At 39.1% G+C, this 288358-nt stretch overlaps 1 protein-coding gene across 1 annotated transcript; it reads left to right on the top strand.

Moving 5' to 3' along the window:
• Positions 1–102671: 102671 nt before the first annotated feature.
• Positions 102672–284773, top strand: LANCL2 (LanC like glutathione S-transferase 2). The gene is made up of 10 exons (XM_053714551.1): positions 102672–102982; positions 105586–105703; positions 113503–113710; positions 125797–125944; positions 196400–196546; positions 236606–236788; positions 268814–268990; positions 278397–278469; positions 280080–280443; positions 280561–284773. Exons 1-9 carry the CDS (start codon positions 102782–102784, stop codon positions 280154–280156), a joined length of 1332 nt encoding a protein of 443 aa, XP_053570526.1. The 5' UTR covers positions 102672–102781; the 3' UTR covers positions 280157–280443; positions 280561–284773.
• Positions 284774–288358: the final 3585 nt, after the last annotated feature.

Below are 288358 nucleotides of genomic sequence, written 5' to 3'. Positions count from 1 at the left end.
TCTTCAAAAACTGTAAGTGGATCTTCGGGGGCTAGTGTTAGGTTTTTTTTAAGGGTTTATTGGGTGGGTTTTAATTTTAGATTAGGGGTTTGGGCTGAAAAAGAGCTAAATGCCCTTTTAAGGGCAATGCCCATCCAAATGCCCTTTTCAGGGCAATGGGGAGCTTAGGTTTTTTAGATAGGTTTTTATTTGGGGGGCTTGGTTGTGTGGGTGGTGGGTTTTACTGTTGGGGGGTATTTGTATTTTTATTTACAGGTAAAAGAGCTGATTTCTTTGGGGCAATGCCCCGCAAAAGGCCCTTTTAAGGGCCATTGGTAGTTTATTGTAGGCTAGGGTTTTTTTTATTTTGGGGGGGCTTTTGTATTTTCATAGGGCTCTTAGATTAGGTGTAATTAGTTTAAATATTTGATAATTAATTTTTTATTTTGTGTAACTTAGTGTTTTTTATTTTTTGTAACATGCGGCTAGATTACGAGTTTTGCGGTATGAGTGAAAAAGCAGCGTTAAGGATCTTTTTCACTACCGCTGGTATTACGAGTCTTGCAGCTTTCAAAAAGTCCTTTTTCAATGGGACTTCCTTTGCGCCGGTATTACGAGTCTGCCTGGGAGGCCAAAAAGTGAGCGGTACAGCCAATACCGCCAAGATCCATAAAGTAAACTGAAAGTCAGTAGTTATGGGTTTTGCGCTACAAAGCTGTAGCAAAAAACTCATAACTAAACTGCTAAAAAGTACACTAACACCCATAAACTACCTATTAACCCCTAAACCGAGGCCCTCCCGCATCGCAAACACTAAAATAAATTTATTAACCCCTAATCTGCCGCTCTGGACATCGCTGCCATTAGAATAAACATATTAACCCGCCATATTAAACCGCCGTACCCCCGCATCGCAAACACTAGTTAAATATTATTAACCCCTAATTTGCCGCCCCTAACATCGCCACCACCTACCTACATTTATTAACCCCTAATCTTCCGCCACCAACGTCGCCGCCACTATACTTAATTTATTAACCCCTAACCCTAAGCCTAACCCTAACCCTAACACCCACTAACTTTAATGTAATTAAAATAAATCTAAATAAAACCTCCTATTAATAACTAAATAATTCCTATTTAAAACTAAATACTTACCTGTAAAATAAACCCTAAGCTAGCTACAATACAGGGAGTGCAGAATTATTAGGCAAATGAGTATTTTGACCACATCATCCTCTTTATGCATGTTGTCTTACTCCAAGCTGTATAGGCTCGAAAGCCTACTACCAATTAAGCATATTAGGTGATGTGCATCTCTGTAATGAGAAGGGGTGTGGTCTAATGACATCAACAACCTATATCAGGTGTGCATAATTATTAGGCAACTTCCTTTCCTTTGGCAAAATGGGTCAAAAGAAGGACTTGACAGGCTCAGAAAAGTCAAAAATAGTGAGATATCTTGCAGAGGGAAGCAGCACTCTTAAAATTGCAAAGCTTCTGAAGCGTGATCATCGAACAATCAAGCGTTTCATTCAAAATAGTCAACAGGGTCGCAAGAAGCGTGTGGAAAAACCAAGGCGCAAAATAACTGCCCATGAACTGAGAAAAGTCAAGCGTGCAGCTGCCAAGATGCCACTTGCCACCAGTTTGGCCATATTTCAGAGCTGCAACATCACTGGAGTGCCCAAAATCACAAGGTGTGCAATACTCAGAGACATGGCCAAGGTAAGAAAGGCTGAAAGACGACCACCACTGAACAAGACACACAAGCTGAAACGTCAAGACTGGGCCAAGAAATATCTCAAGACTGATTTTTCTAAGGTTTTATGGACTGATGAAATGAGAGTGAGTCTTGATGGGCCAGATGGATGGGCCCGTGGCTGGATTGGTAAAGGGCAGAGAGCTCCAGTCCGACTCAGACGCCAGCAAGGTGGAGGTGGAGTACTGGTTTGGGCTGGTATCATCAAAGATGAGCTTGTGGGGCCTTTTCGGGTTGAGGATGGAGTCAAGCTCAACTCCCAGTCCTACTGCCAGTTTCTGGAAGACACCTTCTTCAAGCAGTGGTACAGGAAGAAGTCTGCATCCTTCAAGAAAAACATGATTTTCATGCAGGACAATGCTCCATCACACGCGTCCAAGTACTCCACAGCGTGGCTGGCAAGAAAGGGTATAAAAGAAGAAAATCTAATGACATGGCCTCCTTGTTCACCTGATCTGAACCCCATTGAGAACCTGTGGTCCATCATCAAATGTGAGATTTACAAGGAGGGAAAACAGTACACCTCTCTGAACAGTGTCTGGGAGGCTGTGGTTGCTGCTGCACGCAATGTTGATGGTGAACAGATCAAAACACTGACAGAATCCATGGATGGCAGGCTTTTGAGTGTCCTTGCAAAGAAAGGTGGCTATATTGGTCACTGATTTGTTTTTGTTTTGTTTTTGAATGTCAGAAATGTATATTTGTGAATGTTGAAATGTTATATTGGTTTCACTGGTAAAAATAAATAATTGAAATGGGTATATATTTGTTTTTTGTTAAGTTGCCTAATAATTATGCACAGTAATAGTCACCTGCACACACAGATATCCCCCTAAAATAGCTAAAACTAAAAACAAACTAAAAACTACTTCCAAAAATATTCAGCTTTGATATTAATGAGTTTTTTGGGTTCATTGAGAACATGGTTGTTGTTCAATAATAAAATTAATCCTCAAAAATACAACTTGCCTAATAATTCTGCACTCCCTGTATAACTAATAGTTACATTTTAGCTATCTTAGGTTTTATTTCACTGGCAAGTTTGTATTTATTTTAACTAGGTAGAATAGTTACTAGATAGTTATTAACTATTTACTAACTACCTAGTTAAAATAAATACAAATTTACCTGTAAAATAAAACCTAACCTGAGTTACACTAACACCTAACCCTACACTACAATTAAATCAATTACCTAAATTAAATACAATTAACTAAATTACAAAAAAAAAAACACTAAATTACACAAAATAAAAAGAGGAATTATCAGATATTTAAACTAATTACACCTAATCTAATAGCCCTATCAAAATAAAAAAGCCCCCCGAAAATAAAAAAAACCCTAGCCTAAACTAAACTACCAATAGCTCTTAAAAGGGCCTTTTGCGGGGACTTGCCCCAAAGAAATCAGCTCTTTTACCTGTAAAAAAAATACAAACAACCCCCAAAAGTAAACCCCACCACCCACACAACCAACCCCCCAAATAAAATCCTAACTAAAAAAACTTAAGCTCCCCATTGCCCTGAAAAGGGCATTTAGATGGGCATTGCCCTTAAAAGGTCATTTAGATCTTTTTCAGTGCCCAAACCCTAACCTTAAAATAAAACCCACCCAATAAACCCTTAAAAAAACCTAACACTAACCCCCGAAGATCCACTTACAGTTTTTGAAGACCCGACATCCATCCTCAACGAAGCCGGCAGAAGTCCTCAACGAAGCGGCAGAAGTCTTCATCCAACCGGGCAGAAGTCTTCATCCAGACGGCATCTTCTATCTTCATCCATCCGGCGCGGAGAGGGTCCATCTTCAAGACATCCGGCGTGGAGCATCCTCTTCTTACGACGACTCTTCCAGAACGAAGGTTCCTTTAAATGACATCATCCAAGATGGCGTCCCTTGAATTCCAATTGGCCGATAGAATTCTATCAGCCAATCGGAATTAAAGGTGAAAAAATCCTATTGGCTGATACAATCTTTATATATAAAGAAAAAAGAGAAGAATGTGATTCAAAAACTAGAACCACAAGACTATCTTGGCCAGCACTGATTATAATTCTGAATCAAATAACCCCAGTAGCTGAACAAATGTCACTCGGGAAAGGCATAAAATCTTTCTTGCATACTCTCTGGACGTTTGACCAAAAACATCCTCAGGAAAAGATAGATAACTGCTGTTGTCCTATATGGCAAAGCTGTATGTCAGAGGGAGTTCTACTGATAACAGGGGGTTGCAGCTGCACCCCCATATTACCTGGCATGTGTTTAAAGCACCAGTCATGAGGTTGAAGCTATTTGGTCCCTGTAGTTGTTTCGTCTTTTGCAAACGATCCGGACCCCAGGGGTGAGTTTCAAAGCGCTTTTCAGCATTGGTGATCACTGAGTCAAGTGGAAGCAGTCCCACAAACAGGATTGCAACAAGGATCATCACGGACTGTCTAAGGATGGGTCAGTTATGAGGTAATATCTGTTACGGGTTTGGGGACATTACACATACCGCTACCCCTGGTAGGCTTACACTTTCCTCTATAATTGATACTCTGATAAACTTAGAGGAATCATTACACACACATGGGCCTCAGGAAGACAATAGCTCCCTCTGACATACAGCTTTGCCATATAGGACAACGGCAGTTTTCTGACACCATTAATTATCTATCTGTTCCTGAGGATGTTTTTGGTCACACGTCCAGAGAGTAAAGACGTTTCATGTGCCATGAGTTGCTACCTCTTAGGACTATTTTGGTTAAATTACACCTCCTGGGATGGTTCCTTTTTTCCTATATGCTAACAACTGTTGCTTTTACTGTGGTTTGCTTGTAGTAATACATTTTTTTTTTATTGCATTGTGATATTGTTTGCAAGAAAGATTTTAAGATTTCCTAAGTGACATTTGTTCAGCTACTGGGGTTATTTTAATCAGAATTATAATCAGTGCTGGCCAAGATAGTCTTGCGGTTCTAGTTTTGAATCACATTCTTCTCTTTTTTTCTTTATACAATAATATTATACTATCGCTGAGCACCTTCAGTCTGCTAAATATTTATTCATTGCAGATTGGAGTTGATTTTTTATATATATAGATATATATATATATATATATATATATATATATATATATATATATATATACACAGTATATAATACTTTGCTTATTAATTGGTGTAAATCCGCATTGCTGAATACTGCTGCTTCTTATTGTGTAACTAGTAAAAATATACAGATAGAGCAAGGGTGCAGGGAGAGAAAGAAAACTACAAATTGTGTAGCTGTAACTGTGAAATGATCTGACTTTCCCCAGTGCTGGCTGCTTATGTGTACATGTGCAGAGGAGCTGTGAGACAGTTATCAAGCCACATGCAGCACAAAAGTACTATAAAAAGCAAACTGCTTCTAATCTAATCAGTAAAGCATGTTCCATACACATACAGACCAGTATATATAGCTTGTCTGATCTATGCTTATACCCAGCAATATCTTGGAAATGTATTTATTAGTAAAGAGCAATATGGTCAGTGACTTTATATTAGAACAGGCTTACACTATATAATAACAGGCTTACATGTCATCCGTTTGCTATACAGTGTTCCCTCTACAGAGTTCAAACACAAGAAATAACTATACTATGCATGCTGGGAATTAGAGTCCAAAACTGCAGTGACACAATACAGTAGGATATAAAAAACTACATTTTCCAGAATGTTTTGTAACTCCCAGAATACTGAACTGATTAAAATGCATACAAACAGACTTTCAATTCTCTTTTTTTTTCTGCAGTTTTACTCCAGGTGGGGAGGAATATCCAGCGGGGGCAGATGCCCCTTCTTGCCCCCCCCTTGTGGACGCCCATGCTGGGCCCTAAGGAAAACCGAAAGTGCTGTGAGGCTGCAATATATTCAAAAGGGATCCGATGCGATGATGAGAATGCCAGCAAATTAAAGTTCCGACATTACTGTTTAAAGGCAGCATCGCAGAGGGGCAGTTTACTATAAATTGCAATGGGTGGCGATGCTGGTGATCGACACCAACATTGGCGATGTAAAGTAAAGGATTCCTTTTAAATATAAAGCACCAAGCCTAATAAATATACCTGTGTACCCCTAAACCACCATAACTCACCCGCAAACTACCCCTACACTACATAACCCTTAAACCACCAATAGCCCACCACAATAAACTTCCTAACTTATTAACCACAAATATCCCACCACAATAATCTTCCTAACCTATTAAACCCTAAACCACCAATAGCCCACCACAAACACCCCCTACACTACTTAAGCCCTATACCCCCAATAGCCCACCACAATAACCCCTACACTACTTAACCCCTATACCTCCAACAGCCCACCGTAACCCCTACACTACATAACCCCTATATAGCCAATAGCTCACTCCAATAACCCATACACTACTTAACCCCACACTATACCACCAATAGCCGACTCCAATAACCCCTACACTGCTTAACTATTAACCTCTATACTGCCACAACCCCCCAAGGCAAACTATGCCTACACTTAACTACCTTACACCTAACCCTTCACCTCTAAGCTAAAAAAACTAAAATACAAAAATAACAAACACTAAACTTATACAAAATATCAAAACCTAGCATTACAGGGGGGGAAAAACAACACCAAAAATTAAAAAAAAAACACAGTTATGCCAATACTAAAACTAAGACCTCCTTTAAAAAAAAAAAAAATAATCCTAAACTAACATTAAAAGTTACTAGAACAATACAATCAAAACAGCTGGAAAACCCAAAGAATATAACTGCTGTGTCCTCTCTAGATGCCCTGCAATCCCACCCAGAAAGGCAGTGCTTAATGCAAAAAAAAAAAAAATGTAGATAGGAAGCGCATTAATGTAGCCCACCAAAGTGGAGTGCAGTATATCAACAATAAAGGTGGCGAGAGAGAAGGGGGGACCTTGTATTATAAAACTTAACCATTATTAATTATCATAAAAGTACACACTTTAAAACATAAGTAAAAAACATACACACAGGCCTACTACCTACTCTGAAAATGCCATGTTCTGTAGGGTGGACCCAGGAAAAAAAAACTATGGACTAACTTTTTTGGAAAATATCGACAGACTGACGAATATCGGTGCCTAAGTGAGAAGGGGATCTGTGGTGGAACTGATCTCTTTTACTAAAAATGGGAATGAGAGAGAAAAAGACTTACTGGATAATTATGTAAGTTAGTGTTGAGTTATCTGCAGAGGGAAAATATTACATTTTGAAAATTTACCATTGCATTTTATATAAGAAATAAACCATTTCTATGCAGCAATAAAGCTACCCTATCTACTGACATTATAAACCAAATGGTCTTTTCAAAAGAGATAGAACAGAAGCTGACATTATGCTACATATCATGTCCTTAAAGACCACTTGTATCCTGCCATTATTTAAAAAACAGATTATGGGGACGATTTATTATGCAGCGAATGCTGCTCATTCTGCGCGACCTGGAAGGCTCGCCGGAAACAGGAGTTAAGAAGCAGCAGTCGTAAGACCGCTGCTCCTTAACTCGTCGGGATGATTGACACCCTCTGCTAGCGGCATATTGGTCGCGAATGTGCAGGTGGCGGCATTGCACAAGCATTTTCCTAGAAATGCTTGTGCAATGATAAATGCCGACAGCGTATGCTGTGGCATTTAGCGATGTCGGTGGACAGGATTCACCACAGCGAATCATGTCCGTCTGCCGCTTTTATAAATCGGCCTCTATATCTTCAGACACCAAATGCTTTATCTAAATGTATACTTTAAAAGCTATTGATCCAGAGAACATCATAACTTAGGCTTTACAACACATAGGAGCCACCCTGGCGTGCTTACAATGAACACATAAATAACAGGGGTGGACAAAAACCAGTCTTCCCACTTCTGTGTAAACATCGACCAATACACATTTCTTTCTAGGAATGAAATCCTGACAGTTGTTTAATCTGTAACTCAAAATATGAAGTAAATAAAATTGTGATCATATCATAACCAATACTGTATGATGTAAAAATGATAAGTATGATACTACATAGGGGATAGAGGTTCTGTAATGACTAATACATACCCATGGAAAATGAATCATACACTCTCTGAATAAGAAATACATTGTTATAAACTCAGATATAATTTAGGAATATATCATAAGTACACTCCGAGCTAAGATATACATTATAAATATGAATACATGACACAAAATTAAAAGTTAGAAAATATAAAAAATATATTTGTATAAGTTTATTGAGCCTCAAATATAAATCTTATCATCACCATTGAAGATTATACAAATATTTAATGTATAAATATGTGCACGCATAAATGCTTATATAGATACATATATAGGTTATAGGTCTAAATATATATAAATATCATACAAATAAATATATGTATATGATATTTATATAAATAAATATAAAAGATGGAAGAAATTATTATAACATGTAGGATACCCCAACATTACTATTAGAAACTTATGATTCCCAACATGAACATGACTGACATGCAATAAGGGAGGAGGAAGTCTATAGAGAAAAAGACACTAACAGACTCAGAGGCTGATCTGTCTTTGGCTGCTTAATTGCCTAATTTTGTTGGTTGTACTTCCTGTTCTGACAGTGAAATCTGTTTGGCCAACACATTCTCATACTCCAGCTGACTTGCTAGCACAGAAGAATACTTTGGGCCATCTTGCTGCCTACCTACCTGGCTAACTAAAGGGACATTTTGCTTGGAGGATACACTACATAGACAGGAGTAGTAGATTCAGGAGTAATTTGAGGAAGCACTTCTTTACAGAAAGAGTGATTGATTTATGGAATACACTTCCTCAAGAGGTAGTAATGACAAACACTGTGGGAGACTTTAAAAATGCCTGGAACAAGCATAAGGCTATCCTACGAACTAGATAAGTTTATACTGTTAGGTAATATCGGGCAGACTTGCTGGGCCTATGGCTCTTATCTGCCGTCAATATCTATATTTCTATGTTTCTATGTGTACTGAGAGAGCCTTGCATTATACTAGAGGCAAAACGTGCATTTTAAAGTTTCCACTTTCTATTTAAAAGTGTGTTATTGATTAGTATATTTTACATGTGGCTGTTCTAATATCTGCATTATTCAGTATATTATTTAGAAACCTGTGAAATATAGTGTATTATTTCATAAATACTGCTGAATTTTTTTCAAAGTTACATAAACATTTTTGGGTGTACATTAAAATTTAAGCCATAGTATACTGACTGATAACTATAGAATTGTTATAATGCTTCAAACTGCCATATTGATTATAGACATTTACCCTAGATCTGATAATCAGACGTATTCATCATTGGTTAATAGCAACAAACTATTAAATTCTCATTATTAATTGTAGTCTGGCTCGTATTCGCAAAATAAACGTTGCTAAGTAGCCATAGTTTGTATTTGGTTAATGCTATTGGTATATTTGAATTTTATTACAAGACCAGAGACTCCTATTTTGCAGACTTTCTTTTACTATTCAGAATGTAGCACTTTAAAGAAATGACAAAGTAACATCAAATACAATAATATTAAAACAGAACAGATAATAAAGAATAACAATAAGTAGCTAAGGAGTAAGCTAACTTATAACTCCAGGAAAAAAGTGACCAATCAGAGTAAGAGTAGTGACCATAAACTGGCCAATACGCAGCCAAACCTCCTCTTTCTTTTGCTGCTCATCTCTGAGATAAGTCATGCAAAATATTTTTCTCTAAAATATATATTAGTTATTTAATTGTGTTTTTTATATTGCATTGTTGTTTTTTATTATTTTGTTCTTTAACGTTTATACATTGTTTTTGGTTTTGGTTTTATTTTCTATATTTATTTTCTATATTTATTTATTTCATTTGTTTTCTCCTTTAGGCTGTTAAGTTTATTAGCCGTTTGTTGGTCCGTGTATGTGGTCCTTTTTCCCTTCCCCTTTTCCTCCATTTCCTCCCATTCCCTTCTTTTCGGCTGTTACATTTTTCATCTAAGCCGTTTTTGTTTGTACTGCTGTGTGTGAAGCCTCTACATTTTCTCACTGCGCGTGCCGCACGCCGCCATTTTTCCCGCTCTCTTATCTTTGCTGATGTCTCCTCACTTCTGTGACACGTATCGCATCAGCTCCAGTCCCATTTGTTATTATTGTTACAATTTCTATATATTGTCAGTTAAAAAATTGACTTTTCTACATCGTTATTTTGTTAATAGTTATTTAGTTATATCTAAGGCTCTGTTGCCATCTTGTGGCTATACTAAAACATTTACTTAAAGGGACACTCAGGTTATATTAAATTTTCATGATTCAGATACAGCATGTAATTTTAAACAACTTTCCAATTTACTTCCATTAAAAAAAAATGTGCAGTCTTTTATATTTACAATTTTTGAGTCACCAGATCCTACTGAGCATGTGCAAGAATTCACAGACTATACGTATATGCATTTGTGATTGGCTGATTGCTATCACATGGTACAAGGGGAGTGGAAATATACATAAACTTTGAAATTTGTTATAAAAAAATCTACTACTCATTTGAAGTTCAGACTAAGTGCTATTGCATTGTCTTGTTATCTTGCATTTGTTGATTATGCAAATCTAATGTGTTGACTGGTCCTTTAAAAAATGTATTAATTTTTCTGTCAGAGAAATTTTGAACTATATATTTTTTGCATCATTATTTTTGTGTGGTATTTTAATTTAAATATTTTATTGTTACAATGTCTGAACCTTCTAAGTGTGCTACTCCACTAACTGCACAAACTGTTCAAATAATGATTGATTCATCTATGAACAATTTATTTAATAAAATGTCCTCATTTATTGGTATTAAAGAGACTAAAAAGTCCTTTACAAGGAAAAATCCTTCTATTTCTGTTAAAGCAAGTAAGAAACTAATATTAAAGTCTCATCAGTTGCTTTCTGATACATCAATTCCTCACAGCAAAGGAACTTAAACCGCTGTAAAAAGAACCCTGCATCCCAAGTATACCCAAATGGGAGATTCTAAAATAATTTCTAAATCAAAATAAAAAATTAAAACTTTTGAAAAAATGTCTTCCTCAATATTTCTGCAGTGCAGTATCTCAATCGTTTGGGAGGCACCAAATCCAGGGATCTGTCCAATATCACCAAAGATTTTATTCATCTTTGGACAGGAATATCTCGGTCAAGGCAGAATACATTCCAGGACTATCAAATTCATCACTCGTCATTTGATGGATTTCAGCAACTGGAAATTGGACAGGAGACTTTTTCTCTCTCTTTAATCTCTCAGTGGTCCCTTTAGTTTGGATCTCTTTGCATCCAGGATCAATTTTCAGATTCATCCTTATTTCAGCTGGTGTCCAGATCTGGATGCAGCGGCCATAGATGCCTTCCTTCATCCGTGGCCACTTCAGGGAGTTTACGTGTTTCGTCATTTTTTGATGATTCCAAGGACAATTTCAACTGTTCGTAGGGATATTTTATTCTTAACGATTGTGACCCCCCTTTGGTCGACTCAGTCATGGTATCCCTCCCTATTGGAGATGTCCATCAATCTTCCAATTCTGTTTCCTCTTCTTCCCCATCTTCTCACAGACCCAGAACTAAATTGCCACAATCTATTTCTCCAAGGCTCTCTCCACCTAGTGGCATGGACGATCTCAGGGGACCCTGGACTCTCCGAGGCTTTTCGGATGGAGCTAAGTCGCTCATGCAAGAGTCTTGGGCCCCAGGTACTCGTAGATGCTACTTTGCTGCCTGGTCTAAATTGGACTAGCTGGTGCTTGCGGAGAGACTTGGATCCCTTTTCTTTGGATCTGACTGATATTATTAACTACCTGTCGCATCTTTTTGATTCAGTTCTAGCTTATAGATCCATTAACGTCCATCGTTCTGCCATTTCTGCTAGACATAATTTGATTAATAATATTTCTGTCAGTAAAAATCCTTTAGTTTGTAGGGTCTTCAAGGCTATTAGATTAAAACATCCTCTGGTCCCTAAACATGAATTTTTCTGGGATGTGGATCTTATTTTTTCTCTCTTCAAATCTTGGCCTGATAATGTTGCTTTGTCCCTAAAACAACTTTCAGCTAAACTCGCTACTCTTCTTTGTTTAATATCTTTTTGAAGAGTTTCTGATGTTAAAGCCTTAGCTTGGAATGATAAACGTTTTTCTCCTGAGGGAGTTACCTTTTTTCTGTCCCGTAGAACTAAGACTCTTTCTACTTCTATTTTTGATCCTTACCTTTCTTCTGAACCTTCTTTATGTGTGGTTGAATGTTTGAAAACTTATGAGTCAAGAACTTTGTCTTTCAGAAAAGCATCTGATTACTAACTTCTTATTTCTTTTATTCCTCCTCATGCTCCTATCACTTCAACTTCCATTGCCAGGTGGGTTAAATGGGTCATGAAAGAAGCTGGGATTGACATTTCTTTCTTAGCTCATTCGGTCAGAGGTTCTGCAACCTCGAAAGCCTTTTTGAAGTCTGCTCCTCTTCAACAGATTTTTAATGCTGCAGATTGGTCTTCGAATTCTATTTTTAAGCAGTTTTATTTCAGACCCATTCAACATGCCTCTGTCAAGGTATATGTAAGGTTAATAAATATATATTTTAATCTTATATTTTGAGGTTAATAAATATATATATATATATATATATATATATATATATATATATATATTTCATTCAGATCTGGCTGGTCAGTAAAAAATTATTCATTTCTTTCAGACAAACTAACTTCAATCATGTTTAGTTATCCCCCACTCAGCATGTAAAGTTATGCTGAACACACAGGGGGGGGGGGCAATGGAACATTTGGCCTGCTCAATTTAGAACAGTCACTTAGAGGAATGTTGGGGAAGTAATTTTGAAAGAGATCAGAGTTTGTGGCTTGAGACAGGACAAAACCATTTGCTCCTTAATTAAAAATACAAGCTTCAGAGCATCCCTTACCCCATACAGTTAATAAAGACATAAATGTCTAAGACTGTTGATTTAAGAGATAATGAGATGGAAATTAGCAGACTGGAATCAGGATACATGCCCATATATGGCTTTCCTCCAACTAAGATGCAGCCGATCCATCTGTGTATATTTGAAGCTAAAAACATCTTTCAAAAGAACTGATAATTAGCACAAATTTGTTAAATGACTCATGCTATGTAACTGCTGACCCCTATCTCTACTCTAAAACCATCTATTTTTTGTGTCTCACAAGTTTTGGACAACAACAATTCTATTTACTATAAAACCCCCCTTGACAAATAGTTTCAGATATGTTTGAAAGATAACAGTCTCTGAAGCTAACAGCACTGCAGGAGGGCAAAAACCAAATTGACAAACAGAGACACTTCACAGCCCTGTGTAAGTTGTTTCCTATGAAAAATTCCATGTGCAGGAACCAAATAAAATTGGCATCTGCAGCCCTTGGATGACACAAATAAAAATAAATACATTTTTTTTACAAAGGGAGTGAGACCAATAGTTTCAGATATATTTGAAATGATTCAAATAGCCCATATATGTATATATATCATGTTGAAATGGTACATATTATACTAAATAAATAATTGCTGCAGTGAATAGATATATGAAAAATAGATTCAAACTGTAATAATCCCATGGTTTCATTATATGTAACATAATTTTTCTATTTTTCAGATGGAGTGCCTGCATGGGATACCTGAATCATGTCATATGATTATATACTAGATGGTTATGAAAGTTTAAACACGGCTCTGAAAACATATTAGATATATAAATGCCATAAATTTCAGAATAGTTGACAGTATTAAATTGCTTTAATATGGCATGATGCTTGGGGCACATGATATTTGATATCAAAATGATCAGAGAGGTGATATAATATTGCCTCATCTATGATTGATATTATGAGGGGTTTATGCAAGAAATTATGACAGTTATTGCATAGTTTGAAGAAATATTTTCTTCCACTGCTAGAAATGTTTAAATGTATTGCTGTGTTGTATGTCTGCTGCCACCCAGTGTTATGATGCGAGAATTGCAGCCAAGAGATGATTGGTTGTTGCAAGGATGCATCTCCTTGACAACATGCATTCCCAGATGAACCAATCCATGTTCAGTTGCAAAGGGCCAATCCGAGACAAGGCTTCCATTGGGCATTTCCAATACTCACCAATGATGGATAATGATAAAAAAAAGGGGAGGGGTGAAACCAGAGGATTTAACCCCAAACATGGAGACTGAGAGGGAGGCTGCTGGCTAATCCTGGAGGAATAACTACTGTGGTTATTATTAAAGCACACAGCTACTCTTAGATTCCATATGCGAATATCCCCAATTTTGAAATTCTGAGGTGAAATTGAATCTGTTGAGAAACATTGGAAACTGAACATTGATTTGTTTATCTGGTAAAGTATTGAAATTACATATGATGTTTTAAAATAAGTTATATGCATAGTCACTACAGTTAAATTATAATAAGCAGATTTAAAGAAGCACTTTGTATTTCAAGTTAGTATTTCATAAGCCTGTGTAGTGTTAAAAGCTTATTTTTGTATGCTAAGGAATTAATTTAAAGCATTTGTCCACTGTAATAATATATGTACTTTAATACCCTAATTAGAATTGTATTGCTGGAGATTAGTAGCTGTGATATTTTAGTCTCATTGTGTTAATTTTGAATGAAAGGATATTGTAAATCAGGCTAGCTTTAAAGGTAAACTTTTATGAGCTTGGTAAAAAAAAGTATAGACTGTCCTATTGTTTAAATTAGCGCTGTTAGAATTGTATTGATTGGGTATTTAGCGGTTAAAGATCTTAAAATCTCATTGTACTAACAGGGTGAACTTTTACTGTGAATGAGATAGATTTTATGAATGTTGCATAACCTATTTGAACGGTTTTAAACGCATATAGTGTCGACTCATATTCTAATTCTCACAAATATTTATGTATCAACATGTTCATAGTTATTTACTAATAATAAAGAATTCAGATATTTATATTAATTTTGTTGTCTTAGTAGAAGTATATTGATTTTGGGTTCAGTCTAAAGAAAGATTGTTAAATATATTCCCTGCCATATACTCACACATTGTTTGGAGAATACTGCTAAGATTTTTATAAATATACTGACATATTATTTGGAGGCATTGCATGAGATATTATAAATAATTATCATATTGATATAGTATATTTGTGGTAAATAGAAATTATTATAGAAGAGAGAATTTTTTTTTCATATTTCGAATTGATATTTTGAAAATATAGAAGTTTTTTTTTGAAAATTGAAATATTGGTTTTTGTGTTCAAGATTGATATTAATATTTTGAAATATTATTAAAAATTAATTTTTTGAAAAATTAATAAAAATATTAATTTTTCATATTTAAAAATTAATTAAAAATATAAATTTTTCATATTTCAAAATTCATAAAAATATAAATTTTTCATATTTCAAAATTGGTCAAAAATATTAATTTTGTCATAGTTCAAAATTGATATTGATATTTTGAAGATATAAAAAAAAGATTTTTTTTTTTCCCTCTCTCTTATTGGTCAAAATTGTATTAGCGTTTTTATCTTATTAAGTGCAACACTAGGATAACGATGTCTTCAGCAAAAAGTAATGCTAGCGTTTCTGTACAAGATGAAATTGTGCCCTCCCCAAGGTCCTCTGTCAATGAAGTGGTTCAGAAAAAAACGCTCAAATTAGAAGCAATGAACCACATCATGACTAGACTTGATATTGGGGACGATGTCTCCAGGTATATTAATGAGTGTAAAGATAAGGCCAAAGATTTAGTTAAAGATATGTGGTTTGAAGATGGGGAATTATACCAAATGTTACTGCAACTTAATAAATGCACGGAACTTAGGGGGCGTGATGAATTAATTTTCGAAACTTGGCCAATCCTAATGTATTTGAGCTGTGAGATGTCTAACCAAATGGTAGGACAGAACAGACAATTAGGGCGGCTAAAGGATGAAAATGATTCATTACGAGAATTTCAAGATGCATTTATTCAGACAAAGACAGAAGTTTTACATGCTAGCCAAAAGGCTTCTGACTTAGATAAATATAATTAGGAATTAGTGGCTGATTTTAAAGCTTTCGAAGAAGAATATGAAAAGTGCCAAGATGAAAATAAAACTTTAAAAGCTAGATATCATGAGGCTGAAAAAGCATACGAGCAGGCAATAAATAAATTACAGAGACAAATTAGCAGCTATAAGGACTGGGACAGAAATGAGTTTCAAGATCCCAGGCGGGAGGATAGACAAAGATACCCAAACTATAGCCCTAATTCAGGCCCAGAGGTAACTTTTTCCACTAGGCAATTACATAACTCTGGGGGACCAGAAAATTATTACGCCTCAGATGAAAGGCACTCTAGCTCAAACGATAAGTCTCCAGTAAGATCCAGTGATGTAACAAATAAAGTGTAATAATTAAATTCCTAAAGAATACAGTACGCCCATTTTCTTAAGGGGGGGGGCACTTCCATAATTGACCACTTAGAGGCCTTTGAAAACGCATTATCTATAATGAGTGTTACAAGTGAGCAGTTAAAAATTGAATTTCTACCCTGGGTATTTGAAAGTAAACATCACAAATTCTTTGCTTCACTAAAGGATATGAATATTCGTTCCTGGAGTGAAACAAAACGACAATGCAGAAAAGAATTCGGATAACATCGCACTAAAACGGCAGCGAGAATAGCTGTATATGGTTTAAAATGTAGTGCGAATCAAAGTCCAATCGAGTTCCTTTCAGTATTGAAGAATGCGTACAGCATGGCTGAAGATGATCCCATATTTGAAGGTTCAGAGTTTGTGAATATATTCTTTGAAGAGCTACCCACACCCATCAAAATCAACTTAGCTAGAGATTTTGAGGAGAACTGTTCATTGGAATGGCTGATCAAAGAGAGTACGAAATTATACTCTATTCAGCAGTCCAGTGAATAGGGGGATAAAAGGGAGAAAAAGCCCAATCCTAAAATAGTGGCCAAAACTAGGGTGTCACCTGAACCCCTAAATTTGGAGTCTAAAAAGAAAACCTACGCGGAAGTGGCCAGAGAAAACGGGCCATCTCCACAGAGGTTTAACTCTACCCCTCCCCCAACACGGGATGAGGCGCAGAGAGACCATAGCCAAAGCGGGGGACATACTCAGTTGAATAATTACGCCCAAAGAGAATACCCGCAGAATAATGGGTACCCCCGCAAAGGTAGATACAATAGACAGCGAAGGTATTCTCAGGATAACCAGACACCCCAAGTAAATAATGCTCCCCAAAATAATAATGCAGAACAAATTGAACCCGGGGGCAACCACGCCAGGATAGAAATAGCGGCTCTAATTCTGAGGGGAACCAATGGTCCAAGAATCATTATTATGGGGCATCAAGAGATAGGCCCAGGAGTAGGGGTAACTTGTACAATCAAGTAGATAAGCTTAGTAACCAGCTAATTCGGTTGAGCGAACAAGTCGCTAATATGAGTCAAAAACTTACGGCTAAGCAACCGAACAATACTTTTTTAGGGGAACAGCCAGTGGTCAGCAGTGGACCACAGGCACAGTCATAAATACTGCAATATCACCTAAGAGGGAGGGGAGAGATATACAAAATGTAATAATAAATATCAATGATACTATTCATGTTCTCTCCCCACAGACCGGAAACGGACGATTTAGCCGTGATGACAAGCAACCTCATCCGGGAAAAATGAACAAATCTCTTCCTTTGCAGCACTCTCTTAACCTTATTTCCACAGATGCAGTACACAAGAATCCAGCCGACCCTGTCATGGAGGAGGCCGGTAGGTATGAAGCTTCCTCTGCACGGGAAAACGTGGTGAATTCAGGTAACACGTGGCGAAGCCCACAGATGTATGATAACGCCAACTTTATGTGTGAAATGGTAGAAACTGCAGGGAGATATTATGTATTGGCTGAACTACACGATTCAGTCTCTAACCCTATCATGGGATTAGTCGATACTGGGTCTCAGGCAACTATTTTATCCCACAGGTACTACACACAGCTAAATGAGCTAACACCCCACAAACCTAAAATAAAAGAATTTGACGGTTCTCTAATAGGAGTTGGGGGTGATTCTCTAAAAGTCTACAGTACGGCCTGGTTAAAATTTAAATTGGGGAACAGGGTCATAAGATACCCTGTCATTATAGTGGATCTGCCAACTGATCGTTTAATTATTGGTAGTGATCTCCTGAAGCGATTAAGCACCATAATTGATTGCATAAATAATGTAATTTGGTCACAAGTTAAAAGGCCTACCAATTATGAAAAATCTGGTATATCTCGCACCCGACATAGCTGTCACGTGGTGGAAGAGAAACCAGATGCTGTGGAGATTCATTTCAGGAATAACTCTGTACCTGAAATCACTATTCTACAAATAGATGATCAGACTCCTTTAAGTGGCTCTGATGGTAATACTTTTAAAATTTTGCCTGGAAAGATAGCGAATATTTCCCTAGATGGCGATGTATTAACCATATCACTCCACAAGGGGGATCATAAAATATCTAAGGGGGGAGGCCACGCTCAATACCGCACAGGGATTGAGAGAGTTAAAGAGGATCTATTTATCCCTATACAAATGCATGACCTTGGTACAACAAAATATGCCAAGTTGAGTTTAAAACAGGAAGCTAGCTATATAAGCAAAGGCTTATTAGCACAGATAGCTGAACCTAAAGTGATTAAATATCTTTCTCCCCAAGACCACTGTGTCCACAACCTGGATAACAGGTTTGAAAGCTATAACATCACAGCTAAGTGCTTATTATCTATCTCTATAGGTAATAAGTCAGTGAAGCACCTGTTTTTAGTTTTAAATACTCCCCATAATCAAATATACATTGCCATCCAAATAGATTTGATTAACTCTTGCCTCTGGAGCAGATTAAAGGGGGACCCTGAAGTATTTCAGGACGAAAATGCAGCCCTGAAATCAAACCAGCAATTGCCATATGCTGTGAATATGCAGGTGTCTAGCGATGTTATAATTATAATTCCTGCTGGGGCTGATAAATTCCTTTTACCCTTACAGGTAAAGAGAGGTCAGAAGTTAAAAACTTCTGAAACACTAATTTGCCTCTCCCATAGAATACAAAATCTGGGTGTCACGGTTATCTACACTCCTATGGTGAATATTGGAACCGTTCCAATACATATTATTGTGCATAACATGACCCCACAGGATATAACATTATCCAAGGGAACTACCATAGGATATGCACTGGAATCAAGTTATTACACTTTTGGATTCCAGAATAATGTAATTGGGCTGATCCCTGAAGGATACTTGACTGACGAACAATTAATAGAACAATCCTTTGCATCTATGCCAGAGGGTCTATTTAATATTCAGTCTATTTATCCCTTCAGCTCAGAAGGAAGGCATCTGTAAAATTGAAGAAGCCTCTCTGGTGTTTGATCAGCCAATCAAACAGCAAGATTACCCCAATACCCAGAGTCATGGGAGCAATGTAAATTATAATCAAGGGGATCTCACCTCTAGGTTGGAAGAAGCCTATGAAATAGGACAGCCTGAAATCTTTCCAGGATTTCAGCAAATAGTCGAGGAACAAATATCCTTAGCTAATGGCTGTTCCAGCGATGATGAACGCCAACTGCTGCGAGAACTCCTGATGGAGTACAAGGATATTTTTGCTAAGGATTCTTATGACTGTGGTACTACAGACTTGCACATTGCAAGAATACAAACAGATCCCAATGCACCACCTGTCTTTGTTAAACAATACAGACTTCCTTTAGCCTCATATGATTCTCTTGCAGAAATCATAAGGAACTTGGAAGAAAGGGGTATCATACGACAGGTGCACAGCTCTTATAATAATCCTATTTTAGGTGTTCTTAAGCCCAATGGACAATGGCGTTTGTGTGCTGATTTAAGACAGTTAAACAAACGAGTGTACATGTCTGGCTGGCCTGTGCCATATATTGACCAATGCCTAGCACAAATGCAGGGATCCAAAATATTCACTGCCATTGATTGTGCACAGGGATATTGGACCATAAAGGTACATGAAGAGGACCAATATAAGCTGGCATTCTCTTTCCAAAAGGTCCAATATGCATTCCAGAGACTTCCATTTGGATACATAAATTCTGGACATGAATTTGCTGTATTCATGCATAAGGCTATGCCCGATGCACTGGAATGTTGATGATGTTTTCATCAAAAGCACAGACTTTGAAAAGCACATTGCAGAGCTTAAACACGTCCTCAGCCAACTTAAAAGGGCAGGTGTCAAATTATCCCTACAGAAAGCTCAATGGTGCCACACTCGTGTAAACTTCTTGGGACATGAAGTTACTTCTGAAGGGCTAAATCCTCAGAAGAAAAAGGTGGAAGCTATAGTAAATTCTAAAAACCCAACTAACTTAAAGGAATTGAGATCATTCCTGGGTATGACAAATTATTCTCGCAAATTCATTGATAATTATGCAGAGTTAGCTAAACCACTACTACTTCTTCTAAAGAAGGATGTGAAATGGCACTGGAGTGAGTCTCAAGAGACAGCCATCAAAGAGCTGAAGACAAAACTCACACAAGCACCTTGTTTAGCATACCCTGAAGGTGGTAAACCTTTCTACTTAGAAACAAGGTACACAGATGTAAGCATGAGTGCTGTTTTATACCAAAAGCATGAAAATTTAAACAAAGCCATTGCTTATGCAAGCAAAAATCTATCTCCAGTAGAAATAAAGTTTAGCGATTGCGAAAAAGCCCTCTTATCTACTGTATGGGCGCTACAAAATTTCCGCAGCTATATACAGGGCGAGAAAATTATTGTAGAAACGGCCCACCAGCCTTTGCTATATTTGCAAAGTGAGAGAATAAGAGATGGGAATTTGTCAAATAGCCGCATAACAGCATGGACTCTTTCCTTACAAGGCTGGCCATTAGAAATTTGCTACAAGCAGAATAAAAAGAATCCAGTCGCACAGGGGCTTGCTGAGCTCCATGACTGTACTGCTAGAGATCCTGGGGAAGAATTATCAGAAGATGATTTTCTGGAGGAACATATGCTTTCCCCATATAAAATGTAGAATGAGGACCATTGTCAAACATTACCTTGGGTATATGTTGATGGTTGTTCTTACCATGCCACTATTGATAATGAGCGCAGATTAGTCGCTGGCATTGGTATAACTTGGACAAATGGATTCTCAAATATATCTGTAGGTTTCAACATTGGACCAAGATCCAGTCAAGTTGCAGAACTAACTGCTGTTTTCAAAACCATTGAAATGGCTATTAAACATGGTATTCATGAATTTGTGATCATAACTGACTCAAATTATGTGCGTGACAGTTTTGTTGAATACCTGCCAACTTGGAAAAGAAATGGCATGCAGAAAAGCAATAACAAACCAGTCAAGCATGGCAAGTTGTTCTGCGAGATTGATAATCTGGTGGTATCCAACGATTTAACAATACACTGGAAAAAGACCAAGGGTCATTCCAGGGTTCTAGGCCCAGATAAGGAAGGCAATGATCTTGCGGATTCATTAGCCAAACAAGGAGCCATAACTGGAGAACTCCTTAATATTGACCACTTAATGGGTGCAATTCAGGTAGAAGCCATTACCAGGAACCAGGCAAAACAACAGAGTGAACCTAACCTGGTACAATGGAGTCAGGATTCTCCTAGTGAGGACCTGATCGCTAGTCAAAAAGAAGACCCCATTGTAGGCATCTTCTATAAACACATAGAAGATCCAGAAAGCAACCCCATATCAAAAGATGACTGTATTGACAAAGAAGATCTTAGAATCTTAATGAAATCCAGATCACAATTCAAGTTACAGGATGGTTTGTTAATTATAACCTCCAAAACTGGCATTCAGCAATGGGTAGTGCCCACCAAGTTCAGAGGTCTAATGCCTCAACATGCCCATGATGCTTCCACATCTGGTCATCGTGGTGCCAAACTCACGTATGAAATATTGCGTGATTATGCTTTTTGGCCACACATGTTGAAAGATGTTCAAACCTACTGTCAAGGGTGTCTAATCTGTCCACAGTTTTAACCCACTGTGCCAACGCATAGAGCGCCATTGCAGAAGAGGGGGATGGTAATGCCATGGTCAGATATACAAATTGATTTTATTGGTCCAGTAACAAGGTCATCAAGAGGTAACAAATACATGTTAACAGTGACATGCCTGTTCACTAAATGGGTAGAGTGCATCAGTGCACCTAACAATAGTGCTGAAACATGCGCAGCATTGCTCATCAACCATGTATTTTCCAGATTTGGTTTGCCTCAAAGAATTGAATCAGATCGGGGAACCCACTTCACTAGCGAAGTGATGACCAAAATGTGGAAAATACTAGGGATAAAAAGAAAGCTCCATATTGCATATAGAGCTGCCTCAAGTGGTGGTGTAGAGTGTTACAACCAGTCCATTGTTAAAATCCTCAAAAAGTTTGTGAGTGAAACAGGTAAAGACTGGGATGTAAAATTACCTCTAGTCCTAATGGCATTAAGAGCAACTCCAAGTAGTGCTACCAAGATGTCACCTTTTGAACTGATGACTGGTAGAAGAATGGATCTACCTCAGCATCTGCTGTACCGTACATCAGACCAAAACTTGATAAACGCTGCCAATACACATCAATATGTGGAGAACCTAAGAAAGCACCTGCAATATGCCTTTGCATTTGCCCAAAGGAATTTAGAAAGAGCCGCAACTGCCACTAAAACCTATTATGACCTCAAAACACCCAAAAAGGAATACGAAATAAATGATAAAGTTTATCTTTATAACTTTGGAAGAGATCAGGTTAGGGAGAAGAAATTTCTTCCCTCATGGAAAGGTCCTTTTGTCATTACTGACAAAATATCTCCAGTGGCCTATAAAATACGGATCCCTAAAAATTAAAGTTTCATAGATAAATGGGTCCATATCAATCAATTGCGGGCATGTCACCCTAGGTCCCAACTACAAGTCATAGAGGGAAAATGAAGTGTCATATCCCCAAATGCACTAAAGACATACTGTAGTTTAAAGATGCCTAGCTGATGAACATGAAGGCTCAAAAATGACGGACTCTCTACATAGAAGACTGTCTATGATGTGTACGGTCAACATCCTAACCAAATACCATTGACTTTAAGCCAATTTAAATACATGTGTCCTACATCTATTTAAATTGGAAGGGGGATTTATGTCAAGGTATATGTAAGGTTAATAAATATATATTTTAATCTTATATTTGAGGTTAATAAATATATATATATATATATATATATATATATATATTTCATTCAGATCTGGCTGGTCAGTAAAAAAATATTCATTTCTTTCAGACAAACTAACTTCAATCATGTTTAGTTATCCCCCACTCAGCATGTAAAGTTATGCTGAACACACAGGGGGGGGGGGGGGGCAATGGAACATTTGGCCTGCTCAATTTAGAACAGTCACTTAGAGGAATGTTGGGGAAGTAATTTTGAAAGAGATCAGAGTTTGTGGCTTGAGACAGGACAAAACCATTTGCTCCTTAATTAAAAATACAAGCTTCAGAGCATCCCTTACCCCATACAGTTAATAAAGACATAAATGTCTAAGACTGTTAATTTAAGAGATAATGAGATGGAAATTAGTAGACTGGAATCAGGATACATGCCGATATATGGGTTTCCTCCAACCGAGATGCAGCCGATCCGTCTGTGTATATTTGAAGCTAAAAACATCTTTCGAAAGAACTGATAATTAGCACAAATTTGTTAAGTGACTCGTGCTATGTAACTGCTGATCCCTATCTCTACTCTAAAACCATCTATATTTTGTGTCTCACAAGTTTTGAACAACAACAGTTCTATTTACTATAAAACCCCCCTTGCCAAATAGTTTCAGATATGTTTGAAAGATAACAGTCTCTGAAGCTAACAGCACTGCAGGAGGGCAAAAACCAAATTGACAAACAGAGACACTTCACAGCCCTGTGTAAGTTGTTTCCTATGAACAATTCCATGTGCAGGAACCAAATAAAATTGGCATCTGCAGCCCTTGGATGACACAAATAAAAATAAATACATTTTTTTTTCCAAAGGGAGTGAGACCAATAGTTTCAGATATATTTGAAATGATTCAAATAGCCCATATATGTATATATATGTTGAAATGGTACATATTATACTAAATAAATCATTGCTGCAGTGAATAGATATATGAAAAATAGATTCAAACTGTAATAATCCCATGGTTTCATTATATGTAACATAATTTTTCTATTTTTCAGATGGAGTGCCTGCATGGGATACCTGCATCATGTCATATGATTATATACTAGATGGTTATGAAAGTTTAAACACGGCTCTGAAAACATATTAGATATATAAATGCCATACATTTCAGAATAGTTGACAGTATTAAATTGCTTTAATATGGCATGATGCTTGGGGCACATAATATTTGATATCAAAATGATCAGAGAGGTGATATAATATTGCCTCATCTATGATTGATATTATGAGGGGTTCATGTAAGAAATTATGACAGTTATTGCATAGTTTGAAGAAATATTTTCTTCCACTGCTAGAAATGTTTAAATGTATTGCTGTGTTGTATGTCTGCTGCCACCCAGTGTTATGATGCGAGAATTGCAGCCAAGAGATGATTGGTTGTTGCAAGGATGCATCTCCTTGACAACATACATTCCCAGATGAACCAATCCATGTTCAGTTGCAAAGGGCCAATCCGAGACAAGGCTTCCATTGGGCGTTTCCAATACTCACCAATGATGGATAATGATCAAAAAAAGGGGAGGCGTGAAACCAGAGGATTTAACCCCAAACATGGAGACTGAGAGGGAGGCTGCTGGCTAATCCTGGAGGAATAACTACTGTGGTTATTATTAAAGCACATAGCTACTCTTAGACTCCATATGCGAATATCCCCAATTTTGAAATTCTGAGGTGAAATTGAATCTGTTGAGAAACAATGGAAACTGAACATCGATTTGTTTATCTGGTAAAGTATTGAAATTACATATGATGTTTTAAAATAAGTTATATGCATAGTCACTACAGTTAAATTATAATAAGCAGATTTAAAGAAGCAGTTTGTATTTCAAGTTAGTATTTCATAAGCTTGTGTAGTGTTAAAAGCTTATTTTTGTATGCTAAGGAATTCATTTAAAGCATTTGTCCACTGTAAGAATATATGTACTTTAATACCCTAATTAGAATTGTATTGCTGTAGATTAGTAGCTGTGATATTTTAGTCTCATTGTGTTAATTTTGAATGAAAGGATATTGTAAATCAGGCTAGCTTTAAAGGTAAACTTTTATGAACTTGGCAAAAAAGTATAGAATGTCCTATTGTTTAAATTAGCGCTGTTAGAATTGTATTGCTTGGGTATTTAGCTGTTAAAGATCTTAAAATCTCATTGTACTAACAGGGTGAATTTTTACTGTGAATGAGATAGATTTTATGAATGTTGCATAGCCTATTTGAACGGTTTTAAACGCATATAGTGTCGACTCATATTCTAATTCTCACAAATATTTATGTATCAACATGTTCATAGTTATTTACTAATAATAAAGAATTCAGATATTTATATTAATTTCGTTGTCTTAGTAGAAGTATATTGATTGTGGGTTCAGTCTAAAGAAAGATTGTTAAATATATTCCCTGCCATATACTCACACATTGTTTGGAGAATACTGCTAAGATTTTTATAAATATACTGACACCTCGCTTAATTTATTTTCTTAATTGCTTTAAACTTGCAAAATAGGAGTCTCTGGTCTTGTAATAAAATTCTGATTATCCTAGCTAGTGAAGGTATAATCTAGATTTTATTAAAGACACAGAGACAAGTATTTTCCCACCTCATATGTTTTTTACCCACCCTTTAATTGTTATATGCTATTAATGAATTTTTGTTTTGACAGTTTCCAACTGAACGGAATCCTTTTCTCATCTCCGGATTTCTACCTTCATCACAAGAGGATTGTCTTCCTTCTAGTAGATACTGGACGAGATTTCATTCTTCAAGCAAGTTCTTCATTTCCAAGATGTTTTCTAATCAGATCTTCAGTTTCTTCTTCACATGTTTTGTGTTATGTTGTTTGGGACTGTTTGGACTTTTTATTGTTCTTTCAAATACCTCCATCGTGAGCATCAGACAAGAAAGAGGAGGTTTGGCTGTGTATTGGTCAGTTTATGGTCACTACTCCTACTCTGATTGGTCACTTTTTTCCTGGAGTTATAAGTTAGCTTACTCCTTAGCTACTTATTGTTATTCTTTATTTTCTGTTCTGTTTTAATATTATTGTATTTGATGTTACTTTGTCATTTCTTTAAAGTGCTGCATTCTGAGTAGTAAAAGAAAGAAAATACTCGTCTCTGTGTCTTTAATAAAATCTAGATTATACCTTCACTAGCTAGGATAATAGGAATTATTCTAAAAACCCTTTAAGCCCTTAAGAACCAGTGCTGTACACTGTACAACACTGCTGTCCTGGGCCTCTCTCTGCTGCGATCTCGCTAACAGTAGCGAGATTGCGCTATTTCTGCATGCCCCACAAGTGGGGCAGTGCAGAAATAGACTTGCAGAGTAACCGATACAGAGAGAGACACTCTGTGTCCTTCTCTGCATCGGGTAGCAGTGTTGCCAATCGTTGGTGGTGTGAGAGGGTTAGGAGGGAGGCAGATGGTTGTCCTATCGCTTTAGCGAGAGGGAGTGGCGGGAACAGGTGGAACTGCTACACTACAGAAAAATGAAATGCTGAGAGAGCTGGAGGGAGGGAGACGGAGGGAAGGAGAGGGAGAGGGGGTTCTAGAGTGGAGAGGGGGGTCCTAGAGTGAAGAGGGGGAAAGATCATGGAAAAGGGAGGTGGGCTAAATGAGAGGGGCATCTACACTACAGAAAAACATGTTTTGGGGGGTTTAATACATAAAAAGAAAAATTTATAGAAAACTGGGTACTGGCAGACAGCTGCCAGTACCTAAGAGGGAAGAAACTAGTTAGAGGGGGGAGGGTTAGAGAGCTTTTTGGGAGGGATCAGGGAGGTAGGAAGGTAAGGGGGTAATCATACACTAAAAAAAAAAAAAGTAATAATAAAAGAAATTATATATATAAAAAAAACAGACTAAAACTGCATGTCTGCCAGTACCTACTGGGGGGGTGGGGGTGAGGGAGGAAAGAAAGCTGTTTGGGAGAGATCAGGTAGGGATTAGGGGGTGGGAAGTGTCAGGTGGGAGGGTGATCTTTACACTAAAGCTAAAATTAATTTTACAAGCTACCCGATTAACCCCTTCATTGCTGGGAATAATAAAAGTGTGTTGGGCAACTGTAATTAGCGGCCTTCAAATTACCAAAAAGCAATGGCCTATATGTCTGCTATTTCTGAATAAAGGGTATCCCAGAGAAGCTTTTACAACCATTTGTGCCATGATTGTACAAGCTGTATGTAAATAATTTCAGTGAAAAACCTAAAGTTTGTGAAAAAGTTCTTTTTATTTTTTATCGCATTTGGCAGTGAAATGGTGGCATTAAATATACCAAAATGAGATAAATGAGTATATGAGATATATGAGATAGCACAGAGATGAATAATAATAATACAGAAACTCCTATCAGTCTCAATACTGCCCATAGTTATCTTAAATTAGTGTTTTACAAGGTGAACAGGATGAAAAAAAGATTGTTGTACACAAAAAGGGATGGAAAGTCTTATCGAATAAAATATCTTACTGTTTATCTGTTATCTAATGATTATAACAATGTTCGGATAATACAGTAGATTTATCAAGCAGCGGATGCTGCACTCTGCCCCCGAAGTTTCAGGTCTACCTGAAACTTAAGTTTAGAAGCAGTGGTCATAACTCGTCCGCCACCTCTGAGGTGGCGGACAGCAATCATCCTGATCGGATACGATCAGGATGATTGACACCCCCTGCTAGCGGCCATTTGACCACGAATGTGCAGGGGACGGCATTGCACAAGCATTTCACCAGAAATGCCTGTGCAATGTTAAATACAGACAGCGTATGCTGTCGGCATTTAGCGATGTCGGGTGGACATGATCTGCGACAGCAGATCATGTCTGTCCGACATATGATAAATCTACCCGTCCACAATGTGTCTTATTAAAAAATCCCAGTTCATTGAAGGACTCTATAAATGTAGATTATGTCTACTGTCAGTTATAAGAAAATGTTAGCAGTAAAACAAATGCAGGAAGTCATTTTAGTAGTTACATGATATATTATGCTAGACATGCGCATGGGCAAAAAAATTGTTTAATCCAAAAGATTAGTTTCATTCTTTTCAAAACATTTGATTTGGGCAAATTTCATTCATGTGGGTGTATAGTTCAGTGACTATAGGTTTTCTGGATTGTTATTGTTATTTACAATGGGAAGAACAAATTTTAACAAAAAGTCTTACAATATAACAGAACATATAGGGGTAAATTACAATCCTTTATAAAAGTCTATCTAATGATTTTTCTACACAATTCATCGTAGAATTCAAATTCTAAGGGCAATGCCCAACCAATTATGTTCTTTCAGCAGAGGATAACAAGATAATGAAGCAAATTTGATAACAGAAGTACACGAAAGAGAATTTTGGAGTTCCCTGTCCCGTTAAGGTTTGGGGGTTGCCTGTATGAGAGGGTTGGTAGTTTAGGAAAAAATGCTTTTAATGCACTAACAAATTCTACAGCACTATGCAGGGAGTACAATAAATACAGCACAAAGAAAGCAGATATGGACAGAAGGATTACAGGGTCTGGCTCCCTACAAGAACATAGCTTGCAACGTTTTCACTGATGAGCAGGTGAGTTCTGTTTATATTAAAGGGATATAATATTGAAATAGTAAAATGTTCTAATGTGCTATAGCATTTTATTGTTGCAGTATTGCATGCCCCAAGGGGGTAAAATACATAGTTAAAGCCCATTGGATTGGTAATGCACTTCTGCTACTGAGCTGGACACATGTGCTGATTGACAGCTTTGTATATATGTCACTCCTTATTGGCTCCACAATGGGGCTCCGGAGTTCCCTATAGCTATCTGTTTAACCCCATTGTGGAGATTAAGTGCACAGAGGCATGCAGTGGTGCATTAATAATATAGCTCACTTAAGCATTTTACTGTTGCAATAGGATGGCCCTTTAAAATGTCATAAAACATGTTGAGATCTGGGCATATCCAAAAAGGGGCTAATTAAGTAAAAAATAGTTTGCATTAAAAAAAATTGTTTAGAAATTACTGGCAAGTATTTTAAAATAATTTTCAAAAATAAGCAAAATTACTTACATAGCCATGCTATCTGGAGTAGTTTGATCCACCCCCCCTTATCAGTGTTTAGCATCAGAAACATAGGCATTGTATTTCAACTGAGTTCACAGTGGTTTATTTGCTTCTAGGTATGCTCCAGCAGAAAATGAGTGTTCACTTCTGCATTCTACCAAACCAATGGTAGATTTAGATGCAGCCATAGAAGGAAATGTGTGGGGGGAGTTAGAGATGTACAATTCAGAAACTAAAAAGAAAGGGTTAATGGTGAGGCACTGCAGTATACATTTGCAGGTAAAGTAATTAAAGTGCATATTATTATATTTTGTCTCTATCCCAACTTGTTTTATGTCAATTTAACTATAATTTCTGTCTGCCACAGTATCCTATTTTTTTTCCCAACTACCCAATGAAAAGCTGACACTTCCGTTCTGGTGCGTGCTGAAGTCCTTCCTCGTACCCTGCATTTAATTATTGGTCTACGATCTCTAGAACTCAAAAATTATCAGCAATGCATGTGATGAATAATGACACACATTGCTGACTATTAATTCAGTTGAGAAGATACATTTTTTTATTTTATTTTTTATTGAGGTTTAAATTAAAGGCATACAAGAAATTTACAATATTAACATTCTAGTTAGTTACAATATCCAAGAAGCATTAGGAAACAAAACTAAGATACAACACATATGTAACATGCCTGGCAGATATTTTTCTAGCAGATCACTAATCTCTTGTAGAATGAGGTCTGTCATCTTCACACCACTGAATGTTAATGTTTATGGTGGGTAAGTATAGTAGGAAGAAGGTGCTCTCTCGGCACTTAATAACGACAGAGATCCAAGGACCTCAGCCGGGGGGTTGAGTAGGAGGCAACCTTTAATAGTCTCTGGTATATTACAGCTTGTAGCAAATTAAGAAAATTAAACTGCTTTCAGATGGTTTTTTTCTCCTGTATCATATGCTGTATTGATCTCTGCCCGATGTAAAGTTTAAAGTCAGATTTTGTAGAGATTAAGCTTTAGGTCCATAAGAGCTAGCAATAAAGCGACTAGTCATGGCCGCCGCCCAGAAGTTCCTACTGAGCAGAGAAATAATAATAGCAAGATGTGCTAACTGTAATACTGCACTTAAAGTGATGGTAGACACTCCACTTTATAAAAACAGATCAGGAATGGAATTTAGTTAATCATTCATCTATTCATTTAATGAAGATGTGTCATAACTTACTTTTTAATATAGATATGAAATAAAAATTATCCGCGCTCCGCCGCCCACTTCACAGTCAATTTTTCTGTGAGCTGAAGGTTTTAATTATTGTCCAATCAGTGCTCTCCCCTTTGGGCGCCTTTTGTTGTAGCTAGAGCGCTGATTGGACATCAATTCCAACTGTTAGCTCACAGAAAAACTGACTTTTGTAGTGGGGGGCGGAGTGCAAGTTATTTGAATTTCATATGTATTTTAAAAAAGTAAGTTATATCGCAACTTAATTACAACTGATGAATTAAACTCCATCTAAAATGTCACTAAAATTCTGGATCTGATTTTATAAAGAGGAAAGTTTACTATCACTTTAAGTTTTCTGAAGCCTCCAATATGGTGTTTCTAGTCTCAATATTATTGTTTTAGTCTGAAAATTACACACACACACATTTATATATATATATATATATATGAATAAATTACTTTAATGTTCCCAGTTGGGATGCCTCAGAAGACATCATTACACTATTAATTTTTGCACAAACTGCAAGTAAAATTGTAATATTGTCTGCTCTACTGAAATTAATGATCCATTGGTAAAGATTCCAATGACCCTTGAAAATATCTCGTAAATATTTTTTATTTCTTTTTTAATTATGATTTCCTACTATTCTATCTTATTTTTCATTTTGAATGATATTGTAGTCCTAATCCCTTTTAAAACAAAAGCAATATAATACATTTTTTATAATGTTATATATTTTCTAAACTTTAGTAAACTCTGCCATCTAGTGGTGGGAAAATATAAGTCAGAAGCTTTGAATCTATTTTACCAGAGAGCAAACAAAAATGAAAAGCACATGATTTTACCATACAATATTCACATTCCATGTGATAATTAATAAATGGCTAGATTACGAGTTTTGCGTTATGAGGGGTGCGGTGCTAATTTGCACGTTATTGTCACCGCTCACTTCCCTACAGCGCTGGTATTACAGATTTACAAAAACCTGGCATTAGCAGACAAGAAGTGAGCGTAGAGCAAAATTGAGCTCCATACCGCACTCCAATACCAGCGCTGCTTAAGTCAGCGGTGAGCTGGTTATATGTGCTCATGCACGATTTCCCCATAGACATCAATGGGGAGAGCCGGCTGAAAAAAAGTCTAACACCTGCAAAAAAGCAGCGTAAAGCTCCGTAACGCAGCCCCATTGATTCCTATGGGGAAACAAAATTTATGTTTACACCTAACACCCTAACATGAACCCCGAGACTAAACACCCCTAATCTTACACTTATTAACCCCTAATCTGCTGCCCCCAACATCGCCGACACCTACATTATATTTATTAACCCCTAATCTGCCGCCCCTGACATCGCCGACACCTACATTATACTTATTAACCCATAATCTGCTGCCCCCAACATCGCTGCCACCTACATTATATTTATTAACTCCTAATCTACCGCCCCCAATGTCGCCGCAACCTACCTACACTTATTAACCCCTAATCTGCCACCACCCAACGTCTCCGCCACTATACATTTATTAACCCCTAAACCTAAGTCTAACCCTAACCCTAACACCCCCTAACTTAAATATAATTAAAATAAATCTAAATAAAACCTACTATCATTACCTAAATTATTCCTATTTAAAACTAAATACTTAGCTGTAAAATAAACCCTAAGCTTGCTACAATATAACTAATAGTTACATTGTAGCTAGTTTAGGGTTTATTTTTATTTTACATCTAAGTTCCTTGAATTCCGATTATCAGCCAATCGGAATTAAAGGTGAAAAAATCCTATTGGCTGATGCAATCAGCCAATAGGATTGAGCTTCAATCCTAGTGGCTGATCCAATCAGCCAATAGGATTGCGTTTGCATGCTATTGGCTGTTCCAATCAGCCAATAGAATGCAAGCTCAATCCTATTGGCTGATTGCATCAGCCAATATGATTTTTTCACCTTTAATTCCAATTGGCTGATAGAATTCTATCAGTCAATCGGAATTCAAGGGATGCCATCTTGGATGACGTCACTTAAAGGAACCTTCATTCTGCAAGAAGACTTCAATTGAAGAGGATGCTCCGCGCCGGATGTCTTGACGATGGAGCCGCTCCGCGCCGGATGGATGAAGATAGAAGATGCCGCTTGGATGGAGACTTCTGCCAGCTTCGATGAGGACTTCTGCCTCTTCTTGAAGATTGATGTCGGGTCTTCAAAAACTGTAAGTGGATATTCGGGGGTTAGTGTTAGGCTTTTTTAAGGGTTTATTGGGTGGGTTTTATTTTTAGATTAGGGCTTTTGGGCAGAAAAAGAGCTAAATGCCCTTTTAAGGGCAATGCCCATCCAAATGCCTTTTTCAGGGCAATGGGGAGCTTAGGTTTTTTTAGTTAGGATTTTATTTGGGGGGTTGGTTGTGTGGGTGGTGGGTTTTACTGTTGGGGGAGTGTTTGTATTTTTTTTTACAGGTAAAAGAGCTGATTTCTTTGGGGCAATGCCCCGCAAAAGGCCCTTTTAAGGGCTATTGGTAGTTTAGTTTAGGCTAGGGTTTTTTTTTTTATTTTGGGGGCTTTTTTTATTTTGATAGGGCTATTAGATTAGGTGTTATTAGTTTAAATATCTGATCATTTCTTTTTATTCTATTTTGTGTAATTTAGTGTTTGTTTATTTTTGTAATTTAGTTAATTGTATTTAATTAATGTAATTTATTTAATTGTAGTGTAAGGTTAGGTGTTAATGTAAGACAGGTTAGGTTTTATTTTACAGGTAAATTTTTATTTATGTTAGCTAGGTAGTTAGTAAATAGTTAATAACTATTTAGTAACTATTCTACCTAGTTAAAATAAATACAAACTTGCCTGTATAATAAAAATAAACCTAAGATAGATACAATGTAACTATTAGTTATATTGTAGCTAGCTTAGGGTTTATTTTGTAGGTAAGTATTTAGTTTTAAATAGGAATTATTTAGGTAATGATAGTAAGTTTTATTTAGATTTATTTTAATTATATTTAAAGGGACAGTCAAATCCAAAAAAAACTTTCATGTTTCAAATAGGGCATGTAATTTTAAACAACTTTCCAATTTACTTTTATCACCAATTTTGCTTTGTTCTTTTGGTATTCTTAGTTAAAAGCTAGACCTAGGAAGGCTCATATGATAATTGCTAAGCCCTTGAAGGCCGCCACTAATCAGATGCTTTTGTATTTGCTTTTCACAGCAGGGGAGAGCTAGTTCAGGTAAACCCTATAGACAACATTGTGAGCACGCCCGTGAATTGTGGCAGACACTGCACTAATTGGCTAAAATAAAAGTCAATAGATAATAAATAAAATGTCATGTAATCAGGGGGCTGTCAGAAGATGTTTAGATACAAGTTAATCACAGAGGTAAAAAGTGTATTATTATAACTGTGTTGGTTATGCAAAACTGGGAAATGGGTAATAAAGGGATTATCTATCTTTTAAAACAACAAAAATTCTGGTGTTGACTGTCCCTTTAAGTTAGGGGGTGTTAGGGTTAGATTTAGGGGTTAATAAATTTAGTATAGTGGCGGCGACGTTCGGGGCAGCAGATTAGGGGTTAATAATATTTAACTAGTGTTTGCAATGCGGGAGTACAGCGGTTTAGAGGTTAATATGTTTATTATAGTGGCGGCGACATTGGGGGCGGCAGATTAGAGGTTAATAAGTGTAGGTAGGTTGTGGCGACATTGGGGGTGGGAGATTAGGGGTTAATAAATATAATGTAGGTGTCGGCGATGTTGGGGGCAGCAGATTAGGGGTTAATAAGTATAATGAAGGTGTCGGCGATGTCGGGGGCTGCAGATTAGGCGTTAATAAATATAATGTAGGTGTCGGCGATGTCGGGGGCAGCAGATTAGGGGTTAATAAGTGTAAGATTAGGGGTGTTTAGACTCGGGGTTCATGTTAGGGTGTTAGGTGTAAACATAAATTTTGTTTCCCCATAGGAATCAATGGGGCTGCGTTACGGAGCTTTACGCTGCTTTTTTGCAGGTGTTAGACTTTTTTTCAGCCGGCTCTCCCCATTGATGTCTATGGGAAAATCGCGCACAAGCACGTAAAACCAGCTCAAAGCAGCTTTCAGCAGTGCTGGCATTGGAGTGCGGTATGGAGCTCAATTTTGCTTTACGCTCCCTTCTTGCCTGCTAACGCCGGGTTTTTATAAACCTTTAATACTAGCACTGTAGGCAAGTGAGCGGTGACAATAACGTGCAAGTTAGCACCGCACCCTTCATAACGCAAAATTCGTAATCTAGCCGAATGTTAATAAATCTTACGTAATACAAGCAGCCAGATGCCCCTGTGTAAAACCTGTTTTGTTTTTTTCTTTCAGCATGGCAGGACTTCTAATTCTATAGTTATGACTTATTATCTATATTGACCTTAACCTTGCCGGTAAAATAGCGGCTGGGGGTAACCCTAAGTGGGACTGAAAGTTAGAGCTAAAGTTTATCAATCAAGTTTTAAAACGTTCTGTTAATAAAAGCATCAAAGGCTGGAGTCTGAGTACATTGTACATGTAAAGCTACATTCAAACGTGTTACAGCCAATGTGCAACAGTCTCACCCATCCCATAGTTTTTTATAGTAGCTTTTTTAGGAAGAAGCCAGACAAACTCGCAGGTTTCTCACTGCAGAGGTGCGGGAGCACATGCTACCATTAGTTGTACCACTTGCATGGTCATAGACTAAAAATCAGGCTTTACACAGGAGCAGCCACCTGCTTGTACTAAGATAAGATTTTAACATTAAAACTAAACATTTGCAGGTGAAATATTGGTAAAAGACCTAAGAGGGTTGCATATATAAAGTACACCATTTTATAGTAGCTTTCTTTATTACCACTTTAACCTCTTAAGTGCTGATGATCATCTGACCATGTATTTAGTATGGATAACAGCAAGTTTCATCATCCAGGTGGGTGGGGGGGGGGGGCTTAGGAATGCTCATTGCAGTCCTACCCTCTGACATTTCTTTGGGCTGGTCAGCTACAGAGGACTTAAGAGAGCTGGATAGGGGTGTAAGTATTTACACCCCTCAATCTCAGTTCTTTAAGCCCTTGAAATCCCCAAGACTCACCGTTTAAAAGGCAATCCCCTGCATAAGCACACATTTAAAGAATAAAATAAAGTTTAAAACACACATTTATTCTTATTAGGGGGTTTATAGGCACTTATAATACATAATACAAAATGTCTTAAGGCCCCCCCAAGATTCCTTGTTTTAAAGCCCAGAAGCCTCACTTTAACAATAAGGCCTCTGTATACATTTTAATAGTCAGGTATTGCTGTGGTAATAGTGACAATTTGGCATGAATTAATGTCCATTCATTTGTATAGAGGCTCATGGAAGCTCTTATGTGCAGATCAAAGTTACAGAAAGGCCCTTATATAAATTATTATGGCCACTTATTTTTACAATACTGTTTGGGAGAACACACACACACTATTATTTATATCCCTGTTTATTAGAATTTTAATTAAACAATAATGCATTCTTTTCACACTTTTTCTTACAGGTTTCTCACACATCATGATATATACTGTACATGAAATAATGGTATAGGCTAAATCTTCTGGGTCTCCTGAAAAAAAGAAAGATATATTCTATGTATGGATCTATTTATGAGCATCAAAACAGCTCAGATCAGAGGTGAAAATGGCACAGCATTTAAAGTGTTAAAGGGACAGTCAACACCAAAATTATTATTTTTTAAAAAGATAGATAATACTTTTACTAACCATTCCCCAACTTTGCACAACCAACATTCGGCTAGATTACAAGTTGTGTATTATGACTCAAATTGTAACATTATGACGCATAAGGCATCCATTTCCATAACGCAGCCATTACAAGTTTGAAAAAACCTCTATAGCGCAACAAAAATCCCCATTTACGCAAAAATCCATAACGCTATCCAAGACCAGTAGTTATTGCTATATCGCAACCAAAAACCTTCACTAATCACTTCAAAAATATTATACAAAGTACACTTAGGGGCCGGTTTATCAAGCACCGTATACCCCTTGTTCAGGCTCACCGGAAACAGAAGACCGCTGCTCCATAACTTGTCCACCTGCTCTGAGGCGGCGGACAAAAATCAACCCTTTCGAATACGATCAGGTTGATTGACACTCCCTGCTAGCGGCCGATTGCTTGTGCAATGTTAAATGCTTGTGCAATGTTAAATGCCGACAGCGTATGCTGTCTGCATTTATCAATGTGCGGTGGACATGATACGCTACATTGTATCGTCCGCTCGCACATTAATAAATATACCACATAGACTCATACAAACACTGTACAATGAATTTATTTTTAATAAAATATTTCAAATAAAAATTATAACGGATTAAACATACGAGATCTCAGGTGTTAGAAAAAAAATGCACACAAAGCCATTTTACATTGACATATATGAACATCTCTGTACAGATATCATCACAAAAATACATAATTATCTACATATAAAAAACATACAGCAGATTACGTTCACAAAACAGTTTTGCAATATGAAATTATCACGATTTCATGTACTATTTCACAGAATGACATGACGTCACTCACTTTGCGCACAGCAGGAGTGTTTGAAGTTTTTTTTTCTATTTCTCTCCTCCACTGACTTTTATGGGGAATACGTGTTTGTGCACGCGATCGACCTCTTTCCGTAACGCACGTTATACATTTCTATTAAACTCATAATACGGGTGCGTAGGTCCCACAATCACAAATAGATCACAAAATATACTGTTTGGCACTGTAGTTATTTGTTTTACGTGTGAATATCAGAACACGGTCAAAATCATTTAGGAAATTACATTACATCAAGTATAAATCACGATCAATTGTATTATTAGAAATAGGAAATCATTTTCAAGAATTAACACATATTTAAAGGGACATAAAAAGCCCATTTTTATATTTCATGATTCAGAAAGAGTATGCAATTTTAAACAGTTTTCTAATTTACTTCTATTATATCATTTGATTTATTCTCTTCATATCCTTTGCTGAACAGAATATCTAGATAGGCTCAGTAGATGATGATTGGTGGCTGCACATAGGTGCCTTGTGTGATTGGCTGACCCATGTGCATTACTATTTCTTCAACAAAGGATATATAAAGAATGAAGCTATTTAGATCTTAGAAGTACATTGAAATGTTGTAGTGCTAAGCTGGATTTAAGTTTTTTTGTTTTTTACTACTTTTAAAAAAACTTTTTTTTTCCTTCTTTTTTTCCCTAGATCCCCAAGACCTATACAGTTGAAAGGGTTAGGCGAATACCTTTCCTACGGTGGGTCTTGGGGGTCTGTAGCTGCTTAGATGCCTGAGATACAGGCTTCTAAGCAGCATTCCCCCTTTCCCTATCTTGTCCATTGTAATTTTTAAATAAAATTGTGCGGTGACATCATCACGTCATTGCGCGTGACGTCACCGCCTGTCACTATACAGCCCCAATCACCGGGGTGGGAGTCGATGGGAGCCCCCAGATTGCTTTTAAGGCAGGTGAGTGCTAGCGACGGCTCTGAGCCTTCGTTAGCACTCAAGGGGTTAAAATTGTATTCTCTGTCTGAATCATGAAAGAAAAATTATGGCTTTAGTGTCCCTTTAAGATCAGGATTTAAACATAATATACCATTAGGCATTTCGTCTAATTCAAATATATCATTAGAAAATATTCTATTTGTCGCTTTTTTTGAAGCAACAACAATGCTATACTGCTTTATATAAATGAACATATGTGGAACATAATCACAATATCTACATATATGTACAGAACACACATCTCACAACAACAAAACACACATTTATCTTTTTAATCATCACACAATAATAATGTTGCAAACTAGAACAAGAGAACGAAGATTTGGAAAGTAGATAGGCATGTAGCTAATATGACAACATCATTCTAAGCTTCAACAATAGGGATTGTATCATTAGGACTTTACTGCCTCTTTAATCAGTTTCTCACTCAATATTACATATACATAGATGAGAGGTTTGGAAGATCTTCATTATTATTGGCGATTTCAACGGTACACGTAAAATATTAAAATATCGCCAATCACTTATATATATATTATATATGTCAGCCGTTACGTTATCGTTTTGCAACAATGTTGCAGCAACATTGCTCAATCAGATTCTATGCCATGTCTATGCACACATTATAGACAAGTATGCACTTTGAATCATGTTAGCCTGGACTTGTGTTTTTTTAATATTACATCGCGTTTACTAAGTATTTGTTATGCATATGAATAAACATTAGGAAGATACACTGGCATCTACTTATCAAGCTGTCAACTTACTTGCATTCGACGGCACCAATACGCTCGCCTAAGATCGCCTAACATCGCTGCCACGGACCTGAATACATTCTCCAAAGTTACCAAAAAATCTGTCAAAAAGCCGCGCACCAAGTACGGGGCGATGAGCAGCAGACTGTTGTCAACTAACAGTCATCGATCTTGCTGCTCTTCGGCTTTTTCCCAGCTTTATTGGTAAACTGTCACTTAACACCCACACTATACTATACTGTTTTACCCCTATACTGCCGCTCCTGGAGCCCACCGCAACTCTAATAAATCTATTAACCCCTAAACCGCCGCTCCCGGAAGCCCACCGCCACCTACATTATACTTATTATCCCCTAATCTGCCGCCCCCTACACCGCCGCCACCTACATTATGTTATTAACCCCTAATCTGCCCCCCTACACCGCCGCCACCTACATAACACTTATTAACCCCTAATGTGCCGTCCCCAACGTCGCCGCCACTATATTAAATTTATTTACCCCTAAGTCTAACCCTAACCCTAATACCCCCTAACTTAAATATAATTTAAATAAATCTAAATAAAATTACTATCAGTAACTAAATTATTCCTATTTAAAACTAAATACTTACCTGTAAAATAAACCCTAAGATAGCTACAATATAACTAATAGTTACATTGTATCTAGCTTAGGGTTTATTTTTATTTTACAGGCAAGTTTGTATTTATTTTAACTAGGTAGAATAGTTACTAAATAGTTATTAACTATTTAATAACTACCTAGCTAAAATAAATACAAAGGTACCTGTAAAATAAAACCTAACCTAAGTTACAATTACACCTAACACTACACTATAATTAAATTAATTCCCTAAATTAAATACAATTAAATAAAATTATCTAAAGTACAAAAACAAAGAAACACTACATTACAGAAAATAATAAACAAATTACAAGATTTTTAAAATAATTACACCTAATCTAATCCCCCTAACAAAATAAAAAAGCCCCCCCAAAATAAAAAAAAGCCCTTCCCTACACTAAATTACAAATAGCCCTTAAAAGGGCCTTTTGCGGGGCATTGCCCCAAAGTAATCAGCTCTTTTACCTGTAAAAAAATTACAAATCCCCCCCAACATTAAAACCCACCACCCACACAACCAACCCTACTCTAAAACCCACCCAATACCCCCTTAAACCCTACTCTAAAACCCACCCAATACCCCCTTAAAAAAACCTAACACTAACCCCTTGAAGATCACCTTACCGGGAGAAGTCTTCACCCAACCGGGCTGAAGTCCTCAACGAATCCGGCAGAAGTGGTCCTCCAGACGGGCAGAAGTCTTCATCCAGACGGCATCTTCTATCTTCATCTATCCGGCGCGGAGCGGGTCCATCTTCAAGACATCCGACGCGGAGCATCCTCTTCATCCGACAGCTCTTCTGGAATGAAGGTTCTTTTACATGATGTCATCCAAGATGGCGTCCCTTCAATTCCGATTGGCTGATAGAATTCTATCAGCCAATCGGAATTAAGGTAGCAAAAATCCTATTGGCTGATGCAACCGGCCAATAGGATTGAGCTGGCATTCTATTGGCTGATTGGAACAGCCAATAGAATGCCAGCTCAATCCTATTGGCTGATTGGATCAGCCAATAGGATTGAACTTTAATCCTATTGGCTGATTGCATCAGCCAATAGGATTTTTCCTACCTTAATTCCGATTGGCTGATAGAATTCTATCAGTCAATCGGAATTGAAGGGACGCCATCTTGGATGACGTCATTTATAGGAACCTTCATTCCAGAAGAGCCGTTGGATGAAGAGGATGCTCCGCATCGGATGTCTTGAAGATGGACCCGCTCCGCGCCGGATGGATAAAGATAGAAGATGCCGTCTGGGTGAAGACTTCTGCCCATCTGGAGGACCACTTCTGCCGGATTCGTTGAGGACGTCGGCCTGGTTGGGTGAAGACTTCTCCCGGTAAGGTGATCTTCAAGGGGTTAGTGTTAGGTTTTTTTAAGGGGGTATTGGGTGGGTTTTAGAGTAGGATTGGTTGTGTGGGTGGTGGGTTTTAATGTTGGGGGGGATTTGTAATTTTTTTTACAGGTAAAAGAGCTGATTACTTTGGGGCAATGCCCAGCAAAAGGTCCTTTTAAGGGCTATTTGTAATTTAGTGTAGGGTAGGGCTTTTTTTTATTTTGGGGGGGGCTTTTTTATTTTGTTAGGGGGATTAGATTAGGTGTAATTAGTTTTAAAATCTTGTAATTTGTTTATTATTTTCTGTAATTTAGTGTTTGTTTTTTTTGTACTTTAGATAATTTTATTTAATTGTATTTATTGTATTTTATTTAGGGAATTCATTTAATTATAGTGTAGTGTTAGGTGTAATTGTAACTTAGGTTAGGTTTTATTTTACAGGTACTTTTGTATTTATTTTAGCTAGGTTGTTTATTAAATAGTTAATAACTATTTAGTAACTATTCTACCTAGTTAAAATAAATACAAACTTGCCTGTAAAATAAAAATAAACCTTAAGCTAGATACAATGTAACTATTAGTTATATCGTAGCTAGCTTAGGGTTTATTTTATAGTTAAGTATTTAGTTTTAAATAGAAATAATTTAGTTACTGATAGTAATTTTATTTAGATTTATTTTAATTATATTTAGGTTAGGGGGGGTTAGGGTTAGGGTTAGGGTTAGAATTAGGTTTAGGGGTTAATAAATTTAATATAGTGGCGGCGACGTTGGGGACGGCAGATTAGGGGTTAATGAGTATAAAGTAGGTGGCTGTGGTGTAGGAGGCGGCAGATTAGGGGTGTTTAGACTCGGGGTACATGTTAGGATGTTAGGTGTAAACATAACTTTATTCTCCCATAAGAATCAATGGGATATCGGGCAGCAGCAAACATAAGCTTTCGCTGCTTTTAGACTCCCATTGATTCCTATGGCATCTGCCGCCTCCAGGGCGGCGGATTGAAAACCAGGTACGCTGGGCCGGAATAGTGGCGAGTGTACCTGTTAGGAATTTGATAACTAGCAAAAGTAGTCAGATAGTGCCGAACTTGCATTCGGAACATCTGTAGTGACGTAAGCATTGATCTGTGTCAGACTGAGACCGGCGGATCATATGTTACGTCACAGATTTTTACTTTTGCTGGACTGTAGGCTTTGATAACTAAGGGGAATCAGGCTCTCCACAAATACGCTGCGGAATTCCAGCGTATTTGCGGTTGACAGCTTGATAAATAGATGCCACTGTATATGTTATATTTTACACTTTAACACTTCCACATGAAAAAAATCATTTTCAATAAACACACAAAAAAAAACCCACTTTGAAAGCATTCGTGCTGCTCTGATACAATCAAGTGTATACAATCAGCAATCATTACGAACATGCTACCATTGGACATTTTGCACTATAAATCCCCCAAACACCATAGCCAATACGTCCCTTATTACCGACATTGTATTAGATTGCTTATGTGTGTTTGAATACCTTGTTACTCATTGCGTATTTGCTCTGCTATTTGGCTTGTGCTGCTTGGCTCTGCAAATATGGACAACCCCCAGTTAGATTGTGTTGTTGCGGTTGGACAAGTTATGTATGACAGACTCAGGCGTGCCCCGCGTCTCGAAAAGGAGCATGTGAAATACCTAAGGATTAGGGCTCCTCCTGTTCACAGGGTGAGACTCACCTTGGATAACTTGAGCGATGCCGAGGTTTTTGACAAGTATCGGCTCAATAGGCAGCAGCTATTGAACCTTTACAATGTACTTAAGTCTTATCTGGAGCCACACAGACGTATGCGCACTGCAATTTCTGGCATGTCCAAGATGCTTTGCTGCATACATGTCCTGGCCTACGGAGGCTTAAAATCCACAGAGGGTTACTTGTCCGGCTTGTATCAAGGCACCTTCTCTGTGGTTTTTTGAAAGGTTTCTGAACACCATGAAAAGAATTTGTAGGCTTTCCATAGGATTCCCTCAAAATGACGATGATTGGAGACACCTCAAGAGGGAATTTAAATAGCTGAAATGCCCAATGTTTTGGGAGCAATAGATTGCACCCATGTTGCTCTGCGGGCACCAGCAGATGAGGGTCCTTTCCGAAATCACAAACACTTTCATAGTTTGAACGTGCAGTTCATTTGCGACAAACGGATGTGAATTATGAACATGTTTGCAAATTTCGGGGGCGTCAGTCACGATGCCCGTATTCTCAGGCAGTCCTCACTCTGGCAACAGTTTGAGGACAGTTTTCCCACGGGTGACTCGTTGGTGAGTACTTATGCACAGCATGGTTAAGAAGTTAGACAATTGCCACTGTAATGTTCTTAAACAGTTGTGTTTGTGTAATGTGCAAAATGTGCAGATATAGGCCTCTATTTAACAAAGTCTGGTGGACCTGATCCGACAGTGCGGATCAGGTCCGCCAGACCTCGCTGAATGCAGAGAGCAATACGCTCTCCGTATTCAGCATTGCACCAGCAGCTCACAAGAGCTGCTGGTGCAACGCCGCCCCCTGCAGACTCGCGGCCAATGGGCCGCCAGCAGGGATGTGTCAATCAACCCGATCGTACTCGATCGGATTGATTTCCAGCGATGTCTGTCCGCCTGCTCAGAGCAAGGGGACAGGTTATGGAGCGGCGGTCTTTGTGACCGCTGCTTCATAACTGCTGTTTCTGGCGAGTCTGAAGACTCACCAGAAACACGGGCCGTCAAGCTCCTTTCGGAGCTTGATAGATAGGCCCCATAGAATGTTGTTTAACCATTTAATTGTCTTTCAGCAAATGTCTAGGTATATATAAACAGATATGTAGCAGGTCATAGCTAAAATGTTCAGATATAGAATGTTGTTTAACCATTTACTTGTCTCTTTCAGCAAATATCTAGGTTTAGCTAACAACAGATATGTAGCAGGTAATAGCTAAAATGTGCAGATTTAGGGACCTATTTATCAAGCCGCTAACCGCAAATACGTTAAAATTCCGCAGCGTAATTGTGGAGAGCTTGATTCGCCTTATTTATCAAAGCCTACAGACCGGCAAAGGTAGAAATTTGTGACGTAACATACGATCCACCGGTTTCAGTCCGACACAGATCGATGCTTACGTCACTACAGATGTTCCAAATGCAAATTCTGACTACTTTTGCTAGTTATCAAATAACTACCAGGTACGCTCACAACTATTCAGGCCCAGCGTACCTGGTTTTCAATCCGCTGCCCTGGAGGCGGCGGATGCCATAGGAATCAATGGGAGTCTGAAAGTAGCGAAAGCTTATGTTCGCTGCTGCCCGATATCCCATTGATTCCTATGGGAGAATAAAAGTTATGTTTACACCTAACACCCTAACATGTTCCCCGAATCTAAACACCCCTAATCTGCCGCCCCCTACATCGCCGCCACCTACATTATACTTATTAACCCCTAATCTGCCGCCCCGACACCGCCGCCACCTACATAACGTTATTAACCCCTATCCCGCCGCTCCCGGACCCCACTGCAACTAAATAATGTATTAAAGGGACATGCCACCCACATTTTTTCTTTTATGATTTAGAAAGAGAATGCAATTTTAAACATCTTTCTAATTTACTTATATTATCTAATTTGTTTTATTCTCTTGATATTCTTTGAAGAAAAACATATCTAGATATGCTCACTAGCTGCTGATTGGTTGCTGCACATATAAGCATCATGTGATTGGCTCACCATGTGCATTGCTTTTTCAACAGCCAATAGGATTTTTTCAACCTTAATTCCGATTGGCTGATAGAATTCTATCAGCCAATCGGAATCTAAGGGACGCCATCTTGGATGACGTCATTTAAAGGAACCTTCATTCCGAAGAAGCCATCGATTGAAGAGGATGCTCCGCGTCGGATGTCTTGAAGATGGAGCCGCTCCGCCCCCGGATGGATGAAGATAGAAGATGTCGTCTGGGTGAAGACTTCTGCGGGCTTGGAGGAAGACTTTGGCTGATTGGATGAAGACTTCTGCCAGCTTCTTGGAGGATGGATGTTGGATCTTCAAAACTGTAAGTCGATCTTCAGGGGTTAGTGTTAGGATTTTTTAAGGGGTATTGGGTGGGTTTTAGTTTAAGATTAGGGTTTGGGCTGCAATAGAGCTAAATGCCCTTTTAAGGGCAATGCCCATACAAATGCCCTTGTCAGGGCAATGGGGAGCTTAGGTTTTTTTAGTTTTTTTAGTTAGGTTTTTATTTGGGGGGTTCGTTGTGTGGGTGGTGGGTTTTACTGTTGGGCAGGTATTTGTATTTTTTATTTACATGTAAAAGAGCTGATTTCTTTGGGGCAATGCCCCGCAAAAGGACCTTTTAAGGGCTATTTGTAGTTTATTGTAGGTTAGGGTTTTTTATATTTTGGGGTGGCTTTTTTATTTTCATAGGGCCCTTAGATTAGGTGTAATAAGTTTTAATTCTTTGATAATTTCTTTTTTATTTTTTGTAACTTAGTGTTTGTTATTTTTTGTAGCTTAGTGTTTGTTATTTTTTGTAACTTAGTTGTTAGTTATTTTTTGTAAAAATGGAAAAGACTAAATGGGATAGCGCTCCAAACGGCTGAGAGAGCAAAAGAGATACAAAGATTGATGAATAGAAAATAAACAAAAATTAAAAATAAAAATAAAATAAAAATAAAATGGACTCTATTTTATTGACAGGGTACTAATGTAACCCTGATTATGATATTAGATGGGAAAAAAGAAGTAACTATGTACAATGTCAAATAAAAACGCCCAATTGAATTGGCTGTGAGTGTGTGAATCTAGGCGGTGTATCTCGGATTTAAAAGTGTGATCGCAACCAGCAAAGCTAGTGAAACCCAAAAATAGATTGGAAATATATAGTATCAAATAAAATTTATTCAATAAAATTCAATGTATAAAATCTGATGCCAGCATCTAAAAGTAGTGAATACTAACTGTTACATAAAATCAACAATCTGAAACCTATTCATATGGCAGTACAGTACCAATAGTAACTATATATATACAAGATGTAACTAGTTAATGCAACAGGCTGATATCTTAACTTATATATTGGAAACCTGTGTCCTCTTTGTTTCTGCAACAATGCCGATTCGGCAGTATGAAGATCCGTGTATAAATGTTATGACAATCTCTGCTTTCCGTAATTGAAAACGACAAGTGTGAACTTAGTAGCAAAGATGGTATCCTCTCCGTGGAGTTGTGCTTATTTTAAAAAACTTTGTCCAACCGGTTTGGAAGATGTTCAGCGTTCTCAATGAATGGTTATAGTAGTGATCCTCTCTGTGTTGGAATCAGAACCGGGTTAGAGTTCAGGAGTGTTCATCTTCATAGAGTACCTGTGATCCAAAAGGCTTTGCATTAACCCAGTAATCGAACAAGGATTAGTCACCCAAGGTGGGTTCGTATGAGTAGGTCCTGGGGCAGGAATTATACATATAGAGACAGCTCAATAGTGTTATCGTGACTGCTCAATGTACCTGTCCTATCTACTTACGTTACCACACCAGGTCTGAAATAATATGTTTAGAAGTTCGGTAGGCAAATTCTACGCATTTCAGCTGCCAGGGGCCTTTATCAAGATGATTTAATCAGCCAATTGGATTGAAGTTCAATCCGATTGGCTGATTGGATCAGCCAATAGAATTGACCTTGCATTCTATTGGCTGATCCAATCAGCCAATCGGATTGAACTTCAATCCGATTGGCTGATTAAATCAACCAATAGGAATTTTCCTACCTTAATTCCGATTGGCTGATAGAATCCTATCAGCCAATCGGAATTCGAGGGACGCCATCTTGGATGACGTCATTTAAAGGAACCGTCATTCTTCGTTAGGACATCGGAAGAAGAGGATGGCTCCGCGTCGGCTGTATAGAAGATGGACCCGCTCCGCTCTGATTGATTGAAGATAGAAGATGCCGCTTGGATGAAGACTTCTGCTTGATGGAGGACCTCTTCTGCCCCGATCGGATGAAGACTTCTGCCGGTCCGGATGTCCTCTTCTGGCCCATCGGTGCCCGGCTGGGTGAACACGGCTCAAGGTAGGGTGATCTTCAATGGGGTAATGTTAGGTTTTTTTAAGGGGGGATCGGATGGGTTTTAGAGTAGGGGTGTGTGGGTGGTGGGTTGTAATGTTGGGGGGGGTATTGTATTTTTTTTTTTTACAGGTAAAAGAGCTGATTACTTTGGGGCAATGCCCCGCAAAAAACCCTTTTAAGGGCTGGTAAAAGAGCTGATTACTTTGTAATTTAGTGTAGGATAGGGAATTTTATTATTTTGGGGGGCTTTTTTATTTTATTAGGGGGCTTAGATTAGGTGTAATTAGATTAAAATTCTTGTAATATTTTTTTATTTTTTGTAATTTAGTGTTTGGTTTTTTTGTAATATAGTTTAGTTTATTTAATTGTATTTTATTTTAGATAATTGTATTTAATTTATTTAATTCATTTATTGATAGTGTAGTGTTAGGTGTATTTGTAACTTAGGTTAGGGTTTATTTTACAGGTAATTTTGTAGTTATTTTAACTAGGTAGCTATTAAATAGTTATTAACTATTTAATAGCTATTGTACCTAGTTAAAATAAATACAAAGTTGCCTGTAAAATAAATATAAATCCTAAAATAGCTACAATGTAACTATTAGTTATATTGTAGCTATATTAGGGTTTATTTTATAGGTAAGTATTTAGTTTTAAATAGGATTCATTTATTTAATTATAGTAATTTTATTTAGATTTATTTAAATTATATTTAAATTAAGGGGGTGTTAGGGCTAGGGTTAGACTTGGGTTTAGGGGTTAATAACTTTATTATAGTAGCGGCGACATTGGGTGCGGGAGATTAGGGGTTAATAATTGTAGGTAGGTGGCGGCGACGTTGGGGGGGGCAGATTAGGGGTTAATAAAATTTACTATAGTGTTTGCGAGGCGGGAGTGTGGCGGTTTAGGGGTTAATACATTTATTATAGTGGCGGCGATGTCCGGTCTGCAGATTAGGGGTTAATAAGTGTAAGTAGGTGGCGGCGACGTTGGGGGGGGCAGATTAGGGGTTAATAACTAGAATGTAGGTGTCGGCGATGTTAGGGGCAGCAGATTAGGGGTTCATAGGTATAATGTAGGTGGCGGCGGTGTCCGGTCGGCACATTAGATGTTAAATAATTTTATTATAGTGTTTGCGATGTGGGGGGGCCTCGGTTTAGGGATTAATATGTAGTTTATGGGTGTTAGTGTCCTTTGTAGCACTGTAGTTAAGAGCTTTATGTTCCGGCGTTAGCCCATAAAACTCTTAACTACTGACTTTTATATGCGGTTGGAGTCTTGGAGGTAAAGGCTCTACTGCTCACTTTCTCCAAGACTTGTAATACCAGCGTTAGCTAAATCCCATTAAAAAGATAGGATACGCAATTGACGTAAGGGGATTTGCGGTAGCCTCAAGTCGCGGAAGAAAAGTGAGCGGTGAGCCTCTACCTGTCAGACTTGTAATACCAGCGTTAGGTAAAAAGCAGCGTTGGGACCTCTCAACGCTGCTTTTGAAAGCTAACGCAGAACTCATAATCTAGCAGTTAGTTTTTAGTTTTTTGTAACTTAGTAATTTTTTTGTGTAGATTTTAATTATTTGAGTAGGGTTAGGTGTTTAAATATATAAAATAGTTAATTTAATTTGTAGTTTAATGTAATTTTAGTATAAAAGTTAGGGTAGGTTAATTATTAGTTTAATATAGTTTAATTTAATTTAAAAGGTAATTTTAAATTTATTATAAGATAGGGATGAGTTAATATTTAATATAAAAATAGCGGGTTGTTAGGTTTAGGGGTTAATAGGTTAATTTCGTTTATGGCAATGTGGGAGGCTGGCAGTTTAGGGGTTAATAACTTTATTTAGTTGCGGTGGGCTCCGGGAGCGGCGGGATAGGGGTAAATAACATAATGTAGGTGGCGCAGTGTAGGGGGCAGCAGATTAGGGGTTAATAACATAATGTAGGTGGCGGTGGGAGCGGCAGAATAGGGGTTAATAACTTTATTTAGTTGCGGCGGGGTCGGGGAGCGGCGGGATAGGGGTTAAACATTTTAGTATAGTGGCGGTGTTTAGTGACAGTATAAAAAAAAAAAGCTGTCAAAAAGCTGAAGAGCAGCGAGATCGATGACTGTTAGTTAACAACAGTCCGCTGCTCATCGCCCCGTACTTGGTGCGCGTTTTTTTGACAGCTTTTTTGTTAAATATGGAGAGCGTATTCAGGTCAGCAGCAGCGATGTCAGGAGAGTGTATTGGTGCCGTCGAATGCAGCACAGTTGACGGCTTGATCAATAGGCCTCATAGAATGTTGTTTAACCATTTACCTGTCTCTTTTAGCAAATGTTTAGGTTTAGCTCAAAACAGATATGTAGCAGGTCATAGCTAAAATGTGCAGATATAGAATGTTGTTTAACCATTTACTTGTCTCTTTCAGCAAATATCTAGGTTTAACTCAAAACAGATATGTAGCAGGTCATAGCTAAAATGTGCAGATATAGAATGTTGTTTAACCATTTACTTGTCTCTTTCAGCAAATGTCTAGGTTTTGCTCAAAACAGATATGTAGCAGGTCATAGCTAAAATGTGCAGATATAGAATGAGGTTTAACCATTTACTTGTCACTTTCAGTAAATGTCTAGGTTTATTTAAACAGATATGTAGCAGGTCATAGCTAAAATGTGCAGATATAGGCCTCTATTTATCAAGGTCTGTCGGACCTGATCCGACAGTGCGGATCAGGTCCGACAGACCTCGCTGAATACGGTGAGCAATACGCTCGCAGTATTCAGCATTGCACCAGCAGCTCACAAGAGCTGCTGGTGCAACGCCGCCCCCTGCAGACTCGCAGCCAATGGGCCGTCAGCAGGGGGGTGTCAATCAACCCGATCGTACTCGATCGGGTTGATTTCCGGCGATGTCTGTCCGCCTGCTCAGAGCAGGCGGACAGGTTATGGAGCAGCGGTCTTTGTGACCGCTGCTTCATAACTGCTGTTTCTGGCAAGCCTGCAGGCTCGCCAGAAACACGGGGCATCAAGCTCCATTCGGAGCTTGATAAATATGCCCCATAGAATGAGGTTTAACCATTTACTTGTCTCTTTCAGCAAATGTCTAGGTGTATATAAACAGATATGTAGCAGGTCACAGCTAAAATCTGCAGATATAGAATGAGGTTTAACCATTTACTTATGTAGCAGGTCATAGCCTTGACAATTCTTTTAAAGGTACGGTGTAGCTCTTTAAACATAACTGACGTAGACGACAGTTTAGCAGTTTGAAAGACTCTGTAAAATTAGTTATATTCACTAGCAGAGCAATTCAAGTTTATTACATATAGAAATTTTAGCTAGGTTATGTAAACGTTTAACCCTGATTTTAATTTCATGGAGTTTATGCGATTTTCGTATACACAAATGCATTGTATCATTTTCTTTTTCTTTCTTTAAATTAATTTTTTCATCTTATTATTTATCATATATTTATAATATTGACATTTCGTAATGTTAATAATTTATAGGTGATTTGGGTTACATGAGTCGAAATTGGCTCATTACGCCTCTACATAACCCCACCGATGAGGCACAGGAGCGCTATAATCAGGCGCACAGGCAAACTAGGGCTGTAGTGGAGCAGATGTTTGGGCTCCTCAAAATGCACTTTCAATGTCTGGATATGTCTGGAGGAGCCCTCCAATACAGCCCTAGGAAGGTGGTGAAGATCATTATAGCCTGCAGCGTCCTTCATAACATAGCACAACAGGCAGGGATGCTGCAGGACATCCAGGTGCCCCTAGCCCTCCAAAGAGATGAGGAGGACAACAAAGTCGTAGAGGGGCCATTCTGGGATGAGGGCGTCAATGTCAGAGACAACATCATTAACCGCCACTTCAGAAGGTAAATACTATAAGTTATATAGGAGCATTGCGAAAATGTGATACGTTTAGTAGAATGAAAGTAGAATCATGCGAACATGTTAGGATTGTTCAAGAAATTACTATATCAAAATCTAAAATATATTTTATAATCATAGGTAAATTATACATCATATGTCTCTGGCATTGGCTTCTGACTTTGCCACTGGATTTTTAAAGACAACATCAGATGGTAAATATACACAATCTGATAAAATCTGACAGCGCTCAACCTTGTGTCTGTAGCTTCTAGTATTGTGGGTACCAGCGCCCCCAAAAAGGTGAATGTAGTGCTAAAAATAAATACACAGAGTGCCTCCTAAAAGGCTAAGACACTAGTAGTGACAAGATTATTTAAATAAAAAATATATTGAAATTCTATAGGGGTATATAAAATATTTTATAAGCTACTTATAGCTAAAATATACAAACAAGATACAAAAGTGGATCCACTTAAAATTAACAATAAAATATGCATATATCTATATTGTTACGGTTACCCTTAGTCTCGCTGAGAGATGGACCGCTTAGTAGCCTGGATCCCTATTGCTAAAGAGGGGAGAAGCTGCTTTCCATAGTATTCTATATGAGTCTCGCAAATATAGAATAATCTCCCTTAGCTGCAGTACAGCTAGGATACCCTTCTGCCCACAAAAACGAGTCAACGCTGCGATTGAGGGTCAAACAAGAACTCAGGACTGGGATGCCCAGCCTGCTTTTTATTAAGGTTACATGCACACAGGGCACTCCCAGGGGGAGAGGGGGGGAAGCACAAAATCCCCCATCACACATTTAGATAGAGAGCACTGTCCTTTGACAGGCCACAATAGGATTACAGTACTTAAGATAACAAGTTTACAAGTTCATCTTATCAATTAGCAGTCTGGCTCCAGAGGTGATTAGACAATAGTTTCTAAAAGCTGAAAAAAAAGAGTTAACTCTTTATGAAATGAAACTTGTTACAGTTTTCTTGGAGCCCTTCTTAGGCGCTGGCTTGCTGGTTCAGGCATTGCTGCTGGGAAATAAGCTCTTCACAACAAAATAACTAATGCTTCTGTAACATTGCTCCCTTTCTGTGGAACACTCTGGCAGACACGGTCTGACCCCTTTTCGGGGCAGACTAAGGCTGTCCAGACCGCTGGTTATGCGGGGCTGAGGTCGGTTTGTCTGGACAACCCGTCGGCGTTGCCATTCTGTTTCCCAGGTCTGTAAGTAATGGTGAAATTGAAGGTTTGCAACGATAAGCTCCAACGTAATAGCCTGCCGTTATCTCCAGAGACCCGGTTCAGCCACACCAACGGGTTATGGTCGGTGACCAGAGTGAACTCCTGACCATATAAATAGGGAGTCAATTTCTTTAATGCCCACACCAAAGCCAAACACTCCTTTTCGACCGCTGCATAGCTGACTTCGCGGGGCAGGAGCTTCCGGCTGATGTAGGCAACTGGATGCTCCCCTCCATCTTCGCCTACTTGGCTGAGGACGGCTCCCAGCCCGAACATGGAAGCATCTGTATGGACGATAAAACGTTTGTTAAGGGCTGGGGCCGCCAAGACAGGAGCGTTAATTAGAGCATTTTTGAGAGCCTGGAAAGCCGTTTCACAGTGGGGAGACCACAGGACCTGTCGAGGTAAGTTCTTCTTGGTCAAGTCAGTCAGGGGTTTGGCAAGTGTGCTGTAGTCTGGTACGAACCGTCTATAGTACCCTGCCATGCCCAGGAAGGCTAGGACCTGAGTCTTAGTGATGGGGGTGGGCCAATTGGCGACAGCTTCTATTTTGGCCGGCTCTGGTCGCTGCTTTCCACACCCCACCCGGTGACCCAGGTACTGTACCTCGGCCATCCCAAAGTGGCATTTTTCTGGCTTCAGAGTCAGGCCAGCAGCCCGGATCTGATCCAGAACCATTCCCACATGAGCTAAGTGGTCCTCCCAGGACTCACTGTGGATCGCTATGTCGTCCAGGTAGGCGCAAGCAAAACTCTGGAAGCCATCCAGGAGCCTATCCACCAAGCGCTGGAATGTAGCTGGGGCATTCTTCATCCCAAACGGCATTACCCTAAACTGATATAAGCCGAATGGGGTGACGAATGCCGACTTGGGGATAGCCTCCGGGGCCAGGGGAATCTGCCAGTAACCTTTGCAGAGGTCAATAGTGGTCAGGTAATTTCCCCTGGCTATACGATCGAGTAGCTCGTCTACCCTGGGCATAGGGTAAGCGTCCGTCACGGTATTTTCATTGAGCCTCCGATAGTCTACGCAGAACCGGGTGGTCCCATCTTTCTTGGGCACCAAGACAACTGGGGAGGCCCAGGGACTATCGGAGGGCTCAATTACCCTGAGCTGGAGCATCTCATCGATCTCCTTCTTCATTCCTGTCCTAACTGCTTCGGGGATTCGGTACGGAGCCTGGCGCAAGGGAGCTTGTCCCGGAGTATCTACCTGATGGGTGGTTAAAGTAGTGTACCCTGGCTTCGGGGAGAAGGTGAGGTGTTTGGACTGGAGGAGTTGGTTGAGCTGCTCCCTTTCAGTGGGGCTAAGTCGGTCCCCTATCTGAACCTGCGCCACTATACCTGTGGGGAGGCTCTTTTCTAATAGGTCTGGAATGGGTAAACTGTCGGGGTCTTCCTGAGGGGAACAACATACGGCCGTCACGTTCTCTGGTCGCTCAAAATATTCCTTGAGCATGTTTACATGGAATGTCTTTCTAAGATTGTTGTTGTGGCAGCTAGCTATCACATAAGTGGTGTCTCCCCTTTTCTCTACGATCTGGTAGGGACCCTGCCAGGACGCCTGCAATTTGTCTGTCTTCACCGGCTTAAGTACTAACACCTTTTGTCCTATGGTGAAGATTCTCTTTCGGGCCCCCCGATCGTACCATACTTTCTGTCTTCTCTGGGCCAACTGGAGATTAGCCCGCACGGATTTGGCTAATTGCTCCATTCGGTCCCTGAGTTCCAGCACGTATGGCACAATTGGGACACCGTCAGCCTCCATCTCTCCCTCCCAGTGCTCCCGGATCAGGTTTAGGGGTCCCCATACCTTTCTTCCGTAGAGCAACTCGAAGGGAGAGAACCCTGTCGTTTCCTGGGGCACCTCCCGATAAGCAAATAGGAGGTGCGGCAGGAAGCGTTCCCAGTCTCTGTATTCCTGAGTGAACGTCTTGAGCATTTGCTTGAGGGTCCCATTGAACCTCTCACACAGCCCGTTCGTCTGGGGGTGGTATGGGGAGCTTAGGAGGGACTTAATTTTGCAAACCTGCCAGAGTTGTTGGGTCAATTCAGCCGTAAATTGGGTGCCTCGGTCGGATAGGATTTCTTTTGGAAATCCTACCCGGGAGAACACCTGTACTAGTGCATTCGCTACCGTATCCGCTTGTATGTTGGATAGGGCGACAGCCTCTGGGTACCTGGTAGCGTAGTCCACTACGGTAAGAATGTATTGCTTACCGGAGGGACTAGGGGTAGCCAGTGGTCCCACTAGGTCAATAGCAACCCGGCTGAAGGGTTCCTCTACAATGGGCATATTTACTAGCTGGGCTTTAGGGTGATCGCCTCGCCTTCCTACTCGTTGACACACATCGCAGGTGTTACAGTAAGTTCTAACGTCAGCGTGCACCCCTGGCCAAAAGAACGTGTGAGTAATGCGGTGTAGGGTACGGGTAACGGCTAGGTGGCCTGCTAAGGGGATGTCGTGGCCTATTTTGAGGATTTCTTGACGGTATTTGTGGGGCACTACCAGCTGTCGCCTACGCTGTCCCCTTTTCTCTGTCCAGCGGTATAGTTTCCCTTTTTCCCATAAGAATGTTTCGTTATCTGCCCCGCCCCCTCCGGTCTCTGCTCGTTCCCGGTACTTTTGTAAGGTCGGGTCAGTCTTAGACTCTGCCTCAAAGGCATCTGGGGTGTCCCAGGGTATGGGGCCTAACCTGTCAGGCAAGGTCGGGGTAGGTCTTACCTGTGTCTCCCGCACTGGTGAGAGCTCTCGCTCCGTCCGGGCTTGGGCCCGTGTAGTCACTGGGTCCGCCTCGTTGTTGCATACTGGAGCATAGGCAGAAGTCATGGGGCCCAAATCGTTGCCCAGTAGTACTTCGGCAGGTAAATTATCCATTAGGCCCACGTTCACAGCCCCCTTTCCCGCTCCCCAATCAAGATGCACTTTAGCTGTTGGAATTTTGTACACATCCCCCCCCGCCACTCTAACGGCCACAGTCTGTCCGGATCGCTTGTGCTCTGGCACCAAATGACTCTGTACCAGCGTGATAGTAGCCCCTGTGTCTCGCAATCCCTCGGTAGATCGCCCCTCGAGCCATACCCTCTGCCGATGGTGCTGGCGGTTATCTGAGGCAGCATATACAGGGTCTGCCTCGTGAAGCGGCCCCACATATCCCTCCATAGGGGCCTCTTGGTTAACACAGAGGGCCCGGGCCGGACGATAGGACCCAGAGGGGTAATTGTAATTCCTGGGTGTCTGGTGCGTATTAAGGGGGCAGCTAGCCATGAAATGCCCTGGTTGCTTGCATCGGTGGCAAGTCGGTCTGGGACGCTCAGAGCTGTTATTGGGTGGTCCTGAGTGTCGGACGGGCCCTGTGGGCACCGGGGCTCGGAATTCAGCACGAGGGGGTGCACGGTAAACCTCTCTGGGTTCGACCCGTGCTGGAGCTCGGTAGTTCATGGGTTCGTGAAGACGGGAGTCATAATGTTCATCGGCCAATTTGGCTGCTTCTTCTAAGGTAGAAGGCCGCCTGTCTCGCAGCCATTCCTTCCCTTGCTGTTCCATGCCATTATAAAAATGTTCTAAGAGAAACAATTGTAAAATTTCCTCCCCAGTCACCGCTTTACTTCCGCTCAGCCAGTGATTTGCCGCTCTCCGCATTCGGTGCGCCCATTCCATATGGGTATCGTTAGGCTTCTTTTCCGTGCCCCGAAACTGTCGGCGATACGTGTCCGGAGTTACAGCGTACCGTCGCAACAGTGTCTCCTTAACTAGCTCATACTGTGTCACTTCCTCAGCACCCAGAGTACGAAAGGCTTCCAGGGCTCGCCCGGATAGTTTCCCAGACAATATCGTGGGCCACTCTCTGTTGGGAATCTGGTGCAGGGCACATTGCCTTTCGAAGTCCGCCAAATATTCATCAATCCCTGTCTCGCTCTCTAGGAAGGGTCGAAATGCCGCATAGGGTATCTTGGGCCTCCCAGCATTTTCGACAGGGATGATTACCTGCGGGGCTTCAGCATTGCGGTGTGCGTTCGCTAGGTTGAGTTCGTGGGCTCGAGTCTCTCGTATATCCTCGTCCGCCTCCGCCATCAACTGCTGTACCAATTCCATGGAGGGGTTCGGCCCGTATAATGAGAGCCTTTCCCGAACAATCCTGGTTTTTTCGTCACTAATCGTGGTCGGTGTTTCCGCCATTGTGAAGCTCTGATCCAGTTCGGTCAATTCTGCGATCAGCTCTCTCCTCGGCCGGTTGCTGGCGTACCCCCCTCTGCTTTCAAGTAAATCCTTTAGGGTTGTACGCTTCAATTTTTCGTAAGCGCTCTCCATCCGTTCTGTACCTCTCCTAGGAAATCCAGGAAAATCCCGCCGCTGCCGCCAAATGTTACGGTTACCCTTAGTCTCGCTGAGAGATGGACCGCTTAGTAGCCTGGATCCCTATTGCTAAAGAGGGGAGAAGCTGCTTTCCATAGTATTCTATATGAGTCTCGCAAATATAGAATAATCTCCCTTAGCTGCAGTACAGCTAGGATACCCTTCTGCCCACAAAAACGAGTCAACGCTGCGATTGAGGGTCAAACAAGAACTCAGGACTGGGATGCCCAGCCTGCTTTTTATTAAGGTTACATGCACACAGGGCACTCCCAGGGGGAGAGGGGGGGAAGCACAAAATCCCCCATCACACATTTAGATAGAGAGCACTGTCCTTTGACAGGCCACAATAGGATTACAGTACTTAAGATAACAAGTTTACAAGTTCATCTTATCAATTAGCAGTCTGGCTCCAGAGGTGATTAGACAATAGTTTCTAAAAGCTGAAAAAAAAGAGTTAACTCTTTATGAAATGAAACTTGTTACAGTTTTCTTGGAGCCCTTCTTAGGCGCTGGCTTGCTGGTTCAGGCATTGCTGCTGGGAAATAAGCTCTTCACAACAAAATAACTAATGCTTCTGTAACATATATAAAAAACAATACAATTGTGGTTAAAAACCACAACAAAATACAATCTTAATCACAAAATAAATTACAATAAAACAGCTGTTAACTGATAAGCTGGTTGATGGTTGGATAAAAAATATAAATATATAAAAACATCAATTTACTGAGTAGGTGTCCATAAATATGTAGGTCCCAAACTTTAAATTCTTTCCAGAGAGTGAATGTCCAATATGAAGATTCTATTTTAAAACAATTATCCTTATATATCCCTCGATAAACGGTGAAATGATGAAGTGTGTAAAAAAGAAAAACGTAGTGGTTTTAAAATCAAATTTCAAAAATTATTGTGAATATCCAAAAAATCTGTGTACACAAAAATGAAAAAAGAAAAAGGAAAAAATTTGAAAAAATAATCCAAATGAATATTTAGGATGTGTTAAAGTGAATAACACACTTATAAAGTGATCCTTATGTGAATACAAGATGTGAAGAGATGCTCCTAAAAAGTTATTCCTGTGTGTAAACGATGAAAAAATACAGAAATGGATCCTATGTCTCAGGGATCAATTCATTCAAAGATATACCTGTAATAAAACAATAATAACATAGTGCAAAACTGCTATTCAAACTTAGTCAGTAATTGAAAAGAAGCTTACCATATATGTCAACGCGTTTCGGCCCTAAGAACTGGGCCTTTATCAAGACTATAGATGGATTAGCATGGTAGCTCCTTTTATAGCTATTACTGGCCAATAAGTGCCAGTGTTGTTTTGGCGCCAAAACATAACCTCTACTTCCTGTTCCTGATGACCTGGAAGTAAAAAAATAACCTCTACTTCCTGTTCCTGGTGACCTGGAAGTACTATTGAGTTTATTCTATTTTTGTATATATGTTCCTAGTTTCATGGTAAATTCATGCTATGTTTCAAATAAAGTACATGTTCATTTTTATTTGTTTCATTTATATTTGAAGATAATATTTGCCTAAAATCGGCAAACCGGAAGTGTGTGTTCATACATCAACTTCCGGTTTTGCCACTCATTGTCCTATTAGTTTCTATTTTATGTTTTTATTATTAGTTTCTTGTAATCTTACTTATGTATAAAAAGTACCTTAAGTTCCATTATGAAGTATATATTCCTGTTTAATTTCAATTGTTTCAAAAAAAGAGAGAAAGTTTACCTGAAATCGGCAAACCGGAAGTGATGTGTTCATATCAGCATCCGGCTTCGCCACTCGTTATCTTTTTTATACCTATCATCCTACACATCTGTTAGATGTCTTGTAAATGCCTTTGTTTTCCCTATTTCTTTTCAAAGTCAGTAAAAGCCTGACATTTTTTGCCTCATGTTCTAATTTTGCGCTGTGTCCCAAGAAGACGGCAAACCGGAAATGGCGTGTATACACATAATATACTTCCGGTTTCGCCAATCTCAGCATTCAGTATCTGTCAATCGGCTAAAGAAGGGGGAAGTGACATCACCACATGTCTGTTTCACTTTAGTCATTTATCACCATGGAAACCAATATAAGAGTGAATGAATAGAACAATTTTCAGTCATATATTTAGATTTACCATGCCTGATCTGAAAATAGGCTTAATCTTTCCTAAGGTAACTAGCTATTTTTGAAAATTGTAAGGCTGCTTGTTAGGCCCTTCTTTGACAGAAAAGACGAGTGAATGAAAAATGTATTCTACTTAGGGAAGACATCAAAGTAATAAATATTGTAGTGGATATGACACTATTAAGGAATACAATAAAATAAAATAGAAGATTCTTATTTAAAAAGTATAACAATCTAAAAGGGTCCTGAAATGTAAGCAATAATATCACTGTCCCTATAGAGATATCTATTTAGGAAAAGCGTATAGAATGTCTTCTGGAATGTCATAAAAAATCATATATAAACCCTATAGAAATATCAAAAAACCTATTAAGATAAACATTGTCATATAGCCTCCTATATGGAGACGACCCAGGGCTAAAAAACATTGGAATGATAAACATGATAAAAACATTGGGATAATGAACATCGATTGTAAACATAATTAAAATATAATTAAATTGTTCGAATGATAAACATGATAAAAACATTAGGATAATGAACATCGATTGTAAACATATTATGTTTAGGTTGAGCGCAAATAATCTTGTCACTACTAGTGTCTTAGCCTTTTAGGAGGCGCTCTGTGTATTGGGAGGGGGGGGATTTTGGCCACTGATCCATCATATGGCACACAAATAGTTTACATGTATTATTCATTTTAGAAATTATTAGGTTTTAAATAGTCTGAAAGGGATGAATGCGACAGATAGCTAAAGGGATACTCTGAAGCACATTGAATTGACAAAGTCATACATCAGAGGTTGAGTATGCACAATGTAAGTGACTCAGCTTCACACTTGATTGTTATAACATAACACAAAAGAGGCTACATATGCTTATTAAGCTATTGATAAGAAACATTTAGGAAATAGTGTTATTATATATATATATATATATATGTATATATATATATATATATATATATATATATATATATATATATATATATATATATATATATATTGTTACGGTTGCCTCCAGGCTGGCTGGAAGTTGGACCGTAGAAAAGGATGCTCCTAGCGCTCACCAAAGAATCATCAGCACCATAGTCAGCAATCCCTGTAGTGATATTAGCTGAAGCTGTCCCCTACAAACATGAGTCAAAGCTGCAAGTTAGAGGGTCAGAAATAGGTCTGATGTGCTGGAGCACACAGCCTGCTTTTATTCAGGTTACATGCAAACAGGACACTCTCAGGGGGAGGCATAAAATCCCCCATCACACATTTGATATTAGATAGAGAGACACTCCCTTTGACAGGCCACAACATTTACTTCAGCAGATAACATTACACACAATAAAACAATGCAGTCCACCTTATCAATACTAGTCTGATTAGACAATGGGAAAGTTGATCACTAAACCTAATTAGAGCTAATCCCAGCAGACTTGTATTTAGAATAGGTTTCTTGAAGCTGAACAAAATTTAACTCTTAATGGCACACAATGAAACTGAACCAAGTGGGAGAAAGCCAGGGACAAGTCATTTCACAGGTCTGGGGACATAGTCTTAAAGGGGCATTGTTCATCAAAGTCACAATATGTCCCCAGATGGTTCTTAAAGGGCCACACACACCCAACAAAAGTCAATATGTCCTCAGGGGCACAATGTTCCAGGGGCCATAGTCATGTGGAAGGAGGCTGGCAAATAGGCTTCTCCAAAATCCAGGGAAGCAGGGCAATTTTTCATTTAAAGGGCCAGTTACAAACAGCAGTTTGTAACATATCTCCCCTTTTGGAGGGAGACTAACCAGGCACCTGACCTTCTGCCGGTCAGTGCCTAAGTTAGTCTCGCAACCCACCCACAAATAATCGTTAGCAGCAAAGTAGCCCCCCCACAATACGTAGTACTGGCCTGTAAGTTCCAGGTTGCAGGATGAAAGTGCAGCATCCTCGGCCTTCCTGGCGCAGCTGGGCAAATAGCTGATGGTACTTGGGGGGCAGAGGCCAGCGGCACTCTGCCCTGGTGCCAGCGCTTCTGCTGGGGTGAGGGGTTTGCAGGCCAGTCCTGTAACAAGGACAAGGTCTGTAGGGCAGAGGCCAGCAGCGCTCTGTCCTGATGCCAGCTCTTCTGCTGGGGGAATTGGGGCATAGTCCTGCCCGGTGGCAAAGGGAACGTGGGGGTCAGTGGGGGTTAACATCTCCACTGTTAACCCTGGGCCCAAGTTAGGAGTTAGCTGGGGAGGGGGAGATTGGCTTACCTCCTCCTCCTGATACTCCGGCGGCCGTTGGGAAGGGAGGTCGATGCTCTCCGCTTCCTGTGGAACATGCTGCGGCTGGGGAGAGAGACCGGTTGTCTCCTCTCCCTGGAAGGCACACTCCGGCTGGGGAGGGAGGTCGATGCTCTCCCCTCCCTGTAGCTGGGTCTGTCGCTGGGGATCTGGGCCGCCTGCCCAGCATCCCTGTAGGGCCGGTAGAGAGACTGCGGTCCCATCTCCACCTGCCTGCTGGGGGTCCTCCCAGGACCAGTCTATGAGGCCTGCTGCCTCTGGTATCTCTGGTTGGGGTTGGGGAAGGAGACCGGTTGTCTCTTCCCTCTGCACGGTATACTGCCGCTGGGGAGGGAGGTCGCTGCTCTCCTCTCCCTGTGGAACATGCTGCGGCTGGGGAGAGAGACCAGGTGTCCATACCCTCAAACTCCACAGTTGGCGCTCAAAGGCTCGTGCCGCTTCGTTCTCAGTAGCCAATTCCCGGATGAGGCGACTGACTACCTCCTGTGCAGGGTCTGGACCATATCGGACTAGCCGCCTCTTTACCTCTGGAACGAAATCCGCGCCCTCATAGCGACGGATCAGTTTGAGGTGCTCTTCACAGGGTTCTGACCAGTATCTTGTCAGCTCCATGCTGCTGTAGGTAGGGACGCTGCGCAGTGGCTAGCGTTGCCCTCAATAACTTTCCTACGATACCAGTGCTGTTGTGGTGCTGCTCCTTGCGCTAGGACGCCAATCCCACCGCTGCCGCCAAATGTTACGGTTGCCTCCAGGCTGGCTGGAAGTTGGACCGTAGAAAAGGATGCTCCTAGCGCTCACCAAAGAATCATCAGCACCATAGTCAGCAATCCCTGTAGTGATATTAGCTGAAGCTGTCCCCTACAAACATGAGTCAAAGCTGCAAGTTAGAGGGTCAGAAATAGGTCTGATGTGCTGGAGCACACAGCCTGCTTTTATTCAGGTTACATGCAAACAGGACACTCTCAGGGGGAGGCATAAAATCCCCCATCACACATTTGATATTAGATAGAGAGACACTCCCTTTGACAGGCCACAACATTTACTTCAGCAGATAACATTACACACAATAAAACAATGCAGTCCACCTTATCAATACTAGTCTGATTAGACAATGGGAAAGTTGATCACTAAACCTAATTAGAGCTAATCCCAGCAGACTTGTATTTAGAATAGGTTTCTTGAAGCTGAACAAAATTTAACTCTTAATGGCACACAATGAAACTGAACCAAGTGGGAGAAAGCCAGGGACAAGTCATTTCACAGGTCTGGGGACATAGTCTTAAAGGGGCATTGTTCATCAAAGTCACAATATGTCCCCAGATGGTTCTTAAAGGGCCACACACACCCAACAAAAGTCAATATGTCCTCAGGGGCACAATGTTCCAGGGGCCATAGTCATGTGGAAGGAGGCTGGCAAATAGGCTTCTCCAAAATCCAGGGAAGCAGGGCAATTTTTCATTTAAAGGGCCAGTTACAAACAGCAGTTTGTAACATATATATATATACAAAAGTAGATTAAGTGGCACACACCAAACCAGCAGCAACCCGGTGCACTGCAAAATGAGAATAGCATAAAGATTGTATTCCAAATACACACACGGCTTCAAGTGTGTTCCAAGTATTTGAAAGCAGCAGGCAACACAGGGAAATTCAAATAATAAGCAGTTTAATCCAGTTCAAAATAAACAGCAGGGCCTTAACCCATAACGTTTCGGTCTACACCTAGACCTTTTTCAAATGGAGCCTTTTTCACATGGGCTCCATTTGAAAAAGGTCTAGGTGTAGACCGAAACGTTATGGGTTAAGGCCCTGCTGTTTATTTTGAACTGGATTAAACTGCTTATTATTTGAATTTCCATGTGTTGCCTGCTGCTTTCAAATACTTGGAACACACTTGAAGCCGTGTGTGTATTTGGAATACAATCTTTATGTATATATATATATATATATATATATATATATATATATATATAAAATCTATCAGACACATCCTTCTAATATTAGAAGGACATGGAAAGAAAAGAATAGTCCCATAACTGGTTGTTAAATTATCTATTTTACAAGCATATGCCTGCTATTATATATAATACAGTTAACTTGTGTTAAATTTACTTTAAAATATCAACACAGCTCCAGCAGATAATGAGTGTTGAAGTCTTGTATTTTAACAAAGCGAAGATGGAGCTAAATACAGCCATATAATAAATTTTGGTTGTGTGATTTAGAGATGTACAATTCAGAAAATGTTAATTAAGGGTGTAACAGGAACACTTTTAACCACAGTCTTCTTGGGCACAAATGCAGCACAGGACAGTCCACTGTAGTTTAAAAGGCTTTATTTTTCACAGCAACAGCAAACAGACAGTTCAGTTTCAAAACAGGGTAATCCTTCCTCTGCAGCAATGTTAAGTACTTTTTGTTAACAGCAGTACTTTCAAGCATGTCCCAGCACTTCACAACATTTCACAAGTGATTTGTCAAAATAATATCCTTTTACAGTTCACAGGAATAAAAGACTTTTAAAACACACACACCAGGGGGCGGAGCTTGCTGGGCGTCTGAGCGGTCGCACATAGAGAGAGCTCTGCTCATGCAATATAAATAACTATGTGATAGACCATTCAGTAATGCCCAAAATTCTACAAAATAGTGACTAAGGTCATTAAACTACATACTGAGAGACTTGAGGAGGGAGAGAGGAATTGAAGAGACAGCACGAAGCGCTCTTATAATGTCTGCAGCTCTCACACTGTTTCCAAGCAGAACGGCCATCTTAGAACCCGCATGGAATACTATATGACTACAGCTGATCTCATAGCCTTTAACCGGTGCAAACTGTTTGTAGATCCCTGTTATCCCTGTGTAACTCTCTGAGGCTTCTCAACGCTAGATCCTGAATTTGAGAAAACTGCACCAAACCTATTGTGAGACTCTCTGGGAGCCCAACCAACGCTATAACTATACACTGCATGCGGGGATGAATATGGAGGCACAGATTGTCAAGGCTCTACACAGCTTAATCAACAGATTAGACACGCACTATGACACCCTAAGTCGAGAAATAAAGTCTTTAGACTCTCCGCTACAGGGACTTGCAAAAGAAAACTCAGAAATATGTGATGACAGCATAAAAGATCCGGTAGTCACTAAATGGCAGCGTGCAGAGACTGTACACGTGGGAACCGCAGCCACTGATAGCCGCAACAAAGTTAATGCACATCGCATCACTCTCATACCTGCAGATCTTCAGCGGGCCCTGGAGGAGCTTATGAGAAACTGCCCACATCATAGATTGTGCCGTTCTTACGATAACTGCCATCTGACCGGGAGGATCCCTGAAACTACCACTTACATTCCAATCTGCCTGATAGAAGGAACAAGAAGAGTGGGCGCTTTGACATCTCCAAAACATGGACTGTATCCCCATTTTCGTTCCTCATTGCTGCATACCCAGGAGACCCGACCTGACATATGGCTGCTTTGCAATCTTTCTAACCCCTTTAGCCACTGTATTAACCCTCCAACTCAGTCGCTGAAGAGAGGGATCGGCTGACTATTTCTCCACTATTAACGGTTCACTATGAGGTATATGGTTATCCTCCTGTGGAGGACACTGTGCACTAGTAAAAATGGTACGCTGTTTTAACCTAATTTTGCACTGGACATGCAGACTTTCTATATGTTTCGTTTGTATGAGGGTTTTTTTTGTTTTTTGTTTTTTTGTTTTGTTTGTCTCTCTTTGTTTTAATCTTTGGTTCAGTATTAACTTCTACACATGTTTGTACCTATCTTTTTGCACACACCCCAAAGCTCCTGTTGCTACCAATTAGTCAGTTTCTGATAACTAAAATTAGATATTTCCAGCTCTGTATATCTTAAATCTACCTAATACGCTTAGTGTGTCTGTCATGTGACTCCCTTTTACTGTTATTTCTGATCAATGCCCCTATTTGCTGTTATGTTGCATATTAGTCTTTATTGTCCCTGCTTTATGTATAATTGTCTAAGACTTTGGGATATATTACTATCACTATTATGACTCTTAAATCCAGCTGTTCAGATTAGAGAATTAGAATGCAGTGAGTCTACTTTAAAGATCCAAAGACCTGGTAAGCATTCACATAGGGGATCTCAGCTTCCGGAGAGATTATTGGGCTCCCTCTCATAATGCAACAGCAGGTTATATGAAGTAATCTCCTGACAGACAGATCCCACTCAAGGGGCTTAGCTACATCTGCTTATCTATCCCTATCCCCTCACCCTCAAACGGCGACAACCCTAATTGTCTGGAAGTGACACCTCAGTGTAATATGGGGCTTCTAACTTCATCGACACTACTGAATAACTAAGCTAGGTTTTATACTATATAACAGTCCATACTATCACTAATAGCACACATACTCATGCGACTCACGCTGGCGCTAAATTTATTGTAGGAATTATTTATTTTGTTTGATGCAATTTGAACTACCTCTTAACTACACAAAAGATGTATCTACTAGCTTATAGTTCAGTTTTCCTCAGCTTATATAATATTGCCTGCCAGCCAGGCACTGTATGTATTCCTATGTGGTCCTCACTGCATATTCCGTAAAGTCCAGAGGATAACACAAGTCCTACCTGTTGTGGGGCACACAGTGACCTCCAGGGTAATTAAGCACCAGATACTCTTTGGTATAGCTTGACAACAGGGGTAGTACTAGTAGGCATCCCTCTATCCACATCCTCATAGTCAATCTACCTCTCTCAGCTTACAAACCTCAACTCCAGGTCAATTTAAAAGTCTTGCCTCCTCCCCCACATTTCCTCCCATCTCCCCCCCCATTTCCCCCTCTATCTTTTTGAACGGCTCTTGCCCATTGACTCTACTCTCTCTCCCCTTATATACTCTGGTCCAGGAGTGACCAGACCCAAAAGCCAACCCCCTATGCCTTAAATAAACTTGGCTAGACAAAAGAGCATATTCTATGGCAATATGGGGATCATTTCTCTATACGTTTTATCTTATATAATATAAAACTGAAGTTCCTATAGAGCTAGTCCTAACTTTACTATATACTTTTAGGGTTATATGGTAGGAGATCTAATTTATATATATTCCTCTCAAACGCCAGAATATTATATCTCCATACAAGCACTAAATCTGCTAGTCACAGCTCCATGTTTTTGGCACATTGTTCCCCCACCAAATGTATACATGTTTTACTGTGTCAGAGCACAGTACTGATGTCTTAGAAAGTAAACTTTTATTTCTATTGTACTGTATACGCAGCTGCAATGCATACCCTAGTCCTATGTCATTTTTATCTATGGACAAATTTGTTTTGTTGTATTCTTTTGTAACTTCAATAAAAAATATAAATTAAAAAACAAACAAAAAAAAACCACACACACCAGCTTCTCTAGCTGGGTAACTCTCTTCTAAGCCTCAGTGAGGCTACTATTTAAACCCTCACAGCTTCTAATTAACCACACCTGTAATTAGCTGCTTAATCAAAACAACCTGAACTGGACAGCTTCATAGCTGTCTGGGATAATGGCCCGCCCTCTCTCAAATTATCTCAAACCCCAGAACACAGTTTATCAACTGCATAATCAAATATGCACTCTCTCTCCCTGGGGTTTTAACTGAAAGGAGAAATACCATGTACAATGCTTGGTCTTATATATCTTCCATTTATAACCAGGCCTTGCTTTCTGTCACAAGGGTTAATGGCGAGGCTATGCAATATAATTTATAAGTTAAACAAATATCTGTACATATTATTATATGTTGTCTACATAACAACTTTTGTTATGTCACTTTTAAGAAATGTGTAGGGTGAACTTGCTAGTTTAAAGTGACAGTCTAGCTTAATTTGCTATTTTCATTCTAATATCTATCATTCACGTTTGTAGAAAATTGTAATATATTTTTAAAATAAATATAGCTTAGTTATTATTTTATTGTTAGTTGCAAGATAACATAGGTAGAATTAATGATATTTAAATAAAACATGATAGCTAAGTTTAGTTTCACATTTAGACAGAGCTAGTTTTTGTATGCCATACTGATGAGAGTGTTCACTCTAGTGGAGTCATTTAAAGGGACAGTTAGCTCATATTTTTCTCAATTTTAATTTGTTCACAATTATCCACTTTACCTGCTGGAGTGTATTCAATTGTTTACAAGTATTTCCATTACCCTTATTTTTACATTTAAAGTAGTTCATTTAGCCTGTGGTATCTCCACCTATTCAGAAAGTTTTTGCCTTAAAGGGATAGTAAACCCAAAAAATGTTTTTACATTTTTCTAAGCATAACATGCTGTTGTTTAATTATGCAAATGATGTATTAGGCATTTTTTAGCGCTTACCTGTAATTTGCTCCTGAAATTATTTTTTCTGCCAAACCTCACTTGGACATCATTATGAAGAGCGAATAACTGAGTTCTACCTAGGTAGAACAATGATGTCGGCCCGCATGCGCATTTGCAATAGTCTGTGGCAACGCATGCGCAAAACTAACTTCACTTCTTCAGTGATAGCCGGTGCGTCATCAACACAGTGCTGTGTGCTGATGAAGGCTGGCGACATTGCAGTGGGAGTGGCTAAAGATGAAAAGACACAGCGGAGGCAGTCAGAAGCGCACGGAGCAGCATCATCTGTAAATATTTAGGTAAGTATTTTTCAAACCCCTAGAGTCTAGACTGATGAGCAATTTTTTAATTTTTGTATAACCCCTAGACTGATGAGCATATTGATTATGCTATGTGAGCATGCAGGGCAATGGGTTAAGAGAAAAAATGGACGCTATGGCATTAGCTGTACAATGCGCATGCAATATTGGAAAATAAAGGCGTTTATGAATATTTAAATAAGATATACAGTTCTGCTGCATGATTGGATGATAGATTTGCATATATTATTTGTAAAGCCTTCCTTCTATTATGGGCGGTCGTAAGAGATGTTTTTAGCTTATGTATTAATATAATTTACATGGGAAATGAAGCTTCGTTTACAAATAAAAGTAAGCTGATTAAGAAGTGTGATGTTTAAACTAACTGCTGGTAATTGTTAAATCAATTACAAAAGAAAAGTTTTATAACCCTTTAAGGTCAAACTGTGTAAACACAGCCATCATAAGAAATTACACTCCCAGTGGGGTATAGAAGAAATAAGGTAATACAATATTAATTTTCAAGTATTGGTGATTGGTTTACAGACAGATATTAGATAAAGAAGCATGTATATGTATACAATGTGATAAAGTAATGAGATCAGATTATGTCTACAAGTTCAAACCATTTTATTTTGTTGTGGCTTCAAAACACAAAATCAGCTCATTCATATACAAAAATAAACCTTAAAAAGCAAATCTCATACATTTTATACTCTGCTGCTGATAGAAAAAGAGTAATTGGAAACACATTAAGGGACACAAATATTATAGTATACTGTCCCTTTAAGAGTCTGTACTGATTCATTAAAAAGCTTCGTAAAAGGATGGAGATAAGTGGCCAGTTTACATAAGCTTACATACAAGGTCCACACACAAGTCAAATGTATATTCATATAACAGGGTCGAGTATGCCAAAATGTGGAATGGGTAATAAAGTAAATATCTATTTGGTGGAGACTGACCCTTTAAATATATATAACCTTTGACGGTGTCTAGACAAATATATTTAAATGTATTCTTAGATTTAGACATGACTGCATCTAAATCTTATTTTGTTAAAACATTACCATTGCATATTTACTATAAGACTAGTGTGTATTACATGAATTCATCAATGAGAAGAACAATATTCTAAAAGTAAATATGTTAACTATATAGTAGTTGTTGTTAATAGCTTGTGATGGTTATTTCATTTGTAGTGAAAGGGACATGCAACCCAAAGTTAATTAGTTGATTGATTTTTTTGATTTTGCTATAAAATAGGGGGTATTGAAGGATGTATGACCTATCCAATTATGGTTGTATAAACATATATATTTTCTAACATGTTCCACAGCAAATTCAATATATGTAATAAGCCTGTGATAATAATAATAATAATTTTGATTAGAGCTCTAATTGTACTCTAATATAATATGGTGTGTTTTTCAACAAAGGTTGTACTATATGTCTCTCTTTTGGATCCCACTTGTGATACTTTGTCCATTCATTCATTTGTTTGTTTGTTTGCTCATTCATTTATCTACTTATTTAGTCACTTATTTATCAGGGAATTTAATTGTTAATATACTTGTTCCATCTTACACCAACAACTTATAGTGTTTGTAGAATGTTGATGTACTTTTAACAATTTTTGCAGCTTTTAAACATGTAATTGTATACAGGTGTTCTGTGCCTTTAAATGGGCTATGAACACCTAACAAACTCACCCTATGATTAAGTGCTCAACAGAGCACAAAACTAGTCAGGAAGTTTGTTTGCCCTGTACTGCCTGCATTTTTAATGAATTAATAAAGGATTTTTTCTTTTAACTTTTTTTCTGGAAGCCCTTCATTTTTTCACTCCTTATAGAGCAGCTGCCTCACTTCGTTCTTCTGTGTGCTTGCACGGCTCCACCGGCCGTTTTTGGCAGCTTGCTCCCCAGTAGCCTGTGTATGTTGGTTTGCCCCGCCAACCCCCCGGATCTCACTGACGCTTCCGCGTCTGCAGCGGCCTCAGCTTTGGAAAAACCCAAAGTTAATCTTCCATGATTCCGACTGATCAAATTTTAATAAAACAAACACTTACCTTCGATAATCACATTTGGTTCATTCTCTTGGTATCCTCCTAAGTTGAAAAACCAATCTACATAGGCTCATGAGCAGCAAAGCATTACTGGGAGCAATCTGCTTATTTGTGGGTGGCCAACAATGCATAGTCGCAATGGTTAGCCAGATGTCTTCAGATACTTCACAGTATTGCATATCTGCTCCTTAAAATAAAATACACCATGAGAATTAAATTTAAAAATTAAGTATATGTGAATATACTTAATATGTGAAATTAAAGTCCCTTTAATTTATCAAAGTAACGTCTATTTTAAATACAAATAACGCATTTCACCATTTCGTGAAATAAAGCGGGCTAAACGTACAGTATTCCACAAAAGTGAGTACACCCCTCACATTTTTGTAAATATTTTATTATATCTTTTCATGTGACAACACTGAAGAAATTACACTTTGCTACAATGTAAAGTAGTGAGTGCATAGCCTGTATAACAGTGTAAATTTGCTGTTCCCTCAAAATAACTCAACACACAGCCATTAATGTCTAATGTTGGCAACAAAAGTGAGTAGACCCCTAAGTGGAATTGTCCAAATTGGGCCCAATTAGCCATTATCTCTCCCCGGTGTTAGTGTTACAAGGTCTCAGGTGTGAATGGGGAGCAAGTGTGTTAAATTTGGTGTTATCGCTCTCACACTCTCTCATACTGGTCACTGGAAGTTCAACATGGCACCTCATGGCAAAGAACTCTCTGAGGATCTGAAAAAAAAGAATTGTTGCTCTACATAAAGATGGCCTAGGCTTTAAGAAGATTGTCAAGATCATGAAACTAAGCTGCAGCACGGTGGGCAAGACCATACAGCGGTTTGAAAGGACAGGTTTCACTCAGAACAGACCTTGCCATGGTCAACCAAAGAAGTTGAGTGCACATGCTCAGCGTCATATTCAGAGGTTGTCTTTGGGAAATAGACATATGAGTGCTGCCAGTATTTCTGCAGAGGTTGAAGGGGTGGGGGGTCAGCCTTTCAGTGCTCAGACCATACGCCGCACACTGCATCAAATTGATCTGCATGGTTGTTGTCCCAGAAGGAAGCCTCTTCTAAAGATTATGCACAAGAAAGCCTGCAAACAGTTTGCTGAAGACAAGCAGACTAAGGACATGGATTACTGGAACCATGTCCTGTGGTCCTATGAGACCAAGATAAACATATTTGGTTTAGATGGTGTCAAGCGTGTGTGGCGGAAACCAGGTGAGGAGTACAAAGACAAGTGTGCCTTGCCTACAGTCAAGCATAGTGGTGGGAGTGTCATGGTCTGGGCATGCATGAGTGCTGTCGGCACTGGGGAGCTACAGTTCATTCAGGGGGACCATGAATGCCAACATGTACTGTGAGTCTGTGACATACTGAAGCAGAGCTTGATCCCCTCCTTTCAGAGACTGGGCCGCAGGGCAGTATTCCAACATAATAACGACCCCAAACACACCTCCAAGACGACCACTGCCTTGCTAAAGAAACTGAGGGTAAAGGTGATGGACTGTCCAAGCATGTCTCCAGGCCTAAACCTTATTAAGCATCTATGGGGCATCCTCAAATGGAAGGTTGGGGTGTGCAAGGTCTCTAACATCCACCAGCTCTGTGATGTTGTCATGGAGGAGTGGAAGAGGACTCCAGTGGCAACCTGTAAATCTCTGGTGAACTCCACGCCCAAGAGGGTTAAGGCAGTGCTGAAAAATAATGGTGGCCACAAAAAATATTGGCACTTTGGGCCCAATTTGGACATTTCCACTTAGGGGTGTACTCACCAATTTGGACATTAATGGCTGTGTGTTGAGTTATTTTGAGAGGACTGCAAATTTACACTTTTATACAGGCTGTACACTCAGTACATTACATTGTAGCAAAGTGTCATTTTTTCAGTGTTGTCACATGAATAGTATATAATAAAATATTTACAAAAATGTATGGTTTGTACTCACTTTTGTGGGATACTGTATCTTTCAACACAAGATTCACATTTCTGAAAAGTCAAATATAATTTCACACACTGTCACTTAGCACACAATGTGCATTGTTTGGATTGTAAATAAATTTAAAAAGCACTATCAATACATGACAATGAGTCACAATATTTATTTAAAGGGACAGTCTACACCAGAATTGTTATTGTTTTAAAAGATAGATAATCCCTTTATTACCCATTCCCCAGTTTTGCATAACCAACACAGTTATATTAACCCTTTGAGTGCTAAGCACTTTCCCACCTGGGTGCTATGATTTTTTAATTTTTTTTTCACAAAATTTTTTTAACTTTTTTTTTTCAGATCCCCAAGACTTACACTGTTGGAAAGGTTAGGCGATTACCTTTCCAATGGTGGGTCTTGGGGGGTCTGTAGCTGCTTAGATGCCTGATATACAGGCTTCTAAGCAGCATGCCCCCTGCTCCTATACTTAACATTGTTAAATATAAATAAAGTTGCGCAGTGACGTCATCACGTTATTGCACGTGACTTCACCACGCATAACGTGAAGCCCCGGTGATGCCTGTCACTATGCAGGCTTGATCGCCAGGGTAGGAGGGGGTGGTAGCCCCTAGATCTCCCTAAAGGTGGGAGAGTGCTAGTGACGGCTCTGAGCTATCATTAGCACCAGAGGGGGAAACTCTGTGACGGCTCAGAGCCGTCATTAGCACTCAAGGGGTTAATATACTTTTAACCTCTGTGATTATCTTGTATCTAAGCCTCTGCAAACTGCACCTTTATTTCAGTTCTTTTGACAGACTTGCAGTTTAGCCAATCAGTGCCTGCTCCCAGATAACTTCACGTGCACGAGCACAGTGTTATCTATATGAAATACATGAACTAACACCCTCTAGTGGTGAAAAACTGTTAAATGCATTCTGAAAAGAGTTGGCCTTCAAGGTCTAAGAAATTAGCATATGAACCTCCTAGGTTAAGCTTTCAACTAAGAATACCAAGAGAACAAAGCAAAATAGGTGATAAAAGTAAATTGGAAAATTGTTTAAAATGACATGCTCTATCTGAATCATGAAAGTTTATTTTGGCCTAGACTGTCCCTTTAAGAACAAAGGAATTACATACAATATTTACAATATTAACATTCGGGATTAGAATAAATTATCAACAGAGTTAAAAATAAATATAACTGTTACACATCTATTGATCAATATTAAACTTGTAAATGTTTCAATCAACATTTACTAATGTGACTGGATAATATTTTTTATTATTGATAAAAAAAAAGTATCACTTGCAAAGTGTTAAAACACAAACCTTCTTGTAAGGTCGGAAGTGTCACAGCAAAAATAACAGTACAGTTCAAACATAAAATAAGGGTAAAGGGGGTTAGGGAGAGAAAAGAGGGGGGAGAGGGGGACAGGCTCTATGCGCTAGTTCTAGAGTAATAAAAAAGATGGGGTACCGGTCATGTTACATGGAGATAGAGGGTTGCCAGCTGGGCTGGAATAAAGTCAATCCTCCCAAATAAGTTTGTGTAAATCAATTTTGTTTAGAGTAAAGAATATGTTCTTTTCCATTGATTTAATATAAGCCATGATGTCCAAGATAGAGTTCCAGCACAGGGGTCTTTCATTTTTCCAGCATCTGGCGATGGCTAACTTTGTGGCGGTGAAGAGATAAATGCATAATTAGCTCTGATGCTTTGGGAGGGGGTGAAGACCAATGTGGAGAAGGACTGTTTCTGAGGACCTTATAAGTTGGATACCTAACCTTGTTAGTGTGGTAAAGACCCAATTCCACAGTAATTCAATTTTGGGGCAGCCCCACCAGATGTGGAGGGAATCACCTGGCAGGCCGCAAGCCCTCCAACAGAGAGGAGTAGCAATCAGGCCACGCTTAAACAGTCTCATAGGAACAAAATACCAATGCGTGAGCAATTTGTAGAACATTTTGAATAAAGTCATGCAATTAATGGCTTTGGAGGTAAGGTCAAAGGCTTTAGACCAGATTTGTGGTGGAAATGTGGTATGTAATATGTCTTCCCATTTCAGGAGGTGGGCTGCCTTATCCGTGGGGATTGCCCCTTCCATTATTAAGTAATGTTGGGACATGGGCCTATGTAGTTTCTCATCTCTCAGCCACATGGTCTCCCAGGGGGTCAAGGGATGGAGAGCAGTCGGGGAAAAAACCCCAAGCCCCACGGATGCTCTTAAACCTTGTAAATTCAAAATGTAATCTGGGGGGACAGCCCGGGAGCCGCAAGCTGGGCAAGGGAGGGAAAATGATTCTGAGGGTGAGGGACCACTAAATCTCTGAACAGCGAAAGCCCCAGGTTAGTCCCAGCATTAAGGTGAGTGTCTGGGAGACCCAATAGAAGACCTGTGATAGAATGGATGGGGGATGGCTGTGGAGCATCCAGAGAAAATACACAAAGACAAACACACGCCCACCCTCACAGACACCCATAGAAAAAGCTCAAATACATATGCACACACCCTCACAGACATCCACAGAAAATGCACAAAGACATACACACCCACCCTCACAGAGATGCCAACAGAAAAATATACATACACACTCATAGAGACACAAACCAAAGCACAAAGACATAAACACAGACACCCACAGAAACACTCACAGGAGGAAACATTTATTCACCACCTTGCATCCCCTAAATCAACAGTGTGTGACATGCATGATAAAAAAAATGCAGAAATTAAGAGATCACTTTTAGAGAATCATATTTGTAAATGTGCAAACAAAAATAATTCTGTTAATTCAAAATTGTACATTAATGATCTGGGTAGATGGCTAGATGAAGAAAAGCACTTTTAAAAGGTTGACATATGTTTGTTTGATATTTTCCCCATTTTCCCCAACCAAGAGTACAACTTCAAATATAGTGTACAAATGTTCGCATCTGTCAGCTGTACTTGTGGATTTTGAAAATGCTGTACTCTATATGGTCTTGGTGGAACCATAAGCTGTGGTACTCATACCATTAGATCTGGTTAAATGCAGGATTTAAGCTTGTTGGTACGTATTTCAAAATTAAGTCAGCTGTAGAGTAAACTGAACAGTTTTAAGTTAACCTGTCTCATTTCCAACACTGTGCAATCTTAGTCTGAGAGTATAACGTTATGCAGATGTAAAAATCTTAGATAAAATGCCTCCTTGTATCTGGAAAGTCCTTGCATAAAGGGGCAGTAAACTGGAATGTAATATATATCATTTGTGTATTGAGGAGGAAACATTTCTGCATGGTTTTAAATATAGAATTTCTACAGCATTGTCAAATAATCATACACTGCTGCTAAAAAAATGTGTTTTTATGGACCCCTGGCCTCACCATACAACTACTACCACACTGAAGTTACAATCTTAAATTGCACAAAGAAATAAAAAACATTTGCTAAGTAATTCGTACCTCCTCTGCAAATGAAAATGATCTGCCGTTTGACTCAGGCACACACTCTACAAAGTGCCAAGTCTGTCTCACACTGTGCATAGTGGTTTAGTGCACACTCAGAAATCCTCTCAAATGCTAATACTTTACTCCTTGTAATAACATTTCCCATGCTCAATTAGCACTCTGCTGTAGTACCCACTGGTGGCTGACAAAATGTAAAAAAAAAAAAAATTTTTTTTTTTTAGTTCTTGCCTCATGGGGTCCCCCTAGCCCATTGGGCCCCTGACAGGAGTCACCCCTGTCACCCCCTGATGGGGGCCCTGGTGGGGGGTATCCACACTAGGTCCCAAAGGTGAACATGGTTGGGCAGAGACTCCTGCTCCACAGTACTCCATTTACTAGTGGGTTTATTAATGCCCTATTGTGATATATAGGTTAGCATTGCAGCTTCATAGTGTCTAACAATTGAGGGTGAGGCGATACCCCCGCACGATTTAGGAAATTGCAGAACCTTATGGGTCACTCTGGCTGGTTTCCAACACCAAATGGTGAACCCGCTTTGAAATTGCATTAGCAAATGCCTAGGGAGTCGAACGGGGAGGCACCTAAACAGGTACGTTAATTTTTGGAGGAATGACATCTTAAGAGCAGTAATCCTGCCCAACCATGATAAAGCTTGGAGGTTCCACTTGGACACCAGTGACCGTAGCTCACACAACAATGGGTCAAAGTTGTCACGGATAAGTTGAGTTGTGTTATTTGAGATGTAAATCCCTAGATGCTTAATGTTGTCCTTTTTCCACTTATAGTTATATGTGTTTAGAAGGTTTTGTGTGTAATCTGGAGGGAGCCCCCAGGAGTAATTCCGTTTTTGAGGGGTTTCATTTATAATATATTTCCCCGAAAAGTTTCAGGAGGGACAATAAGGGAGGGATAGTGTCTTTGGGTGAGGAGGAAAAAAACGAAATATCGTCCGCAAAGAGCGCAAATTTATGAGAGGTACCGTGCAAAGTAATACCCTCTAAAGAAGTCTCCTGACAAACAAGTGCAGTGAGAGGTTCTATGGCCAGGGCAAACAATAGGGGGGATAGAGGGCATCCCTGCCGAGTGCTGTTAGACAGTGAGAAAGGAGCTGAGCAGAACCCCATACCCTTGATCCTTGCCGAAGAAGAGGAATATAGCTCCTGAATATGTGAATGTATATCCTCTTGGAACCTAAACACTTCCAGGACCTCCCATAAGTATTCCCAATGGACAATATCAAAGGTCTTTTCAGCATCCAGTGATAGGATCGAGAAGGGTTTGTTTAGTCTAGTGGCCCCCATAGCAATGTTGAGCAAGTGCTTAGTGTTGTCGGGTCCCTCTCAACTGGGAATGAAGCCCACCTGATCCTCATTTATTAAGTTAGGGAGCAAAACAGCAATTCTAATTGTTAATATTTTGAGTAGATTTTAATGTCTGTATTTATGAAGGAAATTGGCCTGTAGCTTGAGCATAAAGTGGGGTCCTTATCTGGTTTTGGGATAGTGATAATAGTGGCTTATAGGAACTTAGTGCAAAAGGAGCTCTGCGAGACAGAAATATGGAAGAACCGTTGAAGCGGAGGAGAGAGTTCCACTCTATAGATTTTATAAAAGAGGGAGGAAAAGCCATCTGGGCCTGGAGCCTTAAGCGGCTTAAGATGTTTAACTACCTGTTTGATTTCGGTCAGGGATATGGGGCGTCTCTGGGTGTCCTGGTCAGCTGCAGACAGAGTGGGGAGATTGAGCTGTTTAAGGGTTTGCTGGATGATGGGCCTAGGCATAGTGGGGGGGGGGACTAAGAATCCTTTATATTATATAGGTCTTCATAGTATTTGGCGAAAAGGGCACCTATTTGACTGGGCAGGGTAGTTGTTTGGCCGTTATGTTTAAGCACCTGAATGCGGGACGCATTTTCTTTGTGGTGTAATCTATTGGCTAGCAATGAGTCAGCCTTGTTACCCTTGTAATAAAACAATTGTCTGTTTTTTATAAGTTGCTGTTGTGTACACTTCAATTCTAGGTTACAAATATGGGCCTTTAGGACCCGGATTGCCTTAGTGTATTGTGGTAAAGGGGATTTCCGATTCTGTGCCTCTAGGTTTTTAAGCTCGCTAAAGGCTTGTGAGAGGGGTAATCTCAGAGATTTCCGAATACTAGCCAGTTTATTAATGATCAAACCTCTAATTGAGACCTTTAGAGCCCCCCATAGGGTATCATCCACGACCGAATGGTTATCGTTCAAAACAATCAGCTCCCGTATAGCTTTCCGTAGTTCTTCCTAAAAATGGTTGTCAGAGAGTAACGTGTGGATCATGGTCCATGAGGCAGGACTTTGTTTATCAGTAGGTTCACTAAGTGCGAGGGAAACCTGATCATGGTCTGACCATGGGCAGACATGGATTTTAACTTTCTGAACTTGGTCTAAGGTTTGGTCTTGGGAGAAGATATAATCTAAACTGGAGTAGGTTGAGTGTACGTGTGAGAAATGTGTGAAGTCTTTATCCTGTGAGTGAAAGGCTGTCCAGATGTCGTAGAGACCAAATTTCAGCATAAGGGATCTGACGTTGTGGGAGGGGTGACCACTATGGGGATCACCTAAGCTGATTCTATTTGTTTTTGTGTAGACTAAATTAAAGTCCCCCCCCCAATAATTACTGTTTATATTTGTCAACCAACTTAAAGATTTTGTGGAGGTATTTCCATTGGCCAGTGTTGTGGAGATATATAGAGACTATTGAATATCATTTCTGATTGAGTTTGCATTTTATAATTATATATCTTGCTTGGGGGTCTTTCTCAATGAAAGTTATCTCACACGCAAGGAGCATGTGGAACAGGATAGCCACCCCTCTAGCTTTGGAAGAAAACGGGGCAAATTCAACTTTGGTGTAATTTTTAGAAATGAGCCTAGGGATATTGCCTTCCTTCTAGTGTGTCTCCTTTAGGAGAACCACATCTGGGTTGAGGTGTGAAAGTGATCTAAGGAAAATACTACATTTGTCTGGCAAATTTAAGCCCCTAACATTGTGTGTAAGGATCTTTATTTTGTTGCCATTAGCCATTTACATAAAAACAGGGGGTAGAAAAGTCAGAGCCTGCCAGGGTAGAAGGGGGGAGGAAGAGGGGAACAAAGATTAAACATGTACAACCCAAAATAAGTCAGTTGAAGCATAAGTAAGGTTGTTGTGGTGGAAGTAGTCCACCAAAAGGAGCCCATTTTGCGGGCTATGTTGGGGGGGGAGGTTCTAGATATTAACATTAAGGTCAGAGTGGTGTAACCCAAAAAGATGAATAATAACATGACAGAAAATAGTACATAGATGCAGATGCTATGAAATAGATACAGCATTATAAAGTGCAACTATCGTAGGCATATAACATTTAACAAAAACACGGAGACAAACTTTAACAGTCAAATGGGTCAGCCTACCCAAGAGGCACGAGGTGAAGTAGTAGTAAAAGTTCAAGCCCATGACTGATCAAGGGACCGAGTCGAGCGGTGAAAGTTGGTTCTTTGACCTGCCATTCTGGAGCAGAGGCTCTGAGCCTAGCCTGGGAGGGTGCTTGGACGTTGCTTGCAGGCGGGCGTAGGCTCCAGGATTCCAAGAGAGAGAAGCCCTGGCTAAGGCTGGTAATTGTGTGGGTCTGGTTATCTTTTGTGATAATTATTCTGATTAGGAAACCCCATCTGTATTTAATATTTTCTCTCCTGAGGACTTCTGTGATAGGGGAGAACAATCTCCTTTGCTGGAGTGTGTACTGAGAAAGATCCTGAAGCAGTTGAATCTCCCTAAATCTCTCAGAAAGGGAAGGCCTGCAGAAAGCCGCTTGTAAGATTCGATCCTTGAGACTGTAACTGTGAAAACATACAACAATGTCCCTAGGTTTATCAGACGAGAGTGATCTGGGCCTAAGGGCAAGGTGGCACCTCTCTAAGGTGTTAGGTTGCATTTCGAAAGAGTCGAGTAGTTCCTTAAATAGGTCTGAAAGGAAGGCTTGTAGCTCAGAGGGCGATACAGTTCTGGGTATGCCTCTGAATCTAATATTGCTCCTTCAGAATATGAGAGAAGATTTGTATGGTCTGTGGCCAAGTCGTCATGTTTGTGCTCCAGGGCGTCAACTCATTCGCCGATCTCGGATATATCTTTACATAGTGCAGCTGAGCTGCGGTGTATCTCCTGTGTGATGGATAAGGTCTGTGCAGCCAGCATCTTCTGCATGGCAGACTCCATGAGATATCTAGGAGAGGTCACACTAGAGTTGATGCTAGACTGGGAGCCTTCATCATGCAAGTCCAGGTGCACTTGACTAGACACTGACTTGGTAGACCCTTGCTGGGCCGGTAGTGAGAAGTGGTCAAGGACTATCTTCTTAGGCTTATTATGAGACTTGGATTGCCTCCTGGCAGTGTGAGGCATGTTGCTAGCAGGTTTTAGGCCTCAGAAGGTCGGGAATAGAAGTACACACCCTATATGAAAAGCACTCTGTCTATCAGAATGAGCAGGATTTGTGGAACAATTGTATTGACAAGTTACATATTTAACAAGTAAAACACTAATGAGGCCCTAGTATACACATGCTTTTAAGATAGGGCTACCACTCTGACCTTCCCGCTATCCTGCTTACCACATCAGGCGAGGGAAAAACCTCTCCAGGACTCAGAAAAGAGGGGCAATTATCCGATGAGATCCGAAGTGGAGGCAGGGCAGCGCAAACACATATAACATATAGATGGGAGCACACAGCAGTAAGTGAATATATTAACACAGCAATTCCCTAGGTCCCAGCCCTCACCTCAGGGAAAAAAGAGGATATGACCTGAAGGAAGGGAAAAAGGAGGGGGATATGTCCCACCCAGACAAACTGGGCGGGAGTGGGGAGGTGAGGATAAGGTTTACAAGTGTTCTAAGCAAGCAATGAAAAAGTAAAATAGCCCTTCAGATGAGCATGCAATACAAACACATAAACAACAACAGTTTAGGAAAAACGGAGTTGGGATGCCTACAGAGTCCAGCAACAGAAGTGAGGTAACAGTCCCAGGCAGATAAATCAGAGATGCCCTATGGGGTGAAATTGGGACAGGCTCCGACTAAAGCAAACAGGGATTATATGGAGAGCACCCTGAAAAAAGTGAACTGTTTCTGAGACAGCCACTCAGGCTGAATGGGTATTTGGCCAATGTTCAGGGTCACCTCCCTACCACAGTAATGCAGGGCAGGAAAACGTGCACACCAGTCCTGTGGAGCCAGCCAACAGCTGGAGGTTATATCTGGAGTAGGAGCAGAATATAGGGCTTAAAGGCTGTGCCTCCTACCAATTATAAGGCAGTTCTAGAGTAGCCCTAACCGTGGATGGGCCCAGGGAAATGCCACACAAAAGAAGTAAATGCACAGAAAACCTTGCAACCCAAATAAATTGTATGACCCCGTGGGGTGTAAAGCTGGGGTGGTAGAGCAATGGTCTAAGAGGTGGATGGCAGTCTTATATAACGTGTGACAATAAGGGTTACCTTAAACTTGAGAGGGAAACTAGGTCTCATCCAAGCCTGTATGATGGTAGTTAGCCTCTTACCCCTGTGTGCTGTGTCCCAGGTGACCTTCAATGTCCTCCAGCTAACATACGAGGAAGACCCATGGCCAATTATGCCACAGTTGAAGGGCGAGCTGCTGCACCATCAAAAGCCGGGCAGCAGCTAGCTAGCAGGCCTCCCATGTGGCAGCTAGCGTGTGCGTGTAGGCGTTGCGGCCTGTTCTGTAGGATGTGGGCCGGATCCAGCCCAGGGCCCAGATGAGGGTGATGTTCCGTACTATGGCCCACAGGAATCAGAGTGGAGGAGGGTTCAGGAGCTATGTATTGGCAGCAGCTCTGGAAAATAGGCCCAAGCCGACACGGGAACAGATTGAAGAGGAGCGTGAGGCTGGAAAGAAGATGGCGGCCGTAAGTGACTCTCCACAGATGATGGTCTCGCCTCCAGGATCTCTACCTTAGTACATGTGGACTCCACACAAATCGCTGCCTCCAGCCCCGACGGGCTCCGGTAAGTAGCCCCAGACTCAAGCTTCAGAAGCGGCCTGCAACCAGCCTCCAAGGCAGCCGAGACGTCACACTGGTAAGTGTGCTCCCTGATGCTGGGCGATAGGTAGAAAGGCCCAAAAATCGAGTAGGTCCTGATATCCTAGCTCTGGAGCGGAGCCCTGACCCTCCGGAGCCCAGGGTAGGCACCCCGGCACTTGGCGGCAAGAAGTTGGCAGTAAGTAAGGCAGGGGTCGTATATGCAGAGTGTGCAAAGACCGTAAGGCCTCAGTCAGTTTGCTCAGAAATGTCCACAGAGCTCAAGTAAAAAGATATATTCGCTTTGTTAAAGCCTGACTTGTTAAATAGGCTTAAAAAGAGCCCTACATTCTGGCCAAAAACAGCTTATTGTAGTTCCGTAGCAGAGAGCTCACTCAGGACACGTCTGCATGGCTTGGCTGGTAACTCTGCCCCCGTGACTGGATAATATTTACTTTCTGAATATTAAATAAAATATATTTCAACTGTCAAATGTAAACAAAATAGCTTAATATTTAACGGATGCCGTATGTTATATATGTGTCACATACACATTCCATTCTCATAAATTCTAAAGAAAAGTCTACATGCCATGCCAAATGTAGTCATAGCACCCCTAGGAGGTATGTGTATGTAAGTTACAAAGATATGAATCTATGAACCATTAAGTAACGGCCACTCAGAGTTCATCACACAAACATTACATTATTTTATCCAATCAGATGTACAGATACTGTGTCCCATGGTGTATCTCATGTTTACTTCCCCATATAAAAGTTCATTACACATAGCCATTTTTGTCAGTTCTCTAAAGCCTGTTTGGCAAGATGTCTACTCCCAGGTTCACCAGAGAGGAAAGTGCTGCACTGGTGTATGGGTTTGAGGAGTTTTACCCGCAGCTTTATGGGTCTCAAAGAAGGTTGACGACTGTGGCAGTAAAAAATGCCATCTGGGCGTCTTTCGCCATCTCAGTTAATGTGGTGGCAGACGTCCAGAGAACACCCTTGCAAATGTGTAGGAGATTCGGAGATATGAGGTTGCGTTTGTGGAATAAAGTCCACCTCATGAAGGAGTGGACTCGTGCCCATCGGAGAGGTGAGGATCCAGGCCCACCCCCACGGAAACTTGTCCTCAAGACTCATGAAAAGATTTTATGCTCGCTCCTCAGACTCCGAATCCCCTCCGCATTTGCAAGCGCGCAGTCCTCGACCGCCTCCCAGCCCCCAGCAGATGCTGCAGAGACTCCCAACCCGGAGGCCAGTGCTCCTAAAATAGGTGACCTGGGAGCAAGCGGGACAGAGGCTAAACAAGGTAAAGATCAGACTTCATATAATATTTTAATATTTGTGTATATATTTAAGCAATGTGTATACAGTCACATTTTCAACATATCTCAAATTGACAACAGACGTTAACTATCATGATATACTTATGAATTTAGATTCGTCAAACATCATATAGGAATAATGATATTTATTGCGCAATCACGATTATGCTTCACAGAGATAAAACGAAAGTGCGCATCTTTGAACTCCCTATCCTCCGCCATTTTATCCATTGAATATCGATAACTAAATAACGTTTAAATATTATTTAGCATCATTAAATATTTATAAACATTATATTTGAATATCTTAATACACACAATTGTTAATATATTTTAAAAAGTTCGAAAATATACTCATCACACTCCTAGATCCAAATAAATTCATAATCACGGATGCGCAATTACGCTTTTAATTATTGCTCATCGATAAAACTATTGTGCAGAGACATAAAAATGAGTTTGCTGTTACAGTGGCATTCTTTTAGACATGTTGGTCAAATGTAAACATTAATTTGTATAAATGTTAAAAATACACTATCATGAGTTTTAAGATTAAAAATAAAATGATCTATACCATAAATCTTAAGTTAAATAATGACAGAAAAATGTTTAACAATTGATATCAATGCAAGAATACATTAAATGACTCAAAGGGACAGTCAACAACATAAATTATTTCTTGAAAACATACATGATACTTTTTTTATTTTATTTATAAAATAACATTTATTATAAAATACTTTTTAACTCTGTGATTAGCTTGTATCTAAGACATTGCAGACTGACCCCTTAATTACTTCTTTTGTAAAGGCTTGCATTTAGCCAATCAGTGCCCTCTCCCTTGTGAATCCATGGGCGTGGTCACAATGTTATCTGAGTTAGCTAGTTTGATAGTGCCTTAATGAATGGATGAAACAGAGATTTAAAACATTGAATGAAATTGTAAATATCAATCATTCATAATAAACATATATACCACTTTCATAATAATTGTGATTAAGTTATCACTTAATGGCAAATACAAACTAGGAAATCATCTCTGCTCATTTATACATACATTTTACAAAACAATGAACTCACATGCATATTTAAGAATATTTTTTACCTTGCCAAAAAAAGAAAATATGTCTGATTGTTCGTGTCAAAGTTATGATTTTTACTAATGATATCCAATCTTGATTTAATATTTTACAGATATGGATGTTGGTGCTGGACCCTCAACCTCGGGTTTGTCCCAGTCTGGTATGTCTCATTATACTTCACTCTTAGCTTACAAATGTGTACATAACATTGCCTAATACATTTACATTGATCTATATGAACATGAATCCTCTAATTAAATGTAAAGTGTATTTAAAATGAAAAATCATGATTCTGATATAGAATTCCATTCTAAACAAAATCAGAATTTATTAGTATTCTAATATATTCTTCATAATCTTGCTATCTTTAAGTGAATGCAATCTTTTTTTTATTTATTTTTTCCGATCCATCTGGGACTCGGAGAATCCGATTATTTATTACAAAACCAATTTTAAAATACATAAGAAAAAAATTTGTTTAAGTCTTTAAGTGCAAGATACGGAGGCTAGATATATAGACAGTGACAAGTAAGCGTTTATCCAGTCAAAATAAGATAGTGAGAAAGTTTTTAGCAGAAGGTTAAACAGAAAACAAAAAAAAGGGTAACTACAAATACAAATAAACTAAACTAAGCTGAAACTCTGATTTAATGTAATCTTAGGGGCTGGGCCATTTTGGATTCAGCACCAGGGTAGTGCTTGAAAGTTGGTTGCTACATTTAGACAAAAATAAAAAATTGGTTCACAGGTGCTGAATCTAAAAATATACATCTCGAATGCTTAGATTCTTTATTATAATTAAGATAGCAAGAAAATTAAATATTCATGATGATATGAGTAAATTATATATTAGATTTAAATTGCATGCTCTATCCGATTCATTACATCAACATATGGAATAGAATATTCTTTTGGAGGGACAGTCTTAAATATTGATATTGTATTTATATAAAGATACAAAATATCTTTATTACCCATTACACTGTTTTGCTGAAACAATACTGTGATTTAAATAACATCTTTCCCTCTAGGATTTCCATATATATATAAACATATTCTAACAGCACCATGATTGCATTGTTTTCAAAATATCTTACCTTGCATTGTGATCAATATGTGTTGTGTCATCAACAACATTACTGTACATTGCACAAAGTTATCTATATGTCCCACATGTATTATACTATAGTTGTCACCAGTTCTTATTCAAAGGGTTAATTGTCTGTCTGGATTGATTTTGAAACAGGGACAAATCTATATTTTGAAATGTTTGATAGATGAATATGATAAGAATTGGATGTATAATATTTGAACAAATAGTACATCTGTGAAAGACATCATTTTCTTTTCACTCACCTTAATGAAGTAATACATTTAATTTATTTTCATATTAGTGGTCTAGTCTTCACATTTCAATATATATTATTTAGACTTTTTTACAATAAGTTTCATTTATGCAAAATATGTATTTTTAAAGCATATGTACAAATTGTGTTACATAATTTATATTTATATCATTAATAGTTGAAGTTACTTTGACAATCCCTGAGGGATCCGACACCATTCCAGCCTTACATGAGCAGGATGATGGTAAGTCCATTTACTCATTCATACATCATTAAAGGTATATTACACAAAGAATTTATATAATGTGTACTGATATATATCTTTATCAAAAAGAGAAATGTAATATTGTAAAATCATAAAGATTAACACATAATGAGGACTTTGCAACATATGCTTTTTAATGTATGGATCAAAGGTCCAAGAATAAGTACCAGTGAGCAAACATTAGAGTTTCAAAGATCAATTTAACCCCTTAATGACCAGGCCATTTTTCAATTTCTTTCCCTTAAGGACCAGGGCTATTTTTACATTTCTGCTGTGTTTGTGTTTAGCTGTAATTTTTCTCTTACTCATTTACTGTACCCACACATATTATATACCGTTTTTCTCGCCATTAAATGGACTTTCTAAAGATACCATTATTTTCATCATATCTTATAATTTCTATAATTTTTTTTTATAAAATATGAGGAAAAAATGGAAAAAAACACACTTTTTCTAACTTTGATCCCCACAATCTGTTACACATCTGCAACCACCAAAAAACACCCATGCTAAATAGTTTCTAAATTTTGTCCTGAGTTTAGAAATACCCAATGTTTACATGTTCTTTGCTTTTTTTGCAAGTTATAAGTACAAGTAGCACTTTTCTATTTCCAAACCACTTTTTTTCAAAATTAGCGTTAGTTACATCGGGACACTGATATCTTTCAGGAATCCCTGAATATCCCTTGACATGTATATATTTTTTTTAGAAGACATCGCAAAGTATTGATCTAGGCCCATTTTGGTATATTTCATACCACCATTTCACCGCCAAATGAGATATAAAAAATTGTTAATTTTTTCACAAATTTTTTCACAAACTTTAGGTTTCTCACTGAAATTATTTGCAAACAACTTGTGCAATTATGGCATAAATGGTTGTAAACGCTTCTCTGGGATCCCCTTTGTTCAGAAATAGCAGACATATATGGCTTTGGCGTTGCTTTTTGGTAATTAGAAGGCCGCTAAATGCCACTGCGCACCACACGTGAATTATGCCCAGCAGTGAAGGGGTTAATTAGGGAGCATGTAGGGAGCTTCTAGGGTTAATTTTAGCTTTAGTGTAGTGTAGTAGACAACCCCAAGTATTGATCTAGGCCCATCTTGGTATATTTCATGCCACCATTTCATCGCCAAATGCGATCAAATGGAAAAAAAACATTAAATTTCTTCACAATTTTAGGTTTCTCACTGAAATTATTTACAAACAGCTTGTGCAATTATGGCACAAATGGTTGAAAAAGCTTCTCTGGGATCCCCTTTGTTCAGAAATAGCAGACATATATGGCTTTGGCGTTGTTTCATGGTAATTTGAAGGCCGCTAAATGCAGCTGCGCACCCCACGTGTATTATGCCCAGCAGTGAAGGGGTTAATTAGGGAGCTTGTAGGGTTAATTTTAGCTTTAGTGTAGTGTAGTACACAACCCAAAGTATTGATCTAGGCCCATTTTGGTATATTTCATGCCACCATTTCCCCGCCAAATGCGATCAAATAAAAAAAAGTTCACTTTTTTCACAATTTTTTTCACAAATTTTAGGTTTCTCACTGAAATTATTTACAAACGGCTTGTGCAATTATGGCACAAATGGTTGTAAATGCTTCTCTGGGATCCCCTTTGTTCAGAAATAGCAGACATATATGGCTTTGGCGTTGCTTTTTGGTAATTAGAAGGCCGCTAAATACCGCTGCGCATCACACGTGAATTATGTCTAGCAGTGAAGAGGTTAATTAGGTAGCTTGTAGGGAGCTTGCAGTGTTAATTTTAGCTTTAATGTAGAGATCGGCCTCCCACCTGACACATCACACCCCCTGATCCCTCCCAAACAGCTCTCTTCCCTCCCCCATCCCACAATTGTCCCCGCCATCTTAAGTACTGACAGAAAGTCTGCCAGTACTAAAATAAAAGGTATTTTTTTTTAAAAATAAAAACATTTTTTAGCATATTTACATATGCTGATGTGTAGGATCCCCCCTTAGCCCCCAACCTCCCTGATCCCCTCCCCAAACACTTCTCTAACCCTCCCCCTCTACCTTATTGGTAGCCATCTTGGGTACTGGCAGCTGCCTGCCAGTACCCAGTTTACTAAAAAAAAAACTGCTTTATATATATATATATATATATATATATATATATATTTATTTATTTTTTTTTCTGTAGTGTAGCTTCCCCCCAGCCAAAGAGCAACCCCCACCCCCTCCCAGATCCCTTAGATGTATTTTTAAAATTATTTTGTACCCACTCTATCCCACTTATTTTTTTTACATTTCTGTAGTGTAGCCGTTCCCACTCGCTTCCACCCCGTGCACGCGCCCGCCCCCGCCCTCCCGTGCACGCGTTGTTAAGGGGTTAAGGGGCGATTCAGATAAAGCATGCAGTTTTAAGCAACTTTCTAATTTACTCCTATTATCACATTTTTTTTGTTCTCTTGGTATGCCTAATTGAATGAGAAGGAATGCACTACTGGTTGCTGACTGAACACATGGGTGAGCCAATGACAATAGGAATATATATACATCCACCAATCAGCAGCTACAACCTAGGTTCTTTGCTGCTCCTGAGCTTTCCTAGCAAAAGAATAACAAAAGAAGGAAGCATATCAAATAATATAAGTAAATTGGAAAGTTGTTTACAATTGTATGCTCTGTCTGAATCATGAAAGAAAAATGTGGGATTTCATGTCTCTTTAAGTTAACAGTCTGTAGGAAAATAAGGACTTCATTGCACTATATATTCATTTCTGTATGTATTTTTTTCCATGTTCAAACGGAGCGCTCTTCAACTAAAAGATTTGGATACATATATACAAGTATACACACACACATACAAATACTTAGGCATATATATATATATATATATATATTTACTTCTGAGCCCTTCCCAATCCATAAATATGAAATATAACATATCCCTTTTTAACTGCTTTTAAACATTTTTTTTCATAATAAACTTATAATTTACATTAAATATGTGTGTACAGCATGTATATATATATATATATATATATATATATATATATACTGTAGCCGGTGGCCTAGCACTCCTTCCACACCTGTGTTGTTGATGCCTGGGTGCTGTCCTCAATAAAAAATATAAAGCGGATATGTAGTGGAGGGCACTCACAGGACTTTATACAATATGTATTCTTTATTCACACTTTCAGTTTCACATATTAAAGAATGTCGATGTTTCGGCCTTTCCAGAGGCCTTCTTCAAGACAATTCATACTCTTCAATAGTGCGTACCGCACTGTCAGACGAACTCCCAACAATGAAAAAAGATCTCTGTTTTCATTGTTGGAATGAAAAAAGATCTCTGTTTTCATTGTTGGGAGTTCGTCTGACAGTGCGGTAAGCACTATTGAAGAGTATGAATTGTCTTGAAGAAGGCCTCTGGAAAGGCCGAAACATCGACATTCTTTAATATGTGAAACTGAAAGTGTGAATAAAGAATACATATTGTATAAAGTCCTATGAGTGCCCTCCACTACATATCTGCTTTATATATATATATATATATATATATATATATGTATATATATATATATATGGGTATGTAATATGTTCAGGTCTCAAGTTGTGCTAATTCTACTAGCGCTATTTTGGACTGCGCTCAAACTCAACCCGTAATGTTCAACTTGTATTATGAGCAATTTTTATTGTGGTTGCTATATCCATTGAAAGTATAGGGCCTGCTAAAGTGACGTCGGTCCTGCTAAACCTTGTCTGGTAAATATTTGGTTTCCATGGATTTGTAATATCAATTTGCTTGCTAATTTAACCGCGGACATCGATATTGATATCGCACCCTGCACAATAGTGCTCCACTTGTAATCTAGGACAATGTTGGGACAAATAATTTTCACACCCTCCTGCCCAGAAAAAGATTACATAGGCGACTTCAGTTATATTTTACATCAAAATAGGCTTAATAATTTTAAATAAATAATGATGATTTCAAAGACTCATATTTATTTATTCAGATTCTTCTTGAACTATTAAACATTTGTTGGGACCCTCAACAAGAAAAAAAACAAGAATATGCCTATCATCTTAAGGTTTAGAGCGACTTATTTTGGATAATCAATTACAAAGTTTAACCCTGAGAAACTTGTACATTTGCATTCCTCCACAAGGACTCTCTTTGAACACAGTAAATTATTTAGAATATTGGTTATGGAGACCCTTAGATAAAGAAGTTGAAAATATGTTGCATTCATAGGCCTAGATTTAGAGTTCGGCGGTAGCCGTCAAAACCAGCGTTAGAGGCTCCTAACGCTGGTTTTGGCCGCCCGCTGGTATTTGGAGTCAGTCAGGAAAGGGTCTAACGCTCACTTTTCAGCCGCGACTTTTCCATACCGCAGATCCCCCTACGCCATTTGCGTATCCTATCTTTTCAATGGGATCTTCCTAACGCTGGTATTTAGAGTCGTTTCTGCAGTGAGCGTTAGAGCTCTAACGACAAAATTCCAGCCGCCTGAAAATAGCAGGAGTTAAGAGCTTTCTGGCTAACGCCGGTTTATAAAGCTCTTAACTACTGTACCCTAAAGTACACTAACACCCATAAACTACCTATGTACCCCTAAACCGAGGTCCCCCCACATCGCCGCCACTCGATTAAAATTTTTAACCCCTAATCTGCCGACCGCCACCTACGTTATCCTTATGTACCCCTAATCTGCTGCCCCTAACCCCGCCGACCCCTATATTATATTTATTAACCCCTAACTTGCCCCACACAACGTCGCCGCAAGCTACTTAAAATAATTAACCCCTAATCTTCCGACCGCAAATCGCCGCCACCTACGTTATCCCTATGTACCCCTAATCTGATACCCCTAACATCGCCGACCCCTATATTATATTTATTAACCCCTAATCTGCCCCCCTCAACGTCGCCGACACCTAACTTCAATTATTAACCCCTAATCTGCCGACCGGAGCTCACCGCTATTCTAATAAATGTATTAACCCCTAAAGCTAAGTCTAACCCTAACACTAACACCCCCCTAACTTAAATATAATTTTTATCTAACTAAATTAATTAACTCTTATTAAATAAATTATTCCTATTTAAAGCTAAATACTTACCTGTAAAATAAATCCTAATATAGCTACAATATAAATTATTATTATATTATAGCTATTTTAGGATTAATATTTATTTTACAGGCAACTTTGTAATTATTTTAACCAGGTACAATAGCTATTAAATAGTTAAGAACTATTTAATAGTTACCTAGTTAAAATAATAACAAATTTACCTGTAAAATAAATCCTAACCTAAGATATAATTAAACCTAACACTACCCTATCAATAAAATAATTAAATAAACTACCTACAATTACCTACAATTAACCTAACACTACACTATCAATAAATTAATTAAACACAATTCCTACAAATAAATACAATTAAATAAACTAGCTAAAGTACAAAAAATAAAAAAGAACTAAGTTACAGAAAATAAAAAAATATTTACAAACATAATAAAATTATTACAACAATTTTAAACTAATTACACCTACTCTAAGCCCCCTAATAAAATAACAAAGCCCCCCAAAATAAAAAATTCCCTACCCTATTCTAAATTAAAAAAGTTACAAGCTCTTTTACCTTACCAGCCCTGAACAGGGCCCTTTGCGGGGCATGCCCCAAGAATTTCAGCTCTTTTGCCTGTAAAAAAAAACATACAATACCCCCCCCCAACATTACAACCCACCACCCACATACCCCTAATCTAACCCAAACCCCCCTTAAATAAACCTAACACTAATCCCCTGAAGATCTTCCTACCTTGTCTTCACCATCCAGGTATCACCGATCCGTCCTGGCTCCAAGATCTTCATCCAACCCAAGCGGGGGTTGGCGATCCATAATCCGGTGCTCCAAAGTCTTCCTCCTATCCGGCAAGAAGAGGACATCCGGACCGGCAAACATCTTCTCCAAGCGGCATCTTCGATCTTCTTCCATCCGGTGCGGAGCGGGTCCATCTTGAAGCAGGCGACGCGGATCCATCCTCTTCTTCCGATGTCTCCCGACTAATGACGGTTCCTTTAAGGGACGTCATCCAAGATGGCGTCCCTCGAATTCCGATTGGCTGATAGGATTCTATCAGCCAATCGGAATTAAGGTAGGAATTTTCTGATTGGCTGATGGAATCAGCCAATCAGAATCAAGTTCAATCCGATTGGCCGATCCCATCAGCCAATCAGATTGAGCTCGCATTCTATTGGCTGATCGGAACAGCCAATAGAATGCGAGCTCAATCTGATTGGCTGATTGGATCAGCCAATCGGATTGAACTTGATTCTGATTGGCTGATTCCATCAGCCAATCAGAAAATTCCTACCTTAATTCCGATTGGCTGATAGAATCCTATCAGCCAATCGGAATTCGAGGGACGCCATCTTGGATGACGTCGCTTAAAGGAACCGTCATTAGTCGGGAGACATCGGAAGAAGAGGATGGATCCGCATCGCCTGCTTCAAGATGGACCCGCTCCGCACCGGATGGAAGAAGATCGAAGATGCCGCTTGGAGAAGATGTTTGCCGGTCCGGATGTCCTCTTCTTGCCGGATAGGAGGAAGACTTTGGAGCACCGGATTATGGATCGCCAACCCCCGCTTGGGTTGGATGAAGATCTTGGAGCCAGGACGGATCGGTGATACCTGGATGGTGAAGACAAGGTAGGAAGATCTTCAGGGGATTAGTGTTAGGTTTATTTAAGGGGGGTTTGGGTTAGATTAGGGGTATGTGGGTGGTGGGTTGTAATGTTGGGGGGGGGTATTGTATGTTTTTTTTTACAGGCAAAAGAGCTGAAATTCTTGGGGCATGCCCCGCAAAGAGCCCTGTTCAGGGCTGGTAAGGTAAAAGAGCTTGTAACTTTTTTAATTTAGAATAGGGTAGGGAATTTTTTATTTTGGGGGGCTTTGTTATTTTATTAGGGGGCTTAGAGTAGGTGTAATTAGTTTAAAATTGTTGTAATATTTTTATTATGTTTGTAAATATTTTTATATTTTCTGTAACTTAGTTCTTTTTTATTTTTTGTACTTTAGCTAGTTTATTTAATTGTATTTATTTGTAGGAATTGTGTTTAATTAATTTATTGATAGTGTAGTGTTAGGTTAATTGTAGGTAATTGTAGGTAGTTTATTTAATTATTTTATTGATAGGGTAGTGTTAGGTTTAATTATATCTTAGGTTAGGATTTATTTTACAGGTAAATTTGTTATTATTTTAACTAGGTAACTATTAAATAGTTCTTAACTATTTAATAGCTATTGTACCTGGTTAAAATAATTACAAAGTTGCCTGTAAAATAAATATTAATCCTAAAATAGCTATAATATAATTATAATTTATATTGTAGCTATATTAGGATTTATTTTACAGGTAAGTATTTAGCTTTAAATAGGAATCATTTATTTAATAAGAGTTAATTTATTTCGTTAGATAAAAATTATATTTAACTTAGGGGGGTGTTAGTGTTAGGGTTAGACTTAGCTTTAGGGGTTAATACATTTATTAGAATAGCGGTGAGCTCCGATCGGAAGTTTAGGGGTTAATAATTGAAGGTAGGTGTCGGCGATGTTAGGGAGGGCAGATTAGGGGTTAATACTATTTATGATAGGGTTAGTGAGGCGGATTAGGGGTTAATAACTTTATTATAGTAGCGCTCAGGTCCGCTCGGCAGATTAGGGGTTAATAAGTGTAGGTAGGTGTCGGCGACGTTGTGGGGGGCAGATTAGGGGTTAATAAATATAACATAGGGGTCGGCGATGTTAGGGCAGCAGATTAGGGGTACATAGGGATAACGTAGGTTGCGGCGGTTTACGGAGCGGCAGATTAGGGGTTAAAAATAATATACAGGAGTCAGCGATAGCGGGGGCGGCAGAATAGGGGTTAATAAGTGTAAGGTTAGGGGTGTTTAGACTCGGGGTACATGTTAGAGTGTTAGGTGCAGACGTAGGAAGTGTTTCCCCATAGGAAACAATGGGGCTGCGTTAGGAGCTGAACGCTGCTTTTTTGCAGGTGTTAGGTTTTTTTTCAGCTCAAACAGCCCCATTGTTTCCTATGGGGGAATCGTGCACGAGCACGTTTTTGAGGCCGGCCGCGTCCGTAAGCAACTCTGGTATCGAGAGTTGCATTTGCGGTAAAAATGCTCTACGCTCCTTTTTTGGAGCCTAACGCAGCATTTGTTTTAACTCTCGATACCAGAGTTAAATTTATGGTGCGGCCAGAAAAAAGCCCGCGGAGCGTTAACAGCCCTTTTACCGCCGAACTCCAAATCTAGGCCATAGTATTTCCAGTCTTTTGTACCTTCTTGTCATGGCTTACCAAAGCACGCAAAGTTAATTTGCAAGGCTGCTGTAACAACACGGGAGCGTGCTTATCTTAAAAAGCATCCGCTTAGCGCTGCTGACAGCTCAGGGTGCACTGTGTGTTTCCGTATGTTGGAGATGGATCCAGAAAGGTGCTCTAAGTTTAGTACACAGGACTTAAAGGGACATGAAACCCAACATTTTGTCTTTAATTATTCAGATAGAGAATACAATTTTTAAAAAGTTTCCAATTTATTTCTATTGTCAAATGACCTTCGCTCTCATGTTATTCTTTGTTAAAGAGATACCTAAGTAGGTAGCGTGCGCATGACTGAAGCACTACAAGACAGGAAATAATGCTGCCATCTAGTGCTCTTCCTATTTTATAGCATTGTTGCAAAACTGCTGCCATATAGTGCTGCAAACAGTCCTGAGCTTGCATCCCTGCTTTTTAACAACGGATAACAAGAAAATGAAGAACATATAATAGAAGTAAACTAAAAAGTGTTTATTAAAGTGTATGATCTATCTGAATCTTGAAAGAAAAAAAATGGGATTTTATGTCCCTTTAAAGACCTCTTCTGTTAATAGTGCTAAGGGTAGCTCTATTTGCGGCCTTGCTATTGTCAGCCTGGTGCTTATTTTTTTCTATAGAAGTCCTGGCATTCTTATTTCCGTCCCGTACCTCTGATCCTGACCATGGCATGTTTTCTGGTTTATGGGTGTCTCGCCTTTGCCTGTACTTTCCAGTTGTGGACTGATTACATGGCTCATGACATTTGGAGTAATACTTTGAAATGGAGTTAATTAAAGCTTGTATCTACCCTTGGCCCTCAATACATCTTCTGCAGAGTTGTTTCTAGCAAACAACCAAGGTAACTACCCTTTTAGCTTATATAATAACAAAGCCCAGATGGGTCCAGTGGAGACGGCAAGTGTTATTGGTATCTCAGCAATGTACCACCCTGACTCATCCCATGCAAGTAATAAAAGCTTTCAGCTGATTTTGCTACAGCAAGTTGAAGGACTTCAAGCTCAGTCGCAGACTGTTGCAGATATCTCTAATACTTCACCTGTAATGGCTTCATCTGCTGCTGAGGAGGCTAGTTTGTTGACTGCTTCTGGTTCACAGCAATCAGGATATTTAACCAATTAAGAGCCAAATCTACCATTACCTGAATGAGAATGAAGCAAATTAGATAGTGGAAGTGAATTGGAAGGTTGTTTAAAATTGCACGCTCATTCTGGATCATGAAAGAAAAAAATTGGCTTTCATGTTCCTTTAAGCTAAATCTCTTAAAAACTGAGCTCTTTATTTTCCCCTCTTCGTCCAAAATCTGCACCCCTAATCTCTCTATAACTGTCGATAACTCCATCATTACCCCTACCCCGCATGCCCGATGTCTTGGGGTCACGTTTGACTCAGATCTTTCTTTCACTCCTCACATTCAGTCCTTGGCTAAATCTTGCCACTTCCACCTTAAAAACATCTTTAAAAGTAGACATTTCCTTACACAAGACACAACTAAGATTTTAATCCACTCTCTCGTCCTTTCCAGCCTTGACTACTGCAACTCTATCCTCTCTGGTCTCCCTAGCTGCCGTCTAGCTCCTTGACAATCCATAATGAATGCCTCTGCCAGGCTTGTCTTCCTTACACGTCGCTCTTCATCTGCTGCACCTCTCTGCCAATCCCTTCACTGGCTTCCTCTTGCCTCCAGGATTAAACACAAAATTCTGACTCTGCCATACAAGGCCCTCAACTACACTGCTCCCCCTATATTTCAGAACTTGTCTCCAGATACTCTTCCTCCCGTCCCCTTCGCTCTGCTCATGAGCTCCTCCTCTCTTGTTACCGCCTCACATTCCCGTTTACAGGACTTCTCCAGATTGGCTCCCATCTTGTGGAACTCTCTGCCTCGCTCCACAAGACTCTACCCTAGTTTTTAAAGCTTCAAGCGCTCCCTAAAGACTCGACTGTTCAGGGATGCATACAACTTACACTAACCTTTTTTTATGCCAGTTCCTCTCTTCCATTGCTATCACCTTGAACCCCCTTAGCATGTAAGCCTATGAGCCCAGCTGTTTGTAGATCACCTTCTTGAGAGATGACTACAACAGTGCGACTCTTGGCAGGGCCCTCTACCCATTTGATCCCTATAAATGTTTCCTTGTATACCACCTATGTTTATAGCGCTGCGGAATCTGTTGGCGCTCTACAAATAACCGATAATAATAACCTGAAAGTTTTGGTGACAACAGTTCCGTACTTTCATCACTATCTGCAAATCTCGTTCTTTATTATACCTGTGACTTATGCTACAGACTTTATTAAAGTTTTTACTGCAATTGCATTACTAATAAGTGAACCCCAGAGCTGGGTTCATAATCTGATTCAAGAGAACAATGACATACTAAATACCTGTAACTTTGTGAATTCTATTAATATATTGTATGATGATCCACATCATGCTTTTTTCTGCCTAAACTGCTTTCAGAACTTTACAGCAAGGGAGAAGGCCTGGTGAGGACTAAGTCTTCCATTTTTGTTGCATTGCTTGCCAGTGATACAAACTGGAATGCTCCAACACTCCTAGATCAGTTCTGTTTGGGTCTCTCTGAACAACTGAATGATGAACTGGCTTGATCTGCTGATCTAGAGAGGTTGATTTCTTTAGTCATTCAAAGAGACAGGAGACTTAAGAGACAACAAGAAAGACTTGATTCACAGGCTTCTGTTTCATTTCAAGTATATCCTGTTTCTACGCAAACTTCTACTGTTGAATCACTGTCACAAGAGAAACCAACGCAGATAGGAGCAATCAATGGACCAATATCTGCATCAGAACCTGTTAGACATTGGAGCCTAAATCTGTGTTTCTATTGTCCAAGGGAGTATATTTTTCACAAAACTTCCTGTAAGACCCAAGAGAGCATCTAAGGAAGGTAAAAAAGATTTGGCAGCAGTGTTCTTGAATATTTATCTGCTCCTGTTCTTCAATACTTATCTGCACATCCTTCTTTGCAGTGGTCAAGGATGATCAGAATTTATACAATTGTTGACCCCGGAGCTAGTGGATGCTTTATTGATTCTTCTCTTGCAAGCTACATTGAAATTCCATGGCAAGCAAAGACCTATTCAATCTAGTTATTTATTGCAGGTAGCAAGCCTATGGATACAGCTGGATACTTCAACACCTTAAAGGCTCAAATGTTTGGCAGGTCTTAAACTACTGGGAATCAACATCCTTGTCTTCAGAAGAGCTTTCATGGTGATACACACATGAAACCCTTAAAGGGGCATGAACCCCATTTTTTCATGATTCAGAAAGCACATAGAAGTTAAATAACTTTACAATTTATATAAATTATATTATCAAATAAGCTTCATCCTCTTGGTTGAAGGAGCAGCTATGCACTACTGGGATCTAGATGAAATCAATGGGTAAGCCAATAACAAGAGGCATATAAGTACAGTCACCAAACAGCAGCTAGATCCCAATAGTGCATTGCTGCTTCTGAGCCTCACTAGGTATGCTTTTAATAAATGATACCAAGAGAATGAAGCAAATTAGATAGTAGAAGTAAATTGAAAAGTTGTTCAAAATTGTCTGAATCATGAATCATGAAGAAGAAAAATGGGTTTCATATCCATTTAAGTGGGAATTTTTTTTTTTGGAAAGGTGTCTAATATAGTAGTTGATAACAATTTTGCACTTGTTTTCAACAGATATCAATTTCTTAAAGTGGGCCATTATTGTCTGTGTTTTTCCAGAGATCACAATCCTAGAATGTTTCCAAAAAAAACAACACAAGATTGTTATCTTCATTATTAATTCATTGGCAATTTTGTGGGTTTACCAAATACATCACAAGTTGAAGGGCCTGTATGTTGATTGATCCCTTTACATTTGTACACTGAGCTACGGAATTTGGCAGCGCTATACAAATAAAAGATAATACAGGGAGTGCAGAATTATTAGGCAAATGAGTATTTTGACCACATCATCCTCTTTATGCATGTTGTCTTACTCCAAGCTGTATAGGCTCGAAAGCCTACTACTAATTAAGCATATTAGGTGATGTGCATCTCTGTAATGAGAAGGGGTGTGGTCTAATGACATCAACACCCTATATCAGGTGGGCATAATTATTAGGCAACTTCCTTTCCTTTGGCAAAATGGGTCAAAAGAAGGACTTGACAGGCTCAGAAAAGTCAAAAATAGTGAGATATATTGCAGAGGGATGCAGCACTCTTAAAATTGCAAAGCTTCTGAAGCGTGATCATCGAACAATCAAGCGTTTCATTCAAAATAGTCAACAGGGTCGCAAGAAGCGTGTGGAAAAACCAAGGCGCAAAATAACTGCCCATGAACTGAGAAAAGTCAAGCGTGCAGCTGCCAAGATGCCACTTGCCACCAGTTTGGCCGTATTTCAGAGCTGCAACATCACTGGAGTGCTCAAAAGCACAAGATGTGCAATACTCAGAGACATGGCCAAGGTAAGAAAGGCTGAAAGACGACCACCACTGAACAAGACACACAAGCTGAAACGTCAAGACTGGGCCAAGAAATATCTCAAGACTGATTTTTCTAAGGTTTTATGGACTGATGAAATGAGAGTGAGTCTTGATGGGCCAGATGGATGGGCCCGTGGCTGGATTGGTAAAGGGCAGAGAGCTCCAGTCCGACTCAGACGCCAGCAAGGTGGAGGTGGAGTACTGGTTTTGGCTGGTATCATCAAAGATGAGCTTGTGGGGCCTTTTCGGGTTGAGGATGGAGTCAAGCTCAACTCCCAGTACTACTGCCAGTTTCTGGAAGACACCTTCTTCAAGCAGTGGTACAGGAAGAAGTCTGCATCCTTCAAGAAAAACATGATTTTCATGCAGGACAATGCTCCATCACACGCGTCCAAGTACTCCACAGCATGGCTGGCAAGAAAGGGTATAAAAGAAGAAAATCTAATGACATGGCCTCCTTGTTCACCTGATCTGAACCCCATTGAGAACCTGTGGTCCATCGTCAAATGTGAGATTTACAAGGAGGGAAAACAGTACACCTCTCTGAACAGTGTCTGGGAGGCTGTGGTTGCTGCTGCACGCAATGTTGATGGTGAACAGATCAAAACACTGACAGAATCCATGGATGGCAGGCTTTTGAGTGTCCTTGCAAAGAAAGGTGGCTATATTGGTCACTGATTTGTTTTTGTTTTGTTTTTGAATGTCAGAAATGTATATTTGTGAATGTTGAGATGTTATATTGGTTTCACTGGTAAAAATAAATAATTGAAATGGGTATATATTTGTTTTTTGTTAAGTTGCCTAATAATTATGCACAGTAATAGTCACCTGCACACACAAATATCCCCCTAAAATAGCTAAAACTAAAAACAAACTAAAAACTACTTCCAAAAATATTCAGCTTTGATATTAATGAGTTTTTTGGGTTCATTGAGAACATGGTTCTTGTTCAATAATAAAATTAATCCTCAAAAATACAACTTGCCTAATAATTCTGCACTCCCTGTAATGATCATAAAAATCCCTTTCAATAATGTGCAATGATATGATATGTGATTTGAAGGGGTGGCAATATCAGTACAGTGAGTGTGTGTGTTGGATTATTGTTTTCACCATTTTTTTTAGTTTAAAAGTGGTTATGATTTATTTGCAACTGTAATTAATTGAGCAGGTAGTGTTTGTATCTGGGGATGTTGTGACTTATGTTATCCAGCATGAAGGAATCATTTCAGTGTGTTTTGCTCATGCATACAAGCAGTGTTACATTTGCAAACTTTTTGGAAGAGTGTTAGCTGGGGAGTTATTTAGTCCTTTTAGCTGTGGAAGTGAATATTGTTGTTAAAGGAACACTTAAGTCTTAAACTGAAACTTTTATGATTCAGATACAACACAATTGTAAACAACTTTCCAATGCGCTTCCATTATCACTATGTGCACAATCTTTTTATATGCACACGTTCTAAGGCACCAGCTCCTACCAAGCACGTGCAAGAGTTCACAGTAGATATATGTATAGGCATTTTGTGATTGGCTGATGGATATCACATGATGCAAGGGGAAGGAAAATTGAACTAATTTTTAAATTTGTCAGAAAAAAAATACTAATATGAAACTCATGCTAAGTGCTTTTGCATTGTCCTTTTATCATGAATTTGATTATGCAATCAACTGTATTTACTTGTCCTTTGATCAAACAATAGATTGTGATCAACCTCATAGTTATAGAATCAGATGAAAGCTTTTACTTTATGCAAAAAATATTTAATATGCTTAACTGTAGCTTTATTATATGCATGATAGAAAGAAATTAATAATATATCCATTTAAAGGGATATGAAACCCAAACGTTATTTTGTGATTCAGACAGAGCATACCATTTAAAAAAAAATAAGTTTCCAATTTACTTCTTTTATCAAATTTGATTTGTTACCATGATATTCTGTGTTGAAGAGATATCTAGGTAGGCATAGTGCTACTGCTAACATCTAATGCTCTTGCAAATAGATTACATTCTTGCAAAACTGCTGCTATATAGTGCTCCAGAAAATGGCCGGCTCCTAAGCATTACGTCCCTGCTTTCAAACAAAATATATCAAGAGAACGAAGAAAAAAATTATAATAGAAGTAAATTAGAAAGTTGATTAAAATCGCATGTTGTATCAAAATTCTGAAAGAAAAATTTGGGGTTTCATATTCCTTTAAAGGGACACTGAACTCAATGTTTTTATTTTGTGATTCAGATAGAGCATTCAATTTTAAGCAACTTTCTAATTTACTCCTATTATCAATTTTTCTTTGTTCTCTTGCTATCTTTATTTGAAAAAGAAGGCAGATAAGCTATTTTTGGTTCAGTACCCTGGACAGCACTTGTTTATTGGTGGGTGAATGTATCCACCAATCAGCAAGAACAACCCAGGCTGTTCACCAAAAATGGGTCGGCATCTAAACGTACATTCTTGCTTTTCAAATAAAGATACCAAGAGAATGAAGAAAATGTAATAATATAAGTAAATTAGAAAGTTGCTTAAAATTTCATGCTCTATCTGAGTCACGAAAGAATAAATTTGGGTTCAGTATCCCTTTAACATGATGGGACAACAATCTATTCACTAGAGATCATTTAAATCAGGGAATAATATTTTCTTTAAAAATGGGTTGGTTCAAATTGAAAACATCAGAACCATATTTTCCATTCTCCTTCGCATAGGCAACATTCATGACAGGCATTATTGAAACTGCTTTAGGCGCATCATCCTTCTAATATCAAAAAGATTTTAGTCAATATTACCTAAAATGATTCAATTGCTGTTGTAGTGGAACAAATACGGAAAGAGGAGCACCCTGAGAGGAACGGATAACAGCTCAGTAGTTTGTTCTATGAAGAGTTATCACCCAGGAGAAGCCTTGTTTAGCCCAATTATGCTTTCCTGAAGTATATCAGTTTGATCCCACTTAGAAAGGTCAGTCCAGCACCGAAATACCAGGCAATCCTCCTCTGAACAAGACACATGGAATATCCACCTGAACTCTCCAATTGATATTCTTATCACATGAAGGATTTCAGCAACCATACAAACTGGATTCATTTTTCAAAATTAAAAACCTATAGGATCCATTTAACATAGATCTTCACTGTCAAATTTATAATCAGGTGACAATTCAGCTGGCATCCAGCGCAGTTGATGGAGCAGTGGATAAGTGTTCTTTGAAACATGGCATTCTCAGAGTATTTGTGCTCTCCTCTGTTTACAAACATGCTGCCATTAGGGCTAATGACTGTAACTTTAAGATGTTCACCCCTAAAAGTGTACTTTTTAAAATTTATTTAGATCTATTAAACAATATATATATATATATATATATATATATATATATATATATAATATATATATGTGTGTGTGTGTATAAATAAACACAAACATGCACTTGTCATTTGAGGCTTTAATATGCATAGTACATAATCAGAATTCAGCCAAAATTACAAAAAAATAATTAAAAAACAGTTTATCTAAAAAAAATGAACTTTCAGGCTATTCCTTCTCACATAGCAACAAAAATGAATTATTGTTGGATAAAGATCTGCAGACATACCCATTGTTAGCGAACATCCAGATTCTCCAATAATACATATTAACAGTAATCCCAGATTGTCATTTGAGATCAGATTCTACCCATGACTGCTAGGGGTGAAGGGTTAAATTAATCCTGCAAATTAGGATTATTACAGAATAACATCTGCTCTCAGAACTAGCCTGTTGATGAGATGTGTGTGTGCTGCGGGTGAATTCTGACAGCCTGCTGAAAGCTGCCTAGGTTGACAATTGGGAGCTGTGTGTGTGGCTGCTGCCCTCCTCCCCTGAGTCTGTCCCAGCTACTTAGTCATCTGTGGATCACAGAAAGGGAACACAAATGAAATAGTAGCTGCTAAGACAAAGGCTGTGAATTACAAGTTGGTTTCTCAAGGTATTGTCTTGCTCTTTAAAATATATTTTGGCTTTGCTTTCACTGCCAGTACAACATATTTTATAGGAGAATGAACCAACAGCAAATTTGCCAGGAATATATTCTAAATGATGACTGAATATCACTAAAAAAATGCTATTTTTAAAAATGCATCCTCTTGGGAATACAAACCAAAATTGACATCATAATTTGATCAAACGCCTGCCATATAATGATGTGGTATTTGGAATTGACTTTCATGGAACAAAACATCTTATCCAAAATGGTTCATTTACATTTCTAGAAGATATAGAAATCTTAATATATATATTTTTTTGCTTTGGAATATGCTGTTTGCCTTCACTTATCAATCACACTGCAAATCTCTGTGCAAAACCAGAAAAAAGGTGTCCTTTCATTGGAGAACTGCAATCCATTTCTGCACTGCAAAAAAAAAGGTGGTACTGATGTATTTCTAAGGAGAAACTGTACACATTTTATCCTGGCTGGTACATTACTTGATGGATATCATGGATTGAGCATGGTGGACGCATATTGCTAGTATGGTGGCAATGTACAGCTGCCCTCTAGGTACATTATTATCTCAGTTGTTTCTTCTTTGTTTCTACAATGCAACAGCCCTCCCATGGACTATAGGATTGACTATTTACAACATATTGTCACAATCAGAGACAAATCATATTGTTAGATTGAAAGAGGCTTAACTTTTACCCCTCCATTACATAAAAAAGCAATCTTGCAACCACAGTATAATTTAACAATCTTAGAATCTTCATAAAATACACTATTCAATTTATTTAAAATTTCACCTTTAGAATTTATGCAACTGTATTCTGTTAAATATTAATTGTTTAAATCTGTTGATATTGTATAATTCTTATACTTTTAGATATACAGTGTGTATATATATATATATATATATATATATATATATTCGATTTATACGGCAAAAAAAAAAAATATTTGCCCTTATACGTTGCATTTTCATCGTGCAAAACCCGTATTTCTTAATGTATCTCTGTTCTTCTGACAGAACTGTAGAGATCCACGTCTAGAGAATTGTCTGACGGGAAAATGAAGAAATCTACGTTTGTGGCCATGTTTATCCTCGGGTAAAAAAAAAACCCCACACACTGTTTTTGCTGTAGAGGGAGGAGGAGCAGTTCCTCGCTGACCCTGTGTGCCGAGCTCACTGCTCACAGCGGCCGCCGCCTGGACGCGTTACGGTAATTGGCTGTCAGTGCCGGGGTGTTTTGTCCCTGTCGGCTCTCGGTGGTGAGATGGGAGAAGGCATGTCTAAAAGACTGAGGCTGCAGTTTGGAGGGGAGGCAGAGATGGAAGAGCGGTCGTTCAATAACCCCTACCCGGATTACCGGCCCCCACAGCCCTGTACTGGAGAACAAGAGGAGGAAGGAGAGGAAGAAGGGGAAGCCGCAGGGGAGCTGAGCGAGCTGGATCTGCCATTTGACAGAGATGGGAAGGTGGGTACCAGTGACGTATCAACTGTGTGTGTTTTTATGTACATGTGGGGCGACGTACAGACACACACCTACATTACTTCCTGTTTAATGAAAATATATCTACCCTATACTACCACCTGATGATACACAATTGCTCGTACCCACCATTTGTTGCTTTTTTTCTAGCAGGCCTAGCACTTTCTAAAGAATAATTTAGGATTTTAGGCAATATACATATGTGTCATAATACAGCTTATACATACAACCTAAAGGTAGACTAGTTTTATATCATTTTTAATACTTTTTTTTACCCTCAGAAAGATAGCAAAGTAATCTGTAATCAGAAAGGCAATATTTATTTTAGAACACAAAAATCAAACCAAAGACACATTCTATTTAAAATAAAAATATATTAATGAAAAAATATGGATTTTAGAATAATTCTGGATTTGGGGATTTGTGCCTGTACTATATGGTTTTACTTCTGTTTCCATTTGTTAAAACACCAGAAAAGAGACTTTATAATGTGATTAAATCAGAGGGTCCTCATTTTTTTAGAGGGGGAGATGAGGGGCTGTAATCAGCACTACCCTTTTCCTTAGAAAATGCCCTGGTTTTTGCCAGGTAAATGATATTTTAAAGGTGATTACTCGCTTCTTACAAAAATAAGCAAAATGCCCTATGGGGTCTATGACCTCATACAATGAGCAACAAGGAAGTACCTCAGTTTGTGAGACATCCTCTATTTCATTAGAGCATGTAATTTTAAGACTATCGACCCTACACTACTGTGTGTTTAACCCCTGCAAAGGGGTTAAACACACAGTAGAAATACTGTTTGGGACCCACAGAGCACTGCTGGTCCTAAGTGGAAACCACCACTGATCCAATCAACAGTGCTAGTCCCACGACTCAGCTGTGTAACTAGCATTGATGATAGGATCAGCATCAGTTTCTGCTCTGGACCTCCAGTGCTCTGCGGGTCCCAAGCAGTACTTCTACTGTGTTACTGTGTGTTTAATGCAGAATTATGTAACTTTTTTCCCTCCAGTGTTTACTGTCCCTTTATCCTTTACAGGAGTTAAACACAGAGTAGCGCAGGGTCGTAAAATTGCATGCTCTAACAAATTAGAGCATGCCATTTTTTTACTATTATGGCCCTTTAACTTAAAAATGTTCAAAGGAGAGATAATAAATGGTACATAATCACACACAAAAAAAACCCTTAAAGTATATTAAGAGGTTGTCTTCAAAAAGAGCAACACTGGAGCAATACGGCCGTTATTTGAAGTTGGATTGTACAAAGTTTTGGATTAATTTATCAAAGCATTCTTAACAGAAAGGTAGGCGATTCAGGGAATAAACTGATAGTAGAGGTTGCTTTGAATAAATACTGTAAGGGAATTCAAGAATGCCTGGGAACTGAATAAGGCTATCCTAAGAATTAAAGGGACATTAATCACAATTAATTTCTTAAATGATTCAGAAACAGCATACAATTTACTCAACTTTTCAGTTTACTTCTAGTATCAAATTTCCTTGGTATCCTTTGTTGAAGGAGCAGCTACCTCTGGGTGCTAGCTGAACTCATGGGGCGGGACAATGATAAGAGCCATATATGGGTAGCCAGCAATCAGCATCTAGCTCAGCTCCCAATAGTAATTTGCTGCCCCCTGAGACTACCTAGGTATGCTTTTCAACAAAGGATACCAAGCTAACAAAGCACATTAGATAATGGAAGTAAATTGGCAAATTGTTTAAAATTACATGTTCTGTCTGAATTATGAAAGTTTTATTTTTGACTTTACTATCCCTTTAACCCCTTTTGCGTTGTTATGACATTCCATACCGTCTTAACAGCGCTGGGCTTTAACGCCGTTAGGATGGCATGGAACATCCTCCTGCTTTTACTTAATGAAAATTCAGATTGGGGGTACATGCTTAGCAGCGTAGGCAGTCCCCCATGATCCGATCCCTGCCTTGAAATCAAGTGATCGCATTGACGATTGCGTGATTTCTATTTTCCAACAAGTGTTTACATCGGAACTATGTTCTGTTCTAAGCACTTGCACCCGGCATGAAGGGGTTACTCTACATTGTTTCTATGTATATTGGCTTATATATTAAAACGGGGTCTGTTTGTGTATGTTCATAAATTAAACATGGCGCTCGGTACCAGAATACATTATCAACAAGTTTCCTAACGACATTTCTAAGAATTCTTTATGATATTTTTGCCTATATTTTGAATTATGGTAATAAAGACCTTTTCAGCCTGGTTTTTAGTCAACATATTTCCCTATTTTTATGCAGTTTATAAATTGTAATGTGGATAACTTGTTTTCAATAAAATGCTTGGAACTGGAATTATATGCTTTTGTAGATTATAGGTTTGGCCTTGTTCAAAGAAGATATCTTATGTGTATGTCACTTTGGTGCCCCAGTGCCTTTACAAAGTTTAACAAACAGCAGGTGTCATTAGTATAGTGAAGAAACAAATAAACGCTTTTTTTTACTTTTCATTTATATGAATATTTTTTTATTTCATTGTTTCAATTGCAGTGTTGCGATAAACGCTATTTTTATACATAACATTTACCATTATTTTTATTTTGTTACAACAGATCACTGGCAGATTTTCTAGAAAAATCCAGAGCAAAATTAGCGATCTGCTTCAGCAGATGGAAGAAGGTTTGAAGACTGCTGACCCACATGACTGCTCTACTTATACAGGATATACAGGTGTGAAAACCGTAGAGCAGGTTACCTAGAACCCTTTGCCATGCCTTCATTAAAGGGACATGAAACCCACCTTTTTTATTTCATGATTTAGAAAGAGCATGTTATTTTAAACAACTTTCTAATTTACTTCTATTATCTAATTAGTTTTATTCTCTTGATATTCTTTGCTGAAAAGCATATCTAGATAGGCTTAGTAGCTGCTGATTAGTTGCTGCACCTAGATGCCTTGTGTGATTGGCTCACCCATGTGCATTGCTATTTCTTCAACAAAGGATATCTAAAAAATGAAGTAAAATAGATAATAGACGTAAATTGGTAAGTTGTTTAAAATGGTATTCTCTATCTGAATCATGAAAGAACATTTTTGGGTTTAATGTCCCTTTAATGAGAATGTTTCATAGGGATTATCAAAAAAAGATTGTTACGGGCTGCATGTATTTCACCTGTTTTATAGAATTAAATTGCTATAGATTTATTGCTCAGAATTTTATTTAAAAATATATCAGGATATTGTTTTGAAACTATTTTCCCCGTCCCCCCAATTAATTTTTAAATGATTAAGGGGATTAATTACTACTTTTGTGTTTTAAAGCTTCTACTTCATGTTCACCCAAAAGTTGTTTAACATTACATGCTCTATCTGAATCATGAAATTAAAAAATTGGGTTTCATGACCCTTTAATAGACATTGGAGGTGTTCTTAGCAGCTTATAAAGGCACTTTAAAGTAATGGTAAATCTTAGCATTTTTTTGAAACTCTAGGATTTACCAGTGCAACAAATAAAGAGGACATTCAGTCATGAAGTATAAAATACTTCATGCTAAAAGTTCCTTTATTTGCCTGCAGCGTTTGCGCATTGAGTGTCTCAGGCCGCCCATGGCAGAATGCTATTTTTCAGTGAGGGTGATCTTAGCCAATAGCATGCTAGCTATCCAGCATAATGCCAGCTGGGCCGCACACCTATTGGCTAAGAGGTGGAAACGTCACCTCATTGAAATAATAGTGTTCTGCAGCAGGCGGCCTGAGGCGCTCAGTGCGGCGAATGCCGCAGACAAATAAAGGAACTTTTAGTGTAAAGTATTTTATACTTCAAAACTGAAAGTCCTTTTTTATTTGTAGCACTGGTAAATCCTAGTGTTTCACAAACGCTAGGATTTACCATCACTTTAATGTGGCTCTCCTACAAATAGTAAACCGAAAAAGTTTCCCCAATCTGCTATGTTTACTTTCCTACAAGTAGAGCATCATGGCTTTATTCCAAAGTGTCCATGAAAGCAGAGTTTATTTAACAGTGACAGAAGACTCAAAGACATTTTAGCTTAATTGGAACTATGTAAGGCACTATTACAAGTAGTATTTAACACTTATATACTGTGGGAATAAGTATACTGCTGACGCAATATAAGCAGATCAATATCTCCTATAACAAAAACCTAATTCCCTCCTTATCCGTTTTATGATTACGGCACTCAGCAATGTTATTCAAATAGTTACAGATCATTTAAAGAAAATATGTAGCAAAATAATAACAAAACATATATTTGTAAATTATTTCTATACATAAACATACCACAGCTTTAGTAATATTTAGTTTAAGACAAGCAGTATTTAAATAGCAAATAGACCCATTTTACTCCAGCTTCATAGAAAGTATTAAAAATATAGCTCAGTGAGTACTGTAGGGTTATTCACTATGAAATGTGTTGTAGAGTTGTAATTATAGCACAGGATTAGTAAAAACCTAATAAGCCACCTAAATATCTTTGCAGCTGCTGAGATAAATTTCCACTATACACCAACCAAATGCCAAGCACCTGTCAGTTTAGCCTTCTTGTGCATGCTCCATATGTGTTCATTCAACCCCACTACTATTCCTTCGTGACACTGACGTATCTGCCCCAATATATCCTCCCAGCTCACACACATATACTCTTATCCGCTTTACATTGGGAACTCACATATGCGCCTTATGTCCGGGACCAATCTCCTTCAATTGCACAAACCTGGTACTGCCTGCGGTTTGCTTCGGAGACTCCACTCGTTCGCGGATGCCCGGCTCGTCTTTACTCGGCGTCCTATGTTGCTCCTTCCCGTCGGTGTGTGTGTGCTATGACGTCAATGGGCGTGCTTCAGTCACATGACCTGCAGTGGGGCATAGTGGTAAACGGCTCCGTGTGTGCTCTCTCTCGATTACTCCAGCTGTACAAACTTCAAAGAAATAGAGGCACCTCCACGGCATGCATTTAAAAGTTCCTTTATTTGTCGTACAAACAGGGGATAAATAATTCTGTCAGTTACACAGCTCAGGTCGGAAAGACTTGGGTTCCTCCCAGTGACCCACTGACGCATTTCGGCTCGCTGGCCGTAATAGTAAATTTCCACTGGCATACATGTAGAGAAGGGGTGGAAACGCTTATTTTGTGCTAAAGCAACTGGCTAAGATTGAGATGGCTTAAAAGTGTATTCTTGACCTTCACTAGGTTAGACACAGGGGCAGACAGTACCAAAAACTATTCATATCTGCACATTGCTAGATCTCAAAACCCTTCATGTATCTCATCCCAACAATCCAAATCCTTTTTATATCTCACCTTTTCCTCTAACCCCTCCCCAACTCATATGTGCTGCTCACACCTCAACCGATCACTCAACTAGGCACACTTTCTTTTTTCTTTCTTTTATCATCTAGGAATATCTAATCCTCTATGTCTGTTTACAATTTTGCTTAACACTTCCAAAACCAAATCAACATAATCCACTCAACCCCATTAACCTCAGTTTATCTACAACTACACAGTTATCTTGTGCTTTTCGGAATGCACAATGTATATGCATTCAATTTACCTCTATTCATGACCTATTCATAGCAAAATCACTGAATCTATTACATTTAGCAGTCACATAAAGCTGGCTTTTCCATTCATACACTATCTTAATGCATTCTTTCTTTTCAACCACTCTCCCATGCATGGAGATAAACAAGGGGATTGTGTAGATAATTCTTTGTTCCTTTACTGCACCTGCCACTGCATTTCTTCATCTCCATCCTTGTCTTTTTCATCTTGTAAAGTTCATACTGGTAGCATTTTCTCCCATAAGTCCTCAAAGTTGCTGTTATATCTCACCTTCCTGGTCCAACCAGTTTTTAGACCACTTTGAAGCCTGGTTTCTTCACTTCCTGTCACGTTATTTCTTTGCCCTCATTTCTAGGTATTACAATATGCCTATCACCAAGCTTAACACAGAGGAAGCCTCTACATTTCTACTACCTCTATTGGCCTGTCTCTTCATCAATGTCTGTTTCATATCACATTTTTCTATTGTTCCCTTTACGCTTTCTGAGCACCATCTACTAACCTTCTTTCTTACTCTAACAGCAGTATCCTCCTTTTTGCTATCTTACAAGTAGGCATGCACCGAAATTTCGGCCGCAGAAAGTTTCGTCCGAAAATGGCATTTTTGGCTATTTCGGTTTTTGTTTTTTTTGCCTGTTAGTTTCGGTAAAATTATTGTGTAGCATATTTCAAATTTGATGCTAGCCTAGAGCCGCTGTTTAAGTTTATTACTTCACTTACTGTTCTGCATATAATGAGTTTTCTAGGATTATACTTTATTTGGATAATTGGTAAAAAAAAAACCTGTTAAATATGATTGTTACATAGAACTAAATGAAGAATAATACAGTATATTGATATTTATAATTGTTTTAAGTAGGGATGCACCAAAATTTTGGTCGCAGAAACATTTTGGTCGAAAATGGCATTATTGTTTGCCTGTTTTTTTTTTTCTTGGTAAAATGATTGTGTAGCATATTATTGTTTTAAGATATTTTTGTCCAATTTTAGTGTTACTTTCAATAAAAGTGTGGGCTTTTTTTATTGGCTCTAATTATGCAAAAAAAAAACTAAAGAAAAATAATTTGAAAATAATTTGAAAAAATACATTTTCGGTATCAGTTTCGGTTTTCGGCCAAGTGCATCCTGGATTTTCGGATTCGGTTTCGGTCCAGAATTTCCATTTCGGTGCATCACTACTTACAAGACTTTAATTATATAGATCTTCCAGATTTTTTCCACACTGAAACCTCTCTTCCACCCTCTTCTGCATAGACCTTGTAGCCTTACAATACAATTCCACACTCAAATAAAATTTGATAAAACTGCATAGGCCTAGATTGCGCTTTCGTGAGCACTATATTTGCGCTCCACTCATGTAATACCAACGCACGGAAATGTGCGCTGGTATTACAAGTTAAGCGCAATGCGAACTCGACTTCGCGTTTGCGTTGCCTGGAAGCATTGCACACATGAGAGCATGCTTCCATAGACTCCAATGGGAGCCTCGTTCTGATGCTGTGAGACACGGCAAAGAACCTAGCGCAGCACAGGGGGTAAGTCGCGCAGTGTGGGGCAGCAAATTTAAAATATATATGTTTATGATTATATACATATATATTTATGTGTTTATATGTGTATATGCACATATTAACACACAAATATATATGTATATAATCATATACATATATATTTGCAGTTTAAAACACAGACCCCATAGACCGCAATGTAAAGGCACTTTTCAGTGCCGTTTTTTTTTTTCTAACACCTCACATCCCCTCACTTTAACCCCTTATAACAGCTTTGTACAGTTATTTTACAAAAATAAAGATGCTCATATATTTTTTTTTATTTTATATATAAGTAACTGTACACTTTATTATGGGGGCAATTGGGACATTTTTTTTTTCAATTAACCAGAGGTCTGACCTCTGCGCACGTTAAAATAGCGATTCACTTGCAATCTAGTCCATAGTGTGTTGTGCTTAATGACAAACTATGGCACATAAAACAAATCTCCAAAGATGATCATAGGCAACTGGTCATCAGTGGATAAAACCATGCACCCTTTGCAGACTTCTTACATTACAGACTTATCTTACTCTCATATAACTCTACCCTCAAACTCACCAAATAAATCTATTTCTTATCCCATTTGTCCATTTATATCTCATCCTACACCAAGTGGCTGATCTTAACCTTCAGCTTCCATTTCCACCCTTCTGCACCTCTGCTTGTTACCAAACAACCCAGATTATTACTCTCTCACATTCCTCATATTGTCACCATCGATTCACCACCTCTGTCAATTAAGCTTTCAGTTACTACTTCTCTGTAACAAAAATATGTTTTCACACTCCTCATCTAAAAATTCTCTGCTTCTTTGACATCAACCCTTACCCATCCTTTTAATCTGTATCTCACCACTGTCACTTATCCTGTTCCATGCAAGCATGTGCTAATAACACCCATCCTAAAAATTCCCCTCTGTATTCCACTACTCCCTCTATCCGTTTCCTTAGTTCCTATTTGACATTGACTACTGGAAGAATTAATCAATAATGGCCTAATATACCGTCTCCCTAGCGCTTTACTTGGCCCTCTTCAGCTGGCATCCACCCTAAACACTCAACAAAAACAATGTTTGCCAAGGTAACTAATGATCTGCCAAGCAAACTCTGCTTCTCCTTAATTATTCTTCTAGACCTATCTGATACATTTGACACCATAGACCTTCCTTTTCTCTTACATATTAATAATTCTTTTAACATTGGTGACAGAGCCCTCTCCTTGTATGTTTCATATCTCACTAACTGCTTGTTAAAGAGATATTAAACAGTCCTCCCATAGTAAAAACAAATTTGTTAAATCAAAGTAAACATAAAAATAAAAAGATTGTGTAAACGACAGCAAACGACTTACTTGTTTTCTTGCAAAATGAGCATAATTCTCATTGTAGCCCTTGCCCACAGGGAGATAATGGAGTAGACATTTTTGGAACTTAAGTTGCATTCTGCCACTTCTCAGTATGAGCAGACAGACCTACTATCTCTCTAGCATTATCTGAAAGCTAAACCAGGTCATGTTACTCTAGAAGTTTTATGACATCAATCTATAAATTCCTTCCTGCAGAGACCCCAGCTTCATTGGAGGTCTGTGACCAGAAGTAATGGACCCTGCACAAATTAAGTTATAAAAACATTTAAAATAAGGTAAAATCCTTTTAAAATGATCGATAATACTTATTGCTATGATTACATATAACCCACTGCTTTTAGTTTTTTTTTATTACAACAGTTTAACAAACTGTTTACCATCCCTTTAAAGTTTCTTGCAGAAGAATATCTTCGTATCCTTTGCCTCTGCCTTGAATCTCATGGTTTTCTTTATCTATACATCCTACCTTCCCTTGGAAAACTTTACTAGAAGTCAAGGGGTTGATCTTAAAACTGAAAATTACATTTATTTGGATTGTATTAAAATACTTCTAAAACTAGGGGCATAAGTGTGAATCTGACATATGCTGCATTGCATTTCAAAATCAGAAGCTTTTTTTTCCAGTCTTTTGCAAATATGTTTCCTTGATAAAAACGATCACAGGTTTTGTTATAATGTTTCTGGTACATGAGTGCCAGTGATATTGCCTCTGGTGCATTGCTGACATTGCTAGCATACTGGTGTATGCCAGGTGAGCTGCATTCACCAGAAAAACTTTCACCACACCTATGTAAATAACTGGAAGAATTTTTAATTAAATATTTTTGTAAATGTAAATGCATTGTTTAAATGCTTCTGAGTTTTAAATGCACCTCCATGCATTTCCGATTCACTCTCATATCCCTTTAATAAGTGTAGCTGAAAGGAAAAAAAAGTTTACGATAGAATACTTTTTCATACAGAGAAGATTAATGTCTCCATTTGAGCAGTGTTGATTTAATAGGGATGTTAAACAGTGCTCCTTTGGTAAAAATGTGGGTTTCATGTCCATTAAACAGCTGCTTATACTAATAGAAATCATTGTAATATGTATTATCCATCTATTTAAATGGATTTGACCTTTTATTTATTTTTTTACACTACATTTGTGCTTCATGTCACAGCCCTACAAGGTGGAGGCAGCCTTTGCAGGAAGTTTTATCTTAGCCTGATGTCATAAAACTTCTAGACTAGTGAATAGACTAAATAACAGGGAGTCAGATCTGCTCATACCCAGAACTGACAGAATAAAAACTCAGGTTTTGAAAATCCCCTGCGCTTATCACACTGGGGGCAGAGGTTACACTGAGCATTTCTAAGTGCTCATTTTGCAAGAAACCAAGTAAGTTTTTTGCTGTTTTTTTTACACAATTTGTTCCTTTTTTTATTTTAACTTGAATTTAACTAATTTGTTTTTTCTTTCTAGATTGTAAGTTCCCACGGTAATAGGGCCCTCAATTCCTCCTGTATGTGTTTGTAAATTTTGTCCTGTCTCTTACAAGTTTTATATTATTGTTTTATTTAAATTAACTGTATCCATGGACAGTGCTGCGAAATTGATGCGCTTCATAAATAAAGTATAATAATAATAATAATAATAGAGCATGCAACTTTCCAGTTTACTTCTATTATATAATTTGCTTCATTCTCTTGATATCTTTTGTTGAAAATCATATATAAATAGGCACAGTCACCGCTGATTGGTGGCTGTACATAGATGCCTCGTGTGATTGGCTCACTCATGTGCATTGCTTATTTTACAACAAAGGATATCTAACGAATGGAGCAAATAAGATAACAGAAGTAAATTGGAATGTTGTTCAAAATGTGATTCTCTATTTAAATCATGAAAGAAAAAATGTCGGTTTCATGCGCCTTTAATGCTTTTTTTATTACAACAATGAAACAGGCTGTTTAACATCCCTTTAAGTAACTAGTTGTACATTAGTAATAAAATCAACAGCTCAGTATTTTACCTTTCTTTTTAGGCATTGCCTTGCTGTACCTGCAGATGTATCGTGTCACTAAGGAGCAAGCTCACCTGCAGCGATCCCTTGACTATGTTAAGAGAATTCTTCGGAACCTGAATGGAAGGAGAGTTAGCTTTCTTTGTGGTGACGCTGGGCCCCTGGCTGTAAGTGCTGTGGTGCATCACAAACTGCAAAACGAGGCAGAATCAAAGGATTGTGTCACAAAGTAAGAACACATTGAAGGCAGTCAAACTGCAATGTTTTGTAGTTCTCTATAAGCCATGTAAATCATTTAGGGCTAGATTACAAGTGGAGCGCAATCGCTTGCGCCATAGCGATAAGGGGTTTATCGTGAGGGTTTGCGTTCATCAGGCTTACCGCTTGTATTACAAGTTGAATTTGCGATTTCAGAGCTGTGGTTAACTGTTAAAAAATAAAAAGTTTCACAAAACACTTCAAAAATACATTACAAAGTACAGTTACACTTATAATAACACTGTCTAATAAAAATTATTTTAAAAAAATATTGCACAAAAAAGTTATAAGGGAAAGACAGGAGATCTCAGGTGTTAGAAAAAAAAGAAAAGCAGCCAAAGGGCTTTATCATAGATATACATACATATACATGTCTAAATATGTATGTGTGTGTGTGTATATACAGTATATATATATATGTATGTGTGTGTGTATATATATATATATATATATATATATATATATATATATATATATATATATATATATATACACACAGTATCTCACAAAAGTGAGTACACCCCTCACATTTTTGTAAATATTTTATTATATCTTTTCATGTGACAACACTGAAGAAATAACACTTTGCTACAATGTAAAGTAGTGAGTGTACAGCCTGTATAACAGTGTAAGTTTGCTGTCCCCTCAAAATAACTCAACACACAGCCATTAATGTCTAAACCGTTGGCAACAAAAATGAGTACACCCCTAAGTGGAAATGTCCAAATTGGGCCCAAAGTGTCAATATTGTGTGTGGCCCCCATTATTTTCCAGCACTGCCTTAACCCTCTTGGGCATGGAGTTCACCAGAGCTTCAAAGGTTTCCACTAGAGTCCTCTTCCACTCCTCCATGACAACATTACAGAGCTGCCGGATGTTAGAGACCTTGCGCTCCCCAACCTTCCGTTTGAGGATGCCCCACAGATGCTCAATAGGGTTTAGGTCTGGAGACATGCTTGGCCAGTTCATCACCTTTAGCCTCAGCTTCTTTAGAAAGGCAGTGGTCGTCTTGGAGGTGTGTTTGGGGTCGTTATCATGTTGGAATACTACCCTGCGGCCCAGTCTCCGAAGAGAGGGAATCATGCTCTGCTTCAGTATGTCACAGTATATGTTGACATTCATGGTTCCCTCAATGAACTGTAGCTCCCCAGTGCCGACAGCACTCATGCAGGCCCAGACAATGACAATCCCAGCACCATGCTTGACTGTAGGCAAGGCACATTTGTCTTTCTATTCCTCTCCTGGTTACCGCCACTCATGCTTGACACCATCTGAACCAAATAAGTTTATCTTGGTCTCATCAGACCACAGGACATGGTTCCAGAAGAGGCTTTCTTCTGGGATGACAGCCATGCAGACCATTTTGATGCAGTGTGCGGCGTATGGTCTGAGCACTGACAGGCTGACCCCCCACCCCTTCAACTTCTGCAGCAATGCTGGCAGAACTCATACATCTATTTCCCAAATACAACCTCTGGATATGACGCTGAGCACATGCATTCAACTTCTTTGGTCGACCATGGCGAGGCCTGTTCTGAGTGGAATCTGTCCTGTGAAACCGCTGTATGGTCTTGCCCACCGTGCTGCAGCTCAGTTTCAGGGTCTTGGCAATCTTATAGCCTAGACCATATTTATGTAGAGCAAAAAAAATTTTTTTAGATCTTTAGAGAATTCTTTGCCATGAGGTGCCATGTTTAACTTCCAGTGACCAGTATGAGAGAGTGTGAGAGTGATAACACCAAATTTAACACACCTGCTCCCTATTCACACCTGAGACCTTGTAACACTAACAAATCACATGACACCGGGGAGGGAAAATGGCTAATTGGGCCCAATTTGGACATTTCCACTTAGGGGTGTACTCACTTTTGTTGCCAACGGTTTAGACATTAATGGCTGTGTGTTGAGTTATTTTGAGGGGGCAGCAAATTTACACTGTTATACAGGCTGCACACTCACTACTTTACATTGTAGCAAAGTGTTATTTCTTCAGTGTTGTCACATGAAAAGATATAATAAAATATTTACAAAAAATGTGAGGGGTGTACTCACTTTTGTGAGATACAGTATGTGTGTGTGTGTGTGTGTGTGTGTGTATATGTGTGTGTGTGTATATATATATATATATATTAGGGCTGCACGATTAATCACGGATGCAGTTTTAAACCGCGATTAATCGCCGCAGTTTTAAAACCACAAGAGTGTACCATTTTTAGCCCTGCCCTCTTTGACGTCGCCTATGACGTACAGGAGGGCCGCTGACTTGTCGTGCCTTCCTTGCGACATTGAGACGACTTACCGGGGAACGCTGTGGCTGATGCGGGTTACAGGGAGGGGGTGCACACGCTGTGGCTGATGCAGGTTACAGGGAGGGGGGTGCGCTGGGACTTATGTGGGTTCGGGGCTGATGGTGGTTACAGGCGGTGCGGTGCTTATAATGTTACAGGGGGTGCTTATTGGGGGCTTACAATGGGAGCTGATAGGACTTATGTAGGTTACACAGGGGGTGCTATTGGGGGTTACAGTTTGAGCTGATGGCGCTGTGGCTGATGCGGGTTACAGGGAGTGGGGTGCGCATGCTGTGGCTGATGCGGGTTACAGGGAGGGGGGTGTGCTGAGATTTATGTGGTATGTAGATTACAGAGGGGGGCTTATGGGGGTTACAGGGGGTGCAGGGTTACAGTGGGAGCTGATGGGGCTTATTTAAGCTACAGAGGGGGCTTATGGGGGTTACAGGGGGTGCTGACGTGAAAATCGCCTAGCCCCTATATATACAGTATGTCTATATGTGTACATATGTATTTATATGTGTATAAATGTATTTACAGAGATATCTACACATAAATACATATGTGTGTGTGTATATGTATACATATATATATATATATATGTATATATGTGTGTGTGCATTAGAGCCTTTTGCCGTTAAGTAGATGAAAACATGTAAAAACATATTTATGCAATATTTATTTTAATACAGTTTTTAACTATTTACTGTAAATATTTCACATTCCAATGTTCTGTACATAGCAGAATATGTTCTTTGTATTTTTAAATAGATATTTCTATATATATTTGTAAATGTGTCTCTCTTTCTCTCTGTGTCTCTTTCTTTCTTTCTTTCTTTCTTTCTCTCTCTCTCTCTCTCTCTCTCTCTCTCTCTCTCTCTCTCTCTCTCTTTTTCTCTCTCTCTCTTTCTTTTTCTCTCTCTTTTTCTCTCTTTTCTCTCTCTTTTTCTCTCTCTTTTTCTCTCCTCTCTTTTTCTCTCTCTCTTTTTCTCTCTTTTTTTTCTCTTTTTTTTTTCTCTCTTTTTTTTTTTCTCTCTCTCTCTCTCTCTCTCTCTCTCTCTCTCTCTCTCTCTCTCTCTCTCTCTCTCTCTCTCTCTCTCTCTCTCTCTCATAATATAATATAATATATCTCTCTCATATTGACTGCACTGGAAACTTAAAGGGTCATGGAACCCAGAATGTTCTTTCACAACTTTCTAATTGACTTCTATTATCAAATTTGCTTCATTCTGTTGATATTCTTTGTTGAAAGAGCAGCAATGCACTACTGGGAGGTAACTGAACATATCAGGTGAACCAATGACAAAAGGCATATATGTGCTGCCACCAATCAGGAGCTAGCTCCCAGCAGTGCATTCCTTTTCAACAAAGAGTACAAAGCACTTTAGATAATAGAAGTAAACTGGAAACATTTTCAAAATATCATGCTCTATCTGAATAATAAAAAGAAAAAAACATGTTAAATGTCCCTTTTAACCGGACAGTAAATGTTTATTTTTTTGTTTTAGAAGTAGTTGTAGCCTTACTGAAAAGCTATATCTAAAGGTCATTCATAGCCGCTATATTTAAAAAAGTATCACACCTTTTAGATCCCATTTGGTAAGGCTTTATAGAATGACCCCCAAGCTGTCATATATTTTCTTTTGTTCCGCTTCTAGCAGTACAGCCAATTAGAAGGTGATGACCAACTACATTAGATTTCTAAAGTGTGTACATTTCTCTCTGACTCTGTGCACACCCTTCTTGATCCAGACAGACTAAGCAGAAGGGATGCTCAGGTGCGTGCACAGCCTGCCTCTGTTAGGAAGAAGGGCAGACAGGCATAATCAGGAGTGTACATTGTAGGAAGGGAATGGGGAAGAAGGCAGCATTTTCATTGGCTGTACTGCTTGCTGATCAATAAAAGAAAAGAAGGTGCAGGCTTATGTGAGAATGCAGATAACCTTACAGGAGGGGATTTAAAAGGTATGATTTATATATATTTTTTTATTATAAATAACAGCTATGAAAGGCTATATCAATAAAGAACAATCTATAAGGCAAAGACTACTTATAAAAGACAAAAAAGTTAGATGTTTTCTGTCTCTTTATGTTTATATGTTTTTTATTAGAATATTTTTTTCCCCAGTGGATATACAAAAGTAATAATAAGTATACAAATATGATAAGTTTTCTGTCTCTTTAAAGGGACAATGTACTATAAAATGTGTTTCCCTTTAATGTGCTCCATTTAACTTCTTATTCCCACTGCAGAATATTAAATGTATTTTAAAATATTCCTTGATGTTTATTTTTATATTTGAATTAACTGTTTTTTTGTTCAATAAAACCATCAGCTGCTGTTCTCAAGGACATACCCATAAAATGAGCTGAGCTTGCAGGTAAAGCATACCTGCTAATGTTATTTATGTCTAAACATTGGCATTGAAGTGCTTATTATGGCTTGGCACAACCAGCTATTTCAGATACAAAAAAATGGTGTCTTCCCTACCCTCTTCTGGGACATTAATAAGTGCTATTGTCTCATGTTTACATAGTTTTTTTAAAGAAAAAAAAAATTTTTATTCATAAGTTCAGGGTAGGTGGTGGTTTCTACAGCAGCTTTTTCAAATAACAATATAAAGGTAAAGGGAGCTATTGGCAAACCTTTAAATACACTCCAGCAGGCAAAATGCTAAGTAACGTACATTATTTATTTAGTACAGAAGCATAACTAGAACTCACTGGGCCCCAGGGCAAAGTCTGTTGCAGGGCCCCCTCATTTGAAAAATGCCCCTTCCAAAGCATAGCTAACGCCAGACACATGCACAAACACTCATACACAAATATACTCATACACAAACACATGCGCACACATGCACTAGAGGTAGTTGATGTACAGCCTAGAAAACACAGCAAACAATCAATACAGCACTAAGAAAAACAACACAGCAAACTGCTTGCTTTCTGTGCAGAGCTTTCTTTTTCACAGTTGTTTTTCAGTCACCACAAGTGTAGCGACCTCTAGTGGTGGTTAGAAAAACTGAAGCCCTGTAAACAAGCTGCTCTGAAATCTTATTCTGCTTAAAGGGACACTGAACCCAAATGTTTTCTTTTGTGATTCATATAGAGCATGCAATTTTAAGCAACTTTCAAATTTACTCCTATTATCAATTTTTCTTCGTTCTCTTGCTATCTTTATTTGAAAAAGAAAGCATCTAAGCTTTTTTTTTTTTGGTTTAGTTCTCTGGACAGCACTTTTTTATTGGTGGATGAATTTATCCACCAATCAGCAAGAACAACCCAGATTGTTCACCAAAAATGGGCCGGCATCTAAACTTACATTCTTGCATTTCAAATCAGTGGAGGCTCCTCCATATGTGCACAATCGCAAGTGCCCCCCCGGAGAAAAAAGAAAGAAAATTAATTTTTTTGCTGAATAAATATAATTTTTCCAATAGCCCCCCTATTGGAAAAAATTATATTTATTTAGCCAAAAAATGTTCCTGTTTACTGCACAGTTTAAATAAAAAATAAAAAAATCCCTTTTTTATATCTCTATACCTCTCTACCGCACGTGCGGTAAGAGAGGTATAGCCTGCCTTAGCCCTTAGCAGATTTTTTCTATGTGGCTGCTGCTCCGCCCATAACTGAGCCTATACCTTTCATTATCGCACAATCTTCAGTGTGCGATTTGGCTCATTGCTATGGGCGGGCAGCAGGGGGAGCACTTTTTTTAATGCTTCCTTTTTTTTAGCTGCCTGTGTTAGCTGCGACGCTCTGAGGTTGACTTTCACGCTTCCAGGGAGGGCTGAGTGAGTAGGAGCTTATATTTTAATTTAATAATGTGAGTGTCTTTATTGCCTGTCAGTATGTAATTTAAAGCCCCTCCTGCTCCCTCTTGCTGGAGAGAGCAGGCAGTTTGCAAACGGCACACACAGGGGAGAGAGAGCAGCTTCCAGACATTAGTCAAATCTGCAGCTGTGGGGGAAACACAAGGAAGGCAGCAGCATCATATTGTATGGCTGTGAAAAAAGGAGAAGGAGAGATAAAATCGGTATTTTGCTTGCAAAGTCTCTGATGCCTGACTGAGGATATCAATAAGCAAAGGAGAGCAGTTCTCCCTTTTTGTTTATCGTAATTCTCAGTCAGGCATCAGAGACTTTGCAAGCAAAATACCGATTTTATCTCTCCTTCTCCTTTTTTCACAGCCAGATTTTGTTAGCAAAATAAAGCAGGAGGCTGATTGCAGACTTGACAGCATGGATGCCTCTTCTCCTGGAGGTGAGAGTCAGGCAGAGCTGAAGCTGGAATTGTTTCCAGACTATTATGAACCATCCGTGAATCCTTTGCTTGAGCAGCTAACAGTGAAAGCAGTCAGAAGTTCTGACTACTTTCACTGTTAGCTGCTCATATGCATTAACTCCTGAACTAAATTATCCTAACAAGAACTGCAAATCCCTGCTGCTATGGGTATAATCATGCAGCAGGAATTAGCAGCCAGTACTGTAAGAGTTAACAGAGCAGGACTTGCACTGCCCCGCCTCCTCATCAGCCCTCTCACTGAGCTGTGGTGACATCATCATGATGCTAACAGGAAGTGCTGAGAAGCTAAGCATGGGAGTGTTAGGGGAGAATAACGTGCCTGTGACAGGGAAGGCAGAAGGTAAGAGAGTGAAAGCACAGCCTTACAAAACCAATGTGTGTGTGAGATTATTGTGTTATGCAGCTGCTGTATATTCTGGTTATAACCAGTCATCAGAAAGCTACACTATACATGAAGCCCTGCAGGTCACACAAAACTATTGTGCAGTTATGGAAAGTAATGGTTTGAGGTGATTCAAATCAAATACACTCTGCAAGTTTAAATGTGGGACAATGGTGAGATTGCCTTAGGTTCAATAAAACTATTTGCACTGTCAATATTGCAAGAGCTGGACCTCAAACCTGTTTACTTTCATGATTCAGAACATTGCAGTATTATGTCTCCTATCTGTCCCCAAGTTTATGATTATTTATTTTATATATATATATATATATATATATATATATATATATATATATATATATATATATTATACTTAATATATTATATTTAATATAATATATATATATAATATATTTATAGTTACTATATATATATATATATATATATACTGTGTGTGTGTGTGTATATAGGGGCAGGGTCTTGTGCACCCCCATCCTAAAAATTCACCAGCCGCCACTGTTTCAAATAAAGATAGCAAGAGAATGAAGAAAATTTGATAATAGGAGTAAATTAGAAAGTTGCTTAAAATTTCATGCTCTATCTGAATCACAAAAGAAAAAAATTGGGTTCAGTGTCCCTTTAAGCAGCAGGGGGTCTTCTAAAAGAACGGGCCCGGTAGCAGTGGAGACCCTGAGACCTCTGTAGTTACACCCCTGATTTACTGAAAATCTGGCTTCTTTGAGGCCCTTGATCTGGACAATTTCTACCTTGGCTCATTTGATGTATTCAGCTACCTCCCATTAGTGCATTGCTGCTGCTTAAAAAAAGATACCAGGAGAATTAAGCAAATTTTATAATAGAAGTAAATTAGAAAGTTGTTTAAAATTGTATGTTCTATCTGAATCACTGCACAGCAGTGGAACTATCTATCTGCTCTGTATGGTAGTGTGTGTGTATTTGTGTGTATTATGGAATTATATTATTGTTTACTGTACACAAATGTGGCTAGTAATATGTGGGTTTTAAATTGCTTCCATTTATTATACCCTTGCTATAAATGTTTCCTCCTAATTAATTTGCTAATTTAAAAAGTTACTAGTTATGCTCTCATTATTTTTATCTTAGCTTTTTACCAGTTTACAGTGTGTAGTAATAGTGCCGTATAAATAAAGTTAATAATCCCCAAGGCAGAACATGCTGTGATCTGAGATGTCATCACGGAAAATGCAGCATGTCTGCAGAAAGAATGAGACACATGAGGGAACAGTTAGCACTTTTGCTTTGCAGCACTGCTCCAAAACAGGCTGTTCTATTTAAACAGCACTTTGCTCTGGTTGCATTGTGTACAATTTCCTTAGCACAGTGCAGCCATAGTGAAGCACAGTTTAAAGAGAACAGTAAAATACAGGGTAGCACTGCAAAGCAGCAGTGCATTGATTGAAGACTGCCTCTTTTTTTAACTGCTGCAATATAATATATATAACTTGCTTTTATTCTCCAGTTAATCAGTATATTGCAATTGAACTGGTACTTTAGTATAACTGCCTAATTTAAAATTGTACTAAATTTCAAATAACCTGCAGAAAATTTTTGACTAAAAAATGTCATCGCAGAAAGTGAAAAAAACTTCTGCCTCTGGGTTAATAATAGTGCCGTATATATAAAGTTAATAATAGTGCCGTATAAATAAAGTTAAGAGTTCCCTATGGAAAATTGTGAATTGATTTCTATACATGACTCTAGTGTATCTTGTTTATAATTCTGCATCTGTCACACAGTGATAAAGTACACAGTGCAAATTACAAGTAAAGGAACAACATACTAAGCACAACAGATTAATGGACCCTAGCTGCTTATAATTAAGTACAAAACATATTATGTCATTACCATTCCAAGGAAGCCTGTATATAAATACATGTTTTCATTGTGCATGGGTCCCTTTGTGGCGTTTTCAATATGACAGCCCTATTTCAAATAAGAGTTGTGTACAATATTAAATTCTAGTGATTTTATCACCTAATTGGGTATGATTTAGTTTGCTCTTTTCCATTTGTGCTAATTATGCTTTCAAATGCAATCATTTTCTTTACTGCTGCTGCTTAATGAAAATGTGGTTAATTTGGTGGAGATTCCATTTGTAGTCTTGTAGAGTCTTTGTTCTAACAAAGCATTTGCTTTCAGTAACAGGGTAGAAAGTATATGTATATATCACATTAAATCTGGCTAATTCTGCTCAGTCTAATGAAAACGTACGGTAGAAGATACGCATTACTTAAAAAAGCTGACTGCGTCCCATTGGGACCTGAGATTTCTAAGTCTTACATGCAGCTTATTTCTGGCCTAGGTTAAAATAATTTGTCTAGCAATGCAGCTTGACAGCTCAGTTAGCAAAAGTATTAGGTGACCAAGCTTGTTATGGTTTTTTTTTTTGGTTACTTTATTAGTTGGATATATACATTGAACAGCACATTTTAGTGAAGCACACATAGAAAGTAAAAAGCAGCAGTGAAGTTGCCTACCTTCTTTAACTGCTTTTTCCTACCTATCTTGCAAAACTAAAATGTGCTATAGCACTTCATTATTGCAATATTGCTTGAAAAGACAATTGTGTTTAACTACGACAGAGGGGTTAAACACGCTCCAGACCTGCAGCGCACTGCTGGATTGGAGCTAATTGCAGCTGCTGTGATAATCAGGGCAGCATATATGCATAGCCACCAATCACTGGCTATATTGCCTTATTTCTCAGGATCACTAATGCATTGTCAAATTTGACCTTGCTTTAACTATGTGTTTAACCCCATTGCAGGTTTTATTATTGCGCTATTTCTTGAAAAGAACTATGGGGTTGATCACGCGCCTTTAGAAAAGTATTAATGCATTATTATTCTTTTTACAAAATTCATATAATATATAACTATATGGGAATTTTTGTAGATAAATAAATTGCTAAGGTTTTTAAAGGATTTTTATTGACCGCTGTGTTTTCTACCCACACAAAAGTAGTTAAACTCACAGTTCTGTTCATGCAATAGTGCAATAATAAAACACTAGCACCTTAGAACATTTTATTATTGCTTCTTTAAATTAGAGGTTTGTCTGGTCATATAATGCAGTAAACAGATAACAAACAAGAGTAGACTAGCTGTAAATCTCATATAACGACTGATAATATATATTGTGTGTAGTAGATGAAGTTGACACTGGATTGCAACTGTTTCTTCCGCCTTAGGCAATACATTGTCCGGATTTATACATGGCTTTATTAATTATACCATACACCAAGCGTTGTTGTGCTCTGGACATATTATAATATATATTGTAACTAATCCATATGTAGAACAGGAATAAACCAAAAAGTAAAAGTTCATATGTAAGGATAAATTCGTTCTCTCTTGGTTTTTCAGACCTCTGTGTTCCTCCATATGCTCTCAAAGAAAAGGAAACAAAATATGCAACATAGTGTAACTCTGTAACCACTTGAAGGAGAATTGATACACTTGTTAACGAGTGATTACTCACATTTGTTGGAGCTTACAACCAAGCTCAGGGAAATGCGCACTCCCACTTTATACTGGTGGGAAAACAGTTACTCTCACGCTGATACAATAACATCAAATATTTATTAAAATATATAAAATATATAAAAAGCGTCACAAATGCCCCAACGACACCTTAGACATAGGGTAAATGAGCAATAATATGTATAATATTACTCAAAAGAGCAGTTCCAAGTCCTGGATGGTGATGGATGGAAAAGCAGAAACTTAACCGCTAAAACCTCCACCTTGCAATACCAGTAAGGACCACTCCTCCCCCAGGTGTTCAAGCAAATGTAGAGACGCACTGGAGAGTCTATTGTTACAGTTCCGATGTACGTTTCGCTGGATCAGCTTTTTCAAGGAATAAAGTGCGCATGTCCGTGTTCCCTTTAAAAAAAATTAAAAAAGGTTCTGTGTTTTTCTTCTCTAAAATAGAAAATGAGGTTAGACATATACGAGATCCAAGAGGGGTCTCCCTTGTTCAGGATATCCCCCTGTAAGTTTGCTCTATGGTTACGAGGACCAAAAGTCTCCTCTTGTGTCATTTAGGGGGTTTGTGCATTATTGGGCATACTGGCTGTACAATATTCCTTTGAATTTGGCTCAGTGTTATGTGATGCATGTATTGTACTATTGTTGTACCTTTTGATATTTGTATGCCTTAATTTGAACCTCAAATAAAAAAATTAAATAAAAAAAAAAAAAAAAGTAGTGTTTAGTCTAACACAGAAGCACAAATTCTGGAAAATTGCTGGATTTCATTTTCAAATTTAAAGTGATGGTAAATTTCAGACTTTAAAATTGTTGCAATAAAAAATATATTATTGTAAAATCAAAACTTATATGTATTTTATAATTCAAGATTTATAACCATACTGGGTATCTTCTGTACCTCCGCCCCCCTTTCATTACCTCTTTTGGCTGGGCTGTGATATTGTGAGCAGTCCCACCCACTCTCTACATAGGCTTCCTGAGGGCTTTCAAAGGGCTGGACTTCCAGAGTGCCATATGGCACACACTCTGATTGGATGTTCATTTTAACTGTCATAAAAAAAAGAGTTCATCCCAGTGGTCCAGCATAACATTGTAATAGAAACTTTACTATAGGCACAGATTTAACTCTTTTCACTGATAGATTTAAAAAAAAAAAATACACATATATTGCATTTGATTAGCTAAAGTTTACCATCACTTTAAACAATGTGACTATATAACCTTTTGAATCCACTGTAAGTTAAATTAAGAGATTCTTGGTAAGGAAGTGTAGTCTGTTTGAGTTGTCCTTGCATGCAGTGTCTGTTTTACTTATATATGCTAATTATACATTTGGTAAGTGTATTTAAACTGAGAACCTGTTTAACACATAGGGTACCCAGTGTGTTTCGGTATCTAACCTGGTTATGTTTTGTGAGGTTTAGAACATGTACAATAGATTACTATGGCATACTATTAATTTCTTCATCATAAAATTATAACAGTCATACAATATTATCATGTGTTGTTTCTATTGATTGTTTTCTTTTGTTTTTAACCCTCTTAGGCTGTTGCAGCTGCAGAAGGGAGTGGCTAGTGCAGATACAGAGCTCCCAGATGAGTTGCTGTATGGTAGAGCTGGGTACCTCTACGCCCTTTTATATCTCAACACAGAGATTGGCCCAGACACTGTACCCCAGGAAGCTATCAAAGAGGTGAGTGACTTGCTATGTAACCTGTGTCACAGCACTTTTTGTTGTCATAAACACTTCTAATATGCAGATATTTCCATAATTCTAGAAAGGACGAGATGTTTTTTAAATGATGCTGTTGTATCACCAAGGCAGCCTCTAGGCTTTTTTTTAATAATCCTTTCTCTTGGTGCTCTCTGTCTTGATTTTTTTATTGCTTAAAAGGACATCAAACACTTTCGGCTAGATTACGAGTCTTGCGTTAGGCTTAAAAAGCAGCGTTGGCCGGTCCCAACGCTGCTTTTTAACGCCGCTGGTATTACGAGTCTTGAAGGTACAGGTGTACCGCTCACTTTTTTGGCCAGACTTGGAAATACCGCAAATCCACTTACGTAAATTGCGTATCCTCTTTTTTCAATGGGACTTGCATAGCGCCGGTATTACGAGTCTGACAAAAAGTGAGCGGTAGACCCTCTCCTGTCAAGATTGGTACCACATTTTAAAGTCAGTAGTTAAGAGTTTTACACTACAACGCCGTAGCATAAAACTCTTAACTAAAGTGCTAAAAAGTACACTAACACCCATAAACTACCTATAAACCCCTAAACCAAGCCCCCCCCCCCCCCACATCGCAAACACTAAAATTAAATTTTTAACCCCTAATCTGCAGAACCGGACATCGCCACCACTATAATAAATATATTAATCCCTAAACCGCCGCACTCCCGCCTCGCAAACATTAGTTAAATATTATTAACCCCTAATCTGCCGTCTTTAACATCGCCGACACCTACCTACATTTATTATTTATAACTAATAGTTACATTGTAGCTAGCTTAGGGTTTATTTTTATTTTACAGGCAAGTTTGTATTTATTTTAACTTGGTAGAATAGTTACTAAATAGTTATTAACTATTTAATAACTACCTAGCTAAAATTAATACAAAGTTACCTGTAAAATAAAACCTAACCTAAGTTACAATTACACCTAACACTACACTATAATTAAATTAATTCCCTAAATTAAATACAATTAAATACAATTAAATAAAATTATCTAAAGTACAAAAACCCCCCCACTAAATTACAGAAAATAATAAACAAATTACAATATTTTTAAACTAATTACACCTAATCTAATCTCCCTAACAAAATAACCCCCCCCCCCAAAATAAAAAAAGCCCTACCCTACACTAAATTACAAATAGCCCTTAAAAGGGCCTTTTGCGGGGCATTGCCCCAAAATAAAAATACAAATCCCCCCCCCCCCCAACATTAAAACCCACCACCCACACAACCAACCCTACTCTAAAACCCACCCAATACCCCCTAAAAAAAACTAACACTAACCCCTTGAAGATCACCTTACTGGGAGAAGTCTTCACCCAACCGGGCCGAAGTCCTCAACGAAGCCGGGAGAAGTCTTCATCCAAGCCGGGCGAAGTGGTCCTCCAGACGAGCAGAAGTCTTCATCCAGATGGCATCTTCTATCTTCATCCATCTGGCGCGGAGCGGGTCCATCTTCAAGACATCCGACGCGGAGCATCCTCTTCAATCGACTAACACAGAATGAAGGTACCTTTTAAGTGACGTCAAGCTCAATCCTATTGGCTGATTGGATTGCATCAGCCAATAGGATTTTTTCTACCTTAATTCCGATTGGCTGATAAGGTACCTTCATTCTGTGTTAGCCGTCGATTGAAGAGGATGCTCCGTGTCGGATGTCTTGAAGATGGACCCGGTCCGCGCCGGATGGATGAAGATAGAAGATGCCGTCTGGATGAAGACTTCTGCCCGTCTGGAGGACCACTTCGCCCGGCTTGGATGAAGACTTCTCCCGACTTCGTTGAGGACTTCGGCCCGGTTGGGTGACGACTTCTCCCGGTAAGGTGATCTTCAAGCGGTTAGTGTTAGGTTTTTTAAGGGGGTATTGGGTGGGTTTTAGAGTAGGGTTGGTTGTGTGGGTTTTAATGTTGGGGGGGAATTTGTAATTTTTTTTACAGGTAAGAGAGCTGATTACTTTAGGGCAATGGCCCGCAAAAGGCCCTTTTAAGGGCTATTCGTAATTTAGTGTAGGGTAGGGCTTTTTTATTTTGGGGGGCTTTTTTATTTTGTTAGGGGGATTAGATTAGGTGTAATTAGGTTAAAAATCTTGTAATTTGTTTATTATTTTCTGTAATGTATTTTTTTTTTTTTTTTTGTACTTTAGATAATTTTATTTAATTGTATTTAATTTAGTTAATTTATTTAATTATAGTGTAGTGTAATTGTAACTTAGGTTAGGTTTTATTTTACAGGTCAATTTGTATTTATTTTAGCTAGGTAGTTATTAAATAGTTAATAACTATTTAGTAACTATTCTACCCAGTTAAAATAAATACAAACTTGCCTGTAAAATAAAAATAAACCCTAAGATAGCTACAATGTAACTATTAGTTATATTGTAGCTAGCTTAGGGTTTATTTTACAGGTAAGTTTGTATTTATTTTAACTGGGTAGAATAGTTACTAAATAGTTATTAACTATTTAATAACTACCTAGCTAAAATAAATACAAATTGACCTGTAAAATAAAACAGGTAAGTTTTTAGTTTTAAATAGGAATAATTTAGTTAATCATAGTTAATTATAGTAATATTAGATTTCTTTTAATTATATTTAAGTTAGGGGGTGTTAGGTTTAGGGTTAGACTTAGGTTTAAGGGTTAATAACTTTAATATAGTGGCGGTAACGTTGGGGGCACAGATTAGGGGTTAATAAATGTAGGTAGGTGGCGTCGATGTTAGGGCCGGCAGATTAGGGGTTAATAATATTTAACTAATGTTTGCGAGGCGGGAGTGCGGCGGTTTAGGGGTTAATATGTTTATTATAGTGGCGGCGACGTTGGGGGAAGCAGATTAGGGGTTAATAAATGTAGGTAGGTGGGGGCGGCAGATTAGGGGTTAATAAATATAATGTAGGTATCGGCGATGTTGGGGGCAGCAGACTAGGAGTTCATAAGTATAATGTAGGTGGCGGCGGTGTCCGGAGCGGCAGATTAGGGGTTAATAATATAATTTAGGTGGCGGCGATGTCGGGGGCGGCAGATTAGGGGTTAATAAGTGTAAGATTAGGGGTGTTTAGACTTGGGGTTCATGTTAGGGTGTTAGGTGTAGACATAACTTTTATTTCCCCATAGGAATCAATGGGGCTGCGTTAAGGAGCTTTACGCTGCTTTTTGGCAGGTGTTAGACCTTTTTTCAGCCGTCTCTCCCCGTTGATTCCTATGGGGAAATCGTGCACGAGCACGTTACACCAGCTCACCGCTAACGTAAGCAGCGCTGGTATTGGAGTGCGGTAATGAGCAAAATTTTGCTCAACGCTCACTTCTTGTCTGGGTTGTAAAAACCTGTAATACCAGCGCTGTCTGTAAGTGAGCGGTTAGCATAAACTGCTCGTTAGCACCGCATAGCCTCTAACGTAAAACTCGTAATCTAGGTGTTTGTGATTGTAATATAAAATGTTTAATTATATGTAAATTAATTGTGTGTAAAAATAACTCTTTCTGAAATTTAAATAAGAAAAGAAAGTATAATTAAAAAAAATGAAAATATACAAAAAACCACTGCGCCCCTAAGGGCTGAAGGACATAAAAAATAAAACTGAAAATGTCAATATCGACAGTTAATTAAAAATATTTTAAAAAAAATGAATATATAATTTTTATTAAGTTTTTCAAATAATAGAACATAAATATAATTAACAATCAACGATGTTACATGTTATCAATACAGTATATTAGGCTCAGAGTAAGAAATAAAATGGTATCACATACATAAACATAAGAGTTTACAGTTACTAATATCACGTGATATCAAGTCACAGAATCACACTTTGAGAGATACTATATTTGCTAGCAAGAATGCTGACTCATTAATATAAGTATATCAGGAAGTGATTGATCTATTTTGACTCAGCAATATATCGTCATATGCAACATTCAAGTCCATAACCTCAGGATATGTGACTATTCGTTTACAAAATGAATTATTTCTGACATATCAGTATATAAACAAGTGAACCATTATAACGTGTCTTTCTTAAAATACACCATAAAGAGAAAGAGTGAACTAAGGTTTAAATGTCTGTTTTAAATATAAAAATACTCGATACCTTGAATTTTTACATAGCAAAGGCTCATTGAGATTAGGAATTTGGTTAAAGAGGGTAGAAAAGTGGGGAAGAAGAAAAAAGAAAAAAGGGAAGATCTGAATGTCAGCAACGTTACTTACAAACAGCCAGATTACGAGTTTTGCATTATGATTGGCTCGCTACTAACTTGCAAGTTATTTCCACCGCTCACCTTTAATAGCGCTGCTATTACAGGTTTGCAAAAACCCGGCGTTTGCGGGCGATATGACTGCGTTGAGCTCCATACCGCACACAAATACCAGCGCTGCTTTGACGTGCTCGTGCACGATTTCCCCATAGACATCAATGGGGAGAGCCGGCTAAAAAAAAAGCCTAACACCTGCAATCGCGGAGCGTAAAGCTCCGTAACGCAGCCCCATTGATGTCTATGGGGAAAGAAAATGTATGTTTACACCTAACACCCTAACATTAACCCCGAGTCTAAACACCCCTAATCTGCTGCCCCCGACATCGCCGACACCTACAATACACTTATTAACCCCTAATCTGCCGCCCCAATGTCGCCACCACCTACATAAATTTATTAACCCCTAATCTGCCGCCCCCAATGACGCCGCCACCTACATAAATTTATTAACCCCTAATCTGCCGCCACCATCTACATAAATGTATTAACCCCTAATCTTCCGCCCCCAACGTCGCCACCACCACTATACTAAAGTTATTAACCCCTAAACCTCTGGCCTCCCACATCACTAACACTAAATAAATATATGAACCCCTAAACCTAACCTTAAGTCTAACCCTAACGTAACCCTAACACCCCTAACTTTTAATATAATTAAAATAAATCTAAATAAAACCTACTATTAATAACTAAATAATTCCTATTTAAAACTAAATACTTACCTGTAAAATAAACCCTAAGCTAACTAAAATATAACTAATAGTTACATTGTTAGCTATCTTACAGTTTTGGAAAACCGTACATCCATCCTCATCCAGCCAGGAGAAGTCTTCATCCAAGCGGCAAGAAGTCCTCAACAAAGCCGGGAGAAGTCTTCATCCAAGCGGCAAGAAGTCATCCTCCAAGCGGGCATAAGTCTTCATCCAGACGGCATCTTCTATCTTCATCCTTCCGATGCGGAGCGGCTCCATCTTCAAGACATCCAGCGCGGAGCATCCTCTTCATACGGTCCCAGCCGTACACTGAAGGTTCCCTTTAAGGGACGTCATCCAAGATGGCATCCCTTGAATTCCGTTTGGCTGATAGAATTCTATGAGCCAATCGGAATTAAAGGGTAAAAAATCCTATTGGCTGATGCAATCAGCCAATAGGATTGAGCTTCAATCCTATTGGCTGACCCAATCAGCCAATGGGATTGAGCTCGCATTCTATTGGCTGTTCCAACTGGATAACTTCAAAAATACTAAATCAAGTGACAATAAAAAATAGTGATAAATGAATAATAAAACTGCATGTATAATAGATTTTCTTTTAATGAACTTAAACTATATCTGTGCTACCCTGCAGATATGATAAAGCATAATCTTCCATAAAAAGCAGCATTTAGTTCATCCTGGGCAGTGGATTTTTAATCATTTGCATTGGAATAAGTGTAGTATTGGGTGTTGCATTTTGGAGCAAAACAAACAAACAGGCATTGAGCCTTTAAAGTGAATGTAAATTTTCATGTTTTCAATACTAAATGTTCATTCATATTATCTGTGTCAGTCAAAACGCATTGTTTTTTTATTAAAAATGTCAAGATCAAAGATTATATTTTAATTCTAAACTTACCTCCGTTTTCGCTTATCGCTCCTCCCATCCATTACTTCCCTGTTGTCTTCCTCATAACGTCTAGAGCGGTCCCACCCGCTCTATGACGTATTTGCTAAGCTCGTTCACGGTGTCTTCTTTGTGTGCGCATGCGTCGTGCAATGTTGTGGCTTCTGGCTATATATGCGCATGCGAACAGCGTGAACGCACAGCGCTTGGAAATTCAGCTGGTTTGTTTACGCATGCGCATAGAAAAGACGCATGCGCATAAAGTAAGAGCGACGTTTGGAAAAAGGGGCTGGACGCCACGGGGTAAGGCAGATTATTAGTTGAGTAAATTGTCAATCAAAGTACTAAAAGCGGAACAAAATGGCGGGCGGAGGGAGAGAGCAGGACGATTAGAAATAGATAAGTATATAAATCGATGTAATATAATGTATTTAAAAAAACGATGACTTAAACTTAGGCTATTTTTTGGAGGTAAAGCATTTCGCATTGTCTGCTATTAGTGAGTTTACATCCACTTTAAGTGTTTTCTTATAATGAACTCAGTGCTCTCTATGTCAAAATCATAGGAGGATACCATAAATAGGAAGGAGTTGTTTGTCTCCATAGAGCTTGTTCAGCGTGTATAAATATACATTTTTCTCTTGTTAAGTGTATCCAGTCCACGGATCATCCATTACTTGTGGGATATTCTCCTTCCCAACAGGAAGTTGCAAGAGGATCACCCACAGCAGAGCTGCTATATAGCTCCTCCCCTCACTGCCATACCCAGTCATTCTCTTGCAACTCTCAACTAAGATGGAGGTCGTAAGAGGACTGTGGTGCTTTATACTTAGTTTATTTCTTCAATCAAAAGTTTGTTATTTTTAAATGGTACCGGAGTGTACTGTTTATCTCAGGCAGTATTTAGAAGAAGAATCTGCCTGCGTTTTCTATGATCTTAGCAGAAGTAACTAAGATCCTTTGCTGTTCTCACATATTCTGAGGAGTGAAGTAACTTCAGAGGGGGAATAGCGTGCAGGTTTTCCTGCAATAAGGTATGTGCAGTAAAAATATTTTTCTAGGGATGGAATTTGCTAGAAAATGCTGCTGATACCAAAGTAATGTAAGTAAAGCCTTAAATGCAGTGATAGCGACTGGTATCAGGCTTATTAATAGAGATACATACTCTTATAAAAGTGTATTTTAAAACGTTTGCTGGCATGTTTAATCGTTTTTTTACATATGTTTGGTGATAAAACTTATTGGGGCCTAGTTTTTTCCACATGGCTGGCTTGAATTTTGCCTAGAAACAGTTCCCTGAGGCTTCCCACTGTTGTAATATGAGTGGGAGGGGCCTATTTTGCCGTTTTTTTGCACAGCAAAAATTACAGACACAGACATCCAGCTTCTTCCTGCATGATCCAGGACTTCTCTGAAGGGCTCAAAAGGCTTCAAAAGTCGTATTGAGGGAGGTAAAAAGCCACAGTAGAGCTGTGGCAGTTGTTGTGACTGTTTAAAAAACGTTTTTGTCATTTGTTATTCCGTTTTTGGTATTAAGGGGTTAATCATCCATTTGCAAGTGGGTGCAATGCTCTGCTAACTTATTACATACACTGTAAAAATTTCGTTAGTGTAACTGCATTTTTTCACTGTTATTTCAAAATTTGGGAAAATTTGTGTTTCTTAAAGGCGCAGTAACGTTTTTTATATTGCTTGTAAACTTGTTTTAAAGTGTTTTCCAAGCTTGCTAGTCTCATTGCTAGTCTGTTTAAACATGTCTGACACAGAGGAACCTACTTGTTCATTATGTTTGAAAGCCATGGTGGAGCCCCATAGGAGAATGTGTACTAAATGTATTGATTTCACCTTAAACAGTAAAGATCAGTCTTTATCTATAAAAGAATTATCACCAGAGGGTTCTGTCGAGGGGGAAGTTATGCCGACTAACTCTCCCCACGTGTCAGACCCTTCGGCTCCCGCTCAGGGGACGCACGCTAATATGGCGCCAATTACATCAGGGACGCCCATAGCGATTACCTTGCAGGACTTGGCTGCAATCATGAATAATACCCTGTCAGAAGTATTATCTAGATTGCCTGAATTAAGAGGCAAGCGGGATAGCTCTGGGGTTAGGAGAGATACAGAGCGTGCAAATTCTGTTAGAGCCATGTCTGATACTGTGTCACAATATGCAGAACATGAGGACGGAGAGCTTCAGTCTGTGGGTGACATCTCTGACTCGGGGAAACCTGATTCAGAGATTTCTAATTTTAAATTTAAGCTTGAGAACCTCCGTGTATTGCTTGGGGAGGTATTAGCTGCTCTGAATGACTGTAACACAATTGCAATTCCAGAGAATTTGTGTAGGCTGGATAGATACTATGCGGTGCCGGTGTGTACTGACGTTTTTCCTATACCTAAAAGGCTTACAGAATCTATTAGCAAGGAGTGGGATAGACCCGGTGTGCCCTTTTCCCCACCTCCTATATTTAGAAAAATGTTTCCAATAGACGCCACTACACGGGAATTATGGCAGACGGTCCCTAAGGTGGAGGGAGCAGTTTCTACTTTAGCAAAGCGTACCACTATCCCGGTTGAGGACAGTTGTGCTTTTTCAGATCCAATGGATAAAAAATTGGAGGGTTACCTTAAGAAAATGTTTATTCAACAAGGTTTTATTTTGCAGCCCCTTGCATGCATTGCGCCTGTCACTGCTGCGGCGGCATTCTGGTTTGAGGCCCTGGAAGAGACCATCCAGACAGCTCCATTGAATGAAATTATTGACAAGCTTAGAACGCTTAAGCTAGCTAACTCATTTGTTTCTGATGCCATTGTTCATTTGACTAAACTAATGGCTAAGAATTCCGGATTCGCCATCCAGGCGCGTAGGGCGCTATGGCTTAAATCCTGGTCAGCTGACGTGACTTCAAAGTCTAAATTACTCAACATTCCTTTCAATGGGCAGACCTTATTCGGGCCTGGCTTGAAGGAAATTATTGCTGACATTACTGGAGGCAAGGGTCATACCCTTCCTCAGGACAGGGCCAAATCAAAGGCCAAACAGTCTAATTTTCGTGCCTTTCGAAATTTCAAGGCAGGAGCAGCATCAACTTCCTCCGCTTCAAAACAAGAGGGAACTGTTGCTCATTCCAGACAGGCCTGGAAACCTAACCAGTCCTGGAACAAGGGCAAGCAGGCCAGAAAGCCTGCTGCTGCCCCCAAGACAGCATGAAGGAGCGGCCCCCTATCTGGAAACGGATCTAGTGTGGGGCAGACTTTCTCTCTTCGCCCAGGTTTGGGCAAGAGATGTTCAGGATCCCTGGGCGTTGGAGATCATATCTCAGGGATATCTTCTGGACTTCAAAGCTTCTCCTCCACAAGGGAGATTTTATCTTTCAAGGTTATCAGCAAACCAGATAAAGAAAGAGGCATTCCTAAGCTGTGTGCAAGACCTCCTAGTAATGGGAGTGATCCATCCAGTTCCGCGGACGGAACAGGGACAGGGATTTTATTCAAATCTGTTTGTGGTTCCCAAGAAAGAGGGAACCTTCAGACCAAGCTTGGATCTAAAGATCTTAAACAAATTCCTCAGAGTTCCATCATTCAAAATGGAAACTATTCGGACCATCCTACCCATGATCCAAGAGGGTCAGTACATGACCACAGTGGACTTAAAGGATGCCTACCTTCACATACTGATTCACAAAGATCATCATCGGTTCCTAAGGTTTGCCTTTCTAGAAAGGCATTACCAATTTGTAGCTCTTCCCTTCGGGTTGGCCACTGCCCCGAGAATTTTTACAAAGGTTCTGGGCTCACTTCTGGCGGTTCTAAGACCGCGAGGCATAGCGGTGGCTCCGTATCTAGACGACATCCTGATACAGGCGTCAAGCTTTCAAATTGCCAAGTCTCATACAGAGATAGTTCTGGCATTTCTGAGGTCGCATGGGTGGAAAGTGAATGTGGAAAAGAGTTCTCTATCACCACTCACAAGAGTCTCCTTCCTAGGGACTCTTATAGATTCTGTAGAGATGAAAATTTACCTGACGGAGTCCAGGTTATCAAAACTTCTAAATGCTTGCCGTGTCCTTCATTCCATTCCACGCCCGTCAGTGGCTCAGTGCATGGAAGTAATCGGCTTAATGGTAGCGGCAATGGACATAATGCCATTTGCGCGCCTGCATCTCAGACCGCTGCAATTATGCATGCTAAGTCAGTGGAATGGGGATTACTCAGATTTGTCCCCTCTACTAAATCTGGATCAAGAGACCAGAGATTCTCTTCTCTGGTGGCTTTCTCGGGTCCATCTGTCCAAGGGTATGACCTTTCACAGGCCAGATTGGACGATTGTAACAACAGATGCCAGCCTTCTAGGTTGGGGCGTAGTCTTGAACTCCCTGAAGGCTCAGGGATCGTGGACTCAGGAGAAGAAACTCCTCCCAATAAATATTCTGGAGTTAAGAGCAATATTCAATGCTCTTCTAGCTTGGCCTCAGTTAGCAACACTGAGGTTCATCAGATTTCAGTCGGACAACATCACGACTGTGGCTTACATCAACCATCAAGGGGGAACCAGGAGTTCCCTAGCGATGTTAGAAGTCTCAAAGATAATTCGCTGGGCAGAGTCTCACTCTTGCCACCTGTCAGCGATCCACATCCCCGTAGAGAACTGGGAGGCGGATTTTCTAAGTCGTCAGACTTTTCATCCGGGGGAGTGGGAACTCCATCCGGAAGTGTTTGCTCAACTGGTCCATCGTTGGGGCAAACCAGAACTGGATCTCATGGCGTCTCGCCAGAACGCCAAGCTTCCTTGTTACGGATCCAGGTCCAGGGACCCGGGAGCAACGCTGATAGATGCTCTAGCAGCTCCTTGGTTCTTCAACCTGGCCTATGTGTTTCCACCGTTTCCTCTGCTCCATCGACTGATTGCCAAAATCAAACAGGAGAGAGCATCGGTGATCCTGATAGCGCCTGCGTGGCCACGCAGGACCTGGTATGCAGACCTAGTGGACATGTCATCTCTTCCACCATGGACTCTGCCTCTGAGGCAGGACCTTCTAATACAAGGTCCTTTCAATCATCCAAATCTAATTTCTCTGAGACTGACTGCATGGAGATTGAACGCTTGATTCTATCAAGGCGTGGCTTCTCCAAGTCAGTCATTGATACCTTAATACAGGCTCCGAAGCCTGTCACCAGGAAAATCTACCATAAGATATGGCGTAAATATCTTTATTGGTGTGAATCCAAGAGTTACTCATGGAGTAAGGTTAGGATTCCTAGGATATTGTCCTTTCTCCAAGAGGGTTTGGACAAAGGCTTATCAGCTAGTTCTTTAAAAGGACAGATCTCTGCTCTGTCCTTTTGCACAAGCGTCTGGCAGAAGTTCCAGACGTCCAGGCATTTTGTCAGGCTTTGGTTAGGATTAAGCCTGTGTTTAAAACTGTTGCTCCCCCGTGGAGCTTAAACTTGGTTCTTAAAGTTCTTCAGGGAGTTCCGTTTGAACCCCTTCATTCCATTGATATTAAACTTTTATCTTGGAAAGTTCTGTTTTTGATGGCTATTTCCTCGGCTCGAAGAGTCTCTGAGTTATCTGCCTTACATTGTGATTCTCCTTATCTGATTTTTCATTCAGACAAGGTAGTTCTGCGTACCAAAACTGGGTTTTTACCTAAGGTGGTTTCTAACAGGAATATCAATCAAGAGATTGTTGTTCCATCATTGTGTCCTAATCCTTCTTCAAAGAAGGAACGTCTTTTGCATAATCTGGACGTAGTCCGTGCCTTGAAGTTTTACTTACAGGCTACTAAAGATTTTCGTCAAACATCTGCCCTGTTTGTCGTTTACTCTGGACAGAGGAGAGGTCAAAAAGCTTCGGCAACCTCTCTCTCCTTTTGGCTTCGGAGCATAATACGCTTAGCCTATGAGACTGCTGGACAGCAGCCCCCTGAAAGGATTACAGCTCATTCTACTAGAGCTGTGGCTTCCACCTGGGCCTTTAAAAATGAGGCCTCTGTTGAACAGATTTGCAAGGCTGCGACTTGGTCTTCGCTTCACACCTTTTCAAAATTTTACAAATTTGAAACTTTTGCTTCTTCGGAGGCTGTTTTTGGGAGAAAGGTTCTACAGGCAGTGGTTCCTTCCGTTTAAGTTCCTGCCTTGTCCCTCCCATCATCCGTGTACTTTAGCTTTGGTATTGGTATCCCACAAGTAATGGATGATCCGTGGACTGGATACACTTAACAAGAGAAAACATAATTTATGCTTACCTGATAAATTTATTTCTCTTGTAGTGTATCCAGTCCACGGCCCGCCCTGTCCTTTTAAGGCAGGTCTAAATTTTAATTAAACTACAGTCACCACTGCACCCTATGGTTTCTCCTTTCTCGTCTTGTTTCGGTCGAATGACTGGATATGGCAGTGAGGGGAGGAGCTATATAGCAGCTCTGCTGTGGGTGATCCTCTTGCAATTTCCTGTTGGGAAGGAGAATATCCCACAAGTAATGGATGATCCGTGGACTGGATACACTACAAGAGAAATAAATTTATCAGGTAAGCATAAATTATGTTTTTGAAATAGAATATTTATATATCCATTAGGATGTATGTTTACCATTCCAAATGGCTGACAAAGGAACGGATAAACTGACTAAAAGCCTGATTGTATTTAGAGTATTGAGTGTCTAGTACAGGTAACTCAAGAGTTAACATTCAGCGTCTGTCATTATCTACTATATTTGACCTGTAGGCTTTGCCGTACCAAAAATCATTGCAGAGCGGTTTTCTGTAACCACCACAAGAAGGAAATAGGTCTCATTGGGAGAAAACGAATAAGCCTAAATGTAAAAGGCCCTTTGAGATTTATCTGACTATAGAAAGAAAGTGAATGAAGCCAAATATTCTGTGGCAGAGGTTAAAATGAGGTGAAAACTTCTAGCCCTTCCCATATTTTTATGGTCTACTTTTTATCCTTGACTTTTTTTTTTTATGAATATACATTTATTTTAAATTGTTCTTGTAGACTGTTCTCTAACTATATATATATATATATATATGTGTGTGTGTATATATATATATATATATATATATATATATATATATATATATATATATATATATATATATATATATATGTGTGTGTGTATATATATATATATATATATATATATATATATATATATGTGTGTGTATATATATATATATATATATATATATATATATATGTATATATATGTGTGTGTATATAATGATTTTTTTTTTAAATTGAACTTTCAAATAAGATACAGATTAGAAGAACAATGGTACCCATACAACATATGCATGAAATATGAAATGGCACATCCTAAAAATTGATACAACATGCAATCAAAAAAAACTCTAGCAGTATCTGTCATTATATTTCTGCTTAATGAGCTATAAAGCATGAACCCAAACATTTTCTTTCCTGTTCCAGATAGAGGAAACAATTTTAAATAACTTTTAAACAAACTTCTATTATCAAATTTGCTTTGTTCTCTTGGTATCCTTTGTTGGAGGAGCAATAGTGCACTACTGGGAGCTAGCTGAGCACATCAGGAGGCCGATAATCTAAACATCACCCATTCTGGTGTGGTTTTTTCACACCGACCCATGCAGGGGCTGCCTTGGTGGAATTATCTTTAAAAAGGGGCTGTTACTGCGAGTGGCAAGATTTCTCCAATAGAAAGTAGTGAAGTAGGAAACTCTGTAGGGCGAAGTGAGCAGGGGGCGCACTTTAAAAATAAACACATTAAGCTGCTTTCTGCGTATAGCATCCTTTCGCCTCTTTTTTTCGTATGCATGTGTTTTTCTATTAGGGTATTGAGTATTTTGCGTATTTTGTCACAATCTCGCCACCATTTAGTTTACAAGAAAAAACAGTGAGAACTGTAGGGGCAGAAATATTTAGATAATTACACTTGGATTTGAGAGAAAATTCTATATACACCCAAGGAATGCCCATGTTCAGCCCATTTTATGATAAAACAACATTTACGCTTTGTATTTTTTACTTATAAGTACGCATTTCAATGTGTTTTTTGCACATCTAGTGTACTTAAATTACAATTTCTTTCATGTAATTAGCAAGAGTCCATGAGCTAGTGACGTATGGGATATACATTCCTACCAGGAGGGGCAAAGTTTCCCAAACCTCAAAATGCCTATAAATACACCCCTCACCACACCCACAAATCAGTTTTACAAACTTTGCCTCCTGTGGAGGTGGTGAAGTAAGTTTGTGCTAGATTCTACGTTGATATGCGCTCCGCAGCAGGTTGGAGCCCAGTTTTCCTCTCAGCGTGCAGTGAATGTCAGAGGGATGTGAAGAGAGTATTGCCTATTTGAATTCAATGATCTCCTTCTACGGGGTCTATTTCATAGGTTCTCTGTTATCGGTCGTAGAGATTCATCTCTTACCTCCCTTTTCAGATCGACGATATACTCTTATATATACCATTACCTCTACTGATTCTCGTTTCAGTACTGGTTTGGCTTTCTACTACATGTAGATGAGTGTCCTGGGGTAAGTAAGTCTTATTTTCTGTGACACTCTAAGCTATGGTTGGGCACTTTTATATAAAGTTCTAAATATATGTGTTTAAACATTTATTTGCCTTGATTCAGGATGTTCAACGTTCCTTATTTTCAGACAGTCAGTTTCATATTTGGGATAATGTATATGAATAATTCAATTTTTTCTTACCTTAAAATTTGACTTTTTTTCCTGTGGGCTGTTAGGCTCGCGGGGGCTGAAAATGCTTCATTTTATTGCGTCATTCTTGGCGCGGACTTTCTTGGCGCAAACATTTTCTTGTAATTTCCGCCGTCATACGTGTCGCCGGAAGTTGCGTCATTTTTTTGACGTTTTTGCGCCAAAAAATGTCGGCGTTACCGGATTTGGCGCCATTTTTGGCGCCAAAAGCATTTAGGCGCCAAATAATGTGGGCGTTTTTTTTGGCGCTAAAAAAATTGAGCGTCATTGTTGTCTCCACAATATTTAAAGTCTCATTATTTATTGCTTCTGGTTGCTAGAAGCTTGTTCATTGGCATTTTTTTCCCATTCCTGAAACTGTCATTTAAGGAATTTGATCAATTTTGCTTTATATGTTGTTTTTTCTATTACATATTGCAAGATGTCTCAGATGGACTCTGAATCAGAAGCCACTTCTGGAAAAACGCTTAACTGAGTTTCAGTTCTACCAAAGCTAAGTTCATTTATTTTAAATGTTATAAATGTTTATCTTTAGCTATGGTTTGTAATAAGTTATTCTGTTATACTTTTACATGCGGAATCCATTAGTATTTATGCTTTATATATTTTCTTTTCTTACAAGAAATATTTAGAAGACTTATAAGAGATATTTTTCTGATTCTATGTTAAAGGCTTTGTCTGACTTCGTGCCTTCTAATAAAATTTTTCGGTCTTTTTCACTTCTTTTTTAATTATTGAAGTTTCAAATGACCAACAACATACTGATTTATCCTTCTCTGATGATGTTTTTTTCTCTTTCAGAAATTTTCTTCATCAGATATTGACACTAACAAATCTACTTTTTTATTATTTTTCTATTATTAAAGTACATTTGTTCTTTGTTGAAAAGGTGTTGATTATTTTGGATATTAAGGTAACTAGTTCTTTAAGACTAGCTGACATTATTTCTGCCTATTTATTTCTTCTGTGTTTTCAGAGGTTTTCTTTACAATTCCCTATACTAGGGAATGGAATAGGCTGAGAATTTTCTTTTATTCCTTCTTCAAAGGTTTTAAACTATATTCTTTGCCAGCAGTTAAACTCAATTTGGAGGGTTCTCCAATTTATTGGGGCTATCTCTAATTCTACTAATTATGCTATTGTTTCTATAGCAAAATAGTATTTATTTTCCTTTAGATAGTTGTATCTTATTTATGGAAAATTATTTAGTTTCAAGTACTTTTCTTGGTCCTGTGATTTATTTGGATATTGCAATTGCTTCATTTTCTCTGTTTACTTTAAGATCAAGTATCAGATTATGATTTATTTTTTGTTAAAGGGACAACTTTTACTAGACTAGGTGCTGTTGCATTTGTCTTGTTGTTTTGCATTTATTGATTATGCAAGTCCACTGTATTGGCTGGTCCTTTAAACTGGACTATCATGCTAATAATTTCATTATTTTCGCAAATGAGGGTAAATCTATGTCTTTAGCTTTTTTAGCTAAAAGAATTTTGTGATTTTTAAAAAAAAAATAAAAAATCCATATTTCTTTGTTCTAAGATAATCAATTATTTGTTTTATAATTGGATTCAATTCTTAACTGTTACTCTGGGCTTCAAGGTTGAGTTCCAAGACTAAAACTTTAAGCTTATACTGGTTTGATTGTTCTTATTAAGGAACGAATTCCTGAGTTCTTTCCCAAGTAACATGTCTATAATTGGAGTTCGAAATCAGCTCCCTCATTTTGCGATGTACGTGCCGTATTCCAGCTTGGCTGGTAAGGGGCAGGTTAAGGTTTCTTTGAAATTTATTTTGTCCAAATTTCTTTGATTTTATTCCAGTAAGGCTAACACTTTCTTTAACTGTGTTTCTGTCCTATATATTTTGGGTACTGTTGAAGCATGGCTGGGCACCCATGGGGTTCAAGCGCTGCTCAGACCTGGAATCTTCTGTGGTATTTCTTCCAGTTCCCTTTGAGGAACCGGGTTTTGGAGTTTTATTCAAACTATTTTGCCTTTTTATGGTCATTGATAGTATTATTTGTTTTCATTAGATACAATAAATGCATATTTTCATTTTTCTGTTTTCATTGAGATTATTTTCTGAGGATGCAGAATCTCATATGATTCACTTACTCTTCAGGACATAGTTAGAGGATCTTCTTTTCAAAAGCTCTTGATTCCTCACACAAGGGTCACCTTTTTTTAAGTTTCCAGATAGTTTGTGTCACTGTCCTTGTCTCTATCAGACAAGGGATAATGTTATTGGGTTCCGTCTATCGGTACTTTTAGTCTCTATTATTTCCTTCAGTTGCTATATATGCATAGAAGTTTTAGGTCTTATGGCCACAGCATTGGATTCAATTCCCTTTGCTCATTTTCACTAGAAATAACCTTTCCAGTCTTTTATAAGTGTTGTTTCTTCAAGAACATGGTTGGAGGATCAATTTACCAAAAAGTTCGTTTGATTCCTCAGACAAGGGTAACCTTTTTAGGTTTCCTGATAGATTCAGTGTTCTTGATTCTGTCTCTGACGGACAAAAGGCGTCTGAAATTGGTTTCAGCTTATCGAAACCTTCAGTCTCAATCTTTCCCTTCGGTAGCCTTATGCATGGAAATTCTAGGTCTTATGACTGCTGCATTGGACGCGATCCCCTTTGCTCGTTTTCACATGCGACCTCTTCAGCTCTGTATGCTGAACCAGTGGTGCAGGGATTATACAAAGATATCTCAATTAATATCTTTAAAACCGATTGTTCGACACTCTCTGATGTGGTGGACAGACCACCATCGTTTAGTTCAGGGGGCTTCTTTTTGTTCTTCCAACCTAGACTGTGATCTCAACAGATGCAAGTCTGACAGGTTGGGGAGCTGTATGGGGGTTTCTGACAGCACAAGGGGTTTGGGAATCTCAGGAGGCGAGATTACCAATCAACATTTTTGGAACTCCGTGCAATTTTCAGAGCTCTTCAGTCGTGGCCTCTTCTAAAGAGAGAGTCGTTCATTTGTTTCTAGACGGACGATGTCACAACCGTGGCATATGTCAATCATCAAGGAGGAACTCACAGTCCTCTGGCTATTTAAGAAGTATCTTGAATACTTGTATGGGCGGAATCCAGCTCCTGTCTAATTTCTGCGGTTCATATCCCAGGTATAGACAATTGGGAAGCGGATTATCTCAGTCGGCAAACGCTACATCCGGGCGAATGGTTTCTTCACCCAGAGGTATTTCTTCAGATTGTTCAAATATGGGGACTTCCAGAAATAGATCTGATGGCTTCTCATCTAAACAAGAAGCTTCCCAGGTATCTGTCCAGATCCAGGGATCCTCAGGCGGAAGCAGTGGATGCATTGTCACTTCCTTGGAAGTATCATCCTGCTTATATCTTTCCGCCTATAGTTCTTTTTCCAAGATTCTAAAGGAACGTTCGTTTATTCTGCTGGTGGCTCCAGCATGGCCTCACAGGTTTTGGTATGCGGATCTTGTCCGGATGGCCACTTGCCAACTGTGGACTCTTCCGTTAAGACCAGACCTTCTATCGCAAGGTTCATTTTTCCATCAGGTTCTCAAATCCTTAAATTTGAAGGTATGGAGATTGAACGCTTGATTCTCAGTCATAGAGGTTTCTTTCATGTAATTAGCAAGAGTCCATGAGCTAGTGACGTATGGGATATACATTCCTACCAGGAGGGGCAAAGTTTCCCAAACCTTAAAATGCCTATAAATACACCCCTCACCACACCCACAAATCAGTTTTACAAACTTTGCCTCCTATGGAGGTGGTGAAGTAAGTTTGTGCTAGATTCTACGTTGATATGCGCTCCGCAGCAGGTTGGAGCCCGGTTTTCCTCTCAGCGTGCAGTGAATGTCAGAGGGATGTGAGGAGAGTATTGCCTATTTGAATGCAATGATCTCCTTCTACGGGGTCTATTTCATAGGTTCTCTGTTATCGGTCGTAGAGATTCATCTCTTACCTCCCTTTTCAGATCGACGATTTACTCTTATATATATATACCATTACCTCTGCTGATTCTCGTTTCAGTACTGGTTTGGCTTTCTACAACATGTAGATGAGTGTCCTGGGGTAACTAAGTCTTATTTTCTGTGACACTCTAAGCTATGGTTGGGCACTTTTTTATAAAGTTCTAAATATATGTATTCAAACATTTATTTGCCTTGACTCAGGATGTTCAACATTCCTTATTTTCAGACAGTCAGTTTCATATTTGGGATAATGCATTTGAATCATTTTTTCTTACCTTAAAAAATTTGACTTTTTTCCTGTGAGCTGTTAGGCTCCCGGGGGCTGAAAATGCTTCATTTTATTGCGTCATTCTTGGCGCAGACTTTTTTGGCGCAAAATTTTTTTTCTGTTTCCGGCGTCATACGTGTCGCCGGAAGTTGCGTCATTTTTGACGTTCTTTTGCGTCAAAAGTGTCGGCGTTCCGGATGTGGCGTCATTTTTGGCGCCAAAAGCATTTAGGCGCCAAATAATGTGGGCGTCTTATTTGGCGCTAAAAAAATATGGGCGTCACTTTTGTCTCAACATTATTTAAGTCTCATTATTTATTGCTTCTGGTTGCTAGAAGCTTGTTCACTGGCATTTTTTTCCCATTCCTGAAACTCATTTAAGGAATTTGATCAATTTTGCTTTATATGTTGTTTATTCTATTACATATTGCAAGATGTTCCACGTTGCAACTGATTCAGAAGATACTTCAGGAAAATCGCTGCCCGGTGCTGGAGCTACCAAAGCTAAGTGTATCACTTTTGGTATCTGTTCCTTCAGCTGTTGTTTGTATTAAATGTCATGACAAACTTGTTAATGCAGATAAAATTTCCTTTAGTACTGTTATATTACCTGTTGCTGTTCCGTCAACATCTAATACTCAGAGTGTTCCTGATAACATAAGAGATTTTGTTTCTAAATCCATTAAGAAGGCTATGTCTGTTATTTCTCCTTCTAGTATACATAAAAGTCTTTTAAAACTTCTCTTTTTTCAGATGAATTTTTAAAATGAACATCATCATTCTGATACTGATAATGGTTCTTCTGGTTCAGAGGTTTCTGTCTCAGAGGTTGATGCTGATAAATCTTTGTATTTGTTCAAGATGGAATTTATTCGTTCTTTATTTAAAGAAGTATTAATTGCATTAGAAATAGAGGATTCTGGTCCTCTTGATACTAAAACTAAACGTTTAAATAAGGTTTTTAAATCTCCTGTAGTTATTCCAAAAGTGTTTCCTGTCCCTGATGCTATTTCTGAAGTAATTTCCAGGGAATGGAATAATTTGGGTAATTCATTTACTCCTTTTAAAACGTTTTAAGCAATTATATCCTGTGCCATCTGACAGATTAGAGTTTGGGACAAAATCCCTAAGGTTAATGGGGCTGTCTCTACTCCTGCTATATTTTTAGCGGATGTTGCTGCAGCTTCAACTTTTTGGTTAGAAGTTTTAGCGCAACAAGTAACAGATCATAATTCTCATTGCATTATTATTCTTCTATAACATGCTAATTATTTTATTTGTGATGCCATCTTTGATATCATTAGAGTTGATGTCAGGTATATGTCTCTAACTATTTTAGCTAGAAGAGCTTTATGGCTTAAAACTTGGAATGCTGATATGTCTTCTAAGTCAACTTTGCTATCCCTTTCTTTCCAGGGTAATTAATTATTCGGTTCTCAGTTGGATTCTTTTATCTCAACTGTTACTGGAAGGAAGGGAACTTTTTTACCACAGGATAAATAATCTAAGGTAAATTTAGGTCTAATATTTGTTTTCGTTCCTTTTATCACAACAAGGAACAAAAGCCTGATCCTTCATCCTCAGGAGCGGTATCAGTTTGGAAACCATCTTCAGTTTGGAATATATCCAAGCCTTATAGAAACCCAAAGCCAGCTCCTAAGTCCCCATGAAGGTGCGGCCCTCATTCCAGCTCAGCTGGTATGGGGCAGTTTACGTTTTTTTCAAAGAAATTTGGATCAATTCCGTTCACAATCTCTGGTTTCAGAACATTGTTTCAGAAGGGTACAGAATTGGCTTCAAGTTAAGGCCTCCTGCAAAGAGATTTTTTTCTTTCCCGTGTCCCAGTAAATCCAACAAAGGCTCAAGCATTTCTGAAATGTGTTTCAGATCTAGAGTTGGCTGGAGTAATTATGCCGGTTCCAGTTCTGGAACAGGGGCTGGGGTTTTATTCTATCTCTTCATTGTACCAAAGAAGGTCTATTCCTTCAGACCAGTTCCGGATCTATCAATATTGAATCGTTATGTAAGGATACCAACATTCAAGATGGTAACTGTAAGGACTATCCTGCCTTTTGTTCAGCAAGGGCATTATATGTCTACAATAGATTTACAGGATGCATTTCTGCATATTCCGATTCATCCAGATCACTTTTAGTTTCTGAGATTCTCTTTTCTAGACAAGCATTACCAGTTTGTGGCTCTTCTGTTTGGCCTAGCATCAGCTCCAAGAATTTTTACAAAGGTTCTCGGTGCCCTTCTGTTTGTAATCAGAGAACAGGGTATTGGTTTTTCCTTATTTGGACGATATCTTGGTACTTGCTCAGTCTTCACATTTAGCAGAATCTCATACGAATCGACTTGTGTTGTTTCTTCAAGATCATGGTTGGAGGATCAATTTACCAAAAAGTTCATTGATTCCTCAGACAAGGGTAACCTTTTTAGGTTTCCAGATAGATTCAGTGTCCATGACTCTGTCTTTATCAGACAAGAGAAGTCTAACATTGATATCAGCTTGTCAAAACCTTCAGTCACAATCATTCCCTTTGGTAGCCTTATGCATGGAAATTTTAGGTCTTATGACTGCTGCATCGGACGCGATCTCCTTTGCTCGTTTTCACATGCGACCTCTTTCGCTCTGTATGCTGAACCAATGGTGCAGGGATTACACAAAGATATCTCAATTAATATCTTTAAAACCGATTGTACGACACTCTCTGACGTGGTGGACAGATCACCATCGTTTAGTTCAGGGGGCTTCTTTTGTTCTTCTGACCTGGACTGTAATTTCACAGATGCAAGTCTTACAGGTTGGGGAGCTGTGTGGGGGTCTCTGACGGCACAAGGGGTTTGGGAATCTCAGGGGGTGAGATTACCGATCAATATTTTGGAACTCCGTGCAATTTTCAGAGCTCTTCAGTCTTGGCCTCTTCTGAAGAGAGAGTCGTTCATTTGTTTTCAGACAATGTCACAACTGTGGCATACATCGATCATCAAGGAGGGACTCACAGTCCTCTGGCTATGAAAGAAGTATCTCGAATTCTGGTTTGGGCGAAATCCAGCTCCTGTCTAATCTCTGCGGTTCATTTCCCAGGTATAGACAATTGGGAAGCGGATTATCTCAGTCGCCAAACGTTGCATCCGGGCGAATGGTCTCTTCACCCAGAGGTATTTCTTCAGATTGTTCAAATGTGGGAACTTCCAGAAATAGATCTGATGGCTTCTCATCTAAACAAGAAACTTCCCAGGTATCTGTTCAGATCCCGGGATCCTCAGGCAGAGGCAGTGAATGCATTATCACTTCCTTGGAAGTATCATCCTGCCTCTCCACCTCTAGTTCTTCTTCCAAGAGCAATCTCCAAGATTCTGAAGGAATGCTTGTTTGTTCTGCAGGTAGCTCCAGCATGGACGGATCTTGTTCGGATGGCCTTTTGCCAACCGTGGGCTCTTCCGTTCAAACCAGACCTTCTGTCGCAAGGTCCTTTTTTTCCATCAGGTTCTCAAATCTTTAAATTTAAGGGTATGGAGATTGAACGCTTGATTCTTGGTCAAAGAGGTTTCTCTGACTCTGTGATTAATACTATGTTACAGGCTCGTAAATCTGTATCTAGAGAGATATATTATAGAGTCTGGAAGACTTATATTTCTTGGTGTCTTCTCATCTTTTTTCCTGGCTGTGACAAAACCAATCTCGCCACTGTACATTGGAGGGCCTGTTATGGAACATTCTTTGGGCTGGAGGTACATGGGCTTAAGGATACCCAGAGACTGCATGGAAATATGGAATTTTATATGCTGGACACCCCATGTACTTTCATAACTCTGTCTTATGTCTATGTCACCCTGTATCCATAAATACAGGATGGGTACAGGGTGTGAGTGCCCCTTGTGGGAGCAATTGTGACTCTATAAGCCAAGTGGGCATAAAAGACTTTATAGCTAATAAGAACTGTTCCTATATTCAGTAATAAGATGTATTCTATGTATGTTTCAGATCTGATTGTGTCTCAGGAGTCTGTCTGGGTAAACTGATTGTGTCCTTGTGTGATTATGTTAACTAGACTGCCCAACATCAGATTGTCTGAGTAAACGTTCTTCCCTAGTTAATTAACTTAATATGTTAATCTGTTTTACCTGTGAATAGACAATTGTTAGAGGTTTGATGCATTGTTCATATGTTTGCTTTACTGTTAAACCAATGCCCTTTGTAACCTGAAGCCAGGGTGTATAAATCTGTGTGCTGCCTTCAAATAAAGTAGACATTCTGTTTTAAACCTGAAACTGGCTGGGTTGTGAATTGCTGATTCCCTATGCAGGACATTGTTCATCTGGTATTAACCCTTGGTACACTGTTGGTACTGTAACATTGGTGGCAGCGACGGAATGAACCTTATCGCCCAGAAGAGCAACTACACAAGCCAGTAACCTCAGGAAGAGGGGGATTATTACAATACTGACTAAGATGGAAAAGAGAAAAGTAAATTTTGCAGCTTTTAAAAACTTCCTGGAAACAGAAGGAGAGATTGATGGGTACCTTGCGGATTTTGAGAGGCAATGTGCACTACACAAGGTACCCGCAGAGGACTGGGTCACGATATTATCTGGAAAATTATCCGGCCGGGCCAGAGAGGCTTTTCGGGCCATTCCAGATGAGGAAGTCAGGGATTATAATACTGTAAAAGAGGCTCTGCTCTCCAGGTATGCGGTTACACCGGAGGCATACCGGAGGCGGTTCAGAGACACTGTTAAATTAGCTGGAGATTCCTACCTTGAGTGGGCATGTAAGGTGCACCGCACAGCAGCTCACTGGATAGCGGGGTGCCAAGCCATATCTGGGGAAGAGGTGCTGCAGCTATTCCTGTTGGAACATTGCTTCGACAAGTTACCCGCAGGAGTTCGAGAGTGGGTTCGGGACCGTAAACCCTCCACCCTGCAGGAAGCGGCTCGCTTGGCAGATGAGTATACGGATGCCCGCAAACTGGACACTGCTACCACTAAGCCCCCTGCTAGAGTGGAGTACAGACCCCCAGTCACCCCAGCAGCTGCCAGTTACCAAACCCCGGCGCACCGCTATACCACACGGCCTCCGGCCACGAACTACCCTCAGAGAGCCCTGTTCAATTTGCGGTGCTACTCACAACCTATTCGGTGCTTTAGATGTAAGCAACTAGGGCACAAAAGACCAGAGTGTCCCCTAAATGCAGCGAACCAAGCGCAGTCCTGGAGAAGACCCGCCGGCGGAATCCCACGTAATCCTCAGCCTACGGCCCGCTACGTAGAGGCGCAAGAATGCTGGAGCATCCTACATGAGGCAGACCTTGTGCAAGCTGCCCATCGGAATAACCGGCAACTGGTTAAAGTGAATGGGAAGAAGGTCAGTGGTCTACGGGATACTGGTGCTACCATGACCTTGCTTCAAAAGAACTTGGTGTCTGAGAAACAGTACACGGGAGACACTGTGGCTGTGAGGTTAGCAGGGGGCGATGTGTTCAGCCTACCTGTTGCCAGGGTACATTTGGATTGGGGAGTGGGCGCTAGACCTGTGAATGTGGGGGTCAAGAAGGACTTACCTGCTGATGTTCTTCTTGGAAATGACTTGGCCCCCCTTGTTTCTGCCTACGCTCCTATGGGTCCCGCTGATGTTAACTCTGTGACTACCCGTGCCCAGATCCATGCAGCAGAGACTGACCCACCTGCTGCTAAGCCCCAGGACGATGAGCTCAGTAAATCTCTATCCGCTATTGATATGTGGAGGTCCCGTTACAATGCGCTGATGAAGGAGAAGAGGAGCGCAGAGGAAAAAGCACGTTTAGAACGTGAATCTCTGCTAGACAAGCTGCACCGACAGACTGCAGAAAACACCAGCTTGAGAGTGGGACATGAAACCTTAAAGACAAACTTAGCGACACTTGAGGAGAAGCTGACGCTGGCTCATAGTGAGGTGCAGCAACTCAAGGGCACCCTATGTCAGTATGAAGGGATTGTGGATACCTATAAAGAGCAGGTACAGAAAACTCGTAAAGAAGCTGATGGGATTTTGAAGGACTGTTTGGCCCTGGTCTGGGCACTGAGGAATTTGAACCCTTGTTTGTATGGACAGGAATTTTCTCTCATAACGGGAATCCAGATGGATTGTCCCAGCAAACTGACATGCCTACCAGGCGCTCTGGTGGTATATGGCACATTATATACCCTGGACAGCCGAGCATGACAAACCAGAGGGAGAGGAGTTTGATGGTCCTGGCTTGTTATGGGAGTCCTTTGCAGAGCCTGACTTTGGGAGCCCAGACTCCATTCCCCAGCGGCAGGCTGCGTTACAAGGGGTAGGGACAGTTGGTCCTGTCCCCCAGCAACACGGCTGTTTAGCCAAAGGGGAGACGAATGGTCTCCCCCTCCAGCAGCACAGCTATGTATCCAAAGGGGAGACAGTCGGTCTCCCCCTCCAGCAACCAGGCTCCCACCAGGCTACTTCCATGGTAGTGCTGGCACCCGGGCAGAGTACAGCTGGTCTCTGCCCACCTTGCAACCCACCAATTCAGCGTACCAGTCCCCCACACAGCTGTGGTGAGGTACCTGGACATGGACAAGTTTTCCCCGTACTCAGGTGTAGTAACCATTTATTGTGGGTGGGCTGTACTACTAATTGTGTTTTATGGGTGGGTTGCTGGACTAACCAGGGCACTGACCGGCAGGAGGTCAGATACCCTGTTAGTCTGTTTGGAAAAGGGGAGAGATGTGACAAAACCAATCTCGCCACTGTACATTGGAGGGCCTGTTATGGAACATTCTTTGGGCTGGAGGTACATGGGCTTAAGGATACCCAGAGACTGCATGGAAATATGGAATTTTATATGCTGGACACCCCATGTACTTTCATAACTCTGTCTTATGTCTATGTCACCCTGTATCCATAAATACAGGATGGGTACAGGGTGTGAGTGCCCCTTGTGGGAGCAATTGTGACTCTATAAGCCAAGTGGGCATAAAAGACTTTATAGCTAATAAGAACTGTTCCTATATTCAGTAATAAGATGTATTCTATGTATGTTTCAGATCTGATTGTGTCTCAGGAGTCTGTCTGGGTAAACTGATTGTGTCCTTGTGTGATTATGTTAACTAGACTGCCCAACATCAGATTGTCTGAGTAAACGTTCTTCCCTAGTTAATTAACTTAATATGTTAATCTGTTTTACCTGTGAATAGACAATTGTTAGAGGTTTGATGCATTGTTCATATGTTTGCTTTACTGTTAAACCAATGCCCTTTGTAACCTGAAGCCAGGGTGTATAAATCTGTGTGCTGCCTTCAAATAAAGTAGACATTCTGTTTTAAACCTGAAACTGGCTGGGTTGTGAATTGCTGATTCCCTATGCAGGACATTGTTCATCTGGTATTAACCCTTGGTACACTGTTGGTACTGTAACACTGGCATTCTTTTAGAATTCCGAGAATTTTACAGTTTCTTCAGGATGGTTTAGATAAAGGTTTGTCCGCAAGTTCCTTGACAGGACAAATCTCTGCCCTTTCTGTTCTTTTTCACAGAAAGATTGCTAATCTTCCTGATATTCATTGTTTTGTACAAGACTTGGTTCGTATAAAACCTGTCATTAAGTCAATTTCTCCTTCTTGGAGTTTGAATTTGGTTCTGGGGGCTCTTCTAGCTCCTCCTTTTGAACCCATGCATTCATTGGACATTAAACTTCTTTCTTGGAAAGTTTTGTTTCTTTTGGTCAGGCTTGTAAAACTGTATCTAGGAAGATATATTATCGAGTCTGGAAGATTTACATTTCTCTGTGTTTTTCTCATCATTTTTCTTGGCATTCTTTTAGAATTCCTAGAATTTTACAGTTCTTCAGGATGGTTTGGATAAGGTTTGTCTGCAAGTTCCTTGAAAGGTCAAATCTCTGCTCTTTCTGTTTTTTTTCACAGAAAGATTGCTAGTCTTCCTGATATTCATTGTTTTGTACAAGCTTTGGCTCGTATAAAACCTGTTATTAAGTCAATCTCTCCTCCTTGGAGTTTGAATTTGGTTCTGGGGGCTCTTCAAGCTCCTCCGTTTGAACCTATGCATTCGCTGGACATTAAATTACTTTCTTGGAAAGTTTTGTTTCTTTTGGCCATCTCTTCTGCTAGAAGAGTTTCTGAATTATCTGCTCTTTCTTGTGAGTCTCCTTTTCTGATTTTTCATCAGGATAAGGCGTTGTTGCGAACTTCTTTTAAATTTTTACCTAAGGTTGTGAATTCTAACAACATTAGTAGAGAAATTGTGGTTCCTTCATTGTGTCCTAATCCTAAGAATTCTAAGGAAAAGTCGTTGCATTCTTTGGATGTAGTTAGAGCTTTGAAATATTATGTTGAAGCTACTATCAATTTCCGAAAGACTTCTAGTCTATTTGTTATCTTTTCCGGTTCTAGGAAAGGTCAGAAGGCTTCTGCCATTTCTTTGGCATCTTGGTTGAAATCTTTAATTCATCATGCTTATGTCGAGTCGGGTAAAACTCCGCCTCAAAGGATTACAGCTCATTCTACTAGGTCAGTTTCTACTTCCTGGGCGTTTAGGAATGAAGCTTCGGTTGATCAGATTTGCAAAGCAACAACTTGGTCTTCTTTGCATACTTTTACTCAATTCTACCATTTTGATGTGTTTTTTTCTTCTGAAGCAGTTTTTGGTAGAAAAGTACTTCAGGCAGCTGTTTCAGTTTGATTCTTCTGCTTATAATTTCAGTTTTTTTCATTATAAAATTTAAACTTTATTTTGGGTGTGGATTATTTTCAGCGGAATTGGCTGTCTTTATTTTATCCCTCCCTCTCTAGTGACTCTTGCGTGGAAGATCCACATCTTGGGTAGTCATTATCCCATACATCACTAGCTCATGGACTCTTGCTAATTACATGAAAGAAAACATAATTTATGTAAGAACTTACCTGATAAATTCATTTCTTTCATATTAGCAAGAGTCCATGAGGCCCACCCTTTTTTGTGGTGGTTATGATTTTTTTGTATAAAGCACAATTATTCCAATTCCTTATTTTTTATGCTTTCGCACTTTTGTCTTATCACCCCACTTCTTGGCTATGCGTTAAACTGATTTGTGGGTGTGGTGAGGGGTGTATTTATAGGCATTTTGAGGTTTGGGAAACTTTGCCCCTCCTGGTAGGAATGTATATCCCATACGTCACTAGCTCATGGACTCTTGCTAATATGAAAGAAATGAATTTATCAGGTAAGTTCTTACATAAATTATGTTTTACACTGTGTGCATTTAATACAATTTATTTCTCCTGTAAGATGTATCGAGTCCACGGATTCATCTTTTACTTGTGGGATATTCTCCTTCCCAACAGGAAGTGGCAAAGAGAGCACACAGCAGAGCTGTCCATATAGCTCCCCCTCTAGCTCCACCCCCCCAGTCATTCTCTTTGCCGGCTCTAAGCAATCGGAAGGGTAAAGTTTGTTATTTTAAATGGTACCGGTGTGTACTATTTACTCTCTAGCAGAAAGGAGATGAAGATTTCTGCAGGGAGGAAGATGATTTTAGCATATTGTAACTAAAATCCACTGCTGTTCCCACAAAGGACTGAGGAGTGCAAGAAAACTTCAGTTGGGGGGAACGGTTTGCAGGTTAGGCTGCAATAAGGTATGTTGAGTCATTTATTTCTAGACAAGACTGTGATAATGCTAGAAAATACTGATAATATCCCCATGAGGGAAGGGTAAGCTGTATTCAGAGACTAAGTATGGAATTTCAAGCTTACATAACAGGGCTAGTTTATGCTGGTTGACACTGCTTTCATGACAAACGTTTTTATTGAAAATTTCGTTTTTGTTTGAGACACTTTGAAGGTTCCTTTGGGTTTCTTTCAGGGGTTGTTACCCACATGGCTATTATTAAAACACTTGGGAGTGTTTCTTTAGGCCTCACAAGCACCGTAGTGAGGTGGGAGGGGCCTAATTTCGCGCCTGAGATGCGCAGTTATATTTGACTAGAAGTTCAGGCTGTTTCACATGGAGGGTCCGACTGCAGTTTGAGGGCCTATAAGAAGTTTTTTCCCCACAAATCTGGTTCCTAAGGGCAGGTAGGGCCACAGCAGGGCTGTGGCAGGGTGCTGAACGTTTTTTAACAGGTTTTCTGGCTTACTGTCGATCCGGTATGGGCATTAAGGGGTTAATCGTCTTTATTGCTAGTGGTGCAATCTTACTAATGCTTTAGGTACATGCTGTAAAAATTTCGAAAAGTTTGCTGCATTTTTCACTGTTTTGCAAAATTGTGTGCCTTTTTCATCTCTTAAAGGCACAGTAGCGTTTTTTTCAAAGTGTGTTTTTATTTGATTAAAGTGATTTCCAAGCCTGTTTGTCTTACTACTAGTCTGTTAAACATGTCTGACACCAAGGAAAATCCTTGTTCAATGTGTTTAGAAGCCATGGTGGAACCCCCTCTCAGAATGTGTCCCACTTGTACTGATATGTCTATACACTTTAAAGAACATAATGTTGCACTTAAAAATGTGGCTCAAGATGATTCTCAGACAGAAGGCAATGAGGTTAGCCCATCAACCTCTCTCCAAGTGTCACAACCAGTTACGCCCGCTCAAGCGACGCCTAGCACCTCTAGTGCGTCTAACTCTTTTACCTTGCAAGACTTGGCGGCAATTATGAATAATACTCTCTCAGTGTTTTTATCTAAACTGCCCGTGTTACCTGCAAAGCGTGATAGCTCTGTTTTAAGAACAGATTCTTAGCATTCTGACGCTTTAGTAGCCGTATCCGATATACCCTCACAACGCTCTGAAGTGGGGGCGAGGGATGTGCTGTCTGAGGGAGAAATTTCCGATTCGGGAAAGGTTGCTCCTCAGATGGATTCAGATACGTTGGCTTTTAAATTTAAACTAGAACACCTCCACTTATTGCTCATGGAGGTATTAGTTACTCTGGATGACTGCGACCCTATGGTGGTTCCAGAGAAATTGTGTAAAATGGACAAGTACCTAGAAGTTCCTGTTTACACTGATGTGTTCCCGGTCCCTAAGAGGATTGCGGATATTGTTACTAGGGAGTGGGATAGACCAGGTATTCCCTTTGTTCCCCCTCCTGTTTTTAAGAAAATGTTCCCCATATCTGACCCCATGCGGGACTCGTGGCAGACGGTCCCTAAGGTGGAGGGGCTATTTCTTCACTTGCTAAACGCACAACCATACCAATTGAAGACAGTTGTGCTTTTAAAGACCCTATAGATAAAAAATTAGAGGGTTTACTTAAGAAAATTTTTGTTCAACAAGGTTTTCTTCTCCAACCTATTGCGTGCATTGTTCCTGTAACTACTGCAGCTGCTTTCTGGTTCAAGGCGCTGGAAGATGCGCTCCAGACGGAGACCTCATATGAGGACATTATGGACAGAATTAAGGCTCTTAAGCTGGCTAATTCTTTTATCACAGATGCCGATTTCCAACTAGCTAAGTTAGCGGCAAAGAATTCAGGTTTCGCCATTTTAGCGCGGAGGGCGATATGGCTAAAGTCCTGGTCGGCCGATGTGTTGTCAAAATCCAAACTCTTGAACATCCCTTTCAAAGGAAAGACCCTCTTCGGGCCTGAATTGAAAGAGATTATTTCAGAAATCACTGGGGGAAAAGGCCATGCTCTCCCTCAGGACAAGTCCTTTAAGATAAAGAACAAACAAAATAATTTTTGTTCCTTTCGGAATTTCAGGAGCGGTCTCGCTTCATCCTCCCCTGCTACAAAGCAAGAGGGTAACGCTTCGCAACCCCGGTCAGCCTGGAAGCCTTACCAGGGCTGGAACAAGGGTAAACAGGCCAAGAAGCCTGCAGCTGCCTCCAAGACAGCATGGGGTAGCCCCAGATCCGGGACCGGATCTAGTAGGGGGCAAACTCTCTCTCTTCGCTCAGGCCTGGGCAAGAGACCTACACAATCCCTGGGCCTTAGAGATTGTATCCCAGGGATATCTTCTAGAATTCAAGGACTCCCCTCCAAGGGGAAGGTTCCACATTTCTCGTCTGTCTACAGACATGACAAAGAAAGAGGCATTCTTACGCTGTGTAGAAGACCTACATACAATGGGAGTGATCCACCCAGTTCCAATTGCGGAACAAGGGCTGGGTTTTTACTCAAACCTGTTTGTGGTTCCCAAGAAAGAAGGAACTTTCAGACCAATCCTGGATCTCAAAATTCTAAACAAATTCCTCAGAGTCCCATCATTCAAGATGGAGACCATTCGGACAATCTTACCAATGATCTAGGAGGGTCAATATATGACTACCGTGGATCTAAAGGATGCGTATCTGCACATTCCTATCCACAAAGATCATTACCAGTTTCTCAGGTTCGCTTTTCTGGACAAGCATTATCAGTTTGTGGCTCTTCCTTTCGGGTTGGCCACTGCTCCCAGAATTTTCACAAAGGTGCTAGGGTCCCTCCTTGCGGTTCTAAGACCGCGGGGCATAGCAGTGGCGCCTTATCTAGACGACATCTTAATTCAGGCGTCGACTTTCCAAAGAGCCAAGTCTCACACGGAAATTGTATTGGCCTTTCTGAGGTCTCACGGGTGGAAGGTGAACATCAAAAAGAGTTCTCTCTCCCCCCTCACAAGAGGAGGTCAGAAAGTTAAAACTCTTAACTACTTGCCGAGCTCTTCATTCCATTCCTCGGCCATCTGTAGCTCAGTGCATGGAGACAATCGGACTAATGGTAGCGGCAATGGACATAGTCCCTTTTGCACGGATACACCTCAGACCACTGCAACAATGCATACTCAAACAGTGGAATGGGGATTATGCAGATTTGTCTCCTCAAATACAGTTGGACCAGGGGACCAGAGATTCTCTTCTCTGGTGGTTGTCTCAGGATCACCTGTCTCAGGGAATGTGTTTCCGCAGACCAGAGTGGATCATCGTAACGACCGACGCCAGACTGTTGGGCTGGGGTGCAGTCTGGTACTCCCTGAAAGCTCAGGGCTTATGGTCTCGGGAAGAAGCTCTTCTCCCGATAAACATTCTGGAACTGAGGGCGATATTCAACGCTCTTCAGGCATGGCCTCAGCTGCAGCCAAATTCATCAGATTTCAGTCGGACAACATCACGACTATAGCTTACGTCAATCATCAAGGGGGAACAAGGAGTTCCCTAGCATTGATGGAAGTAACCAAAATAATCAGGTGGGCGGAGGATCACTCTTGCCATCTCTCAGCAATTCCCAGGAGTAGACAACTGGGAGGCGGATTTTCTAAGTCGTCAGACTTTTCACCCGGGGGAGTGGGAACTCCACCCGGAGGTATTTGCCCAGCTGACTCAGCTATGGGGCACTCCAGAATTGGATCTGATGGCGTCCTGTCAGAACACCAAGCTTCCTCTTTATGGGTCCAAATCCTGGGATCCCCAGGCGGTGCTGATAGATGCTCTAGCAGCGCCTTGGTCCTTCAATCTGGCCTATGTTTTTCCACCGTTTCCTCTCCTCCCTCGTCTGGTTGCCAGAATCAAGCAGGAGAGGGCTTCGGTGATTCTAATAGCGCCTGCGTGGCCACGCAGGACCTGGTATGCAGACCTAGTGGACATGTCATCTGTTCCACCATGGACACTACCAATGAGGCAGGACCTTCTAATACAAGGTCCTTTCAAACATCCAAATCTAATTTCTCTGCGTCTGACTGCTTGGAGATTGAACGCCTAATTCTATCAAAGCGTGGTTTCTCTGAGTCGGTTATTGATACCCTGATTCAGGCTAGAAAGCCTGTCACCAGGAAAATCTACCATAAGATTTGGCGAAAATATCTTTTTTGGTGCGAATCCAAGGGTTACTCATGGAGTAAGATTAGGATTCCCAGGATATTGTCCTTTCTCCAAGAAGGATTGGAGAAAGGATTATCAGCTAGTTCCTTAAAAGGACAGATATCTGCTTTGTCTATTCTTTTACACAAACGTCTGGCAGAGGTACCAGACGTTCAAGCGTTTAGTCCGGCTTTAGTCAGAATCAAGCCTGTTTATAGACCTGTGGCTCCGCCATGGAGTCTGAATTTAGTTCTTTCAGTTCTGCAAGGGGTTCCGTTTGAACCTTTACATTCCATAGATATTAAACTTTTATCTTGGAAAGTTTTGTTTTTGGTAGCTATCTATTCTGCTCGAAGAGTTTCAGAGTTATCGGCTTTACAGTGTGATTCACCTTACCTGGTTTTCCATGCAGATAAGGTAGTTTTGCGTACCAAACTCAGTTTTCTTCCTAAGGTTGTGTCTAATAAGAATATTAATCAGGACATTGTTGTTCCTTCTCTGTGTCCTAATCCTTCTTCGAAGAAGGAACGTCTGTTACACAATCTTGATGTGGTTCGTGCTTTAAAGTTCTATTTACAAGCAACTAAGGATTTCAGACAAACAACTTCATTGTTTGTTATCTATTCTGGTAAGAGGAGAGGTCAGAAGGCGACTGCTACCTCTCTTTCCTTTTGGCTGAAAAGTATCATCCGTTTGGCCTATGAGACTGCTGGCCAGCAGCCTCCCGAAACAATTACTGCTCATTCTACCAGAGCAGTGGCTTCCACATGGGCTTTTAAAAATGAGGCTTCTGTTGAACAGATTTGCAAGGCAGCGACCTGGTCTTCGCTGCATACTTTTTCCAAATTTTACAAATTCGATACTTTTGCTTCTTCGGAGGCTATTTATGGGAGAAAGGTTTTACAAGCAGTGGTGCCTTCCGTTTAAGGTACCTGTCTTGTTCCCTCCCTTCATCCGTGTCCTAAATCTTTGGTATTGGTATCCCACAAGTAAAGGATGAATCCGTGGACTCGATACATCTTACAAGAGAAAACAGAATTTATGCTTACCTGATAAATTACTTTCTCTTGTGATGTATCGAGTCCACGGCCCGCCCTGGCTATTAAGTCAGGTAGTTTTTTTTATTAAACTACAGTCACCACTGCACCCTATGGTTTCTCCTTTTTCTTCCTAACCTTCGGTCGAATGACTAGGGGGTGGAGCTAGAGGGGGAGCTATATGGACAGCTCTGCTGTGTGCTCTCTTTGCCACTTCCTGTTGGGAAGGAGAATATACCACAAGTAAAGGATGAATCCGTGGACTCGATACATCACAAGAGAAAGTAATTTATCAGGTAAGCGTAAATTCTGTTTTTTGTGTAATTTACATACAAATTTTCCGTTTTTGATGAAATACGATTTTTGGTGAACAATTTTGTTACAATTTTTGTTGACCTTTAACAATACATTATTTTTGTGTGAATGGTTTAGTTACTTATTTTGTATGATTATTAAAATTACTTTTTTTTTATTGTGCACTTTTGTAATATAAAAATGTAGTATACGCCCCTTAGTGGGACACCTTGTTTTCTGTGTAAAATGTGGCTTTAGATAATTCCACCAGGGAAATAGAAGTACTGGCGAATATTTTTAAATAATCTTGCCAACCCAGAAACCTTTAGATCATAGGGCCCCTGATGTGCCAGCCACAAAATAAATAGATGTGCAGCACCAATCAGCAGCTAGCTCCCAGTTGCGTATTTGCTGTTCCTGAGCCTACCTAGGTATGTTTTTTAACAGTGTATTCCAAGAGAACAAAGCAAATAAGATAATAGAAGTAAATTGGAAAGCTGTTTAAAACTGTATGCTCTGTCTGAATCATGAAAGAAAACTTTTTAGTTTCATGTACCTTTTAAGTTGTGAACTTTAACATAGCAGTGCGGTAAATCTTTCTCCTAAGCTAGACTATTCATAAATGCTGTTTTCAAAAATTGAATACTAATGTCACACAGAGGCATAAAAAATGATTCTATCATAGACACACGCTAATGCTTTTTATTAGCAAACTCTATACAAATTTTCTTCACTCCACGTTGTTAAATCATGCACAAAATCAACTCTGGATCTCTTTGTTACAACAGTTCAGTATGAGTTATGATACATGGCTATTAGAATAAAAAAAAATGAGATCTTATAGGCTAATAACTTGGGGGAAACACTAAAACTACTAAAAAAATGTAAATGTTTCCCAGATATATATATAATGTTCCATAGAAAGGATGTGACAGCACCACAGCAATTTCAGGTGACAATTTCTTTATTGGAAGATACTAGACCTCAAAATAGTACGATGTTTCAGACTTACATGGTCCTTAATCATGCATAGCTAAACAGGTGAATACACACATTTAAAAACCTCACCTGAACCAATCAAATCACTAATTGCCTCTGACATATTTTAACCTCTGCCTTTCCGGGCATACTTATAGTGGGGCAGTGACATCTAGTGGTGACAGTAAGAAAATACATTTAAAAGCTTTTATACACAAATCATGAAAATAAATGCAAATCATAATCCTTATTCAGACCATTAGGATGAAGGGTATTCAAAATGTAATCCACTATACCTCCTTTTGTTTTAGCCTAAATTTTCTATTCCCACTGAGGCTAAAATAAAATGAGGTATGGTGGATTACATTTTTGAATACCCTTCACCCTAATGGTCTGAATAAGGATTATGATTTGCATTTATTTTCATGATTTGTGTATAAAAGCTTTAAAATGTATTTTCTTACTGTCACCACTAGATGTCACTGCCCCACTCTAAGTATGCCTGGAAAGGCAGAGGTTAAAATATGTCAGAGGCAATTAGTGATTTGATTGGTTTAGGTAAGCTTTTTAAATGTGCATAATTATCTGTTTAGCTATGCATGATTAAAGGGACACTAAACCCAAAAAAATTATTTCATGATTCAAGTAGAGCATACAATTTTAAACAACATTCCAATTTACTTCTATTATCTAATTTGCTTCATTATTTAGCTATCCTTTGTTGAAGAAATAGCAATGCACATGGATGAGCCAATTATACAAGGCATCTATGTGCAGCAACCAATCAGCAGCTACTGAGCCTATCTAGATATGCTTTTTAGCAAAGTATATCAAGAGAATGAAGCAAATTACATAATAGAAGTAAATTAGAAAGTTGTTTAAAATGGTATGCTCTTTCTAAATCATGAAAGAAAAAATTTGGGTTTCATGTCCCTTTAAGGACCATGTAGGTCTGAAACGTTGCACTATTTTGAGGTCTTGTATCCTCCAATAAAGATATTGTCACCTGAAATTGCTGTGGTGCGGTCACATCCTTTCTATGGACTGTATTACCTGGAGGAAACAGATACTCCATTGTGACTGGCACACAATCCAAAATAAGCCTGGTTTAAGTGCTGGACTCTACCTGTATTTTTTTTATATATATACTGTATATATCAGGAAGTTACTCTGAGTCAGCAGTACAGCAGTGAAAAATTGACAATTATGAAAACAAAATGTAAACAGTTGAATCAACTTTATGAATAGAAGCTGAATAAAGTCTTCAAAAGAGGTACAGGAAACTGGCTCCAGTATTATACAAGGGGATTTAACTTCCCCCACTGCCTGTACTGTAAAGAAATCTTATATTTAATGGTAAACTTCACTACTGAGCTATTTATTTTGCACCTTCTGCTTCAAGGGATAGGAAAGTCAGAATTAAACTTGCATGATTCAGATAGAGCATGTCATTTTAACACACTTTTAAATTCACTTCTATTTTCAAATGTGCTTCATTAGTATCCCTTGTTGAAAAAGAATACGCACATATCCTACACTAGTGGGAACTGCTGCTAATTGGTGCCTGCACACATTTGTCTCTTGTGATTGGCTAACTATATGTTTTCAGCTTCCTGCCAGTAGTGCAATGCTGTTCCTTCAGCAATGGATAACAAGAGAATGAAGCAAATTTGATAATAGAAGTAAATTGGAAAGTTGTTTAAAATTGTATGTTCTATCCAAATCATAAAAGAAAATGTTTGGGTTTACTATCCCTTTAAATGCCCTCTCTTCTTTGGAAACCAGCTGGTGGCTCTATCAACTAGAACCTTGCTAGTATCCGTCAGATTATCCGCCCTCCATGACTTTGCGTCTCTTTAGTAGATGCCCTATATCCAACCTCTGACTGTGCCATCAAATCCTCATTTTATTAGTCCATGAAGAAGCTATCAAATGAAGAAATACATGCTCCTTCTTATATTAAAAAATAACTTCTCCATATTCAAAGGTAATAGTAAGTATTAGTGTTTTAAGATACATATACAGACTCGGTTTTCATCATTCTCAAAATAAAATATAAATTCAATTTTTTGAAAATTTACATAGAACGGAATTACATAAATGAGTAATTAGAATGGTGCTAAGTAGCCAAGTAAGTAAACTAAATGTTTCATCAATTTGAATTGTAGAGCATATTTATATCCTTTACATTATCAGCTTATACAGTATTGTCCTATATTATGCATATTTCTTACAAACATATGCTGTATTCCTGATACATACAACTCAGGCTTCTTTATTATCAAAATAAACCATTGTTTCCAACCTTGGGTATTTACATAAAGCACGATAAGTATCTAAATAGAGGGTTAGTATAGTATTAGATAGCTAGGAAAAAATCAGCTATATGAATCAGTAAATTAGGTCTTTCGGCCCATATATCCTTTACATTGTCACCTTTATACAATATTATCCTGTATTGTATAGCATATTATAGACCTCTGTATATTTGCTTAATTAGTCACATAGCTAATAAATGATTAGAGGGTCTATATATCCTTTGCATACTCATATTTGCATTCTCATTTCTCCTGTTAAGTGTAGTCAGTCCACGGGTCATCCATTACTTATGGGATTATAACTCCTCCCTAACAGGAAGTGCAAGAGGATCACCAAAGCAGAGCTGCTATATAGCTCCTCCCCTCTACGTCATACCCAGTCATTCTCTTGCACCTAACTAAAGATAGGACGTGTGAGAGGACTGTGATGTGTTAAACTTAGTTTTTATTTCTTCAATCAAAAGTTTGTTATTTTAAACGGCACTGGAGTGTGTTGTTTGTTCTCAGGCAGCATTAGAAGAAGAATCTGCCTGAGTTTTCTATGATCTTAGCGGTCGTAACTAAGATCCACTTGCTGTTCTCGGCCATTCTGAGGAGTGAGGTAACTTCAGAACAGGGGATAGCATGCAGGGCCCACCTGCAAGGAGGTATGTGCAGTAAATTATTTTCTAAGGAATGGAATTGACTGAGAAAATACTGCTAATACCGATGTCATGTAAGTGCAGTCTTAAATGCAGTAGTAGCGACTGGTATCAGGCTGATAAGTATGTATGTATACTCTGAGTTATTTCTGGGGAATGGAATTTCACTAAGAAAATACTGTCAATATTAAAGTAATATTTGAGCCTGCACTGCAGTGAAAGCGACTAGCAGCAGGCTTATTAATAACACTTCATAATTTTCAATTTTAAAACGTTTACTGGCATGTTAATCGTTTTTTCTGAGGTACTTGGTGATAAAACTTTATGGGCATGATTTTTACCACATGGCTGTCGTTTTTTTTTTTTTTTTTTTTCTGCATAAAAACAGTTTACTGAGCTTCCCCACTGTTGTAATATGAGTGGGAGGGGCCTATTTTAGCGCTTTATTGCGCAGTAAAAATTTAGTCACAGTCTTCCTATTTCTTCCTCCATGATCCAGGACGTCTCTACAGAGCCCAGGGGTCTCCAAAACTAGTTTTGAGGGAGGTAATCAGTCACAGCAGACCTGTGACAGTGTGTTTGACTGTGATAAAAACGTTTATTATTTCAACTGTTATCCGTTTTGGGTATTAAGGGGTTAATCATCCTTTTGCTGGTGGGTGCAATCCTCTGCTAACTTTATACATTTTCTGTTAAAATTTGGTTGTTTTAACATATTTGGTTCATTGTTAATTCAACTGTGTCACATTTTTATGTTTCTTAAAGGCGCAGTAGCGTTTTTTATATAGCTTGTAAATTTATTTAAACGTTTTTTCCAAGCTTGCTAGTGTTATTGCTAGTCTGTTTAAACATGTCTGACACAGATGAATCTGTTTGTTCACTATGTTTAAAGGCCAATGTGGAGCCCAATAGAAATTTGTGCACTCAATGTATAGATGTTACTTTGAATAAAAGTCAAACTTTATATGTTAAAAGAATATCACCAGACAACGAGGGGGAAGTTATGCCGACTAACTCTCCTCAAGTGTCAGTACCTTCGCCTCCCGCTCAGGAGGTACGTGATATTGTGGCGCCAAGTACATCAGGGCGGCCCATACAAATCACTTTGCAAGACATGGCTAATGTTATGACTGAAGTACTATCTAAATTGCCAGAATTAAGAGGTAAACGCGATCACTCTGGGGTAAGAACAGAGTGCGCTGATAATAGTAGAGCCATGTCTGATACTGCGTCACAATTTGCAGAACATGAGGACGGAGAGCTTCATTCTGTGGGTGACGGATCTGATCCAAGTAAACTGGATTCAGACATTTCAAATTTTAAATTTAAGCTTGAGAACCTCCGTGTATTACTAGGGGAGGTATTAGTGGCTCTGAATGATTGTAACACGGTTGCAATTCCAGAGAAAGTATGTAGGCTGGATAAATATTTTGCGGTACCGGCGTGTACTGACGTTTTTCCTATACCTAAAAGGCTTACAGAAATTGTTAACAAGGAGTGGGATAGACCCGGTGTGCCCTTTTCACCCCCTCCTATATTTAGAAAAATGTTTCCAATAGACGCCACCACACGGAACCTATGGCAGACGGTCCCTAAGGTGGAGGGAGCAGTTTCTACTCTGGCTAAGCGCACCACTATCCCGGTGCAGGATAGCTGTGCTTTTTCAGATCCAATGGATAAAAAATTAGAGGGTTACCTTAAGAAAATGTTTGTTCAACAAGGTTTTATATTACAACCCCTTGCATGCATCGCGCCTGTCACTGCTGCGGCGGCATTCTGGTTTGAGTCTCTGGAAGAGACCCTTAGCACAGCTCCATTGGATGAGATTATGAACAAGCTTAAAGCCCTTAAGCTAGCTAATTCATTTATTTCTGATGCCGTAGTACACTTAACCAAACTTACGGCTAAGAACTCCGGATTCGCCATTCAAGCGTGCAGAGCGCTGTGGCTTAAATCCTGGTCAGCTGATGTGACTTCTAAATCTAAATTGCTTAATATTCCTTTCAAAGGGCAGACATTATTCGGGCCCGGCTTGAAAGAAATTATCGCTGACATTACTGGAGGTAAGGGCCATGCCCTGCCTCAAGACAGGGCCAAACCAAAGGCTAAACAGTCTAATTTTCGTGCCTTTCGTAACTTCAAGGCAGGAGCAGCATCAACTTCCTCCGCTCCAAGACAGGAAGGAACTGTTGCTCGCTACAGACAGGGCTGGAAACCTAACCAGTCCTGGAACAAGGGCAAGCAGGCCAGAAAACCTGCTGCTGCCCCTAAGACAGCATGAAGTGAGGGCCCCCGATCCGGAAACGGATATAGTGGGGGGCAGACTTTCTCTCTTTCCCCAGGCTTGGGCAAGAGATGTCCAGGATCCCTGGGCGTTGGAAATCATATCTCAGGGATATCTTCTGGACTTCAAAGCTTCTCCTCCACAAGGGAGATTTCATCTTTCAAGGTTATCAGCAAACCAGATAAAGAAAGAGGCGTTTCTACACTGTGTACAAGACCTCTTACTAATGGGAGTGATCCACCCAGTTCCGCGGTCGGAACACGGGCAAGGATTCTATTCAAATCTGTTTGTGGTTCCCAAAAAAGAGGGAACCTTCAGACCAATCTTGGACTTAAAGATCCTAAACAAATTCCTAAGAGTTCCATCGTTCAAAATGGAAACTATTCGAACCATCTTACCCATGATCCAAGAGGGTCAGTACATGACCACAGTGGATTTAAAGGATGCCTACCTTCACATACCGATTCACAAGGATCATTACCGGTATCTAAGATTTGCCTTCCTAAACAGGCATTACCAGTTTGTAGCTCTTCCCTTCGGGTTAGCTACGGCTCCAAGAATCTTTACAAAGGTTCTGGGCTCTCTTCTGGCGGTACTAAGACCGCGAGGCATAGCGGTAGCTCCGTACCTAGACGACATTCTGATACAAGCGTCAAGTTTCCAAACTGCCAAGTCTCATACAGAGTTAGTTCTGGCATTTCTAAGGTCGCATGGGTGGAAGGTGAACGTAGAAAAGAGTTCTCTATTGCCACTCACAAGAGTTCCCTTTCTAGGGACTCTTATAGATTCTGTAGAAATGAAAATTTACCTGACGGAGGACAGGTTATCAAAACTTCTAAATGCTTGCCGTGTCCTTCATTCCATTCAACACCCGTCAGTGGCTCAGTGCATGGAAGTAATCGGCTTAATGGTAGCGGCAATGGACATAGTACCATTTGCGCGCCTGCATCTCAGACCGCTGCAATTGTGCATGCTAAGTCAGTGGAATGGGGATTACTCAGATTTGTCCCCTCTGCTAAATCTGGATCAAGAGACCAGAGATTCTCTTCTATGGTGGCTTTCTCGGCCACATCTGTCCAAGGGGATGCCCTTCCGCAGGCCAGATTGGACGATTGTAACATCAGACGCCAGCCTTCTAGGTTGGGGCGCAGTCTGGAATTGCCTGAAGGCTCAGGGATCATGGACTCAGGAGGAGAGACTCCTTCCAATAAACATTCTGGAATTAAGAGCAATTTTCAATGCTCTTCTGGCTTGGCCTCAGTTAGCAACTCTGAGGTTCATCAGGTTTCAGTCGGACAACATCACGACTGTGGCTTACATCAACCATCAAGGAGGAACAAGGAGTTCCCTAGCGATGATGGAAGTCTCAAAGATAATTCGCTGGGCAGAGTCTCACTCTTGCCACCTGTCAGCGATCCACATCCCAGGCGTGGAGAACTGGGAGGCGGATTTTCTAAGTCGCCAGACCTTTCATCCGGGGGAGTGGGAACTTCATCCGGAGGTGTTTGCCCAACTGCTTCATCATTGGGGCAAACCAGATCTGGATCTCATGGCGTCTCGCCAGAACGCCAAGCTTCCTTGTTACGGATCCAGGTCCAGGGACCCGGGAGCGGTGCTGATAGATGCTCTGACAGCACCTTGGGTCTTCAACATGGCTTATGTGTTTCCACCTTTCCCGATGCTTCCTCGATTGATTGCCAGGATCAAACAGGAGAGAGCATCGGTGATTCTAATAGCGCCTGCGTGGCCACGCAGGACCTGGTATGCAGATCTAGTGGACATGTCATCCTGTCCACCATGGTCTCTGCCTCTGAGACAGGACCTTCTGATTCAGGGTCCTTTCAAACATCCAAATCTAATTTCTCTGAGGCTGACTGCATGAAGATTGAACGCTTGATTCTATCAAAGCGTGGATTCTCGGAGTCAGTGATTGATACCTTAATACAGGCTAGGAAACCTGTTACCAGGAAAATTTACCATAAAATATGGCGTAAATACTTATATTGGTGCGAATCCAAGAGTTACTCATGGAGTAAGGTTAGGATTCCTAGGATATTGTCTTTTCTACAAGAGGGTTTAGAAAAGGGTTTATCTGCTAGTTCATTAAAGGGACAGATTTCAGCTCTGTCTATCCTTTTACACAAACGTCTGGCAGAAGTTCCAGACGTTCAGGCCTTTTGTCAGGCTTTGGCTAGGATTAAGCCTGTGTTTAAGACTGTTGCTCCGCCGTGGAGCTTAAACTTAGTTCTTAACGTTCTGCAAGGTGTTCCGTTTGAACCCCTTCATTCCATCGATATCAAGCTGTTATCTTGGAAAGTTCTGTTTTTAATGGCTATTTCCTCGGCTCGAAGAGTCTCTGAGTTATCGGCCTTACATTGTGATTCTCCTTATCTGATTTTTCATTCAGACAAGGTAGTTCTGCGTACTAAACCTGGGTTCTTACCTAAGGTAGTCACTAACAAGAATATCAATCAAGAGATTGTTGTTCCATCATTGTGCCCTAACCCTTCTTCAAAGAAGGAACGACTTTTGCACAATCTGGACGTCGTCCGTGCCCTGAAATTTTATTTGCAGACAACTAAAGATTTTCGTCAAACTTCTTCCCTGTTTGTCGTTTATTCTGGACAGAGGAGAGGTCAAAAAGCTTTGGCTACCTCTCTCTCTTTTTGGCTTCGTAGCATAATACGTTTAGCCTATGAGACTGCTGGACAGCAGCCTCCTGAAAGGATTACAGCTCATTCTACTAGAGCTGTGGCTTCCACTTGGGCCTTTAAGAATGAGGCCTCTGTTGAACAGATTTGCAAGGCTGCAACTTGGTCTTCACTTCACACTTTTTCAAATTTTTACAAATTTGACACTTTAGCTTCTTCGGAGGCTGTTTTTGAGAGAGAGGTTCTACAGGCAGTGGTTCCTTCCGTGTAAAGATCCTGCCTGTCCCTCCCGTCATCCGTGTACTTTTAGCTTTGGTATTGGTATCCCATAAGTAATGGATGACCCGTGGACTGACTACACTTAACAGGAGAAAATATAATTTATGCTTACCTGATAAATTCATTTCTCCTGTAGTGTAGTCAGTCCACGGCCCGCCCTGTTTTTACGGCAGGTCTAAATTTGAATTAAACTCCAATCACCACTGCACCCTATAGTTTCTCCTTTCTCGTATGGTTTCGGTCGAATGACTGGATATGACGTAGAGGGGAGGAGCTATATAGCAGCTCTGCTTGGGTGATCCTCTTGCACTTCCTGTTAGGGAGGAGTTATAATCCCATAAGTAATGGATGACCCGTGGACTGACTACACTACAGGAGAAATGAATTTATCAGGTAAGCATAAATTATATTTTTTATACATTTTATCTGTCAGAGAGTTTTAAACATTAGAGACCAATTATTTTCAATCTAACTTTTATCTCTAACTCTACCTATCCTAACTATGACTATTGAGATCCAGGTGTAGCCAGTGAAAAAAATAAAAATATATCATTATGATAATATCTACAGTATTTTCCTCTGCCTGCCACCCACTCCCTCCTTTTGGCCTATTTTCATAGAAAAAATCCTATTGGCTGATGCAATCAGCCAATAGGATTGAAGTTCAATCCTATTGGCTGATCCAATCAGCCAATAGGATTGAGCTTGCATTCTATTGGCTGTTCCAATCAGCCAATAGAATGCCAGCTCAATCCTATTGGCTGATTGCATCAGCCAATAGGATTTTTTCTAACTTAATTCCGATTGGCTGATAGAATTCTATCAGCCAATCGGAATTGAAGGGACGCCATCTTGGATGACGTAATTTAAAGGAACCTTCATTCAGTGTTAGCCGTCGGATGAAGAGGATGCTCTGCGTCGGATGTCTTGAAGATGGACCCGCTCCGTGCGGGATGGATGAAGATAGAAGATGCCGTCTGGATGAAGACTTCTGCCCGTCTGGAGGACCACTTCGCCCGGCTTGGATGAAGACTTCTCCCGGCTTCGTTGAAGACTTTGATCCGGTTAGATGAAGACTTCTCCCGGTAAGGTGATCTTCAAGGGGTTAGAGTTAGGTTTTTTTAAGGGGGTATTGGGTGGGTTTTAGAGTAGGGTTGGTTGTGTGGTCGGTGGGTTTTAATGTTGGGGGGGGGGGATTTGTATTTTTATTTTGGGGCAATGCCCTGCAAAAGTCCCTTTTAAGGGCTATTTGTAATTTAGTGTAGGGTAGGGCTTTTTTATTTTGTTACAGGGATTAGATTAGGTGTAATTAGTTTAAAAATCTTGTAATTTGTTTATTATTTTCTGTAATTTAGTGGGGGGGGTTTTGTACTTTAGCTAATTTTATTTAATTGTATTTAATTTAGGGAATTCATTTAATTATAGTGTAGTGTTAGGTGCAATTGTAACTTAGGTAAGGTTTTATTTTACAGGTACTTTGGTATTTATTTTAGCTAGGTAGTTAAACTATTTAATAACTATTCTAACTAGTTAAAATAAATATAAACTTGCCTGTAAAATAAAAATAAACCCTAAGATAGATATAATGTAACTATTAGTTATATTGTAGCTAGCTTAGGGTTTATTTTACAGGTAAGTATTTAGTTTTAAATAGGAATAATTTAGTTAATGATAGGAATATTTATTTTGATTTCTTTTAATTATATTTAAGTTAGGGGGTGTTAGGTTTAGGGTTAGACTTAGGTTTAGGGGTTAATAACTTTAATATACTGGCGGCGACGTTGGGGGTGGCAGATTAGGGGTTCATAAATGTAGGTAGGTGGCGGCGATGTTAGGGCCGGCAGATTAGGGGTTAATAATATTTTACTAATGTTTGCAAGGCGGGAGTGCAGCGGTTTAGGGGTTAATATGTTTATTATAGTGGCAGCAACGTTGGGGCGGCAGATTAGGGGTTAATAAGTGTAGCTAGGTGGCGGTGACATTGGGGGCGGCAGAGTAGGGGTTAATAAATATAATGTAGGGTTCGGCGATGTTGGGGGCAGCAGATTATGGTTTCATAAGTATAATGTAGGTGGCGGCGGTGTCCGGAGCGACAGATTAGGGGTTAATAATTATAATGTAGGTGTCGGCGATGTCGGGGGCGGCAGATTAGGGGTTAATAAGTGTAAGATTAGGGGTGTTTTGACTCAGGGTTCATGTTAGGTGTAGACATAAAATGTATTTCCCCATAGGAATCAATGGGGCTGCGTTAAGGTGTTTTACGCTGCTTTTTTGCAGGTGTTAGACTTTTTTTCAGTCGGCTCTCCCCATTGATTCCTATGGGGAAATCGTGCACAAGCACGTTACACCAGCTCACCGCTGACTCAAGCAGCGTTGGTATTGGAGTGCAGTAATGAGCAAAATTTTGCTCAACGCTCACTTCTTGTCTTTTAACGACGGGTTTGTAAAAACCCATAATACCAGTGAATCAGGTAAGTGAGCGGTGAGGGAAAACTGCTCGTTAGCACCGCATAGCCTCTAACGGAAAACTCGTAATCTGGGCCTTTATTAGCCCAGTATGAAACCATTCTCCAGTATTTTTGTAGTTTAGGGCATGAACATAAGCAGTGTAATAAATTTGCTTTATTCATTTTACATTTCTCACAGTTATATCCAGTTTGATTATTCCCCCATTTCGACATTATTTCAGGGGTAATGTATGTCATCCATATTATTTTAACATGTTCACGTATTGACGTTGCAAGATAAGCTTCTTCTAGTTTTTCTACACTTCTGAGAACTGTCTGTATTGAGAGGTTAGGGAAACACATATCCCTCCATTTTAATATAGTCCTTTCCAATTGTTTTTTTATAATCTATATTGTTTATAACGTACAATAGTGAAATAGAATTTAAATTTGTCATTTTTATATGCATTAAATACTAGTATTAGTGGGAAGTATCCCCACATTTTCCCGTGTGATCTTATAAGTTTCCGGCAGTAATCTCTTATTTGTAAATATGCAAAGTAGTGCTCCTTCTTAAGTTAAAATTGTATTTGAGTAGCCTTGTAATCTATAACTTTAGGCAGTTCCTGATCCCTGTTAATTAATTGTGACACATTACCTAAGCCATGTTCCTTCCATATTGAGGGTATCTCCCCTTGTGCTGTGGCTTCCACTGTTCACCAACAGACGCTATAAACAGACTGATTTGACAAAAATAGGAAAATTCCACTCCTATGATATCCCCAGTTAATATCGTTATAAAGTTAGTAGTAAGTGGTGTAGTGTACATCCCAATACATACATTCTTTTGAACCTCTCCAAATGTCTCCCCACTGGCTGTTATAAGACAAAACCGTGGTGCATATGTTTTCACACTCCCTGGGCTTTTACCCAAATATCTCTATATGATAGGGGGCGCCCTATAGTAGAAATATGATATATTTATATATATATATATATGTATATATATATATATATATATATATATATATATATATATATATATATATATACAGTAACAGATATATTCAATCAAAATGTCTATGTAATATATATGATAATTGGTACTAGATACCCAGTCTAGGCAGGATATATTATAAAAGAACAATATGAACTATATGAACAATATAATCACTAATAATACAATATTAATCCAATGATATAAGGATTTCAAACTGTAATAGAGGATGTAAAGAGAGTCTCTTAAGGTGGAGTGGAGATGTTCAAGGCAGCAATCTGTAGGGGACCCGGCCTGGATCCTATGAAGGTAATCTATAGACAAGAAAAAAGACAGATGCGCCACATGGCCCAATATTGTTTGTTCCACACGATATATACAAAATAGTTGTGTCAAATCAAACTCACAATCTTAGAAGCACTACAAATAGTGCAGTAGAAGCAGTCTGGGATCTATAACAGTCACCCAGCAGACCGACCTCTTGGGTGGAGATGGATAATCTGTGATATAAAGATACAAGGAGACACAGAGGTGCCTATATGGCCTAGTTCAGTTTGGACCCAAAGAAACGTGGTGTATATGTTAAGAAATATACTCACATTCGGTGTAGCATCTCCAATGATGCTATTCAGGCAGAAAGGGATCAATACAGTCACCCAACAGACTATGACAAGGCTTCCACAGGAGGCAAGACACCAGAGTATCCAGTGGACCAAAAAATGATCCAAAAAATAACACAATAGCAAGTGTTTTTGTATAAAAGTAATAGGCTTTACTTATAAAATGGTTAAAAACAAGCGACGCATTTCTCAGCAACAAGCTGTTTCATCAGGCTTATAAAATATGACAAAAAACACTTGCTATATATAACACACATTTGTATCAGCTTAATTGTCCACACATGTTAGGGGAGTGGCTAAAGGCAACTCCTTCTTGATGGAACCTATCAGCATTCAATGTATTAAGTGACAAACAAAACAATTCCAGCTGATACATTAATACAACCTCATAATGATAATTTAAAATATTTTTCATAATTATTGTCTCATGAATGTTCTATATGGGTGAGCAGTGTAGAGACTATTTGACCCCACAATACATTGTAACATTTCGTTTTATCGAATGTATATTATACTTTATATTATTTGAGTGTAATCTCTCTATTAGTGAGGTAAACAAAGGGTGAATGTGCTCTCAAAGCTATCATGTTCCCTAAACTTACTTGGTATTATTCTTTGTAATGATCAACAAAACATTCTGATCTGTGGCGTATTTCCAGTCACACTGGCGTTCTCTGATTGTAATTGCGCATGCATGTAGTGTCATCTGTCAATCACTACGCTGCGTGATGCCCCAGTGTAATGTATCCATCTGTCATACTCAAAAGCGATCCGAAGCAAATGTAAATATAAAAACATCTACACCCAAGACTTCTCTATTTAGCCCTATATTGCTCATGATATTTTTATAAAAACCGTGTTTTATCATAATTTGACCCGTGATCTCAGCTTATCGTAAGTGTTCTGTTGTAGGAAGTGTGATACTATATAGATTCCATTAGTATAAGTGTTAACTATATTCAGTATAGCGAAAACGTAAAATACTTATTATAGAGGATTAGTAAAAAAAGGACAAAATGCTGACAGGTAATCTCAACCTATGATAGCAAGACTCGTCATTAGGGGTGTAGCGATTCGCTGATGTCATGGTTCTAAGTGTAAACAATCTAAAGGGTGTATTCTTTTACAGTGTATTTAGGGAATAGACCAATGATAACAGGTTATTCCAACCTATCATCGTAGTTAAAACCTGTGGGTGTGTCATTGTGTCGAATTCATAAAAAATATATGTAGTCACTATCTGATGTATAGTGTTTAGTGTGATCAACCGTGTACTAAGATCAAGCACAGTTGTGAGATGTATAGTAAACCTAAAAAGGTATATATTAGTATTTATCCATAAACTTATAATGTTTGGGTATGCCTATATTATTGTTAAAGTGGCAATTTCCAATAGCGTAATTTAAGAAGATTATAAAATGGTGATATGTATTAGTGGCCATCAAACTGACAATACTTATTAGGACTCTTATAATTAGATATCGTGATATGTGTATGTTTCATCTTTGTTCTGATAAGACTATTAATACTGCTATTATGCAGTATTACTTATATATACAATATGATGGTGATAAATATAGTGTACTATTATATTCTTGTGCCAAATTCTAAATATTAGGGAAAGTGATCTCTAGAGGGAAAGAAGGGGATTTTACCCAAATAAACATACAACTCACGCTTCTTGATGTGAAGATCTCCCGCTGTCTGTGCGGTCTGTATGAAGGCTTGCTTCCAAATATTCACATCAACCGTCCTGTTGGCGTGTTTCAATGCTGGGTATCATCTGCTGTGTTGCGGGCGCTCCAATGACATCATCGCCCGTTTTCAAAGCCGTGTTGGGGACACCTGGGGCTTGCAAAACCACCGTCTGCTGTACTGAGTTATGTGGATCTTCTGGGTAAGATAGAATAAAAAAAGGACGATCCACTCCTTAGTAGTAAAGTAAAATCCAACTTTATTTTCGAATTGTTACAACAAGTCAGGGAAGCTCCCAAATGTTCTACTGAGCAGGCCTATAAAATTAATTTTAAATCTGTTACAGTCTTGCATAGTTTTTTGCTATAGTCAAATACAGGTTTACTATTCAAACATACCTATTTAGTCATTCTATTCCCCACTAATTTTTATGGCATCTATTAGACAATGGATATGTTTAAAACTGAGCAGGCGTAATTTGTTTAACTATCGGCTAGATTACAAGTTGTGCGTTAAGGTAAAAAAGCAGCGTTAAGAGGTCCTAACGCTGCTTTTTTACGCCTGCTGCTATTACGAGTCTTGCAGGTTTAGGGGCACCGCACACTTCTTTGGCCTTACCGCAAAACGACTTACGTAAACTTCGTAAAGTCTTTTTTCTATGGGACTTCCATAGCGCTGATATTACGAGTCTGTCCTGGGAGGCCAAAAAGTGAGTGGCACACCCTCTACCTCCAAGATCCCTAACGCATCTAAAAGTCAGTAGTTAAAAGTTTTATGGTACAACGCCGTAACATAAAACTCATAACTAAAGTGCTAAAAAGTACACTAACACCCATAAACTACCTGTTAACCCCTAAACCGAGGCCCTCCCGCATTGCAAACACTAAAATAAAATGTTTAACCCCTAATCTGCCGCTCCGGACATCACCACGACTATAATAAACATATTAACCCCTAAACAGCCACACTCCCGCCTCGCAAACACTAGTTAAATATTATTAACCCCTAATCTGCCGTCCCTAACATTGCCGCCTACCTAAATTTATTAACCCCTAATCTGCTGCCCCCCAACGTCGCCGCCACTATACTAAATGTATTAACCCCTAAATCTAAGTCTAACCCCCCCTAACAAATATAATTAAAATAAATCTTAATAAAAATTACTATTATTACCTAAATAATTCCTATTTAAAGCTTAATACTTACCTATAAAATAAACCCTAAGCTAGCTAAAATATAACTAATGGTTACATTGTAGCTATCTTAGGGTTTATTTTTATTTTACAGGCAAGTTTGTATTTATTTTAACTAGGTACAATAGTTATTAAATAGTTATTAACTATTTAATAACTACCTAGCTAAAATAAATACAAAGGTACCTGTAAAATAAAACCTAACCTAAGTTACAATAACACCTAACACTACACTACAATTAAATAAATTAACTAAATTAAAAACAATTAAATTAGCTAAAGTACAAAAACAAACAAACACTAAATTACAGAAAATAAACAAATTACAAGATATTTAAACTAATTACACCTAATCTAATAACCCTATCAAAATAAAAAAAAGCCCCCCAAAATAACCCCCCCCCAGCCTAATCTAAACTATCAATAGCCCTTAAAAGGGCCTTTTGCGGGGTATTGCCCCAAAGTAATCAGCTCTTTTACCTCCAGACGGGCAGACGGGCAGAAGTCTTCATCCAGACGGCATCTTCTATCTTCATCCATCCGACGCAGAGCGGCTCCATCTTCAAGACATCCGACGCGGAGCATCAATTAATTAATAACTATTGTACCTAGTTAAAATAAATACAAATTTGCCTGTAAAATAAAAATAAACCCTAAGATAGCTACAATGTAACTATTAGTTATATTGTAGCAAGCTTAGGGTTTATTTTATAGGTAAGTATTTAGTTTTAAATAGGAATTATTTAGGTAATAATAGTAATTTTTATTAGTATTTATTGTAATTTTGTTTGTTAGGGGGTGTTAGGGTTAGACTTAGGTTTAGTATAGTGGCGGCGACGTTGGGGGCGGCAGATTAGGGGTTAATAAGTGTAGGTAGGTTGTGGCGACATTGGGGGCGGCAGATTAGGGGTTAATAAATATAATGTAGGTGTCGGCGATGTTGGGGGCAGCAGATTAGGGGTTAATACATATAATGTAGGTGGCGGCGGTGTCCGGAGCGGCAGATTACAGGCTAATAAGTATAATGTAGGTGTCGGTGATGTCTGGGGCGGCAGATTAGGGGTTAATAAGTGTAAGATTAGGGGTGTTTAGACTCGGGGTTCATGTTAGGGTGTTAGGTGTAAACATAAATTTTATTTCCCCATAGGAATCAATGGGGCTGCGTTACTGAGTTTTACGCTGCTTTTTTGTTAGACTTTTTCTCAGCTGGCTCTCCCCGTTGATCCCTATGGGGAAATCATGCACGAGCACTTACGACCAGCTCACCGCTGAATGAAGCAGCGCTGGTATTGGAGTGCGGTATGGAGCAAAATTTTGCTCTACGTTCACTTCTTGCCTTTTAACGCCGGGTTTATAAAAACCCGTAATATCAGCGCTGTATGTAAGTGAGCGGTGAGAGAAAACTGCTCGTTAGCACCGCGTAGCCTCTAACACAAAACTCGTAATCTGGCCGTATGTTCTTAAATGGCCAATCAGATTGTTTTTGCTGTTTTAAATAATGGAGCAAGGCACAGCACTATAGGCTATGACTTTGGCTACCTAGCCGAAACGCGTAACCCAGTGCTGCGCCTGCTCAGTAGAACGTTTGGGAGCTTCCCTGACTTGTTTAAACAATTCGATAATAAAGTTGGATTTTACTTTACTACTGAGGAGTGGATCATCCTTTTTTTCTTCTATCTTCGCATTACCCAGAAGATCTACATATCTCAGTACAGCAGACTGTGGTTTTACCAGTCCCAGGTGTCCCCCACATGGCTTCGAAAACGGGCGATTACGTCATTGGAGTATGTATTGGGATGAACACTCCACCACTTACTACTAACCTTCCATATTGAGCCCATATTAGATAGAAGTCCCAATTGAAAGTCCTGATTTCCCTTAATTGAGAGGAAGTGTGATCCTGCGAATTTTAAGTTACATTACAGATTTTTTGCCATGCTATTATTGGGTCCTTTAGTAGATCTATTCTTTTGATATATAATGTAAGCTTATTAATTTCTAAATGGACAATGTTTTTGAGATATAGTGGTTTGACCAGCTGAAATTCCAAGTCTAAAATAGTAAAATGTCATATATCTAAGAGCCAATCTATAGCAATCTTCCCCACTGTTACTAAGTTATATAGGGAGATATCTGGCAAAGCCATTCCCAAATATTTCTTTTGCAAAATTATTTTTTTGTAACTTAATCTGACTTTCTTGTTCCCCCATAAATATATTCTAATAGATGAATACATTTTCTTTATTTCATTTTTTTAATTAATAGTGGAATATTTTGAAAATATATAATAATCCTGGAAGCGCTATCATTTTTAATAGGTTTATTTTACTGTAGAGAGAGAGAGAGGGAGTGTTTCCCAATGTTTAAGTGTCTGAAAATTTTCTGACAGCTTCTTTTATATTTAATGAATATATTTCATCTGGGTCTACGGAGAACTTAAGCCCTAGATACATCAGTGAGTGCTTTACTTCTTTAAAAGTTTGGGTATCTGAATCTGTGCTTTTATGGATCCACAATACATCTGATTTGTTTTGTTAATTGTATAGCCTGAGAATGATCCAAACATTTCCACTGTTTGGCATATTAGCTTAAAATGTACTGTTGATTGTGTGGTGAAGGTCAATAGATCATCTGCATATACTGCCATTTTAATCTCTTTTCCCTGAATCAATATCCCAGGGATTTTTATTCTCAGTGCGATCAGTAGTGGTTCTAGGGCTAAATTAAAAATTAAGGGCGAAAGGGGACACCCTTGACGAGTTCCTCTCAATAGTGGAAAGAATGCTGTTTTACATTTATTTATGATTAATGCTGATGGGACTTTGTATACAATAGTTCTATCATATTATAACAGTTTCCCGAAAAAACAAATTTAATTAATGATGTAAATATGTGGTCCCATACTATTGAGTCAAAGGCTTTATGCGCATCTAGCGCTATTACTGATGCATCTATCTTGTTTATTTCTTTACAAAAAAAATTATTATACCAAGTATCTGAAATTATTAAATATAGTTTTCTTAAATTAATGTTAGATGAGCGGCCTTTCATAAAACCTGTCTGGTCCCGATGGATTATTTCCCCCAATATTATCTGAATTCTTTTTGCTATGATGCCTGTAATTATTTTATAGTCAATATTTAACAGTGAAATTGGTCTGTATTATTTTAATAATTGTAGATCTTTCCCTGGTTTGGGGATAATAATTATTGTAGATTCATTAAAATCTGCAGAGGTCGTAAGTTGCCCCTTCCAGAAGCAGTGTTATTGTAGGAGTAATTTCATTTATTAGTATTTTATAAAATTCAGAGGGTAATCCATCAGGACCAGCAGCCTTATTATTAGACACATTTCTGATTGTTTGTGAAACTTCTTCTTCTAAGACAGATTCATTAAGTTTATTTAACTGCATTATGTCTATTTTTGGTACATTAATTGTTTTCCAGAACTGCTCTTTTTTTTCTTCATCTATAGAATAAAGTGAATATAACTTTTTAAAATATTCATAAAATGTTTCTTGTATTTTTTTAAAGTTAGTTATCATTTTCTCCCTGTTTTTTAATTTATAAATGAACATGTTTTTTTTTATTGTTAGTTAGTTGAGCTAAGAACCTCCCAGATTTATTTCCAAATCTGTGCAATTTAGAGCATGATTTCATATTTTCTTTGACTTCATTTTGTATGAAATAATTATCTATATTCTGTTTTGTATATTTTCCCAGTTGGACTTAGTTCTATTTTCTAAAAATCTTGAGTACGCATTAATTAATGTTTCGGATATTTGTTGTTTTAGAAGGTTTTTTTTTTCTTCTCATGCTAATTACAAAATAAATGATCTCTCCCCTAAGTACCACTTTATTTGGCTGTATTCCAATAGATATTTGTTTTATTTAGGTAATTATTATTAAAGCTATAGTAGTCTAACCATTTACCTTTCAGAAAATGTATACATTTGGGATCATTTATCAAATATTTCGGGAAAGAAAAAGACCCTGATTGCTTTGGAGGATATGTATTTAGCGTGATACTAATGGGAGCATGATCTGATATTGTAATTTGAACAATTTGGGATTCCTGAATTTGGTTGATCATATATTCTGATAGTAGAAAAAAATCTATTCTTGAGAAAGAATGGTTAGATTTAGAGAGACATGAGTATTCCCTGGCATCTGGGTTCATAATTCTCCAGATGTCTTCTATTCTTAGATATGTTTTAAAAAAAAAAAGTATTATGCATTTCCTTTTCCTCTTTGCCTGTGTATTTTTTTTATTTCTATTTTGCTTTAATTTTGATCCCCCATTTTCTTCCTCCTGTCTAAAAGTAAATTTGGGGTGAGATTATAGTCTCCACCAATTATCAAATGCTTATTTGTATATATCAGTAAATGGTCTCAATTTTTTTTCCAGAATCCAGGATCTTCCATATTAGAGCCATATACATTACACAATATATATTCTTTATCTGCTATTACTACTGAGAGAATGATAACTCTTTCATCCTGGTCTATAATTAAGTTAATTTTATATTCTAGTGTCTTGCTAAATAAAATTGCAACTCCCTTTTTCTGTTTACTACAAGGAGTAAAGATTACTTCTTTGACCCATCCTCCTTTTAATTTACATGCTTCTTCACTTTTCAAATGTGTTTCTTGAAGGAGAAGTATCTGAGCCCCCATTTTCTTAGCATAATTTAAAATAGATTTCCTTTTAAAAGGGGAAGAAATCACATCTATATTTCATGATATAATTTTAAAAGCTATATATTTTATTTAATAAAAAATACAATAATAAGAGAGACCGGCTCCCATAGTATCTCTACCAGGTTTTTAAAGTGAGGGGGGGGGGGGCAGCATGCAGGGGAACTGTATAAAAAGTGCAAGAATTAAAAAGAAGAGAAAACCAGATAAAAACATACACAATTCTTCTAGTCCCACCTGGATTTCAACATTCAGCGTTTCATTACTTGCTATCTCCATATCTATTTTCTGCAGTGTGCTTGACTACTAGTTCCTCTGAGTATCTTTTTCCACCCTTTTTAGTCTGTACAATAGATCTAATTAAGTGTGTTACTGTAATTGAAACTTTGATCATTTCATTCTGAATTCTCTTCTGGATTCTTTTCTCCTTCTAATTTTTTCTCATTAACCCCATGATTATTTTCTAAAAATAGTTTAACTTCTGCTTCTTCCATGAATAATTTATTACCATCTTTGGTCTGTATATTAATTTTTGCTGGGTATAATAATCTCGCTTTCCAGGCTGCTTGAATGAGTTTTGTACATAGCGATGCCATGCTCCGCCTTCTGTTAGAGGTTTCTACCGAATGATCATTAAATATCAGAAGTTTTTTACCCTTGTAATTTAAATCATTATTTGTTTTCCTGTATGCAATAATTATTCTAATTTTATCCTGAAAGTTCAGCATTTTCATAATAATCATTCTATCAATACGCTCTCCATTTCTCGCTTTCCTTTCTGGGCCTATCCTGTGAATTCTTTCCACTATTATTGTAGATTCTGTTGTATCAATTTTTAACAATTGCTTAAGTTCCTTTTCTGCAAACACTATTAGCTCTTTCTCTGTTATGCCTTCCGTTAGGCCTACTAATCTAAGGTTATTACACCTAGCACAATTTTCTAGGTCTTCAAGTTCAGCTTTCATAGCTTCTAATTGTACTGACATATTTTGTATTGCTTGGTCTCTTTGGATTTTTCTATCCTCAAGGTCTGACACCCTTTCTTCTACGTGTGTGATTCTGCTTGCAAAGTGTTTAGCTTCATTGGACAGTTCACAGTTCACGCTGCTTTGTATTAAATCAAATTTTGGAGAGAAAAGTGAATTTAATTGTCTAAGTCTTCATTATTCGTGCACTGTGACGTGTTTTCTTTAAGACCTTTTAGGGCCTCTAATGTGGATTTATTACTTTTTTATTGTGACTTTTATTTCTAGAAGACATATTGGGTGATCTAAACTTACTTTTAGATATATATTTATCCATATATATCTAATGTGCCCTCTATGTGGAATGTTTATTATCTTCGCTAAACGTGTTTTTTTTTCTTTTTATTTCCCTCCTTTTTTATTTTTTTTTATTTTTAGGATATGTAAGGGGGTATAAAGGGGTGAGGTGCAAAGTAAAGAGGGAAAAGTGACCAGTCCCCTGTAGTAGTTACCTTGAGAGATATTAAACTACTAAGTATAAATGTATGTCTTGTATCTCAATACCCCTAGAGGATAGCACAGGTGTCTTACTTTCAGCTTTTTACTTTGTTGTACCAATGCCTATATAAAGTAAAAAAAGAAGGAAATACAGCCTTATCTCAGTGTCTTATGTCTTACTTCACAGCAGAATATTCCTTCCCGTATCAGAAATTAATTAATTTGTAAGTTTAACTATTTACTCTACCCAACCTTTACTCTTTATCTTAGCTTCTGTAGGTATTTCTCCCAAATGTATATCTTTGGATAGAGATAGATTACAGTAAATACAACAATTCAGGTTATATGGTAGTACCGTTTCCCAGTTTAGGCATTAAAAAATAAAAATATATATATTACCTTCACTCTGCAAGCTTCTATAAAATTACTGCAAGTAGAGTTCCTAACTCTCCTCTACTAGGACAATAAACCACCTCTGCTAAAACAGTCTATCAAAAGAGAGGTTGCTAACAGAGTAGAAGCAAAGATGTCACTAAACTACCGGGTAAAATAATTACCTTGGGAAATAATATAATACAAATAATCAATTTATGGCTTATATCTCATTATTGCCAATGGATGATAGAAATTTCTTGTTACCGGCCTTTTACTTTATTTTACTTTTGTTTTGCCTTGTTATGCCAATACCTATACTAGGTAGAAAAGACAAAAAGAGAGCAACCTTATCTCATTATTTTATACCCTGCTTTACTGCAAAGTATTTCTTCATCTATCATGAATTTATACTTTTGTAAATTTATCTGTTCTCTCCACCCAACCTCTGCTCTTTTTTACCTTATCTTTTGTAGATATTTCATTTACATATATACATTTGAGTAGGGGTAAAAAGTTCCTTTTTTGCATCAACTCTGTCAGTTTGTGTCAAAATACTGCTCTTATAGTTCTTATCTCTTTTCTATTAGAGCAGTAGGTCTTCTCTGCCAGAGCAGCACATCCAAAGAGAAATTGTTAATAGCTTGGGAGCACTGATACCACTAAGCAGCCAAGTATAGACAATACCCAGGGGTCTCCCTTTTTAAGTTACCAAGGCTGTTCTATGCTGACAGAATAGGATATTTCTTTTCCTGCCCCAGGTCATTTATGGAGCAGAATATTGAACTTAATCCCGACACTTCTGTAGCCTTTGCAAGGGTTGTTTGAACTCCTTAATAGAGAAATAAAGTCTCTTTGTCAGTCTTATCCGCATATAATTATTCTCAAATTTTCCCTCCTTCCTTCTTCTCCCCACCCTTTCTCTCTTATAAATGTAGGATTCTATATATATCTAAGAGTAACCTACTCTTACTTTCCATCTTGATGCTATTAGCATCAGGTGACATCTCTCCAAATCCTGGGCCCACCCTCATTCCCACCATTACCCAATCTCTCACTCCATATAGAAACTTTAATAAAAGCAACACACATAACCTCATTTCCATCCAATGTATCCCACACGCATACACTCCTTTCACCTGCGCACTATGGAACTCTCGCTCTGTCTGCAACAAACTTACAGCAATTCATGACCTGTTTATATCAAATGCTTTCACCATTTTAGCAATTACAGAAACCTGGCTATCTCCTTCTGACACTGTTTCCAATGCTGCTCTCACACATGGTGGTCTTCACTTTAGCCATACCCCTAGGCAAGGTGAGAAACGTGGCGGCAGTGTTGGCATCCTGCTCTCCCCCTCCTGCACTTATCAATACCTCCAATCCCATCTCTTTCCTTCTCCTCCTTTGAAGTCCACTGTATTCGTCTGTTCTCCCCCCTATCCCTAAAAGTGTCAGTCATCTATCGCCCTCCTGGACCAACCTCCCAATTCTTTGACAACTTCGCTGCCTGGCTTCCTTACTTTCTCTCTTCAAATATACCAACCCTAATTCTTGGGGACTTCAACATTCCCATTGACAACCCATCTGCCCCTGCTGCCTCTAAACTTCTTTCACTCACATCCTCCTTCGGTCTCTCACAATCCACCCCATTCCCGACTCACCGTGATGGACACTCCATCGACCTGGTATTTTCCTACCTCTGCTCTATATCTGACACCACCTGTCGCCCTTTTCCCATTTCAGACCATCACTTGGTCACCTATAATATTAATGTGTAATGCTCTAACTTACTGCCCCTTTAAGTATGGCCCTCCTCCTTCAGCCTATTTAAGCCAGCACTTCCTCTTACACTCTGCTTAGGTATCTTCAATTGCAGAGAGTTTCCTTCCTGTGCAACTTACTGAAGCCAATCAACTACAGACTGCTGTTGCTCCTCAGTCTGTATCAGCTGCTAACTTAAAGGAGCTGCAGCCTTTTTCACTGCTTCTGGATTCACTTTCAGTTTCTCTATAACAGCAGGACACTCCACACTGAAGCTGCATTGTTCCTCTCCTGCTGTCTGGAAAAGCCTTTAACCTTAACTACTGAATTACTGCTGGCAATCACTGCTCTTATGATCTCCTATACAGGACTGCATTCCTTCCATAAGATAAGTTGTTTCCCTTACAATCTATGCTTATGTGTGATGCTCATTAACTCTCACAAAGTCTGTGCTTGCTATAATATGTAATACAACAAATCTTACTAGTTCTTTTTGCTAACAGCACACACACTAATCATCAACTTGTTATAACCTGTTGCTTAAATGGACTGCAATTAACAAACTTTGTCTCTAACTGTTATTGATGAACTACTAATCTAAAACAGAGATTGTTTGTTTATTTTTCCATTAATCTCAAGGCAGCCCCTGTGTTCAGATAATGTTTTCATCTACCCACAACATTAGTATCAGCTGCTAGCCAGCTAACCCTTAATTAACCAACTATTGCTAGCAGTCTTGTCTGTTCTCTCAGACTCTGACTGCTACTGATAGTTAAATCAAATAGCAGTTTCCTATGCTGTGGCCTCTTGTCAATGATTCCACTCTAACAACAACTGCTAACAAACTCTGATATGACAGAATACCTAAGCCAAAAATAATAATAAAAAAAATATATATATATATTTCTATATATATACATTGTGTAAAAAAAAAAACTTTTGGATTGTGTTTCTTAATTTATATTTAAGCAACATGGAACCTGCTGAAATGAACACACACATTCTGAATTTGACTCACACAGTTGACATACTTACCCAGGGCCTACAACATGAGTTTCAACATTTAAAAGCAACTCTTACTACATTAACCTCTACTCACAACATCCCAGAGGCCCCTGAACCCTCAATTAGCCCCCCAGATACATTCTCTGGGGACAGATCCCAATTTAAAGATTTTAAAATTGCATGTACTCTATTGTTTATGATGAAACCAAAAACTTACCATTCTGAGCACATTAAAGTTTGTACAGTCATATCATACCTACGTGGGGATGCCAGAACCTGGGCTAACGCCTTTATTGAAAACCAAGAGCCAATCCTAAATTCTTTGCAACAATTTTTCTCAGCAATGTCATCATTATACCAGGATATGGATAGTCAATTCACAGCAGAAACTGCTCTAAGGGCAGTCAAACAAGGGAAAAGACCCGTTGAAGATTATGTTATAGAATTTAAAAAATGGGCCCGTGACTCACAGTGGAATGACATTAGTCTGAGAAATCAGTTTAGACTTAACCTCTCTGAAAACCTCAAGGATGAACTCTCAAGGACAGAGCTACCCCCCACTCTTGAAGAACTTATTAAAACAGCTACCATCATCGATAGAAGACTCAGGGAAAGAAGAGCAGAACATTCCCATTTGGAACAGTCCTATAAGAGAAAGAGAAGACCACACCAGGATTCAACCCCTCAAGCCAATCCGCCTGTACCTATGGAAAAAAGTGTTATCCGTGGTCCTTTCACATCTGAAGAAAGGCGTAGGAGAAAGCTCCAAAACCTATGCCTATACTGTGCTGCAAGTGACCATGAAGTCCGCTCATGCCCAGTCCTAAATAAAAAAACTATTGGTACCTGCCTCCATTCAGTATCTTGTTTCTCTACACACTCCCCACATTCTGCTTATTGTACACTTCCCGTGTCTGTACAGTGGGACAAAAAGCTGCTACATCTAGAAGCAATTATTGACTCTGGAGCCTCTGCTAACTTCATAGATTCATCTGTGTTACAAGTTAATGAAATTCCTTCTGTTAAGAAATCTACTCCTGTGTCTCTCAGAATCTTTGATGGGTCCCTTGTCCCTAATGGCCCTATTACACATAACACAATACCATTACAAATGTGCTCTACCTCTGGACATACTGAACATATAACTTTTGACGTTATCTCTTCGCCTTTTTACCCTTTAATTCTTGGTTTACCCTGGTTAAGACTACATTGCCCTTCCATATCTTGGGATAGCCTACATGTGAATTTTAACTCTGACTACTGCAGTAAAACCTGTCTACAGCACCACCTACTACTACAGCCTTCTACTAATGTATTACCTGAACAGTACCAAGATTTCCATGATGTGTTCAGTAAAAAGGAAGCTGAAAGCCTGCCTCCCCATCGTCCTTATGATTGCCCTATCGACCTATTACCCGGCTCTAGTGTTCCTTACGGGCATGTCTACTCCTTGTCCGAACCAGAACTCGCTCAACTCAAGACCTACATAGATGATAATCTACGCAAGGGATTTATAAGACCGTCTACCTGGGGCTGGTATGTTTTTTGTGAGAAATAAAGATGCCACCATTCGCCCTATTATAGATTACAGGCTTCTGAATAAAATAACTATAAAAAATAGGTACCCTCTTCCACTCATTCCTGACCTAGTGGAGAGGTTACAAAAGGCCAGAAATTTCACAAAACTTGATCTGCGGGGTGCCTACAACTTAGTGCGAATCAAGAGTGGTGATGAATGGAAAACAGCCTTCCGCACTAGATATGGCCTCTATGAGTACTTGGTGATGCCTTTTGGGCTTTGCAATGCCCCCGCCACTTTTCAGTTTTTTGTTAATGATATCTTTCGAGACCTATTGGATATTTGTGTCGTCATCTATTTAGATGATATCCTCATCTATTCATCTTCAGAAGAAGAACACATTAAACACGTCCGATGGGTCCTTGCCAGGCTTCAAACACACCGTCTGTATGCAAAGCTAGAGAAATGTACATTCCACTCTCAAAATATCAGTTTCCTAGGTTATAAGCTTACACCGGGTGAGATCCGAATGGAGGATGATAAGATTAAATCCATACTCAACTGGCCTACTCCTATCGATAAGAAATCACTACAACGTTTCCTTGGTTTCTCAAATTTCTATAGAAAATTCATAAGGAACTACTCGCACATTGTTAAACCTTTAACAAGACTCACTGGTACCACTACAGGATTCACATGGGACTCTGAAGCCCAACATGCCTTTGACAAACTTAAAAATGCCTTCACCTCTGAGCCTATACTTAAATGACCTGACCCTACTCTACAGTACATATTAGAGGTAGATGCCTCTGATTACGCAATTGGTGCTATACTTTCCCAAAGGACTTCCATCAGTACTCCAGTGCATCCCGTTGCCTATCACTCTAGAACTCTCACATCAGCCGAAATGAACTACCCTATCGCTGAAAAGGAGTTGCTGGCTATTAAGGTCGCTCTTGAGAACTGGAGACACCTATTGGAAGGCACTGACTTGCCCATTTTAATTTACACTGACCATCGTAACCTAGAATACCTCAAAACCACCAAAACTTTGTCATCTAGACAAGTTAGGTGGAGTCTTTTTTTTGATAGGTTTAACTATCTAATTACCTACCGTCCAGGTAGTGCCAATGGTAAAGCTGACTCGCTCTCCAGGATGTTTCCCAGGCCTCATTGTGCCACCACATCTACTATAATACCCACAGAACGGATTATAGCTCTCGTAGCTGATTTTCCCTCAAGGATAAAACAAGCTTTGCTCAATGACCACTCCCTTCCGTCTTCGCATACTCTTGCAAAAGGATCTGATCAGTTACTCTATAAGGAAGATAAATTATATATCCCAACTGAGCTACGTCTTGAAATTCTCCAAACAATACATGACAACCCATTGTCTGGACACCCTGGACATTACAAAACCCTAGAACTCCTAAAAAGGAACTTCTGGTGGCCAAATATGTACAAAACAGTTTATGACTATATCAATACATGTACAGTTTGTGCAACCTCTAAACGACAGAGAGTTCCTCCATATGGACTTCTTATGTCTTTACCTATTCCAGAGAAACCTTGGAGCTCCATTTCAATGGATTTTGTGGTTGACTTACCCCCTTCTGCAGATTACACCACCATCCTAGTGGTTATTGATCAATTCACTAAGATGGTACACTTTGTCCCTTTAACCGAACTTCCAACTGCTCTAAAAACTGCACACATTTTCATTGAAAATATTGTACGTCTGCATGGTTTACCTAGCACCATCACTTCTGACAGGGGCGTACAATTTACCTCCAAATTTTGGAGAGAGCTATGTAGACTCCTCTCCATCCAGAACAACTTCACTAGTGCTTACCATCCCCAATCAAATGGACTTTCAGAAAGGACTAATCAGTGGTTGGAGCAGTTCTTGCGCTGTTACTGTTCTCATTTACAAGATGACTGGTCTACATTCTTGCCTTTGGCGGAGTTCTCCTTCAATAACACTCTCAGTTCCACTACTAAACTTACGCCTTTCTATGCCAACTATGGCTATCATCCAACTTTTCATTTCTTAAAACCTGACTCCAGCTATAATCCGACTGTCACAGAAACCCTAAATACCATCAAATCCGGTTTCGAAGTTATACGCTCAAATATTAAAATAGCACAGTTAAGACAAAAACGATACTTTGACCTACATCGACGCCACCCGCTAACTTTTAAGGTTGGTGACAGGGTTTGGTTATCAACCAAGAACTTAAAACTTGGAACTCCTTCAAAGAAACTCAGCGCCTTATTCATTGGTCCTTACTCCATCGCTAAGGTGATAAACCAAAATGCTGTACGCTTGACACTCCCAGCACATCTCCATATTCATCCAACCTTCCATGTTTCTCTCCTTAAACCATACCTAGAGAACACGTTTCCTGGGAGATCTCTTCCTCCTCCTGCTCCAGTTGTGATAGATGGTGATTTGGAATATGAGGTAGATCAAATATTGGACTCTAGATTGTGTAGAGGGAGACTCCAATACTTAGTCAGATGGAAGGGTTATGACTCGTCTGAAGATTCTTGGATTCCCGTCTCTGACCTGAGAGCCCCTCGTCTTCGTTCTGACTTCCACAAACGTTACCCTCTCAAGCCCTCGCAGCCCTGAGGTCTGCCTTACTCGGGGGGGTCCTGTAATGCTCTAACTTACTGCCCCTTTAAGTATGGCCCTCCTCCTTCAGCCTATTTAAGCCAGCACTTCCTCTAACACTCTGCTTAGGTATCTTCAATTGCAGAGAGTTTCCTTCCTGTGCAACTTACTGAAGCCAATCAACTACAGACTGCTGTTGCTCCTCAGTCTGTATCAGCTGCTAACTTAAAGGAGCTGCAGCCTTTTTCACTGCTTCTGGATTCACTTTCAATTTCTCTATAACAGCAGGACACTCCACACTGAAGCTGCATTGTTCCTCTCCTGCTGTCTGGAAAAGCCTTTAACCTTAACTACTGAATTACTGCTGGCAATCACTGCTCTTATGATCTCCTATACAGGACTGCATTCCTTCCATAAGATAAGTTGTTTCCCTTACAATCTATGCTTATGTGTGCTGCTCATTAACTCTCACAAAGTCTGTGCTTGCTATAATATGTAATACAACAAATCTTACTAGTTCTTTTTGCTAACAGCACACACACTAATCATCAACTTGTTATAACCTGTTGCTTAAATGGACTGCAATTAACAAACTTTGTCTCTAACTGTTATTGATGAACTACTAATCTAAAACAGAGATTGTTTGTTTATTTTTCCATTAATCTCAAGGCAGCCCCTGTGTTCAGATAATGTTTTCATCTACCCACAACATTAGTATCAGCTGCTAGCCAGCTAACCCTTAATTAACCAACTATTGCTAGCAGTCTTGTCTGTTCTCTCAGACTCTGACTGCTACTGATAGTTAAATCAAATAGCAGTTTCCTATGCTGTGGCCTCTTGTCAATGATTCCACTCTAACAACAACTGCTAACAAACTCTGATATGACAGAATGCAACAGCTAAACCCACTTCTCCATCCCGCCCCCGCACCTGTAGAAATACACATGCTGTGGATCCGCTCCAATTTTCAAAAATCATTCAAAATCTCCTCCCTCACACCTCCACTATAACCTGCCCTGATCTCGCTACAGCCCACTATAACAAAACTCTCTCCTCTGCATTAGTCACACTTGCTCCTCCCCAGCTGCGCAAAACACCACGCCGTCAGTTACAGCCCTGGCATGCTCAGCAAACATGCTATTTGCAAAAATGCTCCCGTACTGCTGAGCGTGTCTGGAGGAAAACTCACTCTGAACCTGATTTCATACACTATAAGTTTATTCTTCGTTCATACACTTCCGCCCTTCACTTAGCCAAACAAGCTTACTTCTCTTCTCTCATATCTACTCTTTCCTCAAACCCTAAACGACTCTTCTCCACCTTTAACTCTCTCCTCTACCCACCTGCTCCACCACCCCCACCTGTCTTTAGTGCTCAAGACCTGGCTGACTACTTTTTAAACAAAACACATACTATCCAAAGCAACATCCCAACACCAACCTGCAATACTCCAACAACAGGCCCAATTACTCCCTCTGCCACCCTCTGTAACTTCCATCCAACCACTGAGAATGAAGTTTCTTCCTTACTATCTTCCTCACGTCTCACTACCTGCCCACTCGACCCTATCCCTTCCCATCTAATTCCCTCCCTATCTTCCACCCTCACTCCTGCTCTTACCCACATCTTCAACCTATCTCTCTCTACCGGCTCATTCCCATCTTCTTTCAAACACGCAAAAGTCACTCCCATACTCAAAAAACCCTCCCTCAACCCTAATTCTCCTGAAAGCTACCGCCCCATATCACTGCTTCCACTAACATCAAAACTCCTTGAAAAATGAGTTTACAATCGCCTAACCCACTTCCTGTCCGCCAACTCCTTGCTTGACCCACTGCAATCCGGATTCCGCCCAAAACACTCAACTGAGACTGCCCTTACCAAGGTCACAAACGATCTTCTCTCTGCTAAAAATATTGGCCACTACTCTATACTCATCTTACTTGACCTCTCAGCTGCCTTCGACACAGTTGACCACCCCCTCCTCCTACAGACCCTGAGCTCTTTTGGCCTCTGTGACACTGCTCTTTCCTGGATTCACTCCTATCTTTCTCACAGGTCTTTTTCTGTGTCACTTGCCGGCGACTCCTCCTCTCCTATGCCTCTGTCTGTTGGAGTACCTCAAGGATCTGTTCTGGGTCCTCTACTCTTCTCCATCTATACTTCTTCGCTAGGTAAACTTATCAACAGTTATGGTTTCAAATATCACCTCTATGCTGATGACACCCAGATCTACCTTTCCACCCCTGCTCTCTCTCCCTCTGTCCTCTCTCATGTCAGCAACTGCTTATCTGATATTTCTTCCTGAATGGCCTCTCACCACCTAAAGATTAACATGTCCAAGACTGAGCTCCTTCTTATCCCCCCCTCAAGCTCTACGCCGACTTCTGACTTCTCTATCCCTGTTGACGGCATCACCATTTCCCCATCGCCCCAAGTCCGCTGCCTCGGAGTCACACTTGACTCAAACTTATCCTTCATCCCCCATATCCAATTCCTTTCTACATCCTGCCGCAATCATCTACGCAATATTTCTAAAATTCGCCCTTTTCTGAGCGCTGACACCACAAAGCAAATAATCCACTCCCTTGTTATCTCCCGACTTGACTACTGCAACAACCTACTCGCTGGCCTTCCTCTTTCCCGCCTCTCCCCCCTTCAATCCATCCTAAATGCCTCTGCCAGGCTGATCCACCTTTCCCGTCGAACTGTATCTGCTGCACCTCTCTGTGAGTCCCTTCATTGGCTCCCCATTCACAGCAGAATTAAATTAAAAATTCTCACCCTTACATACAAAACTCTCACCAACGCCACTCCCCTCTACCTATCCTCTCTAATACACAAGTATACTCCAGCCCGTCCACTAAGATCCAACAATGACCTGCTCCTTGCATCCGCAACTATCACCTCCTCTCATGCTAGACTGCAGGACTTCTGTCGTGCAGCACCTACCCTCTGGAACACTCTCCCTCGTGCTGTCAGGCTTTGCCCTAATCTTTCTTCCTTTAAATGCTCCATGAAGACTTTTCTGTTCTGGGAAGCCTACCACCCAACACAATAATAAATTAATTTCACTTACCTAATATTTCCCTCATCTAACTCTGTATTAACATCCTTCTCAATCTTGCAGTCCTCACCTCCTGTTTCCCAACCTCCTACCCTTCTAGATTGTAAGTTCCCACGGGAATAGGGGCCTCAATCCCTCCTGTATGTGTTTGTAAATTTTGTCCTGTATCTTACAAGTCTTGTATTGTTTTATTTAAATGAATTGTATCCATGGACAGCGCTGCGGAATATGTTGGCGCTTAATAAATAAAGTATAATAATAATATATCGGATCAGAGGTCATATATAGAATTTCATTTATCCTCTATTTCTTTCAGTATTATACTGGAGGACTGAGACAGTCTTATTTGTGTGGTATATGTTCATGCATGAGAAAGGGGCGGGGGTGATATTGTTCTAAAACCGAATATGGTATATTTTCCTTTTATTGCTGAGATCAGGTATCTATGTTCCCCATGACGATACATAGTAGGTTTTGGGCCCTACAAATAGCATGAAATCCTTCTTTAATTTTAGGATTATACAACCAGTTAACCCAAAGTAGGTAATCTGCACAACCTTTGACAAGTTAATCTTTTCACATCAGGAATAATTTACACAGTTCATGGAGCATGAGTACTTATCTTAGCTTCTTATAGATGTCTTTAAATAGCCAGCTTTCTCGCCTGTTCCCTGTGAGGCCCTCACAGCAGCATTGCTGCCCTGATGTTTCTTTTTTTTTCCTTTTGGCTTGACAATGGATTTCCACAGCCCCAGGCCGGAACCAGCCCAGTACCTGTTGATATAGGGGGCTTGTGTGCACACGTGTAGCACGCTAATCCCAATTGAATGCCTGGTGCTTCCTTACCCTCCTCGCCTCGGAGAGGGCCAGTGCCGCCGGTGAAAATTCACAATATGTGAGCCGTTCTCTGTGTGCTCACCCCGTTACAGCCTATACATCCAGGTTTCGGTCGCAGGTGTTGTGACTCTGTGAGAACTTGAGCCCGCCTAGGGAAACAATTCCTGCAACTTGGTAGTGTAGCTGATTTCGCTGCAGGTGTATCTTGGTCCGCCTGCTCACGTGACTGCATCCGCCGGAAGCCTCTATTTCACCTATATCTCGCTTCAGTCCTTTCATCCTAAGATATTTGTGGATTTTTAGTGCTTCATGAGCCCGCAGACAAAAAATATCTGTCAAGATGATCTTTGCATGAAGTCCCCCCTTTTCTACCTGTGTTTGTATTCTTTGGTTGTAATGTGCCCTAGACAATTTTTATGTTAAATGTTTCCCTGCTTAGCCCAACCATTGGCTCAATCACTGTGATTTACTTATCTATGCAAAGGCAAATATGGGATGTTTGAGCACTGTCTATATCGTGTTAAAGGGACACTCAAGTCAAAATAAACTAATGATTCAGATAGAGCAGCAGTTTTAAGACACTTTCCAATTTACTTCCATTATCACATTGTGCACAGATTCACAGGGTAGAAGCATGCTAGTCTGTGATTAGCTGAAGTCTGTCACATGATACAGGGTGCCGGAAAATTAAAAAAAAAATGTCAGAAAAAAAATCTACTGCTTATGTGAAATTCAGAGTAGGGGCCCCATTACATATGCGGCGTCGCCCGCAAAAGCCGGCAACGCAGGTTTTTACGCGGTTTTGGTATCCAATATACAGCGCCGCATATAAATGCGGCACGTATATTTCACCCGTCGCCCAAAATTTTTACTCCCATAATCTGACATGGGACCGCGTCGCAAATCGGTATCCAATATTCAGTGCAAGGACTTACGTGGCAAAAATGGAGAAATGTTACTCCATTTTCACCTTGCCACACAAAGACAGCCACAGCAAGCCTTGCGCTGAGTATGGGAGCACCGTAACTCCCGAAACTGCCTGCAAAAATAAACTAACACCGAACGCATGCACAATATCTCTCTACCTGTCAACCTCAATCCCCCACCGCAATAACTAATAAAGTGTATTAACCCCTATATCCGCCATCAAACCCACACCCCAAGTAATAATTAACTGTTAACCCCTATATCCATCATCAAACCCACACCGCAACTAAAAATAAAGTATTAACCCTTAAATCCATCCAACCCCAACATCGCAACCTACCTAATAAAACTATTAACCACTAATCTGCCATTAACCCACAACACAATAAAGCTATTAAATCTGTTAACCCCTAAACCGCCAAAGCCCACAAAGCAAACTACCTATTAAAACTATTAACCCCTAAACTGCTATCCCACACAATGCAAATAAATAATTAAATTACTAAGCCCCCTAACCTAACACCCCCTAAATGAACCCAAATTACCTAAATTACTACATACTAAAGTTACTAACTATTAAAATAAAAAAACCTAACATTACTTTAAAATTTAAAAAAACTAAGTATAAATTAAAGGGACAGTCTAGTCAAAATTAAAATTCTGCTGTAGACTGTACCTTTAAGATACAATTACAAAAAATAAAAAAATCTAATATTACAGAAAATAAAAAACATTTTTTTTTATTTGGGGGGGTTTACTGTTAGGGGGGACTTTGTGTATTTTGAATGTAAAAGAGCTGTTTAACTTAGGGCAATGCCCTGCAAAAAGCCCTTTTAAGGGCTACTGGTAGTTTAGCATTAGATTAGGGGGTGTTTTTATTTTGGGGGAGCTTTTTATTTTCTGTAATATTAGATTTTTTTTATTTTCTGTAATTTTAGATTAATTTTAACTTAGTTTTTTTTTATGTTTAAAGTAATGTTAGGTTTTTTTATTTTAATAGTAACTTAAGTATTTTTAAATGTAGATAATTTGGGTTAATTTAGGGGGTGTTAGGTTAGGGGGCTTACTAATTTAATTATTTATTTGCGTTGTGGGCTTTTGCGGTTTATGGGTTAATAGATTTATTAGCATTGCGTTGTGTGGGTATGGCGGGTTAGGGGTTAATAGATTTAATAGGTTTATTGCGTTGTGGGTTAATGGCAGATTAGGGGTTAAAAGTTTTATTAGGTAGCTTGCGATGTTGGGGTTGGCGGATTTAGGGGTTAATACTTTAGTTATTACTTGCGGTGGAGGTTTGATGGCGGATTTAGGGGTTAATAATTTAATTATTACTTGCGGTGTGGGTTTGATGGCGGTTATAGGGGTTAATAGTTTAATTAGGCATATTGCGTTGTGGGGGGTTGTCGGTTTAGGGGTTAACACTTTTATTAGTTCCAATGTCGGTTTGATGGCGGATATAGGGGTTTTATACGCGTTGGGTTTATTTTTGGGGGGATGGTTAGTTTACGGGAGATTTTATGGTTTTTTTATTCTTAGGCGCCGGCAGAAATGTGTATTTACGCTCATTTCTGGACATCGCTAGTTTATCCGACTTACGACACTTTATGAACTGCCGGCGGGGTTTATTGTATACCCCTATGTGCGAGGTAAAATTACGGACTGCGCGGGTTGCAGCTACTAACAAAACTTTCAGTATAGGTTGGGAAACCACAGGCTAAATCAGCTATTTTAAAGGCCAAAATAAAGCTATTTGTAAACAATTTAATACACTCCGCCAGGTAAAATGGATCATTTGGGAACAATTTAAATGTGAGAAAAGTTTTGGGTAAACTGTCCCTTTAATAATTATTGGCCAGTATCAGCATATACTATGTGTGATGTGTTTTTTTTTGTTTTGTTTTTTGCTTATTATTATTTTATTATTAGCTTTGTTATTATTTTTATTGTTATATTTGTATAATTATTTGTAGTATCAACGTATTTTATATGTGAAGATTTTTTTTTTTGCTAATTATTATTTTATTATTGGTATTGTTATTATTTTTATTTTTATTTGAAGCATTAACATTTTACTTCTATTAGTTACTTGTTCTTTTTCCTAGATAGTGTTTGAATAATATTGTCTTTACTTTGTGACCCCAGATCGTAGATGCCATTATAGAATCTGGGAAAAACCTTTCAAAAGAAGAGCACAAGTCTGAACGCTGCCCTCTACTCTATCAGTGGCACAAGAAGCAGTATGTGGGAGCAGCTCATGGATTGGCTGGAATATACTATATGCTCATGCAGGTAATGTATACTTACTCGGACTACACACACCAATAATGCACTGATGAATCTTCCACATTACATAATCCAGAAGTCACTCTTCCCCCTAACATTTTGTGTATTTAAATTTGTATATTACCCAGGAATGCATTGTTTAGGTTGGTGAATAAGGTGTTGAAGCTAACTGTGCTTTGGACACATGAACCATGTGCATATGTATACATTATGTGGCTTAATTAGTTGCTTATCAAAGTGTAGAGCATTTGGATTTTTATCTAGATTAATGTCAGGGCACACTGGGTCAGGTTATGCAGTGATCTTTATGCCTGTAATTCCCAGTTTGCAACCTATGCAATATCTCAATAGAACTTGATGTTCACCAGCATTTCTCATAACTCCTCTTTCTCTTGTTAAGTGTATCCAGTCCACGGATCATCCATTACTTATGGAATATATTCTCCTTCCCAACAGGAAGCTGCAAGAGTCCACCCACAGCAAAGCTGCTATATAGCTCCTCCCCTAACTGCCATATTCAGTCATTCTCTTGCAAGCCTCAACATAGATAGGAGGTTGTGAGAGTCTGTGGTGCTTTCTACTTAGTTTATTCTTCAATCAAAAGTTTGTTATTTTTAAATGGCACCGGAGTGTGCTGTTTATCTCAGGCAGTATTTGGAAGAAGAATCTGCCTGCGTTTTTCTATGATCTTAGCAGACGTAACTAAGATCCATTTGCTGTTCTCACACATTCTGAGGAGTGAGGTACTTCAGAGGGGGAATGGCGTGCAGGTTTTCCTGCAGATAAGGTATGTGCAGTAAAATATTTTTCTAGGAATGGAATTGACTAAGAAAATACTGCTGATACCGAAGTAATGTAAGTAAAGCCTTAAATGCAGCGATAGCGACTGGTATCAGGCTTATTAATAGAGATACATACTCTTGTAAAAATGTGTTTTAAAACGTTTGCTGGCATGTTTAATCGTTTTTTAACATATGTTTGGTGATAAAACTTATTGGGGCCTAAGTTTTTTCCACATGGCTGGCTTAAATTTTGCATAGAAACAATTTCCACTGTTATAGTATAAAAGTTACAGTTGGTGCAGTTAAAATTACAAACAGTGACATTCAGCTTCCCTCAGCAGTCCCCTGCATGCTATAGGACATCTCTGAAGGGCTCAAAAGGGCTTCAAAAGTAGGAGCTGTTATGACTGTTTAAAACATATTTTTTTTTTTTTTTTTTTTTGACTCAGGGAAGATGATTTAACCTGATTCTGATATTTCTACATTTAAAATTTATGCTTGAGAACCTCCACTTGTTGCTCAGGGAGGCTTTGGCTGCTCTGAATGAATGTGTACAATCGCAGGGCCAGAGAAATTGTGTAGACTTGATAAATAATATGCAGTGCCGGTGTGTACTGATGTTTTTCCAATACCTAAAGAGGTTTACTAAAAAATTTTTTTAATAAGGAATGGGATAGACCAGGTGTGCCGTTCTCTTCCCCTCCTATTTTTTAGAAGAATGTTTTCTAATAGTTACCACCACACGGGACTTCTGGCAGACAGTTCCTAAGGTGGAGAGAAGAGTTTCTACTCTAGCTAAGCGTACCACTACCTCTGACGAGGACAGTTGTGCTTTTTAGATCCAATGGATAAAAAATGTTTATTCAACAGGGTTTTATCCTGCAGCCCCTTGCATACATTGCTTCTGTCACTGCTGCTGCGGCGTTCTGGGTTGAGTCTCTTGATGAGGCTTTACAGTTAAGCGACTCCATTGGATGAATATATTTGACAAGCTTATGCTAGCCAATTCCTTTGTTTTCTGATGCCTTGTTCATTTGACTAGACTAACGGCTAAGAATTCTGTTTTTTACTATACTGGCGCGCAGAGCGCTATGGCTTATATCATGGTCAGCTGTCGTGACTTTAATAAATAAGCTACTTAACTTCCCTTCAAGGGGCAGACCCTATTCGGGCCTGGTTTGAAGGAGATTATTGCTTATATCACTGGAGGAAAAGGTCATGCCCTTCCTCAGGATAGGTCTAAATCAAGGGCAAAAAAAAAAAAGTCTAATTTTCGTACCTTTTAAAAACTTCAGGGCAGGTGTGGCATCCTCTTCCTCTAAGGCAAAACAAGAGGGAATTTTTGCTCAGTCCAAGGCGGTCTGGAGACAATCGGACCTGGAACAAAGATAAGCAGGCCAAGGAGCCTGCTGCTGCCTCTAAGGCAGCATGAAGGAACGGACCCCTATCCGGTAACGGATCCTATAGGGGGCAGACTTTCATTCTTTGCCCAGGCGTGGGCAAGAGATGCCCAGGATCCCTAGGCATTGGAATTTATATCCCAGAGATATCTTCTGGATTTCAAAGATTCCCCTCCAAAAAAAGGGGAGATTTCGCCTTTCACAATTATCTGCAAACCAGATAAAGAAGGAGGCATTCTTACATTGTGTACGAGATCCATCCAGTTCCAAGAGAGGAACAGGGACAGAGTTTTTACTCAAATCTGTTTGTGGTTCCCAAGGAGAGGGAACCTTCAGACCTATTTTGGATCTAAAGATCTTAAACAAATTCCTCAGAATTCCGTCATTTAAGATGGAAACTATTCGTACCATCTTAACTATGATCCAGGAGAGTCAATAGAGGACTACAATGGATTTGAAGGATGCTTATCCTCACATTGTGATGCATAAAGATCACCATCGTTTTTCAGGTTTGCCTTTCTAGACAGGCATTACCAGTTTGTAGCTCTTTCCTTTGGGATATCTACAGCCCCAAGAATCTTTATGGAGGTTCTGGGGTCGCTTTGGCGGTCCTTAGACCGCGGGGCATAGAAGTGGCCCCTTATTTAGACGACATCCTGATACAGGCGTCAAACATCCAAATTGCCCAGTCTCGTACGGACGTAGTACTGGCATTTCTGAGATCACATGGGTGGAAAGTGAACAAGGAAAGAGTTCTCTATCCCCAATCTCAAGGGTTTCCCTCCTAGGGACTCTGATAGATTCTGTAGAAATGAAAATTTACCTGACGGAGTCCAGGTTGTCAAAGTTTCTAAATTTCTGCCGTGTTTTTTTCATCCCATCCGCGCCCTTCGGTGGCTCAGTACATGAATGAAATCGGCTTAATGGTAGCGGCAAGGGACATAGTACCGTTTGCACGTCTACATTTCAGACCGCTGCAACTATGCATGCTCAGTCAGAGGAACGGGGATTACACAGATTTGTCCCCCTGTTAAACCTGGACCAAGAGACCAGAGATTCTCTTCTCTGGTGACTATGTCGGGTCCATCTGTCCAAGGGTATGACCTTCCGCAGGTCAGATGGGACAATTGTTACAATAGATGCCAGCCTTTTAGGTTGGGATGCAGTCTGGAACTCCCTGAAGGCTCAGGGATAGTGGACTTAGGAGGAGACCCTCCTTCTAATAAATATTCTGGAACTGGGAGTGATATTCCATGCTCTTCAGACTTGGCCTCAGTTAGCAACTCTGAGGTACATCATACTCAGTCGGACAATATACACGACTGTGGCTTACATCAGCCATCAAGGGGGAACAGAAGTTCCCTAGCGATGTTAGAAGTCTTACAATAATTTACTGGACAGAGACTCACTCTTGTCTATCAGCTATCCATATCCCAGGTGTTGAGAACTGGGAGGTGGATTTTCTAAGTCGTCAGACTTTTCTTCCGGGGGAGTGGGATTTCCTCCGGAGGTCAAGACCAAGCAGGAGAGGGCTTTGGTGTTTTTGACAGCGCCTGCGTAGCCACGCAGGACCTGGTATGCAGATCTGGTGGACATGTCATCCTTTCCATCACGGTCTCTGCTTCAGAGACAGGTCCCTCTACCTCAGGGTCCTTTCAACCATCTAAATAGAATCAATCTGAGATGGACTGCCTGGAGACTGAACGCTTGATGTTATCAAAGCATGGCTTCTCCGAGTCAGTCATTGATACCTTAATACAGACATGAAAGCCTGTCTCTAGGAAAATTGAACATAGATATGGTGTAAATATCTGATTGTTATGAATCCAAGGGTTACTCATGGAGTAAAGTCTGGATTCCCAGGATATTATCTTTTCTGTTTTTGATGTTTTTGAGAAAAGGGTTGTCAGCTAATTCCTTAAAAGGGGACAGATTTTTACTCTGTCTATTTTTTTGCACAAGCGTCTGGCAGGTATTCTAGACGTTCAGGCATTTGGTCAGGCTTTGGTTAGATCCAAGCCTGTGTTTAAAACTGTTGCTCCGCCATGGAGCTTAAACCTGATTCTTAAGGTTCTTCAAGAAGTTCCGTTTGAACCTTTTTTGTTCCATAGATATCAATCTTTATCTTGGAAAGTTCCTTTTGGGTAGCTAATTCCTCGACTCGTAGAGTCTCCAAGTTATCTGTGTTACAATGTGATTCTCCTTATCTGGTCCTTCGTACGGATAAGGTAGTCCTGCGTACCAACCTGGGTTTTTTCCTAAGGTGGTATCTAACAAGTACATCACTCAAGAGATAGTTGTTCCATGCTTGTATCCTAATCCTTCCTCAAAGAAGGAACGTCTATTACACAATATTGGACGTGGTTTGTGCTTTAAAGTTTTACTTACAAGCTACTACAGTTTTCATCAAACGTTCACCTTGTTTGTTGTCTATTCTGGACAGAGGAGAGGTCAAAAGACTTCAGCAGCCTCTCTGTCTTTTTGGTTAAAAAGCATAAGTCATTTAGCTTATGAGACTGCTGGACAGCAGCCTCCTGAGGGATTACAGCTCATTCTACTAGAGCTGTGGTTTTCACTTGGGCCTTTTTTAAATGTGGCTTCTGTTGAACAGATTTACAAGACGGAGTCTTGGTCTGCGCTTCATACTTTTCAAATTTAACAAATTTGATACCTTGCTTCTTCGGAGGCTATTTTTGGGAGAAAGGGTTTTTTACAGGCAGTGGTGACTTCCGTTTAAGTACCTGCCTTGTCCCTCCCATCATCCGTGTACTTTAGCTTTGGTATTGGTATTCCATAAGTAATGGATGATCCGTGGACTGGATACACTTAACAAGAGAAAACATAATTTATGCTTACCTGATAAATTTATTTCTCTTGTAGTGTATCCAGTCCACGGCCCGCCCTGTCACTTTAAGGCAGGTATTTTTTTCATTTGAACTACAGTCACCACTGCATCCTATGGTTTTTCCTTTCTCTGCATGTTTTCGGTCGAATGACTGAATATGGCAGTTAGGGGAGGAGCTATATAGCAGCTTTGCTGTGGGTGGACTCTTGCAGCTTCCTGTTGGGAAGGAGAATATATTCCATAAGTAATGGATGATCCGTGGACTGGATACACTACAAGAGAAATAAATTTATCAGGTAAGCATAAATTATGTTTTTTTTTCTGTTTTCATTACATTAGAGTTTAGTGATTCTGATGTACAAAACATTATACTTCAATCTATTTTGGATAAAAAGCTTTTGAATGTTTATCTATCTATCTATCTATCTATCTATATATATATATGCACAGTCACATCTGTCAAATAACTGCATTAATTAACAAATGGAGGCACATATGGCATGATAATAATAAACAAAAATAATGTAGACATTATGTTTAAGTAGGGCTGCTGTCTAAATACCTTGCTGTCAGTACAGGCACCCACTAAAGATGTGCACCAAAAACATGCTGCAAGTTCACAAATCTGTTGCTCTAGCTGCTCAACACAAGAGAACAAAGTACCCATTAAATGCAAGCAATTGTGCACTTATGGTTGAGGAACAGTATTTATGGGAACTGCAACTCAAAACCGTGGTTACCAATTGAAGTTTGAAGAACAAACTGACATTAGACCCACTAAACATTTGCAATCAGATGACTTGTTCTGCTATATACTGACTGATTATGCCAGTGTTTTATGTATGTGGTCTGATAATGAAATTTCGTAGAATCATTCAAACTTTTTCTTGCGCAGTTGGAAGATTTGCCTTACTCAATACCAAAGGCAAACACTTTGAGATGGTAATATAAATTGATAAATCGTATCCATATAAAAAAGTTTTCAATATACTTTCATTATTTATTTTGTCCCCTTATTCTGTAATTCAGTTCTGACTTTGTGAGCTTTTCAGTTCCTTTTAGAAATGGAAGTGCAGAACATTGTTATATTACACACAGCCATTGGCTGCACACTCTAGTGATCTATTTATAATTGTCCCTAATTGGCCACAGCAGAGAAGGAAACTTAAAGGGACAGTATACTATAAAATAGTTTTTCCCTTAATGTGTTTACAGTTGCTTTTTTTACCAACTGCATAGTAAAAAAATGTATGAAAATTAGCTTTTTAAGGTTTATTTGTGTATATTAAAGCTCTGCTTTTGTGTTTTGAAGCCACAACCTAATAAAATGGGTTGAGCTTGTAGGTATAATCAGATCTCATTACTGTATCACATTGTGCACATATACTTGCTTCTTTATCTTATATCTGTCCATAAATCAATCACCAGTACTTGGAGAGAACAATGGAAAATCAACATTTTATTACCTTATCTCTTCTATATCCCACTGGGGGTGTACTTTCTTCTGCTGGCTGTGTTTACAAAGCTTATCTATAGCTTGGACCTGCGGCCACAAACTTTCAGAATAGGTGGGGATACGACATGCTAAATCAACTATTTCAAATTCCAATATAAGGGTAAAGGAGCTACTTGTAAACAGCAGGTAAATGAAATTTAAAAAAATGCATCTACATGTTATTCTCTGACTAATCTTTTCTTTGAATACATCACTCTATCTAGCATTTGTTTAGTTTTTAAGGTTTCTTTAAAACAGATCAGATGGTAATGCTGTAACCAGTGTTAATTTTGATGGCAAATTTAGTTTTAGTCTTAGTTTTAGTCTTTTGATTAAAATGCCTTTTTAGTTTTAGTCGTATTTTAGTCACCTGAATTGTTTTAGTTTTAGTCTAGTTTTAATCGACTAAATCTTCAGTAGATTTTAGTCGACTAAAATCTAAGGGGTTTAGTTAAAGTGTAATGCACTATTTAAGCATTTCTCTATAATTTCCACTCATTATATACTCCAGGAGTAAACATAACACCTGTTAATATTTATGGTATTAAGGTTTAAACATGCAATACAGACACAGATTTAGCCGTGGTGATATATAACGTCTTTATTAAACTTAAAATTGTATAAAACCAAGTTTCATAAACAAACAGAAGTGCAACTTTAAAATATATTTTAAAAAAAATCTAAACTGTATTGGCTGTAACGACATTGCACATATTACCCAATATAAAAACTTTAACAGTTCTCTGTTAATAATTAAAACAAGTATCAAGTAACTCAACACAACAAAAAGTTTCTGCAGCTAGCACAGGCGCAGCATAACTTAAACCCATACTCGTGGGTTATTCTTATTTTTAAGAATCAATTGATTGTTCACAAATTCGAAAAACAAAATTAACACTGTTCTAGAACGTCCAAACTCATTATATACTCCTGGAGTAAAGGTTTATTAACCTGTTTTTATTTTTGGTATTAAGGTTTAAATATGCAATACAGATTTAATTGTTGTGGCATATAACATGTCTTTATCTTAAAATTTAATAAAAACCAAGTTTCGTAAATAAACAATAAGATAGCCTTGCTTTATTTATTTATTTTTTACAAAAGAGCAGTAATTAGATATGGATTGATTATAACAAATTGCATAAAGTGTTAATTTTGACAGCAAATGTTGATTTAGTTTTAGTCATAGTCTTTTGACTAAAATACTATTTCTCCAAGATTGGTGTGTCCGGTCCACGGCGTCATCCTTACTTGTGGGAATATCTCTTCCCCAACAGGAAATGGCAAAGAGTCCCAGCAAAGCTGGCCATATAGTCCCTCCTAGGCTCCGCCCACCCCAGTCATTCTCTTTGCCGTTGCACAGGCAACATCTCCACGGAGATGGTTAAGAGTTTTTTGGTGTTTAAATGTAGTTTTTTATTCTTCTATCAAGTGTTTGTTATTTTAAAATAGTGCTAGTATGTACTATTTACTCTGAAACAGAAAAGGATGAAGATTTCTGTTTGTGAGAGGAAGATGATTTTAGCAGACAGTAACTAAAATCGATTGCTGTTTCCACATAGGACTGTTGAGATGAAGTAACTTCAGTTGGGGGAAACAGTTAGCAGACTTTTCTGCTTAAGGTATGACTAGCCATATTTCTAACAAGACCATGTAATGCTGGAAGGCTGTCATTTCCCCTCATGGGGACCGGTAAGCCATTTTCTTAGTCAAGCAAACAGAATAAAGGGCTTAATATGGGCTATAAAACTGGTAGACACTTTTATGGGCTAAATCGATTGCTTTATTTGGGCATTTTATACATGTTTATGCTGATAATTCACATTTATAAACTTGGGGAACGTTTTTTTAACGGCAGGCACTATGTTAGACACCTTTTCCAGTCAGGGAGGGCCTTCCCAGTTGTAGGCTGAGCCTCATTTTCGCGCCATTACTGCGCAGTTGTTTTTGAGAGCAAGACATGCAGATGCATGTGTGAGGATCTGAAAGTAGCTGGAAACGTTTCTAGAAGGCGTCACTTGGTATCGTATTCCCCTCTGGGCTTGGTTAGGTCACAGCAAAGGCTATAGCTGGGACTGTATAGGGGTTAAATTTGTAAACGTTATTTTAGGGGTTAAAGCTCTGAAAATTGGTGTGCAATACTCTTAATGCTTTAAGACACTGTGGTGAAATTTTGGTAATTTTTGAACAATTCCTTCATACTTTTTCACATATTCAGTAATAAAGTGTTTTCTGTTTAAAATTTAAAGAGACAGTAACGGTTTTGTTTTAAAACGTTTTTTGTGCTTTATTGACAAGTTTAAGCCTGTTTAACATGTCTGTGCCTTCGGATAAGCTATGTTCTATATGTATGAAAGCCAATGTGTCTCCCCATTTAAATTTGTGTGATAATTGTGCCATAGCGTCCAAACAAAGTAAGGACAGTACTGCCACAGATAATGAAATTGCCCAAGATGATTCCTCAGATGAGGGGAGTAAACATGATACTACATCATCTCCTACTGTGTCTACACCAGTTTTGCCCACGCAGGAGGCCCCTAGTACATCTAGCGCGCCAATGCTTATTACCATGCAACAATTGACGGCTGTAATGGATAACTCCATAGCAAATATTTTATCCAAAATGCCTACATATCAGAGAAAGCGCGATTGCTCTGTTTTAAACACTGAAGAACAGGAGGGCGCTGATGATAATTGTTCTGTCATACCCTCACACCAATCTGAAGTGGCCATGAGGGAGATTTTGTCAGATGGGGAAATTTCAGATTCAGAAAAAATTTCTCAACAAGCTGAACCTGATGTTGTGACATTTAAATTAGAACATCTCCGTGCACTGCTTAAAGAGGTGTTATCTACTCTGGATGATTGTGACAACTTGGTCATTCCAGAGAAATTATGTAAGATGGACAAGTTCCTAGAGGTTCCGGTGCACCCCGACGCTTTTCCTATACCCAAGCGGGTGGTGGACATAGTGAATAAGGAGTGGGAAAAGCCCGGCATACCTTTTGTTCCCCCCCCCCTATATTTAAGAAATTATTTCCTCTGGTCGACCCCAGAAAGGACTTATGGCAGACAGTCCCTAAGGTCGAGGGGGCAGTTTCTACTCTAAACAAGCGCACTACTATTCCTATCGAGGATAGTTGTGCTTTCAAAGATCCTATGGATAAAAAATTGGAGGGTTTGCTTAAAAAGATTTTTGTACAGCAAGGTTACCTTCTACAACCCATTTCGTGCATTGTTCCTGTCACTACAGCAGCGTGGTTCTGGTTCGAGGAACTAGAAAAGTCGCTCAGTAGAGAGACTCCATATGAGGAGGTTATGGACAGAGTTCACGCACTTAAGTTGGCTAACTTTAGATGCCGCTTTGCAATTAGCTAGATTAGCGGCGAAAAATTCAGGGTTTGCAATCGTGGCGCGCAGAGCGCTTTGGCTAAAGTCTTGGTCAGCGGATGTGTCATCCAAGCCAAAATTTCTTAACATCCCTTTCAAAGGTAAAACTCTATTTGGACCAGAATTGAAAGAGATTATCTCAGACATCACTGGGGGAAAGGGCCACGCCCTTCCACAAGATAGGCCTTTCAAGGCCAAAAATAAGTCTAATTTTCGTTCCTTTCGCAATTTCAGGAACGGACCGGCCTCTAATTCTGCATCCTCTAAGCAAGAGGGTAATGCCTCACAACCCAAACCAGCCTGGAAACCGATGCAAGGCTGGAACAAGGGTAAGCAGGCCAAGAAGCCTGCTGCTGCTAACAAAACAGCATGAAGGAGTAGCCCCCGATCCGGGACCGGATCTAGTAGGGGGCAGACTCTCTCTCTTTGCTCAGGCTTGGGCAAGAGATGTTCAGGATCCCTGGGCACTAGAAATAGTTTCTCAGGGTTATCTTCTGGAATTCAGGGAACTACCCCCAAGGGGAAGGTTCCACATGTCTCACTTATCCTTAAACCAAATAAAGAGACAGGCGTTCTTACATTGTGTAGAAGACCTGTTAAAGATGGGAGTTATACACCCAGTTCCAATAAAGGAACAAGGAATGGGATTTTATTCAAATCTGTTCGTAGTTCCCAAAAAAGCGGGAACTTTCAGACCAATTTTGGATTTGAAGATCCTAAACAAATTTCTCAGGGTACCATCGTTCAAGATGGAAACCATTCAAACGATTCTACCCACTATCCAGGAAGGTCAATTTATGACTACCGTGGATCTAAAGGATGCGTACCTACATATTCCTATCCACAAAGAACATCATCAGTTCCTAAGGTTCGCCTTTCTGGACAAACATTACCAGTTTGTGGCCCTACCATTCGGGTTAGCCACTGCTCCAAGGATTTTCACAAAGGTACTAGGGTCCCTTCTAGCGGTTCTAAGACTGAGGGGCATTGCAGTAGTACCTTACTTGGACGACATTCTAATACAAGCGTCGTCCCTGTCAAAAGCAAAGGCTCATACAGACATCGTTCTGGCCTTTCTCAGATCACACGGATGGAAGGTGAACATAGAAAAAAGTTCTCTGTCTCCGTCAACAAGAGTTCCCTTCTTGGGAACAATAATAGATTCCTTAGAAATGAGGATTTTTCTGACAGAGGTTAGAAAGTCAAAACTTCTAAGCACTTGTCAAGTTCTTCATTCTGTTCCACGTCCTTCCATAGCGCAGTGCATGGAAGTAGTAGGGTTGATGGTTGCAGCAATGGACATAGTTCCTTTTGCACAAATTCATCTAAGACCATTACAACTGTGCATGCTCAAACAGTGGAATGGGGACTATACAGACTTGTCTCCAATGATTCAGGTAGATCAGAAGACCAGAGATTCACTCCGTTGGTGGCTGACCCTGGACCATCTATCCCAGGGAATGAGCTTCCGCAGACCAGAGTGGGTCATTGTCACGACCGACGCCAGTCTAGTAGGCTGGGGCGCGGTCTGGGAATCCCTGAAAGCTCAGGGACTATGGTCTCGGGAAGAGTCTCTTCTCCCGATAAACATTCTGGAACTAAGAGCGATCTTCAATGCTCTCAGGGCTTGGCCTCAGCTAGCAAAGGCCAGATTCATAAGATTCCAATCAGAAAACATGACGACCGTTGCGTATATCAATCATCAGGGGGGAACAAGGAGTTCCCTGGCGATGAAAGAAGTGACCAAAATAATTCAATGGGCGGAGGATCACTCCTGCCACCTATCTGCGATCCACATCCCAGGTGTGGAAAACTGGGAAGCGGATTATCTGAGTCGTCAGACATTCCATCCGGGGGAGTGGGAACTTCACCCGGAGATCTTTGCCCAACTAACTCAATTATGGGGCATTCCGGACATGGATCTGATGGCGTCTCGTCAGAACTTCAAGGTTCCTTGCTACGGGTCCAGATCCAGGGATCCCAAGGCGACTCTAGTAGATGCACTAGTAGCACCTTGGACCTTCAACCTAGCTTATGTATTTCCACCGTTTCCTCTCATTCCCAGGCTGGTAGCCAGGATCAAGCAGAAGAGGGCCTCAGTGATCTTGATAGCTCCTGCGTGGCCACGCAGGACTTGGTATGCAGACCTGGTGAATATGTCATTGGTTCCACCATGGAAGCTACCTTTGAGACAGGACCTTCTTGTTCAGGGTCCATTCGAACATCCAAATCTGGTCTCCCTCCAGCTGACGGCTTGGAGATTGAACGCTTGATTCTATCAAAGCGTGGGTTTTCAGATTCTGTGATAGATACTCTGGTTCAGGCCAGAAAACCGGTAACTAGAAAGATTTACCATAAAATATGGAAAAGATATATCTGTTGGTGTGAATCCAAAGGATTCCCATGGAATAAGATAAAAATTCCTAAGATTCTCTCCTTTCTACAAGAAGGTTTGGAGAAAGGATTATCTGCAAGTTCTCTAAAGGGACAGATCTCTGCTTTATCTGTCTTACTACACAAAAGACTGGCAGCTGTGCCAGATGTTCAAGCATTTGTTCAGGCTCTGGTTAGGATCAAGCCTGTTTACAGACCTTTGACTCCTCCCTGGAGTCTAAATCTAGTTCTTTCAGTTCTTCAAGGGGTTCCGTTTGAACCTCTACATTCCATAGATATTAAGTTACTATCTTGGAAAGTTTTGTTTTTGGTTGCTATTTCTTCTGCTAGAAGAGTTTCAGAGTTATCTGCTCTGCAGTGTTCTCCGCCCTATCTGGTGTTCCATGCAGATAAGGTGGTTTTGCATACTAAGCCTGGTTTTCTTCCAAAGGTTGTTTCTAACAAGAATATTAACCACGAGATAGTTGTACCTTCTTTATGTCCGAATCCAGTTTCAAAGAAGGAACGTTTGTTACACAATTTGGACGTAGTCCGTGCTCTAAAATTCTATTTAGAGGCTACAAAAGATTTCAGACAAACATCTTCTTTGTTTGTTGTCTATTCTGGTAAAAGGAGAGGTCAAAAAGCGACTTCTACCTCTCTTTCCCTTTGGCTTAAAAGCATCATCCGATTGGCTTATGAGACTGCCGGACGGCAGCCTCCTGAAAGAATCACAGCTCACTCCACTAGGGCTGTGGCTTCCACATGGGCCTTCAAGAACGAGGCTTCTGTTGACCAGATATGTAAGGCAGCGACCTGGTCTTCACTGCACACTTTTGCCAAATTTTACAAATTTGATACTTTTGCTTCTTCGGAGGCTATTTTTGGGAGAAAGGTTTTGCAAGCCGTGGTGCCTTCCGTTTAGGTAACCTGATTTGCTCCCTCCCTTCATCCGTGTCCTAAAGCTTTGGTATTGGTTCCCACAAGTAAGGATGACGCCGTGGACCGGACACACCAATGTTGGAGAAAACAGAATTTATGCTTACCTGATAAATTACTTTCTCCAACGGTGTGTCCGGTCCACGGCCCGCCCTGGTTTTTTAATCAGGTCTGATGAATTATTTTCTCTAACTACAGTCACCACGGTACCATATGGTTTCTCCTATATTTTTCCTCCTGTCCGTCGGTCGAATGACTGGGGTGGGCGGAGCCTAGGAGGGACTATATGGCCAGCTTTGCTGGGACTCTTTGCCATTTCCTGTTGGGGAAGAGATATTCCCACAAGTAAGGATGACGCCGTGGACCGGACACACCGTTGGAGAAAGTAATTTATCAGGTAAGCATAAATTCTGTTTTTAGCGTTGAGTGTGAAATGATGCGCTAAACTTATCCCCAATATGCCACTCAAAAATTACTACCTCCTTCCTAGATGGTCCTGGATTAATTACTAAAAACAAAAATTGGAGAGGGCTCTATAAGCTATTGGGTAAAAAATGGATCTCTAAACTCTCTTGTCGTGGTCTCCTAAACAAATAACATTAATCGGTATTTCCTTATATAATTGTACTCCATTAATGAAAAGTTCTGGAACTGCTTCCTTATGGTGATATAATTCTCATATAAATATATCACATGTATGAAAAATTACCATACCAAGTTCCTGATTATTCCGAACAAATTTGTTTATTATTAAAAAACTTTAAGCCTTTACTTCTACCATCAGTGGCAATCTTGTTAACCCACTACAATGTATCTTCTGAGGGACAATACCCCACACAAAAGGAAACAATTAAACTATTATTAGTCAATACATAACCATCCATACATAAACATTCATACTAAAACCACCAATTTTCTAAAATAATCCTAAAACTTTCTTAAAAATTAGTCAACCTTGGGCAAAATGACTCAAATATTAAAACAACAACAAAACAAAAAAATATAGATAGGATATAACAGGAATTAATACAATAAGTCCCACAACTTTGATATTAATGTATCCTTTTGTTATTGCTGTCTTTGTGATTGTTTGGATTCTCAATAGAACTCCAATGTTACCGTTCTTTAGTATCACAGTAAATGATCCCTTATATTATATACAGCAAATTCCCTCTGGGGTTGCAAGTCTAACCTTATTCCTCAATGTCTGTGCTCCGTTAGGCTCTATCAAGCCGATATCCTCTGAAGACTTCCACGCTGCTGTTATTCCTGTGACATCATACCGTGTCAGCTCGTGTGTATACTTGCGCAAGTATTTTTTTATTTCTCCTCCGACCGGTCTCCTGCTTTGGCGGGTCTCCCTCTGCACTTAAGTACTTTGTACGCAGAGTGGGTTCTTATGAACCAGCCTTTTTTGCCTCCTTCAGGTCCTCAGTCACAGAGGATTTCCAGCGTCTATTGCAGAATCTTGTGTCCTGTGTCTTTCAATTCCTCTCGCTTTCACAGTTCTACGCATTTAACCCTGCTGTAGGGCTTTGTCAAGATACTGTGTGTTCGTTAGACTCCCTTTAAATCCCCCGCTCTTGCTGCTGATTGGTCTATTCTTTATTGTGCTTCCTTCTCGAAATTTAAAGTGATACTTCACCGAGGATTTCTCAAATTCTTATTTTTATTACTTTATTTTCTTTACTATCAGGATCTTTTCTTAGGTCTGCAGACCTTCTAGGTTAAATATTTTCGGTACCTCATATTGTGGATAACATATTGTGGAAACCATATTGTAAACATAAATAAAATTGTGAATTTTTTTAATAATAAATCACTTGACATCTTTTAGTCATTGCCCATGAATTTGAGTCATTTCATTGCCCTTATTACTCAAATTCATCCTCATTTAGATACCATACCTTTAAAAAAAAAAAAAAATGTATTATGTAAAGTTTTCCATCTCATATTAGAAATGGGCTTATATCCATTTCTGAATTTAACCGATTAGGGTACAGTGTGTTGAAATTATAAATCACCTCTGCTTCTTTTTTCAGTAATTTATTTTCATAATTACCTCCTCTCCAATTCCCCTGTACCTTGCAAAGACCCCAGTATTTTAAATCTTTGATGTTGTTATTATGTTTTTCTTTAAAATGTAAATAGAGATGAGTCTCTAGGTTGCCTTTCTCTATATTCCATAGATGCTCTCTTACCCTATCCCTGAGCATCCTTGTCGTTTGACCCACATAAATTAAATTGCATGTGCATTGCAACATATATACAATCCCTTTATCACTGCATCTAATTGTGTCTCTTATCACATATTCTTTATCTGTACCAGGGACCAAAACTTTTTTCTTTTTGTTACTGTACCTACAGGCTTTACATGTCACACATGGAAACAAACCTTTTATGTCATTGCCCTGTAAATATGGATGTAAAATGGATATAAGCCCATTTCTAATATGAGATGGAAAACTTTACATAATAATTTTTTTTTAAAGGTATAGTATCTAAATGAGGATGAATTGGAGTAATAAGGGCAATGAAATGACTCAAATTCATGGGCAATGACTAAAAGATGTCAAGAGCAGCAAGAGCGGGGGATTTAAAGGGAGTCTAGCGAACACCCAGTATCTTGATAAAGCCCTACAGCAGGGTGAAACGCGTAGAACTGTGAAAGCAAGAGGAATTGAAAGACACAGGACACAAGATTCTGCAATAGATGCTGGAAATCCTCCATGACTGAGGACCTGAAGGAGGCAAAAAAGGCCGGATCATAAGAACCCACTCTGCGTACAAAGTACTTAAGTGCAGAGGGAGACCTGCCAAAGCAGGAGACCGGTCGGAGGAGGAGAAATAAAAAAATACTTGTGCAAGTATACACAGGAGCTGACACGGTATGATGTCACAGGAATAACAGCAGCACAGACATCAAGCACAGACATCGAGGAATAAGGTTAGACTTGCAACCCCAGAGGGAATTTGCTGGATATGATATAAGGGATCATTTACTGTGATACTAAAGAACGGTAACATTGGAGTTCTATTGAGAATCCAAACAATCACAAAGACAGCAATAACAAAAGGATACATTAATATCAAAGTTGTGGGACTTATTGTATTAATTCCTATTATATCCTATCTCTTTTTTTGTTTTGTTTTTGTTTTAATATTTGAGTCATTTTGCCCAAGGTTGACTAATTTTTAAGAAAGTTTTAGGATTATTTTAGAAAATTGGTGGTTTTAGTATGAATGTTTATGTATGGATGGTTATGTATTGACTAATAATAGTTTAATTGTTTCCTTTTGTGTGGGGTATTGTCCCTCAGAAGATACATTGTAGTGGGTTAACAAGATTGCCACTGATGGTAGAAGTAAAGGCTTAAAGTTTTTTAATAATAAACAAATTTGTACAGAATAATCAGGAACTTTGTATGATAATTTTTCATACATGTGATATATTTATATGAGAATTATATCACCATAAGGAAGCAGTTCCAGAACTTTTCATTAATGGAGTACAATTATATAAGGAAATACTGAATAATGTTATTTGTTTAGGAGACCACGACGAGAGTTTAGAGATCCATTTTTTACCCAATAGCTTATAGCGCCCTCTCCAATTTTTAAAATACTATTTTAGTTTTAGTCATATTTTAATCATCAGAATTTCTTTCGTTTTATGCTCATTTTAGTCTAGTTTTAGCCAACGAAATTAACACTGGCTGTAACTGTATGATTAAAGATTCAAACTGTCCATCTGCATGTTAGATCGAGCATTACCATCTGAACTGTCAGTGTATGTATTATACATGGGGATGACCTCAAGGACTGACTCCCTACAGTGAGACAACATGCAGGCAAACAGGAGCAGGACAGGAGATAACTGTTAGGGCGCCCCCTACTGTACTTCTGCAAATATAGTTTATTTTTTTTGTTTATGCTATACTGAATCAATCTCCTGTTGCTGTAAAGAACCATGTAAAAAGCAGCGATTATCCACAGGCATACGTAGGGGCTGCCTTAACAGTGGTCTCCCATCTTGTGCTTGAGAATACATCTGGCGGTTATTACGCAGAGTAAGGGGCAGATGTAAGAGACTCCAGGATACCGCACCAATGGAGCGCAGGTGCCTGGGAAAATTGAGGGCTGCTGTAAAGTCTTGCACATCCGAATATCTGTGAATGGAAATCACAAAAAAAGAGGGCGCCTCCTAGTGTAATACTGCGAGTGTAACCAACAATAGCAGGTCTTGAGAGAGAAAATATACTCACAAAAGGAGCAGCACCATTGTGCTAAGTGACGCAGGCTGAGATATCACAGTTTCCCAGCAAACTGATCCTCTGGAGGATGTAGGGGCTCAGGGGTGCCCAAAACAGGTACAGGTAAGACTCAAGCTTCCAAAAAGTTCAGCAAACTTTTTATTAAAACCAGTAATATAAAACCAATGGGTGTGTACAATACCCAAAGTGTATAAAAACAAAGTTTCAGACAGATTGCAACGCGTTTCTTAGCTGTGCTAGCTGTTTCATGCCTGATGAAACAGCTAGCACAGCTAAGAAACGTGTTACAATCTGTCTGAAACTTTGTTTTTGAAAAAAGAAGTGAATTTAAAAGTGTATAAATGGGGGTGTATGAGAGAGTGGAAAATATTGCTGATAGTTTAGATTCTGGTGCCACCCTTAATCAATGATAGAATTAAATTTATACAGGGAGATACGGTATCAGACCATATAATAATGGTCTGATAAAGTGAGGGAAATAAAGACACACAGAAAATTTATTTCATAACAAAAATAAATTTATTAATTGTAATCCCTTATCACATTCCGTGAATACTCTGTATTGGCTCAAACCAACGAAATAAAGTAAACACCATATATATACAACACCTCAAGTCTAAGGTACCTTAGACTTGAGGTGTTGTATATATATGGTGTTTATTTTTGTTATGAAATAAATTTTCTGTGTGCCTTTATTTCCCTCACTTTATCAGACCATTATTGTATGGTCTGATACCGTATCTCCCTGTATAAATTTAATTCCGAATTTAAAAGTGTCTTAACCCCTTAATGACCAAAGAACCTGCAACATACCCAGTAAGTTGCTGCAGTCCTGGGCTTCTCTCTGCCGCAATCTCGCTCAAAATAGCGAGTGGGCCACTGCAGAAATAGATTTGCAAAGTTAGGTAAAAAAAAAAAAAGAGCCGGGAAGTGAGGGGGATGAAAGGAGGAAGGGCAATAAGGGGGATCCTATGTGGGATCCATTGAGGGAAAGGGATACGGGAGGGGGGTAGGGTAATGGGGGGGGCAACTACACTACAGAAGAAAATGGTTTATGGGTTAAAAAAACAAAAAGTATAAATTTAGGCAAACTGAGTACTGGCAGTCAGCTGCCAGTATATAAGATGGTGGCATATAGGTAGATGGGGGAGGGTTAGAGAGCTTTTTTTGGGGGGGAATCAGGGAGGTTGGGGGCTAAGGGGGGATCCTACACTGCAGAAAAAATACAAAAAAATATTAAAAAAAAAAAAAATAAGCCTTTTATTTTAGTACTGGTAGAAATGTAGTGATGGCAAAAATTCTAAAAATGCTCTGGTCTTTTGGGGAAGTTTTTGTCTGAAATGCCTGGTCCTTAAGGGGTTAAAATTACATGCTCTATCTGAATCATGTAAGTTTAATTTTGGCTTTCCTATCCCTTTAATGTAAAATTATTGCATAATAGTTTTCAACAAAGATTTACATTAATAAAGAAACATTTAGAGTAATAACACATAGAACGTAGTTGTACTTGCTATGTGTAGCTACTACAGTGACATAAATATCAAAAGCCTTGATCCCGTACCCAAGTCATGTTGTAGTTTCCTGGAAATGAACACACAGAAGATTTATAGGACTGAGATAAATGTGGTAACAAACATATGAATGTAACTAAAACAAGATGGTGTCCCTTGCATGCTCACTTCAGATGTAGGATGTTTTGTCAAGAAAATGTTGCTTTTTCTTCTATTACTAGTGAACATGTAAGGTGATGGCTCATATGGTGAAGCCTTTTTGCACAAAGTTTTGAATGTTTGCCAGATTAATGTGCTGGTGTCAGCTGATTACTTCTTTTAAAAATGAAAGTTTTGTTAATGATAGCTTTCCTTAAAAGCACATTCTAGAGGACAAATAAAAATGTCAGTTCAATTTTATTTTTTAAACAAATGTCCTTCTATACTGTTTAATCCTTTCTAAATTTTTCAAAGTGTTTAGAGAGTATGCTCCTTATTTGGAGGGGCACCGCAGCATAACTGCAAAGGGGTTAAACACACAGAAAAATAAAGGACTTTGTTTAAAAATAAAATGACAAAAAAAATATTTTTTTAGTAGAACACAAAAAGGAAAATCAGTTTAACTGGCATACTTTTTGAATGAGGGTACCTGTAATGCACAGATGCTCCAAGAATTTCAGTCTTACTTGTTAACAGATGCTCTATAGAAAGCAAAAGTAAGAATCTTTGTCTTTTCCAATGCAGGCTTAAAGGGACATGACATGATTTTTACAATTATGTTTCATCACTTTCAAGTGCTTCACGATTTGGGTGAAGCACTTGAAAGTGATGCAGCATAATTGTAAAAAGTGGACTAGAAAAGATCACCTGAACATCTTAATGTAAAAAGGGAAGATATTTTACCTCATAATGTCCTAAGTATTCACACCCCACTGTAAAGAGACTTTAAGCAGCCAATCAGGATGCTAGTCACAGGACTTGCAAGGGAGTGTGAATCTGGCATGTGTTGGCAGTAGGGGTAGACCGATATATCGGAGCGGACGATTATTAGGGGCGATATTTGGAATTTCTGAAATAATCGGTATCGGCCATAAACTTACCGATATGGAGCAAATAAAAAGAAATTTAGCTCTGTGTACTTCAGGGAAACTATGTAGTTTTAAGTGACACAAATCATCACACAAATCCTCTATAGCACATATAAGTTGGACATAGCATAGCATCTAATAATAGCACTGATAACAGCCCAGGTGTTTCTGGGAGCTGTTACCAACTACCATACCCCCAATGGTAGGCCTGTAGATGGACTTGCATAAACAAACATATGATTTGTAAAATGGAAAATGTGATCTTTAAGTGGCACCTAAAGCTACATAGTTTCCCTGAAGTACACAGAGCTAAATTACTTTTGATTTGCTCATAGGGGTCAGCAATACATAAAATCAGAAGAAGAGATAGCAGGTACTTGAAGAGAAGGTAATACAAATCCAAGCTTTATTCCAAACTTTTTTGGCAAATTAAAAAGGCTCAGAGACCTCAAAGAATGGCACAAAACGCTACCTGTTTGTCTACCTGTGTCTTGTTTTGTGCCATTCTTTGAGGTCTCTGAGCCTTTTTAACTTGCCAAACAACTTTGGAATAAAGCTTGGATTTTTATTACCTTCTCTTTGAGTACCTGCTATCTCTTCTTCTGTACAGTTTTTCGGCTTGATTTTACTGCAGCTATGGTACTCTAAGCCAGAGCAGTTGTGCTTGGCTCACTTTCAACCAGAATCTTTCTCCAGTGAGGGGGCTATCATCTCTGAGACGTCGAGAACGTCCGTTTCCTGTTTAATACATAAAATCAATCTGCTTGCTAATTGCTGTCAGAAATAGAACATTTTTGTTGCATTCTGATAAATTTTACACATTTGCAAAACATTTCACTAAAGCTGCTATATTTGATGATTTTTTCATTTAATTTCATGGGCATAAAAAAAAAATAATCATAAAACAAAATGATAGTTCAGGCACATCAATTAAATATCATCAACAACAAACCTTGAGTAGAAAGCTATGCAGTATAGGAGACTAGTGTCAATATTATCTAGCAGTGGATAACAATGCTCTGATGATTAGGTGGCCCTGTTACACATGTATAAAACTCCACTCCCAGATGGCATCTTCTATCTTCATCCTTCCGACGCGGAAGAATTCTATCAGCCCATCGGAATCTAAGGGATGCCATCTTGGATGACGTCATTTAAAGGAACCTTCATTCCAGAAGAAGCCGTTGATTGAAGAGGATGCTCCGCGCCGGATGTCTTGAAGATGGAGCCGCTCCGTGTCGGAAGGATGAAGATAGAAGATGCCGTCTGGGTGAAGACTTCTGCCCGTCTGGAGGACCACTTCTGCCGGCTTCGTTGAGGACATCTTGCCACTTGGATGAAGACTTCTCCCGGCTTCGTTGAGAATGGATGTTGGCTCTTCAAAACTGTAAGTGGACCTTCAGAGGTTAGTGTTAGGATTTTTTATGGGTGTATTTTGGTGGGTTTCATTTTTAGATTAGGGGTTTGGGCTGTAATAGGTCTAAATGCCCTCTTAAGGGCAATGCCCATCCAAATGCCCTTTTCAGGGCAATGGGGAGCTTAGGTTTTTTTATTTAGGGTTTTATTTAGGGGGTTGGTTGTGTGGGTGGTGGGTTTTACTGTTGGGAGGGTTGTTTGTAAAAAATTTTACAGGTAAAAGAGCTGATTTCTTTTGGGCAATCACCCGCAAAAGGCCCTTTTAAGGGCTATTGGTAGTTTAGTTTAGGCTAGGGGTTTTTATTTTTTTGGGTGGGCTTTTTTTATTTTGATAGGGCTATTAGATTAGGTGTAATTAGTTTAAAGATCTTGTAATTTGTTTTTTATTTTCTGTAATTTAGTGTTTGTTTTTTGTAATTTAGCTAATTGTATTGACTTTAGTTAATTGTATTTAATTTAGGGAATTTATTTAATTGTAGGGTTAGGTTAGGTGTTAGTGTAACTCAGGTTAGGTTTTATTTTACAGGTCAATTTGTATTTATTTTAGCTAGGTAGTTATTAAATAGTTAATAACTATTTAGTAACTATTCTACCTAGTTAAAATAAATACAAACTTACCTGTAAAATAAAAATAAACACTAAGCTGGGGGGCGGAGCCAGCAGCCTAAGGGGAAAGACGTGCTCTAACTGAGCTCCTGAAGCCTGGGTCCTAGAACGTTAATTTTTTTATACCCCAAGTACCTACATCTTCTCCCTAAACTGCTCCTAGAATGGAGGTTCCCTCCACACATCTCATTCTTTTGCTGAGAGACATGTTGGAAAGAGCTGACGACCAATTTAACAGAGTGAGGTCTGTACTCCTGGAGCTGCGCAGCCAAGATGGCGTAGACTCCTTGCCCTGCTCAGACACCCACATGGCTGGCCAGATTGAGGACTTGCAACCTTCCCGACATTCTACTGATCGATCGCAGAGCGAACTGCCCAGTTGGAGTCCGATCAGCGATCCACCTGCTCTTAACAGAGGGGACCCGGTGCAGCAGCATACAGATAAGCAGCTCCACATGGCAGCTGATATTTCACAACCAGGAGTATTCCCCCAGAGCAAGGCTATACGGCGTTTGCTACCCTCTCTCAATTTTCACATAAGCCTGCTCAGCATATTTCGGCAGGAGAAATACAGAAAATTCCGGAACAGCAAGGGGCAGATGAGCCCTATCAAATATGGTGATCCTCATACCGGAACCGTCACGCAAAGCGGACTCTCACTGCATCCGGCATTCGTCCTTCCCGCAAGTCACCAAATAAAAGCTGGAGTGGGGTGAATTTAGTGGATGTGTTACTGAAGCCTTAACTACCCGCACCAATGACAGGCTTTCACTCGGCAGTAACTTCTGGAGACTAACTTACGGTGTATGCTGCAGACGGTAACACAACTCTAAAGTGCTCTGTTTATTTTCTCCAAGACATTGTATGCGCTTTTTGGCAGAATCTTCAGCTATTTACCAGGCCCACAGTCTACTGTTAATGAAGACATACTATATATGTTTGATGTGATGTCTCTTGGGCACTGGCTGTGTTTCTTTCTTTCATTTACAGGGAGCAAGTTTCTCTATACAAATAAATCTTCTGTGACTATCTAACTGATGAACATAATTGAACCCTTACAACTGCTGGAACTGTCCTGCTACATAAATACTGCAGCTGCTGCTTTTACCATTATTTTGCTACCTCCTCAAATTTTATATGATACTCTATATTTTATGTCATACTCCATTTCTGCTAGTGGCCAAATCTAATAAGTAACACCTGGATAATCTCATATACAGCTTGTTTCTCTATTTTGCAGGTCTTTATTTTGCAGGTCATAAATTTAATTTATACGAAGATCTAATGCTCAGATATTCCAATGTTATAGTGAAGTACTTCTTTCTAGATGGGTTCAGTTTGATTGTTAGCCTAACCTAGCAAAATAAGGTCAGGAAATTTCCCATCCTTTTGTATATTATGTACTAGCTCGCTATCCGTTAATGTTTGAGTTTTTTAGTGTAAATGACTCCATTATATATTTCGTATGGCGACAATCACCGTTTAGATAAGCATGAGTGAAGTACATTATAATCCACTTTGAGTATGACTTATTAATTCCTTTTAGAATACCAGTTGTATCACATTATTGAAAATGCATGGTTCAGTTGCATGCTACTTAAAATGGCCTGGTGTTTAAAATAAAAAAAAAAAAATCTAGTCTACTTGTCCAACTACTATGACCCTAACTACCCTTACTAGGGAGTGAATGAGTTCTATTATATGTACAATGTGCTCACTTACATGTCCTAGACTCCAAAAGATCGCGTGTTCCACAATTTAGCTAGTTTATAAACAAGTTTATAGTCACTTTGTAGGCCCCACTATTATGAGTATATTAAGTTAACTTGCCACTGAATTTTCTGATCTGAGGATAGTGTAATAACTGGAACTATAATCTATTCTAAGATGTTCTGTCTCTCTCCAAACTATATCTAACCAGGTTTTAACACTAAAAGCTAATCTAGGATTTGAGATGGAAAAGCCCATCTCCATGTATTCCCTTTGACATGTGTTATATAATTTATTGCAATAAGTTATCTCATGTTCTTTTCTGTTTGTTCTTTCATTTATAATGTCTGTTGTTTCATAACATGCATAGTTATTGCTCGCAGACTAGGGGACTCTATAATCTAGATAGGAGTTGGTTAATAATGAGGCTTAATGGCCTTACAGGGTGCTTATATTAGATTTAGACATAGAGATAAATATCTTTTAGAAAAATGAAGATGAAAAGACATATACACTACACGCTATTAACTTAGGAGCCTTTCTGTTCATTATATATAAGTGAACACACATGCAAGACTATTAGTTTGTTTGCTCTATATTGCTTATTTGAGACATTTGGCACTCATGGCGCAGATATGATGCATTACGTGAATATGTATGTGTTATATATTCCCTCCTCTAGATATTCGTCAAAGGTGGCACATGTACATAGCCCTGCACTAATATGTCTGAATGCTATATTACCTCCTACAGCTACTCAACTATAATGGCACATGAATAATTTGCTGTTCTAATATGTATGTGTTTTGCATTGCTCCCTTTGGGTGTTTACCTATCAAGGCAGACGTATACTGAGCTATGCTAATATATTTGTCCGTTACATTGCCTCCTCTGGTTATGCACCTACTTCCAGGCCTTCACTACTAATAATGAGGCCTGATTTAAAAGTCTATGGCTGAGGGTAGGGCCGCTAGAATTGTTGTTTATATATAGAGTTCTAGATGTTTTGCCTATATTGAGGTCTGTTTCATTTTATACCCACCTATAGGATAAAAGACCCTTGCAGTCTTGTGTTTTCCTTCCCAGGGACAAGTTAGGCTATATTCAGGTTCTATGTCTGTCGCAATGATATATGGACTAAAATACTCCCAATGAGATATAATATTATAAATAAGTGCACAGCTATTGTTTTAGGCTTCTTGTTACCTGATAACTCTTATGCACAGATGTCTGTTTAATGTTCACCCTAAAACGCAATCACACTAGATGTAAAATAACATCATTCGCTAATCCTTGATTCCGGTAACCCTAGGGGCTATATTATATACGCCAAGGATTTTTCATATATTTATAATCAGACTCCATTGCATAGCAGGGGATAGATACTCCACTAGATTCCTCTCTCCACGACACCCCCTTTTGGGAGAGATCCTGATGTCCCCTTTTGGGGTATGGATTATAAGTTAGCAATGTCTACTTTCATAGTTAACCCTCAAGGCTTATAATTCTACCCTCTTTAGATATGTCTATCTATATCCTGGCAAACTATACCTAGTTAAGGAGTTACTGGTACTACTGAACTTAGTTTAGGGATAACTAATTCCACCCTCTCATATTTTATATAAAGTATATAGCCTATGACATATTAAAATATAGCTCATTCTCTAAAGGTATCTTTATATTCATGGTCTGAACACTACAACATTCCTACTCAGGTTATTATACACACAGTGAACTCTCCTTTCATTGCTAGCCTAATTAGGAGTTCAGTTATTGCATACTATTGATACCCAATCCTAACACAAGTTCTCATAACCCTATTGCCTACTACTCACTTTATCCCCCTATAATTATAAAACTCCCATATTACTAGAACCTTCTATCTCATCCAAGTTCAGGAATTAATAAGACATGTATTATATGTCTACTTATAGAATATTTAACCTATATTCTTTCCCCTACTATGCATATGCATATCTAACAATAAATGGATAGTTGACCCTATTTCATGGCCCATTCAACTTCCCTCATTGGTAAGACTGTACCCCCCCTCAAGTTGCCTAAAATACTAGCATATATATATGGCTCCGCCCTCCACCCTTTCCCCTCTATCTATAGCGGTGCTTACCCGCTGAATATCCCCTTCCCCCTTGTTCACGCTCTTTTTGAAGCTCCTAAGGAGCTAGAACTCTGACCATCAGATAACTTTTATTTCTTCTGTTATGTGATCAGTCCACGGGTCATCATTACTTCTGGGATATAACTCCTCCCCAACAGGAAATGCAAGAGGATTCACCCAGCAGAGCTGCATATAGCTCCTCCCCTCTACGTCAGTCCCAGTCATTCTCTTGCACCCAACGACTAGATAGGATGTGTGAGAGGACTATGGTGATTATACTTAGTTTTTATGACTTCAATCAAAAGTTTGTTATTTTAAAATAGCACCGGAGCGTGTTATTACTTCTCTGGCAGAGTTTGAGGAAGAATCTGACAGAGATTTTTTACTATGATTTTAACCGGAGTCGTTAAGATCATATTGCTGTTCTCGACCATCTGAGGGAGGTAAAGGCTTCAGATCAGGGGACAGCGGGCAGATGAATCTGCATTGAGGTATGTGGCAGTTTTTATTTTCTGAATGGAATTGATGAGAAAAGCCTGCCATACCGTTAAAATGACATGTATGTATACACTTCAGTATTCTGGGGATGGTATTTCACCGGAACTACTGTGTTAAAGGTCACTAATCCTTTTTAATAACTATTCTCATGTTAAACGTTTTTGCTGGAATGTAGAATCGTTTACATTGCTGAGGTACTGTGTGAATAAATGTTTGGGCATTATTTTCCACTTGGCAGTTTTTTGCTTTAATTGTGACAGTTTCGTTTCTCTTCACTGCTGTGTGGGAGAGGGAGGGGCCGTTTTTGGCGCTCTTTGCTACGCATCAAAAAATTCCAGTCAGCTACTTTTATATTTCCTGCATGATCCGGTTCATCTCTGACAGATCTCAGGGGTCTTCAAACTTCTTTGAAGGGAGGTAAATTCTATCAGCAGAGCTGTGAGAATTCTTATAGTGACTGTGTATAAAAAACGTTGTTTTGTTTTCTTATGTACAAATTTAATTAGTGTTGTTTTTTTTTACTAATGGGAACAAACCTTTGCTAAAAGTTGTGTTGTTTTAAAATTTGATGCAATAACTGTTTTTCAGTTCATTATTTCAACTGTCATTTAATCGTTAGTACCTCTTTGAGGCACAGTACGTTTTTTGCTAAAAAAGATTATAACCAAGTTGTAAGTTTTTTGCTAGTGTGTTAAACATGTCTGACTCAGAGGAAGATATCTGTGTCATTTGTTCCAATGCCAAGGTGGAGCCCAATAGAAATTTATGTACTAACTGTATTGATGCTACTTTAAATAAAAGTCAATCTGTACAATGTGAACAAATTTCACCAAACAGCGAGGGGAGAGTTATGCCGACTAACTCGCCTCACGCGACAGTACCTGCATCTCCCGCCCGGGAGGTGCGTGATATTTTGGCGCCTAGTACATCTGGGCGGCCATTACAGATAACATTACAAGATATGGCTACTGTTATGACTGAAGTTTTGTCTAAATTACCTGAACTAAGAGGCAAGCGTGATCACTCTGGGGTGAGAACAGAGTGCGCTGACAATGCTAGGGCCATGTCTGATACTGCGTCACAGCTCGCAGAGCATGAGGACGGAGAGCTTCATTCTGTGGGTGACGGTTCTGATCCAAACAGATTGGACTCAGATATTTCAAATTTTAAATTTAAATTGGAGAACCTCCGTGTACTACTAGGGGAGGTCTTAGCAGCTCTCAACGATTGTAACACTATTGCAATACCAGAGAAACTGTGTAGGTTGGATAAATACTTTGCGGTACCGGCGAGTACTGACGTTTTTCCTATACCTAAGAGACTAACTGAAATTGTTACTAAGGAGTGGGATAGACCCGGTGTGCCGTTCTCACCCCCTCCAATATTTAGAAAGATGTTTCCAATAGACGCCACCACTCGGGACTTATGGCAAACGGTCCCCAAGGTGGAGGGAGCAGTTTCTACTTTAGCTAAGCGTACCACTATCCCGGTGGAGGATAGCTGTGCTTTCTCAGATCCAATGGATAAAAAATTAGAGGGTTACCTTAAGAAAATGTTTGTTCAACAAGGTTTTATATTACAACCCCTTGCATGTATCGCGCCGATTACGGCTGCGGCAGCTTTTTGGATTGAGTCGCTTGAAGAGAACCTTAGTTCCTCTACGCTAGACGACATTACGGACAGGCTTAGAGTCCTTAAACTAGCTAATTCTTTTCATTTCGGAGGCCGTAGTACATAACCAAACTTACGGCTAAGAACTCAGGATTCGCCATACAGGCACGCAGGGCACTGTGGCTAAAATCCTGGTCAGCTGATGTTACTTCTAAGTCCAAATTACTTAATATACCTTTCAAGGGGCAGTCCTTATTCGGGCCCGGTTTGAAAGAAATTATCGCTGACATTACGGGAGGTAAGGGCCACGCCCTACCTCAAGACAAGGCCAAAGCTAAGGCTAGACAGTCTAATTTTCGTCCCTTTCGGAATTTCAAAACAGGAGCAGCATCAACCTCCACTGCACCAAAACAGGAAGGAGCTGTTGCTCGTTACAGGCAAGGCTGGAAGCCTAACCAGTCCTGGAACAAAAGCAAGCAGGCCAGAAAACCTGCTGCTGCCCCAAAGACAGCATGAACCGAGAGCCCCCGATCCGGGACCGGATCTAGTAGGGGGCAGACTCTCTCTCTCTTCGCCCAGGCCTGGGCAAGAGATGTTCAGGATCCCTGGGCACTAGAGATCATATCTCAGGGATACCTTCTAGACTTCAAATTATCTCCCCCAAGAGGGAGATTTCATCTGTCAAGGTTGTCAACAAACCAGATAAAGAAAGAAGCGTTTCTACGCTGCGTACAAGATCTGTTAACAATGGGAGTGATCCATCCGGTTCCGTGGTCGGAACAAGGACAAGGGTTCTACTCAAACCTGTTTGTGGTTCCCAAAAAAGAGGGAACTTTCAGGCCAATCTTAGATTTAAAGACTCTAAACAAATTCCTAAGAGTTCCATCGTTCAAAATGGAAACTATTCGGACAATCTTACCCATGATCCAAGAGGGTCAGTACATGACCACAGTGGATTTAAAGGATGCTTACCTTCACATACCGATCCACAAAGATCATCACCGGTATCTAAGGTTTGCCTTCTTAGACAGGCACTACCAGTTTGTAGCTCTTCCATTCGGATTGGCTACGGCTCCAAGAATCTTCACAAAGGTTCTGGGTGCCCTTCTAGCGGTACTAAGACCGCGAGGGATTTCGGTAGCTCCGTACCTAGACGACATTCTAATACAAGCTTCAAGCTTTCAAACTGCCAAGTCTCATACAGAGTTAGTTCTGGCATTTCTAAGGTCGCATGGATTGAAAGTGAACGAAAAGAAGAGTTCTCTCTTTTCTCTCACAAGAGTTCCATTCTTGGGGACTCTTATAGATTCTGTAGAAATGAAGATTTACCTGACAGAAGACAGGTTAACGAAACTTCAAAATGCATGCCGCGTCCTTCATTCCATTCAACACCCGTCAGTAGCTCAATGCATGGAGGTGATCGGCTTAATGGTAGCGGCAATGGACATAGTACCTTTTGCACGCCTACACCTCAGACCGCTGCAATTATGCATGCTAAGTCAGTGGAATGGGGATTACTCAGATTTGTCCCCTACTCTGAATCTGAATCAAGAGACCAGAAATTCTCTTCTATGGTGGCTTCATCGGCCACACCTGTCCAGGGGGATGCCATTCAGCAGGCCAGACTGGACAATTGTAACAACAGACGCCAGCCTACTAGGTTGGGGCGCTGTCTGGAATTCTCTGAAGGCTCAGGGACTATGGAATCAGGAGGAGAGCCTCCTTCCAATAAACATTCTGGAATTGAGAGCAGTTCTCAATGCCCTTCTGGCTTGGCCCCAGTTAATAACTCGGGGGTTCATCAGGTTTCAGTCGGACAACATCACGACTGTAGCTTACATCAACCATCAGGGAGGGACAAGAAGCTCCCTAGCAATGATGGAAGTATCAAAGATAATTCGCTGGGCAGAGTCTCACTCTTGCCACCTGTCAGCAATCCACATCCCGGGAGTGGAGAACTGGGAGGCGGATTTCTTGAGTCGCCAGACTCTTCATCCGGGGGAGTGGGAACTTCATCCGGAGGTCTTTGCCCAAATACTTCGACGTTGGGGCAAACCAGAGATAGATCTCATGGCGTCTCGCCAGAACGCCAAACTTCCTCGCTACGGGTCCAGATCCAGGGATCCGGGAGCAGTTCTGATAGATGCTTTGACAGCACCTTGGAACTTCAGGATGGCTTATGTGTTTCCACCCTTCCCGCTGCTTCCTCGATTGATTGCCAAAATCAAACAGGAGAGAGCATCAGTAATTCTAATAGCACCTGCTTGGCCACGCAGGACTTGGTATGCAGATCTAGTGGACATGTCATCCTGTCCGCCTTGGTCTCTACCTCTAAGACAGGACCTTCTGATACAGGGTCCATTCAAACATCAAAATCTAACTTCTCTGAAGCTGACTGCTTGGAAATTGAACGCTTGATTTTATCAAAACGTGGTTTTTCTGAGTCGGTTATTGATACCCTGATTCAGGCTAGGAAGCCTGTTACCAGAAGGATTTACCATAAAATATGGCGGAAATACCTATACTGGTGCGAATCCAAAGGTTACTCCTGGAGTAAGGTTAGGATCGCTAGGATATTGTCTTTTCTACAAGAAGGTTTAGAAAAGGGTTTATCAGCTAGTTCATTAAAGGGACAGATTTCAGCTCTGTCCATCTTGTTACACAGACGTCTGTCAGAAAATCCAGACGTCCGGTCCTTTTGTCAGGCTTTAGCTAGGATCAAGCCTGTGTTTAAAGCTGTTGCTCCACCATGGAGTTTAAACTTAGTTCTTAACGTTTTACAGGGTGTTCCGTTTGAACCCCTTCATTCCATTGATATAAAAATGTTATCTTGGAAAGTTCTGTTTTTAATGGCTATTTCCTCGGCTCGAAGAGTCTCTGAGTTATCAGCCTTACATTGTGATTCCCCTTATCTGATTTTTCACTCAGACAAGGTAGTTCTGCGTACTAAACCTGGGTTCTTACCTAAGGTAGTCACTAACAGGAACATCAATCAAGAGATTGTTGTCCCATCCTTGTGTCCAAATCCTTCTTCAAAGAAGGAACGTCTTTTACACAATCTGGACGTAGTTCGTGCCCTCAAGTTCTACTTGCAGGCAACTAAAGATTTTCGCCAAACTTCTTCCTTGTTTGTCGTTTACTCTGGACAGAGGAGAGGTCAAAAAGCTTCTGCTACCTCTCTCTCTTTTTGGCTTCGTAGCATAATACGTTTAGCCTATGAGACTGCTGGACAGCAGCCTCCTGAAAGAATTACAGCTCACTCCACTAGAGCTGTGGCTTCCACTTGGGCCTTTAAGAATGAGGCCTCTGTTGAACAGATTTGCAAGGCTGCAACTTGGTCTTCGCTTCATACTTTTTCCAAATTTTACAAATTTGACACTTTTGCTTCTTCGGAGGCTATTTTTGGGAGAAAGGTTCTTCAGGCAGTGGTTCCTTCTGTATAATGAGCCTGCCTATCCCTCCCGTCATCCGTGTACTTTTGCTTTGGTATTGGTATCCCAGAAGTAATGATGACCCGTGGACTGATCACACATAACAGAAGAAAACATAATTTATGCTTACCTGATAAATTCCTTTCTTCTGTTGTGTGATCAGTCCACGGCCCGCCCTGTTTTAAGGCAGGTAAATATCTTTTAAATTATACTCCAGTCACCACTTCACCCTTGGTTACTCCTTTCTCGTTGTTTCTTGGTCGAATGACTGGGACTGACGTAGAGGGGAGGAGCTATATGCAGCTCTGCTGGGTGAATCCTCTTGCATTTCCTGTTGGGGAGGAGTTATATCCCAGAAGTAATGATGACCCGTGGACTGATCACACAACAGAAGAAAGGAATTTATCAGGTAAGCATAAATTATGTTTTTCTATACTCCTGGTCCTTGGGGCCTAAAACCATGTTTCTAACTGGTCAGTCAAACATGTTATATTATTGAAAAAACGAGGTCTCGTTAGCCTTTAGTCAATGTATTATATAGACGCCGAAATGTTGTGGTTACTAATGTTTGTATCCTATTCTGTTGACAAAAAGGTGTATTGTGTATTTTTTATGTTTAATGCAAATACCTCAATAAAAAAATTATTTAAAAAAATAAACACTAAGCTAGATACAATGTAACTTAGTTATATTGTAGCTAGCTTAGGGTTTATTTTATAGGTAAGTATTTATTTAGTTTTAAATAGGAATTATTTAGTTATTTATAGTAGGTCTTATTTAGATTTATTTTAATTATATTTAAGTTAGGGGGTGTTAGGGTTAGACCTAGGTTTAGGGGTTAATAAATTTAATATAGTGGCGGCGACGTTAGGGACAGCAGATTAGTGGTTAATAATACTTAACTAGTGTTTGCGATGTGGGAGTGCAGGGGTTTAGGGGTTAATATGTTTATTATAGTGGCGGCGATGTCTGGAGCGGCAGATTAGGGGTTAATAAGTATAATGTAGGTGTCGGGGCGGCAGATTAGGGGTTAATAAGGGTAAGATTAGGGGTGTTTAGACTTGGGGTTCATGTTAAGGTGTTAGGTGTAAACATAAAATGTGTTTCCCCATAGGAATCAAAGGGGCTGCGTTACTGAACTTTACGCTGCTTTTTTGCAGGTGTTAGACTTTTTCTCAGCCGGCTCTCCCCATTGATGTCTATGGGGAAATCGTGCACAAGCACATACAACCAGCTCACCGCTGACTTAAGCAGCGCTGGTAATGGAGTGCGGTATGGAGCTCAATTTTGCTCTACGCTCACTTCTTGCCTTTTATTTTTTTTTATTATTTAATATTTTTATTGAGGACACGATAGCAAGTTCACATTACAGATAACATGAAAGCATAAGAGTTACATCAAATATTTGCATCATATCTGAAAACTAAATTATGAAAATTGGTGATACAGTCCTCTATTTTTCCTTTGCTGTCCCATATAGGCCTCACATGAGCCCATGTTGCTATAATAAAATCAAAATACAAACGTAATAATAACAAAACAAAGTTTGCTTCCTAGTAAAGGGAGCAAAGACCATAACCAAGCATGGCAAGTAAAATGAAATTATAAGTTGGTGACAACCCAACGGCATAAACAGCTATTAACATAGATATATTTGGGCACAGGTGGTACGATTGGTATAATTGCTGGCGTGTAACGGAGCTAACTTGGAATAATTTGTTAAAAAAAATAAAATAAAAGGGTGTTTCCTTTATTGCCTAGAATTGTTATTGTAGGGCACTGATGTTTGGGCCCGGTGGTATGTCCATAAAGCCATCTGGGGGTCCAAGAGTATGTGGTCATTTTAATGGGTTAAAGCCATAACAATGCACAGTTACATAGCTCTTAGGATAGGATCTATGTGGGTAACAAATAGTTATCCTGAAACCAGCGTCCATAAAAAATACAGATCTTAACAATTGTGTGAAGGGATCTATGACCTATATTAATATGCAACCCTTATCTGTGGCTCTGGCCACTAGCCGCAGGTAGGGCGCCAATCTTGAAGTTGTACTGTTAGGTCTCATCAAATGTAATGCGGCCGGTATATATATGAGGGCTGAAAGTAACTGTATATGAGTGTTGCTGCATCCATATATGTGTATGAGTAGGGGATTCCTGCTGTAGCAGTAAGGGGCACCTGACGGTGCCGCCTGTGGGACCCAGCGGCCCCATCTCAGAATATTTCTGTAAAGCTTTGAAACATTTAGGTATTATGTCAGTTCAATTACTGGGAGTGTTAGGTCAAACTGTAAACCCTGTATATTCTAAATTGCCTGGAATTTGTCAGATTTTCACAAACAATATCTTCCCTCCCACTTTAGCATATTTCTATAAAGCTTTGGAACATTTAGGTATTATGCCGGTTCAATAACTGGGAGTGTTAGGTCTAACTGTGCACCCTGTATAATCTAAATTGCATAGTATTTATCAGATTTTCACAAACCTCAATGTCGCCCCTCCCACTTTAGCATAACATTCTGAACTTTTTCTTTTTTTGTAACATAACATGGTGTGGTTAACAGATATAATACATTATAGGTGCCTAAAAAAGATAAAGGTAAAATTATTGTCCTTGTCAAATTACATCATGACACAACCATCCAAACCCCTCACAAGAGTACACAAAACAACCAACAAGAGCACAATAATCCACATGGCCTACGGTGGTTACAGGTCATAAGATATTGTGCGACATTGTTATGCATGGCATTTGTTTTAAGCGACTCCAGGCAAGTCTAGTGGGGATCCATTCCTCTCTATGTTATAAGAAGGCTCAGTCTCGTCTATAAAAACATTGAAGGGGGTTAGAAGGGTAGGCAGCGCAATGGTTATTAGCTCCCCTATCTCACTGCAACCTTTGGGTATAGGATCAGAGATTCTACTGACCGTCTCTTTGTGAAACCAGGGGAGTGAGGATATTTTTGATCCCAGAAGTACTCTCTGTTGATGCTGCACTAAAATGCTAGCTGAGCCATGTCCCAGCTCAGGTGATTGCTTGGTCTGTTTGATCCGCAATACCCCAGGAGCTTGCGGAGGAGACGCAGCCTGTAGGACTCTCTCTGATCTCGGTAGAGCCGTAAGCATAGGGGAAGGATCGCACCCATTACCGGTACTTGCTTCGACTCCCTGGGTAAAGGCCGAGCAGCTCAATAGGTTCTCTATCTTCTGAGGCTTCATCGATAGGTTTCCTGAAGGCCAGTGTATGCGCAGCGGAGTGAGTGACTTGCTGCTTCCTTTAGATGATCGCATGAGTAAGATTTGGCGATCAAGAGGTATAGAGCATGCAGGACCCGGTAGGCCCGCTTTCTGTTTCATATGGTGCGCAGTTTGCAGCCGCTCGACAAGTGCAGTGGGCTCTATTTTTGTAGGATCCTGGGGTGCATCGGTAGGTGCTATTGAGGATGTCATTTGACACCAGCTTTGCAGCTGTTGTTACGATGGAGCTTTATCCATCATTCTTTGTAAGAGGGCCTCGATCCTCAGATAGCGAGTGTCATGGCGCCGCCATATATTTTCCATTAGCGCCAACTAATATAACACTATAAGGTGCTGCTTTTGTTGATGTAGTGCAATAATAGTTCCAAGGGTGTCAAATAAAGCTGATATGCCGTAGCCAGCTATGGTCAAGTACCTCGGCTTGCCGAGGGGGGAACGCTGCCTGGTATAAGCCGCAGCTACAGGCCTGTGACGTCCAATCCTGGGCTCCGATGTCACAAATACAGCTTGCAAAGCTATGTTATGCTCCCAGCAGAGCTCTCTGTTAATGTGATAATCAAAGGTAGTTCTGGAACTGTAAAGTTAAGTCAAAAATCGGCGGATTTATGTCTAATCTATCAGAGCTCATGGAGAGTGCGACCGCTCAGGATCGCTGCATGGACACGCCCCCACTTCTTGCCTTTTAACGCCGGGTTTGTAAAAACCTGTAATACCAGCGCTGTAGGTAAGTGAGCGGTTAGCAATGCACCCCTCATAACGCAGAACTCGTAATCTGGCCGTGTGTTACTTGTAATGTAGCCTTCACATATTTTTATAGTTGTTCCCGTGTTTATTTGACAGCACTTTATTATTTTGTTGCTGTTTTCCCTTTCATGGATTAATCACTTTTACATTCTGCCATTGCTGTTATCTCTTCCCTTCAAAGTTAATTGTGTGCTTATTACTATTTATTTGGTTATCTATCTCTGGTAGCTTTTTTATTACTCTTTCTATATGGCATTCTAATGTTTCTGATTCATCATCTGGTCCTTTTTAAAGCACTGGTTTTCAAACCTGTCCTCAGGCCTCACCAACGGTTCAGGTTTTCAGGATTACCTTGGATGAGAGCAGGTAAAATAACCATGGTTACTAATCAGCTGATTATTTCACCTGTGCTCCTGTTCAGATATCCTCAAAATGTGGCCTGTTAGGGAGTCCTGAGGGCAGGTTTGAAAACCAGTGTTTTAAAGGAAGGTCTTCTGAAAAGTTAACCCCTTCCATCTTTTCCATCTTATGCTTGCTTTGTAAGGATTCTCAGATGTGTGTCCCTGTTCATTTCTAACCCTAAAAAGGGCTTTGCTGTACTGGTTTCTTTTCAGAGTGCTGAAGGGTTTCTGCCTTATCAAGATTTCTCCCAGAAGGATTAATATGATATTATGAAAATGGTGTATATTCACATTTCTATTAATTGTTAGTTGTTATGCTTTCAGCTTTTAGTGCAAGTATTGGAAGGTTATCCTTCTTTGGCCTTTTGTTAATCAGGAACTTCCCTTAGGAGTGGCCACTCTGTTACCCATTGACGATAAGGGTGTTCAATACATCAAAGGATTCTTTCTCTGAGAAGAACTTGAGTGTCAGGACCCTGCTACTGTGGCAGAAGTTGGGTCCTTTAATATGAGGTTTGAGTATATTCATGTTTTTTTTACAGGAAGTTTTAATTGCTTTAGAAGTAGAGGATTTTCCTGCTACAGTTAAGCAACCAGTTAAAAGGATTGCTAATTATTTAAGACAGCCCTCCTCTTTTCCCATGCCTGATTCAGTTTTTTAACTAATTTCTAAGGAATTTCAGAAGCCAGATATTCATTTTGTTGTGTCCGCTAAGTTTTAATTCTATATTCCCTAACGGTATTGCTAATATTCCTAAGGTGGATCCATCTATTTCCACTCTTGCCAGGTGTAGTACTATTCATTTTAGAGGATAGTTCCTCTTTTAAGGATTATTTGAATAGAAAACTTGAGTTTTCATAGGCAATCCTTTCCGCTTACAGGTTTTATGTTAAGCCTGCTGTCAGTGTTGCTTGTTTAGCTGCTTCTACTGTTGTTTGGTGTGGCAACCTTTCAGAACTTATTTCTGCGGAAATTATTCTGTATGTGCTTCATTATCGCATTAATCTCCTGAGAACAGGAAATATCTTTATTTGTGATGCAACTTTGGAAATAATTTGCATAGATGCTAAGAATGCTGCTTTAGCCGTTTTGGCTAGACAAGCTTTATGGCTCAAATCTTGGTCTGCTGAAATGGTTTATAAATGCAGATTGCTTTTTCTTTCCTTTCAGAGTAAAACTTTGTTTGGGCCAGGACTAGATGCTATTATTGCTAGTCACTAGAGTTAAAGGAGCTTTTCTGCACAAGGTAAAAAATCTAAGGGCAAACTTAAATCATCAGGACAATCTAAGTATCCGCAAGACTCTTCTCCTACCCAGAGTTCTGGTTACTCCAAATCCTCCTGGATGTCCAGCCCTTCTTAGTCTATAAACAAACAGATGGAATCTACCCGAGCCTCAAGAATTGCATGAAGGTGTTGCCCCCATGTCAGACCAGTCTCTGGTGGGTAGTAGATTGAGTCTTTTTCAGGAGGCTATGTAGAGATCTGTTCATGATCCCTGGGTGCTGGATATCCATTTCTCAGGAGTATCAAATAAGCTTTTCGTTCAATCCTCCTTACGAAGATTCTTCTGCTTTCCAAGTGCTTCAATTGCTTTTCTGGCTTGTGGAAGAGGTCTGGAATCTATTGGAGTTATTTTTTCTGTTCCAACTTCAGAATTGAATCAAGAGTCTTATTCAAATCTCTTTATAGTACCAAAAAAGGGTACGTTTTAGCCTGTCTTGATTTCAAAATCTGAAACATATTAAACAGATGGAGACATTTTAAACTTCTTTTAGTGCAAGAGGGTCAATTTATGTCTGCCATAGACTTACAAGATGATTATTTACAAATCTTTATTTACATTGATCATGTCAGTTTCCTCAGATTTGCTTTTCTAGACAAGTATTATCAGTTTGTAGCCCTGTTTGTTCTGGCTACAGCATTTATAAAGTATTTATAAAGTATAAAGTATTTATAAAGGTGCTTGGACCTCTGTTGTCTGTTGGTGGATCTTAAGGAATCTTTGTAGTTCCTTACTTGGATGACCTTTTAGTTCAGGTACAATCTTTTCATCTAGCTGTGTCTCAAATTAATATGGTTCTTCAGTCATCGTTGTCAAATATATCTTCCAAATTGCTCATTAAAGGGACAGTCAACCCAAAAATTACTATTACTTATTTAGATTAGTTAATTTTTACAGCCAACTGTAGCCCAATTTTCATCTAAATAAACTTTTCCAGTAAATACACTTACTAGTTCTCATCTGGCCGTTTTGAAATGGCCGCCTGACCCCTCCTTCCCTGATGTCTCCCAAAGCTTGCACTACAGGATCCTGTTCCTATTTCTCCTGCATGAGCAATGCACTGTTTTCATTCAGTTATAATATGTTCAGTTAGCAGAGGCTAACCACGAAGGCGACCCCCCCTCCCCCGTTTTAAGACTAGAAAACAGATTCTAGAAAACTTTCTTCTCTTCATAACTACAGCTATACAACTTACAGTTCTTGCATCATGTCTCATACTACTTATTTGTAGCAGCACGCCCTTGTCCAGCTGTCTCTTCTAGTGCCTTGATGCACACTTTTTTAGAGACTAGAAAGCCGGTATGCACTAGAGCAGGGATATTTACACTATACTGAGCGTACAAAAGAAGAAGCATCACTTACCGATATAACTATGAAATTACCTTTAAGTGAAGGAGTCCCAAATCAATTTGTAAAAGTTGCCATGCTGGATGTGGGTGCTGATAATGCATATACCGGAGACCCTTACAGCCTTAGCGTCATGCAGATGGGGAATGGTACCGACATCTCTAACTTAATGAAACCCATACCTACCCTGATGTGATTACACTACAAGTTTGGCCCGCGGATCATATGGTACTCTGTGAGATGATGAACCCCTTATCTCCCGATTGGTTTTCCTGGGCTGTATATGCTGTGCCAAGGATAGTCCTGTGTACCACATAATGCAGTGTATAGATGACATATCTATGCACTGTATTATGTGGTACGCAGGTCTATCCTTAGCACAGTATATACAGTCCAGGAAAACCAATCTCCTTCACAGAGATGTTGGTACCTCTCTGTGAAGGAGATTGTTTTTTCTTTATTGACACTTTGATTCAGGCTAAGAAACCTGTCAACAGGTGTATTTATCAAAAAGTTTGGAAATCCTTTTTTAGTTTGCTTGCAACAAATATGGCAACAAATTGTTTCTGAATTCCTAGAGTTCTAGAGTGCCACCAGGAGTATTTGGATAAGGATTTTTCAGCTAGTTTTCTGAAGGGTCAGATTTTGGCTCTATCTGTCTTATTTCATAAGAGAATTGCTAAAATTCCAGATTTCCAGACCTTTGCTTATGCTCTGATCAGCCTAGACTCCTCCTTTAAATTGTAATCTGCTTTTGAGGGTCCTTCAAACTCCTCCTTTTGAGCCTATGCAGGGTTTAGATCTTCAGCGTTTATCTTGGATAGATTTTATTTCTTCTGGCTATTTCTTCTGCCAGAAGGGGTTCTAGTCTTTCAGCTTTATCTTGTAAACCTCCTTTTCTGACTTTTTATCAGGATTACGCTGTTCTTTGCACTAGTTATTCCTTTCTTCCAAAGGGGCTATCTACAGATACTATCAATCAGGAAATTTACCTTTTCTGCTTTTCTGTTTTCTCCATTTACTTGGCTATATTTGTGACTGAAGGTTCAGGGGAGGTGGGAGAGTTTTTTAAAGCTCTGGTATGTTAAGGTGTCTTTTGCCTAGTGGTTAAGAGGTAGGGTGACCATATTGCCGCTTTAATAAAGGACACACATGAAAAATACATATATCAGGGCTGTTTTCAGGGCTGTTTAAATAAATGTTTTGTATAAGAACCCTGACATGTATTTTTTATATGTGTCCCTTTTTAAAGCGGCAATATGGTCACCCTATTAAGAGGGGAATTCCCACACATGACTCGTGGACTCTCACCATCATAAATAAATTAATTTATCAGGTAAGCATAAATTGTGTGTGGGGGGGTTAATGCTAAGAAAAAACACAAACTGTTATTGTTATTGTATATATTTTTTGTTTTATACCTTAATTACAACAATTGTATTGTTTTTATTCAGCATTAACTTTATGTAAAAGTGAATCTCTGTATATGATTCTTGTACTCAAATCTGATGTTCTGTTAAAGTTGTTGATCTATATCTGTTTTTTGTTTTTGTTTTTTTGTAGCCTTTGTCGAAGGTAGATCAGGAAACATTGAATGAGCTAGTGAAACCAAGCATTGATTATGTACGTCATAAGAAATTCAGGTCTGGCAATTACCCATCATCATTAAGTAATGAAACAGATCGGTTGGTACACTGGTGCCATGGGGCACCTGGAGTAATACATATGCTTTTAAAGGGTTACAAGGTAAGTTTAAATTTTATATTCCATAAAGCATAGACTTGGCAATAGATTTCCTCACATTTAAAAATCAACTCAGCCCTGCTCAGTGTCTATATGTACCCCTAACAATGTAGAAGAAACACATAATCTAGCACTATAAAAATCAAACTCTTGTACGTACCCTCAAAATCTAATTAACACAAAGGAAGCGGGCACAAAGGTAAGTCCAGGGGATTTATTAGAAGTCAAACCAAAACATAACAATAAGGAGGGTAGGAGACACAGCCTTACGCGTTTCGGCTCAACATTGCCTTACTCATAGACCTGTCAAAGTAATTAGCACAAGCTAATGCTAGTTATAAATTATAAGTGGAAATGCAATTTATTAACAATAAAGAAACAAAACAAAATATAGAAACATACAGCCAGCAATAGAAATATAAGCATGATAAAATGGGGATTAGCAAACCTATACAACTTTAGAATAACACAAGTGTGATAAGACTAGCAAATGTATTTCCTAATAAAGGATACAACAGCAGAAACTATAATTTTCCTATACTTGGATTATGCAAAGAAACTATAAAGAAAGTATTTTGCTTTTATAAAATACTAAACAAAACACTAAATGTGCACGTCTGTATAAAGCAGATTAGAGCTACAGTGTAGTTAGAAGCTACTGGAAATGTGTCCTCACCACTATGTGTGATGCTTTTACAAATGTTATCGGAACAATTACTGTAATAGAACACTTAACTTACTGAAAAATGGATAATTTACATGTAATTTAGCAAGATAAAATAAATTGTATTATTGTGGTAAATATTATTTTATCTATTTTATAATCATATTATTCCTGTAGAGTTATAAACAAGTTTCATGCTTCTATTGCACAGCTGACTAAACCATTATTAATCTCAATAATAATAAATAATCTCATGTTGCAGAGAGAGGTCAGGCTGAATTTTGGATTACTTTAAAGATGGAAATCTTGTAACCTTAGGCATTTATTTTCTAAGTATGGCCCTAAAGTTTTATATATGTGCTGTATTTTCTCAAACGACCTAAGTTTTAAACTCAAAATGAATAAGTAGTCTGCGTAATGAAAATTTTCAACGCATTTAATCTAAAACCTTTCTTGGTCTGATATAAACTGGCACAGGGCTGTTCCAAGTTATTACAACGATAATCAGTGTGTTTGTATTTTTACAAAGTGTGACAGACTTCCATCATAGAAGTGCCTTCTGCAGGATTAGTCAGTGAGTGTTGAGGGAGCTTATATGGAATTGATTATTTTAATGGACAAGGAATGCATACTTTGCTAATGCTTTAATCCAGTGAATAGCAAATAAGGTAGCTGTAGCAAGAGCTACTGCTGTTAGGGTGAAGAAGTCTAGTTATGCAAGTTCTGTCCAGTATATGTCAACCTGCAAGCTGGAGCAATCTGGTTACACAAAACATTACAGTATATGCTAAATAAGGTATTTGGAACAAGAGATAATGCAAAGCTGGAACCGATTTCTAGGAGCACAGTTACATACACATATGTTCAGGCAGGAGGAGATTAAACTGAAAGTAGGGTCATATACAGGAATTCAGGCAGTTGGAGGATAAACTGATAGACTGGGTCAAGTAGAATTATACCAAAATTCAATACAACTGCTTCCAAATACCAAGAAGAATCATACACAGGTATTTAGCCATACGTAGTTCAAGAGGAAGCAAAAAAACAAGCTCAGAAGTCCACACAAATGAAGATTATACCCAGATCACAGGTAGGATGACTTGATACACAAGCACAGATCAGTAAGCACAAGCAACTTTTTAAACCTACTTCAAGCATCTCTTGTGGTCAGATTCACAGAAAATATGATATGGCAAATTTTAACATATTAATGACTTATGTTTCTATAGTTTATTTTTCTAGCAGATGAATGATGATCTTAAAAGGTCATAAACATCTTGCAATTTCTAAGCTTTTCAAGCCAGAGTAAAAGCTTTCTCAATAGATTAACACTCTGTTGCTATTGTTTTTCAAATGCCAAACTGGATTTGTTACAGATGTAGATAAAGCTTGTTACTGCCATTTTGTTAGTAAAAACGGCATTGTTTTACAGTATCTAATCACCACTTCTGTGCTTGCAGTGTGCAGTCATGAAATTCTGGTATAATAAAACCCAGAGCAGAATTTTGATATAGTGATATTTTACATATAATGACAATTATTGATTTTTATTATTTAATCATGTATATATTACCATATATATTCATTTACATATATGCATGTATTATGAACATTATGGGGTAGTACGTAAATCTAGTGCATTCATATCTCCTTCCATAAGGCAGGGAGAGTCCCCGGCTTCATTCCTTACTGTTGGGATTACAACACCTGGCCACCAGGAGGAGGCAAAGACACCGCAGCCAAATGCTTAAATATCCCTCCCACTTCCCGTATCCCCCAGTCATTCTTTGCCTTTCGTTACTATAGGAGGTGGCAGAGTAGTGTCAGAAGATTTGGATAGTCCTGTATGGGTATGTTCCCTTTCGAAAAAGGACTGGAGTTTTAAGTAATCATGTCAACCTCTCAGTGAGAGTATTAATGAAAGTTAGAGCCTGGAGATACAGGGAAAGTTTTTCTGCGAACCCATCCAGACTGTCGCTAACAGCTCCTCAACAATCAGTGTTGACGAGTTTCACTGCTTGCTGCTACACACTGAAGTCCATGTCAGAAGCTTTGCTGCAGGACTGTCACATTCGAGAGGCTGTACCTGTTCCACAGCATGGATCCTGGAGGGTAAGACCGTTTTTTATATATACATTTTAAAACGCCATACAGGGTCACAGTGTGGCTCGGTAGGATCAAGGGTTAATATCTCCTTCAGGGAGATTATTTGAACAGTTTAGGGATTTATATGTGCTTAATGTTTGAGCTTTTTTAGGCTCATAGGCTGTGTGTTTTTGGCTTGGAACAAACAGGTTGCACTTTCGTATTTGAAGTGTTGTGAAGCTCATAATAGCTTAGCGCCCTTTTTCATATCAGGGGAAGTCCTGTCTTACATTCCACGTGACCGGGTGCAATCTCTTTCATTTCCTAAGATCCTGCTGCAGACATCACTCCTGAGGAGAGCGTTTTCAATGTTAGCTGTCTGGGTCTAGGAGATGGTGAGTGCCCCAGGCATTGGGAGTATTAAGGTGACAGGTTTTTTTTGTTTTGTTTTTTTAAATAAAAGCGTTTCTTTTTGATTGTCCTTCTGTCGGTATACAAAGCTATGGAGGACTCTTATACTACATTAGAAGGTTCTGCTCCTTATGTACTGATTAATAATAATTTATAATGCGAGGAGGCTGTGGTTTGTCCGCCTGCTCAATTTTGTTCCATTTGCCTAAACACTGTTCTAAAGTCTAAGAAGGGAGACAAGCCTGCTAATACTCATAGCGCTATTAGCCCTTCTGAGCTGTCTACTTCTCAGGAATCTGGGTCCAGAGAAATTACTACCCTTTTTTTTTACATTACCCGCTCCACATGCAGTTCCCCGCGGCTTAACTAATCCTACATATGGAGAGGGCTTTTTTTCCAGCAGAATTTACTGTGCAGTTACAATTGGCAGTGTCTGCGGCCCTGAGTGCCTTACCTAGCTCTAACAAACGCAAGAGAAAGGTTAAATATAGTTCTCCTGATCTAGAGTCCTCTAAAAATTTGTCGGATTTGGCTACTATATCCCAGCTATCCGAGGATTAGATAACCTCTGTAGCTTCAGAAGGTGAACTTTCAGTTCACTAAACCTCCTTTAGCGGAAGAACCCTCCTTTAGATTTAAAATTGAGCATCTTCGTTTTTTATTAAATGAGTTTCTGTCTACTCTAGAGGTTCCAGAGGCTACACTCCCTGAGGAGCCTAAGATCCCTAAATTAGACAGGGTTTATGAAGATAGGAAGGTCCCTATGACTGACTTTTCCTGTGCCAGTTAAGATGGCAAACATTATTAGTAATGAATGGGAAAGAGTAGGAACTTCTTTTTCCCCCTTGTCTACTTTTAAAAAATTATTCCCGGTCCCTGACTCTCAATTAAATTTTTGGGGCTTCATCCCGAAGGTGGGTGGCGCTATCTCCACACTGGCTAAGCATACTACTATCCCCCTGGAGGATAGTTCTTCTTTTAAAGAGCCTATGGATAAAAAAATGGAAACTTTTCTGAGGAAGATGTTTCAACATACAGGGTTTTTATTTTAACCGGTGGCAGCTGTAGCCGCGGTTGCTGGAGCAGCTACCTACTGGTGAGACTCTCTGTCGAGCTTATTGAGATGGAGACTCCCCTAGTGGATATTCAGGAAAGAATTAAGGCACTGATAATTGCTAACTCCTTCATCTCTGAAGCTAATATGCAGATTATTCGCATAAATACAAAGGCTGCTGGCTTTGCGGTTCTAGCCCGCCGGGCTCTCTGGTTGAAGTCTTGGTCTGCGGATATGACTTCTAAATCCAGACTCCTTTCTCTTCCCTTCAAGGGGATAATTTTTGTTTCGGTCCAGGGCTTGCACTCCTTTATCTCCACGGTTACCGGAGGGAAAGGTGCCTTCCTACCGCAAGATAAGAAGAATAGGCCTAAGGAACGGCAACTGTCTAATTTTTGTTCCTTTCGTGCTGACAAGTCGCAACGACAGCAGTCCTTTTCCAAGTCCGAGCAGCCCAAGAGTACTTGGAAGCCCGCTCATTCCTGGAATAAGTCCAAACAGACTATGAAGCCCGCCAAGAACAAATCGGCATGAAGCAGTGGCCCCCGATCCAGAATCGGATCGAATAGGGGGAAGACTGTCTCTTTTTTCAGACCCTTGGTTCCAAGATGTACAAAATCCTTGGTTCCTGGAGGTTGTATCTCAAGGATACAGGATAGGATTCAAGTCTCATCTGCCCAGGGGCAGATTCCTACTCTTCAGTCTTTCGACAAGACCAGAAAAAAGGCTGCCTTCTTGGGTTATGTACGGAATCTCTCCTCTCTAGGAGTAATTGTCCTGGTACCTACAGCAGAAAGAAGTTTGGGGTTTTATTCAAGTCTTTTCGTGGTTCCAAAGAAGGAGGGAACTTTTTGTCCAATTCTGGACCTAAAGTGCCTAAACAAGTTTCTGAGTGTTCCCTCTTTCAAAATGGAGACAATACGGTCCATCTTTCCTCTGGTTCAGGAAGGACAATTTATTACCACAATTGACCTGAAGGATGCATACCTTCACGTTCCGATTCACAGGGAACATTTTCAGCTCCTGAGGTTTGCTTTTCTGGATCAGCACTTCCAGTTCATAGCTCTTCCGCTTGGCCTAGCTACTGCTCCAAGGATATTAACAAAGGTTCTGGGGGCTCTTCTAGACGTTGCCAGAACACTAGGTATTGCAGTAGCACCTTACCTGAACGATATCTTGGTACAGGCACCATCTTTTCGTCTAGCAGAAGAACATTCGGAATGCCTTCTCAGTCTTCTTCGATCAAAAGGGTGAATTTACTGGGAACTATAATAGACTCCATATCCATGAGAATAATCCTCGCAGATCACAGAGACATTGCAAGCAAACTTCTCCATGTCCTTTCCCCCAGGCCTCCTTGAGATCCTCAGTGGCTCTGTGTATGGAGGTAATCGGACTCATGGTGTACTGCATGACATCATTCCTTTTGCCAGATTCATTCTCGGACCCTTACAACTATGCATGCTGAAACAGTGGAACGACGACCATTCAGATCTGTCTCAACAGATTGTGCTGTACTGCTTGTCGAGAGACACGCTCTCCTGGTGGCTCTGTCCAGATCATCTGTCCCAAGGCACGTGCTTTTTGAGACCGTCCTGGGAGATTGTGACTACGGACACAAGCCTTTCCGGCTGGGGAGCCGTTTGGGGTGGAGGAGTCCTCCCTTCTGATCAATATTTTGGAGCTTTGGGCAATCTTCAATGCCTTGAAGGCTTGGTCTCTTCTTGGTTCGTCCCAGTTTATCAGATTCCAATCAGAAAATATAACTTCAGTTGCCTACATCAACCATCAGGGGGGAACGAGAAGTTCCTTGGCGATGAGAAAAGTATCTCAGATACTAGAGTGCACGGAGACTCACAGATGTACGCTGTCAGCTATCTACATTCCGGGTGTGGACAACTGGGAAGCGGACTTCCTCAGCAGGCAATCCTTTCACCCAGGGGAATGGTCTCTCCATCCCAAGGTGTTTGCAGAGATATGCAGCGAGTGGGGGACGTCGGAGATATATCTCTTGGCATCCCGCCTCAGTACCAAGCTACCTAAATACGGGTCGAGGGATCCTCAAGCGGAACTGATAGATGCCCTATCAGTACCATGGAGGTTCAGGCTCATATATCTTTTTCCTCCGTTATGGCTTCTCCCTCGTGTGGTGGCTTGCATCAAGCAGGAGCGAGCATCAGTGATTCTGGTTGCTTTGTCGTGTCTGCGAAGGGTGTGGTTTGCGGATCTGGTGGGGATGTCCTCATCTCCTCAGTGGAGATTACCTTGTCGCAGAGATCTGCTAATACAGGGTCCCTTCATTCATCAAAATCTAGATTCTCTGAGGCTGACTGCGTGGAGATTAAACACTTAGTCTTAGCCAAGAGAGGGTTTTCTGAGAGTGTTATCGACACTCTGGTTCAAGCTCGTAAGCCAGTTATTCGTCGTATCTACCTTAAAGTGTGGAGGAATATTTGTACTGGTGTGAAGAGCGTGGCTTTTCCTGGCATAAGGTTAAGGTTGCCAGAATTTTAGCTTTTCTCCAGGATGGACTGGAGAAGGGTTTATCTGCTAGTTCCCTGAAGGGACAGATATCGGTTACTGCACAAAAGATTGGCTGAACTTCCAGATGGTGCAGTACTTTGTTAAGGCTCTGGCTAGGATCAGACCTGTGTTTAGATCAAGGGCTCTGTCCTGGAGCCTCAATCTTGTTTTTAGTATTTTGCAGCAGGCTTCGTTTGAGCCTATGCATACTGTTGACATTAAATTGTTATCTTTGAAGGTTCTTTTTTTGTTGGCTATTGCCTCTGCACGCAGAGTTTCTGAGATTTCTGCTTTGCAATGTAACCGCTCCTTATCTGTTTTTTCATGTGGATAAGGCGATTTTACACACTAAACTAGGGTTCCTCCCTAAGGTGGTGTCGAATCGTAACATTAATCAAGAAATTGTTGTTCCTTTCTTGTGTCCTAATCCTTCTTCAGCGAAGGAACGTTTGCTTCACAATCTAGATGTGGTTCGTGCCTTGAAGGTTCTATTTTCAGGCTACTAAGGAATTCAGACAATCTTCCTCTTTGTCATCTATACAGGGAAGCGTAAGGGGCAGAAGGCTACTACGACTTCTCTATCTTTCTGATTGAGTGTCATTCGCTTAGCTTATAAGACAGCGGGACGACAGCCTCCTGAGAGGATAACGGTTTATTCTGATAGAGCAGTGGCTTTCTCTTGGGCTTTTAAGAACGAAGCCTCAATGGATCAGATTTGTAAGGCCTGTTCCTGCTTACACACTTTTTCTAAATTTTACAAGTTTGATGTGTTTGCTTCGGCTGAAGCAGCTTTCGGGAGAAAAGTTTTGCAGGCTGTAGTGCCCTCGGAATAGGGTCTGCCTCTTTTTTCTGTTCCCTCCCGTTATTCATTCAGTGTCCTCTGGAGCTTGGGTATAGTTTTCCCAACAGTAAGGAATGAAGTCGTGGACTCTACCTGCCTTCTGGAAGGAAAACATAATTTATGTTTACCAGATAAATTCCTTTTCTTCCTGGCAGGGAGAGTCATGACCCCGCCCTGTATCATGTTTTTATGGGCGGCTCCCTTTTTTTTTCTTTTTTTTCTGGCACCTTTATACCATGATGATTCTCCTACTTTTCCTTGTTCCCTCGGCAGAATGACTGGGGGATAGGGGAAGTGGGAGGAATTTTTAAGCCTTTGGCTGGGGTGTCTTTGCCTCCTCTTGTTGGCCAGGTGTTGTATTCCCAACAGTAAGGAATGAAGTCGTGGACCCTCACTGCCAGGAAGGAAAGGAATTTATCTGGTAAGCATAAATTATGTTTTTTCTTCAATTCTTGTTAAAAAAATAACAAGTTGCTATTCTCATTGTTCAATAATTAGTTTCCTTTAATGATATGGGGATAGTCCACGAGCTATCACATGTGGGAATTCCCCTGCTGACCACGAGCTATCACATGTGGGAATTCCCCTGCTGACCACTAGAAAGAGGTAAAAGATACCCCAACACAGCAGAATGTTAAATCCCTCCCACTTCCCATGATCCTCAGTCATTATGTTTGCCTCCTTAATAAGGAGTGAGGTAAAAGTGAAGTGCAGATCTACTTGTGGTTGAGAGGGGTCCTCTAACCGATCTGAGGCCCAGTTCCTCCTCCCAGTACCCTGTTGCTCTAAGGGGTAGTCAATGAGTTATCAGCCCGGCAGTGAAAATTTCTTTTCTCAGTTAGAAATGCCACAGGCCTCCCAGGTGAAATGTGGACTTGTCCAACAATTCTCTGGTCTACAGTGAGCTGCTGCTTGGGTATTCACAATCTTCCCCAGATGAAATATGGACTTGTCCACAAATTCCCTGGGTTGTAGATGCTGTTACTGACTTCAGATTCTTGACACCATGCCTGCACTGCTTCGGATGGGCTCGTCTACTCGAGCTGAGTGGATGAAGTTGCTAACAGACATTTGATTTAAATTTAACATGGCAGGCTTAGCACACTCAGAAGTCACTTTGAGCTATACACAGTGCATTTTCCTTCATCTGCAAGTTTCTCCTTGTTCCCTTTGGATTCTAGGCTTAAGTTCTCACTGGTAATGCCGGTGCGCTAAGAGTTAACCATTTTAGAGCACTTTGTAGTGTCCCTTTTGTGGAATAAATCCTTTCCTGTTCTTGTGCTGCTTGTGACCTCCTTTCATCAGCCAGTGTGGGTAGTAATTTCCACAAATGCCAGCCTGTTAAGTTGGGGTGCAGTCTGGGGCTTAGGAGGCTAGGTTACCCTTAAATATTTAGGAACTCTGCAATCTTTAGAGCTTTTCAGAGTTGGCCCGACCTCAGAAAATAATCTTTTCTGCAATTCCAGTTAGACAATGTCACAGCAGTGGCCTATGTCAATCATCAGGGAGTAACTTGCAGGACACTTGCCTTGTCGGTAAGGAACTGTATCATCAGCAGGCAAACCATCATTGCATGATTTCTGCCATCCACATTCTGGATGTGAACAATTAGGAGTCGGACTTTCTCAGTCACTAGTCTCATCCCTTGGAATTAGGAAGTTTTCTACAAGATTGTGAGTAGTTGGGGGTCTGCAAGAGAGAGATCTCATGGCTTTTCGCTTGAATCACAAACTTCCTTAGTATTTTGCCAGATCTCAGGACCCTTAGGCAAGTTTTATAGATGCCCTAGTGGTTCCCGGGTCATTCAACCGGACTAACATTTTTTTCTCTGTTTGTGTTACTATCCAGCCTTGGAGGCTTCCTCTAAGAAGGGATCTTCTCTCAAAGTAATCGCTGTGTTACTGTGTGTTATCTTGCTTGCTTAAGCAATTTGCAATATTTTTGCAGCACACTTAGGTTACAGCATTGGCTTCCAGTCTCTCTAGAAAGTATGGGACAAGCACAATTTTTACAGCAAAAGCAGACAGAAAAATAGGTAATGAATGTTGCAATTTTGTTTTATTTTGATGAATTAAATTCATTATTTTATGGTGAGTATATTGTCCCTTCACATCTTATTGTAAGTACACTTTGTTTAAAGTGATGGTTAATCCTAGCATTTTTGAAATGCTAGGACTTACCATTGCTATAAATAAATAAACGTGCGTTTTCGGGACTCCGCCCTTTCTCATACTCCTTGAGTCCTGAAACGCGAGTCGGAGTGTGTTACCTAGGTGGTCATTCCAAACTTACCGTGTTTACGGGGCCCCTTGCCAGGGCTTCTCCTATATTCAAACGATTTAACCAGCCGACGGAAGTGGATGATTGGTGTATAGCATCACACTCACTGAGCGTACCTTTGCGGGACTTGTGTGGTTACTAACCAACTTTAAGAAGTGGAACCCGTTGAGAGGATCAACAGAAGGAAAAACAAGTATACCCCCTTATTTTTACATGGACTGTGATACCTAAGGGTGGGTTATACACTGTAGCTAATACGCTCACGACCAGCTTTACAATATACATCATATCCACACAAGCTCATACAGAGGCTATTATACAGTCCTGTGGCATTGCCACTTCAGGTACAGACTGGGGAGTATTTAATATACAACAGGGTGTGAATCTGTGGTGTGTAAGGCCCAGGAGGAGAGGATTGCCCTTGATACACAGCATTTGCATACAATACTAGATCAGCTGGGGATTGGACTTTGTAACAAGCTTCAATCAAGCAATGTTTGTGTCTCACTATATGTGAATTACAAAGTATCTCTTTGAGCCCCTGTGCCTGTTCTATTTTTTCACATTTGAACTGTGAACTGTTTAGAAATTACGCCTATTTTTACTTTCCCCTAGGGACGCCTAAGGGAAATTTGTGTGGTGCGTTTGTTTGCAGCGTGTATGAGCTGTATGCAAGTCTGTGTGAGGATAGGCTAGGTACCTCTCACAATATTTGCATATTTGTATTCATGATAGTATTAAAATGTATTATATGTCATTGTATCCATTTGGTGTTCTGAGTATTTTGTATTATATAGAGAAATTAGTTATATTTACTTTTGTCACATATGCAATATACAAATACATGTTATATAAAAGCTTTTAGCTCTTCATACATGTTGTAAACTTTAATTACACAAATAACATCCAAATATTCATTATTATTATTATTTACAAGTGTGTGTTGTCACTAAGATTCCAAATATCACATGAGATTAAAAAGTAGATATAGAGGCTGGAAATCAGGTTCAAAGGGAAGCAAATTCCAGCTTTTCATTTAAGCCCTTCGGTGAAAGTTTTTCCAGCCTGTATATCCACCTTTTAACTGCTATGTATTAAAGTATGTTTTCTTTTTTGCAGAAGTTAGTCCCTTAAAGGGACAGTCAAGTCCAAAAATAACTTTCATGATTTAAATAGGGAATGTAAATTTAAACAACTTTCCAATTTACTTTTATCACCAATTTTGCTTTGTTCTCTTGGTATTCTTAGTTGAAAGCTAATTCTAGGAGGTTTATATGCTAATTTCTTAGACCTTGAAGACTGCCTCTAATCTGAATGCATTTTTACCACTAGAGGGCATTAGTTCATGTGTTTCATATAGATAACATTGAGCTCATGCACGTGAAGTTACCCTGGAGTGAGCACTGGTTGGCTAAAAAGCAAGTCTGTCAAAAGAACTAAAATTAGGGGGCAGTCTGCAGAGGCTTAGATACAAGATAATCACAGAGGTAAAAAGTATATTAATATAACTGTGTTGGTTATGCAAAACTGGGGTATTGGTAATAAAGGGATTATCTTTCTTTTTTTGACTGTCCCTTTAATCTTTATTGTGGATGTCCCAAAGCTTTTGACAGCCCCCTGATCACATAACTTTTTATTTATTATCTATTGACTTGCATTTAGTACTGTGTTGTGCTAAATCTTAAATAACTCCTTGGGCGTGAGCACAATGTTGTCTATGTGGCCCACATGAACTAGCAGTCTCCTGTTGTGAAAAGCAAATAAAAAAACATGTGATTAAGAGGCTGTCTATAGTGGTTTAGAAACAGGCAAACATTAAGAGGTTTAAATGTTATAAAGTATATTAATATATCAATGTTGATTGTTCAGAACTGGGGAATGGGTAATAAAGGCATTATCTATATTTCTCTTATATGTCTCTTTAAAGCATTGCTGCGCTGTGACTAACATATATCCTGTTAGTCATTTTATTACAGTTACTAACATGTTCCCTGCTGTTTGACATTTCTCATCATAGAGTAACAGTTGATTTGAGCTGTGTGACCCAGATTTTGCTCATTAGCTTCTGTCTTGAAAACTTGTAATTATTTTCACTTCCGGTACTTTATTTTTACATCAGTGTAGAAAAAAAATAGCATAAAAAAAATTAATTCTTGTGTACAAAAATGTTATGGCAAAGTGCTGTGTATTCTGGGAAGTAATTACTTAGAATTATTGTTTATTTAGGATACTTAGACAATAGGTCTGAACGTTAAAATTTGAATTAAACTGTTAGTCAACATTGTGCTCTGTTTAATTAGTATCTTATCTGAAAAAGCTTCAGGTTAGTTTTGCAGTTAGATTACTGAAACTATATTATATAAGAATCAGAATTGTGCATTACATTTTCCCAAACAAAATGTGCCAGGTTCTGAAGATATTACTAAATTACAAATACCTACTTTTAAAGGGCCAGTCTAGTGGGAAAAAAAGCATTCAATTTAAATGCTAGTGATGCGGCAATTATGTGATTGGATCAGTGACAGTTTCCACTGTGGAGCAGCAGTTTTCTCACAATGTGATTAACCCCTTAGCAGCCTGCAGTATCACTAGTGTATAATGACCCATTTAACCAAGATGTAGATGTTACGGTTGTGCATTGTTACAATATAATTACGTTATTTAGCACAAAATGCTATAAGTAGTCAATCTTTTCATTTGAAAACATCCATATCTGTTTTTGAAAAGCACAAGCAAGATTATCTGATAGCATTTCCTTTAGCAAATGTTCTCCTCTATGAACCAAGATGCAAATTGATAGCTAACATTAGACCTTTGACAAGTCACTTTAAAATCCTCAGTTGAAGTTATTTGAGAGTGTGCATTTCTTTGTGTAATGTCGAGTCAGTGGGGAGATTTCCTCTTATACATCCGTAAGTATTATGGGCTTAGCCAACATACACGGTTGTTTTATTGAATGCATAGTTGTTCTCTGGTTGGAACTGTAGATAGACTTGCATGCAACAGTCTACGCTGGATTATAAACAGCCAAACATATAAGTCCACTGCATGTCAATAAAAAGATCATAAGGGAGCATATCATCACTAGCACAGCATATCATATAATTTTCTGAGTATGTGAAAGATAAATCGCTCTTTCAAGTGAGTTACAAAAGCATTGTAATGTAATTGGATGGAATTTAGCAAATATTTAACAGATTCTAGATTGTCCATAGAACTACTGTAAATATTTAATAAGCTTTGATTACAAACGTGATAGATTATTGCCTTTCTCTAAAGCACACAAAACCATTGACTTCTATTTGTGCTGGAGAAGCTGGCAGATTGGTACAAACACACTAACCTAGATTACGAGTTTTGCGGTAGGCTTAAAAAGCAGCGTTGGCCGGTCCTAACGCTGCTTTTTAACGCCCGCTGGTATTACGAGTCTTGCAGGTACAGGCTCACCGCTCATTTTTTAGCCAGACTTGGAAATACCGCAAATCCACTTACGTAAATTTTTTTCAATGGGACTTGCATAGCGAGTCTGCCAAAAAGTGAGCGGTAGACCCTCTCCTGTCAAGACTGGTACCGCATTTTAAAGTCAGTAGTTAACAGTTTTATGGTACAACGCTGTAGCATAAAACTCTTAACTAAAGTGCTAAAAAGTACACTAACACCCATAAACTACCTATTAATCCCTAAACGGAGACCCTCCCTTATTGCATCACCGCCACTATAATAAATATATTAACCCCTAAACCGCCGCACTCCCGCCTCGCAAACACTAGTTACATTTTATTAACCTCTAATCTGCCATCCCTAACATCGCCACCACTATATTAAAGTTATTAACCCCTATATCTAAGTCTAACCCTAACCCTAACACCCCCTAACTTAAATATAATTAAAGGAAATCTAAATAAATATTCCTATCATTAAATAAATTATTCCTATTTAAAACTAAATACTTACCTATAAAATAAACCCTAAACTAGCTACAATATAACTAATAGTTACATTGTATCTATCTTAGGGTTTATTTTTATTTTACAGGCAAGTTTGTATTTATTTGAACTAGGTAGAATAGTTACTAAATAGTTATTAACTATTTAATAAACTACCTAGCTAAAATAAAGACAAATTTACCTGTAAAATAAAACCTAACCTAAGTTACACTAACACCTAACACTACACTATAATTAAATTAATTCCCTAAATTAAATGCAATTAAATAAAATTAGTACAAAAAACAAACACTAAATTACAAAAATAATAAACAAATTACAAGATTTTTAAACTAATTACACCTAATCTAATCCCCCTAACAAAATAAAAAAGCCCCCCCCAAAATAAAAAAGCCCTACCCTACACTAAATTACAAATAGCCCTTAAAAGGGCCTTTTGCGGGCATTGCTCCAAAGTAATCAGCTCTTTTACCTATAAAAAAAATTACAAATCCCCCCAACATTAAAACCCACCACCCACACAACCAACCCTACTCTAAAACCCACCCAATCCCCCCTTACAAAACACCAACCCCTTGAAGATCACCTTACCGGGAGAAGTCTTCATCCAACCGGGCTGAAGTCCTCAACGAAGCCGGGAGAAGTCTTCATGTAAGCCGGTCGAAGTGGTCCTCCAGACGGGCAGAAGTCTTCATCCAGACAGCATCTTCTATCTTCATCCATCCGGCGCGGAGCGGGTCCATCTTCAAGACATCCGACGCGGAGCATCCTCTTCTTTCCACGGCGACTGAAGAATGAAGGTACCTTTTAAGTGACGTCATCCAAGATGGCGTCCCTTCAATTCCAATTGGCTGATAGAATTCTATCAGCCAATGGGAATTAAGGTAGAAAAAATCCTATTGACTGATGCAATCAGCCAATAGGATTGAAGTTCAATCCTATTGGCTGATCCAATCAGCAAATAGGATTGAGCTGGCATTTGATTGGCCCGATTGGCCGCAAATCTGCAGGGGGCGGCGTTGCACCAGCAGATCACAAGAGCTGCTGGTGCAATGCTGAATGTGGAGAGCGTATTGCTCTCCGCATTCAGCGAGGTCTGTCGGACATGATCTGCAATGCTCTATCAGTTCACAGAATTGGAAAGCTTTTCTGACTTAAATTATAGGAAAACGGGGGGCAAAATAATATTAAAAGTTCTTTCTACACATAATTAAATATTCATATTACAATTTCAAAATGTTCACTGTCAATTTAATAGTCAGCCTAAAAGGGCTGGAACTTTTGCAAGAGAATGGAAATATGAGACTTTTAAACTTGACTATTACAATGTCCTTCAAAATGATATATAATATAAATCGGGAATTTACTGAAGGTTTTAGCTTCTGTCTGCTGAGGTGAAAATCATTCTCACAAAGGGCTAGATTACGAGTGGAGCTGTATTTTGTGCTCCCGCTCACACATTAACTTTGATAGATGGAGGCTATTTGCACGCGTTGGGTTAAGCTCTTATTACAAGTTGAAAGTAAAAAGTTACCATGCAAGTGATAGCCAGACGCGCAAATAGTTGAACTTCAAATATCACGACTGTGTTGGTATAAATACTATATTCTCCCTTAGACTTCAATGTAGTGCGCAAACTGGAGAAAAAAAAACCTAACACCCATACTTGCGGGCTAACCTGACCGTGCTTATTCAAGAGATCTAAACCCTACATGAAATATGAATAGTTCACCTTCCAATGTTTTTTGCTTGTTTCTGTCCTGAATAAAACTAGTTTTTAATGCTTGTGGATGAGTATCCCTTTCTACCATTTGTTCTGACGGAGGTTTATTTATGCGCTCATGAGCAGTCTAGTGCACTGTAATATCTGTATGTCGGACAGCTCAAGTGCTTTCATTTCTTCACATAGTAGACTTTTATGTATGCAATATAGTAACGCTAGACCAGTGGAGTGCAAACAATTCACTCAAGTAGTGGAGTTCTTCATTTAGTCTTGTGCTATACTATGTTCTGGAAAGTCCACACCCAGAGGGCGCTCAGATGGCACTCTGAGATGATTTGTCAAAGGCCTGAATATGGGTTAAACCACTTTATCTTTTGTTATGTCTCCTTTTCGACTTTCTGGCCACCTGACATCAAAGGAGGGCCACCCTCTGTGTGTGGCTTTTTCGTGAACGTAGGTTTGGAAGGTTATTTTTTCCTCAATTAGTGATTATAGTTAAATTTTTAATTTAGTGCCCCTTTAAGACTTGGCTGATAGGTTATTCTATAGCAACACAGCAGAGATGTCTTGTAATTACAAGTTGTTTACTGTCCCTTCAATGCCTTTGACCATTCTGTAGTTTGAATGCTTTTGCTTAACACAGCTAAGGGTTATACTACTATAACAACTACCTCCTTTCTCCTTTTCGGTCAATTAACTTAAATTGGTCCGATAATTGTCAAGTTGGTTGCTTAACCATATTTAATTTTCCTAAAAAAAAATGAGTGATTAGTATTAATATTGCAAAACCACCAGTTTTTTTATTTTATTTTACTTGGTTTAAAGGGACATGAAGCCCAAGATCTTCCTTTCATGATTCAGATAGAGAATACAATTTTAAACAACATTCCAATTTACTTCAATAATCTAATTTGCTTCATTCTTTAGGTTTGTTGAAAAAATTGCAATGCACGTGGGTGAGCCAATAATTATTATTTTGCAGCCACCAATCAGCAGCTACTGAGCCTATTTAGATATGCTTTTCTGCAAAAGATAGAAAGGCAATGAAGCAAATTAGGTTATAGAATTAAATTGAACAGTTGGTTAAAATTGCATGCTCTTTGTAAATCATGAAAGAAAAAAATGTGGGTTTCATGTCCATTTAACCACGGCGGCCATCTTTGTGTCATTGTGCACAACAAATTTTGGGTAAACAGATGTTTGTGGAAACCTCAATATCTCAGCTCAGGATGGTCCTAGTTCCTTGAAGCAAAAACTGATGTCTAGAGCACATTACAAGGTACGTTAACATCTGTACATACTGTATATAAATAGTTTGCACATTCTTGTTCCTAGACTTAGAATTTTTTTTAAGTCCTAATGTAATGGTAAAGATCTCTTCGGGTCAATTTATAATGGGAAGGGTTTAAGTCTTAATCCTAAAATTCTTTAGAGGGTACCTAGGTAGGCGCAATTTTTTTCCATTTCCCATCACTTTTGGGTTGATTTGGGAAATTTTCACAGATATAAGTCCTCTATGGTAGCATTCCGCTGTAGTGAAATGTAATTGTTTTGCAGTTCTTATCAGTTAAAGACAATTAGGGACAGATATGTAGCAGGGTTGTAGCCTTGAGACGTCAGCAGGGTGCATTTCAAGGTCTGAGAGTTAGAAATTGCTCTATTTTCAGAGTTCAATTACATTAAAAAGGAGCAAAATAGATAAAACAACTAAACATTTTATATCAACATCTCAAGGTGTTTACTTACTGTCCCTTTAAAGCGATATTAAACAGTGCCTCTTTGGTAAAACCAAATACGTTAAAAAGTAAACATAAAAAAACACATATTTTGTTTAAAAAAAACAGCAAACTACTTTTTTCTTCTTGCAAACTTAGCACTTAGAATTTCTCACTGTATCCCCGGCCCTGAAAAGAGTAGAACTTTTTTGAAACTTAAGTTTCATTCTGTCCTGAACATGAGCAAATTTGACTCCCTATTTATCTAGTCTATTAATAATAAACCAACTCTCAAAGTTTTATGACAAGCTTCCTGTAGATACTACAGCCTCCTTTTTTGGGGGACTGTGACGGAAAGTATAGGTTGCTGCACAAATGACGTTTAAAAAAATAAATAAAAGGTAAAATCCATTTAAAAAGATGCATAATTCACATTGCAATGATGCAAAGTATAGAAAAAAATGTGTATCCAAGGCAATCCACACAATTCTAATTGCTGATTAAAATTTTTTAAACTTTATTCACAAAGTTAAAACATCAGACTCCAAAACAAGGGGTAACCATAGCCTAAAAAGTCTGACCGGTTTCGGTCCTTAGATCGTACTCATAGACTAAATCTCGTAATCTATCCCACTGTAATTAATTGGAACAAAAAAAAAAACCTAAATCAACATACTCGTATAAAAGGTGTTGATAGCTAAGGGTTGATTGGAGAGATAGTGATAAATCATAGGGGCATTGCTTGGTTGATGGTGATGTGTGTTAAAAAATGTGAGGAAACAAAAATTGAATAAAGGCAATTTGTTATTTTCTAGGGATAAGGCCTTAAAGAATAAGGAAGATAAAATCACTACTTTAGTTTCAATGTTTACCTTGTATGGTAATGCATGTAAACAATTTACTAATGCGTAGCTTAAAATATTCTGTGTTAATTATCATAAAGATGCAGATCTGCCCATCCCCCACACTTAATTAGATCTATACATAAAAGCCAATTCATAAGACTTAGGAGAAACACAAACTCAGATCAAATCTATCAAAAACAATCTAAAGAAGTTAAAAACAGACTCTTTCAAAGAAGGTATTCACAGGACCATCTAGACAAGGCACAAGATGAAGCAAGACAAGTACCCATCTCCAATAAACGTAATAAAAAAGCATTCAGTGAGGAAAGTGTTTTTTTTGTATTACTCTTTATTAGCCAACAAAGGGCACAGTGATGCAATGGTACAGTATAAATCAAAAAACTTAATGATAAACATAAAATAAAAATTGACAATGGCCATTTGCATAGAATCAAGTACAAAACCATATGTCACATAGTATTACCATACAAACAGACCCCTTTTGTATGAATATAGTATACGTAAACCAAAAATTGTTTTAGTGGGTTAAGTAATTTTAACACCCTTGATTGTCATGGCCCTTGTCCCCTACGTGCCTTGTGTTGGAATTTTCCTTATCTTAAAAAACAAAACAAAAAAAAACACATATTGAACCCATCTTGAACAAATAAAAAAAAAAGGGTTGGGGAAGAAAATTTGAGTGGGTAGGTTAAGGGAGCAGTTTATGTACCAGATTCCTAATAGGACTATTTCAGAGTTCCTGAAAGGGTAAATCAAATAATCTTTTTCTCTAGAAGAGTACATTTTAATAAATGTGGGCCATTTTTTGAAGAATAAAATTATGTCGCGTTCAGAGTTCATATCCGTGTCGATTTGCTCAATAATACATTGTTTTTTTAGATAATTTTTTATTTCCGTGATACTAGGAATGGCCTTATCCCTCCACTTTTTAAAGATTTAAAGATTAAACTTATCATATTTATAATTTTTTTTATGTTCGGGTGGTTGGATTCTCTCTATAAGAAAGATTATATTTACTAAGGAAATACAAGCACTATTAATCTCCAGAGTGTTTTGACACAGTATTCTACTCTTGACCATATCTGTCTAATTTTTGGACATGTCCAGACCATGTGAATTAAGTCCGCTGCAGGATAAGCACATTTTGGACACTTATTAAATTTAGAATTGTGCCAATTAAACCCCTTTTGAGGGGTATAGTAGGTTTGGTACAACAATTTTAAATGGGATTCTCTCCAGTTTGCAGATAGCGTGGTTTGTGTAGTCTGGGCACAAGAACGTTTTACCCGATCGGGTTCTATGTTACTTCCAGCAATTAACTTACTCCGCTTTTGTGCTATATCAGTTAGACTTAACTCCCCTCTTCGAGAAACCAATAGATCATACCAAATCGAGATAGATGAAAATCCCTGTCTGACTAGTATAGGCCAGCTGTCTAACTTCCCCCAAGACTAGATCCAGTTAAAGCTTTTAACTAGTTCAAACACGTAATGCCTTACCTGCAATTAGGCAAAAAAATCTTTGTTGTCGAGATAGAACTCCTGTTTTAGCAGATCAAAAGTTTTGATGTTTTGTGCATTTTGATCTATAAATTGAGCAAGAAAAGTCAAACCTGCTCTATGCCGTTTACAAAATATCAATGACTGAATGAACTCAGGATTGCCTAGTATTGTCTGGAATTTAGGTACATTTAAATTAATCTATAATATTGTTCCCATTTTTTTCCAAGCCTGTATTACTGTATAATTAGAACTAAATTGTTTCACTTGTTTAGGAATTGTACCACTTAAGTAGTGAATAAGAGCAACTGGATGATATGGGGACAATATGTTAATCTCTAGACTATTATTGGTGAAATAGTCCATACTCAGAATTCAATCTATCGCGATTCGAGCTAAGAAAGCCAAGTTATACTTACTTAAGTCTGGGAGAGCTAAGCCTCCAAGTTTCTTATGTAGAGACAGTTTGCTACTAGAGATTCTGGGTCTTTTATTCCTCCAAATGAAGTAGCAAAGTTCTTTATTTAAGCTTTTCACATCCTTGCTCTTGAGCAAGATTGGGACATTCTGCAAGGTATATAGAATTTTTGGCAATGGTACCATCTTGAATAAAGCTATGCGGCCTGAGATGGATATTGGAAGTTTTTGCCAATTCTTCATATATTCCTTTATTTTGCTGAGGATAGGAGATATGTTAAGTCTATACACATCTTGGGGCTTAGGGGAAATATTAATCCCAAGATATTTAAATGAATTGTACACTATGCTGAAGAGAATTTCATTTATACAATTCTTCTGTTTCCTGATCCATAGTAGTTCTGACTTAGAGGTGTTAATCTTGTAACCGGTGAAAGAGCCAAACATATGTATTAGTGTTAGAAGTTTTGGTATATTGACAGGGGTATTTGAAATATATACGAGTACATCATTGGCATATAAAGCAATTTTAAGCTCCTTAGCCCCTATCTTTATTCCCTCAATTTGTTGCCTGATCTTTATGGCTAGTGGTTCGATAGCAATATCAAACAATAATAGAGAGAGGGGACAACCCTGACGTGTGACCCGTCCGAGTTTTATGGAGGAGGATTCTAAGTAATTAACAATTAGTTTAGTTGATGAATTTTCATATAGGTATTTAATAAAACGTAAAAAGTTATTTTTAAATCCAAAGCGAGAAAGCGTGACTAATAAATGTTCATAGTGCACAGAATCAAATGCTTTTTCAGCATCAATTGCGATGATCACAGAATCAGCGTGGTAATCCCGTTACCTTCCTCCAAATTGTAAAAATGGTCAATAGTGAAAAAAACTCCCTAATTTTAGCTGCGAAATTCGAAGGTACAATGTTATTCTCTATGTACGTATAATTAAAAAGGTTACTTAAATGAGGGGTGATTATTGGGGGCCAAGATCTTATAGAATTCATTAGGTAACGCGTCCGGGCCCGGGGCTTTGTCTAATTGTAAATCTTTTATACATTGTAGGATCATTGCTTAGAGTTTGGCTGCTAATGTTATTCCAAAATTGCTCACTAGCTGCTTTATCTGAGTCCCTGAGAGAATAGATATCTTTGTAATAATCAGAAAATACTTCTAGGATTTCCTTTGAGGTTTTATATAGTACATCTTTATCTTGAATTAGATTGATCAGGGAGTTCCTTTTACTATTCTTCACTAAGTTAGCTAGCAATTTCCCAGCTTTATTACCATGCCTAAGGAATTTGGCCTGTGTTTTTAAGTCTACTTGGGATGCACTGTGCATTAAAAAAGTGTCTCTTTCTTTCTTAGCTTTTGTGTAGTTTCACCAGTTATCTGGGGTGTTTTGATGTAAGTAACAATTATAAGAATTAGTGACTGCTCTTAAGACTTCTCTTTCTCTAGTTCTATTTTTATTTTATTTTCACAGTATAGGCTATGATAACACATCTTAGTACTGCCTTTGCAGCTTCCCAGAAGATAGTTGGTTTGTCTACCGATCCTTGATTAAGGCGAATGTACTCTGCCAGCTTTTCATTTAACCAATTTTTAAACTTTAGGTTATTTGCTAAGAATTTTGGGGAAAAGAAGCGTGAGGATGTGGGATGAGATTTATCTAATAGAATTTCTAGAATAATCGGAGCATGGTCTGTGATGCAAATCGGTTTTATTCTAGTTTTAACCCCATTTTTACATACATTTTGATTTATCAAGAACATGTCAAGTCTAGAAAGAGATTTGAAATTTTTAGAGGTGCATGTATACTCTGGAGTATCGGGTTTCTGTGATCTCCAAACATCTTTAAATGACTTCTCTTTTCGTTTTATTTTGGTTTGAGACTTGTCTCAATCTATCAAGTGGATATTGTGGAGCCATGTTGAAATCACCTGCCAAGATAAAATACCCTTCCACAAATTGCAAGATCTTTGACTGGAGAGAATCTCAGAACTTTGTGCTAAAATTGTTTGGAGCGTAAATATTACATAATTTGTATATATAGAGTTTGCAATTTTCAGTTTTAAAATCAACCCCCCCCTTTTCCTAGCTAAACTTGGTGTGTTGATAATTTCTCGTACCCAGGCAGATCTTAGTTTTAAAGATTCTTCCGCATTGAGGAGGGTTTCCTGCAGGAAAGCTAAGTCCGTGTTCAGTTTCCTAAGATGGGTGATAATCATTTTACATTTATTGGGGATGTTATACCACCAACATTCCATGATGTGATAGTCAGATTCTTTACTCTAGCCATTATTTAATAGGAGATTGAATAAAATAAGAAGAAAAAAAAAAGGGGGAGGGAAGAGGTGGGTCCATATAACAGAAAAGTTACCCCTAATTTGAACAACCCTATTTGGGGGCCGACCATTTAATACATAGAAAGTTAAGAAAGAATTGAACAGCACCGTCCATCTATTTAAGACATTTTTCATCATACAATTTCTCTGCCTCCAGAGCAGAGTCAAAAAGGTAAGTTTGCCCTTCAACCTTAACTTTCAATTTGGCCGGATAAATTTCTGTGGCCTGGAGGCCTGCCTTTATCATTTTGCCACATACTGGAGAAAGCTCTTCTTTTCATGGATGTTTCAAATGAAAAATCTTGAAATAATAAGATTTTAGAATCATTTAAGAGTATGGGTTGACTTTTACGAAAACGTTGCAAGAGCTTAATTTTATCCTGAAAAATTTAAAGTTTGGCGATAATAGGCCTTGATTTCAAAGGCCCTCCATCATTAGAAGGTGTCTTCCCCAGTCTGTGTGCCCTTTAAGTTATGATGGGTAAATTTGAGGGGGGTATTTAATAGATGTGGGAGTGTCTCAGAGGTGAATTTTATCAAATCTAGATACTGTTTATTTTCAGGTACTCCAATTATTCTAATATTGTTTCTCCTTGATCAATTCTCTAGGTCCTCTAGCCTGTTTTGTAATTTAATCAAAGTGGTGTGGTTGCACTCTATCTTAGACTAATGTGATTCTGTCAGGTCCTTCAGATCTGAGATTCTTTGTTTAGCTTCCTGAATTATTTTGGAGAATTGCCTTACTTCTTTAGTTAAATTTAAAAGGTCTTGTTTAATTTCTACTTTAAGTAACTCAAACTTAGGGGTTAATGCTTCTATAATGTTATCAACCAAGGCTTGAGTATCAGAAGGTTCATTTTGTCTTATATTACTATCTGATTCTGAGTGTATTTCTACTAGGGTTTCTGAGGAGTTTTTGGTCCTCTTTTCTCTATGTTTAGATGCCATAACTTGAGTCGTGGGTTTGCTGTGAATAGGTGTACTAAGGAATTTATCCATATATAGTGTTTACAGTGAGAAGAGAAAAAAAAATAGTAAAAAACAATCAATATTACTAAGAGGGAAAAATTGGAGTAGAGCCAAAGCACGTGTAAAAGGAGGAGAAAAAAGGGGGGGGAGGAAATGGAGAGGGAAAAACAGGTGAGGGAATAAGTGAATTAGTAGGAAAGGTGTAGCTGATCTGTGAAAAAGTGAAGGGGAAAAAAAGGGGGGAGGGGAGTGATGAAAAAAAAAGAGTGTTAGGGCCAGTCACGGCAGCGATAAAAAGACTGCAGAAACCCCAGAGTGGGGGGTACTATTTAACCAAACTGTTTGAACACTTATTTAAGTGCAAGAAGAGGAGAAACACAAACTCACATCAAATCTATCAAAAACAATCTGAATTAATTAAAAACAGACTCTTTTAAAGAGGGTATTCACAGGACCTCCTAGACAAGGCACAAGATGAAGCAAGACAAGTACCCATCTCCAATAAACGTAATAAAAAATCATTCAGTGAAGAAACAGTGGTTTTTAGTACACCCAATTCTCCACAGTTTAACAAAATTGTTTCCATCTTAAAAAAGCATTTGAGGTTATTGGATAATGATGCACAACTAGCGCCATATGTCAAAAATTGCAAATTTGTTTCAAAACGTCCTGTAACCTTGGTTCCAAATTGTCAACAAGCATGATTACAACTAATGAAACAAATGCAAACAAAGCCACTTGGCTTCATTCAGAAGGGAATTTCAAGTGCACAAACTTCAGTTGTAAATCATGCTCGGTCCTAACAATTGGTAGAGTTCGGGTCTTTTAGAATACGTACGTATGCCACTTGTAGAGCCAAGTGGGTAATTTACCTCATTACATGCAATTTATGTCAGGTACAATATGTTGGTCAAACCTCCCGAGAGCTCCGCACTAGAGTCTGTGAACATATGAGGGATGTTGAACATTATAATAAAGACTCGGCCATAGCAAAACACTTCAATGGGACACACTTCACTAACATTCCAGATTTTGGGGTACAAATTATTGATAGGGCCAACAGGCAACATAGAGGAGGTGATCACCATAAGTTACTCACCAAAAGGGAACTTTTTTGGATACTAAAGTTAAAAACCAGGTTTCCCTTGGGGATGAACTTTGAATGGAATATTTCCTACTTCACAGGTTAGCTTCCTCTATCAAATAATCTACTAACTTATTGAATAATTAAAAAAAACTCTCTTTTCTTATTTAATATGTTTTTCTCACTTAGTAAATGTTAGATTGTGTTACTGCATTAGTAGCTCCACTAATTACTACTGTAACTCTGAATATAAATTATAATCTAATTCAATAATAGCAAAAATAAAAATTATCCTTCCCTTTTGATTATAAATAAATATATATTGTAAGTACACACACACACACATACATATATATATATATATACAGTATATATTGTAAGCACACACATATATATATATATATATATATATATATATATATATACAGTATATATTGTAAGCATATATATATAGAAATATATATTGTAAGCATATTCAAATTTTCACCATTTTGCTCAGAAAAGCACAGTATAATGAATAACTGTGACATTAACTTACCAACATAACGGGGCACCATTTTTTCTTTTATAGCACAATTTGATTTTAATGTTTTCTAGTCCACATTAAGAAAGAAAAAAGCGGTCCATACCAGTTGCTGTGATTGGTTAGGTCTGCTTTAAGTATTAGTTGGTGGTGTGCTGTAATCACCTATGAGTAAGCACTAAAAAGCATGAAACGCGTCAGGGGTTCACTGCCTTACATGCCTGCACCAAGATGTTTGCTTTTTAACTTTTTAAATAAACGTTACATTTTAAGATTTACCCCTGGAGTGCTCTGGACTCTTCTTGTTTAATGCAGATTATTGAAGGCTTACTGTATTAAGCTCTGATAACTATACATTATATTACCTTGTTCTGTTTTTTACCCTTTAAAACTCCTCCCCCTGCCTTATAAAACATTTTAGCAATTAGTGCAGTTTTAGGGTTAAAAGCATAGTACAAACCTTTTGACCACTTAGGCGCTTTTTATTCCAAGTGTATGTTAGTAGTTTGAAAAGAAAAACAGAACATGTGTTATATTTAAAGGGACAGTCTAGTCAAAATTAAACTTTCATGGTTCAGATAGGGCATGCAATTTACTTTTATCATCAACTTCGCTTTGTTCCCTTGGTATTCTTGTTGAATGCTAAACCTAGTACATATACTGATTTCCAAGCCCTTGAAGACTGCCTCTTATCTCAGTGCATTTTGACAGTTTTTCACAGTTAGACTGTGCTAGTTTCATATGCGCCATTTATATAACATTGTGCTCACTCCCATATCATTATTTGTGTCAACACTGATTGGCTAAAATGCAAGTCTGTCAAAAGAACTGAAATAAGGTGGCCGTCTGCAGAGGCTTAAATACAAGTTAATAACAGAGATGAAAAGTGTATTAATATAACCATGCTGGTTATGCAAATCTGGGGAATGGGCAATATCGGGATTATCTATATTTCTCCAACATTGGTGTGTCCGGTCCACAGCGTCATCCATTACTTGTGGGAATATTCTCTTCCCCAACAGGAAATAGCAAAGAGCACAGCAAAAGCTGCCCATATAGCCCCTCCTCGGGCTCCGCCCCCCAGTCATTCTCTTTGCCGCTCTGAACAAGTAGCATCTCCACGGAGATGGTGAAGAGTATGTGGTGTTTAGTTGTAGTTTTTTATTCTTCTATCTAGAGTTTGTTATTTTAAAATAGTGCCGGTTTGTACTATTTACTCTAAAACAGAAAAGGATGAAGAGTTCTGTTTAAAAGAGGAGTATGATTTTAGCAGCAGTAACTAAAATCAATTGCTGTTCCCACGCAGGACTGTTGAGCCCAGAGAACTTCAGTTGGGGGGAACAGTTTGCAGACTTTTCTGCTCAAGGTATGACTAGTCCATTTTCTAACAAGACTGTGTAATGCTAGAAGACTGTCATTTTCCCTCTTGGGGATCGGTAAGCCATTTTCTTAGACTCTTAACAGAATGAAGGCTTATTATGGGCTATATACTGGTTGACACTCTTGTGGGCTAAATCGCTTGCTTTATTTAAGTTTTTTAATGAGATTTGAAGTGATTTTCAAAACTTTAGTGTTTGGGAAAGTTTTTAGGCACCAGGCAGTCGTTTAGACACCTTCCCAGTCAGGAAGGGCCTTTCACTATAGTAGGCAGAGCCTCATTTTCGCGCCATAATTGCGCAGTTTCTTTTGGATGCAGTGCATGCAGCTTCATGTGAGAGGGTCTGGTGGTCATTGAAAACGTTCCTGGAAGGCTTATTTTGGTATCGTATAACCCCTAAGGACAGGTGAAGTCGCAGCAAACACTGTGGCTGGGACTGTAGTGGGGTTAAAATTGCTAATTGATAAAACAGCTCCGGTTTCCTCATTTAAGGGGTTACAAGCTTGAAAATTGGGGTGCAATACTTTAAAAGCATTAAGACACTAGGGTGGTAAAGATTGGATATTTACTTCATAGTTTTTCACACATTCAGAAATAAAGTGTGCTCTGTTTAACATTTAAAGAGACAGTAACGGTTTTATTTAAAAACGTTTTCTTTGCATTATTAGCCTGTGTAAGCCTGTCTAACATGTCTGTACCTTCAGATAGAACATGTTCTGTATGTATGGAGGCCAAGGTGGTCCCCCCTTCAAATGTATGTGATAATTGTGCCATGGTGTCCAGACAAAGTAAGGACAGTACTGTCACATTTAATAAGGTTGCCCAAGATGATTCCTCAAATGAAGGTAGTGGGGATAGTTCTTCATCCTCTCCTTCTGTGTCAATACCAGTTATGCCCGTGCAGGCGACCCCTAGTACATCTAGTGCGCCAATGCTTGTTACTATGCAACAATTAACGGCAGTGATGGATAATTCCATAGCTAATATTTTATCCAAAATGCCAGCATTTCAAAGAAAGCGTGATTGCTCAGTTTTAAATACAGTGGAGCAAGAAGGCACTGACGATAATTTATCTGTCATACCCTCACACCAGTCAGAAGTGGCAGTGAGGGAAGGTTTTGTCGGAGGGAGAACTTTATGATTCAGGAAGAATTTCTCAACAGGCAGAACCTGATGTTGTGACGTTTAAATTTAAGTTAGAGCATCTCCGCGCATTACTTAAGGAGGTACTAACTACGCTGGATGATTGTGACTCTTTGGTCATTCCAGAAAAATTGTGCAAGATAGACAAATTCCTAGAGGTCCCGGTGCACCCTGATGCCTTTCCGATACCTAAAAGGGTGGCGGATATAGTGACTAAGGAGTGGGAGAAACCAGGCATACCTTTTGTCCCACCCCCTATATTTAAGAAATTGTTCCCCATGGTCGACCCAAGGAAGGACACTTGGCAAACAGTCCCTAAGGTTGAGGGGGCAGTTTCTACGCTAGCCAAACGCACGACTATTCCCATTGAGGACAATTGTGCTTTCAAAGATCCTATGGATAAAAAATTGGAGGGTTTGCTTAAAAAGATTTTTGTTCAGCAAGGTTACCTCCTCCAACCAATTTCGTGCATTATTCCTGTCACTACGGCGGCGTGTTTCTGGTTCGATGAACTAGAAAAGTCGCTCAATAAGGAGACTCCATATGAGGAAGTCATGGACAGAATTCACGCACTTAAGTTAGCTAATTCCTTTATTTTAGATGCCGCTTTGCAATTAGCGAGATTAGCGGCGAAAAATTCAGGGTTTGCAATTGTGGCGCGCAGAGCGCTCTGGCTAAAGTCTTGGTCGGCAGATGTATCTTCCAAGACAAAATTGCTTAATATCCCTTTCAAAGGTAAGACCCTTTTTGGGCCAGAATTGAAAGAAATTATTTCAGACATCACTGGGGGGAAGGGCCATGCCCTCCCACAGGATAGGCCTTTCAAGGCTAAGAATAAGTCCAATTTTCGTTCCTTTCGTAATTTCAGGAACGGACCGGCTTCTAAGTCTGCAGCCTCTAGACAAGAGGGTAACGCTTCCCAGGCTAAGCCAGCTTGGAAACCAATGCAAGGCTGGAATAAGGGTAAACAGGCCAAGAAGCCTGCTGCTGCTACCAAGACAGCATGAAGGGGTAGCCCCCGATCCGGGACCGGATCTAGTAGGGGCAGACTCTCTCTCTTTGCTCAGGCTTGGGCAAGAGATGTTCCGGATCCCTGGGCACTAGAAATAGTCTCTCAGGGCTATCTTCTAGAATTCAAGGAACTTCCTCCAAGGGGAAGGTTCCATATGTCTCGCTTATCTTCAGACCTAATAAAGAGACAGGCATTCTTACATTGTGTAGAAGACCTGTTAAAGATGGGAGTGATACACCCAGTTCCAACAGTGGAACAAGGTCAGGGGTTTTACTCAAACCTGTTTGTAGTTCCCAAAAAAGAGGGAACTTTCAGACCAATTCTGGATTTAAAAATTCTAAACAAGTTTCTCAGAGTTCCATCGTTCAAAATGGAAACCATTCGAACAATTTTACCTACAATCCAGGAGGGTAAATATATGACTACCGTGGATTTAAAGGATGCGTACCTACATATTCCTATCCACAAAGATCATCATCAGTTCCTAAGGTTCGCCTTTCTGGACAAACATTACCAGTTCGTGGCTCTCCCGTTCGGTTTAGCCACTGCTCCCAGAATTTTCACAAAGGTGCTAGGGTCCCTTCTGGCGGTTCTAAGACCGAGGGGCATTGCAGTGGCACCTTATCTAGACGACATTCTAATTCAAGCGTCGTCTCTTTCCAAGGCAAAGGCTCATACAGACATTGTTCTAGCCTTTCTCAGATCTCACGGGTGGAAGGTGAACGTAGAAAAGAGTTCCCTGTCTCCGTCAACGAGAGTTCCCTTTTTGGGAACAATAATAGATTTTTTAGAAATGAAGATTTTCCTGACAGAAGTCAGAAAGTCAAAGCTTCTAAACACTTGTCAAGTTCTTCACTCTATTCTGCAGCCTTCCATAGCTTAGTGCATGGAAGTAGTAGGATTGATGGTTGCAGCAATGGACATAGTTCCTTTTGCTCGAATTCATCTAAGACCATTACAACTGTGCATGCTCAATCAGTGGAATGGGGACTATGCAGACTTGTCTCCACAGATTCAAGTAGACCAGGTAACCAGAGACTCACTCCATTGGTGGTTGACTCAGGATCACCTGTCTCAGGGAATGAGTTTTCGCAGACCAGAGTGGGTCATTGTCACGACCAACGCCAGTCTATTAGGCTGGGGCGCGGTCTGGGATTCCCTGAAAGCTCAGGGTCTATGGTCTCGGGAAGAGTCTCTTCTTCCGATAAACATCCTGGAACTGAGAGCAATATTCAATGCTCTCCGGGCTTGGCCTCAACTAGCGAAGGCCGGATTCATAAGATTCCAGTCAGACAACATGACGACTGTAGCTTACATCAACCATCAGGGAGGAACAAAGAGTTCCTTGGCGATGAGAGAGGTATCCAAGATCATCAAATGGGCGGAGGATCACTCCTGCCATCTATCTGTAATTCACATCCCAGGAGTAGACAACTGGGAGGTGGATTATCTGAGTCGTCAGACTTTCCATCCGGGGGAGTGGGAACTCCACCCGGAGGTCTTTGCCCAGTTAACCCAATTATGGGGCATTCCAGACATGGATCTGATGGCGTCTCGTCAGAACTTCAAGGTTCCTTGCTACGGGTCCAGATCCAGGGATCCCAAGGCGACTCTAGTGGATGCCTTAGTGGCGCCTTGGTCGTTCAACCTAGCGTATGTGTTTCCGCCGTTTCCTCTCCTTCCCAGGCCCGTAGCCAGGATCAAACAGGAGAAGGCCTCGGTGATTCTGATAGCTCCTGCGTGGCCACGCAGGACTTGGTATGCAGACCTGGTGAATATGTCATCGGCTCCACCATGGAAGCTACCTTTGAGACAGGATCTTCTAGTACAAGGTCCATTCGAACATCCAAATCTAGTTTCTCTGCAGCTGACTGCTTGGAAATTGAACGCTTGATTTTATCCAAGCGTGGGTTTTCAAATTCAGTGATAGATACTCTGGTTCAAGCCAGAAAACCTGTGACTAGAAAGATTTACCATAAAATATGGAAAAAATATATCTGTTGGTGTGAATCCAAGGGATTCTCTTGGAGTAAGATTAAAATTCCTAAGATTCTCTCCTTTCTCCAAGAGGGTTTGGATAAAGGGTTGTCAGCGAGTTCTCTTAAAGGACAGATTTCTGCCTTATCTGTTTTGTTACAAAAACGACTGGCAGCTGTGCCAGATGTACAAGCTTTTGTACAGGCTTTGGTCAGAATCAAGCCTGTTTACAGACCCATGACTCCTCCTTGGAGTCTAAATTTAGTTCTTTCAGTTCTTCAAGGGGTTCCGTTTGAACCTTTACATTTCATAGATATCAAGTTACTATCATGGAAAGTTCTGTTTTTAGTTGCTATTTCTTCTGCTAGAAGAGTTTCTGAATTATCTGCTTTGCAGTGTGATCCACCTTATCTTGTGTTCCATTCAGATAAGGTTGTTTTGCGTACTAAACCTGGTTTTCTTCCAAAAGTAGTTTCTAACAAGAATATTAACCAGGAAATAGTTGTTCCTTCTCTGTGTCCGAATCCAATTTCAAAGAAGGAACGTTTGTTACACAATTTAGATGTGGTCCATGCTTTAAAGTTCTATTTAGACGCAACAAAGGATTTCAGACAAACTTCATCTTTGTTTGTCGTTTACTCTGGTAAGAGGAGAGGACAAAAAGCTACTGCTACCTCTCTTTCTTTTTGGCTGAAAAGCATCATCCGATTGGCAGCCTCCTGAACGAATCACAGCTCACTCTACTAGGGCTGTGGCTTCCACATGGGCCTTCAAGAACGAGGCTTCTGTTGATCAGATATGTAAGGCAGCGACTTGGTCTTCTCTGCACACTTTTGCCAAATTCTACAAATTTGATACTTATGCTTCTTCGGAGGCTATTTTTGGGAGAAAGGTTTTGCAAGCCGTGGTGCCTTCTGTTTAGGTAACCTGATTTGCTCCCTCCCTTCATCCGTGTCCTAAAGCTTTGGTATTGGTTCCCACAAGTAATGGATGACGCCGTGGACCGGACACACCAATGTTGGAGAAAACAGAATTTATGCTTACCTGATAAATTACTTTCTCCAACGTTGTGTCCGGTCCACGGCCCGCCCTGGTTTTTTAATCAGGTTTGAAAATTTTCTTTCTCTATACACTACAGTCACCACGGCACCCTATAGTTTCTCCTTTTTTTTCTCCTAACCGTCGGTCGAATGACTGGGGGGCGGAGCCCGAGGAGGGGCTATATGGGCAGCTTTTGCTGTGCTCTTTGCCATTTCCTGTTGGGGAAGAGAATATTCCCACAAGTAATGGATGACGCCGTGGACCGGACACACCGTTGGAGAAAGTAATTTATCAGGTAAGCATAAATTCTGTTTTTTTAAACAATAACAATTCTGTAGCAGACTGTCCCTTTAAATACTATATTGAACTTGGTGTAATAAACTTGGGTACCGCCGTAGGTTTGTCTTTGTAGAGGCAGAAGACATAATACTTTATCAAGGCAACAAAACACAAATACATAAATGATTCACAGATTTTGCCAAATGTTAGAATATTCTGATCTTGTGTTAACTGTCTCATTTTTCAGATTTTCAAAGAGGAGAAGTATTTAAAAGATGCAGTGGAATGTAGTGATGTCATCTGGCAGAGGGGACTTCTAAGGAAGGGTTATGGGGTCTGTCATGGGACTGCTGGCAATGGATACTCCTTCCTTACTCTCTATCACCACACTCAGGACAAAAAATTTCTTTACAGAGCCTGCAAGGTAATACAGCAGAGGCATTCATATCCAACTCCTGTCTTTGTGTATGAAACTAATTATAGACCGATCTCAAGCGCTCCGAAAGAAAGGGACATCATTTAGACAGAGCATACTATATTAAACAACTTCCCAGTTTACTTCTATTATCAAATTTGCTTCATTCTCTTGGTATCATTTGTTGAAGGAGCAGCAATGCACTACTGGTTTCTAACTGAACACCTGGGTGAGCCAATGACAATCGGTATATATATGCGGCCACCAATCAGCAGCTAGAACCTAGGCTCGTTGTTGCTCCTTAGCTTAACTAGATAAACCTTTCAGCAAAGAATAACAAAAGAAGGAAGCAAATTAAATAATAGAAGTAAATTTGAAAGTTGTTTAAAATGGTATGCTCTGTCTAAATCATGGATGTCTAATTATGACTTTACTGTCTCTTTAAGGCTATATTATTTCACTATCCTAGATTCACAAAAAGCTCCTTTACTGTGATGAAACATCTCCTTTGAAAGAGAGCTTTGCCTCACTGTTTACTAATGTTCAAAAATGTAATGAAACAAATATTTCAACAGTACTTCTGTATGGTTTCTGTTTTCCTGTCGTGCATTATTAAATTACTTTGAATTTAAAATATCCAAAATGTCCATTAGTTTACTGTTTGTGTTTTAATTTGTGCCTCTAGAAGCGGGATATACTTTTATGTGAGATCGCTAGAGAAATAATGAGCATCTAAATGTTTTGTTGCTATGCTGCATTTCACTGCCGCTTGGCAGATGTAACGGCATCTCTGCAATCATGTGATATATATTTATGATCACGTTAATACTTCTTTTGGGAAATGTTGATCATTCACGATTCATCTGGGTCTGCAAGCTTCAGCTTTCTTCAGCTTCATTTATTTTTAAAGTGTATGAAATTAACCTTCGCACAGCTTAACAGCTTGCATTGCCTGTGAAATTGTCAATTGCCTTCCTTTCAAAAGCTAAAGGTACACCAAAGAATACAAATAAATAAACAACTAGCTGTTCGAAAGAATAAAAGAATTCAAGTAAAATAAAGGGTTTTGGTTTTTTTTAAAGATTTTTTAAAAAAATAAATAAGGAACTCACCTTACTTATTTATAAGCACATAATGCATAAAACTCAGTTTCAGCCCAGGCAGATGTTGGTATTACGATTTGCTAAGAACTAAATTAGGGGGTGCATGAACATTAATATACAAGCATGCTATCTCTTAACTGTTAATGATTTGTTTCAAATGCAAATTCCTGCTTCACAAAGTCCTCAGTGTCAGAACACACGTTACAATATTGTACAAACATTCCTCTTAATCAGAATCTATTGCAAGGTCCTAGTAAAAATGCACACTATAATCTCAGGCAATTGTCACTATCACAGGTCCAACTGTATTTCCAATGCAGGCTTATGTCATATCCTCCACCAGAGTAGATAAAAATGTCATACACACAAACATACAAAAGTGTCAGTAAAAAAAGGGTGTAGTATCACAAGTTTCATTTTAAATATCAGCAGTAAAAACTATTCAATAAGTGCTCTCACAAGAAGCACCACGCTTCAAGCCAAAGTACACTTTCTCACATAGCACAACCCCAGTATACAAATCAGCTCAGTACTATGTTTGTTGTCCCATGTCTGTCGCTGGTTGTCTCCTCTGTAGAAGTGAATCCACACAGATCCTTCATATATAGGAGGTAGTCCCTAAGCTGCTGCTTTCTCCAACAACAACAGACAAATATTCCAAACAAACACCTTGTGTATTTCTCTTGTTAAGTGTATCCAGTCCACGGATCATCCATTACTTATGGAATATATTCTCCTTCCCAACAGGAAGTTGCAAGAGTCCACCCACAGCAAAGCTGCTATATAGCTCCTCCCCTAACTGCCATATTCAGTCATTCTCTTGCAAGCCTCAACATAGATAGGAGGTCGTGAGAGTCTGTGGTGATTTATACTTAGTTTATTCTTCAATCAAAAGTTTGTTATTTTTAAATGGCACCGGAGTGTGCTGTTTATCTCAGGCAGTATTTGGAAGAAGAATCTGCCTGCGTTTTTCTATGATCTTAGCAGACGTAACTGAGATCCATTTGCTGTTCTCACACATTCTGAGGAGTGAGGTAACTTCAGAGGGGGAATGGCGTGCAGGTTTTTCTGCAGATAAGGTATGTGCAGTAAAATATTTTTCTAGGAATGGAATTGACTAAGAAAATACTGCTGATACCGAAGTAATGTAAGTAAAGCCTTAAATGCAGCGATAGCGACTGGTATCAGGCTTATTAATAGAGATACATACTCTTATAAAAATGTGTTTTAAAACGTTTGCTGGCATGTTTAATCGTTTTTTAACGTACATTGGTGATAACACTGTAATGTTGGTATAGCCTTAAATGCAGTGAAAGCGACTGGTATCAGGCTTATTAATAGAGATACATACTCTTGTAAAAATGTGTTTTAAAACGTTTGCTGGCATGTTTAATCGTTTTTTAACATATGTTTGGTGATAAAACTTATTGGGGCCTAAGTTTTTTCCACATGGCTGGCTTAAATTTTGCATAGAAACAGTTAACTGAAGCTTCCCACTGTTGTAATATGAGTGGGAGGGGCCTAATTTAGCGCTTTTTTACGCAGTTAAAATTACAAAATGAATTATCCAGATTCCCTCAGCAGTCCCATGAATACTACAGGACATTTCTAAAGGGCTAAAAAGACTTCCAAAATCGTTTATAGGGAAGGTAATCCACAGCTCTGCTGTGGCAGTTTTGTTGTGTCTGTTTTTAAAAACGTCTATGTCGTTTTTTTGATCTGTTTTTTTGCATTAAGGGGTTAATCATCCATTTGCAAGTGGGTGCAATGCTCTGTTACCTTATTACATGTACTGTAAAAATTTAGTTTGTTTTATTGCCTTTTTTCACTGTTTTTCAAATTTTGACAAAATTTGTTTCTCTTAAAGGCACAGTAACTTTTTATATATTTGCTTGTTAACTTGATTTGAAGTGTTTTCCAAGCTTATTAGTCTCATTATTAGTCTGTTTTAACATGTCTGACATAGAGGAAGCTCTGTGTTCATTATGTTTTAAAGCCATGGTGGAACCCCATCTTAGAATGTGTACCAGATGTACTGATTTCATGTTAAACAATAAAGATCATTTTTTGTCTTTAAAAACATTATCACCAGAGGATTCTGTCGTGGGGGTAGTTATGCCGACTAACTCTCCCCACGTGTCAGACCTTTTGACTCCTGCTTTAGGGACTCACGCTCAAATGGCGCCAAGTACATCAAGGGCACCCATAGCGTTTATTTTACCAGGGGATTCTGTCGAGGGGAAAGTTATGCCGATTAACTCTCCCCACGTGTCAGACCCTTCGACTCCCGCTTCAGGGACTCACGCTCAAATGGCGCCAAGTACATCAAGGGCGTCCATAGCGTTTATTTTACAAGACATGGCAAAGGTGGGAATAATACTCTGGCAGCAGTATTAGTCAGACTACCTGAAATTAAAGGAAAGCAGATAGCTCTGGGGGTAGATACAGAGCATACAGACGCTTTAAGAACCATGTATGATACTACCTCACAATATGCTTAGTCTGTGGGTGATTTTTTTTTTTTTGACTCAGGGAAGATGATTTAACCTGATTCTGATATTTCTACATTTAAAATTTATGCTTGAGAACCTCCACTTGTTGCTCAGGGAGGCTTTGGCTGCTCTGAATGAATGTGTTCAATTGCAGGGCCAGAGAAATTGTGTAGACTGGATAAATAATATGCAGTGCCGGTGTGTACTGATGTTTTTCCAATACCTAAAGAGGTTTACTAAAAAATTTTTTTTTTTTTTTTTTAAGGAATGGGATAGACCAGGTGTGCTGTTCTCTTCCCCTCCTATTTTTTAGAAGAATGTTTTCTAATAGTTACCACCACACGGGACTTCTGGCAGACAGTTCCTAAGGTGGAGAGAAGAGTTTCTACTCTAGCTAAGCGTACCACTACCTCTGGCGAGGACAGTTGTGCTTTTTAGATCCAATGGATAAAAAATGTTTATTCAACAGGGTTTTATCCTGCAGCCCCTTGCATACATTGCTTCTGTCACTGCTGCTGCGACGTTCTGAGTTGAGTCTCTTGATGAGGCTTTACAGTTAGCGACTCCATTGGATGAATATATTTGACAAGCTTATGCTAGCCAATTCCTTGTTTTCTGATGCCTTTGTTCATTTGACTACGGCTAAGAATTCTGTTTTTTACTATACTGGCGCGCAGAGCGCTATGGCTTATATCATGGTCAGCTGTCGTGACTTTAATAAATAAGCTACTTAACTTCCCTTCAAGGGGCAGACCCTATTCGGGCCTGGTTTGAAGGAGATTATTGCTTATATCACTGGAGGAAATGGTCATTCCCTTCCTCAGGATAGGAATCAAGGGCCAAAAAAGGTCTAATTTTCGTGCCTTTTAAAACTTCAGGGCAGGTGTGGCATCCACTTTCTCTAAGGCAAAACAAGAGGGAATTTTTGCTCAGTCCAAGGTGGTCTGGAGACAATTGGACCTGGAACAAAGATAAGCAGGACAAGGAGCCTGCTGCTGCCTCTAAGGCAGCATGAAGGAACGGACCCCTATCCGGTAACGGATCCTATAGGGGGCAGACTTTCATTCTTCGCCCGGGCGTGGGCAAGAGATGCTCAGGATCCCTAGGCATTGGAATTTATATCCCAGAGATATCTTCTGGATTTCAAAGATTCCCCCCCAAAAAAGGGGAGATTTCGCCTTTCACAATTATCTGCAAACCAGATAAAGAAGGAGGCATTCTTACATTGTGTACGAGATCCATCCAGTTCCAAGAGAGGAACAGGGACAGTTTTTACTCAAATCTGTTTGTGGTTCCCAAGGTGAGGGAACCTTCAGACCTATTTTGGATCTAAAGATCTTAAACAAATTCCTCAGAATTCCGTCATTTAAGATGGAAACTATTCGTACCATCTTAACTATGATCCAGGAGAGTCAATAGAGGACTACAATGGATTTGAAGGATGCTTATCCTCACATTGTGATGCATAAAGATCACCTTCATTTTTTCAGGTTTGCCTTTCTAGACAGGCATTACCAGTTTGTAGCTCTTTCCTTTGGGATATCTACAGCCCCAAGAATCTTTATGGAGGTTCTGGGGTCGCTTTGGCAGGTCCTTAGGCCGCGGGGCATAGAAGTGGCCCCTTAGTTAGGCGACATCCTGATACAGGCGTCAAACATCCAAATTGCCAAGTCTCATACAGACGTAGTACTGGCATTTCTGAGATCACATGGGTGGAAAGTGAACAAGGAAAGAGTTCTCTATCCCCAATCTCAAGGGTTTCCCTCCTAGGGACTCTGATAGATTCTGTAGAAATGAAAATTTACCTGACGGAGTCCAGGTTGTCAAAGTTTCTAAATTTCTGCCGTGTTTTTTATCCCATCCGCGCCCTTCGGTGGCTCAGTACATGAATGAAATCGCCTTAATAGGTAGCGGCAAGGGACATAGTACCGTTTGCACGTCTACATTTCAGACCGCTGCAACTATGCATGCTCAGTCAGAGGAACGGGGATTACACAGATTTGTCCCCCTGTTGAACCTGGACCAAGAGACCAGAGATTCTCTTCTCTGGTGACTATGTCGGGTCCATCTGTCCAAGGGTATGACCTTCCGCAGGTCAGATGGGACAATTGTTACAATGGATGCCAGCCTTTTAGGTTGGGATGCAGTCTGGAACTCCCTGAAGGCTCAGGGATAGTGGACTTAGGAGGAGACCCTCCTTCTAATAAATATTCTGGGAGTGATATTCCATGCTCTTCAGACTTGGCCTCAGTTAGCAACTCTGAGGTACATCATACTCAGTCGGACAATATACACGACTGTGGCTTACATCAGCCATCAAGGGGGAACAGAAGTTCCCTAGTGATGTTAGAAGTCTTACAATAATTCACTGGACAGAGACTCACTCTTGTCTATCAGCTATCCATATCCCAGGTGTTGAGAACTGGGAGGTGGATTTTCTAAGTCGTCAGACTTTTCTTCCGGGGGAGTGGGATTTCCTCCGGAGGTCAAGACCAAGCAGGAGAGGGCTTTGGTGTTTTTGACAGCGCCTGCGTAGCCACGCAGGACCTGGTATGCAGATCTGGTGGACATGTCATCCTTTCCATCACGGTCTCTGCTTCTGAGACAGGTCCCTCTACCTCAGGGTCCTTTCAACCATCTAAATAGAATCAATCTGAGATGGACTGCCTGGAGACTGAACGCTTGATGTTATCAAAGCATGGCTTCTCCGAGTCAGTCATTGATACCTTAATACAGACATGAAAGCCTGTCTCTAGGAAAATTGAACATAGATATGGTGTAAATATCTGATTGTTATGAATCCAAGGGTTACTCATGGAGTAAAGCCTGGATTCCCAGGATATTATCTTTTCTCCAAGATGTTTTTGAGAAAAGGGTTGTCAGCTAATTCCTTAAAAGGGACAGATTTTTACTCTGTCTATTTTTTTGCACCAGCGTCTGGCAGGTATTCTAGACGTTCAGGCATTTGGTCAGGCTTTGGTTAGATCCAAGCCTGTGTTTAAAACTGTTGCTCCGCCATGGAGCTTAAACCTGGTTCTTAAGGCTCTTCAAGAAGTTCCGTTTGAACCTTTTTTGTTCCATAGATATCAATCTTTATCTTGGAAAGTTCCTTTTGGGTAGCTATTTCCTCGATTCGTAGAGTCTACAAGTTATCTGTGTTACAATGTGATTCTCCTTATCTGGTCCTTTGTACGGATAAGGTAGTCCTGCGTACCAACCTGGGTTTTTTCCTAAGGTGGTATCTAACAAGAACATCACTCAAGAGATAGTTGTTCCATGCTTGTATCCTAATCCTTCCTCAAAGAAGGAACGTCTATTACACAATATTGGACGTGGTTTGTGCTTTAAAGTTTTACTTACAAGTTACTACAGTTTTCATCAAACGTTCACCTTGTTTGTTGTCTATTCTGGACAGAGGAGAGGTCAAAAGACTTCAGCAGCCTCTCTGTCTTTTTGGTTAAAAAGCATAATTAATTTAGCTTATGAGACTGCTGGACAGCAGCCTCCTGAAGGGATTGCAGCTCATTCTACTAGAGCTGTGGTTTTCACTTGGGCCTTTTTTAAATGTGGCTTCTGTTGAACAGATTTACAAGACGGAGTCTTGGTCTGCGCTTCATACTTTTTCAAATTTAACAAATTTGATACCTTGCTTCTTCGGAGGCTATTTTTAGGAGAAAGGTTTTTTTTTTTGGTTTTTTTTACAGGCAGTGGTAACTTCCGTTTAAGTACCTGCCTTGTCCCTCCCATCATCCGTGTACTTTAGCTTTGGTATTGGTATTCCATAAGTAATGGATGATCCGTGGACTGGATACACTTAACAAGAGAAAACATAATTTATACTTACCTGATAAATTTATTTCTCTTGTAGTGTATTCAGTCCACGGCCCGCCCTGTCACTTTAAGGCAGGTAATTTTTTCATTTGAACTACAGTCACCACTGCACCCTATGGTTTTTCCTTTCTCTGCATGTTTTCGGTCGAATGACTGAATATGGCAGTTAGGGGAGGAGCTATATAGCAGCTTTGCTGTGGGTGGACTCTTGCAACTTCCTGTTGGGAAGGAGAATATATTCCATAAGTAATGGATGATCCGTGGACTGGATACACTACAAGAGAAATAAATTTATCAGGTAAGCATAAATTATGTTTTTAAAGACCAATGTCTGTGGTCTAATGTGTCCACTCCCTCAGAGGATATAACTGGAGGCTCCTGGGACTTGTAACATAGTACCAATCTGATTTGTGTACCGGGTTGTTTCTGTGAGTGTCCTTATTGAAGAGTTGTTACTGTTCATTTTTAAATGTAAATGTGTGATACTACACTTTTTTCCTGGCGCTCCCGTGTGTTTGTGATATTTTTCAGCGGTTACAATGTAACAAAGAACAGCACCAACAAAGCAGGGTATGTCAGCTTTTAGCCATTGTGATTTCACTCACAGCTGATTGTGTGGCTAGCCTACTTTGTAGTTGGCTGTTTTGTACATATCAACTACCCCAAGGCATAACATTCTGTGATCTGAGATGTCATTGCAGAAAATGCAACATCTGCAGAAAGAATGGGACACATGTAGGAACTATTAGTGCTTTCACTATGCCGCGCTGCTCCACAGCAGGCTGTTCTCTTTAAACAATGCTGTGCTCTGGCTGCACTCTGTAAGTTTTCCTTAACACAGTGCAGCCAGAACCTGACCCTAGCCATTTCCTATCTGCAAAGCTGTGACATTCTTGTGAGCAATGAACCTTTTTATTATTATATTTTATCTTATAATTATGTGATGTTCGATCAAGGCAAACGGAAACAAATTTGATTGCAACATTTTAAAAACTTAACAAAATGTCTTTTTTTTTATTCTCTGCTGCTAATTTGTAAAGCAGTTTTCAACTGATGCAATATTTTATAAAAGTTAATAAATTGCTTTATTCTACAGTTAAGCAACAAGTTGTGATTGAGCTGGCACTTTATTTTAACTGCTTAATTTAAAATTGAATTTCAAAATCACCAGCAGAGATATTTCTGCCCCTGGGAATCAACTGTGGTAGGTCATTTAAAGTGAAGGTAAAGTTCGCTGTATGTCATTATGTAGTTTTGCTTGTCCACCTAAATGAATGGTACTTTCATTCATAATTTTTTTACAATTAAGTATGAACTGAGATTTATATCTTTATACTTACATTCCGTAAAATCAACCCGATTTTTTTTTTCTTCGCATGTCACGTTTTTTCAATATCCAATTGAAATTCTGGTCGTGAAGCGACCAGAGATTTACGTCATCCGCCTCCTGTATCCTCTGTGCATGCATTTAGAATCTGTTTGTTGATCTTGTCAGACAAGCGCGCGACCGTTTCATGCATGTGCATTGCAAATATTATTGTATTATTGTAGAAGAATGACGCAAGTGCTTGGTAAAAAAAAAAAGTGGATTACCGCATGCGCATTGTAATCAGTAGACGCCGCTATGCGCATGCGCTGTTCCTTGTGTGCTCGTAAACGCAATTTGGAGATACGTATAGAGCAGGTGGGACCGCTCTATATGTCATTCAGTATGAAATAAGGAAATGGCTGATGGGAGGATTCAGGGTCATTTGAAACATCTTTATTATATAAATATATATGTGTGCAGAAAAGAAGTTAGCGATTAGAATGTTTAAACTGTGACTAAATCGATGGTGTATAGAGATAGTTGAAACTTTACCTTCACTTTAAGAGATGTATTGATCATTTAGCACCAGAAACTGAGTTATATGTAGCGTATGCATAATTTTCAGAAGCATTCCTTAATTTATTTTTTCCTCTAAACACTTTTTCTCTTTTGTTTACAAGTTTGCTGAATGGTGTTTAGATTATGGAAAACATGGCTGTCGTATTCCGGACAGACCATACTCGCTCTTTGAAGGTACTTTTTTTTTTTTTACACACTGTATTTCCTTTCTTTACAGCTTTTAGAGCAGTTTCTTTTTGATGCAAGGTCTTGCTGATCTTATGATATCTGTAAAGCTCCCCCTGCAAGCTAGCTAACAAACTAAAATATAGGGCCAGATTGCAAGTGGAGCGCTATTTAAAGGTATAGAAAGGTAAAAAAAGGAAATGCGCATGGGTGCATTGCAATTTGAAATATTAGCATTTTTGCAATATACTTCCATTAGCAAAAATGCTTCTAGTAAAAGTCATTATTGTTTATCTGCTTCTAAAGACTTCATTTGTGTCATACAAGCCACTGCTGACTCTCTGAGGTGTAGTGTTTGAATACTGGTGCCCAGGCCTTCACAGGATATGTGCGTATGCCACTGAAAAACAGTATTGACTTTTACTAGAAGCATTTTTGCTAATGAAAGTATATGGCAAAAATGCTTCTATTTCTATATATTTAGACATGTATATGTGTATGTCTCTCTATATTAAAGCCCTTTGCCTGACTTCTTTTTTAACACCTAAGACCTCATATTTTTGAGCCTTTATAACTTTTTTGTGCAATATTTTTTTATAAGGAAGGAAGGACCATACATTTTTTGTCTGTCAAAAAGGTAAAGTTAAAGGGACAGTCTACAATAGAACTGTTATTGTTTTAAAAGCTAGATAATCCCTTTATTACCCATTCCCCAGTTTTGCATAACCAACACAGTTATATTAATACACTTTTTACCTCTGTGATTACCTTGTATCTAGGATCCTTCTTCCAGCCCCCTGATCACATGACTGTGACTGTTTATTATCTATTGTCTTGCAGTTAGCATTGTTTTGTGCTAAATCTTAAATAACTCCCTGTGTCTGAAAACAGTGTTATCTATATGGCCCACGTATAAGCATGTGATAAGAGACAGCCTACAAGGGCTTAGAAATTAGCATATGAGTCTGCCTCGGTTTAGTTTCAACTAAGAATACCAAGAGAACAAAGCACATTTTATGATAAAAGTAAATTGGAAAGTTGATTAAAATTACAAGTCCTATCTCAATAATGAAAGTTTAATTTTGACTAGACTGTCCCTTTAAACATTTCCTTAAAGGAATACTAAATCCAATTTTTTTATTTCATGATTCAGATAGAGCATGCAATTTTAAGCAACTTTCTAATTTACTCCTATTATAATTTTTTCTTCGTTCTCTTGCTATCTTTTTTTTGCAAAAGCAGGAATCTAAGCTAATGAGCTGGGCCATTTTTGATTCAGAACCCTGGATAGCACCTGCTGATTGGTGGCTACATTTAGAAAGTTTCTTAAAATTGTAAGCTCAATCTGAAACAGGAAAGTATCAATATTTTGAAGTTTTGGTAGTTATGATTTCGTTTCCAATTATTTCATATATTATAGAGATATTAGTGTAATAAAATGACAGCTATTTAGGATTAAACAGGATGACATTGGAATGGAAATACTTATAAGATGCATGTATCTCTTAGATAAATCATATTACATTTATGTGATTTTTTTTATATATTAACATGACAATTCCTGATAAATCATTGTATGTATAATTATACTCATTTAGTAACGTTGCCTTCTCTTGTAGGAATGGCTGGCACAATTCACTTCCTGTCAGACATGTTGACACCGGAGACTTCACGATTCCCTGCCTTTGAACTTTGATAATTTGTCAAAAAGAACTAAAGAGGAATTTCTGTACGAACAGTTGAGATTAAAGGGACATGGAAGCTTCACTTACATTTTTTTCCTAGTTACATTTATTTAATTCAGTTTGGGAAAGGACAGAGCTTTTGCTTAGAAATAATAGGAGATAACATTGTAAATTCAGATGAAAGATTTCCCTTCTAGTCAGTTTTTCTTTGGGGATTGTGTTAAAAGCATAGGATTCAGTTTAGGTGTTAGAAGGTTTGGGGATTCAGAGAAGGCGCTTCAGACCAACTAGGCCAGGGGTCAGCAACCTTCGGCTCCCAGATGTTTTGTAACTACATTTCCCATGATGCTCAGATAGCCTAAAGAGTGTCTCAGCATCGTGGGAAATGTAGTTCCAAAACATCTGGGAGCCGAAGGTTGCTGACCCCTGAACTAGGCAATAGTTGTTTCACATTTACATGGACATCTCTAGGCTACAACTCTCAGCCATCTCTACTTTTTACACCATTGTAAAAATAAATCCATATCACATATATATTCACCACATTACTTCACATATGGATCACTACAACCGGTGCTTAGAAATGAGCATCACAGACATAAAGATATTCAAGTTTGGCCACACAACATTTTAACTGAAAAAAAGTCTGATTTATGATTAAAAGGAAATGAAACCTATTCATAATTACAAGACTTCGTCTTGTAATAAATTCACATAGTAGACGAGAGTGTATGTTGCAGCAATTGTTTTTCTATGGTCAGACTTCCTCCAGCACTTCCCTTCTTTGCAGGAGCCAATCTAGACTTATTACTTGCAATGTTCTAGACTTATTACTTGCAACGTTCTAGACTTATTACTTGCAACGTTCTAGACTTATTACTTGCAACGTTCTAGACTTATTACTTGCAATGTTCTAGACTTATTACTTGCAATGTTCTAGACTTATTACTTGCGATGGTCTAGACTTATTACTTGTAACGTTCTAGACTTATTACTTGCAACGTTCTAGACTTATTACTTGCAACGTTCTAAACTTATTACTTGCAACGTTCTAGACTTATTACTGGCAATGTTCTAGACTTATTACTTGCAATGTTCTAGACTTATTACTTGCAACGTTCTAGACTTATTACTTGCAATGTTCTAGACGTATTACTTGCAACGTTCTAGACTTATTTCTTGCAATGTTCTAGACTTATTACTTGCGATGGTCTAGACTTATTACTTGTGACGTTCTAGACTCATTACTTGCAACGTTCTAGACTTATTACTTGCAACGTTCTAGACTTATTACTGGCAATGTTCTAGACTTATTACTTGCAACGTTATAGATTTATTACTTGCAATGTTTTGCTGTATTTTATAACTTTTGCTGAGGTCAGGTATGGGGAGATGTAGTGTAGCCGGCTAAGGCTTGTAAAGTCTGCAGTGTGCATTTCCGATTCTAAGAATTGGAAAGCCCATAGTTTTCAGACTTCAAGTACAGGAAAAGAAGGCAAAATAAATAATAATGCAATTTTGTTTTATTAAATGTAATTAAAGATTTTATATTAGTCATAAAGTGTATCTAAGGACCATAGTACATTTAATCTAAAGAGTATGCTGAATTCATTATGAAACACTAAATACATTTTATCAGCATAATATTGAGGTTATGCTCCACCTTCTTGTAGTCATGGGCGCTGCTATGTTAAAATCTAATTTTTATTCCACTGCAGCACCGTTAAGTGTTTGCACATGTGCAGCAACTCTCCTTCAGATACCTGCAGTGTAACCTAGGTTCCAAAATGTCAGCACCCATAGTTAGAGAGAGGTGCATGAAATGTATTTAGTGTTTAATGTCCCTTTAATATACGTGGGCGGTGTGCTGTAACCACTGATAGTTTTCTTTAGCACGCTGTAAAACAGATTTACTGAAAAAGAGCCAGCATCTTAGAAATGAATTAAAATGATGATAAAGTTAGTGTTCCTTAACAATATACTGTATATGTAATCAGTGTGCATAATTATGTATATGTGTATCTTTCCATTAAAATTTGTTCAGACCTGAAATGGTGCAATCTGTTTTGATGTTAGGATTCCTTACCTTCATCACTGCCTGCACACTTGGAAATACACTTTTTTTTGTTTTTGTAGTAGTGACATTTTCATCGCTAATCCAACTTTCTTGCAAGCCATACAGCTAGCATAAAGCCATGCCTTTTGTGACATTGTGACTAGTCATATGGATTAAAAGAGCATTGGAAGGGATTTAAAGGGACAGTTTACTCAAGAATTTGTATTGTTTAAAAAGATAGATAATACCTTTATTACCCATTCCCCAGTTTTTCATAACCAACACGGTTATATTAATACTCTTTTTACCTCTGTGATTACCTTTTATCTAAGCCTCTGCCCCTTTATTTCAGTTCTTTTGACAGAATTGCATTTGAGCCAATCAGTGCCCTCTCATAAGTAACTCCATGGGCGTGAGCACAATGTTATCTATATGGCACTCATGAACTAATGCCCTCTAGCTGTGAAAAACTTTTAAATGCATTCAAATAAGATGTGGCCTTCAAGGGCTTAGAAATAAGCAAATGAGCCTACCTAGATTTAGATTTCAACTAAGAATACCAAGAGAACAAAGCAAATTTGATGATTAAAGTAAAATGGAAAGTTATTTAAAATTGCATGCCCTATCTGAATCATGAAAGTTTAATTTTGAGTAGGCTGTCCCTTAAACCATTTCAAGTCTGAATAAATTTTAATTGAAAGGTACACATATACATATTTATGCACACTAATTACATATATATCGTAAGGAACACTAGCTTTACCATTACTTTAAGTAAAAAGCAAGATGCTTTTAGTTTTGAGATTTTTAACAGAAATGTAATTAAGCAATTTCAGATTAATTTTCCATGTCCCTTTAAGATACATTGTTCTGTGCCTCCAACACACCACTGTCAGTTCTAAAGCATCACCACTTACAAGATAATTGTATAATGTGAGTTGCAGTAGGTGTCACTGCAGAAGTAACTTGAACATTAAGCCCATGATGCCTATGTTTTTTTTTTCTCTTTGTAGATTATTGGAAGTTCATGTTTATTACTGCCTTAGGTAGATAATATTTGCACTCTGATTATTCTGTTACTTTCAAAAATACTGCAAGTTTGTGTGGTTTCTTTTGTTTGTTTCTTTAAAATGACATGGTACCCAAATGTTGAAGCACTTTAAAGTGATGCAGCAAAACTGTAAAAAAACTGACTAGAAAATATCACGGAAACATCTCTATGTAAAAAAAGGAAGGTATTTATCTCAACATTTGTAAAGTGACTTCAAGCAGCCAATCAGGATACTAGTCCCAGGACTTGCATGGGGGTGTGCATTTGGCATGTGCAGGCACATTATGTCATGCGCATGTTATTTCCCTATTCAGTTTAAGGAAGTATACTATGAAATCTCACAAGTTTTCAGAGAAATCTCATAAGATCAGAGCAAAGCATAGCTTGACCTCAGCACTGCTGATGCTGATTGGCTATTGTTTTTTTGTTTTGTTTTGTTTTTTTCAACTTGCAGCTGGACAGTAGCTGAAGTATAACTGTCACCAGAGCACTTACTCTTGTAATCTGTAATCTTTGTGAGGAAAAAATATTCCTTCTTTACATAGAGATGCTGAGGTGATATTTTTTTGTCAGCTTTTTACAGTTATGCTGCACCACGTTCAAGTGATTTAGAATATGAGTATTATGTCCTTTTTAAATTGTTGAGCATATTGTTTATTATAGACACATAAAACATAGAGTGCTTTATATTTCAAACATGTAAAATAGTGTGTAATGACTATCACAAGCATTTTTAAAATGAGTCTTAACACATGCAAGGTTTAGTTGTATTGCAGCACAGCCAATGAGTCATTGATTTCTTTAGTATTTCAAACGAATAATTCAATTCTGATCACTTATACAATTGCCTATCCTTCATTTTGTAAAGTCTGACTTAAATATAAGATTTCCTAACAAAATTGGTGTGTTTGAAAGTCAAAATGAAACCGTGTTACAAATCACTATTACTTATTAAAAAGATTACCCACTAAATTTTAAATGGATATTCTATAAAGCCTAATTCTATTAAACTAATTTAATCAGTTGTTGAAACCTTTAAAATCCCTGTACTTCTTTCAGAGTTCTACTTCATATTGTGCATTTGTTTATATGCTTGCATGTGTTTAGGAGCTGTGTGTCTGTGTGTAAGATATTGTTATTGTCCTTGAACACGGTTTTTGTTTTTATTTGAGGTACTAGCAAGTATACAAATAATACAAAGCCTGATTATACAATATTACTTGACAATTCAGTATACTTAATGAAATTAATTTTTTTTCTTAGTTTCAATATGCAATGTACTATGGAAGCAGTATCACTGCATGTATTTATATGGAACAGTGAAAATGCAAGTTGTCTTTATATATGCAGTATTTGTCTATAATGTATGACAGGCATTGCCTTGTCATTTGAGTAACTGTTAAATGTGTGAGTATTGTGTTGATGATTGGTTAATCGCTGGATGTGATTGGTTTTCCAAATGTGTCTAAATTACCAAAAGGGGATGTTTGATACAATAAATTCCAGTACATCAGACAACAATCTATTGTACATTTGTTATTCTGTTCTGTGTCAATTACAGTTTGTATGCTTACCTAAGCTACTGAGGAAAAAATATGACACCCCCCCAAAAAAAAACCATCTACTGCTCATACATGCAACTGCACTGTCTGTTTACCATGCATTTGTTGATTATGCAATTTTGTTTTATTTAATCGTCCTTTTTATGGATTTTTGGAGTGGAGAGTCTATTTACTAAACAGTTTCACTTGCTCAAGAGGAAACTCTCCAAATTGTAGTGAACAAAGGAATTTGATTTCTCACTAGAGATCAGATTACAGCAACGATTTTTCTGGCTGCACAACAAACACTTGACTAGCTACACCATCACCTAGATGGACACTTGCTTGACTAGTAAGATTTTGAGAAATTATGGAACAGTCCCACACAGCCAATCAGAGTTTGTCTTGAAGAATGTATAGTCCTTTAAACACGGATATGTTTATACTAATTATGCATGCTTGTTTTTTCAGAGCAACATTAGTGAACATATTGAGGTGTCTAAGTAATATCTGTATAGGAGCAAAAAGTATTACATTTTCCCCCCAAAGATGGGGATAAGGCTTTTGACAATCTCTATGCATTATTTAGTGGCCACAAACATTTGGATAGCCAATAATGCTTGACATTTTGATAGTTATCATACTGAAAAGACCCTTTTTCAGAGAAGATTGCAATGTTTATACCCACTTTACCACAAAGAACACAAACTTGAGTCCATAGCTGAACTATCTGAGGACAGAGACAAGAAGTATGTAAATCTATGCCAACACCTCTGCATTTTCACCAACGTAGGCCGAGTCGGTGGGGGGCATCTTAAAGAGACAAAGTGGTGCAAGACGCCACCTCAACAGAACATTAAAATATAACTCAATAGAGTTGATGCCAGGACCTTTTTATAGACTAATCTAATAAAATGTGATAATAAATTGTGAGGGGTTTAATTAGTCTACTTCCTGCCTTCCAGTATTTCTTCAAATTTGTAGATTCCCTTAAAAGGAGTTTGAGGAAAACCCCAGGGCCTTAATCTTTAATGCTGTTAAATGATGATCCTTTGTAATTTACTTATGGTAATAAATGTGGACGCTAGGGAAAATGTTTAACTTGGAGAGACAAGTTTTTATTCTTTTGTACTCATTGCATTTAAACATTGTGTTTCTCTGAGTTACAGCAAATTAAACACTTTTAGAAAACAAGTTGTCTGCAGAAGTACCAAACATGTTGAAAATCCACAATGCAGAATGCAATAAAAGTGATTATCTTTGCTCTCTCTGGCTGATACTCACCAGTAAGAACACTTTCTCAAGGGTACGGACACAACTGACTACTTGCTTTAAAAGTGGCTAAGTTACCTGATCATGGCCTGCTCTTAGTTCTGTTGATCTTTTGGACTTGACTAAGAAATTTTTCCTACTTGTTACCTGCACGATTAGAGGGAAAGAAAGGGAAACTGCTGCATCTCTGCCCTGGGCATACACCTTCTTAGAGGCAAGTTCTACTGGTGCCTCATATGCTGCAGGTTCTGTGGTTACCACCATTTTGGTTTCAAAGTCACTGGTCACGCACATGTGCATTATAAAAACTAAAATGGTTCCAACTTATAAACCTTTACAAACTAGAATCATTTTGCCTCTTTATTGCACTGATTAATTTGTGTTGCTCATTTTCCTGCAAACCTACAATATATTTTCTGAAGTGTTTTGATGTCTCTTGTCTTTTCTTCAGTGATCATTCTGTACCTCTTCCTTAGGCCCAGAGGTCTGCAGCGTATACACTTTGCACGATTTTTGGTGATCTCGTTTAATTTTATTTATATCTTTGATTCATTCTACATTTAGCCTATAGCCCCCTAAAAAAATATTTTGCTTTATGAAACAAAGTTTGGCAAGAAAAAGTTGTATTATATATGCGTCAACTTTGCTATCCCTTCTAAAACCTCAGCTTCAGAGGATTCTCTTAAAGACTTTGCTCATGGGCTCATCCGATTCTGGTTCTGAAATACAGTATTGTAACCAATTCTTGAAGAATTCACTAAATCTGAAAATCAGCTCTTATACAGATAAACTATATACATTTCCCCATTGCCCCGATCTACTTATGTCTTATTTTCTTTTTTTTATATATCAAATTTTTATTGAAAGGAAACAAGTACATTTGCCATAACAAAAGAAGAAACCAACAGACAGATAAATTCTCGTATACTTTGTACAACTCTAATTCTGTCTAGGGCAATAACTCTCGAGTTCATTATCCTTTAATTTTAAGAGACCTTTGCCTCATCCCTATTAAGGGGGGAGGCAATTTCATTCATACAAACAAACAAAAAAAAGAGAGATAGAAAAAAAAAAAAAAAAGAGGTACCCATCTCTCTGACTCATTACTCCCTCCGCAACCAGCCGCTCCCGATCCCCGTCACCCCACTGAAGATGTTCAGACTTATGTCTTATTTTCTAGTTCAGCAAAGACTTATGTTGCTATCACTAGATTTTTTAAAAGAGTTTTTCTTGAGGAGGCTTATTTGTATCAGGGAGACATGTTCCGTCATATTGTTATGAAGATTCCTGAACCTCATAACTTGTATTATACTATGTCTGATTTATCAGAAACTCAAACTTTTGTGCTTTTTTCTTACAGATATCCAAAAGGTAACAGTTTTCTGGTTGGACGCATAAACTGAGTTGTTAAAACTAAATGCTAAAACTATGTTTACAATAAGCCACCTTGGCCATGTTTTCCTGGGCACTTATGAGCAATACATGCTGCAGGGTGTGCAGAGAGGGACATGGATAGTGGTGTTCAGTGTCACTATTTGTGTGCTGCCAAGTGTAGAAATTCATTTTCCTACCTGCATACCCTGCAGCATGTATAACTCATAAGTGTCCAGGAAAACATGGCCGAGATGGCAACCCTACTTGTCGCTCAGGCACTGGGAAGGTAACTCAAGCTCTAAGATTAATTTTAAATCTTTTGATTGAAAAGTCTATGTTGTTTACTAAAGCATTAAAACCACAGCAATCAGGAAGCTCAAACTGGCGGTATGGCTGCTGAATTGGTAAGGGTGCAGCAACTTAATACTTCAGCCCCCTGTTATCAAGACTCCACAACAGACCAGAGTCTAGGCTGTATACAACAGGGTTTGGGATGTTCTTTCTGCCTGGAGGTTTACACATAACATGTCCATTTCTTTCAGGGCCTAATATTCTGCAGGGTCAGCTTTTTTGCAGTTTCTGGTGTTACATACACAAATCTGAAAGAGTATTGTTTGTTATTCAACAAGGACCTCAGTAATGTTTTTTTTCAACAAAAAATACCAAGAGAATGAAGAAAATTTGATAATAGAAGTAAACTTGAAAGTTGCTTAAAATGTCATGCTCTATCTGAATCATCAAAGAAAAGTTTTGGGTTCCAAATCCCTTTAACATCATGGGCATTAGGGGCAGATGCTACCACACAGAGGTTTGTCAGGCAAGAGTCTGGGAGATTTGTCACAACAAACTTGATTAAAAACAGTATGCTTCCCCTAAATTTGACCTGAAAATATTGTCCTCTGTTACACAATAAAGCATT

Source organism: Bombina bombina, chromosome 5 (genome assembly GCF_027579735.1).
Source record: "Bombina bombina isolate aBomBom1 chromosome 5, aBomBom1.pri, whole genome shotgun sequence".
NCBI lineage: Eukaryota > Metazoa > Chordata > Amphibia > Anura > Bombinatoridae > Bombina > Bombina bombina.
The sequence above is the reverse complement of the archived record's forward strand: the minus strand, read 5'-3'. Positions and strand labels throughout refer to the sequence as shown.

Bases quoted from the DNA above. Each gene is read 5' to 3' on its own strand.
- LANCL2 (XM_053714551.1), top strand. From the start codon at position 102,782: ATGGGAGAAGGCATGTCTAAAAGACTGAGGCTGCAGTTTGGAGGGGAG. The intron at 125,945-196,399 runs GTGAGTGACTTG...TTGTGACCCCAG, and splicing joins CCCAGGAAGCTATCAAAGAG to ATCGTAGATGCCATTATAGA. The intron at 268,991-278,396 runs GTAATACAGCAG...TTTGTTTACAAG, and splicing joins TTCTTTACAGAGCCTGCAAG to TTTGCTGAATGGTGTTTAGA.